Source organism: Eublepharis macularius, chromosome 6 (assembly GCF_028583425.1).
Source record: "Eublepharis macularius isolate TG4126 chromosome 6, MPM_Emac_v1.0, whole genome shotgun sequence".
Lineage (NCBI taxonomy): Eukaryota > Metazoa > Chordata > Lepidosauria > Squamata > Eublepharidae > Eublepharis > Eublepharis macularius.
This window is the reverse complement of record NC_072795.1, coordinates 7,199,185-7,487,542: the sequence shown is the minus strand read 5'-3', so window position 1 is coordinate 7,487,542 and position 288,358 is coordinate 7,199,185. Positions and strand designations below refer to the sequence as shown.

General features: G+C 48.1%; 2 protein-coding genes across 2 annotated transcripts in view; one reads left to right on the top strand and one right to left on the bottom strand.

Annotated features, from left to right (window-relative positions):
- Positions 1-5,927, bottom strand: part of CHRND (cholinergic receptor nicotinic delta subunit) — a 21,246-nt gene extending 15,319 nt beyond the window's left edge. The window contains exons 1-2 of the mRNA XM_054983453.1: positions 5,846-5,927; positions 712-857 (exon numbers count right to left, since the gene is read on the bottom strand). Coding sequence (XP_054839428.1) covers positions 712-857; positions 5,846-5,897 — 198 coding nt within the window. The 5' untranslated portion in view covers positions 5,898-5,927. The remainder of the gene's footprint in view (positions 1-711; positions 858-5,845) is intronic.
- Positions 5,928-105,700: 99,773 nt separating this feature from the next.
- On the top strand, positions 105,701-216,543 carry LOC129332910 (solute carrier family 12 member 9-like). The gene is made up of 13 exons (XM_054984214.1): positions 105,701-105,934; positions 135,930-136,064; positions 137,433-137,570; positions 140,360-140,659; positions 143,239-143,346; positions 143,462-143,573; positions 157,012-157,169; positions 162,336-162,418; positions 173,654-173,778; positions 200,881-201,073; positions 208,894-209,068; positions 211,719-211,865; positions 214,538-216,543. The coding sequence occupies exons 1-13, from the start codon at positions 105,736-105,738 to the stop codon at positions 215,338-215,340; spliced, it is 2,676 nt and encodes an 891-aa protein (XP_054840189.1). The 5' UTR covers positions 105,701-105,735; the 3' UTR covers positions 215,341-216,543.
- The last annotated feature ends 71,815 nt before the right edge of the window (positions 216,544-288,358 follow it).

The window sequence follows — 288,358 nt, the reverse complement described above, 5'->3', positions numbered from 1 at the left end:
GCAAAGACAAGGGCCAAGCTGCAGGAGCGGGTTCAAACATTGCCTAGCCATCTGGATGGGGCTGGCAATTCCGAGTTTGGAAATTCCTGAAGGCTTTGGGGGAGGAGCCTGAGGAGGTAGGGGTCTGGGATCGGGTGGGACCTCAGCAGGGTATAATGCCATACAGTCCATCATTGAAAGCAGCCGTTAATCTCTAATCTCAAGCTCTAGGGCTCATTTTGAGGGGGAATGCTCAGGAACGCAGTTCCAGCAGGTCCCAAAGAGGTCACATGACAGGTGGCCCCGCCCACCTGACTCAGCCATTTTGGGCCCGTTTCATCCTGGATTGGGGCCAAAACAGCCCGGATCAGGTCTCTGACGGGTGGTGGATCAGTCTCCCGCTCAGCAGCGGCCCGATCCTGACCATTTTGGGCACTTTTTCAGACATTTTCAGCCCCCTTTCCCCCATTTCGGGCCCAATTTCGGCCCTGAATGGCCAGGATTGGATCCAAAACAGCCAGGATAGGTGATGTCAGGGGGTGCGGCATATGCAAATCAGTCATGCTAATGACACGCTTCCAGTGATGGCAAGGGGCGTGGCACATGCTAATGAGTTCCTCCAGCTCTTTTTCTATGAAATGACCCCTGTCAAGATCAGTTGTAATTGGCCCCACCTGGAGGTTGACATCCTGTGTTTAGGACCAGTTAAATGCCCCTCTCTTAGTTGCTCACCAGCGACACGAGGTTGGAGAGGGTCAGCGCCAGATAGACGGTGACGCTCTCATCCTTGGAAGCCACCGGCCGCAGTTCCTTCTTGTAGCCTCGATCCTCAAAGAGGTGTTTGATGAGGCGCTCCTCCATGTTCACAGCCAGGTTGCCTGAAGAGACAAGGAGACAAGAGGACCTGTGGATGTGATGTTGCGAGGCAACTAGGATTGCCAGCTCCAGGGTGGGAAATTCCTGGAGCCACGGGGAGGGACCTCAGCATGGTATAATGCCATGGAGTCCTCCCTCCAAAGCAGCCAGTTTCTCCAGAGGAATGGATCTCTGTTTTCTGGAGATCAGTTGCAATTCCAGGAGATCTCCAGGGCCCACCTGCAGGTTGGCAACCCTAGAGGTAACACAGGGTAAAGCCACAACTGGGCTGCCTGACATTTTCTGCTTTGTTTTTTAAAAAACCCACCCATTTGGAGGGCCCGACATTTTAAAAAAGCACAGAGCAACACATTAAAAAATACAAATATAAATGGCGCAATCACATTCAAAACAGGGTGAATAAAAATGCAGTCAAAAAATTTATGCAGTCAGAAATATAACTTAATTTAAACAGACTTCTGAATGTTTTTTTACATCTAGCTGATGTTGGAAGATGAACAGTGAGGAAACTGTTGGAATAGAGGTTATGCAGCATACCTGGACACTCAGGTGAGAAGATTGTCTCCCCTTTGCTTGAGAAGCAGACTGTGTATTTGTGTGATGCCTCTCTTTGTCTGGTCTGAAAGCTTCTTTCTGACTCCTCCTCTTTCTGTGCACTTGTGTTTTCTCTCTCCTACTGATCTTGCAAGAAGCAAGACATTTTCTGTGCAAGTATGCCTGAGGCACACACATACTCCCACTCACATGTAGCCGCATTAGCTGGCCGCTTGTAATTGGGAACAGTGTTCTTTAGATTAGGTTTCTATGCTTTTCTACTGGCAGGAATGCAAGTGAATGTGAATAAAGGTTAAGTTTTATCAGTTGCGATATACTGCCTTAAAGAGTTTTTCACTACATGTGATTCCATGCTTTCCTGACTGTGCAACTTTGCTACAGAAGCTAACAAATATCCCCAACAGAAGCGAGATTGAAATCCAATAGGAAAGAGAGCCTAAGATTAGGGGCAGCTGCCGTGTAGAATTGCCAACAAGCGGGAGAAAGAAGTATCCTGTCCCTTTACCAAATGGGCAGGTGAAGCTTTTCGTGGCTTGGCAGGATTAAAAAAAAAATCCCCTGGTAAATGACATCCCATTAAGCCTCCATTAAAGGGACAGGACAAATTTTCTCCAGACTGTTGGCAACCTTACTTCCAAGATGACTCCCACCCCGGGAACCTTAGATTCCTCCAACAGAACCTCTTCAGGCAATCTCAAACTACATGCAGGTGGAGGCAGGCCTTGGGTCCAAACATTTATTGCGTTTTTAACCTGCTCAGGTAGCACAAGGAAGTACCTTCTCCTACAATTTGTCCACACAACAACCCTGTAAGGTAGGTTAAGATGAGAGAAAAGGAGGCGCTTCCTCCATGGCTGAAGAACTCATCATACTTACGAAGTCCTCGGTGTGTGGTTTGATAGAGACGCCAGACCCCCAATGAGGGTGGGGGATCCCTGCCCCACCTTTTACCCCCTAACCCTGCTCACCTGGCTGGCGGGAAACAAGAGTGGGGAGGGAGGCTCCAATGATGTACTTTAGGTTGAAAACTGGAAGCTACGAGCTCTCTGTGGGGCCAAATCAGCTCCAAACATGGTGAAAATTCTGTGTTTGGGGCCAGTTTTGCCCCCCACTGACACCCTGTTGCTTTGTTTTTAATTGGAAGTGACGTCATTGGGACCTCCAGAGCGCATGCACAAGGAGTATGGATTGGGTCCTTACGACTGCCAGCGCCCCCCACCCCGTGCTTTTGAGGTACAGGGGGCTGGCAGCCCTGTGGCTTGGAGATCTCGTGGGGGATGGAGATCTCCTGGAATTTCGGATTTCCAGATTACAGAAATCATTTGCCTCGGCAAAACTGGCAAACTAGACCAAGACCACCACATTTTCCTCCTGCGCTCTTGCAAGTAGAAATCCCCCAGGCGATCCGTAATTACCCTAGAGTTGTCAGGTAACCTTACCCTCCCAGCTTGAAGAAAACATGTCTTGTGGCTTTAAAGGTAAAGGTAGTCCCCTGAGCAAGCACCGAGTTACTGACCCATGGGGGGACGTTGCACACTTTTTACGGGGCGGTTTGTGGAAATGGGCAGGTGACGCTTTTCATGGCATGGGGGGAGGAGAAACATCAGCTGGTAGATAACTTCCCATTAAGCCTCTGTTAAAGGGGCAGGACATTTTTTCTCCAAGCTGTTTGGCAACCCTCGCTCAGCAGCATGTGCGGCTCTCCCTTTCTCCGTGTTTATCCTCGGAACAATCCCAGACAGAATTTTGCAGCTTTGAGAGGAACTAAGTCCATGCACCTAGGATTGCCATTTGGTAGGTAATCTCCAGGTAATTTTCTCTGTTGCCCTCTGCAGCTCAGAAAAATAAATAAAAAGAAGGGTCCCACCTATTCGCCAGAGCATCACTTCCAGGGTACAACCTGGAATGGATAATGGTAGCTGTAGGAATTGCTAGAAACTCTATGGTAAACTTAAGGTTGCCAGGTCCCGCTGTCCTCCTGGCAGGAGGAGGGGGATCCTCCACCTACCTGATCTATTGTCTGTTGCACGCGTGAAGCTCCCAGACCCACATGATGACATCACTTCCAAGAAGTAGCATCATCTCGCGGGCCGCAACCGCCCCCAAGAACACTCCTGAGCTCCGCAGGGAGGCCGAATCGGGCCTGCGTGAGCGTGCTGCCTGGGAGCACACCCCTGGGAGGCCTGTGCCTCTCCCACTGGCCATGTAAGAGAGGGCAGGGGGATGGAGGGTGGGAGCGGGGGATCACCCACGCCCAGTGGAGGACTGGCAACCCTAGATAAACTCTATATCATAAACTCTATAAAACTCTGTGGTAAACTTCTATATCATATTTAACCATACAGTTCTGCAGTTCCTAGAGATATCATTATTACTTCCACCTTTCCAAGCCTGACAACTCTAGGTGGAATTACAGCTGATCTCCAGACTACAGCGATCAGTTCCTCTGGAGAAAATGGCCACTTCAGAGGGTGGCCACTGTGCCATTATACCTAGCTGAGGAGGGGTTGAACCCAGTCCGTGTCCTGGGTTGCTGGTTTTCTCCTTGCAGGGAGTTTTTCATGCAGACCCATCCCCGGCATTGAAACAGACTTTTCTATGCCATCCTGGACTTATAGCTGATCGCCAGACTATAGAGATCAGTTCCTTGGAGAAAACGACAGCTTTGGAGGGTGGCGCCTATTGCATTATACACTACAGAGGTCCCTCCCCAAACCCCGCCTTCTCTGGGCTCCACACTCCAATCTCCAGAAATTTCCCACCTGGAGCTGGCATCCCTGTGTGACTTGTCTTTTTCTCATGGGTCCCAGATCTTGGATATCAGAATCCCCTAAAGCAGGCCAGTCCAATATCTGCTTGTTGGAGATTCTGGGTGCCAGGTCAGGCTGAGAGAATAGTAAGCCATCTTAAGCTTGTAGCTGAGATGAGATTTGAACTGGAGACTTTTGATTCACCCCAATTACTTACTCTAGGGGTCATTTCTTAGAAAAAGAGCTGGAGGAACTCATTAGCATAACTCATTAGCATATGCCATGCCCCTGGCCAGCACCGGAAGTGTGTCATTAGCATAACTGATTTGCATATGCCACACCCCCTGACATCACCTATCACGGCTGTTTTGGACCCGTCATGTGACCTCTTTGGAGGACTGCCGGAACTGTGTTCCTGCGCATTCCCCCTCGAAATGAGCCCTGACTTACTCCTTCCATTCCACCAAATCTCAGCTGGGAGACCAACTGCCTGGGCTTTAGTGAGCGGACAGTGCAGCAAGCCATGATTTGGAGAAGCCTCTTACTGGGTGATGTGACCAAAGGGAGGATTTGGCCTGTGCCTCTTGCAAAGAGGGTCGCCAACTTCTCAAACAGTCTTGGTAGCTGAGCATTGAACTGGCAGGTGTTGGCCAATGAGAACATTTGTTTCCATGCTCCAAAAAACTGATTCCTGCATTCTGGTCTGTTGTTGAAGGCCCAGTAGCAGGCTAGGGGAGGAGACGGTCGGCAACTCGAATGAACTTACAAAGGATTTGGAGGATCCTTTTGACACAGCACATATTTAACTTGTGGAGCTCACTGCCTCAGGATTTAACTTGTGGAACCTACTGCCGCAGGCCGTCAACTTGGAAGGCATCCGGAGGGGAGTGGACAAATTTAATGGAGAACGAGCCAAACAAAGGCTACTATTCATCAAGGGCCGCAAGTCATGGAGGATATCAACTCCATCTGGTTGGCCACTGCCTGAAGAGAATGCTACAGCAGATGGGCTTTTGGTCTGAGCCGGCAAAACTTGTTTTATGAGAGGAAGCTGGGCAGTGATATCCTTAACCAGAAGGGGTCTCTGCTTCCTTGACACCCACTCCAACAATCCTATGAGTGCTGCCAGGCACCCCCATACCCAGAGAGCAAGTATACATAACATACACAGACACGGCATTAATCGTGAGCAGCTGGCCTTTGGCGCTACCAAGATTCCAGCATGCGCCATCCGTCGTGGCCAGCCCCACCCACCCACCTTTAGCGCCCCGTCCACTTTCGCTACTGAGCTCCTGCCCAGCAGACAGAGCTGGTGGGAACTGGTAGATTTCAGATGTCAAAATCTGCATTTTCTTCAGTTTTCAGCCACAAGGCAGCCGCAGGAATTCTGGTGCACCGTCCACTTAAGGCCCCTGGCTCAGCCACTGAACCTATTTCAGTGGCAAAGAAAAGAGGGCCTCTGAGCAAATGCAGAGTAGCCACAATCTACCCACCACCCCTTGCAACTGACAATAACTTCTCAGATTAGAGAAGGTGGTTTCCGAGTAGACAAGGATTGCAGCATTAGAAATGAGCAAGTAAACAGTCCACACTAAGTGCTACCGTTGGTGCTAGTAGGAAGTGCGTGCTGGGCTTTTCTCCCCTGGCTTGGGATCCCCAGGGGGTGCCGGGACAATCATTCTTACCTGGGAGGGCAAAGGCCCAGAACAAAGCGAGTAACAGTGTCGGCCTGTCCATGCTGGCACCCGTGTCGCCCGAGCCGTGCCCCTTCTCTCCGTCTCAGCGCGTATCTGCCGAAATGGACGGAAGCCCAAGCTGAGATTCTGATGCTGGAATGTAAATGGACAGTGACAGGTGGCAACGAGGGGGGGATTAAATAGCAGCCAGACCAGGGGACAAGAGGTGGCAATCCTATCTCTTCCTTCCCAGCAGCGTTAAGAGGGAATGAGCTGTTCGGCTTGCAGTAAACAAAAGGGCAAGGAGCTGGCTTTAGGGGATTCTGATATCCAACATGAAGAATGGCACTGCCAAGGGTGTCATGCCCGGGGAAACGCATGCTAAGACTGGCCCTTCGATGCCCCTGGTCCTGCACAGCTCTTGTGCTGGGCCACGGAGACATCAGCAGAATCGAGACATGCCCAGAGAGGCAGAAACGGGTGTCTGCAAAGCTAAGGGACTGGATCAAGACGGAATATCTTTTTTAGGAAGGAAAGGAAGCCAAGGGGAATAAGGCAGCACTGTCTCAATCTGTTTTTTTATCAAAAAAAAAAAGTTCAGTGAAATGGCCTATTGGCCAGGGATAAGCCCTTTGCTTAGGAAAAAGGTGGACGTGGGGAGAAAGCCAGCAGAGTTCGAGCGTTGGACTAGGAGGTGGGAGACGCAGGTTCGAATCCCCGCTCTGCCACGGAAGCTTGCTGGGTGACTGTGGACCGGTCAAACACTCCAGCTTAGCCTACCTCACAAGGTTGTTGTGAGGGTAAAAGAGAGAAGGGGAGAATGTTGTGAGCCTCTTGGGGTCTCCATTGGGGAGAAAAGTGGGGTATAAATGAAGTAAATAAGTAAATAATAGGGGGCAGACATGCTGAGCAGAAAGGAACCTGTGCCCTTCCTTCTGGCCACTTGCCATCCGGTGACTCTCAGAACCAAAACGTCCTTTGTGTCAGGGAATCCCTCGCTGTGATTTTGCCTCAAAAAGCATTCCAGGATCAGAACTTTGACTTAGGGGAAGGAAGGATTGATTCTTCCTCCTTCTGCTGTTTCTCTAGTCTCTGAGCTATTTATATTATGCTGGTTTTATTTTCTCCAACTAGAAAATGGCGGGAGGAAGCCTTAAACTCCCTTCCACCATCCACCCACGCACACGAAACTGTTTTTTGTGCCTGAATTACACATTGGGGTACATGTGGGGGTGATAGATAATTACAATATCACATGTATTTCAGTTCTAAGAAGTAGGGTTGCCAACTCCAAGTTGGGAAATTCCCAGAGGTTTGAGGGTGGAGCCAGGAGAAGGTAGAATTTGGGGAGGGGAAAGCCCTCAGCAGGGTATGATGCTATATGGCCCACTTCTCCAAGGAGGCATTTTCGCCAGGTGAACTGATCTCTCCAGTCTGGAGATCAGCTCCGAGAGATCTCCAGCCCCCAGCTGGAGGTTGGCAATCCTTGAGACTTGGCATCCCTCTATGGATAGATTCTTAACTCTCACAATGTGCCTGCTAAGCCGCTCTGCTTCGGTGCTTCCACCGAAGGGTCTGCCTGCCTTGGAAATGCTGTCTTAGATGGGACAAGGTTCCTCTCTGCAGGCACCGCAGGCTGTGAGCATGCACTTATTGTCACTTTGCCTGAGCAGCTGCCACTCTGGGAGGCGCGGCGCCTGGCCTGCTCCATCCATCAAAGTTCCCCTGACAGGCGCTTCCTGTCCCAGTAGAAATGATCTTCAGGCCATGGGGTTACCGGACGGCACAGCTGCAGGAGGCCGGTTGCCACTCTGCCGTGGAGCGAGCTGCACAAAAAAGGCAAGGCTGAGACAGTTGGACAAACAGGCTGCGCATTTGCAAAAAGAAGTGGTAGCAAATCCAAAAAAAGAACCAAACCTGAAACAGAATGCTATCCGCCTTATATCTTTTATTAGGACCAACCAAATGACACAGAACAGGGCGTGAGTGACTCCGAGTTCACCAGAATGCTTCATCATACTCTGCAATCATTTAAATGGCTTGGAAAACCTGGGGGCTGGAGGTGGGGGCTGTGAGCCTCAGATGCCCCAGTGTCCTCAGATTGTAATTTTAACTGTTTCCCTGGGGACATCCCAGAGTCTGGTGGAGAGACAGGTGCACTTCCTAGGCATGCACCGGCCTGATTTGCATCGGGGACAGAACACACAAAGGGGGGTGGGTTCCTTAGATCCTTGCCTGTGCTGTATTCCCCACCTAAAATAGGCTAGAGGTTCTATTTGCCCAATTTTGGGGTGGCACGTATATTGAAGAGCTGCATGCTACATTTCCACAAGGGAACAATTATCGCACCCAGCCCAGGGCTGTTTCAGGTCAAGAAAATTGTATGTATTGGCGGGGGGGGGGGGGTGTACGGTCTAAGATCTGTAAGAAATTAGCAGAATAACTGCAGTGACTGCACGTTGGAAGTAATGAGAATTGACAGACTCCAGTGTAGCTCTGGAAAATTACTTTACTAAGAGGATAAAAATCGGGTTACTTTAGAAGAACGCCAGGCGTTCGATGGTTGAAGGGGGCAGTGCCATGTCGGCCTCCCACCTTTGGGGTGGGGGGGGGGTTCTCCCCACCATTGCACCTTAACGTATTTGGTTAATTTATTTTATTATTGTTTATTGTATGTTGATTTTAGAATTATTGTTTTCTTGTTTTTATTGATTTTAACTGTTGTTCACCGCCCAGAGCCCCTGAGGATGGGCGGTTTATAAATTGAAATAATAATAATAATAATAATAATAATAATAATAATAATAATAAATTGCTAATTGGCTACATCTTGCTAGTATAGACAAATAGAGAAGACTGAACAGGTTAACTGAAAGAAAACTGAACAAAGAGCAATAAAACTTCAGTATATAGCATGACTGAATTGCCCCCCCCCAATAAACAAGTTCCCCGATAGAAAATCCACATTCTACTTCATTATGCTTAGAGACTCCCCCTTCTACGGTGGGAATCTTGACTCAAAGCCCCAATGGTTACATGCAAAGTAAGTTTACTAATTAAGTAGGTAACACGTACAGTTTAACTCTCTCATGAATGGAATGGAAACACTTGCAAATTCCCCATAAGAACCCTCTCTCCACCCAACATATTCCTGATTATAAATGGATCCACCTCAAATTCCGAGGAAATGCAGAACTTCAAAACACGCCTCCACCCAGTCTGTGGATATTCCCAAGGAAAATGTAGCGTGTTCGTTAGGCTCTTAAACTCTGGCTATCATGATCTCAGAAAGGGAGCTCCTCTTTAGAATATAATGTATACTTCAAATGCAAAGCTAAAACCTATTTTTGCATCTACCCACACTGCTGGTAGAGGAGGACTCAGACCTGTCCCTTTCCTCAGGTTTCAGAGGGGGACAAACCAAAGAGCTAGAAAGATAGAGAGGTCAGGGCACTCTGTTCACTGCTCTGTCCTTTGATATGTAGATTGCTGTTCTCAGGATTTCCTCCTCCTGATGTCCTCCCTGTCACCTCTTTCCTTCCTGGCTTTGTTCCTGGTAACACCTCTCTCCTTCTCCTCCCTCCATCTTGGAAGCATGGATGCAGGACTTGTCCTAGTATCCATGCCCATCCTTAGACTAGATACGTAGTTAGGATCTATCTCTCCTTTCCTATCAGAGTATGGGGTGCCTACGATAAAGCACTCTTAGTTCCTTTCTAAATATAAGCAAGTGTATGCTTTGTTATTTTCTCTCCTGCACACACACCAGCTAGCAGAACCAGTTCACAACCACCTATGATCACGCTTCCACTGCTAAACAATAGACTCTGCTAATGGCCTAAATATGGAATCCTTTAATTAGGTTTCTGGGGCCAACATACAGTTTATTTATCACACACACCCTTCTGCTGAATGCCAGAGCTCTAGACTTCTGCCCCAAAGGCCAGCCCTGAGAGCCCACTGCTAGAAACAGGATTGTGTTGCCTTCAATGGAGAGATAACCCGGGTTGTTAAGATTTGTGTGAACTGGCTTTTAATGCTGGTGGCTCCTTCAAGCAATGATCTGGTCACCGCTGCCATGTTGTGTATCAGTGTGTGGTGGAGGAGGCAAGGTTGGCGGGGCGGGGGGGCGGGGGGAAGCAAGCAGTCCTGTGCAGGCAAGAGGATCTCCAAGGTAATCATTGGCCATTTCCACACACGTTGAATAATGCACTTTCAATGCACTTTCGCAATCCTTTTGAAGTGGATTTTTTGTTCCACACATGGAAAATCAGTTTCAAATCTTCACTAAAGAGTATTGAAAGTGGATTATCCAATGTGTGTGGAAGCAGCCATTGCCTGCATACATAGATGACCCAATTCATGCAAGGAGGATGGGAACAGAGCTCCCCGGCATAATTCTGTTCCCTTCCCTCCATGAGCCGAATCTCTCCAAACAGCTTGTCATTTGTACAGGGCGTGGGGAGAGGAGAGAACGCAGCCTGGGCAGCCGAGGGGTCCACCACTGCCCCCAGCCACAGATTCCAAACCTACACACACGCACACGCACACACACACGCACGCACACACACACACACCACCCAGACCCATCTCAACCAAGGCACATGGCTTGCCCAGCTCCGTGGGCCTCCAAAGTGATAGCAGCTCCCGGAATTTTGATTCCTTGCTCTCAGCTGTCCAAATAAGGTTGACAAGGAGGACTAGAGTGCATGCGTTGGGGTGGAGGTACAAATAGATTCTTGCCCTTGGGGGGCTGAGGGTGTTTCAGTTTTAGCAAGGAAGGAAGGAAGGAAGAAAAGGAAGGGAGGAGGGAGGGAGGATGATCAGATGGACAGAAGCAGGGCTCATTTCGAGGGGGAACGCGCAGGAGCGCAGTTCCAGCAGTTCCCCAAAGAGGTGACATGTCAGGTGGCCCTGCCCACCTGACTCAGCCATTTTGAGCCCGTTTCAGCCGAAATGGCCTGGGTCGGGCCTCTGAAGGGTGGTGGATGACTCTCCTGCTCAGCAGCGGCCCGAGCCTGACCATTTTGGGCCCCTTTGTGGCCATTTTCAGCCCTTTTTTGCCATTTGGGGCCCAATTTCGGCCCGGAATGGCCAGGACTGCATCCAAAACAGCCAAGATAGGTGATGTCAGGGGGTGTGGCATATGCAAATCAGTTATGCTAACGACACATTTCCAGTGATGTCAAGGGCGTGGCATATGCTAATTAGTTATGCTAATGAGCTCCTCTAGCTCTTTTTCTACGAAATGACCCCTGGACAGAAGGATGGAAGGAAGGATGGATGGAAGAACAGGAAGGATAGAAGGAAGGAAGGATGGACGGACGGATGCATGGAGGAAGGACAGAAGACCCCCTGGAATCAAGTATATTGGGGAGTCCGAAAAAGGCAGTTACAAATTACAAAGGAGCTGTTGGCAAGGTGAAAAGGGGGAGGGGGAGCATAGGCTAGGATGGTAATAAACAAAGAGTGGTAGAGAAAGAGCCCATCAGACAAGAACAACGGTAACTCTTGTGGCCCCTAAAAAGATTTTTATTCCAGCGGAAGCTTTCGTGCTCTAGCACACACTTCATCTGATGCATTTAGAACCTCCATGTTCAGAGGCAGTCGACCTCTGAAACCCAGTGCTAGGAGACAACATTGGGGAAGACCTCGTCTCTACACCCTGATTATTGGTCCTCCGGATAACTAGTTAGCTGCTGTCTGAAACAGGCTGCTGGATTAGATGGAGCACTAGTCTGATCCAGCAGGGATCTTCTTATGTTTCCCCTAGCCCAAGACAAGGTTTCCAAGTCCTGGAGCAAAGAATTAGATTGAAACGGGTCATTTCGTAGAAAAAGAACTGGGGGAACTCATTAGCATAACTCATTTGCATATGCCACGCCCCTTGACACCGCCAGAAGTGTGTGATTGGCATAACTGATTTGTATATGCCACACCCCCTGACATCACCTATCCTGGCTGTTTTGGACCCAATCCTGGCCATTCAGGGCCGAAATTGGGCCCAAAATTGCAAAAAGAGGCTGAAAATGGCTGAAAAGGGGCCCCAAATGGTCAGGCTCGGGGCACTGCTGAGTGGGAGAGTGATCCACCACCCGTCAGAGGCCCGATCTGGGCCATTTCAGCCCCAATCCAGGCTGAAACGGGCCCCAAATGGCTGAGAGTCAGGTGGGCGGGGCCACCTGACATGTGACCTCTTTGGGGAACTGCTGGAACTGCGTACCTGTGCGTTCCCCCTCGAAACGAGCCCTGGATTGAAAGCACGTCCCTGCTACCGGCTCAGTCTCAGGTCAATTGGCTTCGTAACGCAACGGTGAAGTCTTCACTGGCCAGAAGGCTCACCTGCATTGCAAATGCCTCTCCTCTTGAAAGAAGTTCCCAGTCCCAAAAGGAATCCATACACAGCAGCCTCATTACAGATACTGGAGAGCCCCATCCGTTCATTGAGGTAGCTGCTAAACGTGACGGGCACATATGCACAGAGAGGTGTAGAAAAGAGTACGAGCTTTCATGAATCACACAGCTCACTTCTTCAGATACAGCTAGAAGGTGAGTCTATCTGTCCTTATATCTTGGTGAGTGGACCACTGCTTTTCTACTGCTACAGACAGATCAAGATGGGTAGCCGTGTTAGTCTATCTCCACAAAGAGGGCTGTGTGTGTGTTTGTGAGAGAGAGAGACAGGCAGGGAGGCAGGCAGGCGCCAATCATTTTGGATCTTTACCTCACCCACTTCATAGTCCCAAAGCTTAGTTTACTTGACAGTCTTTAAGAGATTCTTACCAACTTATTTGCCACAAAATATAGATTTATTTATGTTTTTGCAAAAAAATTTTAAAAAACCTTTATACAAATAAATATTTTCTGTTCTCTTTCTATTACCCGATCCTGGAAGACACGTGCTTGGGTGAGACTGCGACACACTCTCAAAGCCAAAATGGAGTCTCAAGAGGTACAGAAATCTTCCCACAAGATGAGGCCGCTTCAGAAACAAAGGAGTGAGGTTCAAACTCGGTGTGAGGCAGGGGGATTCATAAGTGAGCTCTGACTTATTTGGCAAACGAACTGCAGGTTTGCAAGGTGGGGTTGCTGGTGGCTAGCAAACCTTTCTACACAGACCAGTTTTGCAGCCAGTCCATGACATTCTCTTCCCTCCCTTCCCCCAAGGAATGGGGTTTGGCATACCTCGCTCTCTCCTCCTTCATTTTATCCTCATAACAACCCTGCAAGGTAGGCTGGGTGAAAGACTGTGACTGGCCCAAGGTCAACCAAGTGCGTTTCTTGGTTCAGTGGGATCTGAACTCCACATTTCCCCAATCCTAGCCTGCCACTCTAACCCGTACTCCATACTGGCTTTATCAAAGCCCAATCCCTACCCCTCCCAATCTGTTTTCTCACTCGCACTGGGGAAACTTGTGTCTTGTCCACAGGGCTGGGGCTAATGTAGGGGACATGAGGACCAAAGATGGACCTATTGTTAGGTCCGTCTTTGTCTAGAGGCAGAACTCAAGCATGGCACGGGGCAGGGGAAAAGAAGGATATTTTACTGGTGGTCTGGGAGTCATTTTGCTTCTGGTTGCTTGCTTGCTTGCTTGTTTTTGTGTGTGTTTGTGAGTGTGAGCGTGTGAGAGAGGCCTGGGCTTTTAACCTGCGGTCAGATCCAGAACACCACCATAGGGAGGGCTGCCAATTGACTACGAAAAAGTTCCTGGGATAAAGATTTTTTAAAAACCAGCTGCTAGAAAAGAAAGAACAAATGTGAGGATTTCCCTCTTCTTATTCTTCTGTTTTAGGTTGTTCTGTTGTATGCTGTGAATGACTAGACAGCTTTTATTTATCCACTTCGTTTATACCCGACCTTTCTCCCCAGTAGGGGCCAAAAGCGGCTGACACCGTTCTCCTCTCCTCGGTTTCATCCTCACATCAACCCAGTGAGGTAGGTTAGGCTGAGAATGTTCTTTGGGACTGTGACATTTGAAAATAACTTAAAACGCAGGAGGCCCCTTAAAATACAATCACGGTTGGCAACGGGCGCGCTGCTTCTGCAAACGTCAGGAGATTTGGGGAGGGGTGACGAGAGAGGGCAGGGCTTGGGAACGATGTGATGTCACTTCTAGGTCACTCTGTAGGCTGCTTCCTAGAGCGGCACTATGTTTGGGCTATTCTTTCTTCCACTCCTCAGCGCCTTGGGGATAAGGGAAGATAATTCCTTGCCCGGACTGGCCTAGTTGGGTCTATATGGGCCTAAGAATTAGCACGTTTCCACCCTCTCCTCATAGCTGGATAAATCATAAATTCCCTGAGGAAAGATCTTTCTGAGGGGCCAAAACATTTGGCCACCCACACACTCTCTCCCACAGTTTCCAGGCAAAGGACGAAGGGAAGAACGATGTAGTTGTACCCTCCCCAAGAATCTCACAGATCTTTGGGTGGGGTGGGTGACCCTTTACACGAGGTCAGGGCCGTTTCCACACTACTCACCTTCTTCCGGAACGCTGCGGAACGTCACAAAAAAAATGCAGAAGATAGCGTCTTTTTGCATGAGTTTTGCGCAATGTCACGCAAAACTCGCGTGAGAAGACGCTATCTTCCGTGGTTTTTTCGCGTTCCGCAGCGTTCCAGAAGAAGGGGAGTAGTGTGGAAATGGCCCAGGCCTTGGAAGTGCCAAATTGGTTTCTTCAAAAAGGGCTTGGCACCGCAGGCAGAAAGGTCCAGTTTTTCTCACCTCTGCAACATCAGGGGTTAAAGATTCAGCAGCCCCACCAGAATCTCCCCCAACAGATGGAAAGGCAACATGAAAGCACGGTGACTCCATGACGTCTCAGCCCAAAATGGATGCACTTCCTCTCCAGGGAAAGTCCCACACATGCCTGTGGGATCTTAGCTGCCCTCCCATCAGGGGCTCTGCAGAGAAGTCCCTTCTCTTCTGCTATCCAGGCCCCTGCCTGGTGGAGAACCAATCCGCCGTAGCCTTAAGTTCACAGGCTGCATCCGCTTGCAACGGGCCTCTGCCTTCAGCCTCGGGTTTCACAGGGAGGCCCCTGATCTTCTGGGAGCGGCTCGGCTACGTCTTCAGGCTCTCCAGGGCCAGAGCAATGAGGCCCGGCATACTGCGATACAGCGAGTCGCTGGCCAAGCCGACAAGCCCAGTGAAGGTCGTGGCTTTGCGTCCAACAGTGGCTCGGACCCGTGCCCGGTAGAGGCCCCTGCTGTTCTTAGAGGCCAAGTCCACGAGAATCTGAGGGGAAGGAAGAATGGCCAGGCGTCAAGGGAGCAAAGGATGAGAAGGGGCTCAGCGCTGCTCCCTCCCTGCTGTTCCCCCAACACTAGGATCTTCTTCTTCCTCTGCAGCTTCTGTATCCGCAGCTTCCATCCCACAACTTAATTTGAGTCAAGATTCAACCTCAAAACCCGTTTTCAAGGCCAACACTTCATCTAAGGTAACGTTAAACAGGACTACACTCAAAATAAATCTCGGACAGTCTCTGGAAACACCCCACACAAGAAATTACACACAGCCGTGCTTATTTTATTTTAGTTCATTTATACTCCACTTTTCCTTTCATCGGGGACCCAAAGCAGCATACGTAATTCTCCTCTCCTCCATTAGATGCTCACAGTAACCCTGTGAGGTAGGTTAGGCTAAGGGTGTGTGACTGGCCCAAGAAGATCACTCAGCAGGCTTCCGTAGCAAAGCGGGGATTCAAACCAGATCCTAGTCCAACATGGTAACCATGACATCAGACTGGTTCTTCCCACTTTGACTTTGTCTTGAATACATTAACGTCATCCAATTGTAGAAACTAGGTGTTTCTAGGCGCAGAATTCAGGTTGCATTATACGTATGCTTTGAGGTCCCTTCTGTATTTAATTTAAACGACTGTTTTCTTCACTTTTCCAAATGCAGCCAACGTGGCTGCTTTATCAAGGAGGAAAACAGCATAGAGAGGAGGAATTTTTAACTCTTTTCTTGATGGGAAAAAAAGTAGCTAGGACCCCCCCCCCCCCCCCGAGCCCAGGGCTGTGTTCCTTTGCAAAGCTGAGTATGAAACACACGAGACGAAGAACCCTTGATTGGTTCCACAAGCTTTCCTGGGAATGGTAGTCTTCCCTTGTCCCCAATTAACTGGAGGAAAATCAAGTGAAGTGAATTTTCTTGTAAAGAACAGCTGATCAAGTGGAGAGATTCTCTTTCAAAGAGATTTTCTCAAAGAGAGACGGGAGAGATTGATTCTCTTTCAAAAATCCAATGGGCTGGTTTTCCTTCAGGAGCTCAGAGATGGGGCAGGGGGGTGTAACAGGACCCTACTGGGAGAAGAAGAATGGGAGGGATAGGGGCCATTTCCACATGGCTTACATTTTGTCGGGATACAGCGTCTTCACGTGCAAAATCGTGCCAGGAAGACACTGTTATCGTGCGATTTCACGCGAGAACACGCTGCATCCCGGCAAAAGGTAAGCCATATGGAAACGGCCATTGTTTCTCTCTCACTCGTAAAACACCTCGGTTTCTTTCCTGCCTCTTGTTACGTCGTTCCACACCCTCCACCCCATCCCAAGCTCTCAGAGGATTTTTGAAAGAGAGAGAGAGAGTGTGAGTGAGTGAATGAATGAGAGAGAGAGAGAGTCCCTCCAGTTGCGATTCTCTCCAGCTGAGAATCACATTGAGCGGCTGTTTTTTTTTTTTTTTTTAAACTACAATTCCCAGGGATCCTTGCAGGATCTGACATGCACCCAGGAGTCTCATGTGTTTTGACCCTGCTCTTCCCAGCCAGCTGAGAGATGAAAAACCTGCACCCTGCTTCGCTCTTGGCCATGAGGGGCTCATAGAACAGGGCAGCGCCTTACCTCCTGGAAGGACATATCCAGGTCCCTTTCTGGCACTTGCAGAATCCAGTGGTACAGCTCCTGCACAGACTGGACATGCTGGGCAGATTCGTTCAAACCCCGGCAGCCGGAGCCTGCAGCAGCAGTGGGGAGAAAGGTGAGCAAAGCAGAAGTGGGATCCACAAACTTGAGCTCCATTCAGAAAGATAAAGATAATGGAGGGGCAGCACTCGGCTAAAATCGAGTCCAGCAGCACCGTAAAGGCCAACCAGATTCCCAGGACACAAGCTTTCGAGAGTTAAAACTTCTTCAGATACAGGGAACGTTGACAATCTGAAGAAGGGAGCTTTGACTCTCGAAAGCTCACACCTTGGAAATCTGATTGGTCTTTAAGGTGCTACAGCTACCCACCTGAAAAATCAGGTTCACATCTTCGAGGAGGCAGAGATGAGCTTTGTTTCACCTTTGGATCATTTGGTTCTAGATTCAAATGTCCATTCTGCTCCTTGTCCAATATAGGGAGGGGCTGTGGTTCATGAGCAGAAAGTCTCAGTTTCAGGCCCTGGCAGCTCCCGTGAAAGGGATCAGGACCAATTACACAGAAGTAAGAAAGAGCAAGAGTCCAGTAACTTGGCTACCCATCTTATATGGTACAGAAGGGCACTTTTTTTGTAGGTGATAGGGTTGTAATGCCCTGCCAAAAAAAATTGGTGGTTTTCTGTTTCCCTCCCCCTGCATACTTCATTGTTTATTGGATGCATTATACTGTCTTTATTTCGCTGTTCTTTAACTGAGAAACCCAGTGTTTTCACACTCTTTGTTGTATGTACTATTACTGGTCTTTAGTGTACTGTTTTTAGGATTCTGTAATCCGTCTTGAGTCTTGATAAAAAGGGGAGACTATAAATTATTATTTATTATTTACGTCCTTTATAGTCCGCCTTTCTCGCCGAGACTCAAGACGGATTACACAGTGTGACGTTAGTACAGTTAATTTCAAGGATAATTCCATAACAGTGCCATAGGGTAAATAAACACATGTTTACAAAGACATAGCATTAGCAGGAATTCAATACACAGTTGAAGAAATACAGAAACAGAACATAAGCAATTCTAGGGCTGACATTAGACCACACGAAGCACAAGTAGCTCATAGGAGCACATATTTAAAAGAACAGATAGTACGCAAGGCAACATAGTGGTGAAATCTATGGTCCCTAACTCATTGGCGAAGCATCTGAGAGCCCCTCCCTACAACACAAAAGCCTTTTTGAATAATTCAGTTTTGCATCATTTATGGAAAGCTAGGGGAGTGGGGGCTCTAGTCCTGACCTCCTCAAATGAGATAAATAAATATCAATAAAAAGACTCGGGTGAAGAAAAAGATCTCTGAGCCACTGCCGATCAGAACGAATGATATGTTTTTGGTTTATTCAAATATTTGTTGCCCACTTTTCTCTCTAAAGGGACCCAAGCGACTTAAAGCACCGACAATGCAGACCTTAATGGGGAAAATCGAAAAGAGTCCAGTAGCACCTTTAAGACTAACCAACTTTACTGTAGCATAAGCTTTCAAGAATCACAGTTCTCTTCGTCAGATGCATCTGTGATTCTCGAAAGCTTATGCTACAGTAAAGTTGCCTAGTCTTAAAGGTGCTTCTGGACTCTTTTCGATTTTGCTACTACAGACTAACATGGCTAACTCCTCTGGATCTATGACCTTAATGGGGCAATCTACACAAGGGAGGGAGTTCAGAATTTGGGGGACAAATGGGCAGCATTTGTGATTTATGATTTTAGCCAGCCTCTCCTCCCACTGGCATAGCTTCTTGCATCCCGGGAAGAGTTGTTATATGCTGCTTACTCCACCTAGACATTAAAATGACAGATTTCTCTCCTTGTACCTTTTAAAAAGGGGCAGGTCTTTAAAGGTATGTGCAACTGAAATGAAGTTGCCTTCTCTAGAGTGTTCTTCTTATGTTCTAATTTTTCTTCTGGTACTTGGTGGAGTGGTGGCATTAGATTGTAAAGTAGCATTCTTAGGTGCATAAGTGGATGAAAGGTTGCCAGCTCTGGGTTGGAAAATTCCTGGAGATTTAGGAGGCGGATCCTGGGGGGGGTGAGGTTTGAGGAGGGACCTTAGCAGGGTATAATGCCAAAGAGTCCATCCTCCAAAGCAGCCCTTTCCTCCAACTGATGCCTGTAGTCTGGAGACCAGTTATAATTGCAGAGGAGCTCCAGGAACTACCTGGAGGTTGGCAACCAAAACAACCACTCAGCTCTACACGAGACATCTGACATGTGAAGAACACATGTTGGGAGATGCAATGTTAGCCGGGAAAGGTAGTTTTAAAAGACAGAGCTGGCAGCAGGGCAAAGGCTTTGCTTTACACTGGAGCTGTGTGAAGGGGCTGTGGAATGCCAGAAGGGAAACTTCAGCCCATTAGAACCTCTCCAGGTCCGAGCTTGGCTCTGGAAGGCAGCTCCAGCCCATTTCCATTCCTCGCTGACTTCTACTTGTGATTCCACACAGTTTTAGACTGGAGATGTGAAATTGACAGAGCCTTCTGGGAGGCAAAGATGAAATTAACGAACCTCTGAGGAGTGATCTCCGCCTGCTCTATCTTTTAAAACTTCGTTTCCTAGCTAACATTGCGTCTCCCAACACTTGATGAAGACATGTCAAGACATCCCGTGTAGAGAGACTCTACATTCTCAAGAGGGATTAGGTCTGGGGTATAAAACTCGTTGCGCAAAAGCAGCATGAGAGAGCAGGTTTCCATTCTAGAGAGATGCTCCATCCTGCCTAGATGATGAATTCAAGCTCAGGAACTACCACCTGGACCCTTAATGCACATACGTACCTTTGGGAAAGCTGTTTTCCTTTTCACCCTCTAGACTGACCGTGAGGCTGCGCTTCCCTCGCTGGTGCTGGAGCTCAGTTGCCAGGGACTCTGCCATGGAAGGAGACAGAAAAGGAAGTGATCAGGGCATGTGGGGATATACAAGTGATGGCCAAATGCCATACCCGAAGAAGCTGAGCTGTTGGGATTTTTTTTAAAGCCCCAAAGTATTCAAAGATGCCTGATGAAATCTAAGAGGCCAGAGAAGGAGCTGGGTAGAATCTGCCAGTGGGCAGAGATGAGACTCCAGTGCCCCTTAGAACTCTTGCAAATAGGCTCTGTCTTTATGGAGTTTGCATTGAGCAGATAGGGCCGTGACTTGTGAGTCGCCGGCTTGGTTCAGCCCAGGAATATAAACACCCCAGCACTGATTTACTTAATTAAAATATTTACAAACCTCCTTTTCTCCCAACGGCTGAGACTCAAGGCAAGCGTGCCACCCCCTGGGCTTGCAGCTCTGCTGAATGTCCACAAATCACCCCGCCCCCGCCCCCGCTTCCATCTTTGGGTTTCCAGCCCTGTTCTGTGGGCACATACCATTGGCCACGGAAGATATGCTAGCTGCTTCATGCTCTGGTTCCACATCTGGAAAGGCACCCCTGGGACTCAGTGCTCTCTGCAGCTGCTGAATGAAGAGCCAGCCTTGGCCCTGGAGCTCTTCCACCTCCCCTTCAGCCTGCTGTGAGAGAGAAGGAGGGGAAATGTTTGAATTCTACAGTTCGGACAAACTTGCCATTAATATTTGCAAAGAAAATGCACTTGACTATTGCAACAGATCAGCATTTACAGACCTGGAAGCCCCTGAGCTAGGGTTGCCTGCTCTGGGCTGTAAAATTCACCCTCAAGGGTGAAGTCTGGGGAGGGCAGGGTTTGGGGAGCGACGGAGAGGGATTTCAGCATGGTATAATGCTATAGAATCCACCCACCAAAACAGACATTTTCTCTAGGGGAACTGGTCTCTGTAGCCTGGAGATCTGTTATAATTCTGGGAGATCTCCAGGTAGGGTGGCAACCCTAATGAGCAGACAGTACTTGGATGGGAGACCACTTGGAAATGTCACATAAGAGCCACCCTGAACCAATGATCTAACTAAGAGTCTCTCTACACAAGACCTCTTAGACAAGGACGCTCCAGTGAAGTGAGACTCAATGTTAAGTCAGAGGGTTTGTTTATTTCATCTCTGCCTCTCCAAAGAGGGGATGAAATTGACAGATCCTTCTGGGAGACTAAGATGAAATAAACAAACCTTCTGAGGAGCCATCTCCACCTGCTCCAGAGAGGTGAAATTGACAGAGCCTTCGAGAAGGCAAAGATGAAATAAACAAACCTTCTGAGGAGCCATCTCCGCCTGCTCTAGAGAGGTGAAATTGACAGAGCCTTCAAGAAGGCAAAGATGAAATAAACCCTCTGAGGAGCCATCTCCGCCTGCTCCAGAAAGGTGAAATTGACAGAGCCTTCGAGAAGGCAAAGATGAAATAAACCCTCTGAGGAGCCATCTCTGCCTGCTCTAGAAAGGTGAAATTGACAGAGCCTTTGAGAAGGCAAAGATGAAATAAACAAACCCTCTGAGGAGCCATCTCCGCCTGCTCGAAAGAGGTGAAATTGACAGAGCCTTCGAGAAGACAAAGATGAAATAAATCCTCTGAGGAGCCATCTCGGCCTGCTCCAGAAAGGTGAAATTGACAGAGCCTTTGAGAAGGCAAAGATGAAATAAACCCTCTGAGGAGCCATCTCTGCCTGCTCTAGAAAGGTGAAATTGACAGAGCCTTTGAGAAGGCAAAGATGAAATAAACAAACCCTCTGAGGAGCCATCTCCGCCTGCTCGAAAGAGGTGAAATTGACAGAGCCTTCGAGAAGACAAAGATGAAATAAACCCTCTGAGGAGCCATCTCCACCTGCTCTAGAGAGGTGAAGTAGACAGAGCGTCTTTTTAAACTACGCTTCCCAGCTAACTTTGCATCTCCCTTCACTTGAGCGTCCTCGTGTAAGAGGTCTTGCGTACAAACAATGAGAATAAGTGTGTGATTGAGTAAACTTTAAGCATTTCCTCCCCTGCCCATTAAAGATGGATTATTCCAAGGAAAAAATGGAGCGCAAGGAAAGGATTGAAGCTTCTCTCTTTCTTCACGCTATTCTCCTCCTGACAAAGCAATATGACAAGCTGTGTTAGCAAAAGAAAAAAATAATACATTCAAAGTTAGTAAACGTCTGAATATATCGGTGCCAGAGGCCAGCATCAAGGGAAACCTTGGCCCTGTTTGATTGGCCCTTCAGGGCAACTGGTTGGCCGCTGTGTGTGACAGGACGCAGGACTAGATGGACTGTTTGTCTGATCCAGCAGGGCTCTTCTTCTGTTCTTACGGTATTTTGGTGGTTTCATGGGAGAAATGGCTCTTGGGGCAGAAAAAGACTTGGATTGCAGTTCCCAGAAAGCACGGCCGCTTTGCTAATTCAAATTCAGGAGGACTTTTATTTTCCTGCTCTTTCTGTGCTCTCCTGCGCCGGGATGCTCTACCATTGCCGCTGCAATCCTGCAGCAACCTAGCACCCTCCCACGCCCGCATACCTGCAGGAAAAGCCGCTCCTCTCCACTGGATCCTCCCAGTGTTGATCCCTCTGCCATGGCAGTCAGCGCTTGTACCCAGTCATCTAAGCTGGGCCCTGTCTCCTGGAACAACGAGGCAAAGGAGTGAAGCGCAGAGCGAGGGGGCCTGCAAGAAGAGATTGCACGAGTGACAAACGAGGTACTCAACCTATCTCCATCGTGGTGTAGCCTCATGCCTTGAGCTGGTGGACCTCATCTTTTTGATCCTGCAGGCCCCTTTGGAGTTCTGACCCAGGGCGCCGGGCGGTGGTAGGGTTCCCAGGTCCCTGTACGCTTCTGGCCGGGGAGGGGTGTGTGATCTGGTACTTTCTTCATGTCAACAGCATGGTGTGTTCTTGGAGAACTGTGCCTGCACAATGACATCACACCGGACGTGATGCCATTGCACCAGCCATGAGAGAGCTCCCACGCTCGGTGTGAGGCCAGTTCAGCCCATTTGGGGGCAAAATCAGCCCCATACGAAGCGCAGGAGTGCTCTTGCAACGGTATCACTTCCAGGAGTCATAGATCCAGAGGAGTTAGCCATGTTAGTCTGTAGCAGCAAAATAGTAAAGAGTCCAGTGGCATCTTTAAGACTAACCAACTTTATTGTAGAATCAGCTTTTGAGAGCCACAGCTCTCTTCATCAGATGCATCGTATCCAACTGTATCGTAGCATAAGCTTTCGAGAACCACAGCTCTCTTTGTCAGATGCATCATATCCAACTTTATTGTAGCATAAGCTTTTCAGAGCCACAGCTCTCTTTGTCAGATGCATCGTAACCAACTTTATTGTAGCATAAGCTTTCAAGAACCACAGCTCTCTTCGTCAGATGCATCATATCCAACTTTATTGTAGTATAAGCTTTCAAGAACCACAGCTATCTTCGTCAGATGCATCATATCCAACTTTATTGTAGCATAAGCTTTCGAGAACCACAGCTCTCTTCATCAGGTGCATCATATCCAACTTTATTGTAGCATAAGCTTTCGAGAACCACAGCTCTCTTCGTCAGATGCATCATATCCAACTTTATTGTAGTATAAGCTTTCAAGAACTACAGCTCTCTTCGTCAGATGCATCATATCCAACTTTATTGTAGCATAAGCTTTCAAGAACCACAGCTATCTTCGTCAGATGCATCATGCACAGCTATCTTCGTCAGATGCAAGGGCCAAGTCCTCTTGTGGATCGAAAACTGGCTAATTAATAGGAAACAGAGAGTGAGTATAAACGGGCACTTCTCACAGTGGAGGGTGGTGAGCAGTGGGGTGCCACAGGGGTCGGTATTGGGTCCAATGCTTTTTAACTTGTTTATTAATGATTTGGAATTGGGATTAAGCAGTGAAGTGGCTAAATTTGCAGATGACACGAAATTGTTCAGGGTGGTGAAAGCCAGAGAGGATTGTGAGGCACTCCAAAGGGATCTGTCGAGGCTAGAAGAGTGGGCATCCATGTGGCAAATGAGGTTCAATGTAGCCAAGTGCAAAGTAATGCACATTGGAACCAAAAATCCAAAATATAAATACAAGTTGATGGGGTCTGAACTGGCAGAGACTGACCAAGAGAGAGATCTTGGAGTCATGATAGATAACTCACTAAAAACGTCAGCACAGTGTGCGACTGCCATAAAAAAAGCTAATGCTATGCTAGGGGTTATTAGGAAAGGGATTGAAAACAAATCAGCCGGTATCATAATGCCTCTGTATAAATCGATGGTGAGGCCTCATTTGGAGTACTGTGTACAGTTCTGGTCGCCACACCTTAAAAAAGATATCATAGCACTGGAAAAAGTACAGAGAAGGGCAACTAAAATGATTAAAGGGTTGGAACACTTTCCCTATGAGGAAAGATTGAGGCGCTTGGGGCTCTTTAGCCTGGAGAAAAGACGACTGAGGGGAGACATGATAGAGGTTTACAAGATAATGCACGGGTTAGAGAAGGTAGAGAAAGATGTGTTTTTCTCCCTTTCTCACAATTCAAGAACTCGTGGGCACTCTATGAAATTATTGAGCAGTCGGGTTAGAACAGATAGAAGAAAATACTACTTTACACAAAGGGTGATAAACACATGGAATTCGTTGCCACAGGAGGTGGTGGCAGCTACAAGCATTGCCAGCTTCAAGAGGGGACTGGACAAATATATGGAGCAGAGGTCCATCAGTGGCTATTAGCCACAGGAGATAGATGGTATTCTCTTTGTGGGGAGGTGGTGCTCTGTTGTCTTGGTGCTGGAAGGAAGGCAGTGGGAGGGCATCTGGTGTCCTGGCCTCACTGACAGTCCTTTAGATGGCACTGGATTTCTAGCCACTGTGTGTGACAGAATGTTGGACTGGATGGGCCACTGGCCTGATCCAACATGGCTTTGCTTATGTTCTTATGCTTATGTTCTTATATCCAACTTTATTGTAGCATAAGCTTTCGAGAGCCACCGCTCTCTTCGTCAGATGCATCATAACCAACTTTATTGTAGCATAAGCTTTCGAGAGCCACCGCTCTCTTCGTCAGATGCATCATAACCAACTTTATTGTAGCATAAGCTTTCGAGAACCACAGCTATCTTCGTCAGATGCATCATATCCAACTTTATTGTAGCATAAGCTTTCGAGAGCCACCGCTCTCTTCGTCAGATGCATCATAACCAACTTTATTGTAGCATAAGCTTTCGAGAGCCACCGCTCTCTTCGTCAGATGCATCATAACCAACTTTATTGTAGCATAAGCTTTCGAGAACCACAGCTCTCTTCTCAGATGCACAGAACCACAGCATTTGTGGTTCTTGAAAGCTTATGCTACAATAAAGTTGGTTAGTCTTAAAGGTTCTACTGGACTCTTTACTACTTCCAGGGGTGATGTTGTCATGCCCCCTGGGAGTGCACATGGCGCACACATTCCTGAGGTACCCGCCAGTGGTGGGCAACCTCCAGGTGGCTTGCCACCTCCCCCTGATCACTGGCGGATTGGCAGGCAAGAGTGCAAATTCCCGGGAGTTTGCCTACCACTGGCGGGCACCTGGGAACCTTCGGTGGTGGGCTGTGCCCGAGGAGTTGAAGCACACCACAAAATGGATGGAGCAGCTTATCTTCTGGCACACGGTGCTGATCCTTAAACTGTGGTGGCAGCAGCTGCCAAAACAACGTTTTTAAAAAAACTGCACAGCCAATCACATCTCCAGGGGCCAATCAGAAGCTCTGCTGGGCAAAAGCCCCACCCATTTCTAACAACACTTGGCGGGCTTCAGGAAAGGTGTTGACAATTGCCATGGCAATCATTGGTACCATGTTGGGGACCCAAGCCTTAATCTAAGTGTCATCCTTCCCACAATGCATTAAAGCAGTCCTAGATCTGTTAGTATATCTGGGGCTGGTGGTCTCTGTATTTCCCAACTGCGCATAATCGCAGGATTTGTTATGCGCCTTCCACCCAGCATTCTGAGTATCAAAGCCTGTGTCATTATTAAAAAACAAATTCAAGTCCATATGACTGCAAAGGCATTTTTAAAACAGACTGAATGATCAACAGTGAAATCCCTGATGCGAGGTGGGGAGCCTAAAGTGACCAATGGATGTACCCTGAAAATTCGGGACTCAGGAGAAGACATGGGTGCCCCTTCTCTCTCCCCATTGTTCCCTAGATCTTCTTCCTCTCCTTCCAGTCCTGTCCGTCCTCCAGCTCGAGGAGGAAATTCCCCCCAGCTGTCATTGCCCACCACTGCTCTAAGCAGTGTCAGAAGAATTTTTAAAAGGTGTTGTTCTGTATGCTGTCACATCCCTTCTGGCAGGGATGGAGGGTAGCTCTAGCAGTCAACAGAAAATCTATGATTTGACCATAGAGTTTCTGGCGATTCCTAGAACTATGCTTTGTCACTTGCAGGTTTTCATTGGAAGGGATGTAATAGCACATGCAATGACATGACCCCCCATGTCCCTGTCCCCAAATCTCTTGCCTGTTGCTTGGCACAGCCTGTCAGCACCAACCCTACCCCTCGCTAGTGGGGAGGGATCACTGCTCTATATAGTTCCTTGCTAAAGCTGCCAACTCCAAGATGGGAAATTCCTGGATATTTGGGGGTATAGCCTAGAGAGGGGAGAATTGGGGGGAGAACCCAACGGGTTATAATGCTATTGGACCCAACCTCCAAAGCAGCCGTTTTCTCCAGAGGAACTGATCTCTGTAGTCTGAAAATCAGTGATGTCCAGGATTTCACTAGGCTGCACCTGGAGGTTGGCAACCCTACTCATTGATCCAGCCTAGCCGCATCAGAGTAACAAAACAACACCTTGAGCAGAGTTGCAACCTTCTAAATCCATTGGTGCAGAACGGTGTAATTCTGCTTAGAGTGGCATTGTAAATTATGCAAAGTCAGTAAGTATATTAAAGGACACCAGGCGCCAAGTTTTGCTCCTCTGGACACAGAGCCAAGGTTATCCTGGAATGGAATTTTTTTGGGAAGGTCCCCTTGTTTTTGCTTTCCCTCCAAAGCCATTTCTCCCGAAGGAAAATTAGTAAACACGTGGCAATAAGTCCTTCACGGAATTTATAGGGGGAATAATTGCTGAGCAAGTGTGCGTTAGGATCTGGCTGCATGTTATATGAGGCCCATAAAAGGTGGTGAATTGAAAGTGGGGAAAGGGCAGCCAGGGAAATAGTTAAAGGTAGGCAGGGGGAAGCTCTTCCCTCGCTGTTTCTCTTGTCCCAATCACCTTTCCCTTCACACACATTCTAGAAGCAGCTTTTCCTGGTTTTAAAGAGCCCTGGTGTTACGTATCGAAGAAAACAGGGCTCCTCAGGCAGCCAATCCTATTGGGAATTAGGGTTAGCAGCAACCAATCATTTCCCCTGGATAGGAGCCAATCGCAGTCGTGTAAACATGTTACCTTTTGTTTAGTTCATGCAAATGAAGGATCCTCCTGCCTGTGTTCTTATTGGGGAGTTACGGAAATGGGGTGGAGTTGGAGGTGAATATATCTGGCTCGCTCGGGAGCCACGTTATTCTTTTTGCAAATAAAGTTACTATCATGAACTGAAGTCACTGCCTGGCTGACATCACTTGAGCACTAGGCTCAATATTTAATACTGGCGACGAGGATTGGATATGAGGGAGATATGCAGCCCCGCAGAGAGAGTGCTAAGAGTGAAATCACCACATGCGAGTAAGCAGCCCCTCGCCACAGAGCTGAAGCACGCACCAGTGAGGAATTGTCACCTTGGCCAGGTCAGCACTCACTCACTCCTCCGCCCAGAACACGTGCGCTATGGCCGCCACGGGCCACTTTGAGCCGTTGGACTCAGCCTCCGAGGACTGGGAGTCCTACATTGTGAAGTTCAAGTTCTACCTCAAAGCTAGCCCAATACATAACACCAGGGCTCATTTCGAGGGGGAACGTGCCGGAACACAGTCCCGGCAGTTCCCCAAAGTGGTTACATGTCAGGTGGCCCCGCCCACCTGACTCTCGGCCATTTTGGGCCTGTTTCGGCCTGGATTGCGGCCAAAACGGCCCTGATCAGGCCTCTGGCGGGTGGTGGATCACTCTCCTGTTCAGCAGCGGCCCGATCCTGACCATTTTGGGCCCCTTTTCGGCCATTTTCAGCCCCTCTTTGCCATTTTGGGAGCAATTTCACCCCTGAATGGCCAGGATTGGGTCCAAAGCAGCCAGGATGGGTGATGTCAGGGGGTGTGGCATACACAAATCAGTTATACTAATGGCACATTTCCAGTGATGTCAAGGGGCGTGGCATATGCTAATGAGATATGCTAATGAGTTCCTCCAGCTCTTTTTGTATGAAATGACCCCTGAATAACACACCTAGACTCCTAAACTTTGGCCCTAGAGAGAGAGGATAGCAGAATAGCCTTTGCTTCTGAGAGCTGCCTGCCCCTCTCAATATAGCTAAATGAAACAGAGTACCAGCAAAGGAGCTTTTGAATTTCAGAAGGGCAGCTTCCATTTGCCACCTGGCTCTGAAGCTCTCTTTCCCCATTATCTGTCCTCTGCAAATTGACTTGTCTTCTCTTTGCAGTTCAGGCATCACAGACTCCACATAAAGAAGTTAACAGTAGCCTGATCTCTTTATTAGCACTGACTTTAAAAAAGGCACTGACCAGTGAGCAAGCATTGATGGGAGCTCACTGGAACACTCTTATGCAGCAGCGACAAAAAAAACAGGGTGGGGGGGCCTTTAAAAAGTCCCACTCAATTAAAAAGATCTTGGGTTGCAAGCACAAAGAAGGCTGCAGGAACAGAGAGACACTGACTGCCCTCTCTTTGAAAATATAAAAGCCAGCAGTTGTTCAGTTCTGTCTCTAGCTAATCGGAACAATTCCCTTGTATACAGCAGAGGAAAAACACCACTGTTTTTTTCTTTACTACTGTTTTTTGCCTTACAACCAACTTCTGATTAGAACTAGAAGTACATATTATTAGGACATTGGTGGATGTAACACAGGGTTGATCTAATCATTCTCTAAACATCTCTCCCTTCAACTAAAGTTGAGAGCCAGTTTGGTGTAGTGGTCAAGAGTGCAGGACTCTAATCTGGAGAGCTGGGTTTGATTCCCCACTCCTCCACTTGAAGCCAGCTGGGTGACCTTGGGTCAGTCACAGCTCTCTCAGAGCTCTCTCAGCCCCACCCACCTCACAGGGTGTTTTGCTGTGGGGATAATAATGACATACTTTGTAAACCACTCTGAGTGGTCATTAAGTTGTCCTGAAGGGCGGTATATACATCGAATGTTATTATTATTATTTATTAAGATGCTGTTCCTTCAGTGGAAGACGTTGCCTTAGCGTGGAGGAACTTCAAACGTGAATCAAAAGAAAAGGCGGGGTAGAAAACATTTTCAAAAATAATTAAATAAATTTTGCTCAGCAGAGTGGTAGGACAGGGGCAGGTCCCCCCCCCCCCGGTCGGGAACAGCAAATTCATACTGCCATCCTAAACAACCTGTGAGGTCACATCAGGAATGTCCAAGAATGACTTTTACACTTTGAGATCATAATCCTATTTAACTTCTGGTGCAGGTTCATTTCTGTTTTAAACAATCTATAAACTGTTCCCTTTTAATAAATTGTTTCTAGCTCTTCCAGGAAATCCAGGAGTGCAGGCCAGTTTTTTAAAATTTTGCCTAACTAGTTTATGGTGCTACAATGATCCATAGTATACACAGAGTCTCTACACGAGATGCCTCAGCGCATGTTTGCTAAGTGTAGGAAGAGGCAACGTTAGCTGGGAAGCGTAGTTTAAAAAGACAGAGCCTGCAGAGATTGCTCATCAGAGGTTTGTTAATTTCATCTTCACCTCCCCAAAGTCTATGTTAGTTTCACCTAAAACTGTGTGGGATCACAACCAGAAGGTGCAAGGAATGGAAATGGGATGGAGCTGCCTTCCAGAGCTGGGCTTGCACTTGGAGAGGTTGTATAGGGCTGAAGTTTCCCTTCTGGCATTTCACAGCCTCTTCATACAGCTCCAGTGTATAGCAAAGCCTTTGCCCTGCTGCCAGCTCTGTCTTTTTAAACTACCCTTCCTGGCTACCACTGCTTCTCTCAACACATGTTCTTCATGTGTCAGATGTCTTGTGTAGAGAGACTCAAAGAAGGGGCTGGACATGAGAAAGTTCAAGCCTAGACCAAAAGTGGAGCTTATTTAGGCTTTTTTTAAAAAAAACCTGCTTCACCCTTCTAGCCTCTAGGTAGCTTTGCCTATCAACCAAGGTTGCAGCATAGTTCTCCCCACCTCCCCACCACCAGACTATTTCAGGTCAAGAAAATGGCATGGGTCAGAGTTGCCAGCCTCCAGGTGGGGCCTGGAGATCCCCCGGAATTACAACTGATCTCCAGATGACAGAGATTAATTCCCCTGGAGAAAATGGTTCTTTTGGAGGAAGGACTCTGGCATCACAACCCTGTTGAGGCCCTCCCAAACTGCACCTTCTACCCCCCAAATCTCCAGGAATTTCCTAAGTTTGCAGTTCTACATGGGGTTGAAGGTCCTTCTTACCGTACGTGGCAGCTGCAATCTAAGGCCCCGTTCTACAAGTCCTTAAAGAGGCAGACCACTCACCGAACCATGGCTGCTTTCCCCCTTGACTCCAGACGTCTCTGTTTTCAAAACGGTTGCAGGCTGTTTGGCTTCTGGTTTTTTGGCGCCTTTTCTGTGAGCGCACTTTCCCGCGGTCCCAGAAAAGGCACCAAAAAAGCAGAAGCCAAACAGCTTGCAACTGTTTTGAAAATGGAAACATCAGGAGTCAAGGGGGAAAGTCGCCAGCGTTCGGTGAGTGGGCCATCCTTTTAAGGACATGCGGAACGGGCCTAAATCAGGCACTGCGTGTGTAAGAATGGAAAAACTCACATGTAACTGTTAAACAGGACACAGAGTTGGAACCTGGGAAACAGCCTGGGTACTAGAAAAGGTAGAAATTAGCCATTAGTGTATCCATCACACAGTTTGTGTGCAATTGCCCTAGTTTAAACTCCAAGCAACACCCAGATTCCTGATTCCTTCCTGGTATGTTTGTCTAATTGTAGCCAGATCTGAGCCTGGAACCATGTGATAAAGAGTCCAGTAGCACCTTTAAGACTAACCAACTTTATTGTAGCATAAGCTTTCAAGAGCCACAGTTCTCTTCGTCAGATGCAAGAGAGCTGTGGTTCTCGAAAACTCATGCTACAATAAAGTTGGTTAATCTTAAAGGTGCTACTAGACTCTGCTGTTTTGTGACTGCAGACTAACACAGCTCACTCCTCTGGCTCTGGAACAATGTGGTTATTTCCCTTGGTCTCCTGGGAGCACCCTTACCTCCTGTGGGAAATCTGGGCCTCTCTTTTCTGCATCTTCCTGCCATGTGGCTGCTCTTTTCCTTTTCTTCTTCCTCCTCCTCCTCCTGCAGCGACCATCTGCTGGGCTGGACCCTGCTCTTTGGGATAAAGCAGGGATCAGTTTGGAGACGAGCACCACTTTCCCTTCCCCACCTTTAGGAATTTATACACATGAAGCTGCCTTATAATGAATTGTACCCTCGGTCCATCAAGGTCCTGCATCCGATGAAGAGAGCTGTGGTTCTCAAAAGCTTATGCTACAATAAATTTGGTTAGTCTTAAAGGTACTACTGGACTTTTTACTATTTTGCTATTACAGACTAAGACGGCTAACTCCTCTGAACCAAGGTTGGTATCGTCTAATCAGACTGGCAGCAGCCCTCCAGGGTCTCAGGGGGAGGTCTTTCACATCACCTTCTGCTAGATCCTTTAACTGGAGAGATCGAGGATTGAACCTGGGACCTTCTGCATGCCACACTGATGCTCTTCCACTGAGCCATGGACTCTCCCTATCCTTGGAAGCCGTGGGCAAGGGTGGCCACTAGGGGTGCCAACAACTTGAGAAAAAAATGTCCTGTCCCTTTAACAGAGATTTAAAATGTGAAAATGAGCAGCCGATGCTGGGAGGGAGGTAAATAACATATGCAAATTTGATGCTGTCAAGCTGGGACTGAATAGAGACTATGAATGGTTATCACATTATCACAGGTAACACAGTGGCGTGGTCTGGGGGAGCCAGTGACGCCTGGTGTGGGCTTTCGGGGACCACAGTTCTCTTTGTCAGATGCATCTGGCAGGGAGAGCTGTGGTTATCGAGGGCTTATACTACATAGAAATTGGATGCTTTTACTGCTGCAAACTAACACGGCAAACTGACTACACACCAAAAGGAGATGTTTACATTTACTAGCAAAGGAATGTTTTGGTTGCCTCCCCCCTAATTGCATCTTGTCCCTCCTCTCCTTCTCTCCCCTCTCCCCCCTCCTCTTCTGTATTTGACCAGTTTGTATCATGCATCTTGATTCTTGAAAGCTTATGCTGCAATAAAATTGGTTAGTCTTAAAGGTGCTACTGGACTCTTTTTTACCGAGTTGTTCTCGATTTCTCTTGTCTTCTAATTGCATGGTGCCATCACTGGACCTAAATGTTCAACAGGGTGATTTGCCGGTGTTCACACAACTCAAACATACAAAAAAGAGTATTTTCTGCATTGGGGGGCTCACTCAGGTGTCTGAAGAAGGGAGCTGTGACTCTCGAAAACTTACACTCCAACAATCTTGTTAGTCTCTAAGGTGCCCCTGGACTCGTATCTTGCTGTTCTAATATCCCATTAAGTCTCTATTGAAGAGGGCAAACACTTTTTCCGAGGTTGTTGGCAACTCTAATGGTAACTGGAACAATAAGGCAACTTCAGGCCGGTGCTGACAGCCCTGCCTCCTGGGCCGTCTGGGTAAGAAACGAGTGAGGGTACGTCAGAGCTGGTTCAAGTTATTTTGTTGCTCCAAGCAAGAACCTGGGCTGACCCACCATGGCTGGATCCGCACTAACAGTGCGATCCTAAGCAGAGTTACGCCACTCGAAGCCCATTGCAACCAAGCTACAAGAGGAATTACACGAGGAGGAGCACATGAAGGAAGCTGCAATGTTAGCCGGGAAGCTGAGTTTCAAAAGAGATGGGAAGGCTTTGCTAATTTCTCCTCTATAGAGAGCCAGGGAGATCTCTGCTCAGGGGGTTTGTTAATTTCCTCTTTGCCTCCGGAAGGCTTTGTCAGTTTCACCTCTCCTTCTAGGAGGCAAAGAGGAAATAAACCAACCTTCTGAGCAGAGATCTCCCTGGCTCCGTACAGAAGGGAAATAGACAAAGCCTTCCAATCTCTTTTAAAACTCAGCTTCCCGGCTAACATTGCGACTCCTTCATGTGCTCCTCCTCATGTAATTTGTCCCATAGCTTAGCTCTTAGTCTGGAATAACTCTCCCTCTCTTTAGGATTGCACTGTATGTCCCTTTGTCTTGGACACGGCGGGGGGCAGCGCCGACCAAGGGGAGGATGCCAGTCACTTCTCACCCCAACAACCGCTGGGAGCGAGCTCAGCCCCTGAGTGCATTGGCCCCCTCCTCATATTGATAAAGACAGTAGCCCAGCCACAACCAGACCTGTAAATAAAGCACAAAGTACATGGCTGTAAGGTACAAATACTGCACTGTTAACAACAATTTAGTAATCCATATGAATAACTTGTTGTGAAATAACAAGCAATAATATATATGTCTTTCAGACTATCAGAATACAAATCCAGAGACGTTTGCCGTGTTAGTCTGCAGTAGCAAAATTGCAGAGTCCAGCAGCACCTTTAAGACTAACCGGCTTTATTGTAGCATAAGCTTTCGAGAACCACAGCTCTCTCCGTCAGATAAACGAGCATCTGATGAAGAGAGCTGCGGTTCTCGAAAACTGACAATGCATCTGACAAAGAGAGCTGTGGCTCTCGAAAGCTTATGCTACAATAAAGTTGGTTAGTCTTAAAGGTGCTACTAGACTCTTTGCTTTTCAGAATACAAAGGTTCCCCTCCTCAAAAATAACATGTTGAATGCTGAAATTTCACATATTTCCTCCAATGGGAGAGGACCCTAAGACAATAACAAACCTTCTTACAGTAGTAACAAATCCAATTCACAACCCTGAACTGGATTTGTTATTACTGTAAGAAGAGTTGTGAACTGGATTTGTTACCACCTTAAGTTTTTCTCCTGTTGGAGGAAATATGTGGGATTTTCACACTCAATATGGTATTCTTGACGAGCGGAACCTTTGTGCTTTTGATGGTTTGAAATAAATGTATATTACTGTTTGTGTTATTTCACAAGTTATTCATACGGATTTTTAAATTGTTGTTAACAGTGCAGTATTTGTACTCCACAGCCACGTACTTTGTACTTTATTTGCAACCCTCCTTGTATTGCCATTCCAAATAGTTGTGTGGTGGCTTGGCCATAGAACCAGTCCTGAGGTGCGAATGGGCCAGGTAAGCAGGGGCCACAAAAGCTGATGATTTATTTGATTTCTTTAATTAAAACAATTGTCTCCCACAATTCCATGAATTAGGACCCTCGTGGTAGTGGACAATAAAAAAGACAATACAAATTATAAGCTGTGCTGCCATCTTTCTTTTTTCTGACAGTGACTATGTTTTTATTTATTTCATTTATTTCACTTCATTTATTTCATTTTTCTGCCCAAAGTGGCTTATAACCATCTCCTTGTCGCCATTTTATCTCCACAACAACCTTTTGAGGTAGGCTAGGCTGAGGGTATATAGCTGGCCCAAAGTCACCCAGCAAGCTTCCGTGGCAGTGTGGGGATTCGAACCTGGGTCTCCTAGTCAGACACTGAAATCGCTGGACCACACTACTGGCTCTCAATTAGCTTTGAGCAGCTGCACAATTCAACAGGAGCAGAGTTTTCCAGAAGGCAGAACCACTTGTTAAGGGCACCGAAGTGTGGCCACTGGCAGAGCCAAGGCAAGAGGACAGTGTAAGACTATGATCTGGGAGCCCGAGGTTCTCCTCCTCAAAAATAACATGTTGAATGCTGAAATTTCACATATTTCCTCCAATGGGAGAGGACCCTAAGACAATAACAAACCTTCTTACAGTAGTAACAAATCCAATTCACAACCCTGAACTGGATTTGTTATTACTGTAAGAAGAGTTGTGAACTGGATTTGTTACCACCTTAAGTTTTTCTCCTGTTGCAGGAAATATGTGGGATTTTCACACTCAATATGGTACTCTTGAAGAGCGGAACCTTTGTGCTTTTGATGGTTTGAAATAAATGTATATTACTGTTTGTGTTATTTCACAAGTTATTCATACGGATTTTTAAATTGTTGTTAACAGTGCAGTATTTGTACTCCACAGCCACGTACTTTGTACTTTATTTGCAACCCTCCTTGTATTGCCATTCCAAATAGTTGTGTGGTGGCTTGGCCATAGAACCAGTCCTGAGGTGCGAATGGGCCAGGTAAGCAGGGGCCACAAAAGCTGATGATTTATTTGATTTCTTTAATTAAAACAATTGTCTCCCACAATTCCATGAATTAGGACCCTCGTGGTAGTGGACAATAAAAAAGACAATACAAATTATAAGCTGTGCTGCCATCTTTCTTTTTTCTGACAGTGACTATGTTTTTATTTATTTCATTTATTTCACTTCATTTATTTCATTTTTCTGCCCAAAGTGGCTTATAACCATCTCCTTGTCGCCATTTTATCTCCACAACAACCTTTTGAGGTAGGCTAGGCTGAGGGTATATAGCTGGCCCAAAGTCACCCAGCAAGCTTCCGTGGCAGTGTGGGGATTCGAACCTGGGTCTCCTAGTCAGACACTGAAATCGCTGGACCACACTACTGGCTCTCAATTAGCTTTGAGCAGCTGCACAATTCAACAGGAGCAGAGTTTTCCAGAAGGCAGAACCACTTGTTAAGGGCACCGAAGTGTGGCCACTGGCAGAGCCAAGGCAAGAGGACAGTGTAAGACTATGATCTGGGAGCCCGAGGTTCGAATCCCCACTGTGCCGTGGAAGCTTGTTGAGTGATCTTGGGGCAGTCATATACTCTCAGCTGAACCTACCTCACAGGGCTGGTGCTGTGAAGATAAAAGGGAGAGGGAAGCCATGTAAGCCACTTCAGGTCTCCACTGAAAGGAACGGTGGGATAGAAAGGAAATGAAATATTGATTTTCATACACACCCCCAACTTGCTCAGGACGTATGTCAGGGAGTACCTGTGGATTCCCGGCGTGCCCGCACAGGAAAGAGATGCTGGTAAATTTGCTCCATGAATTGTGGAAGGGAGTGAGTGAAGAACGAGAAGTCGATCTGAGTGCGGAAAAATTCCTCAGCCCGACGCAGGAACTCCAGCAGGGTCTGGGCGTAAGAGCGCAGCTCTGAGGGAAAATAAAGCACAGTCAGAGACGACCTGAAGGAACTTCCCATGCGACCTTCACCCACATTGGCTTCCCACCCGGCATTTATACTGAAAGTTAAGGTTATGGGGCAAGGCGGACTATGTGCTCCAACTTGCTCACAAATCCTTTGCCAGTGGAAATGATAATTAAAGGAACACATGTTGGGGATGTTTGCAGAGTCTATCGTGTGGCATAGGGAGCATGATTCTAGGTGGTTGTGATCTCGTTCTGCTGGCTGGTGTGTGTGCAGGACAGAAAATAATAAAAGCATACGTTTGTTTATAGTTAGAAAAGAAATAAGAGTTCTTTATTGTAGGAACTCCATACCCTGAAAGGAAAGGAGGAGAGACAGCTCTTAACTATGTATCTAGTCTAAGGATGGATATGGAGGCTAGGACAAGGCCTGATCCATGCTGCCAAGATGGAGGGAGGAGAAGGAGAGAGGGATGTTGCCTGGAGCAATGCCAGGAAGAGAAGAAGTGAGAGGGAGGAAGTCAGGAGGAGGAAAACCTGAGAATAGCCATCTACATGTCAAAGGACAGCCAGAGCAGTAAACAGTAAACAGTAAAGTGAGGGCTCATGTGGAGGGGGAATGTGCAGGAAGGCAGTTCCAGCAGTTCCCCAAAGAGGTCACATATCAGGTGGCCCTGCCCACCTGACTCTCAGCTGGTTTGGGCCTGTTTCAGCCTGGATTGGGGCCAAAACGGCCCGGATTGGGCCTCTGACGGGTGGTGGATCACTCTCCCACTCAGCAGCGGCCCGATCCTGACCATTTTGGGCCCCTTTTCGGCCATTTTCAGCCCCCTTTTGCCTGAATGGCCAGGATTGGGTCCAAAACAGCCAGGACAGGTGATGTCACATGCACATGCAAATCAGTTATGCTAACAACACACTTCCGGTGATGGTAAGGGGTGGGGCATATGCCAATGAGTTATGCTAATGAGTTCCTCCAGCTCTTTTTCTACAAAATGACCGCTGAGTAAAGTAAACAGAGTGCCCTGACCTCTCTATCTTTCTAACTCTTTGGCTTGTCCCCCTCTGAAACCTGAGGAAAGGGACAGCACTGGGTCCTCCTCTTCCAACAGGAAAGATGCAGATGTCAATGATGGAACATGTGCTTAGCAAATAGAACGTCACAGAATAAATCCCCAGAATTTCCAGTTCAGGCAGCTCAGGTAGCATAAATTGAGGAGGATCTTTTTCCCTCTCACTGAAGTCAGCCTCGCTGTTCCAATAAGCCCACTGATGTTATCGTCCCAGAGGCATTTTTACAAGACTATCAGTGCCATCCCAAGCGGAGTTATGTTCTTCTAAACCAACTGCTGTCAATGAATACAGAAGAGTATAACTGTGCTTAGAATCACTCTGTTACCACACTAACCTGTGTTTGTAGCACCAAAGTAGCCTCTGTTGCAATGTACCAAAATTACCTGTCTGGTGGTCTGGAGACCATTTTTAATCACCATAGGTAACCAGGTGAGCGACTGCTCTAGTCTCCCATGATAAACCTGTTCCAAACCACTCGTTCTCCTGGCACTCACCACATTGCTGCTTTTTCATCTTGCACTTCTCTTCTGCAGCGCGTGCGCAAAGCTCTGGGTTGGCAGAAGCGGGGCAAGGCTGGGCATAGAAGGCGCAGAGGTGGCTGAGTTCCTCCCACTGCTTTTCAAGGGGCATCTGGCCGAGAGCCAGCAACTCAAAACAGGTGGGCTCCCGGCTGGATGGCAAATCTACACAGAGGGGAGGGAAGGCAGTGTGAGAAGTGGAAGGCAGAAGGCTGAGGGGCTGTGCGCTTTGATAGCGCCAAGCGCGAAAACTTAGAGCCAAACTACAAGTGACGCCTGACACAGGTTGGACACTAGTCGGCTTCCCTCAAGTTTGGATGGGAAATGTAGGCGCCCTGGTTTTACAGCTTGGCTCTCCATTACAGCTGCAAGACCAGGATGCCTACATTTCCCATCAAAACTTGAGGGAAGCCGACTAGTGTCCAACCTGGGTCAGGCGTCACTTGTAGTTTGGCTCTTAGTGAGGATTTCCCAGCTGATCCTCCCAGAGATTAGAGGCATGGAGAGATTGCTCCATGCCAATGTGAACTATTTCCCCCATCCCCCAGTTCTGAAACTCCAAACTAAGGTTTGGGATTGAGCAAGCAACTGGCCCAACCAAAGGCTTGGGATCTGGTGGAGCACCGGATCAGATTCAAGGTTCTGGTATTAACCTATAAAGCCCTATGCGGACTGGGACCGGCGTATCTACAGGACCGCCTCTCCCTATATGAGCCCTGGAGGACGCTTTGATCTAGTGACAAACAGTTGTTACTGGTCCCTGGCCCCAGAGAGGCTAGTCTAGCGTTGACCAGAACCAGGGCCTTCTCGGTCCTGGCTCCAACCTGGTGGAACGCTCCATCTAAAGAGATCAGGGCCCGGCCGGATCTGCTATCTTTCACCGGGCCTGCAAGACGGAGCTGTTCCGCCAGGCGTATGGTTGATGTCCCCGGGCTTCCCTGCCAACCACCTAGAGGAAGCTGTGCCCCTACAAAGGGTACCTACCACCTAGCCTTTGCCAAATACTTCTGAAGGTGGTTAGGTGGTGGTCGCTGGAGAAATCTGCTGCTATATGTCCTTAAAATCTGCTGCTGCGTTGTTTTGTTGTGTGTTTTTAAATATTTAAGGAGCTTGATTGGTTTTAAAGTTATATGTATTTTATACTACTGTATTAATTGTAATCCGCCCTGAGCCTGCTGATGCAGGGAGGGTGGAATATAAATCAAATAAATAAAATCTACCAAAGCCAGTCCAAGCAGACTGAAAGGCCAGTGCTTACAACTTATTTTGGAACCATCCAGTTGCAGAGAAATTTTGGGCAGCTTTTCTTCCAATATATATTGCTCCTAGACTCCAATACACTGATATCTCTGGCAGGGGCCACAAAGTCTCCATTGAGAAAGTGCCAAGCGGCCGCACTGACATAAAGTCCTGAGGGCAGTTAATCTAGGTGGCGTCCCCCCGCCCCAACACATTTCCTATGCTGTTTTGAAAGGGATCCCCTTCTCTAACCAGGAGGGGGCTGACCCAGGCGACTTTCACACATGTTGGATAATGCACTTGCAATGCACTTTAGCAATTGTTTGCAATGGGGTTTTCCTGTGTGAAATACAGGAAAACACAGGAAAATCTGGTTGTAAACAATTGCTAAAGTGCATTGGAAGCACATTATTCAACATGTGTGAAAGCAGCCCTGGTGTGAGGTAGGAGACAGCTCTGGATTGCGAACGCACTTCTTGGCAATGGGCTACTGATCCCGAAGAAGTGCATTTCCAGGGGACGTCAGCTGGTAGAAAGGTTTTGTCTCTGGTGTCTGTTTTGCAATAGATCCTTCACACGTGCAAGCTATCCCTCAAAGGTATGAAGAGAACCATTGCCTTTTCACTACGAGAGAAAAGAAGTCCAAGAGCCCATCTGTTTTTACTAGGCGCTCCTTGAGAGGGTGGCAAAATTGCTTATTTCCCAGGGATCTTAAAGAGGCACAAAGCCCCATTGCTGCAATTCGTGTGTTATATGGAAGGAAGTTAGACATAGTAAGAGAATATTCGTGGTTTGCGTACCTTACTTTTTCCAGGTTAGAAGGACCCATGGAGCATGTCTTGCCCCCAATCCTGCTCCCCCAGTAGCTTATCTATCTGGCCACACTTGACTATAAAGACCTAGATAATGTTTTCAGTACACCAACATCACCAGGAGGGGACGGCCTGTGGTCACCACCCTTTTAGGGCTCCGAGAGTGGAAATATACGTTGTGAATTACCTGGGGATGCTCATGTGCATGGTTTTACATGCGATCTTCAATTCACATGCAGGCTGCGTTTTGCTTGGCACATGTGCACGTCACTTTATGGGAGTTCCCTCTGTGTGATTGCATTTGCAGGTGAATATAAAAGCCGAGTCGGAAGGGCAGCTCCAGTTCAGCTGTGCTTTCACAGCAAGAACTCTCAGGGGTGGACACTGTAAAGCAAGTAGGTTAGACCCCCTCTGACTTGCCAATTTGCACTTCTTTGAGGTGTTGAGATCTGCATTTCAATGAATGGATGTGGGAGGTGGGGAAAACTGGGAATCTGGCAGTTGTAAACAGCCTGAGATACTTTTGAGGAGGAACTGATATTAAATGTGTGAATGTACTCACGTGGAGCAAATTGAAGCGAGACTGTGAGTCTTTCTACACAAGACATTTTACACGGGAATGCTCAAGTGTAAGGAGAGGCAATGTTAGCTGGGAAGCATTGTTTAACCTCTCTACACGAGGGTAGTTTAAAAAGACAGAGCCAGCGGAGATCACTCCTCAGAGGGTTGTTAATTTCATCTTTGCCTCCCTGCAGGCTCTGCCATCTCCCCTTCAAGGAGGCGAAGATAAAATTAACAAACCCTCTGAGGAGCAATTTCTGCCAGCTCTGTCTTTTTAAACTGCCCTTGTATAGAGAGGTGAAATTGACAGAGCTCTGTCTTTTTAAACTACGCTTCCCAGCTAAGATTGCCTCTCCCTACACTTGAGTGTCCCGTGTAAGATGTCTCGTGTAGAAAGACTCTGTGTGAGCAAGTGCCTTGGAAGTTTTAAGGAGACACGTGAAATGAGGGTCACTTGAGCATCCCTAGGTACTTTGTAACGTGTGTTTCTACCCTGAGTCACAGCCTCCTACACCAGCTTTGCAGCAAGAGAACTATTTCCTCGTATCCACTGCCCTTGATCAGTGGGGTAATTCCATCATGCTCATTGGCCTATCAAGCCCTCCCAACCCTTCTCCGTCCCCTTGTACCAGTTCATTCTGCCTCCTGCTGGTCAGGTATGGAACTTCAGAGATGTTTCTCCCTAGAACTCACTCTGTATCTGCTGATGTATCCAGTCTGTGAAGGCAGTGATGCGCGTGTACACGCCAGGCTTCCCGCGCTCCCCGCAGCCGTCTCCCCAGGATGTGATCCCGTACAGCACATATCGCTCCGACAAAGGGTCCCAGCAAGTTAGTGGGCCCCCAGAGTCTCCCTGATAGGAATGAAGATTTGCATGTTTGAAAAGGGGATGTGGTTACCAGCGAAGGGTTAGAAGCAAAGAAATGGATCAGAAAAAAGGTCCAGTACTGAGTTGTCAAGAGAGTCCAGTGAGATCATTCTCATTTGTTCTACCTGTCCAGACAGTCTTGTTCACATTATTCACAGGATTGCATCGTTTGCAAGGAAGAAACTTGATGGGTTTAGAAGCTCCTGTGGCTAGTGTGCATGTGAAAGAGAAAATAATAAACTTATAAGGAAAGAAAAAAGAAAAGAAATGAGAGTTCTTTATTGTAGGAACTCCATAGTACGATAGGAAAGAGAAGAGATAGCTCTCTCGCTAGCTATCTAATCTAAGGATGGCACTGGATGGAAGGACGAGTCTTGCATCCATTGTGCAAGAGGTGAGGAGAGAGGCTTGCAAATGGACTGTGCTAAAGAGAAGAAGATGAGGGGTCACAAGGAGGAAGTCCTGAGATTAGCAATCTATACATCAAAGGATAGTTCAGGGCAGTAAATAATAAACGTAACCCCCCATGAGCTAGTTGGTTTAGCCCAATAGGGTGCAGCCTGTATCTGGAGCCTGGCGGCTCAGGAAGAGGCAAGTTGCAGGTGGGCCTGATAAAATTGTATGTGCTCTTATCACCTTGAATAAGATAACTGGAAACACACTGCTATGTGAAACTTTGTCAGTAAAAGCGGAGGGGTGTTATGTTTAGTTTGGTATTATTACTGGAATTACACTGAAGAAGTGAGCTGTGTGACTCACAAAAGCTTATGCCTTGCCACAATTTTTTTAGTCTTATAGGTGCTATACTGGATTCTTGCTCTTGTCTACTGGATCCCACTTTTATTGTAGTTTCTGAGCTGACGACTGAAATCTGGGTTCCAGTTTGTTTCTGTAATGAAGAGGACTGTATTCAGGGACTCTTGATACATGGTGGATCTAAAAAGGTGGGTTTTCCTTGCCCCAAATTGATACCAAGACACAAGAAGTGATTTGGCTGCATTTGAATAGCAAAGAGTCCCGTAGCACCTTTAAGATTAACCAACTTTATCATAGCATAAACTTTCGAGAGCCACGACTCTCTTCATCAGATGCTGAATTTAAAGACGACATCTGCTGCAGGTTTCTGTCTTCTGTTGCACCTATGTGTTTGGTTATAAAAATCTCGTTGAATTTTTCTGTCTATTGAAAGGTTTTGATTTAAAGAACTTTTGTAACTTACATGGTCTTGCAAGTTTGATTTCTAATTTAGCCCCATAGAACCTATACAGAAAGAGGTCACATAAACAGATCCCTACCCTGTCTGTCTTTTTAACTTCCTGGTTTGTCCTCCTCTGAAACCTGAAGAAGGAACAGCATTAGTCTCCCTCTTCCAACACACATTTTGATGCCAAATTTCTAGTCTGAAAATCTGGACCTCGGATTTGGAGATCCACTTTCTGCATCACCGTCCAACACCACTGAATGTGGAAATATTGCCAAAGTTTTCAAGTTAACACCAACAAGGGGCTGCCTCTGGATCACAACTGCTGAAGACTTGCGAAGAAACAACCGGAGGTATACACTAAAGTAATCGCAATAATTCTCCTTCTCTAAATAAGAATAATTTTACTGTATTTTAAATATAAAGTGCACAGTGCCCAAGTGCATAACCTTAATCAATAAATGTTCAGTAAATATAAATATACCATAAATATTACATCACAATATACAAAAATATCCCATCTATGTACATATATGCGAGCATATTTTCCTCCCGGCAACTGAGCGTCGTTTTTTTCCAACCTGGTGACTTGAAATAGAACAAACAATGGGAGTTTCGATGTATTGTCGAAGGCTTTCACGGCCAGAGAACGATGGTTGTTGTGGATTTTCCAGGCTGTATAGCCGTGGTCTTGGTGTTGTAGATCCTGACGTTTCGCCAGCAGTTCCTGACGTTTCCCACACCCTGGGAAACTCTTACAGGATGACTCAGGATGACTCAGCCCAACCCTACCTTCCTGAGTAGATATAAATTACCTGCCAACTTGTTTTCCACACTGTGACACTGAGAGATCTCTGTCTTTTGGTGCTACACCTCTGAAGATGCCAGCCACATGTAACATGAAAAGCCTTGAGTGAAACGGGAGGAAAATATGCTAGCTAAGCCCATCAGGCTCTGCTATTGAATACAGTTGATCTACATGTACATTTTGGACCGGGTCATCTCTGGAGTTCCTTGTTCCATTCCACTGCAAAAGACCAAAGTGGAAAACTTCAGACAAAAGAACTCTGATATATTCAATGTGAATTACTGCTTACCTTGTGGTTTTCCTTGGAAGCTTTACACTGGTTGGACTTCTGTACAAACCAATGATATTGTATAGAGATGGCATATTTTTGTATATTGTGATGTAGTATTTATGGTATATTATATTTATTGAACATTTATTGATTAATATCATGCACTTGAGCACTGTGCACTTTATGTTTAAAATACAGTAAAAATATTCTTATTTAGAGAAGGGCCGATTCCAGACGACTAAGCAGAAGGCGCTGCATGCCGCCATGTTCCGGATCGCGACGGGGAAAACGCGAAATATCGCGCTTTCTCGCGCGAGTTTGGCGCGACGTCGCGCCAAACTCGCGTGAGAAAACGCGATATTTCGCGTTTTCCCCGTCGCGATCCAGAACATGGCGGCATGCAGCGCCTTCTGCTTAGTCGTCTGGAAACGGCCAAGGAGAACTATTGTGATTACTCTAGGGTATACCTCCGGTTGTTTCTTTGCGAGTCTTCAAAAGTTTTAAAGTTAGCAAACTTTTATTTCACCTCTGCCTAGCATGTAATTAGGCAATCCAGAGGCTCTGAACTCCCCCAAATAGGCACAGAGGTAGGAGGACTAGAAACTTTCTGTTTTTTAAACAAAAGCTCAGATTCTCAAGGCACCAAATCCCATGCCATTCATAAAATTCTGCATTTCTAGGTCGGAGCCACGCATGTACGAGGCATGAAGGCTGGCCCAGTGCCGATCTCCTGGCCTCGTTGCCAACTCCGCGATCCCTTACAGACCGTTACCTGACAAGAGTCAATGCCCCCAGAAAGGTATCCGGCACAGAACATGGCATTGGTGAAGAGCTGGCGCCCCAGTGTGCCACGGCAGATGTCTTGGGCCAACACAGGCACTCGGGCCTCCATAACCACGTCCGCTGCTGGCCCATCTGTGGAATGCAACACCAACAAAGGTGAACCACAAATGAAGGCAGAGACAATTAACCAATCAACAACAATGTATTACACCATATGAATGAATCTAATAACTGAGTAAAATAATTGCCATAAATACCATGGTCAAAAAACAGTTAACAACCATTCTAAATCTTATATGGCCAATACCAGTATGCTCTGACCCGTGGCGCAGCATGGTAAGCGGCAATACTGCAGCCCAAGCTCTGCTCACAACCTGAGTTTGATCCTGGCATAAGCCAGGTTCAGGTAGCCGGCTCAAGGTTGACTCAGCCTTCCATCCTTCCGAGGTCGGTAAAATGAGTACCCAGTTTCCTGGGGGCAAAGAGTAGATGACTGGGGAAGGCAATGGCAAACCACCCCGTAAAAAGTCTGCCAAGAAAACATCGTGATGCAACGTCCCCCCATGGGTCAGTAATGACTCGGTGCTTGCACAGGGGACTCCCTTTACCTTTTTACCGGTATAGAATGAAAAGAGCAATGAAAAGGATACTACAAATTCAAAAGGTGCAAGAAAGTCCAGGAAAGCAGATGAGTAACTCAGAGCCAAACTACAAGTGACGTCTTACACAGGTTGGACACTAGTCGGCTTCCCTCAAGTTTTGATGGGAAATGTAGGCATCCTGGTCTTGCAGCTGTAATGGAGAGCCAAGCTGTAAAACCAGGGAGCCTACATTTCCCATCAAAACTTGAGGGAAGCCGACTAGTGTCCAACCTGTGTAAGACGACACTTGTAGTTTGACTCTCAGTTCTCTGAATTATATAGTTCCATTCATCTTTTCTTTCTTCCTTGTTATGTTTGTTTCTTTTAGGTGGTCGAATGCAGACCAAGACGCCCAGAGGATGTAGCCTGACATTCCGGGCCAGCAAAGTTCCTGATGTTTCTTGAAACCTCTTTCGGGGCAGTTAACAACAACACCACAAACGTGAAATCTTTCAGCACCAAACAATCAAAAGGTCCGTAATGGAGACTGAGAGCGGAACTACAAGTGACAAAAGGCACAGATTGGACACTTGTCAGCTTCCCTCAAGTTTTGGCGGGAAATGTAGGCAGCTTGGCGGAATGTTGGACAAGTGACAGTTGAAAAGTCCATTGGACAGCAGTCAGAGAGCCAAGCTGCAAGACCAGGATGCCTACATTTCCCGTCAAAACTTGAGGTAAGTGGACAAGTGTCCAATCTGTGCCTTTTGTCACTTGTAGTTCCGCTCTGAGAAGATGTTAGGGATAGGTCTTCTCCTTGTATGATGTTGTGGTTCGAATGGATCTGGGAGACTTAGGACCAAATCCTCTCTCTGCCACAGAAGCTAATTGGGCGACCTTGAGCCAATCCCGATGCCTCACTCCAACTGGCCTCACAGGGCAGTTGTAAGGTTAAAATGAGTTACAGAAGTTGCCCTGAGCTTCTTCAATGAGGGGCAGGATGAAAATGTATCTGATCGATAGCTCTGGCCTGTGCAATGTAGCCCACTGTCCCAAAGACCACCCGTTATGCATAGTGGCCTATCGGGGGCTTCGTAAGCCCATTTTTCTGCCGTCGAACACCACACACAAAGGAATTGCTAAGTGGGCGGGCAGTTTTTGGTTTGGATGGTTAGATGTCATGCAAGCCTTGTCTGACCTCAAGGCACTATTCAGGCCGAGGCCAAAACTGATGGCATTGAGAACTCTCACCACCCCAGCCCCCAAATGTCTTTTCCTAAGGCTACCTTCATAAAGCGAGCCCCAGCCAACAATATAGCACAGCGCCCCTGCACCCAGGTCCACGGGTCTCTCCGGAAGGCACACGGGGGTCACCCAAGGTGATGAGGCGGCAGGGCTACTCAGTTCCAGCAGGGCCACATCGTTGTGGAAGGTCTTGGGGTTGAACTGTGCAAAGAGGAAAGAGGGAACATGAGGAACGGGAAGAGGAAGGGCACAAGGGAGCAGGGGGTCTCCACTGCGGGATGCGGGAAGGAGGGCATCACCTGCTCACCTTGGGATGGGAAAGGATGCGGCTGACCGGCACCGCCCGCTCACCTTCGTCCACCTTCGTCAGGTCATAATCGCCCAGAACTACAGACCATGCCAACTCGTTTCTGCTTCTGCAGGAGGAACGGACAGCCATGTGTGAAAAATCAGGGATGTAAGCCACGCCCTCGGGCCCTTGTGGGGCAAACGCAAGACCTCACCACAGTCTAACAAATGAACGTGCAGATTTGCCTTACACCAGCACGATCAGTCTAGGTCAGGTTGGTCTACTGTGGCGGGCAGCAGCTCTGTAAGGTCTCAGGTAGGGAAGGGTCTTTTCTGACTTTGTTTGTCTGTCTGTCTGTCTGTCTGTCTGTCTGTCTGTTTGTTTGTTTGTCTGTCTGTTTGTCTGTCTGTTTGTCTGTTTGTTCGCATTTATATCCCGCCCTCCCCACAAACGGGCTCATCGCAGCTAACAACATATATTATACCAAAAAAAAAATACAAAACAACTGGCGCCATGATCAACTCAGGCTATAATAACTACAGCTACCTCAATGTTTTCTCCCTCTCCCATGCAGCTGGGACTCAGCGCCCCCCTACGAAACTGGCTGCTATACAATTGCAAATGCAAAATATTTCAGCGGAGAGTTTTTCTCCCTACCCTACCATTCCCCCAAATGTTTGATTCTTCCAGTTGGAAGAATTGGAAAAAAAGGTCCTCAGGAGAAAAAAATATTTTAACCCCCCTCCTCCGTTTTTTTTCTGTTTTCTTTTACATGGGCCTTCACATCTTTAAACTGGATAGATCACCCAGCTGTTCTTATGCTATTATGGTCTTGCCAATATACGGCCTTGCCACTGAACTACAGTCCCCCTGGGGAATTGTGTGAAAACACTGGACAACTGCCTGCCTTCCAAGGTGCTATCTAGTCCCTGAATAGGGTGGGCCTGGCCTGGGTAGCCCAGGGAACCTGATCTTGTCAGACCTCAGAAGCTATGCAGGGTCGGCCATGGTTGATAATTGGATGAGAGATCTCCAACCAAGTCCAGGGCTTTTTAATTTTATTTTATTTGTGTTGTTTATATTTCGCCTTTCTCACTGAGATTCAAGGCGGATTACATAGTGTGAGATTAGTACAATTCGTGGCAAGGACAAGGGCAGGCATTTCCATACAGTTTCAAAAACATTTCCATAAACACTCAGCCAGGGACTCTGTTTCCACCTGGTCTTCCTCTGCCAACAGAGCAGATTGGGAGGCCTTGCTTCTTTGCCCAGATCTCAGCCTTACCCAGTGAAGCAGTGGGCAGCTGTGAGGACCCAGGCGTCCCCTACCAGCACCCCGCCGCACATCAGCTCCCCATTGAGCCGAACCGACACCAGCCAGGGCCACGCACCGTACCAGGCTCTGCTGCCACCCACAATCTTCCCCTTTGCCATTGTCATGTTGGGTGTTGGCACTCCGCGGTGCCCGCACAACCCTAGTGAAGGAAACAAAAGGGGAAGTCAGAAGACAAGAAGACACGACAGAATATGAACGACTCAACCCAGGATTTAAACCCCAGGCTTAGAGGCTTTCTCCTTCCCTTGCCTGCTCAGTTACAGGCTTTCGCTTTATCATCTCTGAACTATTAGACTGGGGCTTTTTCCAAAGGAAAATCTGGAGCTGCACAGTGTTATGTGATGGTAATGTGTGTATTACCACACATTTGTGCATTTTGCTTTCTCTGCACACATGCTCTCTTGCTTAGTCATGTTCCATGACATGTACAGTGCAATCCTCAGCAGTTACACCCTTCTAAATCTATCAAGATTAATGTGCTTAGAAGGCTACGGCTGTTTTAGAAATGGCATTGTTAGACATTTACAGAGAGCAAAGAAACCCCCCATTAAGAATGGTAGGCTGAATATTTCCTGGCGTCACTCCCCTTCTCATAACACTGACAACTTTCCCCTTTGGGGAAAGAAAGAAAGAATGGGAGGAAGGAAGAAAGGAAGAAAGGAAAAGAAAGGAAAAGAAAGGAAAAGAAAGGAAAAGAAAGGAAAAGAAAGAAAGAAAGAAAGAAAGAAAGAAAGAAAGAAAGAAAGAAAGAAAGAAAGAAAGAAAGAAAGAAAGAAAGAAAGAAAGAAAGAAAGAAAGAAAGAAAGGGAGGGAGGGAGGGAGGGAGGGAGGGAGGGAGGGAGGGAGGAACCTGCTGTTTTAATGCCGCAATATCTCACTCCAGGGATCTGAGATGGGGACAGGATCCTTCCCAAAGCCTTGTATACCTGGAGGCAAAAGTTAGTTCGAAGTGTGGAATGCAACTGTTTCAGCAGCAGAGTGTGTTCATGTCTCGTCTCCGTGCCCTTCTCACTGTCAAGCTTAATCCCAACAAACGAGACAAGTGATAGGCTGTGTTTTGTTCCTGGGGCGCAGTGCTGGGCCCAGGGGCCCCGTCCCCCCTGCCAGCACCTGACGCTGACCTCTCCCTTGACGGAAGCAGCAGGGAGCCGAGACCGGAGCAGAGGGGTCAGCTGGGCCTCGTCAAGAGAAACCCTGATGCACGCAAGGCAGAATCCGGTTGCAAGGGAATTCGATCAGCCAGGGATTCTCCTAGGAGTTACTTCCCAATCTGCCAGCCCAGTTGATGAGTCCATCACCAACGGCATTCTCACCTGGAACGGACTGGTCAGCCACCGTGTTCAAATAGTCCATGTCACTTTCCAGCCCTAAAAGAGGACAAAGGAGCGATGATAAGACCACTGGTTCCTTTTTTTTTTTTATAAAAAAATTTTATTGGGTAGGTTAACATAAGTATTACATATAAAGTCAACTTCATTTTGTTTTCTATATATCAATTACCTCACAATTACCAATTAATATATGCATTCCCCACCCTCCCTCCCTCCGTCTCCCTTGACCCCCAACAGCACTGAAACCCTTTTATTCTTAAAATATTCCTTCTATTCTATTACTTCTCCTTATTTTCAAAGGTAAAGTTCATACATAAAACTTACCCCATTATTCTACATACATCAAAAGTTATCTATAGACCACAACTGACCTTTTACATCCCACTTGTTTTCCAAATATTCTTTAAGTTTTTCCCAATCCCTTAAAAATTCATTTGAACTTTGTTCCTTCAGTTTTCTGGTCAACTTATCCATTTCCACCATATATAACAGTTTTTGTATCCATTCTTCAACTTCTGGTATCTCCTCTTGCTTCCAATATTGTGCGTACAGTAGTCTAGCTGCTACAATCATATACCATAGTAATGTTCTATCTGTTACATTTACATTTTCCATATTAAGTCCTAACAAAAACATTTCAGGATTTTTTTGGCAAGTTACCCTTCATAATTTTCAACATTTCTGTGTACATTTTAGACCAAAATTGTTTTGCCATAAGACCACTGGTTCCTTACAAGAGCTTGGGGCCAGCTTAAAACACGAAGGAGGGAAATGTAACCAAGACACTCAACACTGGCAGTAAAATGAGAATTTCAATAACCAACAATTGTATTGCCGTTTAATAATACCAAAACTCAACTGTACTCTGTGGCCCCTGAGTAGGGCTCTAGTAGACCTGCCGATCAAAGGTCCCAATCCACCCCACAGAGACAGGATCTGTACAGGGAGGAGGTGTGATTCTTTGTACCCAACATGAGAGTAGACTCTTAGGATATTATTACTCTAAGTCCTTTACCAGCCATAGTTTGACCTGGATCACAAGATTCCTGGAAGACTGCAAGTCTCTCTACAAGAGACTCCTCGGCACGTGTTCGTCAAGTGTAGGGAGACACAATGTTAGCCAGGAAGTGTAGTTGAAAAAGACAGAGCCAGAGGAGATCGCTCCTCAGAGGGTTTATTAATTTCATCTTTGTGTCCCCAAACACTGTCAATTTCACCTCTTTAGTCTAAAACTGTGTGGGATCACAACCAGAGGGCATCAAGGAATGGAAATGGGCTGCAGCTGCCTTCCAGAGCCGGACTTGGACCTGGAGAGGTTCTAATGGGCTGCAGTTTCCCTTCTGGCATTTCACAGCCCCTTCACACAGCTCCAGTGTAGAGCAAAGCCTTTGCCCTGCTGCCGGCTCTGTCTTTTTAAACTACTCTTCCCAGCTAACATTGCATCTCTCTACACATGTCCCTCACGTGTCAGATGCCTCATGTAAAGGGATTCTATGAAAGCCAAACGGCACATTACATAGGAGAGCCAGGGGTTTGGGGGGGGGCTTGGTTGGATCATGGCTGTGAAATTGGTGGGTGGGGGATCAGTTAACTAATAGAACTCTTGATCCAAAAACCATCCCTACTCCTGGAGCTGCAATTCAGAGTTCTGCTACATGTTACAATTTCTTTGCACTACCATTTTAAATCACCTTCCTTTGCAAATGTAGGCACCAAGAGTCTCTCTACACAATACTTTTGACAAGAGTTTTTCACATGTCAGGAGACACAATATTAGCTGGGAAGTGTAGTTTTAAATGACAGAACTGGCGGAGATCACTCCAGAGGGGACAGAGTCTCTCACAGCTCTCTGCTGTCTCTGGCATCTCCCCTTCTGGAGCCTTTGCCCTGACGGGGCTCAGTTAATTCAAAGTTTTAAGCAGTGGGGGCGGCAGGGTAAAAGCTCCAGAAAGGGAAACAGTCCAGCACACCAGAGGCGGTAGAGGTCTGTGAGAGAATCTGTCTTCTCGGGAAATGTCAGGCTATGGATGGCAGGATACAGCAGGCAGATCCCTGGACCATTGCAGCAAGACACAGGTCCTTGGTTAAATGGCTTTTATTCAGAAATCAGATCATTTCCATATATATGTCCACAGGACTACTCAGGTGCAAGGGAAGCATCTAAGCAGCAAGAGTAAAAGTTGATAGGAATGACATCATGTGTGAGAGACTTCTCTTTTAACATTAAAGTCTGCTCCTTTCCCCCTCCCAATCATAAACAAGGTTTTGGAGCTCTCCTTGTGTGAGAACGTTCCACATATTTGTAATATCAAGTTGAGTCACAAGAAGCAAGACATAGCAAAGTCTGAGAGGGAGTACAAGGTCAGAAACACTGGAAGCTGTTACAGTCCATCAGATAAACACCTGTGGAAGCCTGTGAAAGAAATAGTTATGACACTGGTAAAATGACATTGAGCTATAGCAGGATACATTGGTTCCGCACAACATTGGCATGGATGGCGCTCAGACATGACAGGAGAGACCTCTACTGACTCTGTCTTTGAAAACTATGCTTGTCAGCTAACATTGTATCTCCCAACACTTGACAGACATGCGCCCGGGCGTCTCGTGTAGAGAGACTGTAAGATTGTTTCATCAAGGAGGGAAAGACATGGGAAGGAAAGTTTCCCATTGAGAGAGTGAAAGTTTTCCATGGAGAAAAAACTGCAGGAAAGAAAGGGTTAAAGTGCTCCTTCTTTCCACTCTCACTTCACGCTGCTCTTCTCCACGATAAAGCAATCCCAGAGGCTGCATTTGCTAAAGAAAACAGCGCAGAAAACCATAAGGAGCAGCAGAGCCCCTAGTTGTTGAAGGTAAAAAAGGCAAGGGCCTTCATCAAACCTGGGCCGTTTCCACACGCTTTACCTGCCTGCGGAACATCGCGTGAAAGACTCGGAAGACAGTGTCTTCTCGCGCGAAATCGTGCCGGGAAGACGCTGTTATCCAGGAGTTTTGCGCAATTCGCGCAAAACTCCTGGATAACAGCGTCTTCCTGTTGCGACTTCACATGAGAAGATGCTGTCTTCCGGGTCTTTCGCACGATGTTCCGCAGGCAGGTAGGATGTGTGGAAAGAGCCCTGGTTTCTCCCCCAGTGCAACGGCTAACAGCTGCTGTGTGCGGCAAGTTCTACAGGAGGGAAATATTGAGAGGAAAGGGTTAAAAAACCCTGTCCCTCACCATTGCCCGGACTGAAATCACGCACAGAAATAGATGCTTTTTAATATGAAAGAAAACACCAGGTGATCCAATTATGGATCTCCCAGACCATGTGTTGGAAAGGTGTGAAAAGCAAGCATCCGAGAGGCCACCACTCACGGCATTCCTGGAGGCGGAGCTGGCAATGTTCAGCCATAAGGTGGAGGCAGCCGTCCGAGCCCCGTTCCTGGCCCAAACACAGATGCCGGTAAGGAGCACAGAGCTTGCTGAGGGCCCAGTTCCTCGCGGGCTGCTCTGGCATGGCCTGGGCTTGCAGAATAGCTTCACAGCTGGGCAAGGAGCCAGACAGGAAGTCTGGGGCTGCAGAGAGAGTAGATAGGACATAGACCCGTATATAATAACAACAATAACAACAACTACAACACTAACAATAATAACAACATTCAATTTATATACCTCCCTTCAGGATAACTTGCTGCCTGCTCAGAGTGGTTTACAAAGTATGTCATTATTATCCCCACAACAATCACTCTGTGAGGTGGGTGGGGCTGAGAGAGCTCTGAAAGAGCTGCGATTGACCCAAGCTGGCTTCAAGTGGAGGAGTGGGGAATCAAACCCGGCTGTCTAGATTAGAGTCCTACAATACTAAATGGGATGGATTCCAAAATACCAAGATACAGAGGGAAAACTCCCAGGAACCCCTCAACTGTATACTATATATATCAAAATTTAATTACACTATCATAGTCCAAATACAAAGATATACACAATTTCATACAATGTTACAATATTACAAAGACTCATTCCATAAGTACAATCACATATTATACATTTCCAAGGTGCTGTAATAGACAGGAGCCAATTCTGTTACACAGTTAAATCCTTTCCTATGCCCATGGCTTGAAAGGAAACAAATCTCTATAGTCAAAAGAGGTGTGAATTCCAAATAGCTGCAGATTTCATAGTAGGAAATCTAGGTGGCAAATTCCGGAGTACACCATCCGGGTCCCTCCCCGGTTCTCCTGATAGTTGGCAACGAGCCCGCCAGCTAAAACTGCTCGTTTCGGATTCCCTTCTTCTCAGCCTCCTTTATATACATAACTTCCGAAGTCACAGTCTCCAAATTAATGTGCTCACAGAAAGGCTTTCTCCTTCCAATCAGTGATAATACACAGCAGGTGTAGATAGGACATAGACCCGTATATAATAACAATAAAACAACTACAACACTAACAATAATAACAACATTCAATGTATATTCCTCCCTTCAGGATAACTTGCTGCCTGCTCAGAGCGGTTTACAAAGTATGTCATTATTATCCCCACAACAATCACCCTGTGAGGTGGGTGGGGCTGAGAGAGCTCTAAAAGAGCTGCGATTGACCCAAGCTGGCTTCAAGTGGAGGAGTGGGGAATCAAACCCGGCTGTCTAGATTAGAGTCCTGCCTCTCTTAACCACTACACCAAAATGGCCTTTGAATGATAACACACATAGCATGAGGTCGAACTCTAGAGCATCAGTCTGGCTTCTCCCTCTTTTGAGTTAGGCAAAGCATTTAAAAGAAGTACATCCAAGTTAAGACCTAGAGTGATTCTGCACACGTTGGATAATGCACTTCCAATCCTCTTTACAGATCATTTGGAATGGATTTTTTCGTGTGCGGAACAAAAAATTCACCTCAAACGATTGATAAAGTGCATTGAAAGTGCATTGAAAGTGCATTATCTGACGTGTGCGGAATCAGCCATTAAGACGTACATGCATTCATTTCAAGACTGTTCTCTTCCCGTGAACTGTGAGGGAGGCAGAAGAAACTTACAAGCACATTCCCTGGTCTGGTTGCCACAATCTTCAAAGAGGCAGGGCACACAGTGCTCGCATTTCTGCAGCTGCCGCGAATGCTCGGCGAGAGCTTGCTCCAGGGACAGCAGGGCATTCTTCATGGCTGCCTCCAACACCAGTGTGCCCCGGTTAGATAATGCTGGAGAGACAGAAAAGAGACGGAGCGAGCACGCCAGTGAGAGACAGCCAGAGGACCAAATGACTCAGAGTGGACACAGTTCTCCTTCATTTTAACAGAGCCCAGAATTTTCAAATTCCTAGGACAATTCAACAGTTCAGTCTTGGCTTCCTCTCCCCAGGGAATTCCGGGCGATGTTGGCATCCCTGGAAATCTCCCACAGAAAACACTCCACATTCACAACAAACTAGAACGCCACTGTTGTACTGCCCTGCATTTAGGCAGCTGTTTTTTGGCAGTTTTGCGGTAGCTTGCAACACTGCCAGTTGACTGGGACAGATGGCGTTCAGTTTCAGCCAGTTTGGCTGCACTCCTCTGCATCACTCAGGAGTATAGGGATGCCAGCCCCCATATCCCCTACCTTTTGCCCCATCCCCTCCAACTTGGCACCAGGGGGGAGGGGGAGGCAGCCTAGGAGCCACCAGACCATGTGGCAAAATGGCGCATGCTCCAGAGGCCCCAAAGATGCACTCCCAACTGAACACCAGAAGTGGCAAGGTCTCAGCAGGACCAAATGCTGTTTGGGGCCAACTCTGCTCCAGCTGAGACCCTGTCACTTATTTTTTCAACCTGAAGTGATTTCTTCAGGGCCTCTTGAGGGTGCATGTGCTTTACGTGCATGCAAGGAAGCCGGATCAGGCCCCTGTGCCTGCAACGCGACTGCCTGTCCCTCTCTGTGGAGGTAAGGAGGGCCAGCCACCCTACGAGTCATCTAAAAGTACATGATATCGTTCTTTTTCTTCACACACCTTTGTTGTTGTTAAAAGAGACTTCTAGAGTGCCTTTCCATTCAAAAATGTTGTGCAATGTGTAATCTTTGCTCGGAAATTGCAGATCACTCCTTTGGGTAATAAAAACACAGAAGCCTCCATCTGAGAGCCGTTCTCGCAGCGTCAAACCCAGGGAAGATTCAGCAGCTAGGAGGGGAAGGCTGAATCCTCCCCCCCGCCCCCCATAAGAAGAGACTTGTAGATCAAACCAGTGGTCCATTTACTCCAGCATCCAGTTGCACAAAGTGGCTATCCAGTTGCCCCGGAGGGTCAAAAGACAGGGGATGGAGGCCAAGGACCTCCCCAGCTGCTGCCTTCCATGCACTGATATTCAGAGGTCCGCTGCCTCTGCACATGGAGGCTCTCTTCAGTCACCAGTTCTAGTATTCATTGATGGGACTCTCTTCCACGAATCTTTTCAAGCTATCTGTGCTTCTGGCTTTCACCACCTCCACTGGCAGCGAATTCTACCGTTTAATGACTGGCTGAGTAAAGAAGTGTTTCCTTTCGTCTGTCCCATCCTCCGGCAGATTTCTCTTCCAAGCCTAGGCTTCCCCGGCCCCTATACCCTCCTGGCCGAAGGGGAAGGGGAGCTGGAACTTATCTAGCACTCCCTGAGATGCGTGATGATGTCACTTCTGGGAAGTGATGTTATCACAGTGGCCATGGGCTTGCTCCCATGCCGGAGTATGTCCACAGCCAGTGCGATAATGTCACTTCAGGAAGTGATGTCGTTATGCCCCGCCAGGATCACGCCCAGTGCACACTTTCGTGGGTTGGCTGCTGGTGGCAGGCACTTGCCAGGTATTTGTCGCCTCCCGCCAATCGCCAGCAATCAGCGGGCAACTAGGTAACCCCCAAAACATTGTCCACCACCAGCGGGCAAGCAGTAAGCCTATACAAGCCTGGCAGAAGCAGCCTCAATGAAAAATTACCCTGGGGGGTGCAGGAGCAGAACAGCTAGGCACAGGAAGGGTTAAGCCCCCACTCTTCCGCACAAATGCTCCCCACCCCTGGATTCATGGGAATACATGTTTGCTGGTGTATTCATTCATTTACTTCATTTGGATCCAAAGCGTTCTCTCCTCCATTTTAACCAGTGCCCCGTGGTGCCTAGTCAGTCGATGGAAGGGCGGCCAACTTTCCAACAAGCTTCTGTAGCTATGCCTTTAACAGCAACTTGATATGGTAGGAAACATTCCCCACTGCTACTACCCACAGACTGAGGATATGCATGGTGGTGGAAAGTGCTGTCAGGTCTCAGCCAACTTAGGCCAACCCTGTCGGGTTTGCAAGGCACGAGACGATCAGAGGTGGTTTGCCATTATCTGCTTCTGCCTGGTTGAAAAATTGGTTATTTACCCAGTGAGAATTAAATTGAGAACTCTCAATATGCAAGAGTGTGACTCCAGATACGTGTGCTATGTGCCGTCAAGTCAACTCCGACCTACGGCGGACCTATGAATGAAAGACCTCCTAAACATCCTATCATTAACTGACTTACCCAGATCCTGCAAACTGGAGGATGTGGCTTCCTTTATTGAGTCAAGCCATCTCGTTTTAGGTCTTCCTCTTTTCCTAGCATTACTGACTTTTCCAGAGAATCTGGTCTTCTCATGATGTGACTAGCCTCAGTTTTGTCATTTTAGCTTCTAGGGAGAATTCAGGCTTGAATTGATCTACAGCCCACTTATTTGTCTTTTTAGTCATCCATGGTATCCTTCAGCACCACATTTCAAATGAATCAATTTTCTATAAAATATGTAAAATAATATTCCTGTGCAAAATTGATTCGCTAGTAAATACGCCTGGTGCCTTTTCAAATTGGAAAGACAACGCTGGGGGGGGGGGAATCCTTCTCCCCCTGTGCCATGCTGGTCCTGACCAGAATTGGGCCCCCACAGCACTCTTAAATGGTTTTCCAGGGCACAACAAAATGGAGCCACGTCTCCAAGGTGAACCCAGGGTCAGTATCACATCTAGTTGTGGCCTTTAATTGGTGGCTGAAGAAAGGTGTCCCAGGCCGTGTTTGCACTGAACTCTCACAGAGACACCAGCGACCACATAGAACCACACTGTACAGGAACCATCGGTGCACTCAAAAAGAAAAGCTTACAAAGCAAAGATTCTTTTGCCTGACAGCAAGAAACCTTTAAAACAGGCAATGAGGCTGGTTAGAACTGGAAACAAGCAATACACCTCCCACAAACTTCCCTATTGGGCAGGGTCATATCCACTTTTTCTTTTCTTTTCGACTTCATCTATGTCACCCGACCAATTATTTCCCAGAAACATTTGGCTGCAGGCCTCTGGCGAGCGGTAGCAAATAACACTAGCTCCCATTGCCAAACATGCAACAAGTCTTTGCGCAAGAAGATCACAGAGCATGCGCAGAGAGAGATTTGTGTCTGTGTATCAGATGAAGACTAAACGTCCAAAATAGATGTCATGGCGGCAGCAGGGGTGTAAACCGGAGTGCCTAATCCCAAATCTGCCTCAATCATGTTACTTTTCAGATTTTGGCTAGTAACAAAAGAACCCGAGGAGAAGGAGGTATACAGCAGAAGTACCTGCCAGGACTAATTTTTACTCTTAAGAAAAGAGAGACCCTCCCCCCCCCAAACACACTTCTGCTTTTTATTTATTTAATCTTCTTCATGCATGGAGCAGATCAGAGTCTAAATAACTAGTCTGGCAACATGGGGCCGGCTGGAGCTTTTCATTTGCCCCTTGAGCTGTTTCACAATTTCTTGGGATCAATACATTGTTAGATGGCTAGCAGGTTGACGCAAGGTCGCCAGCTCCAGGTTGGGAAATTCCTGGAGATTTGGGGGGTGGAGCCTGAAGAGGGTGGGGAGAGACCTCGGGGGGGGGGAGTATAATGCAATAGAGTCTATCCCACAAAGCAGCCAATTTCTCCAGGGTCATAGATCCAGAGGAGGCAGCCGTGTTAGTCTGTACTTGCAAAATAGTAAAGAGTCCAGTAGCAGCTTTAAGACTAACCCACTTTATCGTAGCATAAGCTTTTGAGAACCACAGCTCTCTTTGTCATATCTAACAAAGAGAGCTGTGGTTCTCGAAAGCTTATGCTACAATAAAGTGGGTTAGTCTTAAAGGTGCTAGTTTAGTTTAGTTTAGTTTAGTTTAGTTTAGTTTAGTTTAGTTTAGTTTATTCGGTGTTTAACCTGCCCTCCCCACAAGTGGGCTCAGGACAGGGTGACCTGGAGATCTGGGCCGTTTCCACACGGCTTACCTTTGTTCGTAAGGACCTGGAACATCGCGCAAAAAACGCGGAAGATCGCATTTTCTTGCGTGAGATTTGCACGACATCGCGCAACTTTGCACAAATCTCACGCAAGAAAACGCGATGTTCTGTGTTTTTTGCGTGATGTTCCAGGACCTTACGAACAAAGGTAAGCCGTGTGGAAATGGCCCAGTTGTAATTTCTGGAGATCTCCAGCCACCACCTGGAGGTTTAAAAAGAGAGCCCCCCCCCCCGGTAACAATTGAGAAACAAAGGCTGATTCCAGACGGCCCTCTGCATCCCGAAACGTCGCGCGTCGTCGCGCGGAAAACACGATATTTCGCGTTTTCCGCGCGACGGCACGCGACGACGCGCGACGTTTCGTGATGCAGAGGGCCGTCTGGAATCGGCCAAAGAGTGGACACATGTGCAAAGTGACTAAGTGCATACATAAATAGCTATAATAAATACTCCTAAAATTCATACAAAATCTGAGGTCATTCATACGGATCTAAACAACAACATATTCAAAGTACATATTCTACATTCAGAAATCATTTGCTGTACAAAAGTACTATCAAGTTCATTACTATAAGGAAGGTGGATGGACAACCACCAAACGAAGGTAAGTTACATACAGAAAAGCAGGGTGTGAAGTAAATAAATAAATCTTGGCCTGCATTATTTATTATCATCATCATCATCATCATCATCTCGCCTTCCCTGCAAGCGAGCTCAGGGCAGGTCACAAACGAAGATAAAATATACAAAGATAAAATCACAAACAATTAACACAGCTTTCTAATAAAAGAAACCTGCTCACCGTATAAAAACCATATAGCATCTCACGGAGGTGGAGATGCGGCTCAACCATGCGTGGTCGCTCATATATGGGGGGTAGATGGTCAATACCCCCTACAGACATAGAGGAGACCGGGAGAGAGGCTCATTTGGTGGAAACCCTGATGGCCTCAACTATACGCCTGGTGGAACATCTTCAGGCCCGCCTGAAGGAGACAAGATCTTGGCGGGCCTGGGTGTCCTCAGACAGAGAGTTCCACCAGGTCGGGGCCAGGACCGAAAAGGCCCTGGCCCTGGTTGAGGCCAATCGAGCCTCCCTGGGGCCAGGGACCACCAGTAGGTGCTTACCAGCAGATCTCAGCACCCTCCGGAGCGTATATGGGAAGAGACGGTCCCTCAGGTATGCTGGTCCCAGTCTGTTTAGGGCTTTATAGGTTAATACCAAAACCTTGAACCTGATCCGGATTTGAGGCTCTGAGCTGGACACCAAATCTTCCTGGCAGGGCAAGACCCAGATGTGGTCCCCAGGCCAAAAGATTTGTCCTACATCAATGGGAACGCGGCCAATAAAGCATTTCTTCGTATGACTTTTGCACATGGCTCCTACGAAGCTCCTCTTGCACTCTTAACTGCGCAATGTGCAATCACGTGACACTGAATACAAGGTCTGTTTAGATTCAGGACAAACTAAAAGAATCACTTCTTTATGTGCAGAATCATTGGTGTATGGGGAACTCACTGCCACAGGATAACCATTGGGCTTTTAAAAAAACGTTTTGACAAATGTGCAGATTCATCGATCATGGGGCGTTAGCATGGGACCGCCATGTTCAGAGGCAGGATTCCACTGCGATAAACTGTCGCATCGTGCTTGCAGTCTTCACAAAACGTCTGACTGGCTGCTCTTGCAAAAAGAACGCTGGATTAAACAAGCCTTTGGTCCGATCTAGGAGCTCATGCATTCTTGCATTCGCATTATGGAGTGATGTAAACCCAAAGCTATCTAAGCTCACCTTGCCCGTGAGAACATTTTGGCCCCTTATAGAGCATCTGTCCATGGAAATCAAAGGAAGTGGTGAAACGTTTCTGCTCCGGGAAGGGGTAATTTGCAGGTTGGAACTGGCAGGACTTCTGCTTTCCTCTGCCAGCTGCAAGTCTAAAAAAAATAAATAACTTTTGCTTTCCCCTGAGAGAATTAAGCTCTGCAAAGCTGCTCTCAATAGGAGATTGTTTATGTGTGGGGGTGGGTGGGGGAGATTACATACTGAGACACCCTTAAAAAGTAAGGGTGCATCTGAAGAGCTTCCCTGCTTCAGTTCTGTTTGGACTAGTGCTCCAGTCCAATCTTGTGAGCACAGCTGGTGAGTCATCCGAGCTGCCGGGCACCTCTCAGACCAGAGAGGGGAAGTGGAAGCACGTGGGAGGGAAGAGGCTTTCCCGGCAAGAGATGACTGAGCCATAAAGTAAGAGGTCCCGATGGCATAATCTTACACCTAGTAGATAGCCTTTGGCAAATTACTCTCACTCTCATTCTTGGGCCCAGCCTTACCCCCCCCCCCCAGTATGAAATACCGGCCTACCTTACAGGGTTATTGTACTGCTGAGCTAATGTATGGGAAGCGCTTTGAATTCTGAAAAAAAATGCTATATAAAACTAGATATCATTCATCCTAAGTCAGGACGGAGCTCTTCTGAGTGCTGCTCCACTCAATCAACCAATGCAAAGGAGTAGGGAAATAGTCACACTTTGGAAAGGATTTAAACAAACACTAGACACAGATTCAGGAAGGATGGCCCTGGGGTTGCCAACGTCCAGGTGAGTCCTGGAGATTTCCCAAAATTGCAACTGACCTCCAGGTGACAGAGATCAGTTCCTATGCAGAAAACGGCCTTATGTTCCTGCAGAGTTTCCTCCCCCGGCTTTACCCCCAAATATCCAGGAATTTCCCAAACCCGGAGCAGGCAAGCCTAGGCCCTGGCTCACAGATGTGCAGTCTAAAATTCCCCACCTTTTTCCCCATCTCTGGCCACTGTACTCAGAGTCCAGTAGCACCTTTAAGACTAACCAACGCTATTGTGGCATTAGCTTCCGAGAACCACAGCTCTCTTCGTTAGATGCATCTGACAAAGAGAGCTGTGGCTCTCAAAAGCTTATGCTACAATAAAGTGGCATCTGACGAAGAGAGCTGTGGTTCTCGAAAGCTTATGTGACAATAAAGTTGCATCTGACGAAGAGAGCTGTGGTTCTCGAAAGCTTATGTGACAATAAAGTTGGTTAGTCGTAAAAGGTGCTACTGGACTCTTTACTATTTTGCAACCACAGACTAACACGGCTAACTCCTCTGGATCTGTAGTCAGTAGATATGCAGTATGTCTGCCATCCACTGATTCGGGCAGGACTAGAAGTCTGCTGCTAACCTTTCCACTCTTACCTCGCAAGACGCTGGGCGGCATGGGGTAGAGCTCCTTGCCCAAGGGCCCAGCAGCTGACATCTCCACCAGACGGGGAAGCAGCAGGAAAATCAGCCGGAAATTCATGGCCTGGGAGAAATGAGTAGGGGCAGCTCTGGGAGCGTTTGTCCAGCTGCCTCTAGACGAATTTGGTGGCTGCCTTTGTATATATACGGAGTCACAGGAGGGGCGGGAGGGGGGAAATGAGGTTCCCATGCTTATGGGGGGGCACACGCAAACAGCTGAATTCATTAAGGCCTTCAATGATGCCAGCCTCCTGCCATCGGGGTAGGAAGGTCTGGAAAGGGAGGGAGGTGTAGTTGAAGGTGGAGAGATCCACTTTGCCGTCATTAAGGGCGAGAGCTGCCCCGGGCCCCCGCACCGCAAAGGGAAGTCGGCTCGCTTCCCTTGGCTGAATGGGCTCATTGTTCCCGGGACCCCGAGAACACGGCACCATCAAAAGGCCCCCTAATGATCAGAGGCGACCCGCCTCGCTTGATCATTTTCACGCTTTTATCCTCGCCAACAAAATATTGTCAGTTCAGATCACTTTGGCCTCCGAGCGGGGGCCGAGAGAGGCCGGACAGAGGGGTGGCGGCGCAGGGAGGAGACGAACGGAAAACCTGGCCTCTGGCAAAGGCAGGCATCTAGGCCTTTGGGGTGGGGGGCAAGGGGGCAAGGAAAAGCAAAGCAAGCAGCAAGCGGTGGGGACTCAAAGCAAACTCATCTGCAGAGTGGGCAAGGGGGACTCCCTACCCCATCCTCGCTTCCTCCTGGCCAGTGGTTGGAAAAACAGGCCTGCTTCCTCCTTTGGCATAATGAACCATTACGTGAGCCAGTTCCCCCACCCCCACCCCCGCCTCCGATGGGCACTACTGCCACTACGTGACAGAGCGGCAAGTTCAAAGGCAGGCGGCAGTGTCTGAAGGGATGCATGTGGAAAGTGCCAGGCCGAGGGGGCTTTTGTTTGTGCGGAGTATTCAGGAGAAACAGGCCGAAGATTCGTGTCATCTTTTCAAATTGCCGTGTGGATAGAATGGCTGAGTTGTAAATGCCATTTTCCCCTTCAGAACGTACAAAAGCTCACTGTAGAGGGTTCTGGGAAACTGGAGCCACCAGGGGCCTATTTTTATTTTATTTATTAATATTTATAATAATAACATTTGATTTGTATCCCTCCCTTCAGAACAACTTAACACCCACTCAGAATGGTTTACAAAGTGTGTTACTATTATCCTCCTCACAACAATCAGCCTGTGAGGTGGATGGGGCTGAGAAAGCTGTGCGAGAGCTGTGACGGACCCAAGGTCAAGCGCAGGAGCGGGGAATCAAACCTGGCTCTCCAGATTAGAGTCCTGCCGCTCTTAATTTAGTACATTCTGAACCCGGATCTCCCATATCCTATCTTGACACTCTACTTACTACACCATTCCATCTCCTAACTGATAGGGAGTTGAATAACGGGGCCTCCACAGACCTGGTTCTCTCTCATGGGTGTATCTGGTGACATGCTGTGATGTCATGGCATTCAGCATTTTCCTGGTTCAGTTCAAGTAGAGGAGAAATGCTGGCCATGATAATGTCAGTTTAATTGTTCCTCTTATTACAACCAGGTATGATGGTTAGCATGTCGGACCAGGATCTGGGAGAGCCGAGTTCAAATCCCCACTCAACAACAAAGCTCACTGAGTGACCTTGGGCCGATCACTCTCTCAGCCTAGCCTACCTCACAGTGTTGTTGTGAGGATATAGCGTTTGACAGAAAAATCATGATTACATGCTCAGTTCCTCTAAGTAAGCACTGAATAAAATTTAATAGATAGATAATAAAATTTAATTTAACAGATAACTCGATTCCCACTTGAAGTCCCTATAGATCAGTGAGGACTCTTAAGGGGGGAACAGGGGACTTCCAGCTGTGATTAAGTTGTGAAAAATGAAGGAGCTGGGAGGGGAACTATCTGCCACCTGGCACAAAGCTCTGTGCCCATTACAATGTACTCTTTTGCCAAGATACAACTATGTGCTCTCAACAATCCTGTGAGGTAGGCTTGGCTAAGATAGAGCCTACATTGACGGCCTCTCAGGTCCATGTTTTTTTACGGTTGCCAGGTCCCCCCTGGCAACTGGTGGAGGACTTACAGGATGGATGGGGTCCTCTCCAGCAATGTGCTGACATCACTTCCTATGTGCGCAGAAGTAACTTCAGAATGTCACCAGGGACGCTCTGGCATTTGGGCATAGAGTTAAACCATAGAGTTTCGCCCAAATGCCAGAGTGCTCCCAGTGTCCCCCAGCAACATGGTGATGTCACTTCCAGGTGCACAGGGAGTAATATCAGCACACTGAGATACTGTCAACATCCCCCATTTCCTGTCAATTCCCTGCCCCCTCTCCCGCTGGCCAGCTGAGCAGCAGTAGGAAGTACCTGTGGGCAGCAAGAGATCCATATCACAGAGAGTCTCCCTACATAAGACATCTTACACAAAACCGCTCAGCTATAGGGAGATGCAATGTTAGCTGGGAAGTGTAGTTTAAAAAGACAGAACTGAAGGCTCTGTCAATTTCACCTCTCTACATAGAGCCTGCAGAGAGCCGTCCTCAAAGGGTTTGCTAATTTCATTTTCACTTCCCCAAAGGTGAAATTGACAGAGCCTTCAGGGAGAGGAAGATGTAATTAACCAAACCTCTGAGGAGCGATCTCTGCAGGCTCTGTGTACAGAGGTGAAATTGACAGGGCCTTTGGCTCTGTCTTTTTAAACTATGCTTCCTGGCTAACATTGCATCTTCCTACACTTGAGCGTTCTTGTGTAGAATGTCTCCTGTAGGAAGACTCCAATGTTTTTCTAGCTACACCACCCCCTTGGCTCCAAAACGGAAGTAGGAGGTATTGTGACAGATCGTGTCAAGTGAAAAGAACACTATCTTTATGCTCAGACGATGCCTTTTCCTCCAGCCGAGCCACGAGCCTAGGCTCGTATAGCATTTGGGAGGCTCAAGATCTGGGATGGCCTAATCCAGCCAAATCGAAAAGAGTCCAGTAGCACCTTTAAGACTAACCCACTTTACTGTAGCATAAGATTTCGAGAATCATAGCTGTCTTTGCCAGATGCGTCAAGTAGCACGTCAGCTCCTCTGGATCTAATCCAGCCAGGCATCTGTTGAGTCCTACCCACAAGATTGGTCTTAGGCATTCCCTCCCCAAAAGCACAACATCAGAAGGATCCATTACGCCTGGTTTGGTTGGAGGCAGAAATGGTGAATAGCCCTCCCTGTAGGGCTATAGGAGTGCTGAAGTCCTCTAGCAGCATTCTCGGCACCTCAGCAAATTACAACTCTCAGGTCCAGAGGAGTTAACTGTGTTAATCTGTAGTTGCAAAATAGTAAAGAGTCCAGTAGCACCTTTAAGACTAACCAACTCTATCGTAGTATAAGCTTTCGAGAACCACAGCTCTCTTCATCGAAGAGAGTTGTGGTTCTCGAAAGCTTACGCTACGATACATTGTGTTAGTCTTAAAGGTGCTACTGGACTCTTTACTATTTTACAACTCAGGATTCTTTCGCGGCAGTTAAAGTGAAATAACACAGGCGTAAGTTTCAAACGTGCTACTTGAGCGGCCTTAATTTAATATTTGACTCTGTGCTGTGGGGAAATAAAATCCCGGTTCTGAGAGTACAATGAACCGTGCAATCAAAATGAGCGCGAGATCAGTGCAAGCTTGCATGCCATGAAAACACCATCTATACATCCAGCAAGCGGGTCTCCTTTCAAAACTAGGCCACTCGGGCATCGTCCCATTGAGACAAGATTATTAAATGCTTTTTAAAAGAAAAAGACGACTTGCAACGCTGCTCTTCTCCTGAAGCGGAGCGGGGATTGATACGGACTGCAGAAGACCCTTCCCTGCACGCACTTCCTTCCTTCCCCCCAATTGCTGACAATGCCATTGTATCGCAGAGTCCTTAATTATAGCTGCTTCTATGGCAGATCAAAGGACAATAATTGCCGCGGGCAAGGGGGCCCGAAGTGGCTGGCACTAGCGTGGGGGCAAAGGGGAAGATGAAAGAGCCTGGCACACTGATGCCACTTGGCCATTGTATTGCACGCACACACACACCCTTCCAGCCTTTAGGCAAACAGGCAAGGGAGGGGTGTAGAGCCTATGGCTCTTTAGGGATCTACCAACTCATGGGGAAAGGATCTCAATACACTGTCTGTGACTTTAATTCCACATAGCTCCCAAATTTGGCTACGATGCCTACCTGTAGCTATTCCATAAGCGAGGAGTTATAGAATGAAGGGCTTTGCAAAAGGGATTGAATCGGAAGACAAATTCAGAAGCTAAGCTAAACTGAGTGGTCCCTGCGGCCCTGGTAGCACCACAGGTTCTACTCGTCTCATCTCTGACCCAGGCAGGGTCACGCTTTAACTGCTCCTTTTCGATGGCATTATTTGGTCGTCTGCTCAGGACCCCCTTTTCAGATCGTTTATGTCCCTGGCCCCTCCCAATTGGTGGACTCTCCTATACATATTCTCCTGCATTGCCCTTAGGTGCTCCAGTTTAAGCAAAAATGGATCATACCTTGTTTTGATAAATGGAATATGTTTCCTTTAGCGACATCAGAGCAAAAGGTTCAATTCCTCTTAGAGGACTCTGACTCCAAACGCACTCATTTTGTTGTTCAAACCATAGAATCTCTCTACACCAGATGCCTCGATGAGTGTTAGCCGGGAAGCCTAGTTAAAAAGGACAGAGCCAGCGGAGATTGTTCCTCAGAGGGTTTGTCAATTTTATCTTCTCCTCCTGGAAGGCTCTGTCAATTTCTCCTCTCCAGTCTAAAACTGTGTGGGATGGCAACCAGAGGGCAGCAAGGAATGGAAATGGGCTGGAGCTGCTTTCCAGAGCTGGGCTTGGACCTGGAGAGGTTATAACGGGCCCTCTAGAACCCTCTAGAACACACTTCAATTAGTACATCCATGAAAATCAGGGGTTTTCTTTTTCCCTGTGCACAAAGCCCCTGGATCCAACTCACAGTTACTATCTCTTACAAGAGTGTCAGTGCCTGAGCTAAGGTTGCCAATTACCAGTTGGGGAATTCCTGGAGATTTTGGGTGCATCCTGGGGAAGATGGAGTTTGTGGAAGGGAGGGAGCTCGGCAGAGTATAATGCCACCCTCCAAAGCAGCCATTTTCTTCAGGGATGCTGTTCTCTGTTGCCCGGAGATCAACTGTAATTCTGGGAGATGGAGGGGGGCAATGCTAGTCTGCACTCCTCCATTTCCTTGTGGCTTGATCTTATTCCAGTACGTACTCTTTCCCCGTTCCATGCAAGAATCTTCTTAAAACTTTCTGTGTGCATTCAAAAGAAAAGATGGGGACTTGTCAAGGCCTGCCCCTATATCCTGACAAGTTGACTCTTAAAAGCACCTAATAAAGGCATGCAAAATTATCCATTCAGTCCCTGTAAATTACTTCCAAATATGGTTGTCAATCTCCAGGTGGGGTCTGGAGATCTCCCAGAATTACAACGAATGTTTAAACTATTAAGGATCAATTCCCCTGGAGGAAAATGGCTGCTTTCTGGAGGACGGTGTTGTTTTATTTATTTCGAAGGCATTTGATATATGAGTTAAGTGATCCTTTTGGTCTATGCTCTGGTCATTCATAGCAAGCCTTGCTTTTAAAGTTACAAAGTTTTTATGTTCATTTTTGTAAAGTCTATTTATTTCTCAAAATCCTTCCAATTTTTCTATAGTCTGTTTAAACTGGCATGTGCAGGTTAATGAACCACAAGAATAAATTATTGTTGTTGTTGTTACTTATGTTATTTATAGTCCGTCTCTCTCACTGAGACTCAACGTGGATTACACAGGAGGAGATTAAGGTAAAGGTAAAGGTAGTCCCCTGTGCAAGCACCGAGTCATTACTGACCCATGGGGGACGTCGCATCACGACGTTTTCTTGGCAGACTTTTTCGGGATGGTTTGCCATTGCCTTCCCCAGTCATCTACACTTTACCCCCAGGAAACTGGGGACTCAGTATGAGATTAGTACAGGCAATAACAAGGACATTTCCATAAACAATGCCATATGGTAAATAAACACAAATTTACAAAGATATAACATGAGCAGGAATCTGATACAGAGTTGAAGAAATGCTGAAACGGAACCAAAGCAATTCTAGGGCTGACATTAGACAACATAGAACGACCCAGTAGGGCCATATTTAAAGCAACAGGTAGTACATAGGAGCACATACTTAAAGCAACAGATAGGAAGTACGGCAACATAGTGCTGGAGTCCATGGTCCCTAACTTGCTAACAAAGCTCTTCTTGGAGACTCCCTCCCTACAATACAGCCCTCCTATCTGGGTAAAAAACCCTGCTCCACCCCCAAATCTCCAGAATTTCCCAACATGGAGTTGGCAACTCTACTCTCAAACCTCTCACTCATCACGCACCCGCAATCCCTTGCAGAAGTCCCTTTGCTTTCATTCCTGCAGCATCCGCTACAGTGCCCTGCTTCATTTCCCTAATTCTAACTACAACAAGGGCTCCTACGGATAAAGCCAGTACAAAACAAAACAACAGTTCCCGCCGTAAATATAGAGATTCTCTATGTGTACCTTAAAGTATTTTGAAATTTTTATCTACATTTTTTATATAAAGTGCAAGTGCTTAAATAATAAGTTCAAACATACAAGTTAACAATAACATCAGACACTTTCCCACAATAATTATTACAGAAGTTCTTAAAGTAACAGTATAATCCCACAATTTACATAGCTCATATATGCTCAATGACCATCAATAATCTTCATTCATCCAATAAATATAGTTATTCCAATAAACTGTATATGCATAGGAGAATAAATATAGATGTCCAGTCCTCTGATACAAATATACAATGCTAAATAGAAATTACAATAAATAGATTCTCTAATATAAATACACTTTGGCAAATAGAAAAATAGAAAGGCTGAAGTCCATTGTTTGAAACTGTTCCTGAAAAGGGTGGTGGAGGTAAGTGGTAACCTGTGCCTCCCCTGTGGTGTAGTATAGTTTTCCACTTATGTTTCTTCTTTGTGGCTGTCTGTATCTGACTGAGATGTTCTGCTTCTTCCCACAGGTACACCAGGTCGTAGCACTTCAAGCAAATCACCTCCTGCTCAACGTCCACATAAACAGTGAATTGGGGAAACATCCCTCTACATCCGACAGGATGCTAGCTACTGGCCTATTTCGTAACCATTTTCTTGGGTGGAAACTTTTCTCTGTTGTACAGCCGTGTTTGTAACCACGTTCCTTCTCTCCTCCAAGAACTTCTGTAATAATTATTGTAAGAAAATGCTGATGTTATTGTTAACTTGTATGTTTGCACTTACTATTTAAGCGCTTGCACTTTGTATAAAAATACAGATAAAAATTTCAAAGTACTTTAAGGGACACATAGAGAATCTCTATATCTACTACGGGAACGGTTGTTGTGTTTTGTACTCATTTCCCTAATTGGCAAGTTTCTCAGCAGCGTTGGCCTGGGCCGTGTGGCTGAGATCATGCTGTCCCAGCGGATCCCACCCTTTCAGTTGCACGGGCTGGGCCCCTCATGTCCCGGCAGGGCTCCTGGTCACAGTTCAAGGGAGAAGGTGGGCTCCATGCAGTCCACAGCTGCATCTAGCTCATTGAGTTGCGTCATCGCTCATTGTCCGGTAATTGGTGTGAGCGGCAAAGCTTGGCAACTGCGAGCCAACCCTGGGAATAGCAGCAGGGAGAAGGACAATGCACAGAGAGAGAGAGAGAAAGCCAGACAATGGCGGCAGGTTCTGAAAAACACCAGCCCACGACAATAGGGCCTTGGGAGGCAGCCAAGGTCTCAGGCTTCAAAGGGGAGAAGGGAGTGGGCAGCAACTGGAAGCCAAGAGGCTGAGCTCCTATCTAATCCTCCATGGACCTCAGCCACAAACAAGGTTCTGGAGCAGAACAGCTTTGCTGCCCCCTGCAGGCCTACTTGGAACTTCCACCATTTACACTGCTGGTTAGATCCTTAAAGATAAAGACGTCCCTCTGGGGACCAAAATCAAGATTATCCACATTACGGTATTCCCTATTACTATGTATGGATGTGAAAGCTGGGCAGGGAAGAAAGCTGATGAGAAGAAAGTTGATTCGTTGGAAATGTGGTGCTGGAGGAAGGTTTGCGGATACCACGAACGGCCCAAAAGATAAATAAGTGGGTTCTCGATCGAATCAAGCCCGAATTCTCACTAGAAACTAAAATGACAAAACTGAGAGTATCTGTACACAAGACATCTCACATGGGGATGTTCAAGTGACAATAAAGCTACAAGTGATGCCTTACACAGGTTGGACACTTGTCGGCTTCCCTCCAGTTTTGATGGGAAATGTAGGCGTCCTGGTTTTACAGCTTGTCTCTCCATTACAGCTGCAAGACCAGGATGCCTACATTTCCCATCAAAACTTGAGGGAAGCCGACAAGTGTCCAACCTGTGTAAGGCATCACTTGTAGCTTAGCTCTTACTTTCTGTGTAGTCTAATATTCAAGTGTACTCTGTCTCCCTAGCAGTGCATGTGTATCTACAACGGGAGAACAAGTGTAAGATCTTTCACTTGAGCATCCCCGTGTAAGATGCCTTGTTTAGAGAGACTTGAGGCTATTGTACTTCGGTCACATCATGAGAAGACAAAATACTCTGGGAAAGTCAATCATGCTAGGAAAAGTGGAAGGCAGTAGAAAAAGAGGAAGTTGTAAAATAAGAGAGGAAGGAATGGACTCAATAAAGGAAGCCATGTCCTCCACTTTGCAGGAGCTGAACAAGTCTGTTAACTATAGGAGGTTTTGGAGATCTTTCATTCATATAGTCGCCATGGGTTGAAGGCAATCTGATGGCACATAATGCACACAACCTTCCATTAGGACTTAACCATATTGACTCGTCATGCATTTGACAAAGAGAGCTGTGGCTCTCGAAAGCTTATGCTACAATAAAGTTGGTTAGTCTTAAAGGTGCTACTGGACTCTTTGCATATTGACACAAAATATCATGCAAGCTTCCATGCTTCCTAGAATTCTTCATCCTTGTATGTCATTTTTTAAATTTTAAGACAGAGGGGTAGGAATAGTGGCTGAGTGGTTGAACAGCGAATCAGCACTTTGCTGGTTCTAACCCCACTACTGCCATGAGCTCTGCAAGTGGCCACTCCTCTCAGCCCCTGCTCCCCAGCTGCATTGTAGGGATAATAATAACACTGTTCACCACTCTGAGTGGGGCACCGATCTATCTCAAGGAGTGATATTTAAGTGCGATGATGATAATATTGCTTCAGACCATGACATTACAACCTTATCTTGCAAGCATCCCCTGTGAATACAAGCAAATGTCTTCGCTTTATTGCTGGTTTTAGGTTATAGCACATTCTCTGGAAAGAACCAACCATCTGATGGCCTTTACTCATAAGAACATAAGAGAAGCCATGTTGGATCAGGCCAATGGCCCATCCAGTCCAACACTCTGTGTCACACAGTGGCCAAAAACCAGGTGTCCTCAGAAGGTCTGCCAGTGGGGAAGAGACACTAGAAGCCCTCCCACTAATGCCCCCCCAAACACCAAGAATACAGATGCCCTAGACAGAGAGTTCCATCTATACCTTGTGGCTAATAGCCACTGATGGACCTCTGTTCCATATGTTTATCCAGTCCCCTCTTGAAACTGTCTATGCTTGAAGCTGCCACCACCTCCTGTGGCAGTGAATTCCATGAGTTAATCACCCTTTGGGTGAAGAAGTACTTCCTTTTATCCGTTCTAACCCGACTGCTAAGCAATTTCATTGGGTGACCACGAGTTCTTGTATTGTGAGAAAGGGAGAAAAATACTTCTTTCTCTACCTTCTCAATCCCATGCATAATCTTGTAATTCCTTGTTCATTCCTTGGAAATACAAAGACCAGTTTAAGTCCATCCAGAATCCTCTCCAACAAGACTGCTTCCCAAGAGAACTAGCCACGTGAATATGTTTAAATCTAGCCCAGTGATTAAGCCCAGCTTCCCTGGTTCTTCACAAACAGCAAGCTGACTGTTTGTCACCAGCTTCACCTCTCCCCAACTCTTCAGGAAAATATGGGCTGCTTCCCTTTAAATTCTTCTTTGCCGTTTAAACAATCAAAAAGTCCTTAATTGTTATGCATGTATTTTGGGGGGATCACAAATCCACTACTAAAACACTGAGAAGCTGTTCTGGGGAGGACGGAGAGGGGCTGCGACAGTACAAACACCATCCAATCAGTACAACACAGCGATGGTTGCAAACTAGCAGAACCAGTTTCTTCCCCAAATCTGACTTGGTAGATGTGATAAAAATCTAATACGTTACATCTAGAGTAAAGTGACTCCATCTTTATATACCGTGTGCTTTCTCACACACTTAGGGTAGCTCTAGTTCACAAAAAGCATGCTTTATTGCAACATTATAATTATTTGTGATGTGAAAGAACCATGAGCGGATCACGTCTTTAAAAAAAACTAATAGTCATGAGAAGGGAGTGCTTTTGTTAAAAGAAAAAAGAAAAAATTGCTGGTGCTCATATATAAGTAGGGTTGCCAGCCTCCAGGTGGTGGCTGGAGATCTCCCAGAATTACAGCTGATCTCCAGGTGACCGAGATCAGTTCCCCTGGAGAAAATGACTGCCTTGGAAGGTGGACTCTATGGCATTATGGCCAGCTGAAGTCCATCCCCTCCCCAAACCATGCCCTCTCTAAGTCCCACCCCTCAAATCTCCAGGGATTTCCCAACCAGGATCTGGCAACCCTATATATAAGGTCAGGGACGGATCGAGGGGGGGCAGGGGGGTAGTCTGCCCCTGGTGCCACCAGGAAGTGGGTGCCAGGAGCAGCTGCCAGCTGCCAGAGGGCGCGGGCAGCAGCACGGGCAGCCTTTCAGCCCCCCGTGCTGCCTTTCGCTTGCCCCGCAGGACAGGGGGCAGCCGGCTTGCCGCACAACCCCTGTCCTGCAGGGCAGGCAAAAAGCAGTGCAGGGGGCTGCAGGGCCGCCCACGCCATTCGCCTGCCCCACAGGACAGGGGGCAGCTGACCACCCCCTGCGGGAAGGCAAATAGCGCAGGCGGCTTCCCAGCCCCGCACGCTGCCTCCGCCGTTCTGCCCTGCGTGATGATGTCACCGAAGTGACGTCATCACACAGCACGGGGAGCACGCGCATGCTGCGCTCACGTGCAAGGTGGTCGGCCTAGGGTTGCCCTGGGTGCGGGCAACCCTAGATCCGGCACTGTATAAGGTTGCACCAATTTTCACCAATTCCCCCTCAGGACTTCAGAGAGTCTCCTCCAGAAGGTTTTGGTACTCAATACAAGAAAGGAGGCGCTTACTCTTTCAATTCCCTCAAGTGTTATGTTTCTAGTTTTAACATACAAAATTTATTCCTGTTTTGACTGTTTTTAATTGTTTCTAATTTTTGGAAACCACTTTGGGCCTTGTTCGAGGGAGAGGCAGCATACAAATCAAATAAATAATAAATAAATAATATAAATCCCTCCTCCCCAGCAAACGTGTTTGTTTTTGTCGGATTTATATCCTGCCCTCCCCACAAGCGGGCTTATGGAGGGTCACACCATCATAAAACCGTTAAAATCACAGCTTAAAATACAATAAATACAATCAGGGGTCATTTTGTGGAAAAAGTGCTGGAGAGACTCATTAGCATAACTCATTAGCATATGCCACACCCCCTGACATCACCTATCCTGGCTGTTTTGGACCCAACCCTGACCATTCATCCTGGCTGAAATTGGGTCCAAAATGGCAAAAGGGGGCTGAAAATGGCTGAAAAGTGGCCCAAAATGGTCAGGATTGGGCCTGCTGAGCGGGAGAGTGACCCACCACCTGTCAGAGGCCCAATCCAGGCCGTTTCGGCCCCAATCTAGGCCAAAACGGGCCCAAAACGGCTGAGAGTCTGGTAGGAGGGGGCCACTTGTCATGTGACCTCTTTGGGGAACTGCTGGAACTGCGTTCCTGTGCGTTCCCCCTCAAAATGAGCCCTGAATACAATAAATAAAAACATCCCATGGGTGTTTTTTTCTCTCAGGTGGGCCTATTTCAAGACCGGGAACCCAGTTCAAGGGGGAAAATGGTTGAGGATGTGAAGTGCATGTGAGGGAGCATCAATAGACCGAAGAAAGGCTAAACTCCCTTCTTATCCCCCACTTCCCTCATGCAAAGTTTATTTATTTCTATTTATTTTCATTCATAGTCCACCTTTCTCACTGGGACTCAAGGCAGATGACAAGTACAATAGAACTTATTCAGTCAACCAGCCAAGCTGATAACAAATAAGATAGCCTTTGAATGGTAACCGCCTTTTAGCATAATAGCCGAGTAAAACAAAGCCATTCAGTCAGCCATCGGATGTATTAGCATTGTGAGGCAAACTGGAATTTGGAAAAGTCTGCCTTGAAAGGTATAATTCTGCCCGCAGCCAGAAGGGCTTTTTGGTGGCCTTCTGGAAGTTATCACCATTCACCATCTACTTCACATGGAACGTATTTGAGAGAGGATAAAATGGGGGTGTCCTCTTAAATTGTCCCCTTAAATTGCCTACGTGTAAAAGAAATAAAACCTCCACACAGGTCTCTTCAGGATATGAGTCTCCCATGGCTTCTGAGAGATGTTTTTCGGTGAGGGTGGATATTGAAGTTCACACACCCCTACCAACTTCTAGAACAGTAAAATCCCACCACCTCCCACATCTGGTGTGTATTTCATTATTCTGAATATGTAGATCTGGCCACAGAAAATGGCAAAATCTTTTTCTGGCTGCAAGGAAAATGAAGACTATAACTGCAAACAGAACCTCCAAATTCAGGGACTAGTTTACTTGTGAAGGCATCCTACTGGGAAGAAACAATATTCTTTTTTTTAAAAAACCCTGTTACATATATTTTATTTCACTTTACAAACATACAAACGTAAAATATAAGCTATAATCCTATAAACATAAAATATAAATTATAATCATTTGCATTCGATATGGAACTTACTTAAATTTACTTTTAATATTTCACTTTATTTAAATCTAAAACAACAACGTTCTTCGCTACACGTGGTTTATGAGTTTCCCCCTTGCATCCAGCCGGTTGCTATAAAAGATATGGGGCTGGATTACAAGGCTCTTTGGGTCGGTTCCACCAGAACTCTTTGTTATGGAGCCAGATAGTTGAACTGTGCAGGTAAAGCCACCTGTGCAGGTAAAGCCACCTCAGAGCATTTTGTCCAAGAAGAGGCAATGCCAAGACATTCCTCAAGGTGGAGCCCTGAACCTGACTTCCTCACTCTGTTCCACAGAGAATACAACACCCTGTGATGTCTCCTGAAACCACTGAGCACTGTTTTGGGGAGAGGATGCTATAGAACAGGGATCAGCATTTCATGCTCCTAGAAGGCATCAGCGAGGAAGGAGGAACTAAGCTACAGCTGTTCCAGGAGGCACATCCTAGTGGCATGGTATCCCAGTCAGGTTAGCATATATTCTCAGGGCAAGTGGGTTGAACGGCAAGTGGGTTGAGTGGAGGGCAAGTGAACAGGGAGAAATACACTTGCTGTTCAAGTGTCATTCGTCATGTGTAGCTTGGCCCTCAGTCTTTGGGCAGCATGGATGCAGAAGCCAGGTAAAGAAGAATAACTTATGATCACAGGCTTCGCTTATTTGAAAATGAAGGTTCTAGTTCTCATTGCTACATTAAATATTGTGGTCTGTTCCACAATTTTTGGTGCAGTGTAGCCAGTTTGGTGTAGTGGTTAAGAGCGACGGGACTCTAATTTGAAGGACTGGGTTTGATTTCCCGCTCCTCTGCTTGAAGCCAGCTGGGTGACCTTGGGTCACTCACAGCCTCTAGGAGTTCTCTCAGCCCCACCCACCTCACAGAGTGATTGTTGTGGAGATAATAATAACACACTTTGTAAACCGCTCTGAGTGGGTGTTAAGTTGTCCTGAAGGGTGATATATAAATCAAATGTTAATATCATTATTATTACTCTGCTAGAGTCCCAGAAACCAAAAAGAATGTGGGCCGTGGCTTGCAGAACAGCACCAGCTGGAAAAAACGAAACCACCCCTGCCACGCTTCTGGAGTGCAGTGGTTATTGTTGCCAAGCCACTGCTACTAATATTATTAAATATGATTGTGAGTTTATTTTGGAGGTTTCCTTGTTTAGAAGGTTTCTTTCTAAGCACAACCTGCTGGGGAAGTTCTTCCAAGCAATCTACAGGGAAATGATTCATTCACTGGACAACAGATTTTGTGGTATTTCCAGGGGAGGGAGGGAGAGGACCCCTTTTTTCCCAATCACTAGTATATTCTACATTTGCAGTGCTTTTTAAGCCCACTTCCAGATCTTGATGGCTGAAGCACAAGACACTTGGCACTGAGCCATCCTAATAAAAGCATTGCATTAAAAGGATCTCCAACTAATTACCGTAATTAAATAGGTGATGTCATTGGTGCAGGAAAGGGTGAACCAGTTAACCATTGCGTGGCCGTCTGCTAATTTAAGAGCATCCAGAAACCAGTAGGAAGGGGCTAAACAGAACATAAGCAATTCTAGGGCCAATATTAGACATGAAACACAAGTAGCTCATAGGCGCGCATATTTAAGACAACAGGTAGTACGTAAGGCAACATAGTGGTGAAGTCTACGGTCCTTAATTCATTAGTGAAGCATCTGAGACCCCCTCCGTACAATACAAAAGCCTTTTTGAATAATTCGGTTTTGCATCGTTTGCAGAAAGCTAGGAGAGTGGGGGGTCTCCCGACCTTCTCAGGCAGGCTGTTCCACAGGAAAGGGGCCACCACAGAGAAAGCCTGTGTAAGGGCTGCTGTTGATTTTGCCCATGTGCAGGGTGGCACCTGCAGGAGCCCCTGTTCAGATGAGCGAAACTGCTGTGGAGGAAGTTAGGGAGGGAGGTGGTCCCGTAGGCATGCCGAGCCAAGGCCGTGAAGAGCTTTATATGTGATAACCTTGAACTGAGCTACATGGCAGCCCTAGAATTGCTTATGTTCTGTTTCAGCATTTCTTCCACTCTGTATCGGATTCTTACCAATGCTAAGTCTTTGTAAAATTGGGTTTATTTACCCTATGGCATTGTTTCACAGAATCACACAGAATCACAGAGTTGGAAGGGGCCATACAGACCTTCTAGTCCAACCTCCTGCCCAATGCAAGATGAGCCTAAAGCATCCCTGACAAATATTCATCCAGCCTCTTCTTGAAAACTGCCAGTGAAGGGGAGCTCACCACCTCCCTAGGCAGCTGATTCCACTTTTGAACTACTCTGACCGTGAAAACGTTTTTCCTAATATCCAGCCGGTACCTTTGTGCATGTAGTTTTAGCCCATTGCTTCGAGTCCTATCCTCTGCTGCCAACTGGAACAGCTCCTTGCCCTCCTCCAAATGACAGCCTTTCAAATATTTAAAGAGAGCAATCATGTCCCTCCTCAATCTCCTCTTCTCCAAACTAAACATTCCCAAGGCCCTCAGCCTTTCCTCGTAGGGCTCAGTCTCCAGACCCCTGATAATCCTCGTTGCTCTCTTCTGCACCTTCTTGATTTTGTCCACATCCTTTTTGAAGTGAGGCCTCCAGAACTGCACACAATACTCCAGGTGTGGCCTGACCAAGGCAGTATAGAGAGGGGCTATGACCTCCTGCGATTTCGACGCTATGGCCCCTTTGATACAACCCAAGACTGGGTTTGCCTTTTTTGCCACCGCATCACACTGACTGCTCATATTTAGTTTACAGTCCACTCTTACCCCAAGATCTCTTTCGCATACACTACTCTTTAAAATCTGCTCTAATATCTTTTCAGCAACAGAAGTCAGACTGACTGGCTTGCAGTTTCCCGGGTCATCCTTCTTCCCTTTCTTAAAGATTGGGATAACATTCGCTCTTCTCCAATCTTGTGGCACGTCCCCAGTCCTCCAGGAGGCCTTGAAGATGATGGACAGAGGCTCTGCAAGTGCTCTAGAAAATTCTTTGAGAACTTTTGGGTGCACCCCATCCTGCCCAGGGGATTTGTATTCGTCCAGTGCAGCCAGGTGCCTCTCCACAATGATGTCCTTGAAACTGACTGTACTAATCTCACACCATGTAAGCCACCTTGAGTCTCAGTGAGAACGGTGGACTACAAATAAATAAATAAATCTTTTTCTCTTGCATTAAACTTCTCCAGCATTGCAGTTCCATTCCGATAGGCTGCTCCCTTCACTCTCCCATTTCCCCATCCCAGAATCCCCCTTGCTTTCTTCTCGTACCCCCCCTTTAAAATCAGCCCCCCCACACACATGCAACGCATGCCATCTGCAGAATTGCCTATTCTCACAGACACGGATATGTCTGAATGGGCTTCGAGGAAATGATGTACCAAATACATTCCCCTAATCAACCTTCCTTTTGCTGTTATTGCAGCGATGTCATTTTAACTGATTTCAACACCTCCCAAAACACCAACTGTTGTTGGGGCACTTTAATAACTAATAGATTTATGGCAGCATAAACTTTCACGCACTGGAGAGCCCACTTCATCAGGTTCAGGAAGCGTTACCGTGGTTGGGGGAAAGTGTGTGCGTGCTGGGGGAGCGTATACCCTCACGTATGTGCATTATTCTCGAGAGACATACCCCTCCTCCTCCTTACAACTCAGAGCAATATTTGTGTGTATTACTGTCCTATGCTGTTGTGACCAAGGGCAATTTCATTAGCATAAATTTGAATCCTTCTGTATATCAAAGTAAAAGACAAAGCTGCCCATTTACTCCCCTCGCTGTGAATTCATACGAGTGCTTAAAATGGGTTAAGGGGAAATTAATCTGCCCGTATAGCACAGGTGAAAGCCAGGCTTGGGGGAAAGGTTGCCAACTTTGGCTTGGGAAATTTCTGGAGATTTGGAGGCTGTGCCTGGGCAGGGCAGAGTTTGAGAACAGAGAGGAGCTCAGCAGGGATGGGGTGGCATAATGCTGCCTCTGTGCGTCTGCACGTGCGTACACGCGCACACCGTACTGTGATGATGTCACTGCATGTGACATCATCACATGGGGACTGGTGCACGCACAGGGGGACTTCCAGCCCTCCCGTTCAGTTGCTCTGCGGGCCAGGCGCAGCCAGCCACCCTGGCCGCCGGCTGTGCCTGGCCCGCAGAGCAACTGAACAGGAGGCTGCCTGCTCAGCTGCCTCACGCTGCCGCCACCAGCATGCACTCCTGGTCAGTGGCAGCAGCGGCAGCTCTGTGGTGCACACCTGTCCCCGGGCTGGTGCCCCTCTGGCACCTTAGCACCATGAGGTGGTGGCCTCACCAGCCTCAATGGGCGGGCCGGCCCTGGGCATAAAGTCTGCCCTCCAAAGCTGCCGTTTTCTCCAGGAGAACTGATTTCTATAGTCTGGAGAGCAGCTGTAATTCCAGGAGAACTCCAGACCCCACACTGAGGCTGGTAATTATTTCCTCTACTACTACTTCTCCAACTCTTCCTCTTCTTCTCCTCCTCCTTCTCTTCTTCTCGTATTTTTGTCTTTTCTTTTTCTCTTCCTTTCTTCTCCTTTTCCTTTTCTCCTCTTCTTATCTTTTCTTCTCCTCCTCTTCTCCTCCTCCTTTTCCTCCTCCTCCATGAGTTTTTTATTCCACCTTTCTGCCCTCACAGGGCCACCAAGGCAGCTAACAAATTCAAGCACATAAATGAAAATCCCTCCTTAAAAACCATTCAAACCAACACATAAATAAGATCATTAAAACAATTTAAAACCTACTTGTCTAAGTGAGCACTTACATTTCCGCAATGGGTAAGGTGCAGCTGTGTCAGACTGAGGCTTGAATAAAAGTTGCAATCCAGACTACCCCTTGCAATGAGACAAGAGTTCATTGATTCTAAAAGGCTTTTACTGAAATTAAACAACTAATATAAGTCCACATTCCAAGATACAAGGATCAGGGCTGAGCTTAGAAATTGTTACGAATGACAGGCAAAAGCAAAGGTACAGAATAGCAGTTCCCTGTGGGCCCCATCCTCCCCCTTAGTTCTCAAAACAATCGGCCCGAGGGTGAGAAAGCGAAAGTTTCCCAAGGGCGTCGGAAAGGCAGATATCTGTAGACATAACATTCCTCTTCTCTCTGTGAGCTTCCAGCGGAAGGCTTGCCACCTGCAAAGAAAACACTTAATATACGGACAGGATCAAAATGGAGTTTCTTTGGTTTGAACACAGTCAGAACCTGACAAGCTGCACGGTGGGACCAGAATTTGGCATGGACTACATACAAGAAGAGCGTGACACATCTGCTAGGACTCTATGGGGCAGCTGGTGGTTTGCTTGTGTTACCTAAGAGCCAAAACACACGTTAAGAAAAACCTAGGTTCAGCACGTGTTCTCTTACCTCAAGGTTTGCTGGGATCTGTAGGCGTCCTGGAAGCTTAAAGTTTAGCATTTACAGAGCAGCAAAAAGGGAAAGGGAAATACAGGCACCTGTATTTTAAGCTTTAAGCTTCCAGGACGCCTTTAAGCTTCCAGGACGCCTTTAAGCTTCCAGGACGCTTACAGATCCTTTAAGCTTCCAGGACTTTAAGCTTCCAGGACCCCTACAGATCTTTAAGCTTCCAGGACGCCTACTTTAAGCTTCCAGGACTCCTACAGATCCCGGCAAACCTTGAGGTAAGAGAACACGTGCTGAACCTAGGTTTTTCTTAACGTGTGTTTTGGCTCTGAGAAAGTGGCGCCTGAGGCAATCCTAGGATTTGGAACTGTCTCCTAGCATATTCTTGCAGTTGGTTACAGATGTTTTTCCTATTTGTTTCTCTATTGCATTAAGAACCAGAAGACACAAAAAGAAATGCACAAAACTAGAACCCTCATTCGGATACATCTCTCTCTATATAAAGACAAGTGTCCTGACTGACTCATCAATGCCCAGCCCAAGCCCCGGGATGTAGAAATGTGAAATTTGGGGAGAACATTCCTTTCATGATGTAAACACCCACGAAGAAGAGATTTTAAGAAATCCACCCCCTAAGGGGGTAAAAAGGAGTCAAATATGTTTTCTCAAAGGGATACAGCTTCCCTATGTGGCTGGCAGGCTGCTGCCTGCTTGCATCCCCACCCACTGCCAGCTCAGCCACTCTTCCCTGATTGGGTCAGCCTTTCAAGGTTATTTGCATATGCAGGCTGATTGGGGCTCACAGCATTCCACACCTCCCCCCTCCCCCCAGAGAAAGTTGGAACACAGAGGTCATTTGCATATGTGGCCTGATTGGTCCTCACCCCCCACATTCTAAACAGTATGCAGTTTCTGTTGGGAGTCATTGAACATGTCCTGAGGTAAAATGCACCTCCCAGTCTTCCCCATGCAAATCAAAAAAATGTTACATACCCATAAGTAATATAATTGGATTTAAAGTAGTTAAATACAGTAGCGAAGCATGGGTATCAAGCTAATTTATTATATTTATTTGCTTCATTTATAGTCCCCCTTTCTCCCGAAGACTCAAGGAAGACCACATAGCTAAAAATACCACAGCAAGAACAGTAAAATGCACCAAACCAGCAATCCAATAAAACTGGATGACAATCTTAGAAAACATCACACTAAAACACACAGTATAATACAAACAGTAAAGTAGGGTTTTGAGACTGGAAAACAATGAGCTGAAACAGTATACTACATATGGGACAATAAAGCTGGTTTATAAAATGCAATTAAAACAGGATAATTATACAATGAACAATACCATGAAAACGCCTTTAAATTTTGCAGAAATCTTGGTCAATTAATTGACAAATTTACCAGCGGTCAGTTTACCAAATTAAATCTACAGAAATGTGCGTGGGTTGGATACAGTTGTGAATGGTGTGTGTGTGATAAGATTTCTTTCTACGTTTTTAGACAATGCCCTTGCTGTGATAGGTAGCACCTCAGAAGAGAATCTCTCTGTTACCACAGAGTCCCACCTCCAAAGCAGCCATTTTCTCCAGAGGAACTGATCTCCATAATCTGGGAGGTCTCCAGGCTCCAGCTGAGGCGGGTGGCAAGCCGGGCTGGGGCCGTGTTGCCCGCTATGGAGGATGAGCTCTACTTGGAGAACATCGATGAGTTTGTTACAGACCAGAACCGAGTTTGCCACAAGGTCACAGTTGTGAGAAAGGATAAGCTAGAAGTGGATGTTACAATGAGTCTTTGATAAAGCCTTTGATAAAGTGCATGATGAAATGGGAATAAATACGCTGGCAAAGTCCGTTAGGCTCGTTCCAACGACATCTGAGAAGGAGAAGACCTTCTTCGGAAAAAAGATTCTACATTGGACCCACAACAATCTTCAGGAAAACATCACCTAGAAAAAAGAAAAAAAGAAGAAACAGTGAAAAACTATTTAGTAACTGCATTACTTACCTTGTGGATTCTCCTAAATAATCCTCTTCACCAGTTGGATTCTGGGTTATGACACCCATGGTATTATAACTGTGTGATTGATAGGAAGGACATTGAAATAATGCTTATTTTTTATCTATTATTACTGTGTTTATTGTATTTATTATATTTAGAGAGCACTTCTAGCACTTTGCACTTTCAAAAATATAAAAAAATTGCTTTAAACAAGTATATTGCATGAAATCTTGTTTAAATAATTTTTGAAACCTCCGGTTGGGTTGTTTTCCCTTTATAGTTGTGAGCTACATCTGGAGGTTGGTGACCTTAGTGGCAGAGGAGGAGGTATGATTCTTTGGCTTCATGCAGCTTTGGGAAATACTTATTTTATAAACAACGTACAATGCAGATGAACCGGGAAAGCTTTCCCAATTGATCCAAAGGTTTCTGATTAATTCTTCCAACCAACCAGGGGTCATTTTGTAGAAAAAGAGCTGGAGGAACTCATTCGCATAACTCATTAGCATATGCCACACCCCTTAACATCATCAGAAGTGTCATTAGCATAACTGATTTGCATATGCCACACACCCTGACACCACCTATCCTGGCTGTTTTGGATCCAATCCTGGCCATTCAGGGCCGAAATTAGGCTCAAAATAGACAGGATCGGGCTGCTGCTGAGTGGGAGAGTGATCCAACACCTGCCAGAGGCCCGATCCAGGCCGTTTCAGCCCCAATCCAGGCCGAAACAGGCCCAACTGGCCGAGAGTCAGATGGGTGGGACAACCTGACATGTGACCTCTTTGGGGAACTGCCGGAACTGTGTTCCGGCGCGTTCCCCCTCAAAATGAGCCCTGCAACCAACCAATCGGCTCAACGTGCCGATCACAGCCTGCTCTCCTGTCCTGGTTCCACAAGGCCAACCAAGGGGCCTGATGCCAAAGACGTGCCGTCCTATTGAGATCTCACACCCATCTATGAAATTCCGATCCTGCTTGCAAGGTACAAGGCGGACCCAGGGAATGTTGGGCCACAGCCACGGCCAGTACCCCGATGAGCCTTTCTATTTAGCCACACAAAAACCTACTGCTGTCCCTCAGCACCATTTCATTCCTGTCCTCCAACAAGTCTTAATACATCATCACCCTTTATTATTTATTCTTAAACAGCCTCAACCACCACTCTGCAAGAAAGCTCAAGCTGAAACACAGAGCCCTACCCAGCAATTTGGAGCTTTTTAGCAAAAGAACAACTGCAGGGTGTGCCATGAAAGAGGTCTTCAAAAATCAGGAGTGATGTATATAAAGTGGAATAAGATAAAGTTTTCTCCCTCTCTCATTAATACTAGAAGGTGAGGTCACCCTATGAAAATGGTTGGTGCTGCCAGTAGAATAAAGACAGACAAAAGGAAGTCCTACACACAACGCCCTGACCTAGATAGCCCAGGTGAGCCTGATCTTGTCAGATCTCAGAAGCTAAGCAGGGTCAGCCTTGGTTAGAAATTGGATGGGAGACCTCCAGCAAAGACGAGGGCTGCAGAGGTAGGCAATGGCAAACCATCTCTGCTAGTCTCTTGCCATGAAGACCCCACCAGGGGTCACCATAAGTCAGCTATGACTTGAGGGCACTCTCCACCACGCTTAACACAACAAATAGTTGATTTATGGAAATCACTGCGGGACATTGGTTTAGATGGATTTAAAGGGGGTTGGACACATATATGGAGGGCGGGTCCATTAACTGGCTATTACATTTGAAGAGGGCCTTTGGGCTGGGGCAAGACACTTCGGCTTAGCTTCTGAGATCGGACGAGATCAGGCTCACCTGGGCTACTCTTATATGATATATTAATGTTTTTCCAGTGGGAAAGAAAACCAAGGGAAGAGGAGGTAAGAGTGCCAAGGGACAATGGAAGAAACAAATCCAGTCACAGAGGGGAGCCAGCTAGCCGGTAAAAGAAACCAGCCTAGCTTGTTCTGACGGCTTTAGCAGAAACCCACGAGTGTTGCTGGCACGGCCAACATTTTTTTACCACCTGTTCTCTTTGTTATTAAAAGAACAGCAGAAAGATAGCAACTCGACTTGTATTTAAAACAAAACAAGAATCCAGTGTCACCTTTGAGCTTGGGAGGGGGGTGTTAAGTTAATCAACAGGAATGGATTCCGTTTGTCTGGAAAGTGCCCACTGGACTCCTGTTCTGTTTTGTAGCTACAGATTAACAGGGAATTATTCACCTCCTTGTGGCGGGAATTCCAGAGCGTAAGTGTTCAGTCTCTTGCAGCAAAAATAAAGCGGAGGCGTCAGGTCTTGCCAGTAAACCCCCAAGCAGTTTATATTAGCTGGATAATAGAGCAGGGGCTCCTCTATAATCCAAACCCCTAAACTGTCGTTTACTTAGAGTCTCTAAGTCACTTCACTGCATCACTTCAGGGTATGAGTTAAAGATACTTTATTGATGAGATATACCAGTATCAAGATATTCAGAAGTGAAGCAGAGTAGCAAAGCACAGTTAATTATAGGGGAACGTTCCCACCCCTGGGAGAGAAAGTTCGTTAGGGTTTTGGCACGAAGGGTCCAGGATCTCAGAGAGGAGAGGGGAAGGGAAATGATGAGAGCATCTCAGTCCATTAAGGAAAGTGATACGGCTCCACCTGGAACTTCAAGGCCACGTTCTCAGGCCGGCCAGGAGAGAGTAACCAGACCCCTGCAAGATAAGCAGCTAGCAGCCAAACAAGCAGACATGTTCCCTTTGCGTATTCTCAGAGGCAAACATGACAGTTCTACAACAAGACAAACATGGCAGATATACTGGGGTGTATCTGACAGGGGTCTTGCAGCACCTTTAAAAAGGCAAATGAGGTTAGCAGAAGCTTTCAGGGACAAGAGTGGAGTCCAGGGGCACCTTAAAGACCAACAAGATTTCCAGAGTATCAGCTTTGGAGAGTCCAAGTTCCCTTTGTCAGATCTGAACCACTTTCATGGACAAAATCGAAAAGAGTACAGTAGCACCTTTAAGACTAACCAACTTTACTGTAGCATAAGCTTTCGAGAATCACAGTTCTCTTCATCAGATGCGAGAACTGTGATTCTCGGAAGCTTATGCTACAGTAAAGTTGGTTAGTCTTAAAGGTGCTACGGGACTCTTCGATTTTGCTACTACAGACTAACATGGCTAACTCCTCTGGATCTACTTTCATGGACAGTGACCCACTTGGTCAGATGCATGCAATTGAGGCTAGAAGCTACGGGGAGGGGGGGTGTTAAGACCCTCTCCTAGGGTTGCCAAGAACCTGGAGGGAAAATATGTCCTGATACAGTTTTAATACATAGAAATGGGCAGGTGAAGTTTTTCATAGCATGGAGATAAATAACATCAGCTGATATATAAAGTCCCATGAAGCTGCTACTGAGAGCCAAGCTACAAGTGACGAATTACACTTGCCTGGCAAGTGAACAGACTCATGTGTATTCCTCCCTGTTCACTTGCCATTCACTTGCGCTCCACTTGATCAAGTGGAGTGCAAGTGGAGCGCAAGTGAACAGGGAGGAATACACGTGAGTCTGTTCACTTGCCAGGCAAGTGTAATTCGTCACTTGTAGCTTGGCTCTGAGAGGGCAGAATATTTTTTTTCTATAGGTTGTTAGCAACTCTAGAGTTGCCAGGAATAACCACACACTGCAGACCCACCAATGCTTCCTGTTTTCTATTTTGCCCCAACTTTACCATTTGGGTGTTGTTCTTTAAAATATATATAGAGAGAAAGCGCATAACTCTAGGAAACGGCATAAACTTCCCTTCCGAAGACATACTTCCCCAGATCTGCTTAGTCAAGCGGCTTATGTCTGAGTTGCAGACACTGTTTTATAGGAAGTAAAACCAGGTCCGGTGTTGAGATCATTTTTACAAAGGAAACTCTTCTGGTCCAAAGCCAGGCAGGACAGGCTATTGCAGAGTAAACGAATACAGCCAGAAGAGGGAAACTTACAGCAATATGCATTCATTTATTTATATTTATTTTATCACACAACAACCCTGCGAGGTAGGTGAAACTGAGAAAGGGCACCTGACGCTTCACCACGCGAAGAACTTTATGGCAGAGTTGAACGTGGATCTCTCCGCTCCAAATTGGACACCCTAACATGAGAACAGGAGCATTTGATGCACAACATCGATGCACAACAGTGTCCCCCATTTCATCTGAGAAATATTGGAGAAAGCACAGATATACGAGACCCTTGAGAAGCAGGCAAACTTCATCTTTCTTGGAGTCTTCAGGACGGGCTGCCTGAAGTTGCCGTGCTGTGCCCTGGAGAAAAAGGCAATTTTGGAGGGTGGACTCTGTGGCCTTATACCCTGCTGAGGTTCCTGCCCTCCCTGGGCGCCACCCTCAAATCTCCAAGAATTTCCCAATCACCACATTGGCAAGTGTAGAGTGACTTTGCGCCAGTCACATTCGCTTGGCCTAATCTACCTTATAAGGTTGTTGTAAGGGCAAAATAGAGGAGGGGGGAATTGTGTATAGCGTCCTAAGCTCTTTGGACTGAGGGTATGATAAAAAAAATGGATAGGAATGTTTACCTGAGGGAAGCAGCTGAAAAGAGGGGGAAGATCTTGCTTTTCTGGCCAATGGCCCCAGAGCCAAATACACACACACACAAACACACACACACTTTTTGATTAGTAGGAAGTTCTGTCAATACATTAGAACCAGATTGCATAGATCGAAGCAGGGCTTTTTTTCAGCCAGAACGCCATGGACAGTGACTGGTGGTTATTTGAGCCTGAAAGGGCCAGGATCGGGCGCTGCCGGGCAGGGGAGGGTTCCCCTGTGTGGCAGTGGCCCATTCTGGGCTGATTTGAGCCTGTTTTGGCAAATGGGCCCAATTTGTGCCTGAAACAGCCCAGATAGGGGGCACTGCCCCCCCCCGGCAATTCAGGCCCGATTAGGGCTGTTTTGGGCCTGTTTCAGCTATTTTGGGCCCAAATGGCCAGGATTGGGCCGCTGCCGGGTTGTGGAGTGTTCTCCTACATGGCAGTGGTGCGTTCCAAGCAGATTTGGGCCCAAATCGGGCCCCCTGTGGAGCATAAGAGTGCTCCTGGAGCCTGCGTGATGATGTCACTTCCTGTATGGTACTCAGTGAGTTCCACCACCTCTTTTCCCAGAAAAAAAGCCCTGGATCTAAATAAATTAATAGATTACCAGCTTCATCTACTCCACCTTTGCCAATCAGATACGGGCTGCTGCCTGGTTTATTGTAAAAGACCCCCTTAGTAGCTGCATTCCTAGCACATCTACAAGCAGTAATGCCGTAGGGTAGGCTGGGGGAACTTGGGAGCCTGGCAACTGAAGCAGACTTAAGGGAGACAGGAACTCTTGCACCAGAAAGAGTTTGAGAGAAGAATGAAGCTCTTGGATCCAGGGAATGGAAGCATGGCAATTTACTGCCACGTACTGCTGGCCCTCACTTCTGAAGTAGATCCACGTAGAGCCCCGGAGCAGTCGAAACAACTGGAGTCAGCAGAAAAAGCAATTACCGACATGCAAACCGCAGTGCAACCTACCAAGGATTTGTGTGAAGGACAGACAGGTGGCTAAAGAGGGAGTCCTGGCTGTGCTCCTGTGCCTTTAAGAATAGCCAGGCATCCAGACAATGGGCAAAGTTTTCCCTTAGGTAACTTTACATACATGCCAAAAGGAGGGGGGGGGAGTTTCACTGGCTATCTTTGTGAATCGCTTGTCCATTAAAAGCACAAGATCAAAGCTTGTAAAAAATACACGAAACTGCCTTCTAGTCAAAGGCCAGTATTGTCTACACTGGCAGGCAGCAGCTCTCCAGGTCTTTCCGAGTTGCCAGCTCCAGGTTGTGAAATTCCTGGGGATTTGGGGGGTGGAGCCTGGAGAAGGTTGGGAGGGACCTCAGTGAGGTATAATGCCAGGTATAATTCCAGTCCACCCTCCAAAGCAGCCGTTTTCTCCTGGGAAACTGATCTCTACAGCCTGGAGATCAATTGTAATTCTGAGAGATCTCCAGCCACGACCTGGAGGTTGGCAACCCTAGGATCTTTTAAACTGGCGCCATTGGGGGTTGAACCTAGTACCTTCTGCGTGCGTGGCAGGTATTCTGCCACTGAGCCATGGGCCCAATTCTAAATAGAACTGGCATCCCCTGACCGGTGTGCTAGTTAAGACACCTGCGAATAGGCCACTGATGTCCGTTTGATTTGCAGATGTTAGCAAGTGATTGTGTTTGTACTCATTTGTATCCATATGCTAGAAGACTTGCCCCAGGCAGCTAACAAAGTTTTTTTTTAAAAAGTGCAAGAATAAGAATTATGAAAACAAATCCATCAGGAATAAAACCAGCAATAAAACTAGCAGTGAAACCATCGCAGGCACACGGTCAACAACAACGTGACATAAAAATGGTGTTAAAGGACAATAAAAACTCAGAACTGCAGTAATAAAACAAGTCCGTGCAGCGGAAATTTTCACCTCCTGATTTCTGCAAAGCAAGCGCTGCTAAGGGTGCAGCTGCGAGCCCAGGTGGGTTTTTTGACTGATCGGTGGAGAGAAAATACGATACGTGGTGCTGCTGCCTCTCAAGTTAACTTCACTGCATCTGCCCGGGTCCGTCCGTGACTTCTGCAGTACTTAATTTTTAGCCTGCATCATCAAAAATGGGCTTTCTATGCAACTCAGACAGTATTAATAACCAGTATGGAGGACATCTACACTCAAAACAAAATGTTCCATGGGGAGGTAATTCTCAGATGAGCTTTGGCACAAAGCATAGGATGTCCATCTCCTTTATTTCCCAAGAATTTGACCCAGGGCGTGGAGACCTGGCACTCAGCACAAGCTAAGAGTCTCTCTACACAACACATCTTACACGAGAAGTGTAGGGAAATGCAATGCTAGCCGGGAAGCGTAGTTTAAAAAGACAGCGCCAAAGGCTCTGTCAATTTCACCTCTCTACAGAGCCGGCAAAGATCGCTCCTCTGAGGGTTCATTCATTTCCTTTTTGCCTCCTGGAACGATCTGTCACACTTCCCAGCTAACATTGCATCTCACCACACTTGAGTGTTGTCGTGTAAAATGTCTCGAGTAGAGAGACTCTAAGTAAACTACAGTTTAGGGGCTTGGATTATAGTGGAGCCCCTGAATAATTTTGTTTAATTACTAACAATTACTGAATTGCCAAGTTTTCGATAATTCTATGGGGTCTCTTTAAAGCTGACATCGTTTAGGATCTTGGGATGACCTGGCTGGAGGTCTTTTGGTTCTTGGGCCTTCCTGAAGCTGTCTAACTTCCTAATTCAAAGAACACACAGGGAATACAATGTAAGTCCGTGTGCCCTCCCTCATAGAATCATAGGGTTGTAAGGGACCTCTAGGGCCATCTAGTCCAACCCCCTGCACAAAGCAGGGAATTCTCAACTGCCTCCCCTCCCCACACCCCCAGTGACCTCTGCTCCATGCCCAGAAGATGATAAAACACTGTCAGGATCCCTAGCCAAACTTGATAAATAAATTGTATGCTGGCCCCAGAAACCTAATTAAAGAATTCCATGTTTGGCCATTAGCAGAGTCTATAGCTTAGCAGAGGAAGCTTGATTATAGGTGGTTGTGAGCTGGTTCTGCTGGCTGGTGTGTGTGTGCCCATGCGTGCACGTGCAAAGGAGAGAAAATAACAAAGTATACACTTGCTTATACTTAGAAAAGAAATAAAAGTTCTTTATTGTGGGCACTCCATATTCTGATAGGAAAGCACTTTGCTTTCCAAAGTGATGTCATTGCACTGGCCATAAGTGTGCTCCCACACTTCATTAGGCCCCCCTACAGGCTGAATTGGCCCTGCGTGAAGCACAGGAGCATGCCTGTGGCTGGTGTGATGATGTCACTTCCAAGAAGTGACATCATTGCAGGAGCACTAGCGGTGCGCATGCACTTTGTGAAGAAGAATCTCCCAGTGTGCCATGTCCCCCTCCTCCCACCAGGAGGGCATAGGGACCTGGCAACCTTACCAGAATTACATTTGATCTCCAGACAACAAAGATTATCCCTGGAGATAATGGCAGCTTCAGAGGGTGGCTTCTGTGGTATATCACAGAGTCTTGTAAAATCTGGACTGAGTCTTGTAAAATCACCAGGCATCACTCTCAAATCTCTAGGAATTTTTCAAACCAGAGTTGGCAGCCCTACGTCTCCATTTAGCTCCATCGTAGCAATCACTCGCTATTCTTAAACATGGCTTAAATCAATGGGGTTCCCAGGTCCTCTGTCTCTTGTTGTGGACTCCCTTTGCTGCTGGTTAAGACCAGGGAGGGACCAGAGTTGGCAGACTGTTCGCCCCCCCCACACACACACACACTGACCAAACTATTCTGTGCCAGCTATCCAACATCTCAATTGATACTCTTTCCCTGGGGGAATCTGTGTTGGGTGAGCTGAGCATTGAAAGATATTTCCCTTTCTCACAGGCATAGCAAGGAGAAAGGCGAGAAGGGTTATTGCTAGAGATGGGCACGAACCAAAGTACGTCACGAACCGGGCCGTTCTTTTGGTTCACAAACCAGTGGTTCGTCGGAGGGCATTTCTGATGAACTGCAATGAACCACTATGATTTTTAGTGCGGTTTGTTTGTTTCGTTTTTTGGTTTGTCACTTGCAGACAGCCTGGCACCGATCAATCGGTTTCCTAGGCAACGGGGGGTGGGTTTTCTGCAGACTTTCTGCTGCCCCAAACCAAACAAACCGGTTCGTGAATCGGGAAATTTCACAGCAGCCCGTGGTTCGTGAAATGCGACGAACCACGAACCGCAACGAACTGCCATTTTCCCAGTTTGTGCCTGCCTCTAGTTATTGCTCAAGGCATGGGGAAGCGATTGGGGGAGGTAATAGGAAGGAAAGTATACTCATGAAAACGTAAATGTGGCCCTATTGCAAAATAGGAGGTTTATTGGTAGTTGGTACAGTTTTAGTCTGAACTAAAGCTGGGCTGAGACTCCAGGCACACGCTGGATTACTGTGCAGAAATCCAGCCCTCAAAGTTATAGAGGAACTTATACAACCTCCTGTAGCAATAGGGCTAGGGGTGTGCCTTATGTGGCACGGTGGGAGGAGCTAATGTTGAGAGGAGTTAGGGATATGAATTTTATTAAAGGCCCATCCCCTCCCTCATTTAAACACTAAGTGAGCTGTGGCTCACGGAAGCTCATACCGTACCACAAATTCTGTTAGTCTTATAGGTGCTCCTAAACTCTTGCTCTTCTCTACTGCTATACTGTAGGGGTGTGTTATGTGCAGTCAAGTTGTCTCCGACCTATGACAACCCTTTGAAGGAAAATAGTAAAGAGTCCAGTAGCACCTTTAAAACTAGCCAACTTCATAGTAGCATAACCTTTCGAGAGCCACAGCTCTCTGTCAGATGCATTAAATGGTTAGTCTTAAAGGTGCTACTAGACTCTGTACTATTTTGCTACTACAGACTAACATGGCTAACTCCTCTGGATCTATGAAGGAAAGACCTCCAAAACGTCCTATCATTAACAGACTTGCTCAGATCCTGCAAACTGGAGGATGTGGCTTCTTTTATTGAGTCAAGCCATCTCGTTTTAGGTCTTCCTCTTTTCCTACTGCCATCCACTTTTCCTAGCATTATTGACTTTTCCAGAGAATCTTGTCTTCTCATGATGAGATCAAAGTATGATAGCCTCAGTTTTGTCATTTTAGCTTCTAGGGAGAATTCAGGCTGGATTTGATCTTAATTGTCTTTTTGGCCGTCCATGGTATCCACACAACTCTCCTCCAGCACCACATTTCAAATGAATCAATTCCCCGCCTTAAATGCTTATATAATAAAACTTTCCAAAAATGACACTATTCAAGAAGCGCAGAGCTCAAGGTTGCTCTCCTTTTATCTAACATGGTTCCCTTTTTTCTAGCATAGTTCCCGTGATAAAAAGTCTGTCCCCGTCTCTGTAGAGGCAAACAAGCTTCTGCCCTGCCTTTTAAGGACACTTTCATCTGCAGCAATTAGCAGGTGATAATGTTTTATCTCCCTGTCTTGAAAAGCTTCACCTGCTGATTTCTGCATATCAAGTGACTGTTAAAGGTCAGCATTTTTGCTTCTGGCCAGCAGACAACTCTGTTTCCATTTTTCACATCTATGGCATTTCTCTCTCTCATTAAGTGCAGTTCTAAGCAAAGTAACGCCGCTCTATGTCCGCTGAAGACAATAGGCTTAAAAAGGTGTAACTCTGCTTAGGAGGATAATATTATATTTATTTGTGTGTGTATATCTCATTTTTCTCCTTAATGGGATTCCCAAGGGGTTTGCAACCTGGTTCTCCCTCTTCCATTTGATGCCTTAGTTTTTGTTTGCATTGCTTTCTAATTCTGTAATCCTAGTCCTTTGGCATTATTGGAGCTCTTAACTGTCTGAATGTCTCTTTACACAAGATGCCTCGGAGCGTGTTCGTCAAGTGTAGGGAGACGCAATGTTAGCCAGGAAGCATAGTTTAAAATGACTGCAGAGAGAGTTCCTCAGAGGGGTTGTTAATTTCATCTTGGCCTCCCCAAGGCAGTGTCAATTTCACCTCTCCAGTCTAAAACTGTGTGGGATCATATCCAGAGGGCAGCGAGGAATGGAAATGGGCTGGAGCTGCCTTCCAGAGCTGAGCTTGGACCTGGAGAGGTTCTAATGGGCGAAGTTTCCCTTCTGGCATTTCAAAACCCCTTCACACAGCTCCCGTGTATAGCAAAGCCTTGCCCTGCCACTGGCTCTGTCTTTTTAAACTAACATTGCATCTCCCAAACAGTGCTGTAGAGTGGGTTGCCAGCACCCGGGGCAACTCCTGGCAGGTGGTGCCCCTGTTACTACACGTGCATGTGTGCAAAGCGTGCACGCGCTCCCAGGACCGAACGCTGATGTCACTTGTGACATCATCGTGCAGGGTGGGCTCCCCCTTGGGAACACTCCCACGATTCAGACCACTCGCTTCCAGCCAGCAGCCACTGCAGGAGGGTCAACTCAATGCCCAGAGAGCTGGCCACCCTGTCTGCGTGGCAGACAGCCAGGGTGGCGCGAGTGGCCTCCCAGCCCTCCTGCACAGCCACCTGCACTGCCACCGCCAGTTCCACATGCTTCCAGCCAAGAGCCACAGCAGGAGGGCCAGCTCGGGGGTCCAGCGAGCCGGCCGCCCCGTCGGCACAACTGGCAGCCAGGGTGGCATGGGCAGCCTCCCAGGCTACCCGTGCAGCCACTCGCACTGCCATTGCCAGCTCCATGTGCTCCTGGCCAGGAGCCACGGCAGGAGGGCTAGCTCGGGGCCCAGCAAGCCAGCTGCCCCATTGGCGTGGCAGGCGGTCAGGGTGGCGCAGGTGGCCAACCAGCCTGCCTGCACATCCACTCGCGCTGCTGCTGCCAGCTCCGTGGGCTCCTGGCTAGGAGCCACGCCAGGCACCCTCTCTTTAGCAGCACCCGGGGCAAGTCACACCCCCTGTCCCCCCTAATACAGCCCTGCTCCTGACACATGTTCTTCATGTAATCTGCCTTAAGTCTCAGCAGACATGCAGGTCATAAATGAACAAGCTAACTAAATATCCTTACAACAACAACTGTGTGAGGGAGCTTGAGCGGAGGAAAGGTGACTGGGCCGTAGTCCTCAGTGTCTCTCCTACACAGTCAGGGCTCATTTTGAGGGGGAGCGCAAAGGAACGCAGTTCCGGCAGGTCCCCAAAGAGGTCACATGGCAAGTGGCCCCGCCCACCTGACTCTCGGCCATTTTGGGCTCGTTTCAGCTTGGATTTGGGCCGAAACGGCCTGGATCGGGCCTCTGACGGGTGGTGGATCACTCTCCTGCTCAGCAGCAGCCTGATCCTGACCATTTCGGGCCCCTTTTCAGCCATTTCCAGCCCCTTTTTGCCATTTTGGGCCCAATTTCGGCCCTGAATGGCCAGGATTGGGTCCAAAACAGCCAGAATAGGTGATGTCGGGGTGTGGCAGATGCAAATCAGCTACACTAATGACACACTTCCGGCAATGGCAAGAGGCGTGGCATATGCTAATGAGTTATGGTAATGAGTTCCTCCAGCTCTTTTTCTACGAAATGACCCCTGCTAACAGTATCTATTTTTTCAGCTTCTATTATCCTGATTATGCAACACCCTTTCCAGGCTACCATTTCAATATGTGATACATGGAATGGAGGTAAACCGCATCAACCAGTTCTTTAAAAAAGAACTTCACGTTAAGCTTCTATTAAAAGGACAGGACATTTTTTTCCCTCCATGTGTTGGCAGCTCTACTCGGTTGTTATGTATTTTGCAAGGACATTGGTTTTTCACAGCCCTTGGAAAATGTGATCTCCACCCCTACCATGCCCATTACAGTCCAGGTGAAAATGAACTCTCAAATAGTGTAAAAATCGCAGGTCTCTACTGGCTAGTGCCTGTAATGTCCGAGGTTCACCATTTTTCAACAGGCCGCTGAAAACCGGTAACTGCAATGTGATGTGATGATGATGATGATGATGATGATGATGATGATGATTTGTTTATATACAGCCCCTCTGGACAGATTAGTGCCACATTCAGAGTAGCAAACAAAGTCAGTGTTATTACAGCTAGGGAGCTGGGCTGAGAGGAGTGGCCTTTCCAAGGCCATCTGCTGAATCTATGGCAGGAGTGAGATTCGAACCGGCAGAGTGCTGATTTGCAGCCCAGCCACTAACCACTAGGGCCACTTAACCACAGACCCAGTGATCTTGCAGGACTGTGAAGTCCGCTGTCTGTTTAAATTCTGCTGCCAGTTTTAAATTGCTTTAAGCTATATGTTATTTATTGTATATTGGATTGTGTTTTCATCAGGTTGTGATCTGTTCTGAGCCTGCATTGCAGGGAGAGCGGACTATAAGTCTAATAAATAAATAAATAAATAAATAAATAAATAAATATGGTGCAGCAGCACTCTGTTCACGCAGTGAAAAGCTTCCCTTTTCAATGTGTTTGTTTTAAAAAGCCTGCTGTTAAGCGGAGCTTCTGCCTGAAATATTGAAGACTTTCTATTAGGATTATGCATAACCTCACTTCCTGACATTTTGCCGTTAGTTTCACCTCTCGTGGCAGCCATTTTGACATCAGAAACTGCCTCCCGTGGCAACCATTTTGTGACTATGCTCACCACCCTGTGTTAGAATTCCAAAGGTCCCTGTGGACTCAAAATAGTAAAGAGTCCAGTAGCCCCTTGAAGACTAACCAACTTTATTGTAGCATAAGCTTTTGAGCGCTACAGCTCTCTTCGTCGGATGCAGCCATTTTCTCCAAGGGGACTGATCTCTGTGGCCTGGAGATCAGATGTAATTCTGGGAAATCTCCAGCCACCACCTGGAGGCTGGCAACCCTACTTACAAAGAGTTTCACTCCAAAAAACAGTTGAGTTATGATGCTCTCTCTACACCAAGTCCCCCCTACATCTCAATTTTCATTATGAATTTAGTTTGTATAAAACGAGTTCCTTTCAGTGTGCATCTAAGAAGTGAGCTCTGACTCACAACAGCTCATGCTGGAATCAAAGTTGTTCGTCTTCAAGGTGCCATGGGATTTCTGTTTTATTTCTGTACAACAGGCTGACACCGTAGGGTTGCCAATACCCTGGCAGGGCCTGGAGATCTCCTGGCTTTATAACTAATTCCCATTTGATAGAAATCAGTTCTCTCTAAGAAAATGGCTGCTTTGGATGGTGGACTCTGTGGCATTATAAAAGGTCCCTCTCTTCTAAACCCTGCCCAATAAAGCCGTAAGTGGTAGATTAATCAACTGAATGTAAATCACATGTTCAAAAGCAATGAATAGAAAATACGTTCCACTTAACCATTGGCTTTCTCTCACTTCCCCTTCTGCATCAACAGCTTTTTCATACGTTAATAGCCATTGTTCAGTTTACAGATGCAGAAATGCAAACTTAAGCCTCTTTTGGGAAAAAGGCCTCAGTCCTCCTTTAAAACGGGAATCTTCCTGACCTCGAGTCATTTGATTACTGTTTGAACAAGGAAGCATTCTCGGTGTTATTCGGCCACATGCTTCGGTAAATAATAATAAAATGAAACTCTCCCAAACGCCCTTGTTCCCCGAAGCATTTTCCCTTTTGAACCAGGAAAAGCCAACTGCCTTCTGAGTCACTCGTCCAACCAACCTGGTAAGATACTGTCTGAACACATATAGGTGTTGCACTATTTGTCACCATTCACACTCCCGGCAGGCTTATATTTGTTGCTGAAGTTGTTGCTGCCAAATGACTCAGACTTGGCAGTGACGTGTAAGGTACATTCCCTTGACGTAGTTCCTTATCTGGGGTGTTGTTGTGAAATGTGGAAAGTCACAAAGCTCACACCTCTGCAGCTAGAAGAGCAACTGCTAAAGTCTCGGAGACAACTGGGAGCTGGAAAGCTACCAGAAGAGCGGTAGTTCAGCTATTCAATGGCTGTTAGCCAGTGCAGCAGAACCTCCTAGTTCAGAAGCAGTAAACCTTGAATACCAATTGCGGTGTGTGCACATGTGTACGTGCGTGCGCGTGCATGCATGCGCAGTAGCACCTAAGACCAAAATTAGTGGTAGGGTATGAGCTTTCGTGAGCCACTGCTCAGTTCTTCAGATACAACTAGAATGTGAGTCTATCTGTCCTTATATCTTGGAGAGTGGGGTGATTACAGAAGCCGAATTATAATAGCTGGTGAATGACAAAGGCAGGCGTGATTGAATATGGTGGGGTATGCAGGGAGCGGGGGGCAGATGTGAAGAAATTACCATTTGTAATGAGACTGGAAGCCTAGGTCTCAATTCAGTCCAGGTGGATGCATAGGGCCAAACTACAAGTGACAAATGACACAGGTTGGACATGGATCCAGAGCAGTTAGCCATGTTAGTCTGTAGTAGCAAAATAGAAAAGAGTCCAGTAGCACCTTTAAGACTAACCAACTTTACTGTAGCATAAGCTTTCGAGAGCAACAGCTCTCTTCGTCAGATGCATCTGACAAAGAGAACTGTGATTGTATTGTTGAGGGCTTTCACGGCCGGAGAACGATGGTTGTTGTGGGTTTTCCGGGCTGTATTGCCGTGGTCTTGGCATTGTAGTTCCTGACGTTTCGCCAGCAGCTGTGGCTGGCATCTTCAGAGGTGTAGCACCAAAAGACAGAGATCTCTCAGTGTCACAGTGTGGAAAACTTTTCCCTTTTCCACACTGTGACACTGAGAGATCTCTGTCTTTTGGTGCTACACCTCTGAAGATGCCAGCCATAGCTGCTGGCGAAACGTCAGGAACTACAATGCCAAGACCACGGCAATACAGCCCGGAAAACCCACAACAACCATAGAACTGTGATTCTCGAAAGCTTATGCTACAGTAAAGTTGGTTAGTCTTAAAGGTGCTACTGGGCTCTTTTCTATTTCACAGGTTGGACACTTGTCAGCTTCTCCCAAGTTTTGATGGGAAATGTAAGCAGCTTGGCAGAATGTTGGACAAGGGACAGTTGAAAAGTCCATTGGACAGCAGTTGGAGAGCCAAGCTGCAAGACCAGGACGCCTACATTTCCCATCAAAACTTGAGGGAAGCTGGCAAGGGTCCAACCTGTGTCATTCATCACGAGAAGCTTGGCCCATAGTCTTGAGCTTCGCTTTCAGTTGCAATTCAGCAGTCTCTCTTTCAATTGTCCCTTTGAAATTCCTCTGCCAGATAACTGCTACTTTTAGGTCAGCAATAGAATGTCCTGGAGGCTTGGCTAGATAATAACTGCGCTTATATACCGCTCTTCGAGACGCATTAGTGCCCCACTCGGAGTGGTGAACAAGGTCCGTGTTATTATTATCCTCACAGTACAGCTGTGGAGCTGGGGCTGAGAGGCTCACTCAAGGCCACCTGCTGACCTCGTGGCAATAGTGGAAGTCGAACCAGCGGAATGCTGATTTGCAGCCCAACCACTTAACCGCTATGCTACAGCAGCTTTGCCCCTGTGGTTATCAAACTGTGAGGAAGGATGAATGCAAAGATCCAAAGAGGAGCAAAGAGCTTCAGGAAAGTGGAGCTTTCCCCCCAGCCAGCCAAGACCCTGAATGCCCCCTGTACTGCCCTGGAAGACGCTCAATGATATGTGGGTGCTATAACAGCTCCTTTGGCAAGATCCGGCAGGGCTTCCTGCTCCTGTAAACAGGACAGACCGTTCATAGCCTGCGTCTCATAACACCTTGCCAAGAACGTGATAAAATTCTTGGTTTAGCTGGCTGGATTGCAGGGAGTAGGAACAGAACACAGAAGTGTTTGTGGTAGGGTAGGAGCTTTCGTGAGTCGCAGCTCATTTCTTCAGATAGTTCTTCAGATCTGAAGAAGTGAGCTGTGACTCACGAAAGCGCCTAGCCTACCTCGAATGTTGTTAGTCTTATAGGTGCTCTTTTTTACTGCTACAGACGGACAAACACGGCTACCCATCTTGATCTAGAGAAATGTTTGTGACCTCCAGGGTGCTGGAATCTACACAAACGCCTGTACTTTGGGGAGAATTTTTATAAGGTCCAGTTTCTTCCACCAGAAGCCGCGTGTTCTTAAAACCCAGATATTATTAGGTTTCATGTGGTCAGTTTGTGGCAAGCAGGAGAGATACTTTGCACAGGCTCAGAGGCACACTGCATCTTCTGTGTTTTAAACAGCATCTTCCCGCTGAAAACATTGCACAGATAAATCTCCCCCCCCCCCACTTCATTTTATCTCTTGGCCTGGAAAAACTTCACTGGCTCCATTTCTGTAGGCCGGGGTGCAGCTTAAAAGCCCAGGAGCACAGCCCTGCAAAAAGGTGGCCACCCAATGACAGTTGCCTTCTTGGGTTTGATGCTGTCACATTCTGCTCCCCCTCCCCAGATTTGGGGCTCTTGCACAGGCAGAGATCAGGCCGGGAGAAGCCCGCCCTGTTAGTGCAATAGCTTCCAGGAAATTTGATTGCCGGGAACAGAGTTTTTCTTACTGCCCCCCGCCCCCCTCCTCTATTCCCCACCTCCCACCTTGCGCTGAGCAGCTGCCAAGCCAGGCAGGTCTCTGGAGAAGGATTTATGGGGAGTGATTAAAGAGCAGCAGGCGGTATGTTCGGTTTGATTTTACCTCGGCTACAAAAAGCCTCCGAGAAAACAAATTGTTGTGAATTCAAAGTAATTAAACAGGTGAAAGAAAAATGCACAGCTTGATGCCTGGGGTCGGAGGGGAGGTTAGCCGTGGCAGCTGCAGGCGGGCGGCAGCAGCGGATTCAATTGAAATCTATACACACACACACACACACTCTGTACATATATATCTGCCCCCCCCCCCCACACTTGCCTTTTCCTTCCTTAAAATCAATTGGCTGGAGCAAGTCTGGAATACTCTTGGAAACCTTCTATGTGCCTCTCATCAGGGGAGCTGAACAATTTCTATTTCTGGGAAGAGCCAACTGTCAATTTATTGTTTCCATTCTGTTTCAAATGGCTGCCCCCTCTAGCGAGCTCGGGCCAGCGTGCCTGGTCTCTCCCACACCACCCACACAGATACATTTCACTCTCACACCAACCCTGCAAGGCAGAGTCTTTTAGATTCTGTAATTCTGTCCCAGAATTACAGTTGATCTCCAGGCTACAGAGATCAGTTCCCCTGGAGAAAATGGCAGCTGAAGGGTGGACTCTTAAGTATTATACCTTGCTGTGGCCCCTCTCATCCCCAAACCCTGCCTTTCCCAGGCTCCACCCCCATAATCTGCATGAATTTCCCAACCCAGAGGTGGTAACCCTAGGCAGCATGCATTTTATCCTCACAGCAACCCTGCAAGGTAGCTTAGGCTGAGCAAGTGACTGGCTCATGGTTACCCGTTGAGCTTTGTCACCAAACAGGGAATGGAGTCTAGAGTATAGCCGCACAACATGTTGGGTAGGAGATTTGTAATCACATTTTTATAAATCACTGTGCGGGGTGGAACTGAGGCCACAGGGAGGTAAACCTTCTCTCATCCATTTTTTCTTCCAATTTACATTGCCCCTCTCTGCCAAATGGATTTCCGTTTACTCTGCTAGGTGAGTGTGCAGGCAGTGGTTTTCCGCATGGAACAAACAGTTGTTTGCATATGAGGTGGCGGAAGGGCTTTTTTTGAGCCGGAACGCCCTGGAACAGCGTTCCGACACCTCTTTAAAATATCCACGTGACTGATCCGGGCCATTTCCTGGAAGTGATGTCATCGTGCAGCCCCACATGTAGTGAGAGGTGCACTACCTCCTCCCAGGAGTTGCCCTGGGTGAGAGTTCTCCCACCTCTTTCCCCAGAAAAAAAGGCCTGAGTGATGGTGGAAAGTGTCATCAAGCCATAGTTGACTTATGGCAACCCTTGGTGGGGTTTTCAAGGCAAGAGACTAACAGAGATGGTTTGCCATTGCCTGGCTCTGCAGCTCTGGTCTTCTTTGGAGGTCTCCCATCCATTTACTAACCCAGACCAAACCCGCTTAGCTTCTGAGGTCTGGCGAGAGTGAGCTTGCCTGGGCTATCCAGGTGCATAATCTTAACTGTGAAAAAACTGGAGACTGGAAAGAGTTAACCCAACCCAAGCCTCCCCGCTCCCGCAGCCTTTTTTAAAAGCAAGAGATGCTGATCACACATCTCCGGCATCAGGTGTAGTCTGGCTCCAGGCCAAGCACTCAAGTCAATGCATGGAGTGCAGTTTACAAATGCTAGGGAGATGTAGAATAGCCTCAGCTACACCATAATCTCCCGGGGAGTCTGAAACCTGAGAAAAAAGTCCACACTAGCAGGACCGGTTCTGGGATCAGGGCTCCCAAGAGATTGCTAAGAGGGCCCACCTAGGAGGTCAAACCCAGTCAGCAGCAGCAGGGCCCCGGAAAGCAATGGGTGCAATGTGCTTGGGGTGAGAAAATACTTTGAATTGGCCTTGCATACAATTTCTTTTTATTCATTTCATTTATATACCCCAAAGCAGCTTATTCTCATTCTCCTCTCCTCCTTTTTACCCTCACAACAACCCTGTAAGGTAGGCAAGGATGAAAGTGTGTGGCTCGCTCAAAGTCACCCACCCAGGGCAGAAGAGGGATTCGAACCGGAGTTGCTCTACCCTCATAAATTTGTTTGCCTACCTGCCTGCATGCACTTGTGTTTAAGCTTCCCTTGACTATATGGTACAAAGTCCTCAAGTTGTGTCTGGGTTCGCCACAGGGATATTCAATCAGACATGCAGCCTGCAGGGGCCTGAAATTGGGCCGCCAGCCTTCTGGTGGTGGCTGGAGTTCTCCCCAATTACAACTCATCTCCAGGTAATAGAGATCAGTTCCCCTAGAGAAAATGGCTGCTTTGGACTTTTGTAGGGTTGCCTACTCCAGGTTGGGAAATTCCTGGAGATCTTGGGGGCGGAGCCTGGAGAGGGTGGGGCTTGGGAGTGGAGGAATCCCAGCAGGCTATAATGCCATAAAGTTCACCCTCCAAAGCAGCCATTTTCTCCAGGGGAGCTGATCTCTATGGCCTGGAGATAGGGTTGCCAGGTCCAGGTTGGGAAATTCCTGGAGATTTTGTAGGTGGAGCCTGGAGAGGGCGGTGTTTGAGGAGGGGAGGAGCCTCTTCGGGGTATAATTCCGTCACCATTCAGAGAAGCCATTTTCTCCAGGAGAACTGGTCTCTGTTGCCTGGAGATCAGTTGTAATTCCGGGAGATCTCCAGCTACCACCTGGAGGCTGGCAATCCTACCTGGAGATCAGTTGCAGCTCTGGGAGATCTCCAGCCACCATCTGGAGGCTAGTAATCCTAACTCTACGGCATCAAACCCTGTTGAGATCCCACTTCCCCCTAAATCCTGCCCTCTCCAGCAGAAAAACAACTCTTGGTGGTTAGAGTTGTCAGATCCAGATTGGTAAATTCCTGGAGATTTTGAGGGTGGAGCCTGGAAAGGGTGGGATTTGAAGAAGGGAGGGGCCTCAGTGGGGTATAATGCCATAGAGTCCACCCTTCCAAACAGCCATTTCCTCCAAGGGAACAGAACTTCGTCGCCTGGAGATCAGTTGTAATTCCGGGAGATCTCCAGCTACCTCCTGGAGGCTGGCAACCCTATTGGTGGTCCCTGGCCCCAGGGAGGCCCACCTGGCCTCAACCAGAGCCAGGGCCTTTTCGGTCCTGGCCCCAACCTGGTGGAATTCTGTCCATCGAAACCAGAACCTGGCAAGATTTGCTATCCTTCCGCCGGGCCTGCAAGATAGAGATGTTCTGTCAGGCGTATGGTTGAGGTTGGGCTAGGCCTCAGCCAGCCCTGTAGTGGAGGGGAGGGGGCAAGTGCAGAAAGGATCTTCCCATCTGATCTGTCCACCACCCGGTTTCAACTGTTCAATTGTTTCTGATAATTGTATCAGCTACTGCCTGTGGTCCTCACCCAAAGTGAAGTTACACAAATAGCCAAGCAGTGATGGCTGCCATCTTAGTAACATCTATTATTACTATAAACTGAGAATTTTTATACTGATTTAATCGATTTTATGCAGAGGTCATTTCGTAGAAAAAGAATTGCAGGAACGCATTAGCATAACTCATTAGCATATGTCACACCCCTTGACACCACTGGAAGGTTGTGATTAGCATAATTGATTTGATCGGGCCCGAAATGGCCGGGATTCGGCTGTTGCCAGACGGGCGAGTGTTCCCCCTCCTGGCAGTGGCCTAATCAGGGCCATTTGGGCTCCAATTCGGGATGAACCCCCCCCCCCAATCCAGGCCAAAATGGGCCCGAAATTGCCATTTTGGGCAGAAGGCAGAGGAGGGTTCCCCTGCCCAGCACCGACCCGATCTGGGCCATTTTGGTCCCAATCCGAGCCGTTTGGGGCCCAACTGAGGCCGAAACGGGCCCAAAATGGCCGAAAATCAGGTGGGTGGGGCCACCTGACACATCACCTCTTGGGAGAACTGCCGGAACAGCGTTCCTGCATGTTCCCCCTCAAAATGAGCCCTGATTTTATGGATAATTGTCTGAAATGGATCATTGTGTGTAATTATGTTTATTGTGTTTTGAACGATGTACGCCTGAATTCTCCCTAGAATCTAAAATGACAAACCTGAGGCGATCGTACTTCGGTCACATTATGAGAAGACAAGATTCTCTGGAACAGTCAATAATGCTGCGAAAAGTGGAAGGCAGTAGGAAAAGAGGAAGAGCTAAAATGAGGTGGCTTGACTCAATAAAGGAAGCCCCGTCCTCCAGTTTGCAGGACCTGAGCAAGGCCGATTCCAGATGACTAACCTTAAGTCGTTTCATGCCGCCCTCTTCCGGATCGCGACGGGGAAAATGCGAAATATCGCGTTTCCTCGTGCGAGTTTTGCGCGTCGTCGCGCAAAACTTGCGCGAGGAAACGCGATATTTCGCATTTTCCCCGTCGCGATCCGGAAGAGGGCGGCATGAAGCGACTTAAGGTTAGTCATCTGGAATCGGCCCAAGTCTCTGAATGATAGGATGTTTGGGAGGTCTTTCTTTCATAGGGTCGCCATAGGTCAGAGAGGCGACTTGACAGCACATAACACACACACAATCTGCCCTGAGCCTTTTTGAGGGGAGGGTGGAAGAGAAATCCAATAAGACAAAATAAATACATCTCCAGGCTCCACCCCACAAATCTCCAGGCAACCTTAGGCCTGATCCAAGTCGTTCTGCTGACCCAAAGCCAGGATAAATCCTCTTGTCTCCATGACCCTCAAACTGCCTCTGTTGTCCCAGATGCTTCTCAAGAGGGGGAGCAGTGTTTAGGCGCTAGCTTACCGGTGCTCGTCTTTGTATGCCCTGGCTTTCATTTCAGATTTTCGGTTTTTATTGTCTCTTTTTAATTGCTTTTTAAAAATGTTATGGGTCTGATTTCTATGGTGCCTGGGGAGATGTGCCTCCCCGCAGGAGCGGCTTAAATCAGAGGGAGATGGAGGGGGCAGAGACAGAAAAGGGCAGAAGGCAGCGAATGGGAAGGGAGAGGGGTTACGCAGGCTTGGCGCTTGCAGCAATCTCAACACATGTACCAATTTCCTTTGAAACCAGTGGAGCTTACTTCTGAGTAAACATGCTTAGCCTTGAGTTGTAAACAGAGGAGACGAATGGGAATGCCAACTGGCCTGCTCCTTTATCGTTAGTAGAGGACTCGATCAGCAGAAAGAAGCCGGTGCAACGTAAATGGGCTTTGCGGTTACGCAGCCAAGGTGTGCTTACTCCGGATAGAAGTCCCTGCACCGTATCTCAGGCCAAGGGATTGGGGCTGCATCTACAGGTGCTTGAGTCTGCTCAAGGGATTTGCTTGGAAGGAAAACCCATGATTTTGTCCCATGATTTAGGAGATGCAGCCTGAAGAAGAGTTCTGATGAACTCAAAAGCTTACACACTATTTTATTTGACCGATTGATTTCATTTATATCCATTTTTCTCCCCAGAGAGGACCCAAGGTCACTTGTGCTGTTCTCCTCTCCTCCATTTTATCTTCCCTGTGAGTAGGGTTGCCATCCTCCAGGTGGTGGCTGGAGATCTCCTGGAATTACAACTAATCTCCAGCAGATAAAGATCAGTTCTCCTGGAGAAAATGGCTGCTTTGGAGGGGGTCTCTATGGCATTATACGCTTTTGAGGCCCCTCCCTCCCAAACCTCTTCCACTCCAAGCTTCACCCCTCAAATCTCCAGGAATTTCCCAACCTGGAGCTGGCAACCCTACCTGTGAGGTGGGTTAGGCTGAGAGCATGTGACCTTCATGGCAGAACAGGGATTTGGACTTTGGTTTCCCAGATCCTAGTCTGACACTCCTACTGCTAATCCACACTGGCTGTCTCCCCCAAAGGGACCCAAAACAGCTAACATAATTCTCCTCGCCTCTACTTTATACTCACAACAACCCTGTGAGGTAGGTCAGGCCAAGTGCATCACCAGTCCAAGGCCACCCAGCGAGATTCCAGGACAGAGCTAGGATTTGAACCTGCATCTCTCAGATCCTAATCTGATACTCTAACCCAGCGCTTTTTTTCAGCAGGAACGTGGTGGAACGGAGTTCCGGCACCTCTTAAAAATGGTCACATGGCCGGTGGCCCCGCCCCCTGATCTCCAGAAAGAGGGGAGTTTAGATTGCCCTCTGCGCCGCTTGGCGCAGAGGGCAATCTAAACTCCCCTCTGTCTGGAGATCAGGGGGTGGGGCCACCGGCCATGTGACCATTTTCGCAGAGGGTGATTTAAACTTTAAAAACTCCCCCCCCTGTTCCAGCTGACCCAAAGTGACGTCATTGTGCGGGCTTGAGTTCCACCACTTTTCCCAGAAAAAAAGCCCTGCTCTAACCACTACACCACACTGGTGCTCATATATGTTGGTTTCGTTGGTCCTAATAAAAGGTATCACCCTGACCTGGTTAGCCAGGTGAACCTGATCTCATCATACCTCAGACGCTAAGCAGAGCCAGCCTTGGTAAGTAACTGGATGGGAGACCTCCAACAAAGACCAGGGTAGCAGAGGCAGGCAATGGCGAACAACCTGTTAGTCTCTTGCCACGAAAACCCCACTAGGGGATCGCCGTGTCAGCTATGACTTGAGGGCACTCTCCGCCGCCAATGAAAGGTGTTGTGCAGCCAATGTTCTGGCCTTTGGGGGTGGATTTCGCTTCGGGACCTCTAGGGCTACTAAGGACTTCCTTCTGCCTCCGGTCCCAAACGCGCTTCCTCGGAAGGCGGCCCCTTCCCACGCCGAGGCGGTTCGCAGGAAACGAGGCCCGCGGAACTCAGCGAGACGAGCTCCTCGCCGGAGAGACGCGAGCAGGCGAGCGCGCCTCTCCCTTCCCGGGGTCGAGCCGGGGCAGGAGGCGGAGATGGGGGCGGGCGGAGGGCGGCGCGTCTGCGGGTGGGCCGGCCGGGCGGGCTGCTTGCGCCCTGGGGCTGCCGCCGGTGCCGGGCCAGTCCTCGTCCCGTCGGCGGCGGAGGTGCCTCGGTCGCCGTCAGCATGCCGAGCCGGAGAGGAGGCGGTGGCGGCGGCGCGTCGGAGCGCAGCCCGCTGCTGACCTACCGCCTGCTGAGCAGCGCCTCGATGGACGCGGAGCCGCCCGGGCCGGGGGCCGGAGCCCGCAAGCTGCCCACCTTCCTGGGCGTCGTCGTGCCCACCCTGCTCTCCATGTTCAGCGTGGTGCTTTTCCTGCGCCTCGGTGAGTGCGCCCGGCCCGGGCTGGCTCCCAGTCGCCCGCTTGGAAACTCTCCCAAGTTTTAACTCGAACTCTGCTTCTTAAAGGGGGGGGGGCTGCTCGGTGGGGCGGTTCCCAACCTCCAGGGCAGCCCTGGAGATCTCCCGGAATTGCCACCGGTCTCCAGGCGACAGGGGTCGGTTTCCCTGGAGAAGCCTGCTACTTTGAAGGGTGGACTCCATGACATTATACCCTCTTAAAGTTCCTCCCCAGGTCCCCTCCTTTAAAAAAAAGCCTTCAAGTATAGCTACGATTGCCAATCTCCAGGCGGGGCCTGGAGATCTCCCGGAATTGCAACTGATCTCTAAGCTAGTTTTCAGTCCCCCTGCAGAAAATGGCTACTTTGAAGGGTGGACTCCATGACATTATACCCTCTTAAAGTTCCTCCCCAGGTCCCCTCCTTTTAAAAAAAGCCTTCAAGTATAGCTACAATTGCCAATCTCCAGGCAGGGCCTGGAGATCTCCCGGAATTGCAACTGATCTCTAAGCTACAGATTTCAGTCTCCCTGCAGAAAATGGCTACTCTGGAGGATGGAGTCTATGGCATTACATCCTGTTAAAGTCCCTTCGTTACCTCCGCAGGCTGCCCCCTCGCAAAAATCTTCAGGTATCTCTAGAGTTGCCAACTTCCAGGCGGGGCCTGGAGATCTCCCAGAATTACAACTGATTTGCAGATTACAGAGATCAGTTCTCCTTGAGAAATTGGTAGCTTTGGAGGGTTATGCGTTATACCCTGCTAAAATCCCTCCCACCCCCCAAATCACCAGGTATTTCCCAACCCGGAACTGGCAACCACGAGAGCCAGTGTGTGAGTTTTCTAGGGAAGCCCTTAGAGGCAAGCCAACGTTTCTCATCTTCAGACTCTCTCCTCTTTTCTTCTCTGTTGCCGCCCCTTGTCCCTTCCCTGCTTTGAAATGAGACCGGGCCACCTCGCAGGTGTGTCGGAGAGGTGGCTGGGTGAGTAGATGTGCTTGACGAAGGACGTGTTAGTAGAAAGCCTGCCTACTAATTATAACTTCCTTACATCCGTCTTCCGAGGCAGAGCCCATGCACAGAAAGAGGACAGACACGCCTTGGGAGTTCAGCCCACAGGTTATGGGTGTTCGTGCCAAGGCTTGCCCACAGACAATTCCTCAGTAATCTGTCTTGCCGCTTGACCTAGAACTCGGCACCTTTCCCCAGTTTCCGTGGCAGCTGGCTGGGCTGGTTTCCTCCCCTAATCCAAAGTCCTTTCTTACTTCTCTTTTGGAAGCGGTGTCTGGCTCTTACATGAATCAAAGTCCTTCCTTCCTTCTCTACACAAAATCTGAAAGAATGGCTGAATCCTAGCCGTCTCCCTGACATACTATTTATTTTATTTTTATTTTATTTTATCACATTTCTAGACCGCCCTCCCCATCAGACAGGCTCAGGGCGGTTTAACAACAGTTTAAAACAGTAAAAACATTATAAAAACATTAAAACATTATATCATAAACAATTAAAATTGGCGGGTATAAAATATTAAAATACAGCATTTTCCTGCATGGGTGGTAGACGGTCTTCAGTGGTATGGCCGGCGAGAGGACAGCCTAGCCCCCACCAAATGCCTGGTGGAACATCTCCGTCTTGCAGGCCCGGCGGAAAGATAACAAATCCCGCCAGGTCAAAGTCTCCTCAGAGAGTTCCACCAGGTCGGAGCCAGGACCGAAAAGGCCCTGGCTCTGGTAGAGGCCAGGCGGACCTCCCTGGGGCCAGGGACCATCAGCAAGTGTTTAGTGGCTGATTGAAGCGACCTCTGGGGAACATATGGAACATGCTAGTTTTCTGCATGCGGGGAATGTCTTGTACTGAGGGAGCCCCCTCAGATCACATGAGACCTGCCGTCTGACTTGGATGCAGTAAAGGCAGGCGGTGACCTACATCTTCAGAGCACCTGGCGCTGTAGCACGTAATAATTTGCTTGCCCCATAAACATTCAGCTCACCTGGGCCTGCCGTACAGTAGCACGCTAATCAACCTGATAATCCAGGCATCATAATATCAGGCCTTTGTCTAACCTGACACACCCCAAATTACACTGTTGTCCTTAATGACACTTCAGAGTTCCTCTGATCTCTTAGGAACACCTTTTCATCTGCATTTGGCAGCACTGTTCACATGTTAAAGCGAACACACATATATCCTGCATGGACATGCGTACAATTGTATGAAGAAGCCGGCATGTGTTCCCTTTAAAAATGAAACCGGCAACCAGTACCTGGATGTGGAGTTTATCTCGCACGTTCAGCTATACGTGCATCGAATGTAGCATGAGAATTACTCGATGCACATATGAAGACAAATCAGTGCATACATTATACAAGTGTTCACTGCAGTGTGCGAACAGGGCTCTTTTACCAGCTTCCTAGTACCCCAAAGTCCTCCCCCCAAATATTCCAACACTTTGTCAGCCAGTCGTCAAAATCCTCTTCTAGAATCCTGCAATGTCGTCTTTGAGAAATCCTCCCTTAAAATAAGCTGCCTGCTTTTTAGAAATCCCCGCCCTCCTCTGTTATAGATTTGCAAACAGTTAGTGACCTGTGGCAAGTAGGAAGTTTCTCCAAGCGACCAGGAAGTGGGATTTGGGTGGACTTTTCCTTTTTTTTCCAGGCTGGTGATGTGGCAAAAAAATGTGGCTGGCTAGTAAAAGAAAATGGGTTTATCGCTTTTGTGCGTGCGCGTTTGCCAAACTGCTGTGTGATCCCCAAATATGATTCTCTGGTTCTGTTGACATTTTGCTGGGCTGATGTCCACCGACTTTGGCTTGATACTGGCGCTTGTTTGCCAAGTGGTAACTTAACCTTTTCTGTGCTCTCCCAACTGAATGGGTATTACCAGGTTGAGGCTGCCAACCTATTGTGAGCGGCCACATACCATTTATACACCTCACCTCCCCATGGGATCCGCTCTTGCAACACCTGGAAGGATACTTAAAGGGCTCTTTGATGAGCTATAAAGAGTCCAGTAGCACCTTTAGGACTAACCAACTTTATTGTAGCATAAGCTTTTGAGAACCACAGCTCTCTTTGTCAGATGCATCTGACGAAGAGAGCTGTGGTTCTCGAAAGCTTATGCTACAATAAAGTTTGTTAAAGGTACTCCTGGACTCTTTACTGTTTTGCAACTACAGACTAACATGGCTAACTCCTCTGGATCTATGGGCTTGCTAAGCTGTGTGTTGATTGTCCTGCTAAGTGGGTGCCAAGAATCTTGCTAACTTGTCTGATCCTCCTAAGATTTCCCCCAAAAGTGTGGAGGGATTGCAGTCACTTCCATGGGTTACAATTCCTAGCCCACCAACCTCACTGTTAATCCCAGTAACCTCCACATGCCAAAAGTAGAAACATAGAAACAGCGAGCTGGAAGGGTACCCCAGGGATCATCTAGTCCAGCCCCCTGCACAACACAGATAGTTCACAGCTATCCCTCTCACCTCCCTCGGTGACCCCTACTCTATGTCCAGAGGAAGGCAGAAAACCTCTGGGATCCCTCGGTGATTTGGGGATCTAGTGTTGACCAAAATCAAAAAGAGTCCAGTAGCACCTTTAAGACTAATTTGACCAAGGCTTTCTTTTTGAATGTCGAAAGATGAGATGTTTCCTTGGTGAGAGAACTCCTATCATGAAACGTTGACGGCTTTGATAAAGAAGACTGGAAACGGGAGAGAAACATCGGCTTTCCTATCAGCAGTCACGCAAAGAATTTGTACACCCTTTGAATTATTATATGAACCTTCAATGATTGTTTGAAACTTGCAAATTACAAATCTTTGAGGAATTACACGATTTCTTCTTCAGTTGCACTTTACACTTTAGAGAATCGACTATAGTGTTCTGGGTTGAATATCATCCAATGAAATTTGTTTGCGTGTTGATACTTAGAAGCCCTTGATGTATGCAGACAGGGTGGATTTGATTTAAATCAAACTGATTTAAATCACGATTTAAATCACTAGTCATTAAGGCTTGATTTAAATCATAGTTTTCTACATAAAGACTAATTCTTGCTGGTATAACTTTAATATGCAAGTAGATGCCTGCCTTACCGATAGGTAAAGGAACTTCATTAAAGTATTCCCAAACTGGGTCTCTTTTACGGCCTGCTGCCATTATAGGTTTTTTCCTCCAAGGAAAGAATGTGATAAACCTCAGGTCGTACACACAAAAGAGCCAAAGACTTGGGCAGTATTGTGCTCAAAAAGTTTCACTTTCATTTTGTGCTGCTTGCCCCTCCCTCCTCACACTTAGTTTCTTCTTGTGCAGATCTATTCCACTCCAAACAATCAGAAAAAGATTGTTTCTATTCACTGAACTTCTTGAAACTTAGCACTGGAGGGGTTGATTCTGTCTTCACAGGTTTGTAGAACAATAGGATTAAGGTCTTTTTCTCAACTCTGTTCATGTTATAACATTTTTGCTGTGAAGAAGAGGCATGTGATCTCTGCTGAGCTGACACAAATTCAGTTTTGAGAACTGCAAAACCAAGCATCTGTGATAATATCTTGTAGGCAGAGAAACTGCCCAATAATCTTACAAAAACCTCTGGAAGAGCATGACATTGTGAATGGATTAATGGCATTTATTTACCAAAAAATTTAAACATATACAGCCTTATTCTACATAATTAAAAACTAATCTTTATTTCATGATGGAATAACCTTTGGATGGTAATATATTTTCCTCAAAAAGCATTTTATTTAAAAAAATCCGATTTAAATAAAAAAAATCCGATTTTTTTGATTTTTTAAAAAAAATCATTGATTTTTATCCACCCTGTATGCAGAAGTTTATTGTTTACATGTAAATAAAGAGTCCAGTAGCACCTTTAAGACTAACCAACTTTATTATAGCATAAGCTTTCGAGAACCACAGCTCTCTTTGTCAGATGCATCTGATGAAGAGAGCTGTGGTTCTCAAAAGCTTATGCTACAATAAAGTTGGTTAGTCTTAAAGGTGCTGCTGGACTCCTTACTATTTTTCAACTACAGACTAACATGGCTAACTCCTCTGGATCTATGAACATGTAAATAAGACTCTTAGGAGGAATGATATGTAACTGGTGTGGATTTTACAACTTGTGTTTAAGAACTGGAACTTTTTCACGTAATTTGACACCCCTCTTTATTGAGTTTATTGAGCGCATGTGGAGTTCCTTGTATGACTTTACTTATTTTTCCTTATGAACCAATACACCTAAAAATAATTTTGTGTAACATTTGGTTGTTTGTTACTTAGTTTTCACGGCTGTGTTGTTTTTTCTATGCCCAGAGGAAGGCACAGAACCTCTAGGATTCCCAGCCAATCTGGGGATTTAGTGTAACTAGTATATATCTATCAAACATCTTAATTTTCTTTTAGTCAGTTTGGGATGAGGGTACCTGAAGAACCTAAACTATCCGTCTTCAAGTTAAGTAATTCTTGGTGCCTTCGCCTGTGGAAATGAGGTAAGCAGTGACCAAAGACAGGGTTTCTCAGTGCCGGGGCCCTGCCTGTGGAACTCCCTCCCATTTGAGGTGCTTTTAGGCACCAGGCTACAACATTTCTGTTTGGCCAAGCTTTTAATGGAGTTTTATCCCATCGGACTGTTGTTTTACTGACCTTGCCACTGTTTATGGTGATAGTAGTGAACATGGTGTTTATAGAGGGACAGTGATGTGTAGTGGTTAGAGTGTTGGCGAAGGGTCTGTGAGGCCCAGGTTCGATTCCCCGTTCTGCCGTGGAAGCTCTCTGGGTGACCTTGGGCCGGTCACGCACTCTCAGAGCCGAACCACACGATACGAATTTCACGCAGACTTACTTACATGTGTTCCAACGTTGTTTTCAACTACACGCGCCAGGACTGCAGGACCTCCATCGAACCCGTGTTTGCGGTGGCACGGGTTTTCTCCGCATACCTCCAAAATATCCCATCATGCATCTCCACTTTGCACAGATAGGAAGCGGAAGATGTAGGAAATAAGGACGCTCTGCATTGCCGACTTACTGATTGTGACTGCGTACACACACTGTCGTGGCGACACTGGAGCAGAAAATTTTGAATGCACGTGTCCTGGTCCAGACTGGACCAGGACATGTGCTCATTGATAGAATGCTGGACACGGGCATTTGGGATAAGACAGGACTCCTGACACTCGCTCGGTCTCGTGTAATTCGTATCGTGTGGTTCGACTCTCAGCCTAACCTTACCTCACAGGGTTGTTGTGTGGAAAAAACGGAAGAGAACGAGGATTAGTTAAGTGCTTAATTCTTGTGGCCCCCTCTTACATGCCCACGGTAAGGCCGATCTCCATCTTGGGGTCAGGTAGCAATTTTCCCCAGGCCGGTTTGTCTAGGGATCCTGGCAGTGTTTTTCCATCTTCTGGGTATAGAGCCACTGAGTGTGTGTGTGCGGGGCAGGGTCGGGGGTATTTGCGAATTTCCTGCACTGTGCAGGGGGTTGAGCTAGATGACCTTAGAGGTCCCTTCCAACCCTATGATTCTATGTTTCTACCTTGGTTCCCCATTGAGAAAGGTGGGGTATAAAAGAAGTAAATAAAAATAAATTTGCAACTTGCTTTTATGACCGATTGAAGCTGCCTTATACCAGATCAGGCACTCGGTCCATCAAGATCAATGTTGTCTACTTGAATTGACAGCTGCTCTCCCAGTTCTCAGATAGACGCCTTTTACATTGCCTGTTACCGCCTCCTTTTAACTGGAGTTGTCAGGATTTGAACCCGGGACCTTTTGCGTGCCAAACAGATGTTCTACCAGTGACTCGTGGCCCCGTCTCATAAATAATTGCTGTCATAGTTTTCCTTTTGGTTTTATTGGTAAAAAGGTAAAGGTAGTCCCTTGTGCAAGCACCAAGTCTGACTTATAGGGGGACATCACATCATGATGTTTTCTTGGCAGACTTTTTATGGGGTGGTTTGCCACTGCCTTCCCCAGTCATCTACACTTTATGCTCAGGAAACTGGGTACTCATTTTACTGACTTCGGAAGGATGGACAGCTGTGTCAACCTTGAGTTGGCAACGTGAACCCGGCTTCCGCCAGGATCGAACTCAGGTCGTGAGCAGAGCTTGGGCTGCAGTACTGCATCTTACCACTCTGCACCACGGGGCTCCTTGGTTTTATTGATTGCTGCTTAATCTATACAGTGAAATTGTCTTTACAGTTGCTAGATGAGTTTCACCAAATTATTTTAATTTATATCATTTTTAAAAAATCCTGTTCTTTGTCTTATTGAAGTTGGCCACCTTGAGCAAGTTTTATTTATTCATTTTTAGGTTTTGGGAGAGGTGGAGTATGATCCCATGAATTGATTCTCAAGTAATATTAATTACTTGAGAATTAACTCATGGGTTAATATATAATACTAATATGTTAATATTAATCTCTCAAGTAATATCGATCGATCGATTGATTAATATTCCTTGAGAGACTGACACTTAAAGGGCTAGGTGACTTGTCCAAAGCCGTTGAGTGAGTATGTGCGACAGCAAGGGTTGGAACTCACGTCTGTCCGGGAGCCCCTGAACGGCAGTTTTTTCTGCTGCTTTCCCAGAGTTTAATGAAATGCTTTGAGGTGAACGCCTTCTCTTTGTCAATGAATCCGCTGGAGTGAAAGCAAACAGACTTCTTTTCTTTGCACCGGATGATCAATCAAAAAGTGCTTTCTCCCACGGGGGAAAGGGGAGAGCCGGTCTCCGAAATTGCTGTGGCAGCTTAGAAAATGAAGCCTGCGTGCCCGTAAGTGCTGGCAGTAATAGGGCCTGGGTCCCTGGAGCCTGGGGCCAGCGAGAGGTCTTGGTGATCTTTATGTTCCATGTGTCATGATAAATGTCTTGCGGCAACTGCCGGCTGGAACTGGGTGTTAATTCGGGGGGGGGGGGTCTGTGAAAAAGGCCACGTTGAGGATATTGATGCAGAATTGAAACAGAAATGCCCCTTAGGGGGCTTTGTCCATTTTCTCTCCTGGCACAGTTCCTGCCTTAATGAGTACTGCATTTATCAATGATGCCCAACAAGCCAAAAAAGAGCAAGTAGACGCTAAGAATCCATTTTCCTCTCTGGCTGAGCTGTTGGCTGTGGAAGAGTCTTGGCCAGTATTTACCCAGAGGAACACGGAATTGCCCTTTGCTAACAAGCTGAGTTCCATTTCTCCCAAATTGTACAGGGGAAACCAGATGGTTCGGTCGTACCAAACCTGGCAGAGTCTGGGGGCGCCTGACGGGCTCACGGATTTATCCTGTTTGCATGTAGCTGCGTTCGTCCGAAGCAAGATCTGAAAACAATAGCCAAGTCATGCCTTTTATTAAGCCTGGCAAAGCAGAGTGCATCCCCAGAACTTTTCATCAGGATGGATATTAAAAAATAAAGTTGTTGTTGGGAGATTTCGGGATCTTATGTTAAGGGCAGGTATCTGCGTCCTGTGTTGAATGCCAGGCAGTTTTGAAAAGTTTGGGCGGTATAGGGTAGAGCTGGTAGCATCCGTTTTTATGAATCAGCAAATGCATTGCCAGTTTGGGAGAGTTACAGAAATGATGAAGAGGAGTTAGCTGTGTTAGTCTGTAGTTGCAAAATAGTAAAGAGTCCGGTAGTACCTTTAAGACGAACCAACTTTATTGTAGCATAAGCTTTCGAGAGCCACAGCTCTCTTTGTCAGATGCATGTCAGAAACGATGAACATATTTTGATATCCCGTATTCCTTGCTCTCTCTCAGTGCAAGGAAAGATTCAGCTTTAATTCTAGATAACTGCAACTGGAAATGCTTATAGAATACCTTAGCAAGTCAGTTGGTTGACTATTATTATTTTTTTTGAGGAAAGGATTTCAGATTCATTTCTGTCAATGGTTCCTATAGGGATTTTGACCGTCATGTGATCTTTGCAAGATCAGGGCATCTATGATATATGCACAGTTGAAACGGTGCACAGACGCTTCACATGGTATTAAGATTTCCAGGTAGATTATACAGACAGCCGTATAGCTGGTGTGCAAAAGTTGATGGCGTGTTTTCTGGAGGGTAAGGGAAAGATTCTCTTCTTTTTGTGCAATGCTTGATCGCCATCTCTATCTACGGATCAATTTTCCCCACTCTTACATTGCTATGCTAAGCAGCGTTACTCCGGTCTAAGTCCCTTGATTTTAATGGGCTTAGACTGGGGTAACTTTGCTTCGGGTTGCACTGTTAGTTTCCATGTCCCCATCACTTCCTTTGCCCATAACTCTAATTTCTCCAGTCTCCGGAATTCTGGAATATCTCCAACATCCATTTCCGAACATGAGCTCTCAGCTGGGACGCATGTTTATAAGAGAAGCAGATTTTTCATTTGGTGGGCAGATTTTTTTTTTAAGCCTGGCTTTGATGGGGCTTGGAGATTGGCTGCAAGCATATGACTTGGCTTGGTTGTGAGAGTCATTCGCAAATATTTGTTCCGCAAGATCTTGTTTAATATATGATCTCTGTCTTGGTACATTACAGGCAATCTGGTTTGCGCTGGCCAAATCTGAGGGGGTGGAAGTAGGGTGGTTGTTGTGAGACATCCTTGGAGCTGGCATTTTTATACTAGAATGTCTTTCTTTTTTAAAAAATATATTTTTATTTGTTTTCATTACAACTTAAACTAATAACAGGTTACTCAAGCTTTAAACATTTAGTACATGTAAATACCATACATTTCAGTCTATCTCTTCTATACAATCATAGTTATATATCTTCCTATTATTGCTGTAGGTCTACTTTGTTTAGTTCCAATACTCATTTTCTTTTCTCGTTCTAACAGTTTTTGTCCTGCTAAATCACATTTATGTTCATTATTTTATATTTTCGTTCCATCTATCTATGAAGCAGAGTCCATCCTCCTTTCCAATTATATCTATTTTATTTTTCCCTTTTCTTACATAGTTAGTATATATTTATGCCGTATATTTCAGTCCATCTTTACCACTTCTTTCCTTTTCTTATCTTTCTGAGTTCTTCCTCTGTTCAGCTTTGTGGTTTTGTTTGCACCTGTATTTGATATGGAAGCCCTGAGGAAGAGTATGTGTTCTGTGCCTCAAGAATTATCCTTATCATACTTTTCTACCTGCAATTACCACACTTCTCTCAGATTCCTTGTGACCTTTGGTGTACATGTAATCTGTAGTATTGCACAAGCACAGAATTTTGTACTTTGCAGAGAGTTCAAGATCCCCAGAACTGCCGATCTTGTTAGAAACTGTGTGCAGTTCTGGAGGCCTCCCTTCAAAAAGGATGTGGACAAAATCAAGAGCGACGAGGATGATCAGGGGTCTGGAGACTGAGCCCTACGAGGAAAGGCTGAGGGCCTTGGGAATATTTAGTTTGGAGAAGAGGAGATTGAGGGGGGACATGATTGCTCTCTTTAAATATCTGAAAGGCTGTCATTTGGAGGAGGGCAAGGAGCTGTTCCAGTTGGCAGCAGAGGGTAGGACCCGAAGCAATGGGCTTAAATTACATGCACAAAGGTACCGGCTGGATATTAGGAAGAACATTTTCATGGTCAGAGCAGTTCAAAAGTGGAATCAGCTGCCTAGGGAGGTGGTGAGCTCCCCTTCACTGGCAGTTTTCAAGAAGAGGCTGGATGAATACTTGTCAGGGGTGCTTTAGGCTGATCCTGCACTGGGCAGAGGGTTGGACTAGAAGGCCTGTATGGCCCCTTCCAACTCTATGATTCTGTGAAAGAAAGCTTCTAGATCCTATGTCTGTATGCAGGAAATTACTAGAGAAGTCTCAGAACAAATCCATACTTTCGAGATCTGATGTTACTTTGATGTCTGGGTATTCCCTAAATGCCTGTCCAATGTTAATTTAGCAACGATGAAAATCTGAAGGGATTCAATAGGTTGTACAGGTTGCTTATTTTGTTATTGTCCGTTTTTGTATCGAACAGGTATTAATGTTGACACCATGTTGTACAATTTTTATTAATAATTTTTTTGGGGGGGGAAAGAAGTCTCAGAACCAGGACAAAGGAGGACAAGGATGAGACAGGCTGTTTTAGATCTCTAGAACTTGGGGAGAGGGTAAGAACTGTGTGTTCTGTTTAGCCTCTTGCCAAAATATAACAAATTATTCAAAATAAGTGCTTGCGCACTTGCTTAAATGATACAGATTGCTTTTCTTGTGAGAGTTTGACTTATTTTTGGAATAGCTTTTTTAAAAAGCTTGGAGGAACACAGATCTGGGCTTATCTTTGGTCTCTGTGGGGAAGCCTCTCTGCAGCAGCTTTGTATAGTGGTTAGAGGATCTGGGAGAGCAATGTTCAAATCCCCCACTCTGCCGTGGAAGTTCACTAAGTGACCTAGGGCCAGTCACACGCTGTCAGCCCAACCTGCCTCGCAGGGTCGTTGTTGGAGGAGGAGAGAAAGATGTTGAAAGCAGGGCCCTTTTCATACTGCTTACCTGCTGGCGCAACGACACGGAACATCGTGTGAGAAAACGTGATGTTCCGCGTTTTTTGTGCGATATTTCGCGTCGTTGTGGCAGCAGGTAAGCAGTGTGAAAAGGGCTCTGCTTTGGGTCCCCATTGGAAAGAAAAGTGGGGTATAAACATCTCATCAGTTTTCGGATACAAACATAAACATCTGCAACTATATTGATTAAAAGAGTATGATGGAAATAGTATTAAAAATCCTAATCAACAGCATTAAAATGTGACTGGTTTTCCTTGATTTGAAACTTTCAAAACCTGGCTGATGAGAATCTTTGTTGCCAATTTCCTGAATGCTCCTGTAGTTTTAGCTAGGTTTTCTCATCCTTGCTGAAACTATGACTTCTGTGACTTAGTCTAAGGAATTTCTTGTATTGTTTCGGGCAATATAACATTAATCCAGGGGTCACGTCCCCTGCTAGCAGGAGGCCAGGGAATAAATGGCAGCTTTAATCACCAAGCATTCCTAGAGACTTTCTCAAATATCCAAAAAACTGGTTGCAGGAACAGATTAACCCTTGGTTTGGCAGTTGTGTGTGTGTGTTATGTGCCATCAAGTTGCCTCCGACCTATGGTGACTCTATGAAGGAAAGACCTCCAAAACGCCCTGTCATTAACAGACTTGCTCAGATCCTGCAAACTGGAGGACGTGGCTTCTTTGATTGAGTCAAGCCATCTCATTTTAGGTCTTCCTCTTTTCCTACTGCCTTCCACTTTTCCTAGCATTATTGCCTTTTCCAGAGAACCTCGTCTTCTCATGATGTGACCAAAGTACGACAGCCTCAGTTTTGTCATTTTAGCTTCTAGGGGAGAATTCAGGCTTGATTTGATCTAGTACCCACTTATTTGTCTTTTTGGTGATCCGTGATATCCGCAAAACTCTTCTCCACCACCACATTTCAAATGAATCAATATTCTTTTTAGCTGTACAGGTATAGAATTAAGTCCACATCCCTGCGTTCTCCTGTCCATAGGGACATGCTGAGGACCAAACTGAACATAACCTGGGAGATCCACACCATGGTGGATCTCCCAGGTTATGGTGACTTAGAGCTAAGCTACAAGAGACGAATTACGAGAGGAGGAGCCCGTGAAGGGAGTTGCAGTGTTAGCCAGGAAGCTGAGTTTTAAAAGCAATCGGAATTTCCCCTCTCCACAGAACCGGCAAAGATCGCTGCTCAGAGGGTTTGTTAATTTCCTCTTTGCCACCCTGAAGTCTCTGTCAGTTTCACCTCCCCTTCTAGGAGGTGAAGAGGAAATAAACACACACCCCAGAAGCCATCTTTACTGGCTCCATAGAGGGGAAATTGACAGAGCCTTTAGGGCGGCAAAAAATTCAGATTCCCGGCTAATGTTGCAACTCCCTTCATGTAAGCGTCCTCGTGTAATTCATCTCTTGTAGTTTAATTCTAAGGGAACCTTCACAGGAAATCTCTGAATACCTATGCTAGGAGGCAACATGAAGCTTGGCGTCTGTACTTGGTTTTTGGCCCTCCAGAGTAACTTGTTGGCCACTGTGTAAAGCAGGAAGCTGAATTTCTGGCTAGCAGAGCTCTTCTTACGTTCTGATGCCCCCGTGGACCTCTGGATTCTGGTAAAGTGCACTTATCTTTTCCTCCTCCCCTACCACCACACCTCAAGCCCTTGTAGTGCTTGCGGTGTCAGCTCCCAGGTGGGGTCTGAAGGTCTCCTGGAATCCTACCTGTCCACCAATTGCAGAGATCATTTACTCTGGAGAAACATGGCTGTTTTTTAAAAAATATATATATTTTTATTGTAGAAAAGTTAAAAGATAGAGCAAAGAAAGAAAGAAAGAAAGAAAGAAAGAAAGAAAGAAAGAAAGAAAGAAAGAAAGAAAGAAAAAGAAACTCGGCTGTTTTGGAGGGTGATCTCTATGGCATTATACCCCGCTGAGGTCCCTCTCCACCCCAACCCCTTCTGTCGTAGGTTCCACTCCAAAATCTCTAGGAATTTCCCAAACTGGAGTTGGCAACCCTATGTGATGGCAGTTGGGATATGTTAAATCCATTCATTGATTCGAACTCGTATGATGCTTTTAGATTGTGTAAAGTTGGGAGATCATAATTTGGAGACATTTTTCTTCAGAAGGGGCGAGAGAGCTTTATAGAGCAAGGGAAGATCTCAGGGTAAAATTCAAGAACAATCGAGGCAAGGCACGGCTGGGAAGGTGAAGCAAATTGATACGATGTGATGGGTGTTGAATTCCAAAAGTGGGGAATATGTGGCCCATTGAGGGATCAGTTCGGGGGAAGAATTGCAGCCTGTGAATGAAATGTGCTATGATGCGTTTGAATAAATGGTTCTTTTGTAAAACAAAATGGAAAAAAAAGAGTTAAGAGGGGGGGATTAACCCCAGTCCAGCCCGCCGTGGCTGCTTTTGACCCTTTACGGAATGCAGCAGGTCTTAAACACGGATTTCACCGGTCACACCCCTAACTTTGTCTTTAGTTCTAAATTCGTGCACTTGGTTCTGACTGAGAAGAGAGTCAAGAGCCCAGTAGCACCTTTAAAACTAACCAGCTTTATTGTAGCATAAGCTTTTGAGAAGCACAGCTCTTTTTGTCAGATTCACTTGATGAGGAGAGCTGTGATTCTCAAAAGCTTATGCTACAAGAAAGTTGGTTAGTCTTAAAGGTGCTACAGAAGACATCAGCAAGCTCACACGCGGTGGTGGTGGGGTAAATGGCAGCGCTCTTATTGCTAATGGATTTCTTCTGGTCTCCTCATGACAAGGAGACTCTTGAGGTCATGTTTACACCCTCCGAGCCTCTCCCTTCCTGAAGCCAGCCTTTCTGGGACATACCAACTCCGCTTGTTGAACTTTCAGTTAGCCTGAAAAGTTGCAGAGAGTCAGATGGGGTCATCGCTCTTGTGCAATCTCGGGGTGTAACCCGTCTGAGAAATGGAACATTTAAACATTGTGTAAGTAAACTAAAATGAACTGGGTTTTGACATTTTCAGCTAGAAAATTATAAGTGTTTTACTCTGGAAAGGACAAACTCAGAGGAAACGGTGTTCTAATAGTGAGGCAAGATATAGCAGGAGCGATCAAGGGCTGTAATGCAAAGTCTGATCAAATACTATCAATAAGGCTTCACAGAAAACCTATCACCATAATCTTCAAGTTTATGCTCGTCCTTTCTTTTTGAGTCTCTCACAGTACTATATCCATTCATTGTGGGTGATAGGGGGGATAAGTCTTCAGCAGATAAGTTAAGGTCATGCTGATAGCGCCTTCTCACCTGATGGGAGCCTGATAAATTTCATGCAGGGTGCAAAAATTGGGGAAGTGACTCTTACAAGGCTCTCGTGGGGAAGGGCGCAGCAGCCCCATAATTGCTTTATTGTAGGGTCTATGAATCTATTTGATTGCTGGGAGAGGGAAAGCCATGCTGGAGTTGGCCACCCTTATCTATGAGTCTCTCAACACGAGACGCCTGGACCCGTGTTTGTCAAGTGCTGGGAGATGCAGTGTTATCCGGGAACCATAGTTTTAAAAGACAGAGCCGGCAGAGATCACTCTGGAGGGGACAGATTCTCTCACAGCCCTCCATCAACTCTGGCATGCCGAACTGTCTCCCCTTCCCTGAGCCTTTGCCTTGCTGAGGATTGTTTAATTCAGAATTTTAAGCAGCGAGGGCAGTGTGGCAAAGGCTCCGGAAGGGGAGACAGTTCAGTACAGCAGAGGCAGCGGAGGATTGTGAGAGAATCCATCCCCTCCAGAGCAATCTCCACCGGCTCTGTCATTTAAAACTACATTTCCCAGCCAACATTGTATCTCCCGACCCATGAAGAACACATGTCAGAAGTCTTGTGTAGTCTTGTTTTGGGAACTTAATCAACTAAAGCTTGAGTTGATTAATCCATGAGAAATGAATGAAATCTGGCCCTCCAGTCATAGTTGACTTACGGCATTCCCTGGTGGGGTTTTCATGGCAAAAGACTAAGGGCCGCCAAACTACAAGTGACTCCTGACACAGGTTGGACACTTGTCAGCTTCCCTCAAGTTTTGATGGGAAATGTAGGCAGCTTGGCAGGATGTTGTATAAGTGATAGTTGAAAAGTCCATTGGACAGCAGTCGGAGAGCCAATCTGCAAGACCAGGACGCCTACATTTCCCATCAAAACTTGAGGGAAGCTGACAAGTGTCCAACCTGTGTTGGTCATCACTTGTAGCTTGTCCCTAAGAGGTGGTTTGCCGTTGCCTGCCTCTTCAACCTTGGTCTTTGTTGGAGGTCTCCCATCCAATTGCTAACCAAGGCCAACCCTGCTTAGCTTCTGAGATCTGACGAGATCAAGCTCTCCTGGGCTATCCACTTTATTAAAAGGCAGAGGGCAGCTAGCATAGTGGCTCGGGGCAGGGACATTCACCTTTCAATTTTTGCCTCTTTTTTGATCGTCTGTTCACCTTTTGGCCAGCCACTCTTCTTCAGCCCCACCTAACACTTCTGCAACATCACTCTAAAAAAATCCCTGCCATTTAGGCACCTCGGATGCCGAAGCACTCTGTATCTGTAGAATCCTGTGATGAAATATTATGACTAATCGTCCCGAGTTCTGTTCTGTACGGTCACTTGATTGATATTTCACTCTGCGATGATAAAAGCGTTGGCTGATTTCCTCGTTGCCGTTAAGTGGATGGCAGGCGACGTGGCGTTGGTCCACATTTGGAACTTCAGGGAACGTGGCAGAGAGAATGCTTGAGGGCCTGTGTTGCCCCTCCCACTAATGAGAGCCAGCGTGGCATAGTGGTTAGAGTGTTGGACTAGGATACGGGAGGCCTGGGTTCGAATCCCTGCTCTGTCGTGGAAGCTTGCTGGACGACTTTGGGTCAGTCACACCCAACAGGGTTGGTGTGAGGATAAAATGGAGAAGGGGAGAATGTAAACCGCTTTGCATCCCCTTTGGGGAGAAAGGCAGAGTATAAATGAAGAAAATAATTTGTATTGTCGAAGGCTTTCACGGCCGGAGAACGATGGTTGTTGTGGATTTTCCGGGCTGTTTAGCCATGGTCTTGGCATTGTAGTTCCTGACGTTTCGCCAGCATCTGTGACTGGCATCTTCAGAGGTGTAGCACCAAAAGACAGAGATCTCTCAGTGTCATAGTGTGGAAAAGAAGTTGGTAGGTCATTTATATCTACTCAGGAAGGTGGGGTTGGGCTGAGTCATCCTGTAAGAGTTTCCCAGGGTGTGGAATGCTAATGGCGGGAGGCTTCACTGTATCCTGAGGAGGTTCTTCTGCATAGGGATTGGTGCTTGATATGCTAATCTTCTCTGCAGGGCTATTGTTGGGTTGTTTGTTTGTTTGTTTATTACATTTCTAGACCGCCCTCCCTGTCAGATGGGCTCAGGGTGGTGTAACAGCATACAATTTATAACATACAGTTTAAAACAATAAAAACATTATAAACATTTAAAACATTATTCCATGTGCAATAACATTTCTCAAATGGTGGGTATAAGTATTAAAATTCAGCATTTTAGACGCAGGGCTTGACTCTTACACAATGACCTGCGTCACACTTTATGAGCTCCTGCAGGGGTGGCGGACGGTCTTCAGTGGTGTGGCCAGCGAGAGGACAGCCTAGCCCCCACCATTGAACACCCGTGCAATTCCATAGCCCTTTCAAGGAGGATAGAAGCATTTGCCAGTTGGTTGTTCCCCAGTGGCCGGTTCTGGACCTCTCCTGCTTGGCTGCTCTTAATGGTGCCCCGAATCTTCTCCCTTGGGTACCAACCTCACCCTATCTCAAGGTAATAGAAAAGAGCGAGAGTCCAGTAGCACCTCTGTGTTCCTTGGAGGCTGCTTTGTTTGTCAGCCCAACGTCTAGTGGTCCCTAGCCCCAAGGAGGTTTTCCTTGCCTGAACCAGGGCCAGGGCTTTTTTGGTCCTGGCACCAACCTGGTGGAACTCTGCGGAAACTTGGGATCACTTGGATTTGCTATCTTTCCGCTGAGCTTGCAATGTTCCGCCACCACCAGGCATATGGTGATGTTCCACCAGGCATACAGTGACTGAGGTGAGCGAGCCGTCCAACCGACCTCTTGCCATAAGGGGGTGTGTGTTCTCCCCCCCCCAACTTTACATCCATCTGGTAGCTGGTCACCCTGCCCCATGAGTTTGTTCAGGCTGAATGGGTGGCGCAATATGTGTGCCGCTGTTTTAATGCACTGTATTATTGCTTGATGGTTTTATATTTTATGCTGCCGTGTTTTAATTATTGTATTTATGATATTGTGGTGATCTGCTCTGAGCCCGCTTGCGGGGAGAGCAGAATATAAATTCAATTTAAAAAATAAAAATAAAATAAGACTAGGAAAATTAGTGGTAGGGTAGGAGCTTTCGTGAGTCACAGCTCACTTCTTCAGATACAGACTAACACGGCTACCCGTGTATTGTCAAAGGCTTTCACGGCCGGAGAACGATGGTTGTTGTGGGTTTTCTGGGCTGTATTGCCGTGGTCTTGGCATTGTAGTTCCTGACGTTTCGCCAGCAGCTGTGGCTGGCATCTTCAGAGGTGTAGCACCAAAAGACAGAGATCTCTCAGCGTCACAGGCTACCCATCTTGATCTATCTCAAGGTAGGAGTTGAGAATAAAAACATCATTTTGTCAAAGCCTTCTCAATGCTTCTTGAAGAAAGCAACGAAAAAATCCCTCGATGAAAACACTTCGGACTTCTCCTTCTGCTTCTTGGAAAGGATGTTCAGTTTGCAAAATGCTGGTTTCTCTCTCCTTTCACTGTCACAAACAGCTGTGGTTGCTGGGAATCCCATGTGTTTGGGGCTAACTTCCCCTTATGCAATCCCTGTGGCTGTCAAGCAGCCGCACTCACTTCCAGGTTGGTTTAATGCCAGTGACCCAGTAAAGCTGCAGGTTAACGTTTTGCCTTCACCTTTTCAAGTCCCCCCCCCCTCCAAAAAAATGTTGAGGACGCAGGGCTTTTAGAGGCTTGTGTCAAGTTTTTGAAGGAGGCAGCGTAGAAAATAACAAGGAGTGTGATCTGTGAAGCAAGACCTGCTGAGCTGAAAATCTCTCCTCGGCTGCAAACAGAGGATTTTTTGTGAAAAAAGCATTCTGATCCACCAGCCAGTTAAAGGCTGAACTGCCACTAAAGTGGTTAATCGAGGGACCCCTGTGTGCGCCTCCCTGTGATACCCCGCTATGATCTGTAAAACTGAACACTCAACATAATTTTATGCAAATCAGATCGTCTCTGCATAATGATTCTTAGCAGTTACAATGCTTCACATTTGTATAGCGTGCTTTCAAGTGTTCAAAGTGCTTTACATACATTATCTTGTTGTAGTGCCGATAATAGCCCCGTAGGGCCAGTATTATTCTCCACATATCCCCGAGAGAAAGAGGTGAGATTTGAATCCAGATCTCCGTGGTTCATAGCCCTGTCTCCTGTTCTCTGCTTACACATTGCTTGGAAAGAGCAAGAGTCCAGTTGCACCTATAAGACTAACAAAATTTGTGGTAGGGTATGAGCTTCCGTGAGGCACAGCTCACCGCTTCAGATACAGCTAGAATGTGAGTCCGTCTGTCCTTATATCTTAGAGAGTGGAGTTATTTCAGACGCCGAATGACAATAGCTGGTGAATGACAATAGCAAGAGTTGCTTGGAGTGTTTGGGGGTTTCTCGTGCATTTGCTCAGGCACGCGTACAACAATCCTGCCATGTAGGCCAGTGTAGCTGTGGAGAAGGGATTGAAACGCAGAGAACAGCTTTCAGAGTTTATGGTTGAATTTGCGACTTGGAGGCGGGGGGCGGGGTTTCCAGTTAATGGCCTTTCCAGAAGTTTAGGTGTTTTTTTCCACATACGTTAACTAGTGTCTGTGTTTTTTGTGTAGCGCTTTAGAACCTTTGTGCGTTTCGTGTACATTGTTTCCTCACTAATCTTAGCAAAAAATCCCGTAAAGCACGCCACGATTACCAGCATTTTTAATAGCGGCTGCAATGTGTGGGAAAGAAGATTAACCCTTTCACCCCTGCACAGTTCTGTTAATTGCTTCTCCACCTCATCATTAGCCCAGGGAAGGAGAAAAGCGTATAGTGGTTTCACTTAGCAAAGCCGAGTAGGTGTGGAAAGGTTCACCCCTCTTTCGTGTGCATGTTGAGGCCCTGATCCTGTCAGGAACTGCTATTAGCTTTTGTGAGGGAGAAATCTCTGGGGAGATTTTTTTTTTTCATAGGCCTGTTTTATTTGTGCTACTGTTGGGCTGCCTGAGGCCACCTCGTGAGTTGAGGTTTGTGCTTTGGGGACTCCCTGGTTTGCCACACTGGATCCTAACCACCGTGTGATTTCTGTGTTTATGGCTGTGGGGGAATCCCGGCGATTGGCTCGAGTTTATTTCCCGCTGCTCTGGACGTGTCGCATTTCCCCAGGACCCGAAATATTATTATCTTGTGACTGGAAAACGGAGTGCACAACTTTCACAGATGCCTATAGGTTAATTCTTGTTAGAGTTGCCAGCTCCAGGTTGAGAAATTCCTGGAGGTTTGGGGGTGGAGCCTGGAGTGAGTGGGGTTTGAGGAAGGGAAGGGATGCAGTGGGGTATAAAGTAGGCTTGCCAGCCTCCAGGTAATAGCTGGAGATCTCACGGAATTACAACTGGTCTCCAGGCAACAGAGATCAGTTCCCCTGGAGAAAATGGCTGCTTTGAAGGGTGAACCCTATGGAATTATATCCCACTGAGGCCCCTCCCCAAACCTCACCCTCTTCAAGCTCTGCCCCCCAAATCTCCAGGAATTTCCCAACCTTGACCTGGCTACCCTAGTATAAAGCCACAGAGTTCACCCTCCAAAGCAGCCATCTTCACCAGGGGAACTGATCTCTGTGGCCTGGAGATCAGTTGGAATTCTGGGGAAACTCCAGCCACCACCTGGAGATTGGCAACCCTAGTTTTTGTGATTGTGGCTACTGATGAGTAATACAGTTCCTTTTTCCTCTCACTGCACTCTGTCGAGCCTTCACCGAATACAGGCGTTTCCTTTTAAAACACTCTGATTAGTTTGTAATCAGTATTTCCTCTTTCCTGCCCCAGGTTCTTGAGGGGACTTTGCTAGGACAGAAATCCAAAACCAAAAGTCCTCTTTGAGTGTGATTTCTGCCTCCTGGACACATAGGTTGAACTAAATTTGTTTAGTCGTGAAGGTGCCCCTTGGTGTCTACCTTATTCTGCTGCACACGGCTGCCCATATGGAACAATCATTTTAAAATGGTCTGTGGAGGTAGATGGGAATGTCCTAGAAAAGAGGGGACAATTGTTCTAGAAAGAGGTGAGGAAAGTTCTAGAAAAGAGGCCGGCAGGATTTGTTTGGATGTGGGGTTGCCGGGATTGGAGGGGGTTTGTGGCTGCTGGACACGATCCAGGGTTGCTCCCAGGCCGGCTGTCTCACACCAACTGGGGTCTCATTCCATCGCCTTCATGGGCCAACAGGGCTTTGCCACGATTCAAGGAGCTTTGTGTGGATTAATAGTGTTTTTTATTTCATTTGTTCTTGTGTGGAGCTAGTGGCTGGACTTGCGTGAGGAAGATTTGGGTTCAGAGCATCCCTCAGTCATGAAGATGGCAGGTGGCCTTGGGCCTGCTGCTTCTTGTCCACCTAGCCCGCCTCACAGGGTGGTTGTGAGAGTGAAATAGAAATGTCCCCGGAAGGGTTCAGCATCCTCCTCTGATTTCAGTCCAGTAGCATAAGAACATAAGAGAAGCCATGTTGGATCAGGCCAATGGCCCGTCCAGTCCAACACTCTGTGTCACACAGTGGCCAAAAAATCCAGGTGTCCTCAGGAGGTCTGCCAGTGGGGAAGGGACACTAGAAGCCCTCCCACTGATTGCCCCCCCCCAAACACCAAGAATACAGAGCATCACTGCCCTAGACAGGGAGTTCCATCTATACCTTGTGGCTAATAGCCACTGATGGACCTCTGCTCCATATGTTTATCCAACCCCCTCTTGAAGCTGTCTATGCTTGAAGCTGCCACCACCTCCTGTGGCAGTGAATTCCATGTGTTAATCACCCTTTGGGTGAAGAAGTACTTCCTTTTATCCATTCTAACCCGACAAACCTAAAAGACCAACTAGATTTCCAAAGTCTGAGCTTTTGAGAGTCAAAGCTCCCTTCGTCAGGTATCTCATACCCTGGAAATCTAGTTTTTCTTTAAGGTGCTACTGGGCTTGAATCTTGCTCTTCTGCTATAGGCCAACATGGCTACCCACCTGAAAATGTCTCCCTCTGATTGTTGTCCTACCTTTCCTCTGAGGAACTGTGGGTAGTATAATGGTTCTCCTTCCCTTCATTTCATCCTTACAGTAACCCTGTGAGGTAGGTTAGGCTGAGGGGTAAGTGACTTTGGCCTGAGGCTTACCTAGTGGGCTTAACCAAAGAATGGAGTGTTCATGCCTCACAAAAATGATGAGGAAAATTGTGACTGTTATCTTCTTCCTCTTGGCCCTCGTCCACAATAGAGGATGATAAAACCAACCTACCCTGCAGGTGTGTTGTACTCATTGCCACAAGATAATGCGTGTGAAGGGTTTTCAGCAAGGTGTATTTGGGGGTTGTGGTTGCTGGTTGTGGTTACCCATTCGAGAAATGAACGTTGTTTGAAAGGGCCAGTGCATTTCTGTGACTTGAATGTTCAGAACTCGATCGGAAAAAACTTGATTCATGTTCTCCGCATCATAGATTTGGGAGCCAGATGATATAACGTGTCTGCAACCTTGGAGGAGCAACACAAAATACATGCTACAAACTATCACTCCCTTGTGTTGTGCTTGTTGCCAGGTGGTACCACTTTACTCTCCCACGGAAAGAGCTAATATATAAATACTCATTCCACACCTGTGAGTGTGTGTGCAGGTGTGTGTTTAATCCCTCAGTGTATAAAAACCCGGGGCTGGAAAATGGGAGAAGCCAGCTTTAGAAGCAGGCTGGGTTTTGATGTGACCTTTTTCCTCTGCCTTTAGATCCAGAGGAGTAGCCGTGTTAGTCTGTAGTTGCAAAATAGTAAAGAGTCCATAGCACCTTTAAAACTAACCAACATTATAGCATAATCTTTTGAGAACCACAACATTGTTACATCTGACGAAGAGAGCTGTGGTTCTCGAAAGCTTATGCTACAATAAAGTTGGTTAGTCTAAAAGGTGCTAATGGACTCTTTACTTCTCTGACTTTACTGCTCATGAACCTCTCAAGAGTTGAGAGAGATTCGGTTTTTCAGAAGCGTTGGCCTGCTAACTGATAATGGGTTCTGGCAGTCCAGTTAAGCGGAAAGAGGGCCAAGCTGAAAGTTTAGACGTTGCCCACCTCTGCTTTCAACATTCGACAATGTTATGGGAACAATCCTTGACCAGTCTACTTGGAAGCAAGTCCCCATTTATTCAGTGGGTCTTATCCCCAGGGAAATGTTCTTTGGATAGCAATCCTATATGAATGCAAGGGCTTTTTCTAAGCCATTGCCAGCCACCAGTACCCATTAACGTTGAGACAGGGCTGGGGCTGGTGTGTGCTTTGGAGGCACGCTGGCAGAGGCTGTGCATGTGGTACCTGGCCAGCTCTGTTCTTCCAGCCTGTGTCACCTGTGTTGCTGCTTCCTGCCCATCGAGTTCACCTGCATTCTCTCACCTGAGGCCCAGAAATAAGAACCCAGCGGTTGGAAGAATGCCACTCTGTGACGGGTGCAGGCGGCCAAGGAGCTTGATCGTTTCCTTCCCTGGTCGCTTTCAATGGCTGGCACCTGGCCAGCCTTGCTGCTTTCTCTGGTTGCTGTTACTTGCACATTTCCCAGAACAGGCCTCAAAGGTTTCTTCCCAAGTTGCTCGTAAAGAATCTTTGCCCAATCAATTAATGAGCCAACGGAGAGAGCGTCGGTCAAGCGGGGAGCTGTTCCCCAGGGCTGGATCCTCTCTGCACCTCCCTCTTGCAGGAGCATGCGTGCAAGCACACCGATATCCCATAAAAGCGAATCTGTAGAGCAGGCGAGTCAAAATAATAAAAATGAGTGGGTGTTCAAAGCACTTTACAGATCGGAGCTTGTGGATCTTTGCATCATCCTGCGAGGTTTCGGGTGGGGGCCGTGGCTCCATGCTAGAAAAGCATCTGCTTGGCTTGCAGAAGGTTCCGGTCCGATCTCCTGTTAGAAAGAGGAGGTATTTATTTATCTAAAGCTTTTATTAGCTTCCTTTCTTCCAAAGGTGCTCAAGGCGGGTCACAGTTGTAAAATATAAACAACACGGTGGAGAGTGCCATCAGGTCCTAGCTGTCTTACGGCGACCCCTGTGGGTTTTCAAGGCAAGAGACTAAGGGCCAAGCTACAAGTGATGAATGGCACTTGAATGGCAAGTGAATAGACTCGGGGCCAAGCTACAAGTGACGAATGACTCTTGAACGGCAAGTGAACAGATTAGGGCCAAGCTACAAGTGACGAATGACACTTGAACGGCAAGTGAATAGACTCAGGGGCAAGCTACAAGTGACGAATGACTCTTGAACGGCAAGTGAATAGACTCAGGGCCAAGCTACAAGTGACAAATGACACTTGAACGGCAAGTGAATAGACTCAGGGCCAAGCTACAAGTGACGAATGACTCTTGAACGGCAAGTGAACAGATTAGGGCCAAGCTACAAGTGACGAATGACTCTTGAACGGCAAGTGAATAGACTCAGGGCCAAGCTACAAGTGACAAATGACACTTGAACGGCAAGTGAATAGACTCAGGGCCAAGCTACAAGTGACAAATGACACTTGAACGGCAAGTGAATAGACTCAGGGCCAAGCTACAAGTGACGAATGACTCTTGAACGGCAAGTGAACAGATTAGGGCCAAGCTACAAGTGACGAATGACACTTGAATGGCAAGTGAACAGACTTAGGGCCAAGCTACAAGTGACAAATGACACTTGAACGGCAAGTGAACAGACTCAGGGCCAAGCTACAAGTGACGAATGACTCTTGAACGGCAAGTGAACAGGCTTAGGGCCAAGCTACAAGTGACAAATGACACTTGAACGGCAAGTGAACAGACTCAGGGCCAAGCTACAAGTGACGAATGACTCTTGAACGGCAAGTGAACAGGCTTAGGGCCAAGCTACAAGTGACGAATGACACTTGAACGGCAAGTGAACAGATTTAGGGCCAAGCTACAAGTGACAAATGACACTTGAACAGCAAGTGAACAGACTCAGGGCCAAGCTACAAGTGACAAATGACACTTGAACGGCAAGTGAACAGACTCAGGGCCAAGCTACAAGTGACGAATGACTCTTGAACGGCAAGTGAACAGGCTTAGGGCCAAGCTACAAGTGACGAATGACACTTGAACGGCAAGTGAACAGACTTAGGGCCAAGCTACAAGTGACAAATGACACTTGAACAGCAAGTGAACAGACTCAGGGCCAAGCTACAAGTAACAAATGACTCTTGAACGGCAAGTGAACAGATTAGGGCCAAGCTACAAGTGAGGAATGATACTTGAACGGCAAGTGAACAGACTTAGAGCCAAGCTACAAGTCACAAATTACACTTGAACAGCAAGTGAACAGACTTACATGTATTCCTCCCGTGATCGAGTGGAGCGCAAGTGGAGCACAAGTGAACAGGGAGGAGTACATGTGAGTCTGTTCACTTGCCATTCAGGTGTCATTCCTCACTTGTAGCTTGGCCCTAATAGAGGTGGTTTGCCACTGCCTGTCTCTGCAACCCTCTGCAACAACTCTTCTTTTGGGCTCTCCCGTCCAATTACTAATCAAGGCTGACCCTGTTTACCTTCCGAGATCTGATAAGATCGGGCTCTCCTGGGCTCTCCAAATCAGGGCAAAAACAACAACATATTTTTTTAAAAAAAGACTTAACACAGTTAAAGTACATTAAAAAGCTGTCCTAAATAAAACAGTCATCAGCTAGAGAGTGAGAGGGGCCAGGCGGATCTCTCTGAAGTGCCGCTGGACTCAAATCCTGCTGTTCTAGTGGTTAAGTGGTCTGGTTGTGAACCACCCTGCTGGTTTGCATCTCTCTACTGTCATGAGGTCAGCAGGTGGCCTTGGGTAAGCCACTCCACTCAGCCCCAGCTGTATTGTGGGGATAATAACAATAGTGACTTTGTTGACCGTTCTGAGTGAGGCGCTAATCTGTCTAGAAGAGTGTTCTATAAGCTGTTATTATTATTATTATTATATTTGTGTTGCCTCGGTTCGTGTTAGTTTTAAAGCATGTGATCAGATCTCACTTGTACCGGTGAAGAATGCCTTTTGTTACTTATGCTCTGTTTCAGCATTTCTTCAGCTCAGTATTTGAAATCTTTGCAGATTTGCATGCGTACTTCCCTATTACATGTGTATCGAAATGTCTTTGAAATGGACTGTACTGACCCACACAGGGTAATCCGCCTTGAGTCTCAGTGAAAAGGGCGGACTAGAAATAACATAAATAAATGAAATAAATAAAATTGTGGGGCTGTCACCGAAAAGGTAGCAAGTGATGTGAACGACTTCTGCCTGGAGATCCACTGCCGGTATAAGGAGATAATACTGGTTTTGATGGAGCAGTGGTCCGATTCAGTATAAGACAGCTTCATATGTGTGTTCATGGTATGAAGACAAATATTAATGGTCTCCAGGTTTCTTTCTATCTATCTATCTATCTATCTATCTATCTATCTATCTATCTATCTATCTATCTATCTATCTATCTATCTATCTATCTATCTATCTATCTATCTATCTATCTATCTATCATCTTCCGCCTTTCTCACTGAGACTCAAGGCAGATTACATAGTGTGAGATTAGTACAATTAGTGGCAAGGACAAGGGCAGGCATTTCCATACAGTATCAAGAACATTTCCATAAACAATGTCATGGGGTAAAAGAATATAAGTTTAGTATTAGCAAGGATCCAGTATGCGGTTGAGGAACTGCTGAAAAAGAACATAATCAATTCTAGGACTCACATTGAGCAACATGAAGCACAGGTAGGATATAGGAGTACGTATTTAAAGCAACAGATAATGTGTAAGGCAACATAATGGCGAAATCTATTGGTTTCTAACTCATTAGCGAAACATCTGGGATCCCTTTCCTACAATACCACCCTCTTAGCTGAGAAAAAAGGCCTTTTTGAATAATTCAGTTTTTCATTGTTTGTGGAAAGCCAGGAGGGTGGGGGCTCCCCTGACCTCCTCAAGCAGGCCGTTCCACAAGGTAGGGGCCACCACAGAGAAAGTCTGTGTACTGGCTGCTGTTGATTTCGCCCATGTGCAGGGTGGCACCTGCAGGAGACCCTGTTCGGATGAGCGAAACTGCCGTGGAGGGAGGTGGTCCCGTAGGCATGCCGAGCCAAGGCCACGAAGAGCTTTATATGTGATAACCAATACCTTGAACTGAGCTACTTGTGCTTCATGTGGTCTAATCAGGGCCGGCACCACCATTGAGGCGGTGAGGCGGCTGCTGTGGGCCCTGGGACACTGTTCAGATGAGCGAAGCTGCCGTGGAGGGACATAGGGAGAGAGGCGGTCCCGTAGGTATGCTGGACCAAGGCCGTGAAGGGCTTTGTATGTAATAACTATTACCTTGAACTGAGCACGGTAACTGATAGGCAACCAATGGAGCGACTGTAGGATGGGAGTGATGTTCAAGCTCCTGCTTGCTCCTGATAATAGTCGAGCCGCAGCATTTTGCACCAATTGGAGCCTCCTAGTTAACTTAGGTGGGAGACCCATGTATAATGCATTACAATAGTCAAGTTTTCATATTACCATAGCATGGATCCAGGTGACCAGGTCGGCCGTGTCGAGATAAGAAGCCATTTTCTAGGCTAGAGTGAGATTGTATTTATTTATTTAGAGCCCTCCTCTCTTGCGGGGGGGGGGGGGTTACATTACTTCAGACTACAAGCTAAACTACAGGAGACGAATTACACGAGGACATTCACATAAGGGAGTCATAATGTTGGTCGGGAAGCTGAGTTTTACAAGACAAATCAGAAGGTTCTATCAATTTCCCTTCTCTACAGAGCCAGCAAAGATCACTCCTCAGAGGGTTTGTTCATTTCCTCTCGGCCTCCTAGAAGGGGAGGTGAAACTGACAGAGCCTTCCGATCTGTCTTTTAAAACTTGGCTTCCCGGCTAACATTGCAACTCCCTTCACATGTGCGTCCTCGTGTAATTCGTCTCTTGCAGTTTAACTCTACAAGGTTAAGGCTCCGAGTATTGCTTGCTTGCTTCTGCAAGAAAAAAAAGACATGCATGTAAAAAACTATTTTGTCAAAAGGAAGGTCTCTAGTCTCGTCTTTCCCCTGAGATGCTACTTTTCTATGTGAAGGGAGTCTTTGCATAGAGAAAGAAGCATTCAGTTGTCTCACCTATTATGTACTGTGATTTCTGCTCATAGTGATTTCAGTTAGCAAGGATTTCAGCTCATAAGCACGTCTTTATTGAAAGCCAGAAGCAGACAGAGAACAGGCTCACGCTGGAGCCATATATATATATATATACACATAAATATCATGCCCCTTTTCAGCAACAACCAATAAGAACACACGCAACTAGAAACCTTCATTTGCATCAACTATGTACAAAGTAACATATTTACATGGCAGCAATTGGTCTTTATTCAGTAGGACCGATTGGCTGCTGCTAACATAGTAACAACCAATGGGATTGAAGGCCTGAGGAGCCTAGCTTTGACTGACGCTAGTGCAATACATAACATGACCCCTCCTGCAGCCTGAAGTGGTACAGTCCAGACACAGGTTTACTGCCTCCAAGGGGACTAGCTTTGGCTACGCTCCTTTGTGTAGCTTTGCCAGGAAGGTGGACCGAGAGATTCTCCTCGACTGCAATGGCCTGTCCTCGCTTGGCATGTTTGGTCCCTGGAGCAAAATCCAGGCTCCGTGGCCTGCAGCTTCATACCTCTGGATGTGGTGTCCGAGCTCTTGTGCCCAAATCTGGTCTGCTACGCATGCAGCAAGATGAGGTGGGGGAGGTCCAGTAGTTGTTACAATAGATGGCAGCATATGGTTTGCAGAGGGTATCCCCTTTGGGATGCACGTCTGTATAAAAGACTCCTTGCAAGTAGAAAACTAGCACAGCAAGAAGTGGGCTGGGTTTTTGCACTTTCTTTCCCAATTTACTAAGTTGTTTCTAATTACAGTGAGATTTTTCATTGAACGGAATATTCTAAAAACAGAAACCTGAAGCAGGCATGGCTGATGTTGCGGTATCTGACAAAGGGAGCTTTGAGTCTCGAAAGCTGATACCCTGGAAATCTTGTTGAGCTTTAAGCTGCTGGACTCTTGCTTTGGCTCTGCTGTATGTTTAATCCCGGCCTTATGGTTCATCAGTAACCGAACAAATGCCTTTGGATGCTCGGTCCCTGGATTCTGCGAATTAGTGTATATTACTCCTGAACATGGAGGCTTCGTGTGTAATTCTGAGTTGGCTAATAGCTGTTGCTCGGCTTGTATTTCTTGAACCCGCCTAATTTGTATTTTAAAGCCGCCTTCTCTTGTCACCCTCACACCATTCCCTGGCAATGAAATTTCTCCAGTTAATTATACCCTGGTGAAGGAAGCGTTCCCTGAAACTTGCCTTGAACCTGCTGCCGATCTGGTTCATTGCATCTCCGCAGTTAAACGTCTGATTGTTATTTCTCACTGTTTGTGCTCTCCCGCCGTTGAGCATAATAACATCCCCTCTCCTTACAGGCTTGTGTGCACGCAGACCCACTCAGCGTTGCTTGATTCATAACTTACTACTTGCTACTCGATCGGGGCGTCAAAATCACTCAGATGTTTCTGTAATGGAAATCGGAGATTGGGTGCACTTGTTATCCAAGACGCTGGGATTACCAGAGAGGTGTCAAAACGGGGCACTTAAAGAAAAACGCTATCTATTCTTATCCTACCTGTCCTCTTAAGATTCACAGAATCACAGAGTTGGAAGGGGCCATACAGACCTTCTAGTCCAACTGCCTGCCCAATGCAGGATGAGCCTAAAGCATCCCTGACAAATAATTATCCATTCCGCACATATGGTTTCCCCCCATCCTCCATTTTATCCTCAAAACTATCCCGTAAGCTCGGTGAGGCTGACCCAGTGAGCTTCACCACAGAGGAGGGACTTGAACCCAGAATACACAACCTGCAACTCTAACCACTGTGCAACACAGTCAGAGTTTTCCATTTGGTTGTTGAAATTTAGGGCCAGACTCAATATGACGGCGAGGACAGGAAGATCGAGCCGTTCATTATCTCACGCAGAGCTGGAATATTGTTCAACGAACCTGAAACCTGCGCCTTGTGCTACTTTTTAATTTTTGTCCCTTTCCTAGTCCTTTCCAGCAACCAAGCTTGAGTGACCTATGACCACAATTGTCCGAAAATTCCTGGAAGAAGCCTAGAGGGAACTTGGGGTGGGCCACCCCTTACCTTTCAGCTGACTGTCTCCCTCTTTCTCTCTCTCGTATTCTCTTGGCAGGATTTGTGGTCGGCCAGGCTGGATTATACCAGGCCATCGGTATGTTCGTGGTAGCCTATTTCATCATTGGCATGACAGTCCTGTCGGTGTGTGCCATCTCTACCAATGGGGCCTTGGACGCTGGAGGTGCCTATTGTATCCTTTGTATGTTAAGCGGAGCACACTTGGATTAGATCAAAGTTCCATTCGGTCAAGAATCGAGCAGCCGGATGGATGCCTGAATGGATGAACAAATTGTATGTATATACGTCAATGGCTCAATTAACTTCTTAGAGACACAATAGACCAATTTCAGAATTTCAGGAAAAATGGAAAGGGTTTTTTTTTTTTACTGTGCAGCTGAAATTTAAGAAAAATAAAAAAAATTATTAGTAAAACAGATCAATTGTTAAAATCAGAAATCTAAACTGTAGAATTTAAATTGTTGAATGTTATGTTAAATGCTGAATATAAAATGTCAAGTATAGTGTATTTTACTATAAATAAGTACGGGGAAGGAGAAAAATATTTTGTAGCTTTAATTTGTGTTATGTGCCGTCAAGTCACCCCTGACCTACGGCGACTCTGTGAATGAAAGACCTCCAAAACATCCTATCATTAACAGACTTGCTCAGATCCTGCAAACTGGAGGACGTGGCTTCTTTGATTGAGTCCAGCCATCTCATTTTAGCTCTTCCTCTTTTCCTTCTGCCTTCCACTTTTCCTAGCAATATTGACTTTTCCAGAGAATCTTGTCTTCTAATGATGTGACCAAAGTACGATAGCTTTAATGCTCCATTACATAGTCTGTTTCTGATATTTTGTTCACTGTCTGATATTAATTAGAAAAAAATGAGCAGCCAATCAAATGCTTCTAGGGATACATGTTCTTCACCCTGCACACTCCAGAGGAGTTAGCCGTGTTAGTCTGTAGTAGCAAAATCAAAAAGAGTCCAGTAGCACCCTTAAGACTAACCAATTTTATTGTAGCATAAGCTTTCGAGCATCAAGTTCTCTTCGTCAGATGCATGATCCGAACTGGTCAAATACAGAAGAGGAGGAGAGAGAGGGGAGAAAGAAGGGGACATATATCACAAGGGGACAGAATGCAATTAGCGTGGAGGCAATCAAAACATTCCTTTGCTTGGAAATGTAAACATCTCCTTTTGGTGTGCAGTCAGTTTGCCGTATTAGTTTGTAGCAGTGAAAGTATCCAATTCCTATGTAGTATAAGCCTTCGATAACCACAGCTCTCCCTGCCAGCTGCATCTGACAAAGAACTGTGGTCCCCGAAAGCCCACACCAGGCGTCACGTACTTCTCCCCCCCTTCCATTTCTGCTGCCCCTGCCCCTCCGAGCCATAGCCTTTTATCTTCTTGGAAGCATTGCAAGACCCCTCCCGCACTGATCTCCCAGCAACTCGAACACGGCCTGGCAACTCTTCTTCACGCTTTTCCTGGGATAGCAGCATTCTCTGTCGTCTGTGCCGTGCTCTCTGCAGCTCCTTAACTCTGCCTGGCACAGACATGATCAGCCGGGCGCTGGGGCCCGAGTTCGGGGGCAGCATCGGGATAATGTTCTTCTTGGCCAACGTTTGTGGCAGCGCCCTCTACATCTTGGGGCTGGTGGAAGCTGTCGTGGATGACTTTGGAGTGCCGGGAGGTGAGTGCGTGAGCCCTGCGCCACGATAGCCCACCATGCCCATTACCCCATGGAGATATTGCTTGGCCTTGTCTGGGCTGCAAGAAGAAAGTGGCTTTGAGGATGAAGGTGGACTACAGGTAGCCAGAGTTAGCCATGGTAGAGGTGCTTGGGTTTTTTGCCGTGCCGTCCTTGCCAGTCAGTGTGCATAGACAAGCGACGTTGTGAAGGACCACAAGCATGCACGTCAGGATCAAAGGCACAAAGGAGCACTTGGTGGGCAGCGACAGTGACCTTGTATTACCCGCAACTCTCCAACAAGCAAACTGTCTGCATTCCTTTACCCTCTGTGGGTGGCTTTACAAGAATCGAGCCCAGAGTTTTGGTCATGTACGGGTCTTACTTCCTGCTAGCAGAAAAACACAGGTGTGGTTTTCGAAACATCAGATCAGTCGCTGTAAAGTCATTCTGACAGGCGCCCAGGGTGGTGTGAGATAAGGCTCTGGGAAAAGATAATGATCGCTCATGAGGACGCGCGGAGTGCAAGCCGAACTGGATGTTACACAGACAGCTGAACAGTTCGCAAATGGTCTTTTTTTCTCTTTTTACTCAGTCGGAAAGCAGATGTGGGGAGTTCTGGTATGAGCAGGGGAACAAATTGGGGGAGAAGGGATGTTGTTTAGCCCTTTCCTCTCCTGTTCTTTGTCCTTTTAAATTTGCTTTGGGGGACCCCTTTTTCCTCTGAAGAAAAGGAAGCAGTGTGTGTGTGTGGGGGGGGGGGAAGCATTTTGAATGGAAAAACTGTCAGGAAGTGAAAGGGTTACGTCCCCTTTTATATTTAAAAACCAGGACCAGTGGCAAACTCCCTTAGAATGTCTGACTTAACCCCCAAGGTCTGTTCTACATTTTGTTTTGCCTCAACTTCCGGTCAGGTCTTGCTGAGACTTCTTACATAGAATAATCTGTCAACGGAGACGCAGGGCCTAAGTGGTGGTGGCTTCAGAGATATGGGGGCACTGTGCTTGCATCCCTTTCTCCTGCCATGCAGCGAGGATAAATAAAATGTGTATATTTGAAAGTTAGGCCTGTTCTGTTCATTGAGAAGCCTTTGAGTTTGGTATCAGCTTTTTAAAGTTTATCACTGCTTTTCTTTTTAAAAACGTAGCTTGTTTGTTAACAGTTTTGGACGTCTGGAGAAATAGTGTAGCTGTTTACAGAAATTATTAAAGGTTTACAAAAATTCCTGTTGGAGATAAGTCTGTAACTGCTGCCGTGTATCCGCCATGCACAACCACATGTTTGTGGAGGCAGCTGTTGCTGGTTTGGAGGCCCTTCAGGCAGTTAAGGAGGTTCCATTCCACAAGCTACATGAAACCGTGCTAAGATTATAACCACATGCAATGAATTGTCTAAGAAGTTTGGAGGGAAATATTTCTCAGATTTTGGGGATGCTTCTCTGCGACCCCCCAGCTTAAATTAATCTTGCTATCTGTCATCCATCAAACCTTAGCGCAGTCCACAGAAGTGGCTGCACAAACCTCAACCCACTACTGTCCACAGGCTGCTTATGAAAATCGGTGGTTTGAGGTCCTAATTCAATAAATATCTGGCCCTCTTCTAAAACCACAGCAGGGGTGTATTAGAATTGAGGAGGAGCAGAAAATGCTGGTCTCCCCCTATAATTACTTCATGTATCGTTGAGAGCTCTCCAGTACAATACAGGGAGCATCAAACTCATTCTGGGTCTTCCTCACAGTTTGATAACCACAGGGACGCAAAGCTGCTGTAGCATAGTGGTTAAGTGGTTGGGCTGTGAATCAGCACTCTGCTGGTTCGAATCCCAGTTTTGTCTTGAGCTCAGCAGGTGGCTTGGGGTAAGCCACTCCTCTCAGCCCCAGCTGTATTACAGGGATAATAATAACACTGACTTTGTTCACTGCTCTGAGTGGGGCACTAATCTGTCCAGAATAGCAGTATATAAGTGCTGTTGTTGTGGTTATTAATTAAGAACCCAGAAGGTTAAATGAATCGAAACTGAAGGGTCCATTAAAATTGCTAAATATAGGACATAATTATATATCAATATGCAAAAATACATGTATTTATTACAAAATAATATAAAGACAAATATATCAAGATGGGTAGCCATATTAGTCTGTCTGTACCAATTGAAAAGAGCAAAGAGTCCAGTAGCACCTATAAAACTAACAAAATTTGTGGTAGGAGATGGGCTTTCGTGAGTCACAGCTCACTTCTTCAGATGCCTGAAGATACCCGAAGAAGTGAGCTGTGGCTCACGAAAGCTTATATATTACCACAAATTTTGTTGGTCTTATAGAGGCCCCAATATAACCTCATGATTAAAACCATACAGAAATCTCGAACAAGAACCTTATGTGACCCTGACCAAACGCATTTCGGCCATCTGGCCTCTTTCAGTGGTCAAGCATAATTATTATACACCTGCTCCAGACAATGCAATAATATTACAGTAATTAGTCAGTATAGGAGCAAGTTGGGATTATGTTCTAATTAATATCAGTAATATCAGTAACTCAAGGCAGAGATGTACTTAAGAGAGGCCTCAGCTGAAATCACCTTCTGCCCTAGTCAGGTACACAGGTCTCGAGTGATAATTCAGTTGCGTACCTTCCTATTCTGGCGCAAGGAAGATCAATCCTAAATGCAGTCTGGAGTGACATAAAAGTGTGTAGCATTATTATTAGTCCCTCCCCAGGACTGGGGCGGGGGGCATGTAGAAGATTGCATGCTTGATGGGCAACCTAAACCTTCATTGGTTCTCGTGGCAGAGGGCAGAGCGGGCAGCGGCGTCCACGTTCTGCCAAGCGGTTACTGGTTTGAGCTGCTGTACGGGACGGTTCTCCTGCTCCTCTGCCTCCTTGTGTGTCTGGTGGGTGCCGGCATCTACGCCAAAGCCACCTTCCTCATCTTCGTCATCGTCATGGGGGTCCTGGGCACAGTCTTCCTCAGTTTCTTCCTGGTGCATCCTCACAACGTGAAGGTGCCGAACATCGAAGGCAACAACACGGTCTTCCTCAACGCCTCTTTCACCGGCTTCCGGCTCAGCACCCTCAAGGGCAACCTCTTAGGTGAGTTGTGTGGCCGCCGAATCCTTGACAAAACAACGCCGAACAGGAGGGGGTCCAAGAACACCAAATCAGTGAGGGTAACTCCCCAGGAACCTAGCACTTCAATAATAATATCAAACAGTATTTAGTTATTGATATCATTCTCACCATGTGAATACAAAAGGTATCCAAAAGTTCATTCGATAATACAAAAGTTCATTCAATAATACAAAATTCATGCAATTACATATATATAAATACACACATGTCCCAAAATTGCTGCAGATAGCAAATGGCAGTTCCTTTATATAGCTAAATCCTCTCCTGTATAAATTACTGGAGGAGCAGTGATTCTTGAAACTAGTGTTTGTCCTGCATACAAGGTCCGTATGTGTAGCAAAGACGAAAGGATGGCAAGTTCAAAGTAACTGTAAAGATAACTGCAAATATTCAGAACGGCCAATTCCGAGGAGCATGACACCAACAGTAACACCTGCTGTGAGTTAGCACTAATCGGAAATGGAAAGTGTTACTGTTGGTGTATCAATCTGGAAAGCGTGAATTTGACTGTTACGTATATCAGAGAGGAGGCCAAGATGAAGGGAAACCGAAACGAGCAACTATAAGCTGGCGGGCTTGTTGCCACCTACCTGGAGATCCAGGGGGGATCCTGTCATTGCCCTCCGCACCTCTGCCTGGAGATCAGGGGACGGGGCCACCAGCCACGTGACCATTTTCAAGAGGTTCCGGAACTTCGTTCCGCTGCGTTCCGGCTGAAAAAAAACCCTGGCTGAGAGGATAAAATGGAGACGGCAGATCGATGTTTGGTGCTCTGAGTTGCTTGGGGAGAGGAGGGAGGGAAAGGTGACAAATGTTCATTCTAGGTTTTGGATGTTCAGCCTGTTGCAGAGATACCCCAAGTGTTGCTTGCTTTGGGAAAGGGGGCTGTTATGGTGTGCCTTGGCCCAGTCTGTGGCCTGTGCAGATTTCAGAATTCTCCAGTCAAGGGTTTGTTTTTTTTATGCCTTTGAACACCCTGCCAAAAAGGCCCTGTGTGTTGGTACCCTCCTTGAGCCTTGGTGCCCAGACCGGCTAAACCTTGTCGAATTATATAATTTAAACTCACTAAACTGCTTACAGAGCAGGTTTTGAGCAGCTAGGCACGTTGGTCTGCAGTAGGACAGCTGGCTTTGAGTTCAGTGGCGCCTTAGAGTCCAACAAGATTGTCAGGATTTGAGCTTCCAAGACTCAGAACTCCCTTCTTCAGAGAGTTTCTGAAGAAGGGAGCTCTGACCAGGGCCGGATCGAGGGGGGGGGCAGTGGGGGTAGCCTGCCCCCGGTGCCGCCAAAGAGGGGGCGCCGGGTGTGGCTGCCAGCTGCCCGGGAGGCTGAGCGCAGGGTTGGGAGACCCTCGCCAGCCCCGCCGATGGGGCGGCTGGCTGGCTTGCCGCTCAGGACCTCCCAGCCCTGCGCTCAGCCACCAGCGCGGCAAGCCAGCTGCCCCAGCGCACGCCCTCACCACCGCCAGCTCCGCAGCTCACCATGCACTGGGGCGGCCGGCTTGCTACACGGGCGGCACAGGGCAGCGGGGCACGCTAACTGCACGGAGGGCCTCCTAGCCCTGCGCTCAGCTGGCCGCGCGGCAAGCCGGCTGCCCCAGCACCTGGTGAGCCGCGGAGGTGTCGGCAGCGAGAGCGTGCGCTGGGGCAGCTGGCTTGCCGCGCGGGGTGGCTGACCGCAAGGCTGGGAGGTCCTGCACGCGCGGCAAGCCAGCCAGCCACCCCAGCACACGCCCGCGCCGCCGCCAGTTCCATGGCTCACCGGGCGCTGGAGCGGCCAGCTTCCCGTGTATGGCTCCCGCCCTGCGTGATGATGTCACAAAAGTGACGTCATCACGCAGCGCCGGGAACGCATGCGCGCTCTGCACGCGCGGAGCGCCTGGGCAAGGTTTGTCCCGGGTGTCAGCGCACCTGGATCCGGCAGTGGCTCTGACTCTTGAAGGCTCGTACCCTGGAAAATTTGTTGGTCTCTAAGGTGCCACTGGACTCAAAGCCGGCTTTGTAGCTGAAGTTAACAGACCCAGTGTTTAGAGCAGTGCCTTGAGCTGAAGCTGGGATCCGCAGCTGTGGGCCAGTGCCTTAATTCACCTACCTATTTCTGGGGCTCTTGGGAGGTCGAGCAGAGGACGTCCCCTTCCTTTCCTCAGATCAGAGCTCAGCGCCAGGAACTTACATGGATTTTAGGCTCATCCATGCCTCGGCACCTGGTGATGCTCAGGCCGGGACTTTGGAGGGACAACATGCCAGGCTGGCATAGCGGTTTTGGGGGCAAACAGCTGCCATAGGCAATAGGGCACCTGTGCCTTTAATGGGCATGGAGAAAAAACGGGGAATTTTAGCAGGTGCCGCTTGCAACACTAGCATAAGTTGTGCCAACTGATAATTCTTTCTCTGTTTCATGAGAACTGTTTATGGAGCTGAGCCTAGCGGCTGCATGTGGCAGGGCCTCTCAGGGTACCCTTCATTGGCAAAGATGAGGCTTTCGCCACCCAAGCTCTGCCTGCTGTGTGACCACCTCCTTCCTTCTCCCCTGCTTTGCAGCTGCCTACAGTGTGGATTACACAACTGGGAATGTGATGAGCTTCAGCACGGTCTTTGCGGTCATGTTTAATGGCTGCACGGGCATCATGGCTGGATCCAACATGTCTGGTGAGTATTGCGGGCCCAGCCAGAGAAGGCTGGGGTGGGGGTGCTCCAAGGGGGATACTCTGGAGGTTTCCTCTGGCCTGGGGTGTCCTGATCTCTGCCTCCCCCCGCTCCTCAGGGGACCTCAAGCGGCCCAGCTACTCCATCCCCCGGGGCACCATCATCGCCGTCATCTTCACCTACGTCGTGTACAACCTGTTGGCTTTCCTACTGAGCTGCACGTGTGACAGGTACGTACTGGGCTGTCCACCAGGGGGAGCTCTTGTCCCACAGTTCTTTGCCGCCTTCCTTTGCAAATATTTCCACCAGAGATAAAGCGCAGGACGCCCTCCTTTCAGAATTTCAGCCTCCCTGTTTCGCCCCAGTTGAGGTGAATTGCAGTTATTCCCATTTTACAGACTGGGCAACTGAGGCAGCTCCTCCAAGCCCTTTCCCCGGGGCAGGGATGAGGGACCACTTCAACTGAGTTGTGCTCTTAGCTTACAGTAGATTCCCGCCATCTCCCTGGCTTGCAGATAGAGGCTGCAAGGCGCTGAACTTGGTTTCTGTGTATATGCAGGAGAATTAAATGGACTTGCACCATTTCAGGGTGCAAGTGGGAGTTTCCACGCTTCTTTTGGAGGGTGGGGCAATCTCCCTGGATGTAGAAAATGGGTGCGAGATGGAGGAAGATTCTAGCCCGGCTTTCTCCCTGATCTGTTGGCTTTCTGTGCAAATGAGGCTTTGTAAAAAGGGGGGGGGGCATTCAAACATACAGACCCCCCTCCCCAATCCTGCAGTCTAAAAACATCTGGCCCAAGTTTGCTTCTCTTTTCTGTGGCTGCTCCTGTGGAGTTCCAACAGAAGATTTCCAACAGCATTCAAGAGCCGGTTCCTCGAACCGCAATTGCCAAACATTCGATTTGCTTTTGTGTGGCTTTCGTTTCCTCTGCTTGCAAGTTGATGCTTTCATTTACTGAGCTGGCCAGGGACCCGGAGGCTGGCAGTGCTGTTTAAGTGCTGGTCATTGTAGCGGGTTTGCTTTCCCTTTGCCCCCCCCCTCCAATTTCTGAAGATTGCCTGTAACTTAAAACCTACTTCCTCCAAGGAGCTCAAGGCAGCCTACGTAATTCTCTCCTCTTTCATTTTATACTCACAACAACCCTATAAGGTAGGTTTGGACCAAGGGCACCCACCAAGTGGCAATTGGGGTTTTGAACCTAGGTCACCCTGGTCTTATTCCAACACTCTAAGTGCTGTGCCATGCTGGTTTGCACTTGCATATTCCTTCCTGAGCTGACTATGTCTTTGCAAGTGAGACTCAAAAGTGCTTTTGAGTGTGGTTTAGCGACAGGCCGGAGAATCTCTTGTGTCAAGTTTCTTGTCCGTGCATCTTACCCATCCTGCAAACAGCCCAGGGTGGCATTAAATACCTTCCACGTTCTCCCACACCGTCCTGCTACCCCCTGGGGCAAGGTTTTGTGGCTTTTTGTGGTTTGGGCTTGAATCCTGCTGTGATTTTCCTCTGAGGTGTGTGTGTGTGTGTAGGATTGTACATTAGAGAGCATCTGTGGCCCACGGCCAGCCCTTGAGCTGTGGCTTTGGGTGCAAATTCTGCTGCATTTGCTGAGCCTGTAACCTAACAAAAAAACTTAAACAGTAGCAAGGGGTGATCTGTAGATCGGTGTTTGCATAGAAGGTCCCAGGTTCACTCTCTGGCACTTCTAGTGAAAGGAGGAGGGGCTGTGGCTCAGTGGAAGAGCCTCTGCTTTGCGCGCATAAGGTCCCAGGTTCGATCCCAGGTAGATGCTAACGTGAAAGTCCTTTCTCTACCGGAGTCCCTGCAGAACCGCGGCCAGTCTGAGTAGATAATACTGATCTTGATGGGCCGAGGGTCTCATTCAATGAGGCAGCTTTGTGTGGATCTCTCGGTCTCCTCTCTTTTTGACCTAAGACCAACCATCTCCCACCTTCTAAGGCATGCATACTGAAACTGCATTGATACATGAGCTTGCAGTTTACATTTTTGGATATGGGGGATCTTTGCCTCCTCCGTTTTTCCCCTTGAGTGGAGCAGGGCAGGGTGGGGGAGGCCCCTGCTTGAGTCCTTCAAGAACTACCGCTAGCTGGTGTTGTAGCCAGTATTGGGCCAAAAGTCTGATGCCGTTTAATGTAGCTTTATGCCTTCACCAATCCACTAGGCGGAGACTTGGTGGGGATTGAACCCAGGTCTCTCTGTGGCTCATTGTAACCCAGCGTCCCCCACCTTCTCTGCTTGCTTGGGGGGTCAGGCTAACCCTACTGTAGAGGTCTGTTTTGGTACTGGAGCTCGGCGATGTGAGTCATGTTGGCTGACCCAGGGGGAACTGATAGATGCAGCCATGGGGGCAGTAGGAGGTGTTTTGTCTAAGCACGTTTTCCCCGTAGGACTATCTGGTTATATCCTAGCCCAGCCAGTTTGGTGTAGTGGTTAAGAGCATGGGACTCTAATCTGAAGAGCCGGATTTTATTCCCCACTCCTCCGCTTGCAGCCAGCTGGGTGACCTTGGGTCTGTCACAGCTCTCTCAGAGCTCTCTCAGCCCCACGTACCTCACAGGTTGATTGTCGTCAAGATAATAATAATACTCTTTGTAAACTGCTGGGAGTGTGGCATTAAGTTGTCCTGGAACAACTGGAACATGTCCAGAGGAGGGCAACTTTTCCCCAGGCCAGTTTGGCTAGGGATCCTGACAGTGTTTTGCCATCTTCTGGGCATGGAGTAAGGGTCACTGAGGGTGTGGGGAGTGGAGGTATTTCTGAATTTCCGGCATTGTGCAGGGGGTTGGACTAGATGACCCCAGAGATCCCTTCCAACCCTATAATTCTATGATTTCGCTCTGCTTGAGAGCTTACCCAGGTCCATAGTCAAAAGTTTCATGATTGGGGGGTGAGGGACAGAATACTCTAGGGGAATGGCTAGGGTTGCTCAGTCTCCATCACCTGAAGCCCTGATTGGCGAGGGCCTAGTGAGGTCACACGCAGGGTCTGGTAACGTCCCACCGAATAGCTGTATTCATAGTCGTACTTCCACGGACCGCTAGATATCATATTGTAGGTTATCACCGTGTAGTCAGAGTCGCATCGTTGGCAGAGAGGAGCTATTCATCAGACTAAGAACAAAAACAATATGGAAATTGGGTACCTGCTAAATGTAAAAAAGTAGATGAGCTTTTTAGTGGCAATTATTGCCTGCAGTCACTGGTTGACAAACGCAGTAGCTCTCACCAGCAGGGCCTGCAAAGAAGTCTTAGAAGAAACCAAAGATCTGCAGCAAGACAGACCACAGGCTATCCTTAGAAAAGTGATTTTCTTAGGATTCTTTGTTGGCTTAATGAGTATACTTCCATTCTTCTCCTCCCTGACCTGGTGCACGGCATAAGATGATAGTGTAGGACTCAAACTTGCATAAGGAAAGGTTCTTCTGACCTAGGTGTTGTCCATTCATACCAGGTAGGCAGACTTGTGGTTACTATATAGTGTGGGAGGGAGCGCTCTGGCCATGTGCAGAGTATTTGCAGCCTTGGCGCAGATTTATTAAGATCCTTCCAAAGGTCTTACTTTTCTGTAGGGAGAAGCGATTGCAGTGGTGACAGCCTGGATATTACGCCCCCTCCCGGCTCCTTGGCTTTCTGCAAAAAAGTTCTTTTTCTGCTGTGAAAACTTCTGGAGTTTCAACCTGCCTGAATATGATTATGGCCCTTCAATCTTCAGATGCAATCTTGGGGGGTGTTGGGGTGGGTGGTGGGGAGTAGAGATGGGCACAAACCGAAATACGAAACAAAGAGCCTATTTCTGATGAACCGCCACGAACTTTGGAACGGTTTGTTTGGTTCATTTTTCAGTTCATCACTGCAGATAGCCTGGTACCGAACAATCAGTTTCCTAGGCAACAGGGGTTGGGCTTTCTACAGACCTTTTGCTGACCCTGAAGTGGCTTTTTGCTGACCCGGAAGTGACGATTTGCTGACCTGGAAGTGACATTTTCACAAACCAAACAAATCGGTTCACGAAACGGGTCAGGTTCGTGAAAGTTCGTGGTTCGTGAAATGTGACGAACCACGAACCTCACGGTTCTTTTTTCCCCCGGTTCGTGCCCATCTCTAGTGGGGAGGTAGGTGCTTGAGAGTGGTTATTCATTGGTTACTAAGAGACATTTTGCACATGCTCAGAAGCATCTGTTCCTTCAACCCAGGCAAGTTACGCCAAGGCAGTTTGCATACTTTATTCAAGAATTGTTCAAAAATCCCATAAGCTGTTGGACTTAAGCATTATTATAGGTAATCTCTCTATCACACTCAACCAGGAAAAAGTTTAGCAACTAAATTAAAGTATCTGTGAAGTCCAACAGCCTGTGGGCTTTTGGGACAGTTCCCAAATAAAGTATGCAAGGCCGTTTGCAACGAAAGATTATAGAATCATCGAATCCTAGGGTTGGAAGGGACCTCCAGGGTCATCTAGTCCAACCCCCAGCACAATGCAGGAAATTCATAACTACCTCTCCCTCTGAAACACATAGATCTGTGGTTACTATATAGTGTGGGGGGATGCCTCTGGCCATGGGCAGAGTTGTTCATTTTGCTGCTCCACCACGGCCCCTCCAATAACTGGAGTAAATTCTCTACTGCCAACTGAGAGGGCAACACTATAGATCTTATTCCAGTTTTCTGCCCCATATCCTCACTTGTCACAGAGGACATTAGAAGAGGACAGAAGCAATTCTATAATGCCCTATCCAAAACCAGAGCTTTTTCTAACTCAATGGTTCACTTTTAACAACAATGGGAAATCCAGGGCAGACAATTCAGCTTGAAGGAAAAATGCTTTTCTCCCCATCTAGGCTCAGAACTGTCCTGGGTTTGAACAGTTTCCCACTTGTGCAGGTGACCAGCTACAACTGTTTCCCTGCCCAGTCTTACCCAAATCCTGCTTGCAGTAAGGCCTATGAAAGAGGAAGTACATACTGCCAACTGCAACCACTTGGAGTTTCTCCACTCACCCAATTCCTTCACAGGTGATCCCCCCATAACCAGCTCACACATTGCCCCTTATATGTCTGCACTGAAAAGGGCAAGAGACTCGTTGTTTTAAAAAGCTGGGCATTTGCAGGCTGCACATGACATATTTTGAGAGGGATTGCCTCCCAATCCTCCCATTGCTATGAATATGAAGCTATCTCATTTTACAGGTTTTTCTTCGAGTCCATCTTTTTTTAGCACTTTCAACAGGCGAGCACCACAAATCCCAGTAGACCCCTTCCCCTCTGCAGGGTATAGAGTGCTGTTGGAAGCGTAGAACACCACCAATTGTCATCTGGCTTCCCTTTGCTCCTGTTTTTAATCACTGCTCATGTTGATTTATCCTGACCTGGATAGCCCAGATGAGTCTAATCGCATCAGATCTCAGAAGCTAAGCAGGGTCGGCCTTGATTAGTAATGGAATGGGAGACCTCCAAGGAAGACCAGGGTTGCAGAGGCAGGCAATGGCACACCACCTCTGTTAGTCTCTTGCCATGAAAACCCCACCAGGGGTCGCCCTAACTCAGCTATGGCTTAACGACACTTTCCACCACCACCTGTGGCGCAGAGTGGTAAGCTGCAGTACTGCAACCTGAGTTCGATCCTGGCAGAAGCCGGGTTCAGGTAGCTGGCTCAAGGCTGACTCAGCCTTCCATCCTTCTGAGTATTATTTATTTATTATTTATTTATTGTATTTTTAACCCGCCCTCCCCGCAAGCGGGCTCAGGGCAAGGTACAACATTGATTAAAATACAGCTTAAAATCAGTTATAAAAACAGATAAAATACTGTGCCCCTTTCGGGGCAACCAGTGGGAGTGGACTCTCCATACCCCTTGTAGAGGGAGACCAGTGGAAGGCTCGGCAACGATGGGCTAAAATTAGCCTCCACCATATGCCTGGCGGAACATCTCTGTCTTACAGGCCCACCTAAATGATACAAGATCCTGGCGGGCCCGAGTGTCCTCAGACAGAGAGTTCCACCAGGTTGGGGCCAGGACCAAGAAGGCCCTGGCCCTGGTAGAGGCCAACCGAGCCTCCCTAGGGCCAGGGACCACCCGTAGATAAGTACCCAGTTTCCTGGGGGTAAAGTGTAGATGACTGGGGAAGGCAATGGCAAACCGCCCCGTAACAAAAGTCTGCCAAGAAAACATCATGATGCGACATCCCCCCATGGGTCAGTAATGACTCGGTGCTTGCACAGGGGACTACCTTTGCCTTTTACCACCACTACCATGTTGATTTGATGGGGGAGGGGGGACAAAAAAGAGGGGGCAACAACAGGGGCTCTGCTTTGCCTGAGACTCCCAGACTCAAGCGCTGGCATCTCCAGTTAAATGAAAAGAATCAAGCAAGAGGTGATACGCGTGACCTTTGCCTGAGACCCAGGACAGCCCCTACCAGCCAGAGTAGAGAACACCAGCCTGGGTAGATCACTGATCTGATAAAGCAGCTTCCTACATTCTGTGCAGCCTCCTGCGCAGAAGAAGGATGCGTGGGGAGGGAGGGAGGGCAGCTCTGTGTCAGGCACGGCCTTACAAAATGCCCCGTCCTCTGTCATTATGAGCAATGGCCGTGCATTAAGGTATTAGAACATGACAGCTATAATTCTAATCCATTCCTGCCGCCTGCCCCAACACGGCAGCGATTTATGGCAGCACTTTCCTGAGCAGAAAATTAACAGAGCGTGCGGTCTCCGAGAACAAGGTGTGCGCACCCACACCATGCGCTGCAACCGCACCCAGCCCCAGCTTAAGAATCCCCCCTCCAAGGATGGAACTGGGACCAGTTGACCCACAGCCCTTTCACTCCAGTCAACATATTGGCCCAGATAAGCGTCATCTCAGTTTGTAATGAATGTGTTTTTTCAGTCTCCCCAACCTGTACTGCAAGGCTAATATAGGACCAGTATTTTTGAGTCCTCCGGGTGCTTTGTGCGTGTTGTTTCAACAACCCTATTGCCCGTACGACTGTGGTGCTGAGAAGAAATGAGGCCCCCTTGTGGGTTCGTGGCCGAGGCAAGATTTTAGTTACGTCCTCCTCGCACTCATAAGCGCTGCATTGTTCCAGATTTTCCAATGTTCTCCCATATTGTAGACCAGATCTGTGCTGAGAATAGGGGAACAGGAGCAGCTGCGGTTCAGAAAATCCAAGAAAAGAAAATGCACGCTTAGCCTGGCTTAGCTTCACCAAAGAAGGAAACCAACGCGAGCGCCTTCCAACCTTACTCCAGTCTCCCCGTTAGCCGGCGCTGCTCCCTAAAATCTGCAGCCTCTCTTCCCCCCTGTTCCATTCCCACCGGGCCTGCACAGCCTCCGTGGCCCCTGAAACAACATGCACGAAGCGCCCAGAGGACTAAAAAATGCTGATCCTATATTAGCATTGCAGGTACAGGTTGGGGAGACCGAAAAAGCACATTCATTACAAACTGAGATGACACTTATCAACCGCTGATGGAACCTCCAGGTGGAAAGAGAGTATACCTCAGAATATCAGGTGCTCAGCACAAGCAACGTAACTGTTGCATCTTTATCTTGCCTTTCCTTCAAGGAACTTAGGGCAGCACCCAGTTCTCCCTCCTGGCCATGTCTCTATAGGTGGGGCTGGGGGGGGAGACCCAATATTTATTGGGAGGGTGATTGTCATTCGAGTGGTCCTAACGTCAGCGCAATGATGTCACTTCCGGAAGTGACATCATCGCTGCGACGGGCATGTTCCCGTGCTTTGCGTGGGGGCAGCTTAGCCCGTTTGGGGCCAAAATTGGCCCCTGTGAAACATGGGAGCCTGCCTGCCGCCAGCACGATGATGTCACTTCCGGAAGTGATGTCAAGCCCCACCAGAAGAGCACCCACTGCATGCTTGTCTGGATCGCCTGCCAGTGGCAGGTGATCACCAGGCAGTTTGCCACCTCCCGCCAGTCGCCAGTATTCTGTAGGCAATGGAGCAAGCTGTCACTGGTGGGCAACTGGGAACCCAGCCAACAACCCTGCAAGGTAGGAGAGGCTGAGAGGGAATGCCTGCCCAGGGTCACCGAGTAAAGCTTTATGATGCAGTACGGATTTGAACTCAGGACTTACCAGTCCTATTCCAACATTAACCACTGGAGGTCGCCTTCAGGTCAGATTTGTGGCCTTCCAACAGGCATCTACCTAACCATGTTAGGCAACAAGACGCTGGACTAGAGGAACCCGGGGCCTTAACCCAGCAGAGCTCTTCCCAAATTGCTGGAACTGGTGGATAACATGGAATATCCAGAAAATAGATGGGAACTGCAGAAAGCAGTCATGCACTGAAAAGTTGGAAGAGTCTTTGTAGCCAGAGGAAGGGAATAAAACATACAGAGGGCATAACTATTTAAAACAATCAACCCATGCACATATGAAGGAACTAGCTTGATACCCATGCTTCGCTATGGTATTTAACTACTTTAAATCCAGTTATAATACTTATGGGTGTGTAACCTGATTTTTACCTCAGAAGACAGAGTTCCACAGCTGACCAGTCAGAGAGAGGGAGGTGCAAGCAGGCAGGAGCCTGCCAGCCACACAGGAAAGCCAGTCCCCACAGGGAGATTGGTAACCCCAGCGAACTCTGAGGGGCAGACTGGGAGGTGCATTTGACCTCAGGACACATTCAATGACTCCCAATAGCAACTGCAGACTGTTTAGAATGTGGGAGGTGAGGACCAATCAGGCCGCATATGCAAATGACCTCTGTGTTCCAATGGTCTTGAGGGTGTGTGTGTGAGGTGTGGATTGTTGTGAGCCCCAGTCAGCCTGCATATGCAAATAACCTTGAAAGGCTCGCCCAGTCAGGGAAGATTGGCCGAGCTGGCAGTGGGCGGGAACACAAGCAGGCAGCAACTTGCCAGCCACACAGGGAAGCTGTATCCCTTTGGGAAAACACTTTTGACCCCCTTAGGGGGGGAATTTCTTAAAACCCCTTCTTAGTGGGTGCTTACATTATGAAAGGAATATTCTCCCCCAAATTTCATGTTTCTAGGTCCAGGGGTTTGGGCTGGACGTTGATGAGTCAGTCAGGACACTTGTCTTTATATAGAGAGAGATAGGATCATAACCTTGGGTTGGAATCCTGCATTTTTAGCATACTGGTTGCATCTTCCCCTAGGTGTAAGAGGGAGGTGGGAGATTTGGTTAGGGAGTTGGAGGGGGCAGAATGGAAGGTATGAGAAAGAAGAGGGGAAGTGACTGTGGGCTCTTTAGCGGGCCCTTGTTTCCGGCATGTCACTTCTGATTTGAGGCCCCTTCAACGTGAACCTGACCTGGGCTGCTCGCCTTGAAACATCTTGGAATTGGTTGTAAGGTCAGGTCAATCCAATCTTAGCTGCACTGAACGCTCCACCTGCTTGCAGAGGGGCAAATGTACAGGCTTCCAGTAATGATGCAATAACCAAGGGGTGTGCAGAAGAGGGGGGGGGGGGTCTTTAATAAAATGCGCATCACATCCAGGCACAGGTGTATGGGGGGGGGTCTACATCCCCCTTAATCTTGACTTTTCCCCCTGTGCAACTGGACTGCAAATTTCAAAAGCAAATAATAATAATAACAACATAGAATCATAGAATCAGAAAGTTGGAAGGGACTTCTATGGACATCTAGTCCAACCCCCTTCAAAATGCAAGAAATTCCCAAATACCGCCCCCCCCCACGCCACCAATGACCCTGCTCCATGCCCAGAGTCTGTGCAGTCTCCACGTTTGGGGAGGCTGATACCTTGCACGGTAAAGAGTAAGGAGGGCGCGGATACCTTGCAGGGCTTCAGTTGTCTTCCAGCCATCGAGCAGGTGACTGACATTCCTTCCCGGGCCTGCGCCGTCAGCGTCCCAGGCTAGGAGGCAATGGGTGTGCCTTGCTTGCAGTGGCAAAATATTCCGAACCAGCCCTTTGTCTAGGATGTGAGGTCCTGATAGAAAATATGGGGGGGGAAATGGGGGGGGTTTCCTGGTCTCTTTTTGTTTGTTTCAGTTTTTCTAATGGAAAAAGAAGAGAGATTCTGAGGAGCATTAAAAAAAAACCCTCCAGTGAAATATTTTATTTAATTTACAACACTTCTGAACTGCCTCTCCATCCAATTCAGGGTCCCCATGATGGTGAACAAATATTAAAATGTTTCAAAAAAGCATTCAAATACAAATATATACACCAAATATTTAAAACAACAAGTAAAACATAATATAAGCGTGTTAAAAATATACAAACAGAGAGAAAGGTTAATAAGAGTTAACAAGGGAATGCCAAACTAAAAAGAAAAAGAAAAATTCTTTCTTGGAATGAGGGAAAAGCCTTTTAAGACAAAGTTTTAGGCGCTCAAAATGAGATAACATGAATTTTTTTATGCAAGATAATCTATAGCAATAGATAATAAAATCTTCTGCTATATTATAGACATATGCAGCATATTTCCAAGGATATGTTTATTGTTTAAATATGACTAGTTTAGTCCACAGTTAATTTATTCTTATGGGCTGTAATGGTAATCCACTCTCGTTGAGTTCAAGTTCAGTGTTTTTGTTCAACTCAGTATCACAAAATGCTGGTAGTCCTGTTGTGACTCTATGAGACGTTTTCTTTTGAAATAATATACTTTCTTTTGTGATCTACTTCCTACTTTGGTGTACTCTTGCCTCTCACGTGACAAAAACTGAAACGCATAGGCTGCCATTTGTAGTTCCTGCTCTCCAGTATCCGCAGCCCAATCCCCATGTGCTGGAATGATGTATCCACTCCCCAAATCACCTGGTTTGAGAAGCTTTCTTAGTGTTAAGTGGAGGAGTCCATCACAACCTGGACCGCTCCACCAGTCCCATGCGCACCCATCCACTCGGTCGCACGTATTAGCAAGGCGATCAATTTGGAGGAGTAATTGGATATTAATTGCCAAAAGACACTAGTGTTGATAGTCCATGCTAATTTATCGCCCACCTGCTTGGTGCCTCTTGTTAAAATCCAATTAAGGCCTGGCCGTTTGTACGCGTTAACATGATAGCGAAAGTTCCATACCTCATACCCCTTCCTTTTATTGAATTTTGGCCAGTTGATCTCTTTGCAAGCCAAGAGCTTCATCAGCCACGTAACATGGGGTACAGGACTTTAAAAATGGATCGACCAGGTTCTGTGCCATGATATGTAGCAGTTCCCTCCACCCCCCAAAATCCCAAAGCTGTTCAAATGAGGTATGGGGAGTTCTTGCACTAAATGTTGGGGGGGGGATTGGATCCATGGTTCTGCAGTGCTCCCCAGGGAAGCAGTTCTGGTTTGGCTCCTCTAGGAACCCACCCAACACCCTGTGGGTATGGTTGGAAGCTATCTTTTGGATTCCCTGCCTCCAGTGTGCGATTCTGCAGTGCACAGAGAAAAGAGCACATTTTCCCAAGACACCTTGAGGGACATCTTGAAAACATCCCAGAGGAGCCTGGAATTCAACCAGGGCCTTTTTGGTCCTAGCACCAACCTGGTGGAACTCTCTGTCTGTTGTAACAAGGGCCCGGCAGGATTTACTGTCCGCTGGGCCTGCAAGACGGAGATGTTCCGCCAGGCATATGGCTGAGATCGAGGTACAGGCAGGCTTCCGAGCTTCCATACTGGTCTCCTGTTGAGGAGGGGTATTGAAAAACCCCTCACCCCAGTTTCCCACTGGAATATTAATATATTCTGCCGGTTCCCACTTCATGGAATGTTTTTGGATGGGCGTTGAGCAACTTTGGTTGCCGCCCAAACATATTTTATAATTTCAATGTTGTTTTTATTGTAATTATTTATTCATGTTGTAATCTGCTCTGAGCCCGTTTACGAGGAGAGTGGATTAAAAAATCCAATAAATAATAAATAATAATATTCAAGGAACTGGAGGATTGGTTCATGTAGGAGTGATGTAATTTGGAGGGGGGAGCGGTTAGTTGACTACTGGCAGGGTGAGGTAGCCAGGTGGCCCCCTGAGGAGTACATGTGGGCCCCTGTGCTCAGGACTAGACTGCTTGTGCTCAAAGTCATTATTTTAGAGAAGCAGCATCTCCTTCTTTCTGAGAGGCTGTACAATTCAGTCAGAGGGGCTGTGCAAAGCCCCTTCTGTGCTCAGTCCATCCTCTAGAGCAGAGTCCCCAAACTTTTTGAGCCTGTGGGCACCTTTGGAATTTTGACACACCATAGTGAGCACAGCTGCAAAATGGCTGCCACAAAATGGCTGCCACGGAGGAGGGGAGCCAGCCACAGAATGGCTGCCACAGGAGGGGGGAGCCAGCCACAGAATGGCTGCTGCAGGAGGACGGAGCCAGCCACAAAATGGCTGCCACAGGAAGGGGAGCCTCTCAGAAAGGGGAGCCTCTCAGAAAGAAGGAGATGCTGCTTCTCTAAATGGCTGCCACAGGAGAGGGGAGCCAGCCACAGAATGGCTGCCACAGGAGGGGGGAGCCAGCCACAGAATGGCTGCTGCAGGAGGACGGAGCCAGCCACAAAATGGCTGCCACAGGAAGGGGAGCCTCTCAGAAAGGGGAGCCTCTCAGAAAGAAGGAGATGCTGCTTCTCTAAATGGCTGCCACAGGAGAGGGGAGCCAGCCACAGAATGGCTGCCACAGGAGAGGGGAGCCAGCCACAAAATGGCTGCCGCAGGAAGGGGAGCCAGCCACAAAATGGCTGCCACAGCTTATTTCAATTACAGAGTGAAGATCCTTGCACTGTGGTGGCAGCTGCTGCCAGCGCAACATTTCTAGAAATCTGCATGGCCAAGCACATCTCCAGTGGCCTGTCAGAATTCTTGCTGGGCAAAAGCCATGACCACAGTCCAGAAAGGTTTGGTGGGTACCAGGAAAGGTGTTGGTGGATGTTATGATGCCCACGGGCACCACGTTGGGGACCCCTTCTCTAGATCATGTGTGTTTTGTACATGAGCACTGCGCTGCTTAAATATTGTTTGTTTTACTCATTTAAGAGATATCTCTGCTTTCTCTTCAGAGTCCTCCTCTAGGCAGCATACAATCAAAATAATAAACGAATGCAAAAACAACAAGCCGTTAAAAACAAGCTTAGAGACGTTCACAGCATAACACTATCCCATTAAACAGACCTCAGACTAGAAGCAGACAATTTTAAAATCCTGAAAGGTAAAGCCTCTAATTAAAAGCCTAGGTGAAAAGATGATGTTTGGCCTGGTGCCGAAAAGACAGCGTCAAGGGGGAGGGAGTTCCAAAGGCGCGACATGCCACCACAGAAAATGTCCTGTCTCTAGTCACCACCCGCCTCACCTCTGAAGGCAGGGCACAAAGAGCAGAGCTTGGGAGGCAGATCTTAGCTAGCCGGCTGGACAGAAAGTGCGGAGATGGTCCTTCAAATATACTGGCCTCTTTAGTGCTTTAAAGGTAAGAACCGGTGCTTTGAATGGTGCCTGGAAACAGATGAGTTTTCAGTGCAGTGCATTTGGGAGCAGCAGCGCTTCTCCTGCCAGGAATTCCATCCCTGCCCTTGGGGTGATCTGGGGACAGCCTGCTGTGCTTCTGGCTGAAGAGTCAAGCACCGTCTCTCCCACCCAGCTTTAGGATTCTTCTCTCCTGCTGCTTTTGTGGCACAGTCCGGTTCCCCCCTCTGTGGCTCTTGGTCCTCTGAGCCCTCTTCTTCTCTTCCCAGGCTCCTTCTCCAGCGGGACTACGGCTTTCTGAAGAACATCAACATCTGGGCCCCCTTGGTCACTATTGGAGTCTACTGCTCCACCCTGTCCGCCGCCATGAGCAACCTCATTGGCGCCTCTCGGATCCTCTACGCTTTGGCCAAAGATGACCTCTTTGGTGAGTGGTTATCTCCCGCACCCCTGCCTGGGGCTTCAGTGGCTGAGGATTGGCTCTTGCCTGGAGGGCGGGGGGGGAAGAGAAACTTTTCTGGGTAGCTTTGGAGCCTCAGAGAATTCATTTCCGACCCCTCCACATGGGAATATCTGGACTGAACGGACAAGGATCTTACTGTGACCAATTCAAGGGTCAGCATTGTCCAGCAGCAGGCAATTGCAAGCTCTATACTATACGCTGCTTTTTAACTTGCTTCATGTATAGTCCAGTTTTCCTTTTTTCCTGAGGAGTTAGCCGTGTTAGTCTGTAGTTGCAAAAGAGTAGAGTCCAGTAGCACTTTTAAGACTAGCCAACTTTATTGTAGCATAAGCTTTCGAGAACCTCAGCTGCAGATGCATCTGACAAAGAGAGCTGTGGCTCTCGAAAGCGTATGCTACAATAAAGTTGGTTAGTCTTAAAGGTGCTACTGGACTCATTACTATTTTCCTTATTTGAAAAGAGTCCAGTAGCACCTTTAAGACTAACCAACTTTATTGCAGCATAAGCTTTTGAGAACCACAGCTCTCTTCGTCAGATGCATCTGATGAATAGAACTGTGGTTCTCAAAAGCTTATGCTACAATAAAGTTGGTTAGTCTTAAAGGTGCTACTGGACTCTTTTCTATCTTGCTACTGCAGACTAACACGGCTAATTCCTTTTTTAGACTCAATAATTAGAAAACATTGCAATAAAGACCAGTCTAATACATAGAGTAAACAGTGCAATAAACTGGATTACAAAACTTAGAGAAAGCTGAAGAGAGAGAGAGTGTAGTATAGTAGTTAGTGTTAGAAAGCTCAGTTTGAATCCCCATTACAGGTGGCCTTGGGCCAATCACATGCTCACAGGATAGCCTACCTCCAAGGACTGTTGTGAAGATAAAACGAAGACCAGGAGAGCAATGCAAATCTCTTTAGCTCCCCCTTGGGGAGATAGGCAGGGTATAAATGAAGTAAATGCCCTGACCTGGAGAGCCCAGGACAGCCTGATCTTGTCAGATCTCAGAAGCAAAGCAGAGTCGGCCTTGGTTAGTAATTGGATGGGAGACCTCCAACAAAGACCAGAGTTTCAGAGGCAGGCAACGGCAAAACACCTCTGTTAGTCTCTTGCCATGAAATCCCTGCCAGGGGTTGCCGTAAGTCAGCTATGGCTCGAAGGCAGGATTTCAGTAAATAAAGTATAAAACATCTAATAAACAATACAGGGGGAGGAACGCCTAAATTTTTCAGATATTAAACTACAGTGCTATTACTTTAATAAGAAGAACCTTTCTGTTTTACTGAACATTTCCTTTTTTACTATTTTTGCCTACCCACACTATTCCCCTTATAAAAATATCCGCCTGAACAACTCCATTCTATACCTTTTGCAGAACAATAAATGTGTGGGAGCTTTCCTAAAACTACAGTTCTGTTTCCTTGGATGGTGAGGAAAGAGGGGGAGGCTGAAATAATACAGGGGCAGAACTGGGTTTCTGTTGCCAAACACAGAATCCTGAATCCCTGGTTCCGTGTGCGGAGTCTAGTTTAGTCCTGCTAACTGCCTCTCTGTCCACCCTTCCTTGTCTCCTCTATAGGAATTATTTATAGATGCACCATATGCATCTATGCAAAGATTCCTGGGATAATATATGTGAAACCCTCTGAAAAACACTAAAGCAGGGGAACTTCAGGCTTTCCAAATGAGGGGCCCACTGGGCAGGATTCTGTGTTGGAAAATTCCTTGAAATTTAGAGGTGGATCCTCATGAGGGTGAGGTTTGGGGGTACATTAGTGGAGTATAATGCCATAGAGTCCATCCTCCAAAGCAGCCCTTTTCTCCAGGGGAACTGACCTCTGTTGCCTGGAGATCAGCTGTAATTCTGAGAGATCACCAGGCCCTTCCTGGAGGTTGGCAACCTTAGCAAGGATATGTTGAGCTGCAAGCATGGGACAGGAAGTAGGGGAGCCAGGGTTGTGTGACCTCAGCAGTCACAAGGCCAGGACTATGGTTGGCAGAAGAAGGGAGCCAGAGGGTAGGAAATACAAGCAACGTTCTAGGATTGGGTCCCCAACCTTTTTGAGCCTGCGGGTACATTTGAGAGCCAGTTTGGTGTAGTGGATAAGAGCGCGGGACTCTAATCTGGAGAGCCGGGTTTGATTCCCCACTCCTCCACCTGAAGCCAGCTAGGTGACCTTGGGCTAGTCACAGCTCTCTCAGAGCTCTCTCAGCCCCACCCACCTCACAGGGTGTTTTGTTGTGGGGATAATAATCACATACTTTGTAAACCGCTCTGAGTGGACATTAAGTTGTCCTGAAGGGCGGTATATAAATCGAATGTTTTTGTTGTTGTTACTTGAAATTCTGACACAATGTGGTGAGTGCAGCAAAACAATGGCTGCCGCAAAATGGCTGCTGCGGGAGGCGGAGCCATCCACAAAATGGCTGCCACAGCTTACCTTCAGTAACGCAGAGAAGATCCTTGTGCTGTGGAAACAGCTTCTGCCAAAGCAATGTTTTAAAACATCTGCACAGCCAATCAAATCTCTAATGACCTATCAGAAGCCATGCTTGGCAAAAGCCCCTCTTGGCCCCACCCGCTTTCTAAAAACACTTAGCAGGCCCCAGGAAAGATGTCGGCGGGTGCAATGGTGCCCATAGGCACCACGTTGGAGACCCCTGCACTAGGATGTGGTCTGTAGTGAGGATCACATCAAGGGACAGCAGAGCCATGGAGGAATCCTCGCTTTTGCCAAGTAACCTTGATTTGGTGTCCTGCTGCTCCATTTGGTGCGTGTGCAAAGAGATGTCAGGATCCTTTACATGTGCAAATGAGTAGCAGGTCCATCCTAAAGTCAGCACACACAAAAATTGACAGCTCTGTAAGGTCTCGTGACCCAGCAGGTGAATGTCAAGTAGTGGGGTTATGCATTAAATACAGGAGTAGGATTTGGGCAACTAGCGATACAGTTCCTGTGTTTCCCTGCTGCTAGAACTGATCTCCCCCACTGTTCTCTCTTCTGTTCCCTATCAGGCAGTCCCTGCTTTTTGCCCGTAGTAGCAGCAATCTCTGGGAGCTGCACAGTTACCTCTGCATGCCAAAGTCCTTGAACTTGGCTGTCTCGCTTAACAGTTGTGCAATTAACAGCTGTGCGGACTCGCACACAATATCCCTGCCGGGCAAACTGCTTTTGGAAGCTCTAGAGGTGCTTGCAGTAAGCCGCTGGAGCGAGAGCTTTCTAGCTGGGGGTGCCAGAAGCAGACTGGCTCATAGCCTCTGCCTTCCACCCTGTCTTCTTCCTGTCCTCCAACTCGGCTCCCGGGCTGAGTCCCTCTCCGGTGGCTTCCCCATTGCAACGCTTGGCCGTCCTTTTAAAGTCCTCTGTCTTGCTGGCGGGTTTCCCGGTCAGCCGAGTGTTCTGTTCGAAGCTCCTGGGTTGCCTGTGTAAACCTTTTGGAGGCACCTTTTGAATCTGGGGAATGCCAGATAGGAGCAATCTTGGTTTGCATCCCTCCTGGGCTTGTCCTGCCAGTAGGGTAAAATTTGTTCCGTGCCTCTTCCTTGTCTGGGTGGAAGGCTGCCCCACTTCACTTTTCTAGCTGGTGTGCCAACCCTTAAGGAGAACTGTAGAACTCTAGGGTTCTTCTAGCTCCAGCAGTGGGCTGGAAATCCCATCTTCTCCCATATGGACTTAACTGCAATGGAGACTCTCTGTAGATGCCCTGTGCTATGCTTACTTCCACCCCAGGTCCTCTCTCTACATGAGACATCTGACAGGTGAAGAACACGAGTCAGGAGACGCAATGTTAGCCGGGAAAGGTAGTTTAAATAGACAGAGTGGAGAGCAGGGCAAAGGCTTTGCTAGACACTGGAGCTGTGTGAAGGGGCTGTGAAATGCCAGAAGGGAAACTTCAGCCCATTAGAACCTTTCCAGGTCCAAGCCTGGCTCTGGAAGGCAGCTCCAGCCCATTTCCATTCCTCGCTGCCCTCTGGTTGCAGAATCAGTTTTAGACTGGAGAGGTGAAATTGGCAGAGCCTTAAGGGAGGCGAAGATGAAATTAACAAACCCTCTGAGGAGTGATTTCTGCCAGCTCTGTCTTTTTAAACTATGCTTCCCAGCTAACATTGTGTCTCCCTACACTTGACCAACACGTGCCGAGGCCTCTCATGGAGAGAGAGACTGAGTTGACTTCACAGAGCAGGATATGGTCAGTTGTGGTCCCAAGATGGTGGAACTCTCCCTCTAGGAAGGGCTGTTCAGTGCCATCGCATCGGCCCTCAGATAGAAGACCAAAAGGGTCTCATGATTGGTCCCTTTCAGTCATTGTGGTGGGATCCCTATTACAGATAACAAAGCCCTTGTGTCAGTTGGGGAACAGCACAAGGTCTTTATTCCATGTATGTGATGAGAATTTTGTGTCACCCAGATGCATGCCAGCTCTTTTATGTTTGCAACCACAGCGTTCAGGGAGACGTGGCTGTAGCCTCCGCCTCCACACACACACACACACCATTTTTGCATACACAAACTGTTCCATGGAGTCGCTGTTGGCTTCCTTGTAAAAATCACATTATATGCATGGCTGTGTAAGTTTCACAACAGAATAAGTAGTGGCTCCGGGGAGGGGGGGAGGTGTTGCAGGCAAGAAAACACCGGGGGGGGGGGGCTAAAGCTTTGTGCTGTTGCAAACAGCAAAGAGCTAGTGTGCATTCGAGAGGGACAAAATTCCCATTTTGCATGATGCAAAGTTCTTGTGGTACCCTACCAAGCTTGAGGATGTTGTAATGTGTAGATGGGCTCTGATTAAGGGGGAACCTAAGTGCCTGGACTATCTGTCAGCCCATTACCATTGTCATAGATCCAGAGGAGTTAGCCATGTTAGCTGTAGTTGCAAAATAGTAAAGAGTCCAGTAACACCTTTAAGACTAACCAACTCTATTGTAGCATAAGCTTTCGAGAACCACAGCTCTCTTCGTCAGATGCATCTGACGAAGTGAGCTGTGGTTCTCGAAAATTTATGCTACAATAGAGTTGGTTAGTCTTAAAGGTGCTACTGGACTCTTTACTATCTTTAAAGGAAATGCTGCTCTAACACGCCCTCTTTTTTCCCTCTCCTCCCCTCCCCCCCACCCCCGGGTTGGGTACGAAGGCAAAGCTTTGGCGCCAGCAAAACGGACATCCAGTAGCGGAAACCCTTGGGCGGCCGTGGTGCTCTCCTGGCTGCTGGTACAGGTGAGTGAAGCAGCCCCGGCGGACAACACCGCTTCATCGGGCTTTCCCCACGGTTAATGTTTAATGTTCAGCTTTTAAAAAAAAAAAAAAAAAGTAGGGTATGTATCTGTTTCTCCGTCAGTGCTGTGGTGTAGGCTAGGCTGCTGAGCTGGAGCCCAGTCCCCGGGAGGTCTGAGGCCCAGCAGAATAATACCGAAATAGGGAAGGAAATGCCGTGGCAGATTTTGCCATACGCTGGAGGGTAAGCAAGAAAGCCAGAGACTGGGACCAGGGCCGGCGCGCCCATGGAGGCCAGGTAGGTGGTGGCCTTGGGCGCGCAGGCATTGGAGGGGCGCCAGAGGGGGTGTCGGGGACGGAGGCGCAGGTGCGCGCAGCAAAGCTGGCATGACTGGGCTGCAGCTACTGCTGCAGCCAGCCAGCTCCGCGCTGCTGCCGCCGCCGCCGCCGCCACACCCCCCAGCCGGGCGCAGCCTCCGGGCGCCGCCCCAGCAGCGGCTCGCGGCTTGTGCGCCCAGCTGGGGTGCGTGGCGGTGGCGGCATGGAGCTGGCTGGCTGGTTGCAGCAGCAGCTGCAGCCGGCCACGGCAGCTCCGCTGTGTGCTCCTCCACCCCAGCCGTGAGCTGTTGCGGGGGTGGCGCACGGAGCAGCCTCTGCGCGCCGCCCCAGCAGCAGCTTGAAGCTCCTGTGCTCGGGGTTCCGCGAGCTGCCCAGCCCCCCCCCCCCCGCGGCACGTGATGACATCTGCGATGATGTCATCACGCAGTCCGTGAGCATGCGCGCGCAGAGTGTGCGCATGCCGCCTCGGGCGCCAGAACCTCTGGCACCGGCCCTGACTGGGACTCAAAGCACTTAAAGAGTGGTATGGACAAAGCCAGAATATAGCTGGTGCCTAGGCAAAGGTCCTCGCCTGTCCCAAAAGCAGGCAAGCAGTCTGGTGTGAGGGTGATCTCTGCCAGCACTTGGGAGGGCAATTGCAACCACTCCTCTAGGGTGGTTTGCTGTAAAGGGCAGCAGAACCGATAATGAGGCTCCCATTCCTTGTCCTAACAGTCATATAAGACACCTGCAGGGGACTTAAAAGTGATGGAGCTCTGGGAAAAAGCCGCTGCTGCTGAAAGACTAGTTGTGCCCTGAGCGGGAGCGTCAGTCAGCAGAAGGTGCAAATAATAATAATAACAATAACACTCGCTTTATATACCGCCCTTCAGGACAACTTAATGCCCACTCAGAGCGGTTTACAAAGTATGTTATTATTATTATCCCCACAACAAACACCCTGTGAGGTGGGCGAGGCTGAGAGAGCTCCTAGAAGCTGTGGCTAACCCAAGGTCCCCCAGCTGGCTTCAAGTGCAGGAGTGGGGAATCAAACCCAGTTCTCCGGATTAGAATCCCGCGCTCTTAACCACTACACCAAACTGACTCTCAAAATGCTTTTGATCTTCATTTGCTCCAAGCCCTGGGCTCTTGCTTGTAGCAGCTGGGAACGCCTCTTTGCCTCGGCACTCACCTGCCCCGGAGATGGGGCCAAACAAGACATGCAGGTTTTTATAGAGTTGGGCAGAGGGAGGAAGAGCTCCTTCCAAAATAGCAGAGAGGGAAAGTATTTCCCTGTTTTTATTGCTTCACGTGCACAGAATACTCCACATGGAACAGCAAAAACAGACACCGCCCCCCTTTGCAATTTTGGAAAATGGCTTGAGGGGGGAGGCAGGAGCTGTTCTGAGGCCGTTTGGGCTGTCTTTTATTTTTTTTAATTCCCATTCCGCGCTGTTGCTGTGTGGCTGCAGGGAACCTGAGTTGTATCTGGAACCTGGACCCAACTCTTTAAAAGCCTGTACATCTTGTTTGACCCACAGTTGGCATAGGGGAAGCCCTAGAACAAAGAGATTTTTAAAACCCGCCCCGAGTTCAAAAAGGTTGGCCTCGTCTGCCTGTGCTAAGCGGTGCACAGAGAAGTGACCCAAACCTGCGTGATTTAGAGGTTACGATATCCGACTAGGATTTAGAAGAACTGGATTCCAATCTCCTGGCCTGCCATGGAATTCACTGGTTGACCTTGGGCCCGTCTCTCTCTTTCAATCTAACCTACCTCTTGGGGTTGTTGTGAATGAATGGGGCGGGGGGAAGAACCATGCTTTCCACCTTGAGCTTCTTGAAGAAAGGGCGAGCTAAAAATGTACTAGATAGATAGAAGCCCAGACTCTCTGGAGGTCTTTGGGGAGACATTCCTACGTAATTTGCTTTTTTTTCTTAATCTGTTTTTCTTTTTTTGCCACATTTTAAAATGTTTAATTATGTCTGCTGTTTTAATATTGCTGTTATATTTAAGAAGACGGCTGGGGTTTGTTGGAGTGTTGTTTAATGTCTTGATTTCTGCATTTTATGTTGTCGTAAGCTGCCTTGAGGGCCCCATTCTCTCAAAGCTGGCTGGAAATTTTTAAAAAGCACATAAATGAATAAATGCATTAGATGGGAAAGATGGGAAATCTGTGTGTGAGAGAAGATGAATAGCTGGAGAGGTGGGGAGGGGAGAGTATATCGGCTGTGCCGGGGGGCGGGGGACGGAGGCGTCTAATGTTTGTCCTGGGCACGGTGCTGTCTGTGTGGCCCAAAGCAGAAATCAGATAAACAATACTGGGGAACTAACATGGTTTCTTTTCCCTCCCGTGGAGGTGGGGGTTCAGGCAAAGCTGGGGCAGGACTAATCTTTAGGATTAGGAGGAATTTAAAAGAGTAATGTTAATGGCCTACGAGCATGTGCAAAGTGTCTTTCTCATACCACTGCGTTAAGCCACAGTGCAGTCCCACGTTTCTGACGCTAGGGGACAGGTCAACTGGCCAGGCCAAGCAAATTGAAGGAGAAATCCGAGACAATCAAGTTAAGCTTAACGTGATCGAACTCCCCCCTCCAGCCGCCACCACCAGTGTAGTAGCCAAGCAGCCTATGGTGAAATCAAGAGTGCAAAGCTAGAGCAGAGGGCAGCTGAGAAATCAATTGAAAGCATAAGAAAATGTCCGGGGCTTTGCCCCCTCCAGCCATCCAGGTGCCAGTTGGAATCTCTGGTGGGGAGGAGTTCCAGAGGCTCGCCCTGATACCTGGGGTCTCATCGCCTTGCCTTCCAAGGTGGCCTGAGTGGAAGGACAGGTTTGCAGCACAGAAGAACCTCCTGTAGCCCCCTCTCATGTTAAGAGGTGGAACAAGGACTGAGTTCCAGCAGAGGGTCAGGTGCATGAAAACCGAGGACCAGGGACCTTGGAAGCTGATACGGCAGGTTTCAAGGAGGCCGTCGAGTCCGTAAGATCATTCCAGACTAGCATCCCTTTGGAGGAGGGGCAGTGGCTCAGAGGACGAGCCTCTGCTTTGCATGCAGACGGTCCCAGGTTCGATTCCCAGCATCTCCAGTTAAAAGGACCAGGTAACAGTTGATGTGAAAGAGCCTGGACTGCTTCTTGCCGTCTGAGTGGACAGGACCAACCTTGATGGACCGATGGCCTGGTTCGGTATAAGGCAGCTCCGATTGTGTTCATGAGTACCTTCACTGGACAGCTGACTTGTGTCTGATCTCTCGGTGGCCCTCTGGCCACAAACTCCATTGGCAAAGCAGGGAAGCCAGAACCTGGAGAAGTATTGGTCCCAGGCTCCTTAGCTGATGTCCCGCACCTTTGCCGTCTTATGCTCGCTTGCTCTATGGCCTAGAAAGTGAAGTGCACCCGCCCAAGGGTTGCTCTCTTATTTCCATGCAGATAGTCCCTTACTCAGTGGCGCAGAGTGGTAAGCGGCAGTACTGCAGCCCAAGTTCTGCTCATGACCTGAGTTCGATCTTGGCGGAAGCCGGGTTCAGGTAGCCGGCTCAAGGTTGACTCGGGCTGCTCCCCCGCCCCTTTTGGAGGGGCGCTGAGTCTCCTGCTTTCTAAGAGCAGCACAATAGCCAGAAATGCAACAGGTGCAGCACAATCCCTCTGATGGATTTCTGCCTGTCACATAGTTAATACAGGCATAGGACTCCAGTCCCAAATTGACTTTGTAACACTTCAGTGCAGGGGTGGTCTTCCGCTGAGGGCCAAGCTACAAGTGACAAATGACACTTGAACGGCAAGTGAACAGACTCACGTGTATTCCTCCCCGTTCACTTGCGCTCCCCTTGATCGCTGTTCAAGTGTCATTCGTCACTTGTAGCTTGGCTTCCTTCCATCCTTCCGAGGTCGGTAAAATGAGTACCCAGTTTCCTGGGGGTAAAGTGTAGATGACTGGGGAAGGCCATGGCAAACCACCCCGTAACAAAAAGTCTGCCAAGAAAACGTCAGGATGCGACGTCCCTCCATGGGTCAGTAATGACTCGGTGCTTGCACACGGGACTACCTTTACCTATCTTTAGTCCTTTATTCGGTCTCCTCTGTCTGGGCTGAGAAAGATGAGATGTGGGAGAGCCACTGCTTCTCACAGTAAGCCACATTGGGCTAGGGCAGCTTCAGTATGACTGCATCGTATGACCCCCCACACACACACACTCCAGAGCAAGTTAGGTTTTCCCAGAGCTCTGGACAGGGCGGCCCTTGTGGTTGTATGGGAGACGGCTGGAAGAAGGCGCGATCTGCCTGGAAGGCCCAGGCCCGACGTGAGATCTGTATCAAACGCTGCTGGAGACGTCCCAGGTGCATTAAACAATTGGTCTGATGCCGTGTGCAAATGTATCAAAACGAGATGCGCCGCTCTGCCTCGGAGACGGATCGCGGCGAGGCACCCCGGAGACTCCCATCAGCTAATCTGCAGGAGCCGCCATCCCTCGGCTCTCTCAATCGCACGCGCCGCTCCACCAAATTGGACAAATACATGTAATGCAAAAAAAATTGCCCCATTAGCTGGCAAGGAACATTGCCGTGCGCTCACAAAGGGAGGGGAGGGGAGGGGGGACCATTAGGTGCTTCAGCCCCAATTGAAGGCACGGTGGATGAGAATCAGCTCCTGACACCGGAGAAGTTGCTCAGCCTGCGGAAGATGAAGCGGGAGGGGGGAGCGACAGGAGATGGCTTCTAGCAGAGCTCCCAGTGTCTTTGTCTTGCAAAGGTGCAGGCGAAACCAGCGGGGCAACTCAGGAGCCCCAGGCTGGAAACTTCTACTAGCGGCAGAAATTGCTTGACTGGCCATCAAAAGGCCTGTCGTTGATCAGCTGACAGTCAGTGCCTCTGGTAATTTCCCCCGATTACTTCTCGGAGCACCGTGTCCAGCCCTTCGTTTCTGCTTGAGCTCTCCTGGGCTCAGCCCTAAAACCTACTTGTAACACAAAGGCTCAACTAAAGAATGTTTAAAGTTGTACGAGACAGAAGTGCCTCTGAGCATAGGCAGAGCATGTGTTCTTCACCACTGTGTTGTTTGAGCCCTGCATGCGGCTGGGGATTGGACAGTGTGGCTTCCAAGCGGGCGTAAATTCTGTAACAAGAATCAGCCACTGTCTTTGTTCCCCCCTTCCTCTTTCATACTGTGCAGTGTGGTGTACTGGTTGGATCTGAGAGACCTGGGTATGAATTGCTACTCTGCCGTGGAAGCCTGCTGGGTGATCTTGGGCCAGTCTCACGTTCTCAGCCTGGCCTACCTCACAGAGCTGTTGTAAAGATAAAACAGAAGAGAGGAGAATGTTGCAAGCCACTTTGAGTCCCCATTGTGGGGAAAAGTGGGGTATAAACTAAGCAAATCTTGGGGACAAAGGCGGCATTCTTTCCATTTCCTCCATTCTCCACGAAAAGGAATGCTTTCCCCCACCTCAAAGAAAACACATGTTCATGGGCTTGGGATATCGGCCATCTCCCTCCCCACAAAAGTCAGGAGAAGAAAAACGTAAAACGGAGAATCACGTTTTAAAACCACAAGGCCACCTGGGCCGACTCCCGTGCCCTAAGACAAGACCCCTCCATCAGCCAGCCTTGAGAGTGTAAGTGGCTAAAAAGGTGATCTGGAAACCAGCGGTGCCCGTTGCAAACTCGGAGTGACCAAAGGAAAGCCAGTGCCCTTTCAGCCTCTCCCGGGCTCTGTGGCACAGGTGGCACAGGGCTCCAAATTTGCCCTGATTCTGACTGCCGTGTCAAGCCCACCCAGTTGCTTTCAAAGAAACCGAGGCAGCCGGATCCGATTCAGCAGCAGCGAAGTTGGTGGTCTGGGAAAAGGCAGGCGGGAACAGTTGGGGAGCTCCGTCTGTGCCTAAGTGACCAGCCACTCGCAAACTTCATAGGACCGGGTGAAGCCCAGTTGCTGCCGTGTGTCTCTTGACCCCTGCCGAGCAAGTGGTTGTAATCCTATATTCTGCCACTTTGGCAGCGCCAAAGTGAAGCAGGTCAAGTGTCTTTTCTGGAAAACCGACACAGGGGTGCAGAGAAGGAAGGCCTCTGGGTCCTGCTCCCGGAGGTGCCGTTTCCTCTTGCAAGTCTCCAGACGCAGGGAGGCACAGAAAGAAAGATGTGGCAAGATAGTCTCGGCTGGACTCATAGAATCAGTGTTGGAAGGGACCTCCAGGGTCATCTAGTCCAACCCCCTGCACAATTCCGGAAATTCACAACTACCTCCTGCCCTCTGACCAAATCAGCTTATCCTGCTGGGTCTTTTCTGTGATGTTTGTTTGTTTGTTTGTTTGTTTGTTTGTTTGTTTGTTTGTTTGTTTGTTTGTTTGTTTGTTTGTTTGTTTGTTTGTTTGTTTGTTTGTTTGTTTGTTTGTTTGTAATCCGCCTTTCTCACTGAGACTCAAGGCGGATTACACAGTGTGAGATTAGTACGGTCAGTTTCGAGGACATTTCCACAAACAATGCCATAGAGTAAATAAACACAATTGTACAAAGAGAGAGCATTAGCAAGGATCCAATACAGGGTTGAAGAAATGCTGACGCAGAACATAAGCAATTCCAGGGCTGACATTAGACCACATGAAGCACATTTCGCTCCTAGGAGCACATATTTAAGACAACGGGTAGTACGTAAGGCAACATAGTGGTGAAGTCGACGGTCCCTAACTCATTAACGAAGCATCTGAGAGCCCCTTCCCACAATACAAAAGCCTTTTTGAATAATTCGGTTTTGCATCGTTTGCGGAAAGCTAGGAGAGTGAGGGTGCTCCTGACCTCCTCAGGCAGGCCGTTCCACAGGATAGGGGCCACCACTGAGAAAGCCTGTGTACGGGCTACTGTCGATTTCGCCCATGTGCAGGGTGGCACTTGCAAGAGACGTGGCCTGTCAAGATGTTTATCATTGTGTATGCCAACATCTCCCCACCCTGTGCCTCCCACGACTTGAAGACCATTGTTGGCATCTGGACTTTCCATTTTTTGCAGTCTATTGCGATGTGCAGTGCCCAAGTTCCTTTCAGCAAGGCCCATGGAGGCTTCTCTGATCAGTGCCAATCAAGAGCCCCACGCCTAGCATTGTTCACTGCTTTCCACCTCCCCGGTGCACATGCCTACAGTCTCTTTGCCCCCTCCCCTTTGGCACTGGGGCACGATACCTTTCAGCGGTGGCTCTTTTACCTTGACGAGCAGCTAAATGAATTATAAATCAAAGCCAAGTGTCTGGGGAGGGGGAGGGGGAGAGACTCCATTAGAGGGGCCAGGCACGATCTCCGCTTGACGCACGCTATTAACTCGCAACCGGCTAAAAATCCCCAATTGCTTAAATGGGTCTGAATGATCTGCCCCCCCCCCTTCCCTCTGGCCCGAGCTATTACGGCAGGTCGGGTTGCGCTGTGAAGAAGTAGCAGCAACCAAACTCTTCTCCGCAAGGAAGGGTGCGGGTGGCAAGCTGTGTGCTGGAGTTGGCGCGAATGAGAAGGACCACAGCTTGGTGGCAGAGCGGACGCTTTCCATGCATAAGGGAGGGTGCCATTCTCAAAGTAGATCGTGCCAGGACAAGCTGACCAGTAGTCCGATCCAATGTATGCAGTTGTGCCATGCTTATGAGAATATTGGCAGGAAGGGCAGCAATCAAGTTCTTTATCTGAATATACATGAATTGGAGATTCTTCTAGAGGAGACAGTCATTGCTTAGTCTGACCAACTTTATTGTAGCATAAGCTTTCAAGAACCGCAGCTCTCTTCGTCAGTTGCATCTGACGATGCATCTGATGAAGAGAGCTGCGGTTCTTGAAAGCTTATGCTACATCTGACAATGCGTCTGACGAATAGAGCTGTGGTTCCCAAAAGCTTATGCTACATCTGACAATGCGTCTGACGAATAGAGCTCTGGTTCTCGAAAGCTTATGCTACATTTGATGATGCATCTGACGAATAGAGCTGTGGTTCCCAAAAGCTTATGCTACATCTGACAATGCGTCTGACGAATAGAGCTGTGGTTCTCGAAAGCTTATGCTACATTTGATGATGCATCTGACGTGCAGAGCTGTGGTTCTCGAAAGCTTATGCTACATCTGATGATGCATCTGTCGAAAGGAGCTGTGGTTCCCAAAAGCTTATGCTACATCTGACAAATAGAGCTGTGGTTCTTGAAAGCTTATGCTACATCTGATGATGCGTCTGACAAATAGAGCTGTGGTTCTCGAAAGCTTATGCTACATCTGACAATGCGTCTGACGAATAGAGCTGTGGTTCCCAAAAGCTTGTGCTACATCTGACAATGCGTCTGACGAATAGAGCTGTGGTTCTCGAAAGCTTAGGCTACATCTGATGATGCATCTGACGAATAGAGCAGTGGTTCCCAAAAGCTTATGCTACATCTGATGATGCGTCTGACGAACAGAGCTGTGGTTCCCAAAAGCTTATGCTACATCTGACAATGCGTCTGACGAATAGAGCTGTGGTTCTCGAAAGCTTATGCTACATCTGATGATGCATCTGTCAAAGAGAGCTGTGGTTCCCAAAAGCTTATGCTACATCTGACAAATAGAGCTGTGGTTCTTGAAAGCTTATGCTACATCTGATGATGCATCTGACGATGCATCTGACGAAGAGAGCTGTAGTTCTCGAAAGCTTATGCTACATCTGATGATGCATCCGACGAAGAGAGCTGTGGTTCTCGAAAGCTTATGCTACATCTGACAATGCATCTGACAAAGAGAGCGATGGTTCTTGAAAGCTTATGCTACATCTGACGATGCATCTGACAAAGAGAGCTGTGGTTCCCAAAAGCTTATGCTACAATAAAGCGGGTTAGTCTTAAAGGTGCTACTGGACTCTTTCCCATTTTGCAACAACCGACTAACACTCCTCTGGATCTATTGCTTGATCTGTGGCGGAAGAACACGAAAACGGAGACTCCTGCATCTGAGATGTATTTCCAGTAAATGCTAGATGAAAATGCTAAATGTGTTGGTGGGCATCGGTGTGCTGAATTCTGGAAGCATGGCTGAAGCCTGCAGGAGACCCTTTGCAATAGGGCTGGGGGGGAGATGGGTTTGGATGGAGGGATGTAGCAGTAGAGGCGCCTGAAGCAGCAGTGAGCTCCGTTCTCTCGCTGGGTGTCTTGCGGGGGGTCCTGCTTGTCCGTCTCCTGCTTTGCCGGGGCTATCAATGCCCTTTTGAGTGCTGCCCTTCCAGTGACATGAACCCAACAGAGATGGATGGGCATGCTTGATACCAACCTGTGTTAGAACCACTGCATTCGGTGACCTGTATAAATCTGACGAAGGAAGCGCTGACTCTCGGAAGCTCAGGGGATAATAATAACATACTTTGTAAAGTGCTCTGAGTGGGCATTAAGTTGTCCTGAAGGGCAGTATATAAATCAAATGTTGTTGTTGTTGTTGTTGTTGTTGTTGTTATACCCTGGAAATCTAGTTGGTCTTTAAGGTGTTGCTGGACCTGAAAATTGCTCTTCTACTATCAAAATGGCTATCCACCTGAAACTGTATAAATTTTGGAGGAATTAGCCATGCTAGTCTGTAGTTGCAAAATAGTAAAAAAGTCCAGTAGCACCTTTAAGACTAGCCAACTTTATTGTAGCATAAGCTTTCAAGAACCACAGTGCTCTGCATGCATCTGACGAAGAGAGCTGTGGATCTCGAAAGCTACAATAAAGTGGGTTAGTCTTAAAGGTGCTACTGAACTCTTTACTATTTTGTATAAATCCTGTGACTGTGTGTGTGTGGTGCAGAATCAGGGAGCTACAAGTGAACGTCTGTGAATTTTCCTTGTACTGAATCTGACCTTTGGTCCGGCAAGGTCAATATTGTCTACCCAGACTGACCTCTGGTGGAGGTCTTTCTGATCACCTACCACTTGGTCCTTTCAATTGGCGATACCGGGGATTGAAACTGGGACCTTTTGTATGCCAGGCAGGTGCTGTACCCCTGAGCCACAGCCCCTTCCAAGTGGAGAGGGGTCTGAATACCAGTAGAAGCATGTGGAGGCTGCCGCGTAATTGAGATCCTTTAAAAGACTCTTCTGAGTTCTCTTCTGCCAGTATTGTCAAAGAGGCACTCGGTAATGTTGCAAGAGAAATTCCAGGGCAGAGGCCTGCATGAGAATCCAGATGTCTGCCCTGGAAGGAAGTACGGCATTGGGAGGAGAGCTTGCAGTTGGTTGGTGCAGAGGGAAAGGCGCTCAGTACATGCTCAGAGGCTAGCATTTATTATTATTTATTTATTTTATTTGACTTCTATCCTGCCCTCAGGCTCAGGGCGGCTCACATCATCATTAAAACACAATAAATTAATAGTCGACTTTAAAAACAGATTTAAAAACTTATATTAAAATACTCCGGCGCCGTTATACACAGGCTACTTTGGATACTAATAAAAGACCTGCGTAGGTCATAGCTGTGGGTAAAACGCATAGCCGAGGGCAGTCATAGAAGAGGTAGCGATCTTAGATAGGATAAGGGCGGGCACTCGCTGGTCCTCAACCAAGGGCCAGTATGAAATCACACTGTTCTGTAGCTGTTGAAGGGAGGGAGGTGGCTACAGGGAACAGGGAACGGTGTCACATAAGCACAGTCAGAGGAGGGAGGAGGTGGCTGCAAACTGCTCTGAGCCCCCTTTATTCAGGGGTAGGATCGTCTATAAATCTAAATAATAAATAAATATCAACTCCAGGAATCCATTTGCACCAGTGGAGTGCCCAAAGGTCCACCAAACAGCAGGCAGCGTCTGATTCAAGCTCATTATATTTTTTTTATTGTACTTTTTTATTATACATATACATTTTGAATTGCTCTGTTAATGTATGTTGCTGGTCTTTGACTGTAATAAACGACCGAAGCTGTTTGACGATGGTTTGTAACCCGATGTCGTCCTCCCCTCTCAGCTGGTTCTGTTCTCGGGGAAGCTGAACACTATCGCCGCCGTGGTCACCATTTTCTTCCTCTTGGTCTACGCCACTGTGGATCTGGCCTGCCTGGCGCTGGAATGGGCATCTGCTCCGAACTTCAGGTGTGTAGGGTGTTCTTATGTGGGGGTGGGGGAAGAAATAGGGAAGGGCTTCCTTGAGATGAGAACGGGCCCTGTGCCACGTAGGCCGAGGAAGAGTATGGCAGTCAACAGATCCATAGCTAGTGACATGGGAGGCAGAGGCCATAGAAAGTAGCATGGTGAGGGCAGGGCGGAGGAGAAAGAACTGTGATTTGGGAGACACCTCGTTCAACTCTCTTAGCCTCTGAGACGTATTCACTAGTTGGCCTTAAACAGTTTGCCCTTCCTCTGCCCCAGTCCTACGCCTGTCTGTAATACCTGGTTGATGGTGATTGTATGGTAAAGGTCTAACTAACAGGGTTGTTATAAGGTAGACAACAAAATAATGCAGGAGAAGCTCTTTGGAACCCTGAAAGCATGATGAATTTTCTGGGCAGAAAGGAGCATATATTTGCGTAATGTAATTATATCACAGAGTCACAGAATCCTAGAGTTGGAAAGGGCCTTACAGACCATCTAGCCCAACGCCCTGCCCAATGCAGAAACGGCCTAAAACATCCCCAACGACTATTTGTCCCGCCGCTCTTTGAAGACTGCCAATGAGGAGGAACCCACCACTGCCGGAATATAAATGTGTAATATAATTTTGTGCAGGTGTCATTTCGTAGAAAAAGAGCTGGAGGAACTCATTAGCATAACTCATTAACATAGCTCATTAGCATACGCCACGCCTCTTGCCATTACCGGAAGAGTGTCATTAGTATAACTGATTTGCATATGCCACACCCCCTGACATCACCTATTCTGGCTGTTTGGGACCCAATCCTGGCCATTCAGGGCCGAAATTGGGCCCAAAATGGCAAAAAGGAGCTGAAAATGGCAGAAAAAGGGCCCTAAATGGTCAGGATTGGGCCGCTGCTGAGTGGGAGAGTGACCCACCACCCGTCAGAGGCCTGATCCGGGCCGTTTTGGCCCCAATCCAGGCTGAAACAGGCCCAAAATGGCTGTCAGGTGGGCGGGCCACATGACATGTGACCTCTTTGGGGACCTGCCGGAACTGTGTTCCTGTGCGTTCCCCCTCGAAATGAGGCCTGATTTTGTGTGTGTGTGTATACCTTTGTGTTCAATGTCTGTATATGTGTGTGTGTATAATGTATATATATATGGTATAATGTCCGTAACAGGATTTTCACATGTTACTGTATCAATTACAAGAGAGGGACGTAAAGACTTGGAGGGTGTTTATGTGAGTGTTTGTGATTTTTAAAAATCTGTGAATGTGCTGACATTACATTTTTAAGAATTTTTAATGCTTTGCTCAACATTCCATATGTTTGTGCTGACCCAGGGGTGATAGGCCAGGAGTGCAGAGAGATATAACCTAGCCTTTGGGGTCATCGCCCTGCCCCCCACCCCAGCACACCTTTTAAAATATATATATATATATATATTATTTTTTATTTTTTATCACATTTCTAGACCGCCCTCCCCATCAGACGGGCTCAGGGCGGTTTAACAACAGTTTAAAACAGTAAAAACATAAAAACATTAAAACATTATATTAAAACAATTAAAATTGGCGGGTATAAAATATTAAAATACAACATTTTCCTGCGTGGGTGGTGGAAGGTCTTCAGTGGAATGGCCGGCGAGAGGACAGCCTAGCCTCCACCAAATGTCTGGCGGAACATCTCCATCTTGCAGGACAGATATGTATGTATGTATGTATGTATGTATGTATGTATGTATGTATGTATGTATGTATGTATGTATGTATGCAGGGCTTTTTTCTGCAGGAATGCTGTGGAACAGAATTCCAGCATCTCTTGAAAATACTCCGCAACAGTGCATGAAAATAATATTATTTCAAAGAATCCCGTGAGTTTCTTCCTCATTTCCCTCTTGAGAGTTCTGCCACCTCTTTTCCCAGAAAAAAACCCTGTATGCATGGCTTTTTTTCTGGGAAAAGAGGTTTTGGAACTCAGTGGGTTGCCAGCACAAGAGGCAACTCTTGGCGGGAGGTGGTGCCCCTGGTACCACGTGTGCGCTCACAAAGTGCATGCATACTCCCAGGGCCAATGACGTCACCTTGGGTCAGCTGGAACAAGGGGGGGGGGTTAAAAGTTTAAATCTCCCTCTGCGAAAATGGTCACATGGCTGGTGGCCCCGCCCCCTGATCTCCAGACAGAGGGGAGTTTAGCTTGCCCTCCGCGCCTCTGTCTGGAGATCAGGGGGCGGGGCCACCAGCCATGTGACCATTTTCAAGAGGTTCCGGAACTCCATTCCACCGCATTCCAGCTGAAAAAAATCCCTGCCTGTATGTATGGTATCACCACCTATCCCTGTTAGATATCAAGGGTGAAAAGGGCAGGGAAGGGAGAGAGACCTTTGGACTGTTCCTGGATTTGTCTAAAAGTTCTAATCTTGCTTCTTGGCCCGCTTGCATGCTCCCGTGGCAGCTTTCCAAGCAGTAAAAAGACAAATTATGAGACCCAAAAATAAAAACCCTTGAACGCAATCTGAAAAACACACAGCGGCCGATCGTAAAATAATCTGAGCTCTAAAAAAAAAAAAACGTTCACCATCTGTCTTCTCGAAAGCCTTCCTAAACAAGAAGTTTTTTAAAAAAGCAGAGGCAGGACATTGATATAGGATTCCCAACCAATCAGAGCTTGAAAAATCCCCGAAGGAAATTCCAGGATGCGTTGTCGAGATCTGGCTGTTTTTGAAGCAGTCCCGCAACGCCAGGAGCCCCATCAATTCGTTTGATGGCGGGCTTCCCTGAAAACATAGTGCGCCTCACAGAATGAGACTGGGCCACAGTGTTAAATCTCAGCAGAGATGCCCTAACCCTGCCCTTCTTGGAAGGACAGCAACCTTGAGGCAGCTGTCGACAGAAGTGTAGTGTCCAGATCACGAGAAGTGATGGTATCGCTGTACTTTGCTCTGGTTAGACCTCACCTAGAGTATGGTGTTTAGCTTTGGGCACCACAATTTAAGAAGGATATAGACAAGCTGAAACCTGTCCCAAGGAGGAAAACAAAGATGTTTTATTTATTTATTTTTATTTATTTTATCATATTTATATTCCGCCCTCCCTGCAAGCAGGCTCAGGGCGGATGTTGAGGAGTCTGGAGACCAAGTCCTATGAGGAAAGGTTGAAGGAGCTTGGATTGTTTGGCCTAGAGAGGAGACGATTGGGAGGTGGTATGATAACCGTCTTCAAGTACTTGAAGGGCTGTCATATAGAGGATGGAGCAGAGTTGTTTTCTGTTGCCCCAGAAGGTTGTACCAGAACCAACGGGTTCAAATCAAGAGTGTTTTAGGCTAAACATTAGGAAGAACTTCCTGACAAAGCGGTCCCTCAGTGGAACAGGCTTCCTCGGGAGTCGGTGGGCTCTCCTTGGAGGTTTTTAAACAGAGGCTAGATGGCCCTCTGACAGCAATGCTGATTCTGTGAACCTGGGCAGATCATGAGAGGGAGGGCAGGAAGGTTTACATCAGTGCTTAGTTCTCGTGGCCCCTTCTTACATGCTCAGGGTAATGCTGATCACCACCTTAGGGTCAGGTAGCAGATCCTGACGGTGTTTTGCCATGTTCTGGGCTGGAGCCGGGGTCACTGGAGTGTGTGTGGGGCGGTAGTTGTGAAAGTCCTGCATTGTGCAGGGGGTTGGACTAGATGATCCTGTAGAGCCCTTCCAACCCTTTGATTCTATGATGCATCCGTTCTTGGTGTTCTCTTGTCTCCACCTTTCCCATTAACTTCTCCACTCCCAGCCCTTCCCACCTCCAAAACAGTTCCCATGAGTGACATGCGTTGACAGATTCCTGGCTCTTGTAAATGTGCCCCTCTGGGTGGGGAGCAGGGAACCTCTCTCCGCCCTTCTCTCCTCTGCTTGCAGAAAATATGTCCACCCTAGGCAAGCCAACTGGGGGACCCCTCCCCCTCCGGGCAGGCGCTCTTCTGCTCCCGTCAGGGGAGGGCCTAGTGATCAATTTCTCCCCCTTGCTAATCCCATCAAGCAGAGCACATCGCCCGTGTAATAAGCATTTATGATCCTGTTTAAAAAGCTTTTGCCCTTGAGCAAATACCGTTTTTAGCCAAGAAGGAAAAGGGAGGCAGCGGGGGTGGGAGGGGGGGAGATGAGAAAAGACCCAGAGTGCATTCAGCTCTTTGCAGTGAATTTATGGGACTTGTCCTGCTCAGCTCCTCGGGGCGGTGCGCCAGCGGTTTTATGGAGCACAGTTTACATTAGTGGTAATTAAACGGAGGGGAGCAGGAGACGGTTGGGAGTAAAGGGGAGACAGCATTCCTGGAACGACTCTCCCCCCCTCCCGCCCCCTTTTTTTTTTTTAAGTCTTAACTCAGTTTCCAGGACTTGCCAGCAAGCAGGGCTGAAGGTTGAAGGCGACACACAACATTTGAAGAGCAGTCTTCAGTGCCGCGTACCTTTCTCTACCCCAAATGAACTCTGGAAAATGTTGAGGGGTGTGTGTGCATGGTTTGATCTGGATTGATGCCAACTAGTGAAGAGCGCCTATTGGCTAGCGACCATTACCACCGCAACCGGAAGGAGCTTTCCAACTATCTTGTCACTGTTTCCACATAAGGCATGATGCCGTAAAGCACTCCAAAGCAGATGGCCACCTGAAGGGTATGTAGAAGGTGGGAAAGACACGGCTGGTGTCCTGTTGATATAGCTGTGGGACATTGCAAAGGCAGGGTCATGCAGTGGAGGAAGCATCTGTTGCGTTCTTTCATCTAAGAGCCAAGCTACAAGTGACGCCTGACACAGGTTGGACACTTGTCCGCTTCCCTCAAGTTTTGATGCGAAATGTAGGCATCCCGGTTTTACAGCTTGGCTCTCTGTTACAGCTGCAAGACCAGGATGCCTACATTTCCCATCAAAACTTGAGGGAAGCGGACAAGTGTCCAACCTGTGTCAGGCGTCACTTGTAGCTTGGCTCTAAGTCCCCGCAATAAAATAAATAAATAAAATAAGATTCTGGATGCCAAAACCCCAAGTGGCATTCCCGGTAATTCTGTTCCACGCTGTGCCACAGATTTCCTTTACAGCCTTGGCAAGCCATTCGGGTGGAGAGAGAAACGGTGATCTTGCCATGGGGAGTTCTTTGCTCCTGCTCCTCTCTTGCTTTCTGCGGACCTAAAGATGGGCTGTAATTGCAGCCTGATGATTGAGATCACCAGATCTTGGGCTCTCTCCTCTCCAGCTGTTTTCCCTTGTGTACACAATTAGTTATCCCAGGACAACAGCTCCTTTTGCATGCTCCGTTGGCATCACGAGAACAAGTTGGTTTCTTACGCTGGATTCTGCATTGAAGGAGTAAATCGGCCTGTCTTGTGTTCTCCCTTTCCCTCGTTTGTCAAAAACCAAGAGTGAAAGTTGGGATGGTCGCTTGGATCCCATGACTGTGTGCATTTTGCTCCAGCTGCAGCACAGCTTGCTTCATCTGCTGCTAGCGCAAACGCAAATACAAGTGGCAGAGGAAGCAAGACACTCTGGGGCCAGAGCAAAATGCATACGCAATGAGGTTATAGGATCTACGCTGGTCTGTTTGCCTTGGCGATGTTCTGTAAATACATGACACCTGATGATAATAATAATAACAGCAACAACATTCGATTTATATACTGCCCTTCAGGACAATTTAACACCCACTCAGAGCAGTTTACAAAATGTGTTGTTATCATCCTCAATAATCACCCTGTGAGGTGGGTGCAGCTGAAAGAACTCTGAGAGAGCTGTGACTGGCCCAAGGTCACCCAGCTGGCTTCAAGTGGAGGAGTGGGGAATCAAACCCGGCTCTCCAGATTAGAGTTCTGCCGTTCTTAAGTGACTGGCCCAAGGTCACCCAGCTGGCTTCAAGTGGAGGAGTGGGGAATCAAACCCGGCTCTCCAGATTAGAGTTCTGCCGTTCTTAAGTGACTGGCCCAAGGTCACCCAGCTGGCTTCAAGCAGAGGAGTGGGGAATCAAACCCGGCTCTCCAGATTAGAGTCCTGCCACTCTTAAATGACTGACCCAAGGTCACCCATCTGGCTTCAAGCAGAGGAGTGGGGAATCAAACCCGGCTCTCCAGATTAGAGTTCTGCCGTTCTTAAGTGACTGGCCCAAGGTCACCCAGCTGGCTTCAAGCAGAGGAGTGGGGAATTAAACCTGGCTCTCCAGATTAGAGTCCTGCCGCTCTTAACCGCTACACCAAACTGACTCTCATAAGTGAAGTCAAAGGGTTTCTTGACTTGCCCTTTTTTTAAAATCCTAGGAGAGCCGACTGATTGAAGTTTCTGAATAGTTTTCAAAGGCAACCCCACCTATAGCACATTACCATACTCTTAAGAATCAGTTTGGTGTAGATCCAGAGGAGTTAGCTGTGTTAGTCTGTAGTTGCAAAATAGTAAAGAGTCCAGTAGCACCTTTAAGACTTTACTGTAGCATAAGCTTTCGAGAACCACAGGGTATGAAGAAGCTGGCCGGAGATATATAGGTGGTGAGGGGAGGGTGGAGAGGGTGCAGGGAGTGAGGGTCATGTAAACGTAAATCAGTTACAAAAAGTCATGAAAGAGGTGGAGTGCACTATCCAGGCTGGGTGTGACCCCTCCCCTCCATAGCAGAATCTGAATGGAATGCCTGAAAGGCGGTGACTTCTGATAATGAGATAACCATCCAGAGTCTCTATTCAATCCGAATCTGAGTCAGATTTACATATGAATTCCAATTCAGCAGCTTCCCCTTCGATTTTGTTTTCGAAAAGTTTCTGTTGAACTTTGGACACCTTTAAGTTTGGAGTAGTGGTTAAGAGCGTGGGACCCTAATCTGGAGAGCTGGCCTTGATTCCCCACTCCTCCACTTGAAGCCAGCTGGGTGACTCGGGGTCGGTCACAGCTTCTCCGAGCTCTCTCAGCCCCACCCACCTCACAAGGTGATTGTTGTGGGCATAATAATAACACACTTTGTAACTTGCTCTGAATGGGCGTTAAGTCGTCCTGAAGGGCGGTATATAAATCGAATGTTGTTGTTGTTGTTGTTGTTGTTGTTGTTGTTGTTGTTGTTGTTGTTGTTGTTGTTGTTGTTGTAATACCCTGGATGTGACTGAGTGCAGATCTTGGCAAATGGAGGACAAGAGGGTTGTGCAATGAAATTACCTGCATGCAATGTCGGCTGGCTCGATTTCCTGTTCTAGTGAGCCTCTTATTTTCTTTATTTTCTTTATTTCATTTACACTCCAAAGGGGACGCAAAGCAGCTTACGTTCTCCCCTCCTCCACTTTATCCTCAAAACAACCCTGTGAGGTCGGTTAGGCTAAGAATGTGCGACTGGCCCCAAGTCACGCTGCAAGTTTCCATAGCACAGCAGGGATTGGGACCGGGTGTCTCACATCCTAGTTCATCAAGTGAACCACTACATTGCGATGGTTCCCTGGTGTGGCTCTTGCTCTCATATGTCAGGTATTTTTTTAAGTGAGCCAGAGAATACTTGGGGGAGGCGGTATAAAGGTGTGGTGAAAGGTAAGGTGGAGCCAAGCTGAGAGGAACAGTGCCAATAAAGAAAGATGTCTTTGCCCCCTCGGAACATAATTCATGTGACACCTTTTATTGTGTGTTATGTGCCATCGAGTCATCTCCAACCTATGGCGACCCTATGAATGAAAGATCTCCAAAACGTCCTGTCGTTTAGACTTGCTCAGGTCTTGCACGTGGAAGGCCCTGGCTTCCTTCTTAGTCAATCCATCTCATTTGGATCTTCTTCTTTTCCTACTACCTTCCACTTTTCCTAGCATTATTGTCTTTTCCAGAGAGTCTTGTCTTCTCATGATGTGACCAAAGTATAATAGCGACAGTTTCGTCATTTTAGCTTCTAGGGAGAATTCAAGCTTGTCTTTTTGGCTGTCCACTGTATCCACAAAACTCTCCTCCGGCACCACATTTCAAATGGATCAATTTTCTTCCTATTAGCTTTCTTCACCATCCAGCTTTCACATCCATACATAGTAATGGGGAATACCATCATCTGGATTATCTTGATCTTCGTCCCTAGAGAGGAATCTCTATGATGTATAACAGTGGGCAAGTTTCCGAGTTCTCCAGAACTCCTTGTCAGGATGAATGTTACAAAAAATATTTTAAAAGTAGGGAAAGCACAGCTGTAGACAAGTTGGTTTTCTCTCATCTTTGCCGGTTGGAGGTGGAGAGTGATGCCATAGTTGAGTAAGGCAGCCGGTGCATGAAGTTCCTTGCGGGGGCGGGGGGGGGTTGGCTTGGTTTGACCTGGATTCTTAGGACTGGCGGTACAGGCTGACAGGCCACCTGGGCTGGTGCTTAGCCAGGTTGACTGATGAAGCCAAGTTTGAATGTTGATCTTCAGTTACCTTAATCTTCATCTTCCGAAGCCAAGAAGTAAAACCCAAGAGTAAGAATGTGTGCGTTATGTACTGTCAAGTCGCCTCCAACCTACGGCGACCCTATGAAGGAAAGGCCTCCAAAACGTCCTATCATTAACAGACTTGCTCAGATCCTGCAAACTGGAGGATGTGGCTTCTTTTATTGAGTCAAGCCATCTCGTTTTAGGTCTTCCTCTTTTTCTACTGCCTTCCACTTTTCCTAGAATTATTGACTTTTCCAGAGAGTCTTGCCTTCTCACGATGTGACCAAAGTATGATAGCCTCAGTTTTGTCATTTTAGCTTCTATGGAGAATTCAAGCTTGATTTGATCTAGTACTCACTTTTTTGTCTTTTTGGCTGTCCATGGTATCTGCAAAACTCTCCTCCAGCACCACATTTCAAATGAATCGATTTTCTTCCGGTCAGCTTTCTTCACTGTCCAGCTTTCACATCCATACATAGCAATACGGAATATCATAGTTTGGATTATCTTGATCTTGGTTCCCAGAGAGACATCTTTATCTGTAAGGATCTTCTCTAGCTCCCTCACAGCTGCTCTTCCAGGTCTCCATCTTCTTCTGATTTCTTCATTGCAGTCTCCCTTTTGGTTGATAATTGAGCCAAAGAATAGAAAATCTCGGAACAATTTCAATTTCTTCAAGAGCAAGACATGATGTAATTTGTGTGAGGGATGATAAGTCTTGTGTTGGAGCTCGTGCCCACAGCCCCGGGTTCAACTCCTGGCCCGCCTACCTGAAAAGATCTTGGGAGTGAGAGAGCAAAGGGGGGCCCTTTTATGCCTCTGACCTTGGAGAGTCTCTGCCAGCTGGAGGAAACCCTCCTGGGTTGGGTGTATTGATAGTCTGACTCGGTACAATTACACCGAGACCGATGGTTGATTTGTGAGAGTGTCAGATTAATATTAAACGAAAACGATGTGTTTGCATCCCCACTCTAGCAGCAGAATCTCCATTTCGGGAGAAAGATGCAGGCTCTTAAGTTTAATGGGAAAAGTTTATTATCTCTGTAAAGCAGCTGAATTGATTGTAATATTTGGATGCCGTCATGGCGTGCCTCCTGTGCAACTTTGGGAAAAGGCAGCCGAAGTATGCAAGGCAAGGCGTTCAGTGGCTGAGAGATGGGCCCCTGCCTGAGGAACTGAAGAGCCACTGCCAGGCAGAGTAGACTGCACCAGCGCCAGTCGGACAACTGGGCAAACCTAGGCGATTGCCAGGGGCACCATAAAACCAGCTGGGTGGCCTTGGACTAGTCACAGCTCTCTCGGAGCTCTCTCAGCCTCACCCACCTCACAGGGTGATGGTTGTGGGGATAATAATGACATACTTTGTATACCGCTCTGAGTGGGCATTAAGTTGTCCTGAAGGGCGGTATATAAATTGAATGTTGCTGTTGTTATTGTTATTATTATAAGAGAAGCCACCTCCTAGTGGCTTGTAGTGAAGCTTGGCATTAGCTATCTTCTAGAAACTGAATCTTCTCTTCCCTGCTCTTCTGTAGCTGCCAAGATGCCAGGCTCTATGCAGTAAGGCATGGCGAATGAGCTGACTTTAAAATGTTCCCTGCTGCCATCTCAGGTCTGTCACAGGCAGCTGTCTTGACATTTCAGATAGGTTCCTTTGTCTTAACAGCCAGTTTGGTGTAGTGGTTATGAGCGCAGGACTGGGTTTGATTCCCCACTCCTCCGCTTGAAGCCAGCTGGATGACCTTGGGTCAATCACAGCTCTCTCAGAGCTCTCTCAGCCCCACCCGCCTCACGGTGTTTTTTGTGGGGATAATAATGACATACTTTGTAAACCGCTCTGAGAGGGCGTTGTCATCCCGAAGGGCGCTATATAAATTGAATGTTATTATTATTACTATTGAGCTATCCATCTGACACTCTCTGCAAACTCAAGACGGCCACCAATATCAGAGGAATGGAAGTTCAACATAGGTAGGGGAGTTTGCTCAAGCGGACGTGGTTTCTGCAGCCTGAGCTATACTGATTTGGTTGTTGTGGGTTTTCCGGGCTGTATTGCCGTGGTCTTGTCATTGTAGTTCCTGACGTTTCGCCAGCAGCTGTGGCTGGCATCTTCAGAGGTGTAGCACCACTGAGAGATTTCTGTCTTTTGGTGCTACACCTCTGAAGATGCCAGCCACAGCTGCTGGCGAAATGTCAGGAACTACAATGACAAGACCACGGCAATACAGCCCGGAAAACCCACACCAACCATCGTTCTCCGGCCGTGAAAGCCTTCGACAATACATCTATACTGATTTGTTTTATTTTATCTAAAATATTTTTATATCACCTCTCCAAAATGGGTTTGGCTGGCTTCTAAGCAAATACAACCATCATTAAAGCAAGTAGCTTCCTCCGGTGTAAAATCCCCTACATCGCTGGCCGAAAACACCTCGGCAGCATTATATTGGCCTCATGGAAACAAGAGTATATATTTTAAAAAATACACGTGATGCCGCATATGTAAAGAAGGCAGTAAGCACGGATAGACCCGGGTCAAAGGGAGGCATTAAAAAACTCCGCTTAAAGTGCCTGGGAGAATCAAAAAGTTCTCAGCCGTCTGGAATCAAAACGTTGTTATAGTGCCGGGGGAGAGCGTTCAGTAATGGAGGTGCCACAACGGGAATGCCCTGTCCTGTCTAACCCTCGGTTTACATACATGTAGCCCCGTTGCTGTTTATCAGGCAAGTCCAGCATAAGGCTTGTGGTCAGCTGGTGGCTCCCTCCTTGAGTTCAGCCCTCTGGGGGAATTCCCCGTGGTTCGTATGTGTGGTCTTATTTCCACCTCTCCACTGGGGACAGCTTCGGAGATAACGTAGGCCTTCCAGCAGTGGAGAGAGGAGGAGATGGTTATTCTTCCTGCCCCTGGATTCTGAGGATTCACGGACTGGGACCGGCATACCCGCGGGACCGCCTCTCCCATTACGTCCCTTGCAGGGCGCTACGCTCTGCAGATTAACAACTCCTGGTGGTCCCCGGCCCGAGGGACATCCGGCTGGCCTCCACCAGGGCCAGGGGTTTTTCTGACCTGGCCCCAGCCTGGTGGAACACTCTCCCGCTGGAGATCCGGGCCCTACAGGACCTATTACAGTTCCACAGGCCCTGTAAAACGGAGATGTTCCACCAGGCCTTTGGCTGAGGACCAGCGGGTGTCCGCCCTTATCCTATCTAAAATCGTTACCTCTTCTATGACTGCCCTCGGCTATGCATTTTACCCACAGCTATGACCTACGCAGGTCTTTTATTAGTATCCAAAGTAGCCTATGTATAACGGCGCCGGAGTATTTTAATATAAGTTTTTAAATCTGTTTTTAAAGTTGACTATTAATTGATTGTTTTAATGATGATGTGAGCCGCCCTGAGCCCATTCGTGGGGAGGGCGGGATATAAGTCAAACAAAATAAATAGATAATAAATAATCTGTGGTGAGCTGGGGCCAGCTTTTTTCAGCCAGTTACAGCCGTGCCGCCCAAACTCCTGTGACGGAGACTTTTTTGCTATACATGTTTCTGGGAGAGTAAAAACCTTGTGTGCTTACAGCTGCACACCTCACTGAATATAGAAGGTTCAGGGAGAGGAAAAAAGCGGGGAGAGAGGCTGTGTGCTGTTGCAGTTATCCCCCAGGGGGTTCTTCTCAATTCCTGGCACCCACTTAGCACGTTCCCCAAAACACCTTTCCCTGAAACAAAAACCTCTTTCCCTCTACCTTCCTGGAACAGGAGGGGGCCTTGAGATGCCCCAAGATCCCAGTGTTGTGGACCCTTGAGACACAGGATTGAATGAGTAGTATGGGTGCCCCTAGGCATGTGCAAAGTGCGTTTCCTTCACTGAATTGCTACCACGCAGTCTCTGTCTATGTACATTTGAGACTTTCAGGTCCAAGAACATTTATTTCTGAGTCAGTGCCGTCCGTCCCCCCCAAAGTAACCACTGCTCCAGTTCTCCTTTTGAGCTGAATCGCCCTTCCCCGTCGCTGTCATCTTCTCCCCCAACTTTAAAATGGCAATTCTGTCCCTCCATCTCTCTCCCTCCCTCCCCCTCTCTTCTCTTGCAGCCGCCGCTGAGGTCTCCGACACACATGAAATAAAAAGGGATTTTAATTACCTTTCAGCAAAAACAACAATTAGAGAAAATCACAGCTTGTGGGCTCCCCGCCCCCGGGCTGGCTAATCGTACTCCTGCGTTGAGTACAGAGGGGGGGGGGAGTTTGAAGGGGAGCAAAAAGGCCACCCCCCCCCCCCAGCTTTTCTGGTCCGTTGCCCACAGACAGGCCCTTTCACCTGTTTAATCGATTCCTCGAGCACCCGTGCACACCCACCCACACCCGGGATATTTTTCCAGCTTCTCCACATTGGCAGCCAGGCTGTGCGCAGAATCAAGGCATCTTCTCACCCCAAGCTCCTCTTGTCCCATCCCGTAGCTGCCTTTCTGCCTCCGATCTGGAAGCACGAAGGTATGTGTAGAAGCAGCAGGAGGCAAGCCCAGGCATGCTCAGAGGCAGTCTGTTCCTTCCAAGCGCCAGGACTAGTCCGTTACCATCCCATGCTTTGGAAGAGGAGCCGGATCCCCTACTCATTATTTACTAATTATTTACTAATTAAATGTCCCTCAACTTTGAGTGACCGAGGAGACAATTCCCAGGCTTTTCTCTAACTCCACACCCCCTCTTTATCCCTGAGCTGTTCACTTGTCCGTCGGGCAGAGCAAAGGATGAGCTCAGGTTGACGGGATTTTGCCTCTGAACCCCATTTCCTAGATTCAATAAGACTCGACGAACAGCCCTCAACAGCCAAGCCAGAGTCTAGCTGCCTAACCCCGTTCTGGACTCTGTTTCTTGGACGTGGTTAATACCTCTTGCTGCAACACAGCTGCCTGACTGGTCTGGGTTGCACTACAGCTGGAGAAATAAGTTGGCAACTGTCTCCATCCCTTAGCAGTGATGTGTGGCCGGCACCCACATGGCGTTTGTGTGAAAACAAACCTTCTTTATTGTAGCTGTTAAGAATGGGTCCACACACACTCCAGTTCTTGTTCTGTTCACTAGGGCCACCTCCTCCTCTTTATTTTATTTTATTTATTTTATCAAATTTATACCCCGCCCTCCCTGCGAATGGGCTCAGGGCGGCTAACAACAAAAGAAAACATCATACATTAAAAACATATGCAAATCTAAAAACACAAATACTGAAAAGCTAAATGCAGTACAAAAACAGGTGCCATGAACAGTACAGGCTACAATAAATATCTTTCTAAAAGCATGGATACAGCTGTGGCACAAGCCCAGGGCAGCCACTGGTGGAGCACAGGACGTGGCGGGCAGGCAGGGGACAATTCGCTGGCTCTCAACCAAAGGCCCGGTGGAGCATTTCCGTTTTGCAGGCCCTGCGGAACTCCCCTCCCCACCCCCGCCGCCAATCAAACTCCCTTTCTCTGTCATGCCTGGCCTAAGGGAGGCGGGGCTGCCACATGCCATTTTGAAAGTGGAGCTAAGCTCTGTCCTTCCACCCTTAACTGCAATGGGTAGAATATCTGGATGGTCAGTGATTCCGCACACGTTGGATAATGCACTTCCAATCCTCTTTGTAGATCATTTGGAACGGATTTTTTTGTGTGCGGAACAAAAAATCCACCTCAAACGATTGATAAAGTGCATTGAAAGTGCATTATCCAACACGTGCGGAATCAGCCGGTGTTCTGCCCACAGTCGCTCTGCAGTTTCCCACTTGAACTGGAGAAAACTTTTCTTTGACACAAAGAGCGGGGGGGGCAGGGGGCAGGTGCCAGATGAGTCATGCCTGAATTGGGGATGACTCTGTCCTCTGGATACTGCCATTTATTGTTGCTTACAGTTGTGCGTCCCACAGACTGTCTCAGTGTAGAGGTGCAATGCGGCTCTCTGAGTCTCTCTACACGAAACATCTTACACGGGGACGCTCAAGCGTAGGGAGATGCAGTGGGAGTCCGGAAGTGTAGTCAGTTTAACATCTCTACACAAGGGTAGTTTAAAAAGACAGAGCTGGTGGAGATCCCTCCTCAGAGGGTTGGTTCATTTCATCTTCGCCTCCCAGAAGGGGAGGTGAAATTGACAGAGCCTTCCTGGAGGCAAAGATGAAATTAACAAACCCTCTTCCGTGCTCTGTCTTTTTAAACTACCATTATGTGGAGAGGTAAAATTGACAGAGCGTTCAGCTCTGTATTTTTAAACTACGCTTCCTGGCTAACGTTGCGTCTCCCTACACTTGAGTATCCCCATGTAAGACGTCTCACGTAGAGAGAGACTCTATTGGAAGCATTGCAAGGAAGACGAGCCACGCCGGTGGCCGAGTGACCGTTTGATGGAAATGCAGGATAGGCCCCGCAGGTTCTGATCCAGGTGAAAATCTGCATGCAGAGTAGTGCGGGTGCAAGGGGGGGAAAACCTCCCCTCTGCCCTTTCTGGGATTTAACCAAATAAACAGGTGACTGTGCCTTTGACGCTGGCTCTCCTACAGACTGGCACAGCAGTTACACCTGCTTTCAGCCTCCCTCGTTTACCCTTGTGGCAACCAGTGCAGTCACCTGCATCGTTCCCATTTTACGGATGGAGCGCCAGCCCATACTAAGACCATCCAATGAATCCTGCTCAGGTAGAATATGAAACCAGGGCTCCCCAGCCCAAATCCAGTGTGTCTCTCGTCGCCGTAAAGCTGTCTGATACGTGGCTGTGATCACCAACAAGTAGCTGGCAGCCTCCCAAGCTTGTTTTTCCAGAAGTCTTTATGCCACTTTTGCATCACTCATAGTGCCAACCAAGATGTTGAACGTTGGCGTGGGGATCTCCCAACAGGAGGCAGAGAGGAAGATGGGAGAGCAGGAAGATGGCCACTTCTGCCGAGCGAGAGTTCACATCTTCCTGGCACTGGTTTAACTATTTCACTGCTGGCTACATCCAGGGGCGCCCTGACCTGGATAGCCCAGGTGAGCCTGATCTCATCAGATCTCGGAAGCTAAGCAGGGTCAACCTTGATTAGTCCTCCACCTGTCTACCTGTGACTTAACTACAGTGATCCAGGCAACGGTCATCTCTAGGTTAGATTACTGTAACTCGCTCTACGTGGGCCTGACCCGGAGATTGCAGCTGGTGCAAAATGCAGCAGCACGCGTCATTATGAAAGCACCAAATAGGGCACATATTACACCAATACTACACGAGCCATATTGGTTGCCAGTGGAGTACCAGATCAGGTTCACGGTTCTGGTATTGACCTATAAGGCCTTGTGTGGACTGGGGCCAGCGTACCTGAGGGACCGCCTCTCCCCGTATATTCCCCGGAGGACCTTCCGATCAGGAGGAAAAAAATTATTATCGGTCCCTGGCCCCAAGGAGGCCCGCCTCACCTCAGCTACAGCCAGGGCTTTCTCAATCCTGGCTCCTACCTGGTGGAATGCTCTGTCTACTGAGACCAGGGCCCGGCAGGATTTACTATCTTTCCGCCAGGCCTGTAAGACAGAGTTGTTCCGCCCGGCTCATGGCTGAGGTTGGGCCTCCCACTGGCTGGAGGATGCAACATCTACCCCCTTCCCTGTGAAAGCTGCCCACCATGGTTTGTATTTCAGCTGCTGTGTTACTGTTAGTTGTACTGCTGTTACTGTGCTGCTATATCTAGTGGTACTGCTGTATCGTTCGTTAATAGTTGTATTGCTGCCACCAGGCAAATAGTGCTGCTATTTTTATATGATGTTTTAATGTTTTAACATGGAACGTTTTTAAAATGATTTTAAGGTTGTTATCCACCCTGAGCCCGCTTGCAGGGAGGGCGGAATATGAATACGATATAAATAAATAAATTGGATGGGGGACCTCCAATGAAGACCAGGGCGGCAGAGGCAGGCAATGGCAGACCACCTCTGTTAGTCTCTTGGCATGAAAACCCCACCAGGGGTCGCCATAAGTCAGCGATGACTTGACGGCACTCTCTGCCACCCCACATCTAGTGGCATGTATGGTACACACACACACACACACACATAACCAAGGTTCTCTGCAGTTTTGATGTTAGTGTTGGAAAGTATGTGACTCTAATCTCTTGTTTGAGCAAAAGCCACAGATTCAGATGGGGAGGGATGTTAACAAGTTCTAACTCAACTCCAGTGCCGACGCCTTCATATAGGCCAGCCTCCGTCTGTTTAGGGGCAGAATTTCATCAGTCTTTCTGATTGGCTGAATGGTGGCTCAGAAAACAAATCCCAAATTCATTGCTTGCCGCTCTTGGGAGTTGAAGGTAATACTGAGATGGAAACATTTCTTCGGTTTGTTTGTTCTGGGGTGTTTGCGTAGGTTTTTGGCTTTCGGCCGCCAGTCGATTGTGCTTGACCAGAGGGCTGCAGGGAGAAGGGCAGAAAATGTATTTGGGGAATGGTGCAGAAGGCAAGAAAGGGCAGGGCAGGTCTTGCTTGCTGCTCAAGCGCCCAAAATGGCTATGGGGCAGGGGGGAGGCTGGGGGGGAGCCCCATCTGTGTTGCCAAGGAAGCTGGGAGCCATTATCCCAGCTGGATGCATTAGCTCTGGGGAGGGAAAGGGGGGGTGCTCTGCTGCTGGAGATAGTAATTGTAGCCGTTCGGCCCAGCTAATGGCTGTTATGATTAAGTTCTATTATGGAGCCCGCGCACGGGAGCGGGTGGGTGGCTTTTTTTTTGTTGGGGAACGCAGCGGGGAAGGGAGGGGATTGACAGCTTTTCAGATGGAGCGACAGAGCCTGCTGCTCCTCGGCCACACGGCCCCGCCCCACCCACCCCAAAAGGATCGGAATAGCAGCCCACGTAATAACCCATGTGCGGTAACAGAGCACGTTTGGTAGCAGCGGTGGGGAGCTTGCGAGACTGTATCTTTCCCTCCCCCTCCGCAAGGAGATACTCAGTCTCTTCATAGGTTTGGTGTGTGCGTGTTTGCGTATGCATGCGCATGCACACGCCGCGCACCTTTCGTCTGCGCCTGTTTCATTCTCTTCCCTCCTCCCTCTCGTTCCATGAATGGAGATCTAACTCTGCCTTCTTGTTGAAAGTTAAGAGGTTTCCCAGGCTATGTGGTTTTGGTCTGGAAGCAAGTCTGGGGCAGCGTGCTCAGAGCCCCTGTGGCTCCGTAAGCACTAGCCGTCTTTCTGTTGAGAGTCAGCTGTGCTCAGCAAAATCTTTCTGTATCAGATGCAGAGCTAGAGTGTGACCTGCCAAGTCACGGGTGCAAATCTTACCTGTGCCTTGAACTCGGGAGAGGGCCTTTGGCAAAACACTGTTGGCTTGGCCTTGGTGCCCCCCCCCCCATTTCGAACATGGGTGCAGTGCTAAAACTGGCCTACCTGAGGGGGTTGTTGTACAGAGGGCAAAAGTAAGGTGAATGAGGAATGTGGAGGATGCAGGAAGCATTATGTGAAGACCTTATTCATCCTACTATATAAAAGGCTAAGTGTATTCAAGGCAGTTCACTTCCTACCCTGGTGGGCCTCCAGAGGGCGCTGCTGTGGAGGGGAGCCCAGGTGAGGCAGCCAGACCTCCAGAGAGCATGCTGCAGCGGGAAGCCCAGGCCAAAATCAGGCACGGAGCAGGTGGCATTGCCTGCCCCCCTGCCTCCACCCAGCTGGGATCCAGAGTGGAGCAGGTGGCAATGCCCGCTCCCTGTCTTCACTCAGCTGGGATCAGGAACAGAAAGGGGGCAATGCCCACCTGGCATCTTCACCCAGGTGGGATCAGGAGTAAAGTAGGTGGCAATGCCTGCTCCCTGTCTTTACCCAGCTGGGATCAGAAGCAGAGCAGGTGGCAATGGCTGCCCCCCGCCCTCACCCAGCTGGGATGAGGAGCAAAGCAGGTGGCAATGCGTGTCCTCCCCCTTCACCCAGTTGGAATCAGGTGCAGAGCAAGTGGCAGTGCCCTCCCCCCTTTACCCAGCTGAGATCAGATGCGGCGCACGTGGCAATGCCCACCCCCCCATTCACCCAGCTGCGATCAGGAGTGGAGCAGGTAGCAATGCCTGCCCCCCCCCTTCACTTGGCCGGGATCAGGTGCAGAGGAGCTGGCCATTCCTGCCCCCCCCCCGCCTTCATCCAGCCAGGATCAGTGACGAAGGAGGAGGCAGTGCCCACCTGCCCGCCCCCCCCTTTCTAGAACCCGTTGTATTTTTTCCCACAACGGGCTTTGTTGCTAGTTATTAATAATACTTGCAAGTCAGGGCTATTTGAGCTTAAAATTCTGCACCAAGGAGAACCAGTGGAGAATGTGAGGAAGACCGAGGGCAGAAAGGATGAGAACAGGTGACAAGGTGGCAGGAGAGCACAGGGTTCCCCCAGTGCGTTGGACCCAACTTCCCTAGAGGTCTTTGCAACAGTTCCCCCCCCCTCGCCACTGCATGCCCTCATCGCTCATTGCTCTTGGCGTTGTCTGATTCACGATGGCCTCAGCCTGCCTGTATATTGGCAACATGGTGGATAATGAATTGTTTACGACCAGCAGTTCTGTTTTTCAATGAGCTGAAACGTGTCGGATAATAAGTTGTTTATAAGCTGTAAATCTCGGCTTCCATAAACCCAAAGCGCATCACTTAATGGTGAATTGCAAGCTCTTGGCCCCCTTTGGGCAGCGAGTCTCGAGCCCGCCGTCTCATTGGGCGGCGGATCGATGGGAAGCGGGCAGCTCTTCTCCCATTGGGCGGCGCGCGGATGATAAAGTCATGAGCTCCAGTCCCGTTGGACAGGGAGTTGGAGATGAGTTGTGAGGTTCGTCCCTATTGGTTAGTAGATTGATGATGAGTTGTGAGCTGGCGTACCGTTGGGTAATGAATTACTCGGAGACATATTTGCACAGGAGAAGTAAATCTGTTTGGTACATTGTTGCCGAGTTGTGATTATATTGTACCATGCTCTGTAAATCACAAAGAAGGGCCTTGATATACTGCGCCGAGAGTCGGCTGCAGTAGAAAGCAGCTGCAGGAAATGCTTCCTGTCTGAAACGGCAACGGCGTTGGGCCCTTTTAAGTGAGCTGCGTGGCTTGCACCTCCTCTGCCTCAGGCGATGCCAACATGGGTGCAAACCCATGGGGTTGGTTGTACGTCAGCCGCGTGCTGGTGCCAAGATAAGTTGTGGGACGGCTATGCTGGCAAATGTGTCTGGGGAAGAGGAGCCGAGACACTTCGCATGATTAACAGGGCTGTTTATACCCCGCTGTAAAACAAAGTCTGATTTCCGCACTAGCTTCGTGACTAGAGCAAATAAAGTATATTTACATATGATTTCTTTATATTTTGCATTCTTTATTCGGCCTCCCCCCCCACCCCCACCAACCACAGGGAATGCTGTGCTGAAGAAATTCTGCTTATAAATCCCCTTTAGTTCCATAGGTTTCAACAGGCATTAGCTAAGTGTGGATCTTCTCAGCCATTTAGGACTAGAACCTTGCTTCTTTTTTTAACTGAAAAGTGAAAGCCTAGCTTCTCAGGGAAATAAGGAAAATATTATCAAATTCACAGCTCTTGACGGCACTTGGTCATGTTGCGGGATGATTTGTTGTGGCGACCTGCAATTCCCGTTGCCTCCGCCTTCACTGGTGCAAACCCATGGATGTGCTCGAGCGGTGTGCTGGTATGCAGAAGGGGGGGAGTGATGCCATTAGCAAGCCCTCCGTTGTGGTGATCCGCTCTGCCAGAGCAAAACTAAGGCTGGAATTACAAGCATGCCGTTTGCGAAGCAGGCTTGTTGCCTAGGGAAGCTTGTGCTTCTTTCTGAATGAGTTTGTTGCCAAAATATGCTGCGGTCACTTGGCTGTGCCGCTCCCATGTGGGCCTGCCAGTCCCAGAAGGCGCTGTGCTCGGAGCAACTCTCAGGTCAAGGATGGATAGCCCAGGTGAACTTTTCAGCACCTTGGACAGCAGCAGCGGAGCGGAGACTCTAGCGCTCAAATCGAGCCCTTAGCAAGGGCTATAGACTTCCATAACTGTTCTAAATCTACCGCTGGCTGCAAGGTTCTTAAGAGGTCGGAGTGGCATTGAATGCCTTCCAACCACACATTCTGACATGCAATTTGTGGGGTCGTGCTGTCCGAGGGAGGATTTGAGCACCCCGTCGGCGTTGCCGGAGTGACTAGGGTCTGAAGCCAAGGCGGGCTCTGAGCTCTATGCTTTGGGAAAGCCCTTCGATTTTCCCCACTGAGTTGCAAAAGTAGGTTGGGGAATGCCCCCCCCCTGCTTTCTTCATTGGATCCAAGACAGCTGCCCAAGACTTCTTGCGCTGTGCTCTTCCCTCGCAATGGGGGAGTGCGTGATGTCAGGTGAAGGACTGCTTATTGCGATGCGAAGTTGCTGCTTACAGCAAAGGCGGGCCACGGGGGTGTGAACGCAACAGGGCAACTAGGGGAGGGTGACAGGAGCATCTGTCCTTTGAGGCAAAGCCGGTGCCCGACAAGCCTCAAGGGGGAAGGCATTCCAAAGACTCCGCCTTTCAACAGGCACGTACATGAAGAACAGGATTTATGTCGTCTTCACACAATTAATTTTAGAAATGTAGCACTGCTGAAGTGCCTCTGGTTCAGATGGCTTCGAAAAGGAGATTAATGGGTGTTGGGCCCGTGAGAGCTAAATAGAGCCCCCATTTTCAGCAGCAGTATACTTTTGAATGCCATGTGCAAAGGTCATCCAGTGGAGTAGTGGGGGCGGGGGGGGGGGGCGATGACTTCATGGCCTGCTTGGAAGTTTCACGACCTTTCTTGGAAGCAGAAAGCAGTTAGGCTCCAGTCCCAGGCTGTTTCTGTTTGGTTGGTTGATGTGTTTTGGGACTTGTCTCATTGTCTTTGCTGGTGTGTGGGTTGAAATCAAAAGCCGAGCCCCACAGCGGACTACACAAATGAGGTTTTTGAAGACTGGGGTTTTTTTTTTTTGCAGAAAGTGAGTTCAGAGTTGGCTTGAGTAGTTTTGCCCAGGGGGAGAACACATTAATGGCCTCGATACTGGAGAGACGATGGGACAAGACAATGCAGATTGGGAGCTGAGCTTTTGATAAGGCCTTTAAATAGAACTGGCTTTGAGGAGAATGGAGGCGTTTGGGCTGTAAATCAGCCTAGAAGTTTTTGACGGCCTCCGTTCCCCGAGTGTATCTCTGCCCTGCCCTGCGTTTTGCGCTGGTCATATGGATTGCAAGCCACGCCAGGCTGCCCTGCTTTTGCTTTCAAGTGCAAGAGGAAACTGTTCTTCTTCTACCACTTTATTTATTATTTATTGCCTTTCTCCCCAATGGAAGCCCAAACTTCATTATCCTTTTAATTTTTTAACAGTTATATAACAGTTCTCCGTTTTCTCCTCACAACAACCTTGTGAGGTAGGTCTGTCTGAGAGTGCGTGACTGACCCACAGTCGCCCACTGAGTTTCCATGAGCCAGTTTGGTGTAGTGGTTAAGAGTGTCGGGACTCTAATCTGGAGAGCTGGATTTGATTCCCCACTCCTCCGCTTGAAGCCGGCTGGGTGACCTTGGTTCAGTCACAGCTTCTCAGAGCTCTCTCAGCCCTACCCACCGCACAGGGTGATTGTCGTGAGGATAATAATAACATACTTTATAAACCGCTCTGAGTGGACGTTAAGTTGTCCTGAAGGGCGGCATATAAATCTAATGTTATTATTATTGTTATGACAGAGTTGGGATTCGAACCTGGATTTTTCAGACCCTAGTCCAACACTCTGACTCCTTTGCCACACTGCTATCTTTGAGCTGGCTTTTTGACCTGAGTGTTGTCATCCAGCACTGAAAGCGCCTTTTTGTCAGAGCGCACAGTCCTTCCAGAGCTTCTGCAGCCGCGTTTAAATCTAGGAAGTAGCACTTCACACAACAAGCGGTCGGCTGGTGGAACTCACAGCCACAAGACGGGCGGTAGCCAGTGTCTTAGATGGATTTAAAAGGAGGCTAGACATATTTATGGAGGAAAGCTATCTAGGTGCTGATTAACCAAGTACGACCTTCGGGTTCAGGGGCCAAATTTCTGTGATTATCAGATACTGGGGAGCACATTGCAGGGGAAAACTCTGGCCATGTGTGCAAGGAGAAGAGAGCCATTTTTTTTAAATCTGAAAAGGTTTTGGCTGAGGGAGATTTTCCATTTGCATTACAAACGTGGGAGGCAGATGCAGAAAGCCCTTTCAGAGCTGCGTCTGGAAACAGCCTCTGAGTAGAGAAATAGTGGCCCTCATCTCTGAATTCTTCTGTGGGCCACCTGGACAGAGTTGAGTGAGCATGGATTGTCACTGGAAATTAGCCAGTTTGCAAGCCCTTGTGACTAGTGGGGCACAGGGGGTGGGGGGAAGGGGGATCTGGTACTTTGGCCTTGCTTGAGAAGGAGAAGCAAGCGGCTTCCAGGCTAGGACGCACTTGCGGCAAAAGCAGTCCAACGAGGGCTGTGTGTCCACTTTTCTTTTTTAAAAAGAAAAAAAAAAGCAAAATTCTGTACTTAGGCAATCTACGCCAAGCAACGGCTCAAGCTCCAGGAGGGAAGGATTTGTGTAAACTGTTTGCATAATTGTGTACATTATGCAAATGGAGCAAATGTGCGTGATTTACTTTGGCATCGTTTAGTCGTGAGGAGGGGCGAGGGAGCTGTTCGTGGCTCTGAAGCCCTCCGGTACACTGGAAACCATTTTCAGTCCCCTCTTCTGGAATTCGGCAGGTATTTCCCACAAGGGTAGCTTTGCAGCCATGAGGGGTAGAAACTTACTTTTTTAAAAGAACATGAGAACTGAGATGCTTGGGAAACTGCATCCCGTACCACGTTATCCACTTCTGCTGATGCACAGCATACACAAGGTCATGAATGGGGATTGTGGCTCCAGGGGTGTGAAGTGCCTTTGGTTTCCCCAAAGGGAAAAGGATTGTGCAGAAAGAACACACCTGACCTATGGCTGGCTAGCCTCGTGTCTTCTTAAGCGTCTTGAAGATGCAGCGCAAAAAGCAAGCCGGTGGCTCAGCGTCACTCAGCGAGGGTTATGGCTGAATATGAGTTTGAATTTATGTCTCCCTGATCCAACCACTTAACTGTTATACCATACCAGCTCTCAGACAATTTCTGTTTTGTTTAGTTTTAGTTTATTCGGTGTTTAACCCGCCCTCTCCACAAGTGGGCTCAGGATGGGGTACAACAGTCATACAATTACGTAGCAGATTGTACAATAAAATTCAGCAATTAAAATTATATACGTACAAAAACCTGATATAGTTGGCTACACATTCCCGCCCCCAGCATACAAAGAGGAGGTAGACAGACGCATGAGCTGTAATCGAATACCGGAGACCGGTGGGAGGCTCGATGATGGTGCTGACGCTGGCCTCAACCGTAAGCCCGGTGGGACATCTCCGTCTTGCAGGCCCGCCAAAATGATACAAGATCTTGGCGGGCCTGGGTGTCCTCAGACAGAGAGTTCCACCAGGTTGGGGCCAGGACCGAAAAGGCCCTGGCCCTGGTCGAGGCCAAACGAGCCTCCCTAGGGGTAGGGATCACCAGTAAGTTCTTACCCGCCGAGTGAAGCGCTCTCTGGGGCACATACAAGGAGAGACGGTCCCTCAGGTATGCTGGTCCCAATCCGTTTAGGGCTTTAAAACTTAAAACCAACACCTTGAAACGGATCCGGAATTCCACGGGGAGCCAGTGAAGCTGCCCTCTTTACTGGCAAAAGACTTGACACAAACAACCTTTACATATCTGAGAATACTTGACCAACATCGTAGAAGGAGAGGCATAGCTGTACGACAGCACGGGGTTCTTGTTGTAACCGCTGAGCGGCACTACTATCCCTTTAACCTCTGGAACTGGCAGTTGACTCTTTGAGAAAGTGAATTGGCAGCTGCCCCACGAGTGAGTTAATATCTGTGTGCTTTGGAACGGCTATAATATATGCTCCAGCCTGCTGCCGGGCCCCAGGAGAGTGCCATGTTTATACACATCGATTACACACTTAACCACAATTTGCGTTTTCTCCCTCACCTTTTTCTCCTCTCCAAAGATGCCCCTCTTCTTCTCTCCCCCCCCCCATCTTTCTCTTTTTGTTCTTCTTGTTTTGCGGGGTTTCGTTATGCAAGACTGGCGGGAAGGGGGGTGGCGAGCAACGATGATTAGCATTCCACAGCTTTTTTAAATCTTCCCAAGCAATATAGATAAGACAGCGGGTTAGATGAGAACAATTTAATTAAGCCGTATTCAAAAAACAAAAAAAAAGCGGCCCTTAGCTGGCGCCCTGGCCAGCCGATTGCTCGCTGGCTGCCAAGAGCGCCTGCTTCCAGCACGGGGACCTGCTTGGCTGTAGTGCCACGGCCTGTCCACGGCCCCCTCTGTGCGGGATTAATGGCCCCTTCGGCTGATTCCCCCTCCTCCCTGCCACGAGTTGAAATTAAAAACCAAAGCTGGAATTAAAAACAATCAAACACCTCACTGGGTTTGGTCAGCCAGTGCGAGGCGAGCGATACCTACAGCCTTTGTGGGCTGCGCCAGCCGCAACCAGTGTATATTACTGCAAGAGATTTTAGTTCCCTTCTCCCATGGACCAGCTAAACAACTCCTGGGGGCCCGAGTCCATAAAACCAATTCCATTCCAAAAATATATTGCATTGGTCTTCTGCTCATCACCTGAGGACCTTCCTAAACGGCGTGCTGGAGGGGTTATCCCTTTTGATTTGTCCAACAGCCCTTTGGGGCGGGGGGGTCAGTTAAGAAATAGTGACTTGGCAGAAGCCACTCAGCAAACGTTTGTGGCTGAGCTGGGATTCGAACTCGGGTATCCCTGGTTCAGCACTCTTAACTACTTGGTCACATTTGCTGTGCCTCTTCATAAATTCCTGCCCCCCTCCCAACATGCAACCAAAACGTGCCGGCCTATAGCAACTGGTCCCCTAACGTTAGTTGCATATATAATTGGATTGGGGAGGGTGGGAATTGCATCACAAGAGCTTTGTAACAAAAAGATAAATTCCAGGAAAGGATGGTGTGTTGTCATGTTGGGGGGGGGGGGTATGGCATTTGGCATTTAAATTAACAGCCTACTGTAATCTGTAACTTTGCAAAACAGGCACTCATTTTCAGCCTAGCCTACCTCACAGGATAGTTTTAAGGATAATATGGAGGACCGGAGAACAACAAAAGCCAGTTGAGGTATAGATTACCCTCGTATTGCAAGCTGGGCATTGTGGGGCTGAAACTGAGAATACATCTAAGGCCATCTAGGCTGTGTTATTTGCCTGGGGTTCGATGCCACTGGGAATTTCCCCCCCCCCCCCTGTTTTGAGGTGCATTCATCCACTTGGGGTTTCCCCAGTTTTTCTACGGTCTTTCCGAAACCTGCTTTGCTCCAAAATTTGGGGGAAGATTGTAGCAAAGCCTGGATTGGTGCCGGGTGGGTGGGAAAGTTTTGCATTCTACTGGGCCCGTCCACAAAGCTCCCCCCTCCCACAACCGATGTATCATTTTCTGTGCATTCCCATTGTTCATTTTTTAAAAAGCACTTCTCTAGCCCTTTTCATTGCAGCGGTATGAGCGGAAAGGCATTTCTCCACAAAAAGGGTCTCGTAACTTTTAAAAAAAATGAAAGCTCAGATTTCAAAGGACATACTCAGTATAACAATATAATGATATTCAGTTGCCAACTGAAAATCCCTGGTGACACGGGGGTAGGATTGCCAGCTCCTGCTAGGGAAATTCCTGGAGATTTAGGGGCAGAGCCTGAGAAGGGTGGAGTTTGGGAAGGGGAGGTATGTTATGCCATAGAATCCACCCTCCAAAGCATCCATTTTCTGCAGGTGAGCTAATGTCCGTGGCCTGGGGATCGGTTGTAATTCTAGGAGATCTCCGTGTCCCTTTGGAGGATGGCAACCCTACTTGGGGGGGGGTTGACTTCTGCTGGGGGGCTGGGGAGGGGAAATTATGGGGAAACCTGCTCACCCTGCCACCACTGCACTGTGTCAGCAGTGACCCTGCTGTACAGCTCTTGTTCTTGATAATTCAGTTCAATTAAGTACATAAAGAGAGAGGGCTTTGGGGCCAGCACCCCACTGGATCAAATGAGAGGTCCCTCTTCTCCAATGTCGCTTCCATCGACAATAAGGTACTTCTAGAAGCTCACAGGAGCCCTCTGGTAGGCCTAGATGCTACTGTCAGTCTATGTGTTTATATAAGGGTTCTAGTTGCCACCTTTTTCCTGTATCAATTACCTGACATGCAGGCATTCAACAGATGCAGGTTTCCCCCTTGCTCTATGCCAGGGTGAGCTGCACCTGTTGAATTTACATGGGGAAATGCCATTTGGTCTGTGGATGACGATTTGTGTGTGCTATCTGCCCTGGATAAATCTCGGGTTGCCTGAGCCGATCTTGAGAGAGAGTATTGCCCGGCTCCTTACCCAGGCCAGCGATTTGTGGTTGGAGATGAATGTTGGATTCTCTTAATGGTACCTTTGGGACCGAAGCATTTTTATTACTAATTCATTGCCTTTAAATGTTGCTAACCAGCCGTGAGACTCCAGAGACGGGGAAGGCTAAAACTGGATAGGGGGATTAATATATCCCTGACGGGAGATCCATCCTGGAGCGGTCTCGGCTTGCACCCTGTGCTTGTTCATACTTCCAGTTCGGCGGAGGGGTTCGCAGGCTGCTTTGTAGTGTAGGAAGCCCTGGGGGTATCCAAGGGTTCTAATGCCTCTGCTTTCCTCCCTCGCCAGGCCCACCTTCCGGTACTTCACCTGGCATACCTGTGTGCTGGGCATCGCGGGCTGCGCCGTCATGATATTCCTCATCAGCCCCATCTATGCCTCGGCCAGCATGGCTTTTATGATTGTCCTCCTTCTGGCCCTCCACTACCTCTCGCCCAGCAGCAGCTGGGGCTACATCAGCCAGGCACTCATCTTTCACCAGGTAAGTGCAGCTCCCTAGGTGGGACTGAAGGAGGGCAAATGAAATAGGAATGCCTCGAACCATTACAGTAGGACTGTATCTCTGGCAATTCACGGCCTCTCAAGAATCCCTCTGACCTTTCATTGCCGTCTTTGGCGGTCGCCTCCTTTTTCCACCCCAGTCTGGTGCCTTCCAGCTTTTAGAGTACGCCAGCAAGAGTCCAGTAGCACCTAAGAAAATTTGTGGTAGGGTATTAGCTTCCATGAGTCACAGCTCACATCCGAAGAAGTGAGCTGTGACTTATGAAAGCTTGTACCCTGCCACAAATTTTCTTAGTCTTATAGATGCTACTGGACTCTTGCTTTTTTCCACTGCTACAGACAGACTAACACGGCTACCCGTCTTGATCTATATCCGTGGAAGACTTATTTTGTCTTCTGTGACATCAGGGTAGCTCAGCCAATCATTTCCAGATCTTTACTTCTGTGACAGCAACATATCATGCAGAGTGGCTTCCGCCTCTTCTTCAAGGCCTTACCTTAGGATAGGTGTGGGCTTGACCATTCGTGTGTGGTCTACTCAGATTTTTTTTTAATTCTGTTTACTGGGGAAATGCCATCTGGATCAAATCCACCTGGCTCAGAATTCTTTGCAAGACTCCCAGCAACCACTAGGCGATGCACCAGAACTGTTCCAATGGACCACCCCCTGATATCATAGGATGAAGGTGAACTGAAGTAGTTTTATACGGAACAGACTTTTGGTCCTTCCATTTACCTGCCCAATTGGCAGCTCCACACGAGCCGTTGGGTCTGTAGATTTATGGACTGAGATCCTCATTCTTGGCCGTATACATGTCGAGCCCTGAGGAGGATCTTGGCATTCGAGAGCTAATTCAACACCAGCATTAAAAGCAAAATAGAACAGGATGTCTTCAAGACACACAGTTGGGAAGAGGTTGGTCAGATGAGGCAAAGCCTCTCTCTAAGCATTCAGGCTGACAGGGCAATGTGGAAACTGACTTCCCCAACCAAAATAAATAGAGTCCTTCATTAGGAGATGTTCTACTAGCTTTGCTGGAGTGGAAGCGAGAATTCCCCCTGCCTTGACATCTTCTGTCCCAGGAATCCCAGGGGGGAGAGCTGCTTCTGCTTTGAGAATCTGGCTCTTAATTACTCATTTAACAAGGAGAGAATCAGGTAGCTTTGTCTGTTTAGGCCAGATCAATTTTTCGAGCGTGGTAATTAATTTTGCAGCCTGCCCATGGCTTCTTTGCAGGCCAGCCTTGTCCTTTTGCATCTCACTTTAACTGCCGCGTTGTCCTTCTCGCTGGCACCGTCCCCTAGCACGCTTCCTTTCCCTGGGACTCGTTCCCAGCCCTGACAAATTGGGCCCGCTGCCCACCCCCAGCCTTTTAATTTTGGTGTCATAAAACCAGTACTTAAAAACTCCCGTTAGCGCTTAATGGAATATTCTTATTACCCAGCTGCTGTCTCGCTGGCTCGCACAGCAAAACCTAAGTTCTCAGCCCAGCCGTAGCTAGGCCAGGATCTGAAATCGAGGGCTTGGGCTGGAACATTTCTCACAACTCTGCTCTGTGCAACGGGTACCGTTTCTGTACAGGAGAACTACCCTCGGATTGGACTCCGTTTGAATAGTGGAGGTCTGTTTGGTGGGTTTTTTTCTCAATTTGGATAGCAAAATATTTGAGGATGAGCAGTGTAACACAGTGACTAAGAGAGTTGAGTTCAAATCCTCACAAGGTCATGGAACCGATCTGGGTGGCCTTGGGTCAGCCACTCTTCTCAGCCTCACCTACCTTGCAGGGTTCTTGTGGGCATAAAACAGAGGAGCAGAAATCTACAAATATCATCCTGAGCTCTTGGGAGAAAGGGTTAGGTAAAAATAAAATAGAGCGAACCTGTCAGGGCACTCCTCAACAGCCACCCCTCCACCTCGCCCCCGCCGCCTGTCCTGTTGAGAAGAGGTTGCCGACGTGGCCAAAACCATCAATCTAGCTCAAGTCATTCTGGCAGCTAGCGGTAGAAAAAGGAGGCCCAAAGAAGGTGGATAAAAGCCAGCACAAAAAAAATGCCATTTGGGGATTTTCCCTTCTCAACCTTTCCTTTGCAGCCCCGCGGAGATGGGGGTTTGGCCAGAAGCCAGTGACATATTGGATGCAGGTGGGGGGGGGCACAGGGGGGCAGGAGAAAGAATGAGTTTCTCTGCTGTGCGTCGGGGGTAATAACATTTACTCACTGGGGTGATGTTACTCTGACGGACGCTGATCAAATGCACATGTCCTCGGTAGTGAAGACAAATGCCAGCAGCTGAGAACATAAACGCATTAGCCTGCCCCAAGCTCTGGGTTGTTTAAGTGACGTGCATGCACACACACACACAAACACACACAGAGGCAGGCAGGCGGTGGCTGGAGCACAGGGCTGAGGGAAAGAAGAGGGTGGCCACTTTCCTTCTCACTTCACCATCGGGGAGCCGTTTTGAGGAGGGAGGGCCCGATGGCCGGGGCTGAGGCCGACTTTCATTCTGGGTTTTCTTTTGAAAAGTCATAGATCCAGAGGAGTTAGCCGTGTTAGTCTGTAGTTGCAAAATAGTAAAGAGTCCAGTAGCACCAGGGGTCATTTCGTAGAAAAAGAGCTAGAGGAACTCATTAGCATAGCTCATTAGCATAACTCATTAGCATATGCCACACCCCTTGACAGCACCAGAAGTGTGTCATTAGCATAACTGATTTGCATGTGCCACACCCTTTGACATCACCTATCCTGGTTGTTTTGGACCCAATCCTGGCCATTCAGGGCCAAAATTGGTCCCAAAATGGCAAAAAGGGGCAGAAAATGACCGAAAAGGGGCCCAAAATGGTCATGATTGGGCCACTGCTGAGTGGGAGAGTGATCCACCACCCATCAGAGGCCCGATCTGGGCCGTTTCAGGCCCAATCCAGGCTGAAATGAGCCCAAAATGGCCGAGAGTCAGGTGGGCGAGGCCACCTGACCTGTGACCTCTTTGGGGAACTGCCAGAACTGCGTTCCAGCACGTTCCCCCTCGAAATGAGCCCTGAGTAGCACTATTAGTTATTGTAGATTTTCCGGGCTGTATGGCCGTGGTTTTGGCGTTGTAGTTCCTGACATTTTGCCAGCAGCTGTGACTGGCATCTTCAGAGGTGTAGCACCGAAAGTCAGAGATCTCTCAGTGTCAATGTGTGGAGAAAATGTTAGCAGGTAATTTATATCTACTCAGGAAGGTGGGTTTGGGCTGAGTCATCCTGTAAGAGTTTCCCAGGTTTTGGCTTGCTAATGGGGGGAAGCTTCACTGTATCCTGAGGAGGTTCTTTTGCATATGGATTGAGGGTTGATATGCTAGTCTTATCCGCAGGGCTATTGTAAGGTGTCGGGTATTTTGTTAGTCTGGTGTTTTTCAGGACTAGAAACCATGCCCTATTCATTCTTAAACTCTCTTCTTTCCTGTTGAAATTGTGCTTATGCTTATGAATTTCTATGGCTTCCCTGTGCAACCTGACAAAGTAGTTAAATGTGTTGTCCAGTATTTTAGTGTCCTGGAATAAGATACTGGAATAAGAGTCCAGTAGCACCTTTAAGACTAAAACATAAGCTTTCGAGAACCACAGCTCTCTTCATCAGATGCATTTGACGAAGAGAGCGGTGGTTCTCGAAAGCTTATGCTACAAATAAGTTGGTTAGTCTTAAAGGTGCTACTGGACTCTTTTGAAAAGTGAGGAAGAAGAGTCAGAGGATGTGTCTTTGGGAGGACATTGACTTGTGGCACCTTAAAGACTAAAGCATTTTATCAGGCAGCAGGCCTTTGTGGGCGAGAGCCTGCTTAGTCAGATGAATGAAGCGGTTACCCCCAGGGTGGTTTGGACTGCTTTCCCATGCTATCCTGAGCATGCATGCCACTGCTTATTGTTTATGAATAAAGCACTGTTGATGGGCACATCCTGCCATACTGAGTAGAATAAGCAAAAGGGACCAGGTCTCTGCCCCAAGGAACTTACAGTCTAAGTTAGGAGATTGGCGGAGATGACCACATGAGAGGCACAGAGCACGCGATGGATTTGAGCCAATACAATCAGCTTTGGGTTTATGTTTCATTTTAGTTGTGAAGGAGGACTGAAATGTTAGCCAGTGTGGTGTTGGGTGAGAGACCTGTGTTCAAATTCCTGCCTGGATGTGAAGTTCACCGGGTGGCCTTGGGCCAGCTATGCTCTCTCACCTCGACCTACTTTGCTGGCTTTTTGTGAAGACAGAAGAGCCAGATACGCCAGCCTGAGCTCATTGGAGAAAGAGGATACAAGTGCACTGGCAGAGAGATAGGTTAGCTCCCCTGGTTTCCTGGTAAAGCTTGGGATTTGAAGAAAGAAAAGGAAGACTCCCTCTGTCAGTGTACGTAGAGAAAAGTGTACAAGCAAGGCAGCTTTCAGGCATAACTTGTGGTGTAGCAATTAGTCTCCCACCAGAAACTCACTGGCTAGATTTGGGCCAGTCACTCTTTCTCAGGCTAACCTACCTCACAAGGTTGGCATGAGGATGAGGTGGAGGAGATAATAGCCATGAATGCCGCCCCCCCCCCCGAGGAGGAGTGGAATAAAAAGGGGATCGATAAGGGGTGACGGGCAGCATGGTTGGCAAACGGGAGACGTTTTGGAGTGAAGGTGTTTGCAAACGGGAGACGGTCGAATGGAGTGAAGGAGTATAGTGGCAAGTTAGGGCCAGGAGGCAAGGGTGTGGGAAGTTTTTAAACAAAGGGCTGGATTTGGAAGTAGGCGGCACCGCCCTTGCTACTTTTCAGTGCCCACACACCACATGGTTGATCATGAGGCTGAGTGTGAAATACTCATGGGCAGAAAAATACGCGTGCGCATGCTTGTCCCGTGCCACTTTCCCTGAAGGGCCCCTGTCTGGCGCAGCCCTGGGCCCACCCGGCCTCCATCGCACCCCCTGAGAAGCTAACAAGCTGCCGCTAACCAGGAGCTGGAAGTGTGTGGAGCTGGGCCCGTCGTCCGTCAAGGCAGAACTGCCGACATATGGTCCTGTCAGCGGCTGCCACCCCTCGTTATCCCCTCAGCGGAGGCACGGGCAGCGGGGCGCTCAGGCGGAACCCTTCCCCCGCCAATCCTGGGCCTGACAGGCAGCTGCCGCCTTTGCCTCACGCTCCCCATCTGCCTCTCCTCACGCTGCCCCTTCAGGCATGGCTGGCTGCGGCAGAAAGAGGGGAATCTCCCATTCGGTGAGGGGAGACAAAAATGGAGGGGAAATAGGCAGCTGCTGAGTGGAGAAAGTTGTTTGTGTGTTATGTGCCGTCAAGTCGCCTCCAACCTATGGCGACCCTATGAAGGAAAGACCTCCAAAACATCCTACCATTAACAGACTTGCTCAGATCCTGCAAACTGGAGGACGGGGCTTCTTTTATTGAGTCAAACTGTCTCCTTTTAGGCCTTTCTCTTTTCCTAGCATTATTGACTTTTCCAGAGAATCTTGTCTTCTCATAATGTGACCAAAGTATGATCGCCTCAGTTTTGCCATTTTACTTCTAGGGAGAATTCAGGCTTGATTTTATCTACTACCCACTTACTTGTCTTTTTGACTGTCCATGCTATCTGCAAAACTCTCCTCCAGCACCACATTTCAAATGAATCACTTTTCTTCCTGTCAGCTTTCTTCACTGTCCAACTTTCACATCCATACATCGTAATACGGAATACCACAGTTTGGATTATCTTGATTTTGGTCCCCAGAGAGACATCTTTATCTTTAAGGATCTTATCTAGCTCCCTCACAACTGCTCTTCCAAATCATAACTCCAGTTTTGCCCCAAATAAAAATTTGAAGCAAGTTCTTCAGTTTTTCACGAACTGCCGAGAGATTTTTGTGGGAATCCCTGAAACTTCTTCAGGAAATGGCTGCGTGTTCCTAGCACGCCCCAGGCTTTCCCTAGAAGGGACTATGAAACAGTCTATGAAGTCTTCCTTGAGCCAAGCTTCTGAGACATTTTTCATGGGATACAAAAGGGTGTTTGCTAAGCATAATTTCTTACGGAGATTCTGCTTCTATTAAACTATCTGTAAGATGAATGCAGAAAAATATTCAACTGTACCTTCCCGATGCAAGGATATGGTACCTTTTTTCTTTCCTCCCCCATTGTAGTGCTTCAAAAATTGTTTGGCCATCAATGTGGCAAAAACATGTGAATGCATGTACCATAATGCTCCCGTGCCACTGCCAGTACTCCCAAACTATTGTCTCTCTCTACTGAGACTCCTGATTAAGTTTATTTAGTTTTTAATACTTTCATTATGTTTAACAAGCATATCCCTTCTTTAATGGCCGTTCCTCATTCTTGATGGTTGTCGACGACCTCCCATTGTAGAAGACACATTCAAGATGACACAATGCAGATAATTTAGCCCATAATACCCTTTAGCCTCCGTGGCCTAGTCACATTCCAGATGCTTCAAAGGTGTAGTAAAAAGCTGAAGCTGTGAACTTCCATGTCTGAGCCTCGTGCCCTGACACCAGGAGAGAGGTTTGCGGAGAATGCTGGATTGGGCAAACTTTTGCGACAGTTTTCAGGTTCTTGAGTTTTCAGGTTCTCACAAATTTGCAGATTCAATCTCACTGCTGTCTTCAGATTCTCATGCCTTCGCAGACAGGACTGAGGGGGGAGGCTGGGAATGGGTGTTTGAAGTGTTGTTACTTTCATTTTATGTGTCATTCTCAACAAAGCTTCTGTTCAGCCAAGAGCCTCAAGCCCTTGGATTGTGGACACCTGTATCCTGAGCATACTCTTCCAATAAACCTTTGAAACCAAGAAACCTTGTGCTTCTTGCAGAGGGGGGAGATGAACTCTAGATAACTGGGATTCCATAGTCTGACAGGTTACCTTTTCCCATCCCACTATGTGATTTGGACATCAGCACTGTTGGGCATGACTTAAATGATCCGCACTGCGACCTTCACTTAACAGAAACTGTCGTTCACCAGTTGTGTAAATCCCCAAACTCTTGTCTGTGCCTCCTCTCCGAACCAGAATCGCAACCTACCCTTTGAATCTGATTTTTGATCTTGGCGTTCGTTGACTTACGTCCACTTGCTCCTACAGTACTGAGCTGTGGTATGGTATAACGGTCTGGCTTACTTTCTGAGAGCCAAAACACACGAGAAGAAATACCCAGGTTCAGCACGTGTTCTCTTACCTCAAGGTTTGCCGGGATCTGTAGGCGTCCTGGAAGCTTAAAGTTTAGCATTTACAGAGCAGCAGGGAGGGAAATACAGGCGCCTGTATTTCCCTTCCCCTTCCTGCTGCTCTGTAAATGCTAAACTTTAAGCTGCCAAGACACCTACACTTCCCAACAAACCTCGAGGTAAGAGAACAAGTTTAGCATTTACAGAGCAGCAGGAAGGGGAAGGGAAATACAGGCGCCTGTATTTCCCCTTCCTGCTGCTCTGTAAATGCTAAACTTTAAGCTTCCAGGACGCCTACAGATCCCGGCAAACCTTGAGGTAAGAGAACACGTGCTGAACCTAGGTATTTCTTCTCGTGTGTTTTGGCTCTCAGTTCTCATCCGTGTTTTCACTCCTGTTGGTCATAGTTTTGCTCTTTACTCTCGGCGATTGCCTCTGAGTTGCAAGCAGAAATGAGCGTCGAGTTCCCGTTGCCCCAAGCGAGGGAATCCCTCCGTCCACCTTCTAAGCTGTCGAGCTTTCGAGGACTGGATTCTCTCACTCACCCACCTACCTCATGCGCTGCCTCGGTCTCTCTGGTTGGCAAACACAGCTTCCCTTATGCTTCCCCCCTCCCAGGTCCGGAAATACCTGCTGATGCTGGACATCCGCAAAGAACACGTCAAGTTTTGGCGGCCGCAGGTGCTGTTGATGGTGCGGAATCCACGAACTTCTCTGCAGCTCATCAGCTTCATTAACGACCTGAAGAAAAGCGGCTTGTACGTGCTTGGTCATGTTGAGCTGGATGATTTAGGTAAGGGGGGGGCAGAGGGAGGGAAATTGGTGCGTTCGTTATTATGTACAAATCTTATACGCTGCCTTATCCGGGGGTCTGTGTTCAGGTACCCAAACGGTGACACCCTCGCACAAATTTTTTTCCCGAAGTAAGCCCACTGCATTAGTTACTTAGCTGTCCTCTTGATGCCTGGAAATTTAATCCAGGTTCCAGAGAGCCAGTTTGGTGTAGTGGTTAAGAGCTCGGGACTCTAATCTGGAGAGCCGGGTTTGATTCCCCGCTCCTCCAGTTGAAGCCAGCTGGGTGACCTTGGGCTAGTCACAGCTCTCTGGAGCTCTCTCAGCCTCACCCACCTCACAGGGTGTTTTGTTGTGGGGATAATAATGGCATACTTTGTAAACCGCTCTGAGTGGGCATTAAGTTGTCCTGAAGGGCGGTATATAAATCGAATGTTGTTATTATTAATGTTATTGGGTCATTGGCAGTGTTCATGGCTCGAGAACAGAGCGTCTGCCAAGTTCATGAGTTCGGTCCCTGCTGTCTCCAGGAACAAGTAGGAAGTGATGTGATAGACTTCCTCTTGAGACCCCGAAGAGCTGCTACCCATTAGAGGAGACCAGACTGACTTTGATAGATCAAGGAGCTGATGCAGTAGAAGGCAGCTTTGTGTGTTCAGTGTGGCACTGCAGCTTCTACACACTTCTGTTGTATTACCTATGAAAAGCAGTTCCTCTGTCTGGTAGGGGTCCATTTGTGGAGATGGCTGCTACGGTGGTGAGCATCCAAAGCCTAGGAACTGCTTTGCCTTCCATGTTACAACTTCTGTTTTAGAATCATAGGGTTTGAAGGGACCTCCAGGGTCATCTAGTCCAACCCCCTGCACAATGTAAGGAATTGACAACTACCTCTCCACTACCATACACACACCCAGTGACCCCTGCTCCATGCCCAGAAGATGGCAAAACACAATCAGGATCCTTAGCCAAACTGGCCTGGGGAAAATTGCTACCTGACCCCAAGGTGGCGATCGGCCTTACCCTGGGCACATAAGAAAGGGCCACGAAAACTAAGCACTGATGTAACCCTTCCTGCCCTCCCTCTCATGAGCTGCCGAGGTTTGGACAAATTGGTTGTTGTCATCTCTGGACACGGACATTGCACATCAGTTCGTGTCCTTTGGGAGTTGAGGCTGTTGTTGAAACTGGCCAGTCGGTCCTGAGCCAGGCCTTCATTTGCTCAGGCCCTGTTTGCCCAGAAGACTTCACAGTAAACATGCTCATATACTCACCAGTTGCAAGCGCGTATGTTCTGTGCTCCAACCAGATGCGTCCGCAGACACTCAGGGGTGTGTGCGGCATGCACAGTTGTTCGCTTTTTGCCTAACTCCTGTCCTTTGTACTCCAAATTGATTTCTTAGCGGCTTTTGTGAAGCCCTCAAATGGGGCCCCTCCTGGAGCCGTTCGGGTTTCCATGGTGACTAATGGATTTTTTTCCAAAAGGGGGGGGGAAGTACCGGGAGGGGGACTGTTAATTTCATTTTTCAACCACACCAAAAAGAGAGAGAAAGAAAAAGATCAAATCTAAGCGATTGTGCAGATAGCAGGCATTGGCAGGTTAGCAGCAAGGGCTGTGTCCATGTGAGGCCTTCTGCACAGAGGTCGGGGTACTAGTTATGAAACCTCTTTGCAAACGGGCTGTTGACCACAAATCACAATTTTGGAAGCAGTTTCACAGCTCACATTGGGGAAATTGGTGTCGGGAGTTTTTGCGGGTATGACAAAGCGCAAGGCCGATGTCGTAGCACAGAACTCTCTGTGCAGATCTTTAAATAGGCTTGCAGGAAAATAATGGTTTTGCCAATCAGATAAATGTAACAAAAGAGAATGAGAACCATGCTGCAGTCTGAGACGTCTGGGGCGAATGTTTGTGCAACTCCGAACGACAGTAGATGGAAATGTGCCCTCCCTGGCCACTGACTGTGCTGCTGAAGTTACGGAATGCTTATAAACATTCCAACAGGTGGTGCTGTTGGTGAGGAGGGGATGCAGCAGAGAAGGACGATGGCAGCAATATCTACAAGTTGTTCTATTCGTACGCCGTGGGAATGTGTGAGCAGTTTGTCTGAAAAGTTGAGTTGTATAGATTTGTGTGTGTGCATGCACACAAACGTGAGAGTGATGGGGACAAAGTGTTACCAAAAGCCACAAGCACAAATTTCTGTGAGTCCATACTGGTATGTACTGATTGCCTTATCCCACAAAACACCGTTCTTGTTGAAAGTGGGTGGTGGGGCTGGGTCAGACCAGATGAAGCCCTCTCATCTTTGTTTACTTCATTTATACCCCACTTCTCTCCCAACCGGGGATGCAGCCACCTACAACAATCTGCCTTTTATCCTCACAACAGCCCTGTGAGGGAGGCTAGGTTGAGTATGTGACTGGCTCAAGGTCACCCAGCAAGCTTCCATGGCTGAGTGAGGATTCGAACCTGGATCTCCCAGATCCTAGTCCAAGCCCTGTAACCCCTGCACCAGGCTGTATCACCTCCTAGTTGCTTGTCAGTCCCCAAGAGACTCACCCACAAATGATATTTTACCAGGGTTCCTAGATTTCACATAATCCTTGCCTTCCCTCCTTCCAAACGGCTAACACTATCCACATGCTTTCAGACTCCCTGCCTGCCGACCCCCTCCCAGCCCAGTCCGACTCATGGCTGCAGCTCGTGGACAGGCTGAACATCAAGGCTTTCGTCAACCTGACCCTGTCCGACTCTGTACGGCACGGCACCCAGCAGCTCCTCTTCATCTCTGGCCTGGGTGAGTAATCCTATCTGGGCCCTAGACTTTAGGGAGGGGGGGAGCCAGGGCATTTGCACCCTGGCTGCTTTGCAGGGGTGCAAACCCGTAAATTCCTCAGTCTGCAATCTTGTCCCGGTCTTCCTTGGGAGAGGAAGGTCCACAGCTCTGTGCTGGAGCCGCCACAGACCATTCCAGATTTCCTCTCCAATTTAAAAAAGCGAAGCAGAACTGACAAGAGTTCTCTGCTGGAGATCTTGTAGAACAGTTCCTAGTTGGAGTCAACAGGGGTAGATAGATAATGACTTTTAAAGGCCTATATGGCTTGGGGTCAACATATCTTAAGAACTGCCTTCTATGCTTGTCCACTCTGGTCGTCTTCAGAGACTACGTTGGGTGCCCCTGCTATCTGAGGGCCAAACTACAAGTGACTCCTGACACAGGTTGGACCCTTGTCAGCTTCCCTCAAGTTTTGATGGGAAATGTAGGCAGCTTGGCGGAATGTTGGACAAGTGACAGTTGAAAAGTCCATTGGACAGCAGTCAGAGAGCCAAGCTGCAAGACCGGGACGCCTCCATTTCCCATCAAAACTTGAGGGAAGCTGACAAGTGTCAAACCTGTGTCAGGCGTCACTTGTAGCTTGGCCCTGAGACTAGATGCGTGGCAGCCCAAGAAAGGACCTTTTTGGTTGTGGCACCGAAAATTTGGAGATTCATCTATCTCAGTGTATTGTTGTCTTCCAGCAGGTGAAGACTTTTTTGGGCACATACCCCTAGTACCCTTCTCCCTCATTTTGGTGTTACGGATGTTTATATGTTTTTATTGAATTATTTTATAGATACTTTATTTCAAATGCTGTTTCTGTGTTGAAATGTTTTGACGGGGAACGCTATTTGGGTGGAGGCACAGAAATGTTTTAAACAAAGAAAAATAAGAGATGGGTCAGCGGTTCTGACCTGATCTAAGGCACTTTGGTATGTTTGTACTTCACCCATTGCAACCTTGAAGTGGGGCCACAGCTTGGTGGTTGAGCATTTGCTTGCATTCAGGTTGAGACTCCGATGAAAAGCACCGTGTAGCAGGTGATACGAAAGACCTTTCTCTACCTGAGACCCTGGAAAGATGCTGCCGGTCAGAGTAGATAACTCTGACCTTGACAAACCAACGGTCTGGCTCCTCTTGAGGAAGCTTTCATGTGTGCTGAACAACAAAGTCTTTATATATGCCCTTCTTATGAAACCCCCAGGAGAGGTTCACTTGCTTCCTTACATTAGGTGCCAGGCTTAAAACATGTCTTTCCACCCTGTCTTTTAATGGAAGTTTTTTGTACCAAAGCCATTTTCAGATAGTCTTTTTATCTTATTGTGTATATACATGGAAAATGAAATCCTGCCCTCGAGTCATAGCCAACTTAATGTGCACGCGCATGTGCGCGCACACACACACACACCCAGTGTTGATTTCATGGCAAAAGACTAACAGAGGTGATTTGCCATTGCCGGCCTCTGCAACCCTGGTCTTCACTGGAGGTCTCCCATCCAATTACTAGCCAAGGCCGATCCTGCTTAGCTTCCAAGATCTGATGAGATCAGGCTCTCCTGGGCTGTTTGTATACATATAATGTTTCAAATATGATTGTTCTCATGAACCCAAAGAGCTGAAAGCAAGAGAAGACTGCACAGTTTATCATATTAGGTGGGTAGCTGTGTTGGTCTCTCATAGAAAGCAAGATTTGGGCCCAATAGCACTTTAAAAACCAACTAAGTAATAAATAGTAAAGAGTCCAGTAGCACCTTTAAGACAAACCAACTTTATTGTAGCATAAGCTTTCAAGAACCACAGCTCTCTTCATCAGATACATCTGACGATGCATCTAACGAAGAGAGCTGTGGCTCTCAAAAGCTTACGCTACAATAAAGTTGGTTTGTCTTAAAGGTGCTACTGGACTCTTTAGTATTTTGCTACTACAGATTAACACGGCTCACTCCTCTGGATCTAAGTAATAAATGTTTGCATGAACTGGAGCAGTGGGATTAGCAGAGTCTCTTGAGTGGAAAGGGAAGCTGCTGGGTGTCCATTCATCCTGGGATTTGGTTCTGGCCAATGGGGGGACTGCTGGCAAACATAAACCGAGGATGCTGGCCAATCAGAACACAGAAGTGTTGCCACTTGTGATGGCAGCCATTTTGAGAAGGAACTAACTTACATTTTGAGAGGGAACTCCAGCTTAGACTGGAGTAACACTTCTTAGGATCGCACTGTAAATCTATTCAACGTAGTTGTGAGAGAAATCTCGTCAGCTAGGGTTGCCAGCTCCAAGCTGGGAAATTCCTGGAGATCTGGGGGGGGTGAAACCTGGAGAAACCTGGAGAAAGTGGGGTTTGGGGAGGGAAAGGACCTCGGCATGGCATAATTCCATAGAGTCCATCCCACCCCCACCCCAAGTAGCCATTTTCTCCAGGTGAACTGATCTCTGTGGCCTGCAGACCAGCTGTAATTCCGGGAGATCTCCAGCCACTACCTGGAGGCTGGCAACCCTATAGTCAGCGTCCTATGGTTTGGAAGAGGAGGTGATTGAGAGGCAATCATTTGCTTGAGTCTGTATAGGGGGTGCTGACCCACGCGCCTGTTTTAACCCCTATATTTACTTCTGCTCAGCAACTCTTCCTTGGCTTTCTGCCCCTCTCTTACAGGAGGCATGAGGCCCAACACCATAGCTCTGGGGTTCTATGACAACAGGACATCCGAGGACTGCCTGTCCCAACACCCTGCCTTCAGCAGCAACGAAGATACGGCCTGGCTAAATTTCCCTCCGGTGTGGGATTCAGCCAACCGCAAGCGACTGTCCTCCCGCGAGTACGTGGCTATTATCGCGGATGCTGTGAAGATGCGCCGGAACGTACTGCTGGCACGCTCCTTTGACGACCTGAAGCTGCCTCAGGAGCTGGGGTGGCGGGCGCAACCGCTCATTGACGTCTGGCCCATCAACCTGTTGCGGCCAGACAGCGCCCGCTACGTGGACACCTGCAGCCTCTTCCTGTTACAGATGGCGTGCGTCCTGGCTATGACGCGGGCTTGGCGCCGGGCCCGCTTGCGCCTCTTCCTCTGCGTGGAGAGTGGCACCCGCCCCCGAAGCCAGGAGGACAAGTTGCGGCAACTCCTGAAAGACCTGCGCATCTTGGCAGATATCCACACAGTGCCGTGGGACAATGTGGTAGCCCTCCACTGGCACAGTCGAAAGGAGGCAGCAAACGACAATGCCCTCAACTTCCCTGGCAACGTTGCTTGCGTCTCGGATGACTATCTGAGCGCGGTCAATCAGCTTATCCTCCAGCAAAGCTCGGCTCCCACCGTCCGTTTTCTGTACCTGCCCCGACCCCCTGCAGACACTAGCCTGTATGTGCGTTACTTGGAACAGCTGGAGGCGCTCACCCGAGGATTGGGCCCCACGTTGTTGGTGCATGGGGTGAATGCAGTCACCAGCACAGAGCTGTAGGCCGGCCGCATGAACTCGATATCAATGAGTGGACTGTGGTGACAGACTCGCTTGTCATCCGTTGTGGCCAGAGCTCGGTGAGTAGCCGGCCACTGGACTAGCATGGTATATCGAGGAGAAAAGCCTAGATGAGCTGGAAACAGGCAGCCTGTGTTCCCTGGCTGGTTTTGCCCAAGTTAGGTCTTTTCCCCTGTGGATTGAGCCACTAGTGAGACCAACTTAGTGCAGTTACAGCGAGAGAGGCCCGGGGCATGGCAAAGCTATCACAGCCATGGGTGTTTATCACACAGTGTCTTCCCCTCGCTCCATTCCTTGGAGCTGGAATTGTGGCCCAATGCTCGAGCAGAGGGGGTCACAGCAAGACCCAGAGGTCTCCGACCCAGGGCTGGGACCCTAAATTCGGACCTGTTGGTGAGGAGAGACTCCATGGCCTTGGGAAATCTGCAGTGACCACCTTTCTTTTCACATGTCGAAATGGGAGTAAAATTAAAGATGGCACTGAAGGACCCAAGCAGTCTCTTGTCGTGGCTTTGGGGTGTCATGAATGGCCCATTAACGACAGCGGCAACTTGCCCCAGTCTCAAACTGCTGCTTAGGCTCAGCAGAGTGTCTGTTATCTTGTGTTATATGGCGCGATCATTGCCGTTTTCATGGCATGCGCGAAAAGGTCGCTGGCCAGTTACCATCCTTTTACATGGATGACAACAAGTTATAAGATAAAACGCTTGTACACTTTTTGATTCCCACTTCTTGTACCATGTCCCCCGCCCGGACAGAGCCTGAGGGTCTTAACGTAGTGCCAAATCGTCCACCTCTTGAGATGAAGACTGAAGTATCCCTCTTAATGATGGTCACACCAATTTCTTTTCCTGCCGTGTGTGAACTCAATGTCACAACTTGCCTCTAGCGCTCGCACACCTTGCAAGTCAAACAGGAGGGGGGGAATCCATTGGTAAGCTTGCCCCCTTCCCGTTGTTCTTCAGTTGGGCTGGCTAACTTATCTTTTTTTAACAACACGTTAAGCCATTTGGGTATAGATCCATCTCCCCCTTTAAAAAATCCTCATGAACAAGCCGTTAAACATAGCTCTGGGACCTGGGAGGCTCCGAAGACATTCCCAGTGGCTAGCCAGTATGTACCCACCGTACTTGACTTCTCCCAGAGGCTGGAAATTTGCAGAACTTCTTATATAAAGAAACAATAACAAACAAGCCGTGAAATCTAACTAATAAATGTTTCTATTGCAAATCAAGCAAATTTAAAGCAATATTATAGTCAACCTGAACAAGAGAAACAATATATATATATATATATATATATATATATATATATATATATATATATATATATATATATATATATATATATATATATATATATATATATATACATACACACACACACACACACACACACACACACACACACACACACACACACGGGGGGGGGGTGATTACAGAGGGCAAAGCATCATACAAAAGTAATTCAAATATAGTTCAACAAGAATTCCTGTATTAAAGTCCTATGTGCCTAGAATTTTTTTTTAATATTTTTATTCAATTTTAGAACTGTAACAATAATCAAACAACAAACCAATATAATACATTGCATTTACAAATATTAACACAGTGCTTCAACTTCAATACATTAACAATGAGTGGTGTGAAGAGGGAGGTTGCAGATCTCTTGCTTCTATGAATTCGTAAAATGGGATCCATTTTTCCCAGAAGTTTGATCCCGAAGATTGATATTCCGTCTGATGTAGATTGTCAGTTATTTTTTTCCATTATCAAATGGTTCCAGATTTTTGTAAACCAAAGTTCTGTAGTAGGTGGAGATTGCTCCTTCCATTTGGTTGCTATTTCACTCCTAGCTGCCGCCAGGAGAGAGTTGATAAGGTCTCTTCTAACATTTGGGATTGATGTCTGATCCCAGAGTCCCAAAAAGATTACTTTTGGTGACATAGGGACACTGTACCCTGTTATTTCCTTAATAATATTTAGTATTTCTGACCAAAATCGAGATATCAAGAGACATTCCCACCAACAGTGAGCAAAATTACCCTCATTATTGCATTTCTTCCAACAAGAGGGCAATGCTGAAGAATAAATTAAGGAGATTTTTTTGGGTGTTAGGTACCACCTATGTATAATTTTATAGCTTTGTATTTTAGTTAATATAGTTGAGGATTTATTTAATTTTGATGCCCATACTTTTTCCCAGTTGTCTAATGTCAGTACTTCATTAAGATCTTTATGCCATTTAGTTTGATAATTAAAATTGTTAGGGATGTTAGAGGACAATAGCAGGCCATATATTTTTGAAATCATGCCCTTTTTTTGATATTTTTTAGCATCCATGAATTCCTCAAATCTTGTCTGAGTTGCATTCATAACCTTTGTGCCTAGAATTGACCAGAGGTCTGAGCAGTAATCACCAAAGTCCCAGTAAGTTTGTGGTAAAACAATGCCAGAAGGTCTTCAGTGCAATAAATTTCTTTTGAAGAAACAGTGTATATGGTCTCATATGAAAACAATGAGAGGCGGCAGAAAAGAATCAAACCCTCAGTCCATCAAGGTCAATATTGTCCGCTCGGAGTGACTGTGGCTCTCAGACATCTTTCACATCACCTAATGCCTGGTTCTTTTACCTGGAGATGCCGGGATTGAACTCGGGGCCTTCTGATTGAAAAGTCAGGGCCGTACCACTGAGCTACAGCCCTTTCCCCAGCTTGTTCTAGGAAACGTTTGTTTTCAGGGTAGAGCAGCTACGTTCAGCCTTCCTCAACCATGTCTGAAATGTTACCAATGATATCAGCCTGTGTGCGTTATGAGCCATCGAGTTGCTTCCAATTTATGACGATCATATGAACGAAAGACCTCCAAAACATCCCATCATTAACAGCCTTGCTTCGAACTTGCAAACTGGAGGACGGGGCTTCCTTTATTGAGTCAAGCCACCTCGTTTTGGGTCTTCCTCTTTTCCTACTGCCTTCCACTTTTCCTAGCATGATTGACTTTTCCAGAGAGTCTTGTCTTCTCATGATGTGACCAAAGTATGATAGCCTCAGTTTTGCCATTTTACTTCTAGGGAGAATTCAGGCTTGATTTGATCTAGCACCCACTTATTTTATCTTTTTGGCCATCCATGGTATCTGTAGGACTCTTCTCCTGTACCACACTTCAAATAAATCACCCAGCTGTCCTTTAAACAGGTTCTTTGCCAGTATAACAGTGAGTGCCGGAAGAAACATGAAAATCCTATCCTGGTTGAAGTCTGCAGTTTTCTCTGCAGTTTCCTATGTCTGGTACTAGATATTCCCCAACACAACTTCCATCTTAGACAAATGCATGTGCCGGGGTGCGTGATCTCCTTCCCCCCACCCCACCCCACCTCTGCTACCCACAGTAGCCACTAACTGCAGTGGTTTTTTAACCTCTGACAGGCTCTTTCCCCGATCCTCTTTCTTCTCTTGCAGACGTTACTGCCTAGGTAATCACCTATGTATGTTCCTTAAGATGAATGCTAAGAAACGGTTAAAAGGAATGAGTAATAGGAGATGTGAACGACCTCTGCCCGAGACCCCTGGCGGGCCGCTGCTTGTATATGGAGACAATGCTGACCCCGGTGGGCCCAGGGTCTGACTCAGACCCAAACTGTGTCTCCTTTCCCACCCCCGTATCTATCAAACGGCCTCCCAGGTATACCATCCATATAGATTCTTCTTTGCTGGCAGGGCAGAGGAGAGCCGCAGAGCTGGCAGGATTCAATTACCGGTGTCATTGCCGCCTGCTAACACCAGCTCCCCCCTAGGGCTGTCCTCCCCTTATCAGACTTGTCACTTTTCCTGACAGGTTGCCGCTGGTTGTCACCGCAGCGCTGCCTCTGTGCTCACACACACACACACACCAATCACCGCCTCGTGCCGTTCAGTCCTTCTGAAGGAAGCGCACGGCAGAAATGCCCGAGGGGTTATGGCGTCAGTAATAAGCAGCGCTGTGGAAGGAATTGTGCCCACCTGAGGGAGGGGGTAAGAATTGCTCCTTTTTCTTCTAGGCTGTGGGTATCGGCTGGTTAGAAGCTGTCCAAGGAAGTGTGTATGTGTGTGTGCTATGTGCCATCAAGTCACCTCCAACCTATGGCAACCCTATGAATGAGAGACCTCCAAAACGTCCTATCATTAACAGATTTGCTCAGATCCTGCAAACTGGAGGATGTGGCTTCTTTTGTATAGTCAAGCCGTCTCGTTTTAGGTCTTCCTCTTTTCCTGCTGCCTTCCACTTTTCCTAGCATTATTGACTTTTCCAGAGAATTTTGTCTTCTCATGATGTGACCAAAGTACGACAGCCTCAGTTGTGTCATTTTAGCTTCTAGGGAGAATTCAGGCTTGATTTGATCTAGTCCCCACTTACTTGTCTTTTTGGCCATCCATGGTACCCGCAAAACTCTCCTCCAGCACCACATTTCAAATGAATCAATTTTCTTCCTGTCAATTTTCTTCACTGTCCAACTTTCACATCCATACATGGCAATGAGGAATATCATAGTTTGGATTATCTTGATTTTGGTTCCCAGAGAGACGTCTTTATCTTTAAGGGTCTTCTCTAGCTCCCTCACAGCTGCTCTTCCAAGTCTCAATCTTCTTCTGATTTCTTCATTGCAGTCTCCCTTTTGGTTGATGATTGAGCCAAGGAGCAGAAAATCTCGAACAATTTCAATTTTTCAATTTCAATTTTTCAATTTCAATTCCAAGGAAGTGCCCGGAGACTTTGGAACAGCTTAGCTGTGAGCTCTGTTGCAGAGGAATTCCTGGGCCAAATATAGCTCCTCAGACTTCTCGTAGTCCTTTTCCCCTTTGAGACCTTATCAAAGGATGGGACAGAGGCAGGCGGATGTAAATGAGAGAAGACAATGGTGGTTGACCATTGCCTGCCTCTGCAACCCTGATCTTTTTTCAAGGTCTCCCATCCAATTACTAACCAAGGCCGACCCTGCTTAGCTTCTGAGATCTGACGAGATCAGGCTTACCTGGGCTATCCAGGTGAGGGCTTGGACTAAAATAGACTAGATCAAATAGACCTCGTAAGCCCTTGTGCACTGGGGGAAACTGCACTTGGCTGCCTTAATTCTGCACATGAGACAGTGGTTCACAGGTGCCTGACCATTGCGATCCTGATCACAGCCCAAATTTGAATTAGTTTTCAGCTGTTATGCCAAGTATGTAGACCTTTCACCATAGGTATAGCAAGGAGGTGAGGTTGTTAACTCAATGGCAGAATATCTGCTTGGGGTAGGGAAGGCTCCAGGTTCAGTCCCAGCATCTCCACTTCAAAGGACCTAGGAATAGATGATATGAAAGGCCTTTTCCTGAGAGCTTAGAAAGCTGCTTCCCATCAGAGTAGACAATAATGACCTTGATTGACAGACTCAGTATAAAGCAGCTTTGCATGTTCGTGTGACAAAACTGGCACTTCTCAGTGTTTGTAGAGAATTGTGACATTCAGCTTTGGCCAGCCCAGACAGTGAGGAGGGAAGGTCACCTCCAGCGCTTCCTTGGAAAGGTCTTCACCGGTTTTCCATGCACCGACTCTACGGCTATTCCTTCATTTAGGGGGAATTGGGTCCAATATTGGCTCTAGAGCATTGTTGGTGAGACATGAAAGGCCATGAAATGAAATCCTGCCCTCAAGTCACAATTGACTTGTTTGTTTGTTTGTTTGATTTATACCCCACCCTCCCACAAATGGGCTCAGGGCAACCCCTGGTGGGGTTTTCAAGACAAGAGACAGAGGTGGCTTGCCATTGCCTGCCTCTGCAACCCTGGTCTTCTTTCAAGGTCTCCCATCCAATTACTAACCAAGGCCGACCCTGCTTAGCTTCTGAGATCTGACGAGATCAGGCTCACCTGGGCTATCCAGGTCAGGGCATAGGAAAGGTCAAGTTGGGGGGGGGGGTAATTGGGATTGTGACTTTTGAATGTAAACGTGTGATAAAAGCTCCCAAGGCTGGGCTGGTTTGGAGTAGGTATAGTTGATCCCCCCCTCCCATCACACAAAATCACTCCACACCAGAGACCCTCTTTCCATCTCAGGAAGGTTTTCCCCCAGGCAAGGGGCTCACTGATGCAACTGCATGGTCAGACACACAGGTGCGAATTCTCTAAGTGGTGGTTTTAATTAAAAAGGCTAACAGCACCAGGGACAGAGGGAGCTTCTATGCAGGATTCGACTATGGCCCTAAGGCAGGCAGCCCCTGGCGGCGCTGGGGTTTAAATCAGGCCAGCCATTTCTGCAGGCCCAGTTCAAGTGGCCACGGCGAGGTTCCAAGGCTAGCACTGCAAGGGATGGTATGCCAGGAGGGTTTAATTAAGTCGTAACGTTGCCCCAGCTTCTGGTTTCATCTTTGCATTACATGGTGGGAGAAGAGAGTGCCTTAGAGACTGCGCAGAGAGCCTTTCCCTAGCCTCATAAGAATCTACAGCCCGACTGCTGCCTGGGCTAAAGTTTGGATTCAGACTGAGTCGCAAGGGCTCGTGGCTCTCATTTTTGGTGTAGTGGTTAAGAGCACGGGACTCAAATCTGGAGAGCCGAGTTTGATTCCCCACTCCTCCACTTGAAGCCAGCTGGGTGACCTTGGGTCAGTCACAGCTCTCTCAGAGCTCTCTCAGCCTCACCCACCTCACAGGGTGTTTGTTGTGAGGATAATAATAACATACTATGTAAACCTCTCTGAGTGGGCATTAAGTTGCCCTGAAGGGCAGTATATAAATCGAATGTTATTATATTATTATTATTATTATTATTTTTAAATGCATGCCATGATCATAAGGCACTGAAGGAGGTGTGGAAAAGCTGCATGTAGTGATGAAACTGGAATTGCACAAACCCCTGGCATTGATCTAGTTGTGTGTGGTGGCGAGGGGGACAGGGATTAGCTAATGAGAGCCAAGCTATAATTGAGGAATGACACTTGCCAGGCAAGTGTCATTCCTCACGTGTAGCTTGGCTCTGAGGCTGCAAGAATTAGCCCTGCTTTGTTTTTCCCCAAGTTTGAACTTGAAAACCTCCAAGGAATCTTGCCCTAGATAAATCAAGGGTGGATGGTGCTGGGTCTGTCGAAATGTATGGCCTAGGCTGGAGACTGAAGATCTGGAGTGAAGTCACTTGGCTGTAGTTAATAGTTGTGGGAATGGGAGATTGCCTGGGGACCCTCCCCTCTCCCTACCAACATGCTGCCTTGAAGGGGAAAGGGCAAGATATTAATGTAAATTGGCATCTGCTCTACTTCCTAGGGGTGACCCCTGGTCAGACCTTATATAGTAGCGGAATCATTGCCCGCATTCTCCACTAATCTGTTAGCTATAGCCTTTTCGGCTAAACCAGCATTAATATGCGAGAGAGGGATCTTGCGTATTTTGCACTGAAAGAATTCCCCCGAATGAAGAGAGCAAAAGATGCAACACAAGCCAGGTCATAAATTTGGTAGATTTATTCAGATCAACTTTATTCAGATCAATGCTCCTCTACAGAGGAGCATTTCCAAGCAGCTCCAGAGGCCAGATAGGACCCCCAAAATAGTTTCCCTAAGTCAGACCAGCAGTCCGTCTAGCCTAGTCTAGTCCTGTTTTCACAAGAAGCCCAGAAGTCAGTTGCCCCCCCCCATTGTATTTGTTATCCTGTAAATAGAGGTACACTGCCTCTGAATATGGAGGCTCCATTACGGCGAATTGCTACTGGCAGCCACATCTGCCATGAATCTGGGTAGGCCTTTTCCTTTTCCTTTTTTAAAAGCCATCTAAGCCAGTGGCCTTCTGCGTGTCTCGCAGCAAATGCCAAGAGCTATAAATTCAAGCTCTGGAACTGGCCTCTTTTTGTCAGGCTATAATCCTGTAATTATTTCTGGGAGCAGCAGGAGTTGACTTCACTCTCGCTGGAAAGGAGGCGTGAGCTTTCACCTAGCATTGGCGGCTTTCTAACTGTGCAGGTTACAAAGGCAAATGAGGAAGTGGTGGAAGTATTAATTTACTGCGTGTTTATCCAGCTCTTCTTCCAACAAGCCCCATGCCTGGCTCTCCGTCCCCCATTGCAGTTTCCACAACAACCCTGTGAAGTGGGTTAAGGTGAGAGTGTGAATGGCCCAAAGTCACCCCACAAGCTTCATGGCAGCGTTTCTCTGTATCAGTGCTCTAACCACTGCACGGTACTAGCTCTCAGTGACGTCTAATACCCTGAGAGTCTCTGGCAGGTTCTGGGGGTAACCCAATGAAACTGATTTTCTGTTAGACCTAACAGTCAGTTTGGAGTAGTGGTTAAGAGCGGCAGGACGCTAATCTGAAGAGCCAGGTTTGATTCCCCACTCCTCCACTTGAAGCCAGCTGGGTGACCTTCGGTCAGTCACAGCTCTCTCAGAGCTCTCTCAGCCCCACCTACCTCACAGGGTGATTGTCGTGGGGATAATAATAACATACTTTGTAAACCACTCTGAGTGGGTGTTAAGTTGTCCTGAAGGGCAGTATATAAATCAAATGTCGTCGTAGTCGTTATCCTATGCATTTTCACTCAGAAGAAAATCTCACAAAGAATTCAGTGGCGCCTATTTTCTGGTAAGCATGTAGAGTATTGTAGCCTAAGGGAATTATTTCATGCTATGCATAACTGTTGGGCTTTGCAGGCATGGAGACGGGCTTTCTAAAAGGGTTTGGTGAATTTGGATAGACTAAGGTCTGTTAGTTATAACTAGAACCTCCATCTACAGAGGCATTATACCTCTGAAAGGCTGATGCTGGAGACATGTAACAGTGAAGGGACAGTAGAAAAGAGCAACAGTCCAGTAGCCCCGAGAAGACTAACAAAATTTATGGTAGGGCAAGTGTGACTCATGAAAGCTCGTACCCTTCCACAAATGTTGTTAGTCTTCTAGGTGCTGTTGGACGCTTGCTTTTCTCTACTGCTACAGACAGACTAACACGGCTACCCATCTTGATCTATCAGCAGAGGCACAGTTGCCCTTTCTGTCTTGCTTGTAAGCTTCCCCAAGGCACTTCTGTTGGAAATAGAACCCAAATCCAGAGGGACCTTTGGGTTTATGGATGCAGCCGTTTCTGTTGGAAAAGAGCCCTACCTAAGCCTGGGAGGGGGTGAAGGACATTGCTTGTAGTTAGGCAGGTGCAAGGTTCAGCATTGGTTGACTTTTTTTCACAGAGTTTGGATTCGATCTTTTGGATCCATTCTTTGAACAAAGGTGTTTTCCCTCGTCCTGGAGGAAAATGCTTCAGCAGGCAGAACAGGCATCTAATTCTCTGTTCCAGCTTTGGGGGACCAGCACCCCGAACATCCTAAAGGAGCAGCTGAGCAACCTATTTTATTGAACGGATACGTATCTTAATCGTTAACGAATGAGCCGGGTGGAAGACAGTAAAAATGCAAAGAAAATGACAGTGTTGAAACGGACAGTAAAATAGTATTCCGGCAAGGAGCAAAGGCAAACATGATTAAAAGCCCAGGCTTCAAAGGCCACCACCCACCCTGACCGGGATAGCCCGGAAGAGCCTGATCTTGTCAGATCTCAGAAGCTAAGCAGGGTCAACCTTGGTTAGACATTGGATGGGAGACCTCCAAAGAAGACCAGGGTTGCAGAGGCAGGCAATGGCAAGCCACCTCTGTTAATTGCTTGCCATGAAAACCCTGCCAGCTGTGACTTGAGGGCACTCTCCTCCACCAGGGCCAGCTGTGACTTGAGGGCACTCTCCTCCACCAGGGCCAGCTGTGACTTGAGGGCACTCTCCACCACCAGGGTGAGCTGTGATTTGAGGGCACTCTCCACCACCAGGGTGAGCTGTGACTTGAGGGCACTCTCCACCACCAGGGCCAGCTGTGACTTGAGGGCACTCTCCTCCACCAGGGCCAGCTGTGACTTGAGGGCACTCTCCACCACCAGGGTGAGCTGTGATTTGAGGGCACTCTCCACCACCACCAGGGCCAGCTGTGACTTGAGGGCACTCTCCTCCACCACCAGGGCCAGCTGTGACTTGAGGGCACTCTCCACCACCAGGGCCACCACCCAAAAAGTGCTTGCTTGCTTTTTCTGCTGGGCTGCTGCTTGACCTCTGAAGGTGGGGGCACATGGAAGAGAGTGTTTCCCCTGCAGCACGCCGAAGAATGATCAAAGCTCTCCCTGCAGATGTGACCAACAAAAGGGCTGCTGCGATCCAGTCAATAACGGCAGGTCAAAGTCTTAGGCGTATGAATTCCTCCTCCTCCACTGGTAGCACAATCCAGTGCCGATGTGGGCCGTTTTGTGCTTGGTTGCAAGAACAGGCCTGCCTGGCATGCTGACCTTGCTAAGCCTCCCAGCAAGTTGTCACCCTGTTGAAAAGCAGACTTAATCGATCCTGAATGTGCTACTTAATATGACAGGGCGTTAACAGATGACGTGGCCTTTCGGCTTGGCACCTCTGCCCAGGTGTGCCCGTGTCCCCACCTAAGATCTACTCCTGCCACTTTACTATTAAGGCTTTTCTGGGGCTAGGTCTAGGACTGTCCCAGACTGCAGATGCGACAAGCTGGCAGCGGAGCCCCCCAAGGGGCCCCAGCTGGCAGGAGGATGAGAGTCGGGTGGCAGTCGGTGTTGAACGGCCCTGTCACTTAAACTGGCAATTTCCTCCTCCGATAGCCATCCGAGTGACACTATTCATTTTCCTATTGAGCGCAGCGCTATTGATTATGGGGAAGGGAGGAAGCGGCTGCCAGGATGGCAGATAAATATATTAGCCACTGACTGCCATGTGGGGATGGGCCTTTCATGCCGCGCAGTGATGGATGGCTTCCTATTAGCCCCGGAGCAGGTGGAGAATTGCGGCGGATTGGGCCGGGGTGGCGGCAGCAGACGGCGGGGGGAGGGAGCTGTCGGGCAAGCGCAGAGGTATGTGTGGGGGAGGGGAATCATTTATGGGTGCCAACGAGGTTGGGACGTCATGCACCCCACCCTCCCCGGTGGCACCAAAGTCAGGATAATATCAGATCACCCTTTGCTGGCAGGAATAATTCATACGCCGCAGCAGGCTTGGGGGGGGAGATGTTTCTCTCTCTCAGCAGGTCTTTTCTGGTGTAAACTGTCCCCTCGCCTTCAAAGCAAGTAGCTGCGGATTGCTCTTCCTTTCCCTCCTGGGGAGGGAAAAAATACATGCTTGCAGAAAGATTGAGTGGTAGAATATCTACTTTGCATGCGGGAAGTCCCAAATGCAGTCCCTGCGACTTCAGGTAAGAGATCTGTGGCCGTAGAGCTGAAGTAGACCCCTGCCAGAGGCCTGGGAACCACTGCTACTTAAAGAGTGCATGAGTGATAGACTTGCCAACTTTGGCTGGGGAAATTCCTGGATATTTGGGGGTGGAGCCTGAGAATGGCTGGGGTTGGGGAGGGGACCTCAGCAGGGTTTAACGCCACAGCATTCACCTACTAGAGCAGCTGTTTTCTGCAGTATTCAGGTCCAGTAGCATCTTAAAGACTAACTAGATTTCCGGGGAATGAGCTTTTGAGACTCAAAGCTCCCTTCTTCAGATACAGCCGAAGAAGGGAGCTGTGACTCTCAAAAGCTCGTACCCTGGAAATCTAGAAAGCAAGAGTCAAATAACACCTACAAGACTAACAAAATTAGTGTTAGGGTATGAGCTTTTGTGAGTCACAGCTCACGTCTTCAGACACGAAGATACTCACGAAAGCTCATACCCTAAGTCTAATTGGATAGTCTTTAGGTGCTGCTGGACTCTTGCTTTTTTCTACTGCTACAGACTGACTAACACGCAGGGCCGGCTCCAGCATCACTGGCACCTGAGGCAGCTTAAGGGATGCTGCTGCGCGCGCCGGACTGTGTGATGACGTCACTGCGTGTGACATCACACAGGGCTGGGTGCACACACACAGCCCTCCCATTCAGTTGCTCTGCGGGCCAGGCACAGCCGACCACCCTGGCCACCGGCTGCGCCTGGCCCGCAGAACAACTGAACGGGAGGCTGCCCGTTCAGCTGCCCCACACTGCCACCACCAGCACGCACTCCTGGCCGAGCGCAGCAGCTGCGGGCCAGGTGCAGCAGGCAGCTGGGGCGGCGTGCGGCGGCATGCATCCTCCCAGCCCTCCAGCTCAGATGCTCTGCGCGCCACCCCAGCCGCCTGCTGCACCTGGCCCACAGCTGTGTGCTGGTGGTGGCGGTGGTGGCAGCACAGAACAACTGGGCGGGAGGGCTGGGAGGCTGCCTGCTCAGTGGCCCTGCGCTGCTGCCGGCAACACATACTCCTAGCCAGGTGCAGCAGCACAGGGCAATTGAGCTCCGTGGTGTGCGCCCTTGCCCCCGGGCCGGCGCCCCCCCCCCCCCGGCACCTTAGCGCCCAAGGCAGCTACCGGGCTGGCCCTGCCAACACGGCTACCCATCTTGATCTATCTCCCTGGAAATCTAGTTGGTCTTTAAGGTGCTACTGGATCTACTACAGAGCAACATGACTACCCAGACTACCCACCTGAAACTATTTTCTCCAGGGGAGCTGATCTCTGTGGTCTAGAGAACAGTTGTAATCCTGGGAGATACCCATGCCCCAGCTGGCATCTGTTTTCAATGGTCTGGCTTGGTACAAGGTGGGCTCCCCTTCTCTGTAGGTTTTTAAGCAGAGGCTAGATGGCCCTCTGACAGCAGTGCTGATTCTGTGAACCTGGGCAGACCATGAGAGGGAGGGTAGGAAGGGTTGCATCAGTGCTTAGTTCTTGTGGCCCTTTCTTACATGCCCAGGGTAATGCCAATCACCACTTTGGGGTCAGGAAGCAATTTTCCCCAGGCCAGGTGAGCTAGGGATCCTGACAGTGTCTTGCCATCTTCTGGGCATGAAGCAGGAGTCACTAGGGTGTATTGGAGGGAGATAGATGTGAATTTCCTGCACTGTGAAGAGGTTGGACTGGATGACCTTGGCGGTCCCTTCCAACTCTATGATTCTAAGGCAGTTACATCTGTGGAGGGCAGGGGGAGCACCAGCTATCTACCTATCTATCCATTTTCCTCCAAAGAGCTCAGGTCCACTTACACGGTTCTCTCCCCTTCCCATACCGTCCTCACAAGAAGCTTCGTTCATGGATGACTGGGAATTTGAACCCAGGGCACAATCCAACACTCTTACCACTGTACCACACTGGCTTCTTCCTTTCCCTGAGGACGACAATGATGAGAATCGAAAGAGAAAAATAGACAATTGGGCTTCCTGAGCCCATGATGGAAACCTACACAGCCTTCAAACCAACCCCACCAAGAACAGATGTAAACACCCGTCGGGCTTTGTAGCTATCTCAGCCTCCACTTTACATTACAAACTTAAATGGGTTTACATCTTACTACTTTGCTCCCAAGGCATCCTGGGAATTGTAGTTCTGTGCAGTTGGCTCGAGATTTTTGAACCGTCTCTGTATCGTGCTCTCTGTCTTTCTTCTCTCTCCAGCCCATATGTGATTTTCTGAACCTCTTTCAGTTCCACTTTTCCAAATACAGATAAGGGAAGCGTTGATAAACTCTTGATTTCTAAAAAGGCTGCGGGAGCCCCCTAGGAAGGCCTGTTCCTTAATTCTAACCCATGAGGATGGGCTGCAGTTGCTCTAAGAAGGGGAAGGAGAAGTAGTGTTTCTGAAGCACTCTGCCCATGCTCAGAGGTTCTCGAAAGTGGAGGCATGAGGGTGAATAGGACTGGTTAAAAAAAAGGCGGCGCGGCTACATGACCAAGACAGCCAGCATCTGCAACAAGTTAGCTCAGTGTTATACTATTTCACCCTTCGTTTTCCGCACTCTTGATCAGCCAATTAACGACAATTTCCTAGCAATCTCCTTGATGGGCCAGCAGTCCTGAGAAATTATTTGGATGTGTTTCCAAGACAGAACCAGCTCTGTAAGTAGGTGGCTTGAAGCAGTGTCCTCAGCCAGGGAATTGTGGAGGTGGCATCTTGCCAAGCTAGCCAGTGCCCTCTGCTTGCCCCTCCCCACCCAACTACCTCACCCACCTGAGATCCAGAGGAGATAGACACCTCCTCCGATACTCCTCTACCCACCCCAGCGAGCTGTTCCTAGCAGTTCCCGAACTCGCACAATACTCTTCTCCAAAGCGCCCAGCCACCATTTCTGGAAGCCTGTTTTGTAATCTCACATGTGGTCAGGGAACCGTTGGCCGCATCTCAGCATCGTTGGGCATCGCGCTATAGCAGTCGTTAGCAACCAGACTGGCTTTTACGCACAGGATAATCCATTTTCAAATGTATGTGAAATGATAGTGCGCCATCCAATTATATGTCATTTGCTATATTATTTTTAAAGAGAACATGGAGTGGAGAAGACATGAGAGTTATCTCTAACTTTAGGGCACAGGTAGCAGCAGCAGTGGTAAAACGTGGGCGGAAGACAACTGATATTACTGCAGGTGTCCCAGATAGGAAAATGCTGTGAACGTCCCCTGCTCCAAGAAACGCTCGAGCTTTTCCCTCAGGGGTGTACAAATGCAGCCCTTCCCTAGCAGCCAAAGATTGCTTCAGAATGTTGGCTTCTTTGTTTCACACTGGAAGGCAGTGTGGTATAGGGGCTAGAGTGTTAGACTAGGAAATGAGAGAGCCAGGTTCAAATCTCCACCCCATGCAAAAAAAAAAATTAAGTTAATAGCTGTGTAAGCAGTGTGGTGTTCGTGAGTGTAGCTGAAGAAGTGGCTCACGAAAGCTCCTACCCTACACCAAATGTTGTTCGTCTTATAGGTGCTACTGGACTCTTGCTCTTTTTCTACTGCTACAGAAAGACTAACACGGCTACCCGCCTTGATGAGTACTTTGTGTTATTACACACTGTGTTTTTCCTTCTTGATATTCAAATTCCCCCTCCGCCACGGACGCTTGGGCCAGTCACACACTCTCAGCCTAACTTACTTCACGGAGTTGCTGTGAGGTTAAAACAGAAGAGAGGAGAAGGGGGTTTTGCTTTGGCTCTCCATTGGGGAGAAAGGCAGGCTATAAATGCTTAGTTCTCATGGCCCCTTCTTACATGCCCAGGGAAATGCCAATCACCAACTTGGGGTCAGGTAGCAATTTTCCCCTGGCCAGTTCAGCTAGGGATCCTGACAGTGTTTTGCAATCTTCTGGGCATAGAGCAAAGGTCACTGGGGATGTGTGTGTGGAGGGGAGGTATTTGTGAATTCCTTGCATTGTGCAGGGGGTTGGACTAGATGACCCTGGAGGTCCCTATGATTCTATGGTATGAAATAAATAAATTTAGCAAAATAGTAAAGGGTCCAATAGCACCTTTAAGACTAACCAACTTTATTGTAGCATAAGCTTTCGAGAACCACAACTCTCTTCATCAGATGCAGAGAGTTTGTGGCTCTCAAAAGCTTATGCTACAATAAAGTTGGTTAGTCTTAAAGGTGCTACTGGACTCTTTACTATTTTGCAACTACAGACTAACCCGGCTGACTCCTCTGGATCTATAAATTTAGCAGCCTTTTTGAAAAGCTGAAGATTTCCATCCACCTTCCGTTAGGTGGGAGAAGAGCAACCGAAACTGGAACGCAGCACTGATGGTAGCGTACCACCCCTCCTATGCACGGTGCACCCAGGTCTCCTCCAGTGTCTTGCCTGTGATTGGTGCCAGGCTCAGAGGCGCCGCGTGGAGCAAACGTTCCAAGGGCCCCGACAGTGGTGGAATTTTCCGTCCCAGCAAGCGTGGGTGGCGGCTGTGCCAGGGTGCGGGCGGTTAATTTTATTTACAAACAGGCGGGAAGCTGGCGCAGGGCAAGCAAGCAATCAGGACTGAGGGTCCATAATGTTAATTATTACGATGTAATTAAAAGCACATAAAAAACCTCACACTTCATTAAATTAACTTCCCAGGCTCTGCGATCACAGGAGGGTATTGCTTTAACCCCTCCGGCTCTGCGGTGGAGCCAGAACCAAACAGCCCGCCTTGATGCATGGACAACGCCACCCTGCTGTTGCTTTTCTAGTTGCTGTCCCTGATATACCATTCTCCCCCTTTTCTTTCTGGGAATGAGTTTTAAGTGCTAGTCACTAGCCTTTTCAGGGTTCATCACCAAGGACTCTGGCCGTGAAATCTCTTGAGTGAGAGCATGCATATGCATATATGCACAGATGCAAAATGCCAGTCCTTTCCTTACACGTTCCCCCTGCCAAGTAAGTAAATGCTGTTAAATGTGTCTAAATGGCAGCTATTCCATAATAAGCACCCTCAGCGATGTGCAGATTTGCTCCTCCTTCTCACACCCACAAGCTTTGTTTTCCATCAAAAATAAATTTCCCTCTGTTACTTTACACGTGAACGGATGAACGCATGAATAAAGCGCGCGCGGATTTCCGCGTCACGTTTGGCCCTTAGTCCACCAGCTGAACCAGAGATTCTTTACCCGCCGGTTTGGCTAGCATCCTGCGCGTGGTAAAGACCAGAGAGCAAAATGTTCGAGGGGTGGTTCATGTGTGTCCGAATAGTCCAAATGTGTGTGATGGTGGAGAAAGGACCTCTGTGCATGTGCAACTGCATGCCGCTTTATTACAGCAGACACCACCTGTCAGGCTTCAGCATGGGTGCAGCTGCGCAGGGTGCCAGCAAGCCTGAACTCCAGCTCCTCTGGGCAGACTTCCCTTATATCCCTTCACCCATTCCTGGCTCCACCTGCCAGCCACGTCCCCCAGCACTCTAGCTACGGCCCAGGCTGTCCTTGGCAGCCACACCTGGTAGTGTTCTGCTGGCTGCTCTGGCCAGCCACACCTGTGCCTCCTTTGCTGGCTGCCGGGCTCTCTTTGCTGATTGCCTCAACCAGTCCCACCTGAGGCTGCCTTGCTCCCAGCCTCACCAGGTCCTTGCTACTCCCTTCCACCCTGCTTGCAGGTTGGGGCATGGCCCTGTGCTGCCTTTCTTCCCCTGCCAGTAAGGTTGCTGGCTGGCTGGCTTGATGGCTGGCTGTCCTTGTCTCCTGTGCCTTCTCCCTCTGGTCTGGTCCCCTCCTGGCTGTCCTCACTCTCCCTGCCTGGGCTCTTGGCCTCCCACTGGAGGGTGGGGCTAGCTGGACACAAATCTTACATTAGAAATGGCAACGTCCAGAAACCAGTGGGAGAACGCTTCAATCTACCAGGACATTCCATCAAAGACTTAAAGGTCACTGTAGTTCAACAGAAACCTTTCCAAAACAAAATCCAACGGGAAGCTGCTGAATTGGAATTCATATGCAAATTTGACTCTATCAAGCTGGGACTGAATAGGGACTATGAATGGTTATCTCATTATCAGAGGTAACTGATTCCCTCAACAGAAGCAAACTGATCTCCATATCAGAAGGAGCTGTTTGCATCTACTCTGCCCTCCCCTCTCCTCCTCTATATTTGACGAGTTTCTTTTTGCCCTCCATGCATCTGACAAAGAGAACTGTGATTCTCGAAAGCTTATGCTACAATAAAATTGGTTAGTCTGAAAGGTGCTACTGGACTCCTTTTGATTTTGCTACACCGGGTGTTTGAGGCAGATTACCAGTCAGGACATCCAACGAGGACACTCAGCTGGCAGACAAGCAAGGAGTCGGATCAAGGTATGTTCATTTGGCAATCAGATTTGTGTCGAAGTCCTCTGCGCCCCTGGTCTAACCGTCAACAGAGATGCGGCAAAAGGGACCTCCTTGGAGAGGGAGGCGCACAGTCTCTCACGATGTGACCGCTTGGTGGTAGTTCAGAAATTCTTTGTCGCAAGACCTTCTGGAATTGGCTGGTTCTTTGGAATCACAGCCAGGGGCTGACCTGAAGGATTTTGGCGCCTGAGGTGAAAAATTTGAATGGCACGCTTCTCATATCTGAAAATCTAAAAGGAAAGCATTAAATCTCTGACCTTTTTTAACTCTTTTAAGTAGCACTCAAAAGCTGCCATGAGGCGACTGACCTCTCCCCCCCCCACCACACACACAAACACAAAACTTAAAACATATTCACTCAGCAGAAGGCCACCCCTTCTGTAATAGCCACTGAAGTGTTACAATTTGGGACTGGAGTCCTATACCTGTATTAACTATGTGGCAGGCAGAAATCCATCAGGGGGATTGTGCTGCACCTGTTGCATTTCTGACTATTGTGCTGCTCTTAGAAAGCAGGAGACCCAGTGCCCCTCCAAAAGGTGGGGGGAAGCAGCCTGAATTTGTGGTTTGTGTATGTGTGCACGCCAGGGCTTTTTTTCTGGGAAAAGAGGTGGTGGAACTCAGTGGGTTGCTAGCACAGGACCACACGATGACGTCACTTTGGGTCATCTGGAACAGGGGGGGGGAGTTTTTAAAAGTTTAAATTGCCCTCGGTGAAAATGGTCACATGGCTGGTGGCCCCACCCCCTGATTTCCAGACAGAGGGGAGTTTAGATTGCCCTCCACGCCAGTGGCGCTGAGGGCTATCTAAGCTCCCCTCTGTCTGGAGATCAGGGGGCGGGGCCACCAGCCATGTGACCATTTTCAAGAGGTGCCAGAACTCCGTTCCACCATGTTCCAGCTGAAAAAAAGCCCTGGTGCACACAGATTGCATGAATACTCTTTTCTGCTTAAGCATGACTTTCCCCTGGAAGTTTTCATTTGCTATAGAAAGTTCAAAGTCATTAGCCATCAGCTGCACTGAAAGGGCACTTTAAAGTGCCGTCCACCATTTAGGGGTCTGGGAGACAGTTTCTGTTTAGCCCCTTCTGAGGAAGAGACAGCCAAAGGCCCTGGAACAGCAGCCCTTTTTCTCACGGAGGCGAGAAGCTTGTGTCTGACCTCTAGCATTTCAGATCCAGTGTTCCTTCATTTGACAAAAAAGATTCCAGCGTATTAAAAACTGTATGTCGGGGACAGGGTACAACTGGCATGCTTTTATTTTCAATATAAAGGAGTTACTGCTTCAGGTTCCCTTTGCTTGCAGTCTGATGGGGTAAAGCCCAAACGCAGGTTCTCCACCTTGGTGAGAACCAGCCTGTAATGGGGTGAGATGACTGAAGGAACAGATTCGCAAGCCCTGTGCCCTGGAGGTTGGAAAAACCCCATAGCCGTCTCTAGTCTCCACTTGGTAATGCCACCCCAGCCTTTACTCCCATCTGGAGGGATAAAAACATCTCCCAGGGCAGCAAGACGCAAATCCGAAAGTATCGCCGATTTGCACATGTAGCACTCTTCGCTGCCGTTCAGAAGCTCCACTTGTCCACTGCGTCTGTCACTTCTCCCGTACTAGCTAGCTGCCGTGTGGATGACAAAATCAAACCTTCACCATTTCAAGCTTTTGTGTTCAAGGGAGGGTGAGCTTGCCCGCTGCCAGTCCCCTTTGCTGCTGTTTGGATAGCAAAGCCAAATAAGCCTGGTGTATTTACAAAGATCAGTCTTTGAGCATTCAAAATATAAGGAAGTTTAACAGAAACTAAACGAGTAGTACACATGGTATTTTCAAGCATCAGGCCGAGCAAGGATCCAAAGGAAGGGCAATAACACACAATCCTCTCGTTCTACATTCAGCGCTTATCCTAAATGATGTTTAATTAGGATTCAGTCCAGCATTTAAAAATTCGTCTTTACTTTATTTCTCTATTGTCTCTTGACACATGGGCCTTTTCCACACGTCTTACCTTCTGCCAGAAGATCGCGAAAGACAGCATCTTCTCGCGCGAAATGGCGCCTGGAAGACACGATTTCGCGTAAAACACCCGGATGACAGCGGGTGTTTTGCGCGAAATCGCATCTTCCTTATGCGATTTCATGCGAGAAGACGCCGTCTTCCGCGATCTTCCGGCAGAAGGTAAGACATGTGGAAAAGGCCCATGTGTCAAGAAGAAGTAGGGAAAGAGTCCTTCATGGAAAATAGAGAAGAAGAAAGTATGGCAGCTTCTTCCACAGAAAGCTCTGATAGAGCTGAACCTTTTCTTGCCCACAGACAGCCTTCTAATCTTAAACAACTTTTCACTCACAATAATGTACTTCCTGAGACGGATACGGACTGTGTGACCATTGCTTGCAACAAACCAAGGTGCCAGCTCTGTCCCCAGATTCAATCTGACAACACAATCACTGGGCCTAACAACACCTGCTACAACACCTCCAGTTCATGCGTTCGTTCATTTTCCAGTGTTATGTACGCTATCCAGTGACAGCAATGCCCTTCCCTTCTCTACATTGGACAAACAGGTCAGCACCTACACAAAAGAACGAATCGGACATTAAAAACCGCAACACTCAAAAAAGTGGGAGAACGTTTTAGTCTTCCAGGACATTCCACTGCTGACCTAAAAGTGGCTGTCCTCAGAGAAACTTTAAAGGGAGGTTAAATCGTGAGATTGCTGAATTTGAATTCATTTACAAGTACAGAAGAACGGACACACACACCCCTCCAGGGCTGAAGAGAGACATGGGATTCTTATCTCACTATAGATGCTTATTTCCAGGGCTTTTTTTCTGGGAAAAGAGGTGGTGGAACTCAGGACCGCACAATGACGTCACTTTGGGTCAGCTGGAACAAGGGGGGAGTTTTTTAAAGTTTAAATCGCCCTCCACGAAAATGGTCACATGGCCGGTGGCCCCGCCCCCTGATCTCCAGACAGAGGGGAGTTTAGATTGCCCTCCGCGCCACTGGCGTGGAGGGCAATCTAAACTCCCCTCTGTCTGGAGATCAGGGGGCGGGGCCACCGGCCATGTGACCATTTAAGAGGTGCTGGAACTCCATTCCACCGCGTTCCAGCTGAAAAAAAGCCCTGCTTATTTCTGCTCTAATTAAGCAGCATTGTACTGACTCCTGACTCCTTTCTTTGCTTCATCCCACCCACCTCCTAAATGGAATATAAAGCCTCCAGGATCTTCACTCCTTCCTGTATCTGAAGAAGGGAATCTGACTCTCGAAAGTTTGCACCTTGAAAATCTTGTTGGCCTCTAAGGTGCCGCTGGACTCAAATCCTACTGTAGACCAACATGTCTGCCTCCCTGAAACTAGCTCCACAGGGGTGTTTCTTGGACTCAGGGAGAGGGCTGGCTGGATTCAGTGAGGGCTACAGAGAGTCTGTATGGCGCAGCGGTTTGAGTGTCACTCTAGGAACTGGGAAATCTGAGTTCAAATCCCCACTCAGCCACTAATATGTTGAATGACCTTAGGCTTCCTTGCCTACCTCACAGGGTCGTTAGGGACAACCCAAGAATGCCACTTGCAGTATGCTGGAGGCAGGTGGGATAAAGATATGGTAGGTGGATGGGTGTTGTGGCTGAAGAATTAGCACACCATAAAAACTGGTTGCATGTTGCTTATTCTGTTCCGTTGAAAAATATCTGGGGAGGGGGCAGAGTTCTGCCCCACCATGTCTCTTGATGCTTCTGGAAGCATAGTTAACAAAGATTTTTCCAGAACCAGCCCCCACTTCCGCCGTTCCCCATCTGTTCCCCTCTGCTCTGCTGTCAGCACACTCCCCCGACAGCTGGGAAATAACCCCTGGAGGTGCCACCGTGCGTGACCTCCGTGCCCACAGCAGGTGGGCGGCGTACCCTTCCTTTTTCTCCAACAGATGCCAACGGGAGGAAGTTCATCTGCAGGCATCAGGCACCGGCCGCCTGCTGGCACTGGCTCCTCAGGGAGCCGGGCCCCGCCAGATCAACTGCTGAGAGAAGTCCAGCTGCCGTGCGGTGAGCGAAAGCCCTGCTCGGGAGCAGTCGACATCTCCGGCTGCAAACCGAGGCCCACCAGAAACGGAAAGCTCCAAGAGATGGGCCGAGAGCTGTTGAACAACTTGGGCACAATGCTGTGAGCTGACAAGGCGTTTCATTTTTTTTTTAAGGAATCCCTCTATGAAGAAAAGTAGCACCTCAAGAAAGGCGGCAGGTTCTTTGCACAGGTGGCAGCTTACTTTCAACTAGAGGCCGTGCAAGTCCAAAGCTGCCTGGGGGGGGGGATGAGTCTGTCCACCCATTCCGCTTAAACTGAGCCTGTGCTAAGGTAGGCTGAGAGAAAAAGTGACCCCCTCGCCCCCCAGGTTGCCCACCAAAGAGTTTGCACCCTGGACTCTCCAGTCTTGGGCCACTGCCTCACATTGGCTTTTTGTTGCTCCCGATTGCTCTGCACTCCAGGTTCCCAGGGCGCTAGAAAGACTCAGAGCAACTTTTAGGAGACCCTTTCTAGGTGAGGGAGCTAAGTAGGGTTCGCTGTGGATAATACTTGGAGAGGAGATTTCTAAGAAAGACGTGGATTGGCTCTGCAGAGGATGGCAATGGCAAACCACCTCTGCTCATCTCTCGCCTGGAAACTCGACTGCACATTCTCAACAGTACATTCTTCTTCTTGATAGGAAGGGAATGGCTTGGGGGGGCAGCAAGGAGACCCAGGGGTGGGGTCGGCCCTGCCTGTCCTAATGCAGAATCGTTCCCTCGAAGGCCATAGCTGCAGCTTGCCCGTGAGGGTTGCCAACTGCCTGGAGAATAAGAGTCCTGTTCAACTAGTGTGCCAAGTGCCGTCAAGTCGCAGCTGATCCAGGGCAACTCTGTAGGGTTTTCAAGGCAAGAGATGAACAGAGGGAGTTTGCCGTTGTTTGCGTTCAGAGTGGGGTCTGGGCTTCCTTGGTGGTCTCCCATCCAAATTCTAACCAGGGCGGACCCTGCTTAGCTTCTGAGATGGGGCTAGATCGACCAGCCTGGCCCATCTAGGTCAGGCTGGTGACAGTGGACAATGCCCTCAAGTCATAGTTGACCTACAGCGACCCCTGCTGGGGTTTTCATGGCAAGGTGCCTGCCTCTGCAAACCTGGTTTTCATTGGAGGCCTCCCATCCAATTACTAACCAAGGCCAACCCTGCTTAGCTTCTGAGATCTGATGAGATCAGGCTCACCTGGGTAATAGAGGCTTAATGGGATGTTATTTACCTCCATACCATGAAAAGCAGAGCCTGGGGACAGCAGAGTTTTGGAGGGGAGCTCAGCAAGGATGTAACGCCATGCACCGTACCCTCAGAAGCTGCAGAAGCTGATCTCTGTCATCTGAAGATCAATATAACTTCAGGAAATCTCCAGGCTCCAGCTGGAGGCTGGCAACTTCAAGGTAGAGGCTTGCCTGAGCTCCCCCCTCCCGGCCCGGAGTTCTTTGCAAAGGTGAGATTCAAGCATATGTGATTTTATATATGCCAAAGCTTTCAGTAATGAAAAAAGTCACATTAACAGGTGGGGGAATTTAAGGCAGAGGCACAGATTAAGAAGGACTTATCCAAGGAGAACAATGTCAGCACAAACCACTTAGGGTTGCCAAGTGGATCAGCGCCTGGAGATGTCCCTTGAGCAGCCCTTTAAAGTTCCACGCTTAGGTCCTTGCCGTGTAAGTGTCCCCTGCTGATTTCTGGATGGCAAAAAGGACAGGAGTAGACCCAGTCTCGAGTTGCCAACCTCCAGGTGGGGCCTGAAGATCTCCCGGAACTAGAACTGATCTCCAGACTGCTGATTGACTAGTTCCCTTAGAGAAAACAGCTGCCTTGGAGGCAAGGCTCTATGGCATTATATCCCACTTAGGTCCATCCCCCAAAACCCACCCTCCCTAGTCGCTACCCCGCCCCCTTTTCATGAATCTCCTGACCTGGAGTTGGCAAGCCTGATTCTCTGCCCTATGGTTGACTTATATACACACGAACACAAGAAGTCGCTTTCTACTGAGTCAGGCCACAGGTCTGCCAAGCTCTTCCCTTCTCATGTACTCAAGAGCACAGAGTCAGGGGAGATTGGCCCTCTAACTTCCTGGGAAAGTTCCTATTGGGCCACTGCCCTGGAGCAAGCTAAGCTGACTGCTCCCTCCATCCCCAGCGGATCAGGCAAGACCGAAAGGGCTATTTGGCTCAGACATGGAAAGGGATATGATTTTGTGGTTTCCCTGTTGTTGCAAAGGGCTGTGTCATGTATGCCTGTCTGCAGTACATGCTATGAGTATGTTATGTACAATCTATTAATCCTCTGACGCTATGGAGAGTTCTGAGTCCCTTTCAATGCCTGTTATGTGGAAGTTCAGTGTGTCATCTCTGCTTTGAAGTTAAACAGTTTCACTACTGTAGCCAACAGCCTTGAGGCCAGATGCAGCTAGTCTGAATTGTATCTTCCCTGAGAACGGGGATGAGTTCATACCCAACTTGCTATCAGGACTGGCGCACCCATTGAGGCCAGGTAGGCGGTTGCCTCAGGGCATGGGGCACCAGAGAGGGCGCCGGAGGAGGCGCTGGGGGCGAGAGAGCGTGCCACGGAGCTGCAGCCTCCCAGCCCTCCTGCCCCACACTGCCACTGCCACCAGCACATGCCCCCAGCCAGGCGCAGGCGTCTGGTGCGGCACAGGGCAACCGAGCGGGAGACCTGGGAAGCCACCCACATGCCATCCCAGCTGCCTGCTGCAACAATTGGGCTGGCTCATGCACATGCCCGTGACACGTGACATCACACAGGCTGGTGTGCACGTGCACAAAAACCCTGGTGCCGAAAACCCTGGCACTGCTCCTGCTTGCTATTGTTGTCTATCGTAGTCTAAAGTCTGATACTTTTTGTCTCTGGCGTTCGCACCAGAATTTCAATAGGCTACTAACTTGGAGGCAGGGCACTAACCTATAATTAACCATACTGTCCCTTAATACGTCACTTCTGCCAATTTCACTGTCTGAGCACCTTGAACCTGATGGATATCTAATAAAGTTTACTTCAACCAAATCACCTGTGTGATTGATGTGGAGAACTTGGGGATTTACTTGCCAAGGACTAACAGGCTGGTTCATACGTGCATGTTCTCTTGGGGCAACTTCAGGTTCTTGCATGTGTGAATGGACCACCTACAGATATAACCAACCCCAACAGCGCTTATCGCATCAGCTCAGAAGCCATGCTTTTTGCTGGGGGCCCATTCATACATGCGCTTGCCATCATCATGTGCACATCAGTGAGGCGCATGCCTGTGCGAACCAGCCGCAGTCAGTGTCCAATCTCCGCCTGCCTCTGGACAGTTGGTGCTTGCATTCCCTTCCCTTCCTCTTTCCCTCCCCCTCAAATGCAGGTTTCTGGCTGATCCTATTACAATAACTGTCCCCATCCAGCATCTGTGGCACTTAAGAACTTGGCTTGCAAAGAGCTCTGGCTTTTTTCTTGCTAATAATTTTCTGGGTCACCTTGCTGAATGGCACGGCACACACACACACACACTCCCCCACCAAAGGACCAAGGCTGGAGCCGTTGCCAAGAGGGCTGCAGTTATTCTTAGCTGGCTGCCAAGAACATCCAGAGATGGAGAGCGCGGAGCTTGTGTGTGTGTCAAACGAACCCTATCCATGGAGCGGATGCTGGGCCGGGAGGAATGCCCAGTTTCTGCTCTTGGGCTTTTTGGCAGCCCCAGGAAAAGGCAGGAATTTTACATTCTAAGTTGCGGAGGGGGCTGGGATTTCCTCTTGGGTGTAAGTTTTCTTTTGCTTGATATACTTCAGGTGCTTGACTGAGGACTGGAAGTTCAACAGGTGATGTTTATACCAAGGAAAGCTTCACGTGTTGATTTTCTGCTTGGCAAAAAACTTCCAAGAGCGCAGATAAAAGATGGTGAGCCGCACTTGGCATTCATTCCTTCTAATTCTTTATCTTCCCATTCCCTTTCTCTCTTTGCTCAGGGGTGGAGCACCTGCTTTGCACACAAAAGGTCCCAGGGTCAGTCCAGGCACCCTGGAATGACATACTTTTTAATAATGACATACTTTGTAAACTGCTCTGAGTGGACATTAAGTTGTCCTGAAGGGTGGTATATAAATCGAATGTTGTTGTTGTTATTAAAGATCTCTGTTAGCAGATTTTTGGGGAGGGAGTGTGTGTCTGTGCTTGAGAACCTGGAGATCCACTAGCAGTCAGGGTGCATTATACTGCCCTTAACAGCCCAATACAAGGCAACTTGTATTGTTTTCATGCCACCGACTACATTTAAATTAAGTGCCTTTAGAGTAAGAGGCCTTTTCTTTGTTTACGTTCCTCTCCAAAATCCCCTCCTCCTCTCATAGTGCTAGAACTCGGGCCCATGCAGGGAGCTGACGGACAGTAGGCCTGGAGCCAAGAAAGGAAAGCACTTCTTTGTACAACCCATAATTATGAACTAAAAATGACCACTGACTTAGATGGCTTTTTAAAAGGATTAAGCAAGTTACTGAGAGACATGACTGTCCAGAACAATTACCCGATAGCTAGATGGAAACTCCGCATACTGAGAGTCTCTGTGTATGAGATATCTTACAGGGGGGTGCTCAAGTGAAGGGAGAAGCAATGTTAGCCGGGAAGCGTAGTTTAAACAGACAGATCTGGAGATCATTCATCAGAGGGTTTGTTAATTTCGTCTTCACCTCCTAGAAGGGGAGGTAAAATTGGCAAAGCCTTTGTCAATTTCACCTCTCTTTAAACTAAGGCTCTGTCAATTTCACCTCCCCTTGGTGAAGGGGAGCGATCTCCAGCTCTGAGGAGTGATCTCCGGTTCTGTCTTTTTAAACTACGCTTCCCAGCTAACCTTGCATCTCCCTACACTTTAGCGTCCTCACGTAAGATGTGTCGTGTAGAGACATTCTGAGGCATGCCTCCATGTATCTCAGTCAGGAAGGCTGCTACTTCCATTCCCTGTATGGAAGCTTCTAGAAGCATTTGGCCAGTCACTAGGGGAAACAGTATGCCAGGCTAGATAGTCCGATCTGTGAGCAACCCCCCCCCTTTTCGGTTTGCTTTTTATCCAAGTCCTTGAGATGGGAATAACCATGTAATAAGCAACCTCACAAGGTTGTTGTGAGGGTGAAGGTGACATGGGCTTTGAGGCAGATTGCACATCGGAAGTGCTACAGATATGATTAAATAATGACGGCTGTTTGTGAAGATTGGGCAAGAAATGGGAATAAAATTGGGGACCTCTGGCTGGCTGTGGGGGGAAGGCACCGGGCATTTTCTCACAGTGATGGGGAGCCAACCTCCAGCCCCGCAGCCACCAGACAATAGCAGGCGTTTGGCTATTTCTTGGAAATTTCACGGCATTCATTTCGGAGCAAATAAAAGCTGTCATTGCTGGAGAAATGATACCAATCGGGCCCTGAAAAGGCAGCAAATTACACACCCGAAAATGCACTGCCGAGGAGAGAGATGGAAAAAAATGCATATTAAAAACACAAAGAGGCACTTTGCCATCAGACACGCTTCCTCCCCCCCCACACCAAACGATCTGCAATAACCACGCTTTACATAATGCCGCCTCTCCACCTCAGATTAATTTCACAGAGAAGAGAGAGTGAGAGGGGATACAATACGGAGACAGAAACAAGGAGGGGCTGTGGAGAACCCCACGTCCCCTGACGCTGTCCCCCAAAGCCCCTTGAGAACGCCTCTCCCTTGGCTATGCTGTTTGCCACAAAACAAGCATAGAACATGCGAATGGTTCGGTTCACAAGGCTGAGTTACATGGGAAGAGGGAGGTGGGCCTTTTTCCAAAGGATCAGGGGCACGAAGAGCAAAGACTCAGAGGAGTTAGCCGCGTTAGTCTGCAGTAGCAAAATAGCAGAGTCCAGTATCACCTTTCAGACTAACCAACTTTATTGTAGCATAAGCTTTCGAGAGACACAGCTCTCTTCATCAGAGACATTGTCAGTTTTCGAGAACCACAGCTCTGTCAGATGCATCGGCAGCTTTCAAGAGCCACAGCTCTCTTTGTCAGAGGCATTGTCAGTTTTCGAGAGCCACAGCTCTCTTCATCAGAGGCATCGCCGTCTTTCAAGGGCTACAGCTGTCTTCGTCAGATGCATTGTCAGCTTTCAAGAACCACAGCTCTCTTCGTCTCTGTGGTTCTCGAAAGCTGGCGATGCATCTGACAAAGAGAGCTGTGGCTCTCGAAAGCTGATGCTACAATAAAGTTGGTTGGTCTTAAAGGTGCTACTGGATTCTTTGCTACAAAGGAGCTGGTTTTAGAAAGCCAAGGTGTTGGGCTAACATCTGGGGGGACACGGGTTTGAGTCCTTGTACTGCCAGAAAGCCCCCGGACCCTAGGTGACAGGGCAGGTTATTCAGTCAAGGCACCCAAGGGACTGCTTGCAGTGGCACAATGGGAAATGTGCTGCCAGTGCCCCACAGCTGGTTCCACCCACAACTAGCCTGGGGGTGATTGACATCTTCTCCTGGTCCTGTTCCCCCACTGGCCCCTCCTTGTCCTTTTCACCATTGCTGCAAATGAGGAGGCATTCACAGTAACAACAGAGCATCCACATGGCAGTTTCCTCTTTGTGTTACTTGTCTTAACCCCCACCCCACCCCACCCCCCAGCCACCATTCTCTCACCCACTCAACCAGAAGGCTTTGGATGGGCTTAAAAAACAACAGCAGCAATTGATATATTGCAAAAGCATCATAATGTTATAACAACCGATGTGGTAGGTCCTCTGAATTTCCTGCTTTCATTTCTTTAAATTAAAAGTAAGTTTCTAGACCCTTTCATTGCAGAGCTATAAGGGGAAAGGCATGGCACATCTCTGAAAAGGCCTAGAGTCTTACTTTTTTAAAAATAATAGTTGAGAATTCAGAGTTTAACTGATCAATCCTTACAATATTGTAATGCTTCAGCAATGTATCAATTGCATATTTTTTTAAACCCCCCCCCCCAAAGCCCTCTGCTGGTTAGAGGAAACGACAGCTGAAGAAGGAAAATGGTGCCAAAGAGAATGAGATGGGCAAAAATGTGCACCTGTCTGTGACGTAAAAACATGCTTTGACTAGAATCTTTTGAAAAAAGATCTTCCCTAAAAGATCACAGTAAAGCTCAGGAAACCATAGGAAGGAGACTGCAAAGGGGTGATATTGCGCAGTGTTTTTGCTCTTCCAGAGTAAAACCTCTCTATGGAAGTAGCCCAGGTGGCCGAAGTGGGTCAATTACATGCTATCCAACTAATCTACCTTACAGGGTTGTTGTGGGGACAGAAGACTGAACCATACTGGGTGGCCTGAACTCCCTGAAAAAAGGGCAGGATAAAAATAGACAAGAGAGAAACTATAAAAAGAGGCTTTATTTTGTAAGCCGCCTTGGGCAGGTTCCCCAGAGCAGAGAGTCCTGGGACGGGCAGGGCACTGCCCTGTGCAGAGAACTCCTTCAGATGTTTGTATAGGCTTTTGCGGGGAAGGACACAGCTGAGAGCAACAGGATTTGAGTCCAGTGGCATCTTAAAGACCAACAAGTTTTTCAGGGTATCTGAAGAAGGGAGCTCTGACTCTTGAAAGCTTACACTGAAAATATGGTTGCTCTCTAAGGTGCCACTGAACTCAAACCCTGCTGTTCTGCTGCAGACCAACATGGCTACCCATCTAGCTTAGAGCAATAAGAGTGTCTGTCTCCCTTGTTCATAGATCCAGAGGAGTTAGCCGTGTTAGTCTGTAGTAGTACTATTCTCCCCTGTTCAGTAACAGCATCTCAGGCAAAAGGGTCTCAGGGTCTGGGAACCGTCCTCCAGCCACTACCAGTAAGAGCCAAGCTACAAGTGACGCCTGACACAGGTTGGACACTTGTCAGCTTCCCTCAAGTTTTGATGGGAAATGTAGGCGTCCTGGTCTTGCAGCTGTAATGGAGAGCCAAGCTGTAAAACCAGGACGCCTACATTTCCCATCAAAACTTGAGGGAAGCTGACAAGTGTCCAACCTGTGTCAGGCGTCACTTGTAGCTTGACTCTGAGTGTAGATAACAAGGTTGCCAACTGCAGATTGGGAAATTCCTGGAAATTTGGGAGTGGAGCCTGGAAAGGGCATGGTTTGGGGAAGGGAGGGACCTCGGGGGGACATCCTGCCCCTCCAAAGCAGCCATTTTCTCCCAGGGAACTGATCTTTATAGTCTGGAGATCAGTTGTAATTCCAGGTGATCGCCAGGCCCTAGAAAATAATCGTGACCTAGGTGAACCGATGGCATCGCTCTGTTCAAAACTGCTTTCTATGCCCCATCAAAATGGTGCATTTCCCATCCACCGTTCTGCGACCACACCCTTCAGGGACAGAATTTGAAACTAGTCCGAGAATTCAGCATCGTCTGAACTCGAGAGTGTGCGATCGAACCCCAAATTCCTTGCTTTAAAAACATCATCCTCAGGTAAGGTCAAGGAAAACGGGAGAAGTGACATGTTTTAGTTCCTCCCCACCCCAAACTCTTTTGGACGAGATGGTTGCCAGGCCAAAAAAGGCTGGGATCTCGCCGAAAGACAGGCACAGCTGAGCTCCGTATCCCAATTGCAGCTGCCATGGTAACCAACAGCAGCCTTGGAGACAGCAAAAGGCTTTCTCCATGCAGCTGGCTGGTTTTGGAGCCCACTGGAGGCCTGGTCCTAGGGGAGAGGTGCGAATCCTGCGCCCTGGAAGCAAAGCCGAAGGCCAGCTGAAAGCATGGACCACCACACAAAGGCGCTGCCCTTCTTTCCATTGCCTAGGAAGCCTGGAGTCCAGCAGCCAGGAACTTAGAAGGTCCTCCATGCAGGTTCTTTGAGTCAGCTTTGAGTGTATAGGGTTGCCAACCCCCAGGTGGTAACTGGAGATCTCCCAGAATTACAACTGACCTCCAGAAAACAGAGATCAATTCTCCTGGAGAAAACGGGTGAACTTTATGGCATTATACCCCGCTGAGGTCCCTCCCCTCCCCAAAACCTGCCCTCTCCAGGCTCCACCCCCAAATCTCCAGGAATTTCTCAAGACGGACTTGGCAACCTTTGCCATAGCTCAGTGCTAGTACACGTGCTTTACACCCAAGAAAGCCCCTGGCTCAGTCCCTGATTAGATAACAAAGGAGGAAAAGAAATCTAGTTAGGATTAATGTATGTTATGTTATTATATAGTCCGCCTTTCTCTCAAGGCAGATTACACAGTGTGAGTCAATATGATGATAATAATAATAATAACATTTGATTTATATACCACCCTTCAGGACAATTTAATGCCCGCTCAGAGCGGTTTACAACGTATGCCATCATTATCCCCACGACAATCACCCTGTGAGGTGTGTGGGGCTGAGAGAGCTCTGAGAGAGCTCTGACTGACCCCAGGTCACCTGGCTGGCTTCAAACAGAGGAATGGGGAATCAAACCCGGCTCTCCAGATTAGAGTCCCACGCTCTTAACCACTACACCAAACTGGCTCTCAGTAGGAATGTTCAATAAACAGTGCAATAGGGTATACACAAGCAAATTGGCAGAGGTCGGAAAACGAGATCTTATGTTTGGCGAGGCAACTGCTGAATTTCACATAATAATGTCAAACTCCGGACTTCTTGCATTTTGTGTTCCTTTGACCTTGCTGTTTACACCGCTTTTCCCCACACCATTGCTGTGTGCAACTGTGTACGACCTGCCAAGAAAAGATCCGCTGCCTGCATCAGAGAAGGGCATGCTAGAAGAAAAGTTGCAGAAGGCTCACATTTGCTGATGTCCACAGGTTTTGCATGCACAGCTGTGCGCCAGAACTACAATCCATTAATGTTCTTGGCTCGACAGGTTAGAAGACACACAAGAAGAGCATTTTGCAGGCACCAAGAAGGGAGGACGGAGCTTTAACAGGCAGGCATTCTCGTTTGGTATTGCTTTGTCAGTGGAAAAAGAGCCTTCTTGGCGCATCCTACCTGAGATCCTTTACAACAGGAGATACCCAGGAGCTGAAGCTGGGACCTTCTGAGAGCAAGTTTGGTGTAGTCAGGGGTCATTTCATAGAAAAAGAGCGGGATGAATTCATTAGCATAACTCATTAGCATATGCCACACCCTCTGCCATCACCGGAAGTGTGTCATTGGCATAACTGATTTGCGTATGCCACACCCCCGACACCACCTATCCTGGCTCTTTTGGACCCAATCCTGGCCATTCAGGGCCAAAATTGGGCCCAAAATGGCAAAAGGGGGCTGAAAATGCTCAAAAAGGGGCCCAAAAATGGTCAGGATTGGGCCGCTACTGAACATGAGAGTGACCACCACCCGTCAGAGGCCCGATCCGGGCCGTTTCAGACCCAATCCAGGCCAAAACGGGCCCAAAATGGCTGAGAGTCAGGTGGGTGGGGCTACCTGTCATGTGACCTCTTTGAGGAACTGCCGGAACTGCCTTCCTGTGCGTGCCCCCTCCAAATGAGCCCTGGGTGTAGTGGTTGATAGCAGCAGGACTCTAATCTGGAGAGCCAGGTTTGATTCCTCACTCCTCCACTTGAAGCCAGCTGGGTGACCTTGGGTCAGTCACAGCTCTCTTAGAGCTCTCTCAGCCCCTTCCACCTCACAGGGTGATTGTTGTTGTGGGGATAATAATAACACACTTTGTAAACCGCTCTGAGTGGGTGTTAAGTTGCCCTGAAAGATGGTATATAAATCAAATGTTGTTGTTTTTGTTATAAAGCAGGTGCAGTCACTGGCCCATGGCTCTTCCCTGCCTCCGTGCGGGGCAGTCTCATTGTTTTCTCTCCCTCCCATCTCCTGCAGCTGCCTACGTAGTGCTTCTCGTTTTGATCTTTCCTGCCGTGCTGAATCCTCCTCCTCCTCCTTTCCTCCAAGTAGGATTCGGCTACAGCAGCCTCTGTGCCAGTTCCCGTTCTTAGCGCAATCCCCCTTGGGCATCACAGGCCCAATGCCTAGACCACACCCTTCTGGCAGAGCGGCTGCCTAAAACCTTTCAGATCGCTGTTTTGAGTTTTGGGTTACATCTCTAATTGGAGTGACGCACTACCGGATTCCCTCCCATGCCACCAGATTTAAGTCTTGTGTTGCTGGACTGCGCACAACTGAGCACAACGCTGAAGAGGCATCCGAGCACGTTCCATGACAACAAAATGACCTTGGGGTACACGGCTTGTGCTGAACGTGACTTTGCTGGTGGCGGAAAGTCTGGGTCCTAATGTGCCGCAGCGGGCTATGGTTGCCAACTCCATGTAGAGAAATTTCTGGCGATCTGGTGACAGGAGGGCAGGGTTTGGGGAAGGAACTTAGCAGGAATGGTATGCCATAGAGTCCGCCCTGCAAAGCTGCCACTTTCTCCAGAGGGATCAGTTCTATTTATTTATTTTATCTATGTCGTTTATATTCCTCCTTTCTCACTGAGACTCAAGGCGGATTACATAGTGTGAGATTAGTACAATCAGTGGCAAGGACAAGGGCAGGCATTTCCATACAGTGTCAAGAACATTTCCATAAACAATGTCAGGGGGTAAAAGAATATAAGTTTACAAAAATATAGTATTAGCAAGGATCCAGTATGGGGTCGAGGAATTGCTGAAACAGAACATAATCAATTCTAGGACTCACATTGAACAACATAAAGCATAGGTAGGCTATAGGAGTACATATTTAAAGCAACAGATAATATGTAAGGCAACATAATGGTGAAATCTATGGTTTCTAACTCATTAGCGAAACATCTGGGACCCCTTTCCTACAAAACCACCCTCCTTAGCTGAGAAAAAGGCCTTTTTGAATAATTCTGTTTTGCATTGTTTGCGGAAAGCCAGGAGCGTGGGGGCTCTCCTGACCTCCTCAGGCAGGCCGTTCCACAGGGTAGGGGCCACCACAGAGAAAGCCCGTGTATGGGCTGCTGTTGATTTTGCCCATGTGCAGGTTGGCACCCGGAAGAGACCCTGTTCAGATGAGCAAAGTTGCTGTGGAGGAACATAAGGAGGGAGGCGGTCCCGTAGGTATGCTGGGCCAAGGCCGTGAAGGGCTTTGTATGTAATAACCATTTCCTTGAACTGAGCACTGTAACTGATAGGCAGCCAATGGAGTGACTGTAGGATGGGAGTGATGTTCAAGCTCCTGCTCGCTCCTGATAATAGTTGAGCCGCAGCATTTTGCACCAAGTGGAGCCTTCTAGTTAACTTAGGTGGGAGACCCATGTATAATGCATTACAATAGTCAAGTTTTTGATGTTTGATGCATGGATCCAGGTGGCCAGGCCGGCCGTGTCGAGATAAGAAGCCCTCTTCCAGGCTAGAGTGAGATTGTAATAAGCATTTTTTGCCGCTGCCTTAACTTGTTTTTCTAGTAGTAGCGCAGGAATTAGCAGTCCGGAATTAGCAGTCTGGAGATCAGTTCTGATTCCAGGTGGGTTGGCAACCCTAGGTGAGGAACACACGCAGACTCTTGAGCGAATGAAAATACATGGCAATGGTTTATTAAGCACAAGATACAACCCAGAAAATCAAGTAACACCACAAAACAAACTTTTTCCAAACAAGAAAAGAGACAAAAACTCTTAAACATGGGCCGCGGGAAAAAACCATAAATGTGGGCAGTAAAAAGAAATTATATAGACCAGTAACTAGTGATCACATTACAATAAGATATGTAATTGCTTCACTTCCCAATATCCTCCTGAATGCTAAACTATGATCTTTAAACAGACAATTCCAAGCAAATTCGGCTGGAAGCAAGTCCCATGTTATTCGATAGGCCTACTCTTAGGAAAGAGTCCCCAGGATTGTAGCCTAGGCTGCCTGCCTTATATTTCTTCCTTGCTCTAAAGCAGTTTGCATAGCTACCATTTCTTCCATTGGAGTTCCTAGATCGAATCCTCCCAGCAGGGGAACCTCCAAAATTATTCTAACTAGAAAAACCAAGAAGAAAAGCAGTGTGTGTGGCGGGGGGGGCGATCACTCTTAAAAAGATGATAAACGTTATCAGAAGAAAATAGATCAAGATGGGTAGCTGTGTTTGTCTGTAGCAGTAGAAAAGAGCAAGGGTCCAGTAGCACCTATAAGACTAACAAAATTTGTGGTAGGGTGTGAGCTTTCGTGAGCTGCAGCTCACTTCTTCAGATATCTGTTGATTTTATAGGTCAGGGGTGGCCAAACTTGCTTAATGTAAGAGCCACATAGAATAAACGTCAGATGTTTGAGAGCTGCAAGACATGATGCATTGAAGTGACTTCAGAGGAAGAGGCGGGTTTGGGGGAGTGTCCTGAAAGTGACATCACAGGAAGGGGTGGGGTTTTGGTGCAGTATGCTGGAAGTGACATCATTGAAAGGGGTAGAGCTTGGGAAGAGCCATCACCTGACCTTTGACATGGAAGTGACATCACATCCTTGCTAGACTTCACCCCCAAGTCCCCAGGTATTTTTTGAGTCAGACCTAGAAACCCCCAACATTTTTATTGAAAATGTGAAAGACATGAAAAGAAAGAAGGAAGGAAAAAAGGGAGGAAAATAAAATAAAATAAAATAAAATGTATGGCCACAGCGATACTCAGAGATCTCCAGGAGCCACACAATATGTCTAGAAGAGCCACATGTGGCTCCCGAGCCACAGTTTGGCCACCCCTGTTATAGGTGCTACTGGACTCTTGCTCTTTTCTACTGCAGAAGTAGTAAGGCAACACAAACAACATAAAAGGAAAAAGGAAGAACAGGGGTGCTAGGCCACCCCTTGGCACTTCCAGGAGCTTTGGGATCGGGGTAAGGCATGGATGTGATATTGGGCTACATGTCAACATCGCTTCCAAGCAAAAACCTGGGTATGACGTCAGCATGTCAACAGATGCTCTAGAAACTCCACGATGGAATTTCTAGAGTATTGGATGACACACAGACATCACCTCTGGGCTTTGTTCTGAATGTGACATCTCCACGTAACCCAATATAGTTTCCGCCCTCCCCTGTTTTCCCGCCGGCCCTAGAGGCAGCTCCTCCTGTTCTTAGGAGAAGTGATGTTTTCCAGCATATCCAGTTATCCAAATTTATTACTCAATTATTTTCTTTTAGGGGTTCAACTTGACTGGTAGCCTCCTTCTCCATCATTCTCTTAAAAGAAATTGCCCCATCTTTATCACCGCACTCACAGGTTTGTACAAGGCTGTTGACTCATCGTATAAGCGACTTCGTGACTCTTCCACTTTATGGCATCAGTTCTACACCCAAGACTTCCTACTTCTGTCTTCTCATGACACAAAATGTTGAATTATCACTGCCGCTTGGCCTTCGCTGCATCTCTGAGCTCCTGAGCTCATATGAACAGGCAGGCTGCCTCCCGGTAGAAAAGATCCTGTTTGTTCGTCATAGCTAGATCTGTAGCAGGCCAAGGTCAAGTTCTTAGAGTGATCAGATAAGGCTTGGGAAGGAGCTGTGGTTCAGTGGTACATCGTTGGCTTGGCATGCAGAAGGTCACAGGTTCAAATCACCGGCATCTCCAGTTAAAAGAACCAAGTCATAGTTGATGTGAAAGACCTCCGCCTGAGATCCTGGAGAGCAACTGCAGGTCTGAGTAGACAATACTGACCTTGATCGACCAATGGTCTGATTTAGTATCAGGCAGCTTCATGTGTACATATGAGGCCTATAATTCAGGGAGGGCCTGTGGCTCAATGGAAGAGCATCTGCTTGGCCTGCAGAACTTCTCAGGTTCAATTCCCAGCATCTCCAGTTAAAAGGACCAGGTAATAGGTGACGGGAAAGACCTCAGCCTGAGAGACCCAGGGAGAGAAGCTACCAGTCTGAGTAGGCAATGCTGACCTCGATGGACCAAAGGTCTGATTCAATGTAAGGCAGCTCTATGTGTTTGTATGTGACATACTTGGGGTTCAATGATCAGGTTTTGGGACTGGATCAACCATGGCCTTAAAGATCTTGTTGCCCAGAACAGATAGTTGGGTTCCCTATTGTTTGTCTGGTCTTGGAGATGCCTTAAGACTCAGGCCCACGAGTTCATTTTGCTCTCTTGTGTATCCAAGAATACCAAGAGAATATCTTAAAAACCTCTCCATTATGCAGAGGCGTCCAATTCAGACATCATGCTCAGCCATGACTAAGGGTGCTTAAGCAGAGGTTGGTGTGAAGGATATTTTTTGGAAAAAAGACACGACTTGAGATGTGCAACAGAAACCTTGGTTCAAAAAGAGTTAGTGCAGACTGCGGTTTGGCCTGATTTATTTATTTGCTTCATCAACTCTCTGCCTTTCTCGCTGAGACTCGAGGCAGACTACAAAACAGAAAAGTCGATTCAGATGAATCACAGCAACCTCCAATAAACAACATGGTAGGACTGGGATTGCAGATCTGGAAAACCACACAAATAACTGTCTCAGTCATGCCACACCACAATGTAGAAAGTGGGTTACAAAAGGAGAAGTGAACCAAACTTACCCACCAAGCACATTTTTATTCTGCCCTTCCTCCAGGGAGCTCAGGCAGCATACCTAGCTTTCACTTCTGCGCAGGGCTGCCAGGGCTGCGCAGGGCTTCCCAGTGCCGGCAACCCCTGGGAGACAAGGGCAGAGACACAACGACTGACATCGTGTTAACACCGCAACATCACTTCCAGCATGAACCTGGAAGTGACATCACCACATCAGCACAATGCTGTAGCCTCACCTTTTGCTCCCACTGCCTTGTTACCCTATTCCTGTAGGCAGGGCTCATTTTGAGGGGGAACGTGCAGGAACGCAGTTCTGGCAGTTCCCCAAAGAGGTCACATGACAGGCGGCCCCGCCCACCTGACTCTCAGCCATTTGGGGCCCGTTTCGGCCTGGATTGGGGCCGAAACGGCCCAGATCAGGCTTCTGATGGGTGGTGGATCACTCTCCCGCTCAGCAATGGCCCAATCCTGACCATTTTGGACCCCTTTTCATCCATTTTCAGCCCCTTTTTGCCATTTTGGGCCCAGTTTCGGCCCTGAATGGCCAGGATTGGGTCCAAAACAGCCAGGATAAGTGATGTCAGGGGGTGTGGCATATGCAAATCAGTTATGCTAATGAGACACTTCTGGTGATGTCAAGGGGCATGGCATATGCTAATGAGTTATGCTAATGAGTTCCTCCAGCTCTTTTTCTACGAAATGACCCCTGCATACAGTCTTTTGTTTAAAGGTGCAGCCACCTAACAACCTCCAAAAATTTACAGAAAACAACTCAAATCTAATGCATTATTAAGACCATGTACCTTTAAACAAAAGGCTGTATATAAGCTGTGGGAAGGTTACACCCAGGCACGACACTAGATTGACTGGAAGGAATTGCAATGGTGGAACGAGATTGACTCTTACTTGGTCTGTGAGTTGATATGTTGTAATTCGCTTGGTTAATTTTTGCTTGTAAAATGCTGAGCTAATGTTTGACTTATATTGAATTGGAATATAGATTTGTTGCCTATGAAGAAGGCTTTGTGGCGAAACGGGACTGGACTTTTTGCATGCCGGCGAACCCCGTAGGCAGCATACATTGTTCGGGACAGGACTTCTGTGACCTGGAGGCTACATTCTTGTGGAAAATTCTAGCTTTATATGGGACTGTTAGGGCTTCCAGCCACCTTATGTACTGGTTACATGTACTGCTTGTAGAAATTTTGTGACTTGTTTACCACCGTTGATGTCTAAAGGAAATTTGTGATTTCATACCATCGCTATTTGTTATATGACAAATTGTATGATGGAACCATTCATATGATGGACTTACTCGCACTGAGCACTTTTAGCACCTTAAATATATGAATTGGGGATAATTGTTGATTGCATTTTCCTAAGGGCTTTTTGTATTTTCTGCTTGTTTGGTGCCCTTGTGACAGCTCTTTTGTTACCTATAGATCTAATATTGGCAGCCATAGCCCTGGACCCAGAGATAGTATAGAGCAGGGAGCAGAGGAGAGATCAGGGTGTTTTATGTTTGGAAGCACAAACTGAAGGGAAAATGGCTCAGTGGAAAAACTGCTGTTTTTCATGTAGAAGGTCTCAGAGCCAAGCTACAAGTGACGCCTGACACAGGTTGGACACTTGTCAGCTTCTCTCAAGTTTTGATGGGAAATGTAGGCGTCCTGGTTTTACAGCTTGGCTCTCCATTACAGCTGCAAGACCAGGATGCCTACATTTCCCATCAAAACTTGAGGGAAGCTGACAAGTGTCCAACCTGTGTAAGGCGTCACTTGTAGCTTGGCTCTCAGGTTCAATTCCCAGCATCCCCAGTTAAAAGGACCAGGTGGATGCTGATGGGAAAGACCTTTCTCGACATGAGACCCCACAGGGCCACTTCCAGCCTAAGCAGATAATTCTGCACTGAATGGATGGAGGGTCTAAGGCAGCTCCATGTGTGTTTGTCTGTGAGTGTGGGGTCTCGGCTGTGGTTCGCGCAGAGGAGGGTTTAGTGCGATGTCTGAGCTGTGCAGTGGCTTGTTTGCCGCTCTCGGCTTTCAGCAGAGGGTGGAGTGATTGGGGGAGCGCCAGTGGAGTGTTCCACTCCAACTTCAAGTGGTTATTGTAATAATAATAACTGATTAAGTAGCAGCAAAAAAAATGGAAAAAATCCAATATTATGCTTGGAGGGGTGGGAGGGAATGTGTTTTTCTACGAGAGCCAAATTCCCTTATGCAAACTAGATATGCTGAAAATCTCCCTGAGTGCATCTTGATGCACAAGTGAAATTTGTTCCTTCTAAGGCACAGCAGTTCTACCGAACAAACAAAAAGAGCAAGAGTCCAGTAGCACCTATAAGACTAACAAAATTTGTGGTAGGGTCACAAGTTACAACTCACTTCTTCAGATTGATCCGGAGATTGAACTTGGCGCCTTCTACATGAAAAACATCAGCTTTTCCACCAAGCCACAGTCTCATGGGTTTGTACTTCCAAACATAAAACAGGTATCTGAGGAAGTGAGCTGTAGCTCACGAAAGCTCACCCCCTACCACAAATTTTGTTAGTCTTATAGTTGCTGTTGGACTCCCATTATTCATGTTCCAAAATACATTTGGGAATTCTGGTTTAGGGAAGGTACGGGAAAGTCCGTTACAGATCACTACCCCTCCCTTATAGTTCCCAGAATTCCCCGGAGAGAAGGAACGGACCCAACACCCATTTAAACACAGACCCTATTCTTACTTTTGCACTAGAGCTGTGCACATTAAACACCATCGGCAGGGCTTATTTCGGGGGGGAACGCGCTGGAACACAGTTCCAGCAGTTCCCCAAAAAGGTCACATGTCAGGTGGCCCCGCCCACCCGACTCTCGGCCATTTTGGGCCCGTTTCAGCCTGGATTGGGGCCGAAGGCCCAGATCAGGCCTCTGATGGGTGGTGGATCACCCTCCCACTCAGCAGCGGCCCAATCCTGACCATTTGGGGCCCCTTTTCGGCCATTTTCAGCCCCTTTTTGCCATTTTGGGCCCAATTTCAGCCGTGAATGGCTAGGATTGGGTCCAAAACAGCCAGGATAGGTGACGCCAGGGGGCGTAGCATACGCAATAATTTATGCCAATGACACACGTCCGGTGATGTCAAGGGGTGTGGCATATGCTAATGAGTTACGCTAATGAGTTCCTCCAGCTCTTTTTCTATGAAATGACCCATGTCCATCAGTCATAATGGGAACCTCCTCACCATGTTGGCGTCTCTCTCCTAAGCAGACTGAAGGTTGGCATCCTAGACGGGAGGTTCTCTTGGCCCCAAACAGTTTTCTCCCACGATTTCCCCCTTTTCAAACATCTGTGTAAGCCAGATGACCAGGCCTCCTTCTCCGAGAAGGAACTGATTTTGTGCAAGTTCTGCAGTAGACCTTATTTTATTTTACAATTGGGCAGGGGAGGACAGGAAAGTTAAAATCGTCACGCAGTAATATGTTTTACAATAAAATATCATCTGCTTCACTAAACAGTGACAGATGCTGTTCTTTTTGTTACTTGCAGCTGGTGAGTCAATGCCCTCATTTTGTTGTCCGTTTGGCTTTTGGAGACAGTGTGCTGTCATTCTAAGGGGTTTGCTCCCATCCCATCTCCTCCGCCCCCCATCTCTAGAAGTTATATGGCCGTGTGGATTTTGGCCATGGATCAATGCCACTTATCTCTAGTGCGCATGCTTATAAACGCATGCACATTGAGACAGCACACTGCATAAACCAAGGTAGATTTTGAACTGGAGTCACATGCTAGGCTTCTAATCAAAATTTAACTGAAAGCACAATCATGGCTTTTAAAGCAATGAAGGGCCAACAAACCGTTGTAGAGCGAGTAATCGAACGTGGACAAGGCACCACGGTACTTTCAGCAACGTGTAATGGGTCAGAGGAACCAAGCAGCAGTCTTTCCAAATACAGCTGTTGAAACGTAGGCATTTTCATCCGTGAAAGGTTGGAGGGTCTGTAATATGCAATGCATTCTGGGCCTGTAAGGGCCCATTTAGTCTAATATTCTCTTTCCCACAGATGCTGACCAGCTGCCTGGGGCGGGGGGGGGGGGCTGTTGGAAGAGGAGGACACAGCACTGTCCCTTTCCTCAGGTTTCAGAGGGGGAAAAACCAAAGAGTTAGAAAGATAGAGAGGTCAGGCCACTCTGTTTACTGCTTTCTGCTCTGACTGTCCTTTGATATGTAGATTTGCTATTCTCGGGATTTCCTCCTCCTGACTTCCTCCCTCTCACACCTCCTCTTCCTGGCATTGTTCCAGGCAACATCCCTCTCTCCTTCTCTTCCCTCCATCTTAGCAGCACGGATCAGTCCTTGTCCTACCATCCCTGTCCATCCTAAGACTAGACAGGTAGTTAGGATCTGTCTCTCCTCCTTTCCTACTAGAGTATGGAGTTCCTACAATAAAGAACTCTTATTACTTTTCTAAATATAAAGCAAGTGTATGATTTATTATTTTCATTCCTGCACACACACACCAGCCAGCAGAACCTATAATCATGCCTCCTATGCCAAATGATAGCCTCTACTAATGGCCCAAACATGGGATCTTTTAATTAGGTTTAATTAGGTTTCTGGGGCCTACATAATGATTTATTTATCAGCAGGGAGGGGGGCAGGGATCACAGAAGCAAAGGCTTCCCCTACTCCAGCCCCCACAACAAAAACTCAGACTGTGACAGATACAGTACAAATCTGGTTAATCTCCTTTTAACGTCATATCACTTTAATAATAATAATAATAATTGATGATGATGATGATGATAACATTCGATTTATATACCGCCTGTCAGGACAACTTAATGCCCACTCAGAGCAGTTTACAAAGTATGTCATTATTATCCCCACAACAAAACACCCTGTGAGGTGGGTGGGGCTGAGAGAGCTCTGAGAGAGCCGTGACTAGCCCAAGGTCACCCAGCTGGCTTCAAGTGGAGGAGTGGGGAATCAAACACGGCTCTCCAGATTAGAGTCCTGCTGCTCTTAAGTGACTAACCCAAGGTCACCCAGCTGGCTTCAAGTGGAGGAGTAGGGAATCAAACCCGGCTCTCCAGATTTGAGTCCCGTGCTCTTAACCACTACACCAAACTGGCTCTCCATTTTTTATTTATTAAAATACTTATATCCCATCTTTTCTCTTAGCTCAAGGCAACACATCCAGTAGCAGCAAGTTCCACTAGTTAATTGTGCATTGTATAAAGAAGCACTTTCTTCTTTGAGGTGTTCCTTGAGCTAATAACAGAGCTAATCATCAACAGATCTAATTCTCAATGTGACCAGATCTGCGGATACTTAAATCCAGAGACTGGAGCCATGAACAAATAAGACATATGTTTCCACAAATCTGATAAGCACCCCAGTGCTAAAAACAGGTGAGGGAGGTTAAAACTCCCCCCCTCCCATGATAAAAGTAGTGCTTGCATCTTTAAGAAATGAATGTCTCAGTGGCCATTGCTGGGCAACGACAACAGTATTGTGAGTCTTCAAGCCTTGGTTTCTGGCAGTAAAAGGCAGGGAAAGGGGCCAGGACTTTTTCCAGGGCTGTTTTGGCCTACAAGGAAGGCCTCATAGGGGCCAGGTCTGGCAGCATCCACCAGACAGCTTGCATGACTCACTCAGGCCTAGCTGTTTGCTACTGTTCAACATCAGCCACCCCACGAAAATCAGGGTGGTGAAGTGGCTAGAGTTTCAAACTAGGATCATGAGATCAGTTCCCATGGAGAAAATGTCTGCTTAGGAGGGTGGACTCTATGGCATTATAACCTGCTGAGCTCCAGCCCCTTCTCAAACCTCACCCTCTCCAGGCTTCACCCCCCCCAAATCTCCAGTTATTTCCCAACTCAGTGCAAGGCCAGGGGCTCTTATACCTTGCCTTGAGAGCGGTTGAAGAAATTTGCTGCCACCAGGTGTGGAGACTGCCACCAGCACAGCCGGCTTGTGGAGAGCTGTATGTTTCCTGTCACGTCAAGCAATTTGTTTTCTCTGACAAAAACTGGGTTTGGAATCTGGCCCTTTTTTATTTTGGAAGCCCTCAGCTGGAACGTCACCTTTTTTTTTTCCCGTCCGCTTCATTTATCTGCAACTCCAATTAGCTTAAGTAGGCTGATTAGTTTGTTCAAAAGTGGACTAATTGAAGTCAAATGTTGCGCAAGCTAAGCAAATTAACAACATAAAATCAAACCAAATACTGGTTTTGCCGCTAGTAATTATGCTGGGCCCATCGGATCCTGGGCCTTCCTTGCATTCAAGACGCAGCTAAATTTATTGCCCATGAAAATTTTGAGGGCAAAAAGAAGGCTGGGGGTGGGGGGGACAAATGGCTGCAGGGGGGGGGTTGCTGTAACTGCTCACAGCAACGGTGTTGTCTCCCCTCCTCCCCTGCTGTGACCCTTGAGCTACTTTGGTGACATGATTTTACATTTTTTCCTAGCTAACTGGTACTGATCCTAGCCAGTCAGGGGCTGATCCTAGCCAGTCAGGGACTGTGTAGTAAGTGCAAAGATATTATGTTGCTAATTAACCAATCAGGTTTGGCAAAGCAGCACTGTCACAGAAGGCAAGAAAAGCAACTTTGCCCGATGAAGAGGTAGGAAATGTGCCCACGGTGCCTAGGCAACCACGTGGTTTTTGCCGTCTTCCTGTGCCATTTGGCTTTATTAGCTTCCCCTGCAGCACAGTACCAGAAGGCAGGGAATGGCACCTGACAATGTAGTCATTATGAGGCCACGCTCCCTTCCCTTCCTTTCCAGGGGCAGATGCGGAATTGAAAACCACCCAGTGGCAACAACGGACAACATGTTGCATGTTGTGCTGTCTGGATCAACCAAACAGGCTGCTTAGCTCAAATCCAGCCAATGGTGCTGTGGAAAGAAGCAAGCTTATGCTCGTCGTTACTGCTGTTCGCTGGATCCAAGCTTAGCAGCCTGTGGCACTGCCAACCCAACTGGGACTCATCTCAGCTCGCTGCATGGCACCACCAGCCCTCCAGGCTAGCAGTCCACTGAGACCTTTCCTGGTTTGTTCAAGGGCTAATCTGCCTCTGCTTCCCTGGCACAATGAGTGAAACTTTTAGCCTGTTTGAAAACCTTCCCCTAAAGCATCTCCAAAGGGAAGGAGGTTCACAGCCCATGAACAGCCAGGGGGCATTCTGGCCCAGCACTGAGAACCGTGCCTGTGGGCAAGCAGACCAGGAAAACTCCCCAGGGTCTTAGAGGATGGGTCCGCCAACGGTTTTGAGCTATGGTTTGCTTGATGGAGTTCCCGCGTTCAGCACATCAGTATGGCTACTGGATGCTGGGCACAGTGAAACAGAGGCCGGGCTGGAGGCTTCGTGCTTTGCCCGTGACGCATCCCAGAGGCGCCTGGCTGGCTGCCGCTGGAAACAAAGCGGGAGTGACCCAGCAAAGCTCTTCTCATGCTCTTTTGAAATAATGTACCAGCTGCCGTAATTATGGCTAATGGTTGGAGGAAGACAGGGCTCCTGAGCTTCGGAGCGGTTGCGTGGGGCAACCTGTGGATCAGGACTGCAGGTAGAGCCCCACCTGGTGGGGCAAAAGAACCCTAGAGAGGCATTTTTAAATTTGTTTTTCGGAAGAACAACATCATTTGATTTATATACTGCCCTTCAGAACAACTTAACAGCCATTCAGAGCGGTTTACAAAGATCGTTGTTATTATCCTCACTACAATCAGCTTGTGAGGTGGGTGGGACTGAGAGAGCTCTGAGAAGCTGTGAGTGACCCAAGGTCACCCAGCTGGCTTCAAGTGGAGGAGTGGGGAATCAAACCTGGCTCTCCAGATTAGAGGCCTGCTGCTCTTAACCACTACACCAAATTGGCTCTAGAACCTGCTTCTAGTGTGCATGCAGAAAGAGAGCAAGATCACAACTTTTCCCATCCCTCTTGGCATGCAACAGTAAAATGAGGCCAGTCAGCGGTAGAACGGATTCTTCCATGGTTCTGACCCTAGCTAGAGTATACCCCCTAGAGTTCAGCTTGTTCTTCCTGTCCTTGTCCCTTTTAATTTGTTGCTCAAAGATCTGGCCTTGACACCAGTGAAGTTGTATGGTTCCTCACACTGTGATGTAGAGTTGCCAGCTGGGAGTATTGGTGGAGCAAGAGAATTTGGAGGAGTGGAGACTGGAGAAACAGCACTGTGTGACACTCTAGGAATCCCTCCAATTTCTATGGTTAAAAACCATAGAGATTAGGGTAATTCCTAGAGCGTCGTATGATGCCATTCCCCTGTCCCAGTTTTGATCTCGCTGCTCCACTGAGTGAGGGCAAGTGCTGGATTAGTGGGGGCCAGAGGCAGCATCCATAGGGGGCAGCTTGGTAAATCAACTGGGATGTAGAACCAGTTTGGTGTAGTGGTTAAGAGCAGTGGGATTCTAATCTGAAGAACCAGGTTTGATTCCCCACTCCTCCGCCTGAAGCCAGCTGGGTGACCTTGGGCCAGTCACAGCTCTCTCGGAGCTCTCACAGCCCCACCCACCTCACAGGGTGTTTGTTGTTGTGAGGATAATAATGACATACTTTGTAAACCACTCTGAGTGGGCATTAAGTTGTCTTGAAGGGCGGTACATACATTAAATGTTATTATTATGTTATTATGTCACTTGCTATCATGTGTTCACAACTCAACAGGTCTCATGCTTCCCCATGGGGGTTTAAAATGGGTCTCAAAATGTTGTAGACTGTTGGCCTAGAGGACATGCAACTTCCTTTTGAGGTTTCTCTAGTATTTGAAGGGAAATGCTGATATTTTAAAGGGTTTTGGTACAGCTGGAGTACACCCTGGAGAATTTTTCCTGGGCCTTCCGTTTTCAAATCGGTCATCAAGGAAGGAAAGAAGAGGACAATTCAGAAGGTGCAATTTGCCATGCAGATCGGAGGGCAGCTGAAATTCTCTTGTCTGCTCAACCATGAAACCTCAAAGAAGTCTCTCCAGTTTTGCAAGAGCAAACCCTGTGCCTCTTGTCCTAGCAGCCAGTTGTGAAAGGGTGCATGTGCGCATTCGCTCCTGCCTTTTGCCACCCTAGGATCCCAAAGCTTCGTCCATGTTGCTCAGACTCCTCTAAGGATACTTTCACCCAGGGCTCATTTCGAGGGGAAACGCGCAGGAATGCAGTTCCAGAAGTTCCCCAAAGAGGTCACACGTCAGGTGGCCCCGCCCACCTGACCCTCGGCCTTTTTGGGCCCGTTTCAGCCTGGATTGGGGCTGAAATGGCCCGGATCGGGCCTCTGACAGGTGGTGGATCACTCTCCCACTCAGCAGCAGCCCGATCCTGACCATTTTGGGTCCCTTTTCGGCCATTTTCAGCCCCTTTTTGCCATTTTGGGCCTAATTTCAGCCCTGAATGGCTAGGATTGGGTCCAAAACAGCCAGGATAGGTGACGTCAGGGGGTGGGGCATATGCAAATCAGTTATGCTAATGACACACTTCCGGCGATGACAAGGGGCGTGGCATATGCTAATGAGTTCTGCTAATGAGTTCCTCCAGCTCTTTTTCTACGAAATGACCCCTGCTTTCACCCTACCCTCTGCCACCAGCTGTCTGCTCACACCCTACCCAAACATATTCCTGCGAGTGAGAGCTATTAAGTTACCTGCCATTTCCTCTTGCCGGGTTGCCAAAAAAGATAAACACTTGGGATGCAACATTTTGTTTCCAAGCGCTCCCAGGGGACCGGAGCCTTTAAACACAGTTTAATTGCAGGTCATCTCTTTACAGGAAAATCTCTATTAGATCTTGGATTATTAATAGCCTATAAAATGTGTTTATGGAACAGCAGCTGTACTGCAAATATATCAAGGGGAGCTTTGAGTTACTCCCAATGTGGCCTGGTATTTCAGAGAACGTATCTGAGTTAATTGGGTGAAAAATAAACTGACACACCTTTACGGTTATGTTCCGCCAGTCGTCTTCTGGTCTCCAGGGTGGAGGGGAGGGAGGCAGCTGAGATGAGTCCTGCCCTTTCTCTCGGTTACTAAAAAATCATAATTTTGAACTATATCCAGAGGAGTTTTGGGGCCTAGGGCCAAATGTTACATTTCCCTTTCCCACGTACTGGGAGATGCACCAATTGCCAAATTTGGGTTAGGAAATTCCTGGAGATTTGGGGGTGGAGTCTGGGGAAAGTGGGATTTGGGGAGAGGAGGGATGTCAGCAGGGTATAAAGTCCACTCTCTGAAGCTTCCATTTTCTCTAGGGGAATTGATCTCAAAGGCTTGTGCTGCAGTGGAATTGGTTGGTCTTGGAGGTGCTGCTGGACTCTTTTTGATTTTGCTACTACAGACTAACATGGCTAAGTCCTCTGAACCTTTACAGAAGCAAACTGATCTCCACATCAGAAGGAGCTGTTTGCATCTACCCCGCCCCCCCTCTCTTCCTCTATATCTGACCAGTTTCTCTTTTTGCCCTCCATGCATCTGACGAAGAGAACTGTGATTCTCAAAAGCTTATGCTACAATAAAATTGGTTAGTCTTAAAGGTGCTACTGGACTCTTTTTGATTTTGCTACTACAGACTAACAAGGCTAACTCCTCTGGATCTGTAGCCTGGAGATTAGTTGTAATTCCAGGTGATCTCCTGGCCTCACCAGGAGGTTGGCAACCTTAGATTCATGGGTGTCCTTCTAGATTCACAAATGAGAAACGTATTTATTTCCTTTATTTAAAACATTTCTATGGCACCTTTCCACCCAGTTCAGGGTCCCCAAGGCAGCAAACCTTAAAATTATAAAGTTAAACATGTTTATGGCTGCTTCCACATGGGGATTCTCCCCCCTCCCCCCGCTCATCATTCCATTATCTCACACTGCTAGTCCAAGCAGCCATCAGGCTATCTCAGAGGCAGTTCTACAGTAAAGGTAGATGACATAACTACTTTGGGTGAACTATAAAAGAATAAATAAGAACAGCCGTAAGGGAATAATGGAGAATGGAGGTGGACAGGGGCATCTCCATGAAACTTGGGGGGGGGGGGTCATTAGAGAACAGTTAGCAGGTCTCCAGCAAATTTGGGACAATTTGGTCCAAAAATGCTCCCCCCAGGCACCCAGAAAACCTGAATCTCATTTCCCTTGGGAAACAATGGCCGAATTTTACTGAATTTGCTCTGTATCGCCAAGGAAGATTTGGGCATATGCAAAGAGAAGGTGCATCATGAGATACTGACCTCATCTTGGGGGAAAGGGAGGCAAACCGTGTTGGTCCATACACAGGACTGACTGCCATGTGGCTGAAGTGTGAGTGAACAGGACAGTAACGGTGGAAACACTTGTAAGTGCAATCACGTGCTCTACACGTGTAATTTGTCTTGCGTAGTTCAGCTCTAAGACCAAGAGTCCTTCTAGTCCAGCATCGAACAACCAGATGCCCCCAGAAGGTCTACAGGCAAGGCATGGAAGCCCAGTCTTTCTCTGATGCTCCCTGCCAGCAACTGGTATTTGGGGGGTTACTGTCTCTGACTACTGAGGCTCTGTTTACTTATCGTGGTTACAATCCATTGGGCCTGTACGCCTCAAACCTTTGAAAACCAAAACAGAGGTCAGCACTACATTCCGTGACAAAGAATCCCACAACTGAATTGGTCTTCAGTGAAGAAGGACTATTAGCTGTGATAGTCAAATGGAACTTCCATTTTCAGAAGGAATATACCTTTGAACACCAGATACTAGAAACAAGCAACAAGGGCTTTTGTCTTTGGGTTTTACTTGCAGACTCCCTGGAAGTATCTGGTGCTGGAAAACAGATTCTGGGCTAGTTGGACCTAGGGTTGCCAGCTGCCTGGAGAAAATATGTCCTGTCCCTTTAATAAAGTCTTAAAGGGATGTTATCTAACAGGTGATCTTATTTACCTCCATGCCTTGAAAAGCGTCAACTGTCCATTTCTACACGTTAAGCCTCTATTTAAGGGACAGGACATTTACCACAGGCATTTTGGCAACCTAGTAGACTTTTAGTCCAGTTTATGCATGCAGTAGTGTCAGATGATAAAGCTTTTCTTGGAGTGTACACATGTGTTTATTTAGTTATTTACTTAATTAATTTATATCCCAACTTTCTCCCCAATAGGGACTCAACACAACTTACTACATTCTCCTCTCCTCCATTTTATCTTCACAACGTCCCTGTGAAGTGAGTTAGGCTGGGAGTGTGTGACCAGCCCAGGGTTACCCAGCAAGCTTCCATGACAGAGTGGGGATTGACCTCGTTCTCATGGCACAAGTGTGGCACTCTAACCACTACCAAACACTAGATTTCATGATGCAAGGAATATTTAGCATGACTGAAATGCTTACCTTCCCCCCCCCAAAAAACCCTTCCTTGCATCTAGAAAGTTAGCATGTTAGGGAGAAGGATGCAGCCTAGATTTCTGCCTGGAATGCTATTTTTCTACATGCATGGCATTTTTGGGTGCAAGTTTATACATCACTGGAAGTAGTTCAATCCAGGAAAACATCATGACTCAAAACATCATAGTGTCTAATCACAGTTGTTTAGATGAATGTTTGCTGCCGCACCTTCAGAAAGTGGACAAATAGCTTGGAGCACTTCAGCTGACTGCGTCAGAGCTCCATTTTGGCCTATTTAGTCCCAGGGGAAGCAAATGCTTCACTTCGGCAGGGATGTTGTTGATATTCTCAAAGGAGACAGTCACGAAAGAAGCGGTCCCTGGAACGAAATGATTCGAAGAAGTGAGCTGTGGCTCACGAAAGCTCATGCCCTACCGCAAATGTTGTTCGCCTTATAGGTGCTACTGGACTAACACAACCACCGATCTTGATCTGTCATCAACTAGCAGCAGACATCCTTTTCCTGAGGTCTGTGGCTCGGTGGCAGAGCATCTAATTGGTGTGTGGAAGATCCCAGGTTCAGTGAAAAGGACCAGGCAGCAGCTGATGTGAAAGACCTCTGCCTGAGACCTGGAGAGCCACTGCCAGACTGACCTTGACGGACCAAGGTTCTGTATAAGGCAGCTTCAGGTATTCACAGGATAACTGCTCAAGAAGTTATGGACTGGGCGACTCCAGGCATTCTTAGATGAGATGAGTTATCTGGATCCACTACAGTCTTATCCATTCAGGGACTAAAACTACCTTGGTTACTTTAACCCTGACCCTTCACCAGAAGGCAAACATTCAGAGAGCCTCCAGGTCCTTCTCTAGGAGTTTCTTGGCAGCTGTCGATACTATGCACTGAAGAAAATCAGAAGAGCCTCGCCGGATCAGACTGGTGGTCCATCAAGGTCCAACATTTTGTTTCCCATGGAGATCCACCAGCCACCCGGAGGAGAAAGATTGTTCTGGCCTGGTGGACTGAGATGGGGCATCATTCTCTGGCAGTTCCATCACTGCCTGACTGACCCACACCAGAAGCGGGGCTGGGCGGTAGCTGCTCAGGGCCTCTTGGCTGCCGCTTATTGCATTATTGATTTTGCCCATCTTTTAATTGCAACTGAATGTCAATATTTTGTATTCTTTCATTAATTCTCAAGCTGCCTTGGAAGCTGGCCCAGCTGAGAATGCAGGGTAAAAATGTTTTGGCGCAGTGGTTGAACTAGGATCTGGGAGACCCGAGTTCCAGTCCCCACTATGTCACGGAAGCTCACTGGGTGACCTTGGGTCAGTCACACACACTCGGCCTAACCTACCTTGCAGGGTTGTTGGGGGGATAAAATGGAGGAGAGAAAAACAAGGTAACCTGCTTAAAGTCTCCAACGGGGAGAAAAGTGGGATATAAATGAAGTAATCTGTAGATCCTGTGTTTCTAATGTATTGCTATTTGTATATTTGTGTTTGATTTTAATCATGTTTAATTATGCTTAAGGCCTATGGACATATAAGCAGAATAAATTAATGAATGAAGTAAATAATAAAGAAGTAAGTATTGCTGCGGGGAGGGAAGGTAGCATGGTACAGCCCGATCTCGTCCATTCTCATAAAAGTTTTCTATATATACTGACTGAAAGACTTTGTGTTTTGGACTGTCGGACTTTTGCCTGAAATATTGACTGTATAGCACCTGGCACTTTAACGTTATGATATTCTCTACATAAATTGTTAGAAAGTCTTGGGTTGCATTCTGGTGCGTGTTTAGGTATTGTTATGCACGAACTTGTGCCTTAGGTGTCCCTCTCGCCAATCACAATAAGAGACACACACACCACGGAGTCCTGTAGAATGAAGCAATATATGATTGTTTAATTTAAACAATGGAGGAGCCCTTTTTACACAGGAGTAGGTGGTCTCCTTGTGTCCAAAGCTCATCAAAATTACAATAGAAGCGCAGAGCAATTAATACTTTCAGATAATCATAACAATATTACAATATTCTAATATTTGTTATCTTATTGGCTCGTAAGGTATCTAGGGTCAGTTCTGATTTGAAGATGCAATTCTGGATTGGCCCCTCTACTTGGGGGAATTCCAAATCCTGCAACCCCCTTATCTTGCCCTCAATTTAGAAGGACACCTTCTAACCTCTCACCTACTTTCTTCTGGGCATAATACTTTCAATGGCGCCAATGAGTCTCAATCTGGCAGCCTTGGTACCCTCTGATAACTGAAGTCTGTGGGTAGGAAGGGATGTTTCTATCCTATTCGTGCCCTTTCCCCCAGTTTCTTCTCAGCCTTAAGGAAATAAGGCCACAGGTGGCCAAAACCAGCTTGCTGCATCAAATCAGTTTTCTACAAAAGGCTCTCTGGTACTGATTCCTATTGGAATCTTATAGAATAATATAACATATGCGTAATATTTTATAAGTGCAGCTCCTGAGCATAGAAAAAATGCAAGGCATGTCATATTGAAAGGCACAGAAGTAGTATATAAAATCCCTTTCTTCAAATCTATATCCATCAGTATTGTTGGTCTTGTAGACCTATTCTGTTGTAGGTTCATTTTTGCTAACCTGAGTACTACACGGGGTGCCCTTCTGTGTTTGGTTTAACCTTCAGTTGGGACCTGGAGATCTCCAGGAGTGGCAGACTACAGACATCAGTTCCCCTGGAGATAGTTTCAGGTGGGTAGCAGTGCTGGTCTGTAGTAGAAGAGCAAGATTCGAGTCCAGCAGCACCTTAAAGACCAACTAGATGTCCAGGGTAGGAGCTTTCGAGAGCCAGTGTTTTGAGATTATCTGATGAAGGGAGCTCTGACTATCAAAAACTCATGCCCTGGACATCCAGTTGGTCTTTAAGGTGCTGCATATGTGTTATGAGCCGTCAAGTCACCTCTGACCCATGGGAATCCTCCAAAATGTCCTATCATTAACAGCCTTGCTCAGATCCTGCAAACTGTAGGACGTGGCCTTCTTTTATTGAATCAAGCCATCTCGTTTTAGGTCTTCCTCTTTTCCTGCTGCCTTCCACTTCTCCCAGCATTATTGACTTTTCCAGAGAATCTTGTCTTCTCACGATGTGACCAAAGTACGATAGCCTCAGTTTTGTCATTTTAGCTTCTAGGGAGAATTCAGGCTTGATTTGGTCTAGTACCCACTCATTTGTCTTTTTGGCCATCCATAGTATCCACAAAACTCTCCTCCAGCACCACATTTCAAATGAATTAATTTTCTTTCTGTCTACTTCCTTCACTGTCCAACTTTCACATCCATACATAGTAATGGGGAATACCATAGTTTGGATTATCTTGATCTTGGTTCCCAGAGAGCCATCTTGCGCTTCTACTACAGACCAACATGGCTGCCCACCTGAAACTTTCTCCTCCGGGCACCTTTACAATCTCACTCTCTCACCTGTATTGCTGTGGCCTCATGCTGTGGAAGGCAGAGAGGGAAGCACTTCCCCTCCCTGCAGAAACAAAAGGGCTGGCAAAGGTTCCCTAGTCATAGGGAGAGGCAACTTTCATCCACAGAAGCAGTCTGGTATTGAAGAAGGTTATCGTTATATACAGAATATTTGCAGTTATGTGATTGTATGCATGTGATTGGTGGGGTGGGGCAGAGGGCATGTAGTAGTCGTGCGGATCTTGCTATTGATGGGTTCTTACTATACCTGTGATGCAGGCATATCTCTGCAAGGCTCCAGAAGCAATAAAGCTCAACACAAAGGCATTGGCTGGCCTGTGTGGCAGGTGCAAACCCACCCAAGGAATGTCCGGTCAACCCACCCATCCTAAGAGTCTTTTTACACGAGACGTCTTACACGATGCTTAAGTGTAGTGTGATGCATACTTTAAAAACACAGAGCCAAAGACTTTGTTGATTTCAGCTCTCTACAGGGAGCAGAGATCCTCAGAGGGTTTGTTAATTTCATATTTGCCTTCCTGGAGAGGAGGTGAAATTGACAGACCCTTTGTGGCGGTGAAGATGAAATTAACAAACCCTCTGAGGAGTGATCTCTGCTGGTTCTGTCTTTTTAAACTACGCTTCCTGGCTAACATTGCATCTCCCTACACTTGAGGGTCCTCGTGTAAGATGTCTTGTGTAGAGAGTCTTAGATAGGGGCTGTTCTTGCGCTATTGCGTAAATCAATGGGTCCAAGAGCGCTCTTCCTTCTGCAAAGTGAGAAATCTCTCTTTCCTCTCTCAGTGGGGGAACGTGGCATTTGGAAGACTTTTCCTGTTGCCGGACAATTAACTCACCCATTGCCTAGATAAATAGCAGACGAGCGGCGTCGCTGGCGGCCCCGGCATGTGTGGATGAGCCGCATTTGGTTTGCATTTTCAATTGCACAATCATGCCGTGTTGATCATACAAGTGGAAAAATCCTATTTGTCACCTGCTGTTGAGGCATGAATACATTGGTGGGTGAGGGAAATGAAGGAAAGGGGGTGGGGGGCCTGAAGGGGGGATGGGGAGGCCAGCAGGGCAGAGAGCAGAGCACAAATCCTGGATGGAGGGTTTGTTCTAGGCTGGGGAAGGAGAGGGAACTTGAAACAAAGAATCTCCAAACTCTCCACTGCAGAGCCTGGTTGCTTTTGAGTAGGGGGCATTCAGACAAGCCTAGAGCTGCACTCCCCTCACCATTCTCAAAATAAGAGGTGCCAAATGACCAGGAAAAAACCAGTCTCTTCTGCTCCTGTGTTATTTAACAGTAGCAGAAATCATAGAATCATAAGGTTGGAAGGGACCTCTAGTGTCATCTAGTCCAACCCCCTACACAATGCAGGAAATTCACAAATACCCGCACACAGAGACACACACAAACACCCAGTGACCCAGTGACTCCATGCCCAGAAGATGGCAAAACACTGTCGGGATCCCTAGCCAAACTGGCCTGGGGAAAATTGCTACCTGATCAGCCAGTAAAGTTGTTCCAACCTGTCCTTTTGTTTCTGGATTTTGCATTGGACCTACAGTCCTTTTGCTATGAGCTGCAGGTTCAATTTCTGCTAAATCACAGGTGTGGGGGCCAGTAGAAATCATCAGCAACCTTACCCCCCTGCGATGAAGCACGTTCCTACAGCAAGTGACGCTCAGGTTGCCAAATGGTTGATTTTTTTAAAGTGCTGCACTCCTCCCGTGCCTTTAAGTTTAAATACCGTTGAACGGTTGCTGTGTGAATGGGCCTAGCGCTTTAGTTGGGTCTCATGTGGCCCCGACTGGGGAGCCGGGCCTTTCATCAAAGAATGCTAATGTTCTTTAATAGCTGCAGATGTTTCCTCCGTGGGAGCTAATTGTTCAGAGATGGTCTCCTGATAGCTCCGCATTCTTTGAGAAGGTGACCCCTCCAGCTAAAGAGAACAGCACTTTGCATTTTGGAAGAAATAAGAGGCAAACGGGGCGGGGAAGGTAGGTGAAGAGGAAGGGAAGCATCTCTCTCTCTCTCTCTCTCTCTCTCTCTCTCTCTCTCTCTCTCTCTCATACCTGCTGCTCAGTAAGCATGCACATTACCCTTCTATCTCTGCATTGCACACATATTTGTAAATTTATCACATATGATGTAGGCACCATAAATCCCCAGTGTTTTTTCCTACAAAGGAAGCCAAATCCAGGCAGGGCTGCCCCCCTGGGAAGTGGGGTGCGTGTGACAAGATTTAAAACTCCTTGGCGTTGACCTGGCAATCCTGTGAAATAGATCGGTATTACTATCCTACCTTGGAGATGAGGGCGAGAGGTATAGCGGGGCCTCCCGTGAGCTCGTGGCAGAAGCAATAAAAATAATCGTGTGCGTATATACCGCTCTTCTAGACAGATCAGTGCCCCGCTCAGAGCAGTGAACAGTGTTGTTGTTATCCCTACAATGCATCTGGGGAGCTGGGGCTGAGAGGAGGGGCTTGCCCAAGGCTACCTGCAGAGCTCATGGCAGTAGTGGAGGTTGAACCAGCAGAGGGCTGATTCACAGCCCAACCACTATGCTAAAGCAGCTCTCTGCAGTAATAACTGTGCGTATCTCTCTCTCTTCTAGGCAGATTAGTGCCCTGTTCAGAGCAGTGGACCAAGTCAGTGTTGCTATTATCCCCACAACATAGCTGGGGAGCTGGATTAAGAGGAGTGGCTGACCCTAGGCTACCTGCAGAGCTCATGGCAGTAGTGGGAGTCGAACCAGCAGAGGGCTGATTCACAGCCCAACCACTATGCTAAAACAGCTCTCTGTAATAATAACTGCACTTATATACCATTCTTCTAGACAGGTTAGTGCCCTGCTCAGAGTGGTGAACAAAGTCAGTGTTAGCAGGTGGGCCTGGAGTGAGATTTCTTTTCTTCTCAGGGCATCCATATCATGATAAACCATCAGGACCGGAGACAGACTTACCTGGGGTTGCTTCACCTGTGAGACTCAAGTTTGGGGAGGCTCCTTCTGAGAAACTCTGGTCAAAACGACAAGGCTGTTCTATAGAAGATTCTTGTTAGGAAAAACTTTTTTTCAATATTAAAAGCCTTTTAGTGGCTGAAGCTCAATATGTACTTGAGCTGCAGCTGCTCGAAGCCAGCTGGGTGACCTTGGGTCTGTCACAGCTCTCTCAGAGCTCTCTCTGCCCCACCCACCTCACAGGGTGATTGTTGTGGGGATAATAATAACATATTTTGTTAACCGCTCCGAGTGAACTTTAAGTTGTCCTGAAGGGTGGTATGTTGTTTGGTGGTGGTGTTGTTGTGGTGGTGGTGGTGATGATGATGATGATGATGTAAGGTAATTAATGCCCCACCTCTCTAGACCCTCTCTCCTGTATTTTTTTGGTGTGATGAAGAATAACACTAGTCCCCTCCCCAGCCAACAGACTCCGAGGAGTGGCTGAGGCTCAGTGGCTAAGTTAATCTTTTGCAAGCTGAAAGTCTCAGGTTCGAATCCTGCTCTCTCCAGCCAAAAGGAAGTCAGGTAGCCTGTCTGGGAAAGGCCTCTGCTGGAGACCCTGGAGAGCCACAGCCAGTCAGAAATGGCAGCAGACCAATGCCAGAAATGAAGGTCTTGTGATAGCTTTTTATAGTTACAAACCCTGAAGTTGGCAGTTGTTATCTTCAAACGGACTCCGAGAACTCAGCGGGTTAACTTGAATTAGACGGCGCTGGGTGCAAAACAGGTTGCTAGGTCAGACTGAGCAGTACCAGTGACCTCATTCACTACAAAATAACTTCACAGGATAAATGTAACACAGAGATGTGGCCTGCTTTTTTAAAAAAATGGGTGGGTGACCACACAAGAAGAACTGCCCATGGGGCGGATGCATGTTAAGCCTCCACGCTTTCTGTACCCCAGTTTCTAGCACCCCAAGAGCTTCCTTCCTCCATGCAACTGTCATACATGGAATGGTTTGTATAAATGCACACTAAAAATGCAGAGAGAGGCGAGTCTGAATTGTTTTGTAGAGGGAACTGTATTGGATCTTAGATGCAGCTGGGAAAGGGGCAGGTGTTTTTTTAAAGAGAGAGAGAGTGGTATAGTGGTTAGCATGTTGGCCTAGGATCGGAGAGACCCAGGTTGAATCTCCACGCTGCCATGGAAGCTTGCTGAGTGATCTTGGAACAATCACATACTCCCCCCTTAACCTACCTCACAGGGTGGTTGCGGAGATAAAATGGAGGACAGAAGAACACTGTAAGCTCCTTTGGGTCTCCCTTGGGGAGAAAGGTGGGGTGTAAATGAAGTTAAATAAATAAATGCATAAACTTTGGGAGGAGGGGACTTCAGCACAGGCCAGCAGCTGCTTCCTCCACGGGAGCGGGGAGCTGGAAACTTGTTTCCCAAACAGCCCATGATGGCTGGTGGCTGCTATGAGCCACGGCACAGGTTGGAGATAGGATGTCCTGCACTGAGGTTGAGGGCTGAGAGCTTGGGGAGTTGCCAGGTGGCCAGCAAGGGGAGAAAAAGCTGAGTTTCGCAACTGGGAGTAAGTGTGGAGCGGGAGGCGACACGTAGATACTTGGGGAGGACCTGGCTCTGTTTTGCAGACCAGCACTGTCCATGGGGGACTCGGGTGGGCCAACTATGGCCACGCCTGGCCCACAGGTGCTTTTCCTTTGGCCTTCAAGCCCCTGAGGAACATCAGCCACCAGACTGCAGCTCTGGCCAGTGCGAAAATACTCCTGTATGACTGGTCGATCATAAATGCCATTAACGGTGCAATCCTAAGAAACTGGATTCATGGGCTTAGACTAGAGTAACCTTTCTCCGGATTGCACTGTAAGAGCAGCCGAGGAGGAGAAGGGGGCACCTGCAGGGCTCGGACCACTTTGGAGAGCTCTGAGCTGGGTGCCGGAGTTTTGTGTTTTCAGCACCCCTGGCAGAGACCCAGGGCTTGCATGCTGCCCACCCCAGGCTGCTCCGCTTCTCTGCTCTTCGCTGCTCAACAGAAACAAACAGATTATCACAAGTCTCCAGGGCTGTCTTGTTAAAGAAGGATCCCAGCCCTGCAGAGCAAGAATGGCTCCTCCATTGGGGGAGCTGAGAAGTAATGATCCATTACCTTGAAGCAGAGTTTCAGAGACTGGGTGGGGGGGAAGAGGGGGGGAGAGATTTTGTACGATAAATTTCCTGCCTGTCTTTTCTGGCTGTCTTTTCCCGAAGGACTGCCGCCTTGCGATGCAGACACCGTTCTAGACTTTCACATTTTCCGGCGGGAGACGAGGCATTCCCAGCCTTTGCACCTGTTCCTTCTCCCATCTTATCATCTTTCCTCGCTGCCACCTGCTGCGGCAAGCAGAACTCCAGATGTGCACACAGCAGGCAGGGGAAACGGGGAACCGTGCAACCAGAGCTTTTCAGGTGGGTAGCCGTGCTAGTCTGTAGCAGGAGGACAAAAGTCCGAGTCCAGTAGCACCTTAAAGACCCGCAACGTTTACTAGGGTGTGAGCTTTTGGGAGTCAAAGCTCACTTGGTCAGATGCAAACAGAATGAGCGAGACCAAGACCAAGAAGATTTGCCAGGGGATAAGCTTTCGAGGGTCAAGCAGTTCCATCAGCCAGGCCGGAATGTGGAAGGCACCTTTCCAAAAGCTGGCGGCATTTCGTGCAATTTGTGTCTAACAAAGGGAGCTTTGACTTATGAAAGCTTATACCCTGGAGAATTTTGTGTGTCTTTAAGGTGCTACCGGACTCAGGTTTTCTTCTACTGCAATAGGCCCAGAAAGAATCCCTTCACAGCATCGGGGCCTTTTTAGGGCTACAAACGGAATCTGGCAGCCCCTTTCGACTCCCGTTTTGGGGCCATCGCCTTCCCTTGTGAGCTCGGGGTTTACAGACATTCCTTTTCCAAACGTTGTGCTCAGAAGTGCAGGCGGATCCTTAATTGAATGGAAAAAAACCAGTCGCAGACACACCGATTGTGAGAGCGAGTCCTGTTTGTTCCCAGCCTGAGAGTTATTCCTCCCTTCATGCACGCACTTCCATTTAATGAGCCCGGCAACGATGACAGAGCGGCAGAAGGTGTTTGAATGAGGCAGAAACGGAGCTCAGACAGAGATCCGCTGATCTAATTCGTGATTTGTGTAAACACCCTGCTCTGCAGAGGCCTGAGATACTCTCTTCCTATCCTTGCCAGCGTCTGCAGATGCTTCTAACTTAATATGTAATGACAAACAGCGAAGTCATAAAAAGGCCCTGTGTGGTTTCCGATTGCGAAATTTGCTACAAGCGCTCTAAACTGGAGACTGCTGTCATTTTGTAGCATGTAAAGTGCTACTTGGGGGAAACAGGATTTGAACTAGGGGCTTGCTGCTCCTAAGCTGGGGGAGCCACATCCCCTGAGACTCAGACCCCATTCACAAGTTACGGTGAACGCATGTACAATCCAAGCACAGCATCTGCAGGGTTTTTCTGTTTTTGTGCGTTGAGTAATTCTCATGATACATTCAATCCATGTACAGCCGAACATGTGATGTTAAGCCCACGTTTATTCAGGTACCGCTCCCCGTTTTCATTTGCAAAGTGAACAAACAGATGTATGCACGTCCGTGCAAGAGGTACGTGCGTTCACTGTGATGGGGTTATCAGCTCCAGGTTGGGAGATTCCTGGCAATGTGAGGGTGTGGCTTAGAGAAGGGAGAGACCCCAGCAGGGTATGCTATACAGTCCACCCTCCAAAGCAGCCACTTCCTCCCAGGGGACTGATCTCATTGTAATTTGGGGAGCTACTCAGATGCCGTGCCTGGACAGTGGCCACCCTACTACTGAGTAAAGATCGGTGCCTCACAGATCAGGGGTGGAAAAGGACACCTGGGGAGCAGAGGGTGTCTCTGCCTGTTGGAAAGGGTGTTAATAAAGTTATAATAAGCTCTCCACCCCAGCAGACAGCAGCCCACCCCTCTTGGGTCTGCCCTGAGACTTTGTTCCTTCCCATGGAGATGCCAAAGAAGGGGTTCTAGCCCTGAAGGGTTAGGTCAGACCCTCGCAACCTCGTTCCGAAGGCTGCAGAAGGGATGCTTAAAGAGGCAGGGCTCTCCTCTAAAGGCTCTAGCGTGGCTCTTCCCTTCCAGGACACCTCTGAGTCTCTTTAACCTGGAGCAGCAATCAATGCCTCCAGGTCAGGCCTAGGCTTCGGAAGCCTTTCCCATTTGGAGTCTGGCCAGTATTGGACAGCTGCTTTCTGCACCTTGACCCAACGGCTTGTACAGCTTCCTGGAGCTGCAGGAGAGGCCTGGCTTTTGAGGTCTTTGCCTGGCTTCTGAGGCCTTTGCCATTTGGTGCATGGCCAGTGTCGGAAAGCTACTTCTGCACCTTGACCCAATGGCTTGTACAGCTTCCTAGAGCTGCAGGAGAGGCCTGGCTTCTGAGGCCTTTGCCATTTGGTGCCTGGCCAGTGTCGGACAGCTACTTCTGCACCTTGACCCAACAGCTTGTACAGCTTCCTAGAGCTGCAGGAGAGGCCTGGCTTCTGAGGCCTTTGCCATTTGGTGCCTGGCCAGTGTCGGACAGCTACTTCTGCACCTTGACCCAACAGCTTGTACAGCTTCCTGGAGCTGCAGGAGAGGCCTGGCTTTTGAGGCCTTCACCTGGCTTCTGAGGCCTTTGCCATTTGGTGCCTGGCCAGTGTTGGACAGTTGCTTCCTGCACCTTGACCCAACAGCTTGTACAGCTTCCTGGAGCTGCAGGAGAGGCCTGGCATCTGAGGCCTTTGCCATTTGGTGCCTGGCCAGTGTCGGACAGCTACTTCTGCACCTTGACCCAACAGCTTGTACAGCTTCCTGGAGCTGCAGGAGAGGCCTGGCTTTTGAGGCCTTCACCTGGCTTCTGAGGCCTTTGCCATTTGGTGCCTGGCCAGTGTTGGACAGTTGCTTCCTGCACCTTGTCCCAATGGAATGAACATCTGACTGGAGCTGCAGGAGAGGCCTGGCTTTTGAAGCCTTCACCTGGCTTCTGAGGCCTTTGCCATTTGGTGCCTGGCCAGTGTTGGACAGTTGCTTCCTGCACTTTGTTCTAATGGAAAAGGCAGCTTCCTGGAGCTGCAGAAGAGGTCTGGCATCTGAAGCCTTTGCTTTGGAGCCTGGCCAGTGTTGGACAGCTGCTTTCTACACCTTGACCAAAGGGCTCATACAGCTTCTTTCACAGCACCCTGCAGGTACTTATGCCTGATGCTGGCACTGCATGCCAAGCAGATGCTCTACTGCTGAGGCACTGCCCTTCCCCATCTTAAGCTTGGAGTCTGTCTTTGGCTGCAAGACTTGTACATTGTTGCAGGATCTATCCTCAATGAAGCTGTCGATGCCTGTCTACGCTCTCTAAAACAGAGAACCACTGCAGCATAGTGGTTAAGTGGTTGAGCTGTGAATCAACACTGTGCTGGTTCAAATCCCACTACTACCACCAGGGCCGATTCCAGACGGCCCTCCGCACCGCGAAACGTCGCGCGTCGTCGCGCAGAAAATGCGAAATATCGCGTTTTCTGCGCGACGACGCGGGATGACGCGCGACGTTTTGCAATGCAGAGGGCCGTCTGGAATCGGCCCAGCTCAGCAGGTGGCCTTGGGTGAGCCACTCCTCTCAGCCCCAGTTCCCCAGCTGGATTGAGGGGATAACACCAACAACTTGGTTCATTAATCAACTTGGTTCATTAATCTCTCTAGATGAGCAGTATATAAGTGCAGTTATTATTATTGTGCTTCAGCAATCAATGCACCATTGGGTTTTCTTGTGTGGCCGAACTGAGGACTGCTGTAGCGCATCGAGGGCACCACTTCCAGCCATGTGCAAATGCAACCACTGTTCCCATCCAGTTGCTGAACTCCACCTACCAGGGATAAGCAACTGGCAACTTGAGGACTCCGTTTGATGCCTCCCCACCCAATTTCCATTTGGTCCACATCATTGTACAGGATTTTCATTATCAGGCACCTTGCAGGGATTGACTCACATGCAAAGGCCTCCCTAGCCCTCCCCCCTTAGGCTATATAGCATTATCTTCCTCATGCCCCCAAAGCATGGCATAAAGGGGGAAGCAGCTGGGTTGAAGTTCACCAGGTTTGGAGCTGATGGGAGGATCCTAGGATTGCCATCAGAGGGGGGGGGAGTTCCCTGTCCCTTTAAGAGAAGGTTCACAAGATGTTATTTACCAGGTGGTATTATTGAGTTTCATGTCCAGATAACCTTCAGCTGCCCTTTTCTACACATTAAACTTCTCTTAAAGGGACAGGACACTTTTCTCTAAGCCTGTTGGCAACCTATCCCAAACAAGGTCACTGCTCTTAAAAAGTAGCTACTGAGCATGGCCCTTGGCGAGAGTGACCCTCTCAATCCAGGCAGCCACTTGGGGGCCTTTTTGGTCCCACTCCCTGCCAGCTTCCGTCGAAACAGTGGGGTGTGCCAACCTGGGAGGGATAAAGATAAGTGCAGTAGAAGAGGCATGAAGATCCAGGGGGATTCTACATCATGGCTCTTCTCAAGCACATTTTTATCGCACTGTTCCTTAAGACAGCATCTATGGGGTTTCAGTCCTCCATTTGGGTCTCACAACAACCCTGCGAGGTAGAGAGAGATGTGAGTCCAACAGCACCTTTAAGACCAACAAGATTTCCCAGATGTAAGCTTTCGAGAGTCATTGTGTCTGACAAAGAGACTTTTGACTCTCGAAAGCTTAAACTTTGGAAATCTTGTTGGTCTTTAAGGCACTACTGGACTCAAATCTCATTCTTCTACTGCAGACCAACACAGCTACCCACCTGAAACTACCACTGAGTTAGGTTAGGCTAAGAGAAAGAGAGGCTAGCGGGCCCAAGGTCACCAGGTGACCTTCATGGCTGAGCAGGGATTTCAACCCTTCCTCAGCCCTAGGCCAGCACTCTAACCACTACACTACACTGCTAGCCCATGATAGCACTGCAGAAGACACTATTGCTGTGCTAACCACGGGAGATTCTGTTCTCTGCTCCTGCCTTCCCTGCATGGCTGGGTGGTTTGAAGAGGAGCTCTGTCGCTGCAACCGGACAGGATTTTGATACCCTCAGTTTCCTTTAAAAAAAAAAACTAGTAGCATGGAGGGAGGAAGACTTAATCAAACCAGGTGGAGCTGCAATGACGGGACCCCCTAGCTCCACGTTCACAAGACACCACCCTTTTCTTATTCTTGCAAATGCTACGGTTGGATTATTACCCCAGTCCCCAGATCCCAACATGCACAGCAGTAGGCTTTTCTGCATGGGATGTGCTTATCTTCTGAGAAGATGGTTGCTGATGAATCAGGAAGGGGTGGGGGCGTTGAGAAAGTAGAAGGGGTTCTCGGAAAGCAAAAGATAGCCAAGTTTCAAAAGTTCGAGGGATTCTGTTCTGAGGAAAGAAGTATGCTTTCCTTCTATCATCGGTGTCCGGAGCTCTGAAGACAGCTAAACAGAGGTGGGCACGAATCGAAATATGAACCAAAGCTTGTCATGAACTGAGCCAGTTCGTGGTTTGCAAACTGGTGGTTCGTTGGAGGGCATTTCTGATGAACTGCGACTGCTATTTTTAGGGCGGTTCATTTTCGGTTTGTCATTGCAGACAGCCTGGCATGGATCAATCAATTTCTTAGGCAATGGCGGAGATGGGCTTTCTGCAGACCTTCTGCTGACCCGGAAATGACATATTCACGAACCGTTCGCGAACTGGGCAATCTCATGCCGGTTCGTGGTTCATGAAAGGCGACGAACTACGAACCGCAACGAACCGCCGTTTTCCCGGTTCATGCCCATCTCTACAGCGAAACCTCGCCGCGCCTTCCAGGCTGCCGATACAGAGCTGAGCCTGTCTCCGTTGTACCGGCTCAAAGGGACTTTGTCAAACATGGTCTGCCAGAGCGTGCCTTAGCATCATCCTTCTGCAGATGACGGGTAGATCCCAGCCCGGGAATTGCCAGGGTGAGGCCGGGCTGTATGGCAGGGAACGCTGCTTCCTGCTGTCGGGCCCGACAGCCAAGAAGGAGCTGTGCAAATAACCTGGAGACCCTTTCAAGTGCCTCTCACTTCACTCCGTGGCAGCTGCTGCCAGTGACAAATGGGCCGCCGTCTTGCCGGTGACAGATGATGCATCCCGCAGGAGAGGAATTCTTTTCTTAGCAGGGTCTCCGCTGCTGCATGTCTGGCGGAGAAGAATCGCAGGCGCATCTGTGTACGGAGGCTGGGGGAGTCCTGGGAATGCCGGTCTTGGAGGGCTCGGATGATGGAGAGAAGATCCTCAGTATTTTGGATACTGGAAACGTTTCACCTGTCAAAGGGAGGCTTAATCTGCCCTTGAAGCAGTAGGAAAGAGCAAGAGTCCAGTGGCACCTATAAGAGTAACAGAATTTGTGACAGGGTGTGAGCTTTCATGAGCCACAGAGCTACCCGACTCTTGCTCTTTTCTGTTGCTATAGACAGACTGACTCGACTACCCATCTTGCACTGCTTTGAAGCTCTTAGGGAGCAGGGGGAGTGAACTTGCCAGGGAGGAACTCAGCACACGCTCAGAGACATTTTATGAGTGCTTCTTGAGTTTTCAGGGAAGACTCCTGGTCATAGAAAAATCAAAAAGAGTCCAGTAGCACCTTCAAGACTAACCAATTTTATTGTAGCATAAGCTTTTGAGAATCACAGTTCTCTTCGTCAGATGCATGGAGGGCAAAAAGAAACTGGTCAGATATAGAGGAGGCGAGGGGAGGGCGGAGTAGATGCAAACAGCTCCTTCTGATACGGAGATGCAAACAACCATTCATAGTCCCTATTCAGTCCCAGCTTGACAGAGTCAAATTTACAAATTTACATTGACTCTGTCAAGCTCGGACTGAATAGGGACTATGAATGGTTATCTTATTATCAGAGGTAACTGATTTCCTTAACAGAAGCAAACCGATCTCCATATCAGAAGGAGCTGTTTGCATCTCCATATCAGAAGGAGCTGTTTGCATCTACTCCACCCTCCCCTCTCCTCCTCTATATCTGACCAGTTTCTTTTTGCCCTCCATGCATCTGACGAAGAGAACTGTGATTCTCAAAAGCTTATGCTACAATACAATTGGTTAGTCTTAAAGGTGCTACTGGACTCTTTTTGATTTTGCTACTACAGACTAACACGGCTAACTCCTCTGGATCTATGGTCATAGAAAATGTGTGTTTCGTGCCATCAAGACGTGTCCAAGTTACGGCACACCTATGAATTGATGACCTCCGAAATACCCTACGACTGACTGCATTGCTCAGGCCATGGCTTTATTTATTTTGTCATCCATCTTATCTTGGATCTTCCTCTTTCCTACTGCCTTCAATTTTTCCTGGCATTATTAACGTTTCCAGTAAATAGCCCAGAAATAAGCCTCAGCAAGGGGTGGACTGGCCCTGTACTGTATACCAGGAAAATTCCTGATGGGCTGCAATATGGGAGGGCTACGAAGTGCTGAGAGCAAGTTGAATTGAACCCCTGCGATGCACTCCATCCTGGTTGCTCATGGACTGTTTTAACTTCCCTCACTGATGATGTAAAGCTCTGGTTGGATCCTGGCTTAGGGCGAGGTTGGGAGGGGTGCAAATATTAACTAAATGTTGGGGTTTGGAAATGAATGACAGCTCAACCTACTGACTCACAAATTCCCTCTTCCTTGACATCTGAGATCTGTCCTATCCACTTCTATGTTTACCCCGACATATTAGCATTTCCCAGGGCTGGCCAAAAATGTGTCTTCTACTGGTGGTGCCCATCTTTTAAAATGCAGAAGGTGACTGGCACCTTCTACAGCAACAGCGCCACCTACTGGCATTCTAAGCCCAGACTGCGCTTCAAAGCGCTTCTGGGCTGCTCAGTTAACTCCAGGGCCCGCAAAATGGCGTTGTGTTTGAAGGTGGGGGGATGAATGGCATGGCCAGAAAGAATGAGTGAAAGCTTTTGGGGGAGGGACGTCGGGCTGCGACTGGACAGGGGGAAAGGGGGAAACTGATAGATGTGTGCAAGGACCTTCGTTCACACCAGAAGGAGAAGCAACAGCAATGACAGGTTAAAAGTAGGCGTTGGGGAAAGCGGGTTAGGGAAAGTGGAAAAGTGACCTGGGAGGAAAGGGGTTTTGGTGAGGGATACGGTAGGGGTGTCAGATAAGAGAATGAAAAGAAATGCGGCTTGAGGTATGGGGTCCTTAGGGACTTTGGCCAACTCTGCTGTAAAAAGGACTTGCCATTCCTACAAAGAAATTCATAAACAGTCATTGTTACTACAAACCCTGCAAGACGGAACATCGTTATTATTGATGGGGGTGAGTCCGAGTGAGATTGGATTAATTTAGACCATCTACTGACTTTGCAGCCCGGACCTGAATGGCTGGGGCAAACTTGATCCTGTCAGATCTCAGAAGCTAAGCAGGATTGACCTTGGTTAGTAATTGGATGGGAGACTTCCAACAAAAAATGTGACTGGCACCTCTGTTAGTCGCTTGCCATGAAAACCCCATCAGGAGTCGCCCTAAGTCAACGCTGACTTGAGGGCACTCTCTGCCACCATCACACTGGCTTCGTGGAGCTGTCTTTATATGGTCAGACCATCAATCCAGCAAGTTCAAGTGGACCTGTTCTGATTGATCGCTGCTCTTCTTTAGCCCAGCACAGCCGAGCAGCCCCTTCTGTGCCCAGTCCCAGTAGCCCCCAGTCCTGTGGGAAGCTGGGGCCTGGCACTGTACGCTCTTACAGAAAGCAATCCATAGCATTTTGCAAAAAAAAAAACCCCAGGATCTATCAGTTCAGCGCCTGGGTGTTGTCTTTAATTTTGACGGCTTTGTGTGAGCGAATACTTGGCATCATGCACTGCGAAGGGGCGTGCGTTGTGTTCCGGCTCTGCACAAAGACACCATTCCCCTGGTGTCACTCCAAAGACAATCGTATCCCAAGAAGCCTCAAATTCTCGATCTGGGACAGGACATTGTCTCACCAGGACCAGCCAGAGGACATAAGATGGAAAATTCGGACGGAATCCATTCCACTGATTTAACAATTTTCGGGGAAGTTCTCCTGCGTGAGCCTCATTGAAGAGAACGGGAGCATAGCTTGTGTAAGAGACTGTCTGTCTTCAGTCAGATCTGTGTGTCCCCCACTCAGCCCTTGGAAATGCTCCAAATCCTGCCTCTCTTTGCTTCCAGGAAAAGAGGCTTCTGCCCTCATCCAGGGTCAAGAGGGACACGGCTTCTGATTTCTAGTCTCAGGGAGTTCCAGCGGCCTTTCCACACTGAGCCTAGGGAATGGCAACTCCCTACTCTTAAGCTCCAGGAGAGAAAATTCCCATCCCCACCCAACGAGTTTCTGTGTCTCCTGCCAGGCCCCTCCTAGGCCTGGGCCTGGTTCCCCTTCTCTGATGATCTCCCGGCTCCCCCTTTTCCTTCAAGGCCCATCCACAATGGGGCACAAGCTGGCCTGGGGGGAGATGATAGCAATTCATGGGGAATAATCTGCACATGCTCAGGGGCACTCTTTCGCACATGGGTCAGGGCTGGGCCATTAGGTCCCAACAGTGATTTTATTTATTTTTCCTTGCCTTCTTCCAGGATGCGTGGACCCTGAGAAACCACACACACACACACACACACACACACACACCAAAGAAGATGCAGGTGGGACCAGATGATGCACCCAAGCCCTCCCAAACACGAAAAGCTTTGTGCCCTTCCTCGTGTGTCACCCAGCGGCTTTGGGTTGTGGCAAACAGGGTGGTGGCCTGCATGGACCGCTGGACTGATCTAGCAGGGTCCTTCATGGCTCTCAACACTCATTCCTCCCCATCAAAAACCAACAGGCTATACACTCTGGGCCTGATGACCCGATACGTCATTCGCAGGTACGTTCCCAGGTTCAATCTGGACATTCAGTGATTCCCAGATTATCCGGGTCTAAATGGGACCCGGACCATGGCATGAAAGGAGAGGGGGGCTTCAGCCTCCCCCCCCCACTGCCAAACTCCCCCCCCCCCCCGCAGTGCTGAGACACAGCATCAGGGAAGGATCTTGACCTCGATGGCCTCCTTCTTTGGCCCTCCAAGGCAACTGGTTAGTCACTGCATGAAAGAGGATATCGGACTAGAGAACTAGATATCCTCCTCCAGCAGGTTTGTCTGATGTTTATTTTCCCAACCTGAAAAGATCCCAGGGAGAGAATTTTTGCCCCTCTTTGGCAAACGTACTGAGAGATAATACCTAAGTTCCCCCAGGTTCTAGGGGCCATCAGGAAAAGGGTACAGGGATCATAGAATCAGGATTGGAAGGGATCTCCTGAGTCATCTAGTCCATCCCCTGCACAGTGCAGGAAATTCACAACTACCTCCCCCATACAACACACCCCAGTGACTCCTGCTCCATGCCCAAAAGATGGCAAAACACCCTCAGGATCCCTAGCCCACCTGGCCTGGGGAAAATTGCTTCCTGACCCCAAAGTGGTGATCGACATTACCCTGGGCATGTAAGAAGGTGCCACACAAACTAAGCCCTGATGTAACCCTTCCTGCCCTCCCTCTCATGATCTGCCCAGGTTCACAGGATCAGCATTTCTGTCAGATGGCCACCTAGCTTCAACCCTCTTTCCCCATTGGGGAGGGGCTGTGGCTCAGTGGAAGAGCCTCTACTTGGCACGCAGAAGGTCCCCGGTTCAGTCCCCGGCATCTCCAGTTTAAAAGGTAGTCAAAGACGTGAAAGACCCCTGCCTGAGACCCTGGAGAGCTGCTGCCAGCTTGACAATACAGCGATGGACAAAAGGTCTGATTCGCTATCAGGCCGCTTCACGTGTCTTTGCGTGCCACAGTTCCCATTTGAATCAGACCCACACACACCTGGGAAACACAAGGAATCCCGGACCTCATCTGTGAGCCCAAACCAGAGACATACCCGGGAAAGATGTATCGGGTAGTTGGGACTGGAGCCTCTGCTCTCAGAACACAGTTTTCAGTCCACACGCTAAACCCATTCACACAGGGTCAGGCCACCCCCACAGGTGATCTAAGACCGCTTGGACCCTAATCCAAACTGGAGTACCATACTGAGCACAAACCAAGAATGAGGCGGCCCATATATACAGCCTTTGGTGGTGGAAAGTGCCGTCAAAGTGCCGGCAAGAGACTAACAGAGGTGGTTTGCCGTTGCCTGGCTCCACAACACCGGTCTTATTTGGAGGTGTCCCATCCAATGACTAACTAAGGCAGAGCCTTCTTCTCTTCTGATATGATCAGGTGTCGGGTCTGTTGCCCACTGTCCCGCCATATTGTTATCCAGTTTAAGATGTGTTGCAATAGCCTCGTGCACCTGTTCCCTTGTTGCTTTCCAGATTCCAGGAGGGTCGAGCCCTTATCTCGGATGGCTCGCCGCAGCGGCCTTGGGACAGCTCCTTCCCCGTCCTGCTACTGATTATGTTCGGCTGGGAGAACCGGAGGGGTGGGGGGACATGTGGAAGGGTTGATATAATGTATCATGTACTCAATGCGTCATTCTTAACAAGAGACCTGTGTACAGCCAGATGCCTTTAATTGCTTTTGTGTAACCTATGGACATATGTACGGAGAAGCCTATGATATCCAAATAGAAACCCGTTTACTCAAAAGAGCTTGGATTTCTTGCTGCAAGGGTTGGGAGTCACCTTCAATGTATCCTGTCTTCCATAGACTGACATCAGGCTTGCCTGGTCTATCCAGTTCACAGAGTGTATAACCTTTGGGTGGCAAGAAAAGAAAATAATTAATTCCCGAAATATTTCTATTGTTTGCTGTGAAGCTAACATGTCGAAAAGGTTAAAAGTTTAAATGACACCCAAGATAATCGTAGCTTGGGATGCTGGCAATGATTGCATTTAAACATCAGACCTGATTGAGCGCAGCATGGCAGCTTACTGGTAAGCCACCGTTATACGAGAAAGTTCAGCAACTGGTGGCCCCTGGGCCAAATCCAGATCCCTGAACAGTACCACCTGGCTTCCAGTTGCCCATCACAAAGACGAGTGGGTGAAAAGCACCAGCAGGGGCAACATGGGGCCTCAGTTTGATCCACTCCCTTGTCCAAACTAATGGCTGACGAGGGTCACCATTTGCGCTACACTTTCTCTATTCATTCCCAACCAAATGTGGAGCGCCCAATTCTCCTTCGAACGGCGTCTTCCTGCAGTTAACCTTGAGCATCTCCTGAACTATAGAAAAAAAACTCAAAATCATTGCACAATCAAAAGCAACCCAGTATTATAGGACCCAACCCAGTCTGTCGAAGGCACACTGAGTTCGGCGGAAGATGTCCAAGTATTGGCCTAACTTTCCCACTGAACTCAATAGGGTTTCAAAAGGGCTTCAGAACCGTGCCCAATGTTTGCAAAGAAGGCCTAGTTTTAGGGGCACCTCTGATAAGCCGGGCACAATCCCTTCTGCAGAAGCATCTTTGGAAATGAGCGGGAGATACACGAAAGCGTCCTTTCGCACTCCTTTGGTGCCAGGACTTGGACCAAATGATTTCCTGGGCTGGTTTCTCCTATTATTGCAGGAGTTGATCGGTGGGTTAGGGCTTGCATGGTGGCAACTGGGCTGTCCAACGGAAGTGCCTTTTCCAAAGGGCCAGGGACTTGCGATGTCATTTATTTCTCTTTGTCTCACCCCTCCACCTGCAATATGGACGTAACGGAAGTAGCCTACCTGGTGTGGTTGGTGTAAAGATGTCCGCAAGTGTGTCTGGGAAGTGTTATGAGCACTCTGAAATGGCACATAGCTGCCAAACGTAGTTCTCACCGTCAAATAGATGGATGCCGTACCTACAGGTCTCTGTGTGCGGTCAGATGTGCCCGGAGGGTTGTTATTATGCAAAGGCAACGTGCCACGGGGAGCTGTCCACCGTGCCCTCTGCAGTGTACCAGTGGGCAGGCCTCTATGCAGGTGTGCCTCACGTCCCCCCCTCCCCCATTAATATTCAAACCCTTTTGATTTATCCAGAGCAGAGTGGCACCCGCTATAATTGATGGGCTATAAATCTCCACCGTCGACACCCGCCGAGGAAGGCGTACTTATGGTGGGGATTCATCTGCAATGCAGCGCAATGTTCCCGATTGGATTCAATCTGGATATTGGAAGTGGGGTGGGGGCAGAGAGAAAGAGGGCTGATCAAACCCCCCACCCTCCACGCCCAGATCCTCTCTGCCTGCCTGCCAGACGCACACGACGGCCTCCATCGCCACCGTCCCCTGAAAAGTCTCCTCACGGCCTCCCGGCTTCCCTGGGGCTGGCCTCTCCCTGGAGGAGAACGTCCTGAAGTGGGAGGGGAGCTAGAGGTCATCTAGCCCACCCGCTTCCCCAGTCAAAGGGGCCTCTTGCTGCTGGGCCGCGGGGAGAAAGGCAAAGCGACCAGCACAGAGGAGGCCTTTCAGGCGATTCTGGAAAAGGAGCAGCCGCCTCGCTAGGAAGTGGCTCCGAGTCAGATGGGGGGTTCGTACCCCTCACTGTGTGTCCTGAGCCCCAAAGCATCCTCAGAGCCTTGGCCCAGAGTGGAAAGGGGGTCTTCTTTGCCTCAGTCCCTCCCCCCTCCCAAGGATTCCTGCCTCCATGTCCCCTCTGGACCTGGCCGCTGTGTCCCCCTCCGCCTCTCCCAAGTCACTCCACCCGGGTCTGCCCCTGGGCAGGGCGGCTCACTCACGGGGTCTTTCTCTCTCGCTCCTGGCCATTCATTTTCTCTCTCTCCCCGATGCAGTTAGAGGGATGAGGTAAGACTTTTGAGCCCAGGCAGCGCCGGACTATTTGCATAAGAATCGAGCGGATTTCTCTCTCTCTCTCCCCCCCCTCCCGCTGGCAAGGGGGGAGGGGCGGGTGGGCAGGAGGCCCCGCAAAGAGGGGCTGAGACCCTGGCCAGCCCCCTCCCCACCAGCCGGCTGCAGGGCCCATCCCGGCGCTCCCGCGATCTGACAGGTACTTGGGGAGGGGAAGCGAGCGCCCGGGGGGGGGGGGTCCTTCTGCCTCCCTGCGCCACTGAGCGACGGGCACTGCCGGGAGAGGATCGGAGCGCTCCGGTTCTGCTCCGCGTCGCTCGGGGGGTAAGCGACGGGGGAGGGAGACGAGGAGGGGGCGGGCACGGTCCCGATCCGGGCTGGAGCCCAGAGCCGCTTTGGAGAGCCCCGGCAACTTTCCGCCGCGGCTGCTTCGGGTGCGCCACGGAAAGAGAGCGCAACAGATCCGCAGGGCGCCCGGGCAGGGAAGGGGGCGTGTGGGGGAGAAGAGGCTGTCCCGAAAGGGGATGGGTGCCGGGGGGGGGGATGAAAAGGGTGCCTGGGGTTGCCCCAGAGAGTGCCCGGGAGGAACGGGCGCTGTCTCGGAGCGGCGGCGCGGAGCTGCCGAGAACAATGGAAGAGGCTGGGGGGGGGGGGGTCACCTCGCTGCCCACGCGGGAGGGGGCGCGCAGCTCGGTGCCCCACCCCGGCAAAGGGAAGGTGGGAGGGATCGGAGAGTCCCTTCCGAAATCAGCGGGTGATTTCCCTCCCCCAGTCGCCCCCAGCCCAACTCTCCCGGCCTGACCAGGAAAGACGCTGCAACTGGCAAAGAATCGCCCTGGTTGTTAGAGGCAAAAGTTGGGGGCTCGCTTGTTCTCCGGCTGCCAGCCGCTGCCAGCTCTCCCCTCTCTCGCCCCGCCGGCTTGCGCTGCCAAGCCCGGCGTTCCCCAGTCCAGCCGCCCCCGCCGCCCTCGGAGATCGATCCGTGGCTAGAAATAGCCGACGGTTCTGTCTGGGAAAAGGCGAGAGGGGCCCAGCCCGGCCAGCCCCGCCCTTCCCCTCCTCCGCTCCAGGGTCCCCGGCAGGCTTCCCGCCGCCCCTCCCTTCGAAAAACCGTTTAGCAGCCGCTCGATAAAGGACCCGCAAAGCCGGAGCCACAAAGCCCGGATCGGAAGCGAAAGAGGCGCTCCGAGCGGACCGCCGGGAGAACCCGCGCTCCCCCTCCCCCCAATTCAAGTTGCAGGGCGGAGCGACCCGGGTAGGATGCGGCGAAGTTGCAAGGAAAGAGCCCCCCCCCCACCACCAAAAAAGCAGGGATCGCCCCGCCGCGCCCGCGCCCTTTCCCAGGCTGGTCAGTTTCAC

What these genes read in the sequence shown, in the direction of transcription:
- LOC129332910 (XM_054984214.1), top strand. Translation starts at nt 105,736, where the DNA reads ATGCCGAGCCGGAGAGGAGGCGGTGGCGGCGGCGCGTCGGAGCGCAGC. An exon ending in GGACGCTGGAGGTGCCTATT is followed by an intron (nt 136,065 to 137,432) that starts GTATCCTTTGTA and finishes TGCCTGGCACAG; the next exon opens with ACATGATCAGCCGGGCGCTG. An exon ending in GCATCTGCTCCGAACTTCAG is followed by an intron (nt 173,779 to 200,880) that starts GTGTGTAGGGTG and finishes CTCCCTCGCCAG; the next exon opens with GCCCACCTTCCGGTACTTCA.